The sequence below is a fragment of the Pelmatolapia mariae genome, linkage group LG7, assembly GCF_036321145.2.
Source record: "Pelmatolapia mariae isolate MD_Pm_ZW linkage group LG7, Pm_UMD_F_2, whole genome shotgun sequence".
In the NCBI taxonomy this organism is placed as follows: Eukaryota; Metazoa; Chordata; class Actinopteri; order Cichliformes; family Cichlidae; genus Pelmatolapia; species Pelmatolapia mariae.
Genome location: NC_086233.1, coordinates 27,002,837 through 27,214,559, shown reverse-complemented (window position 1 = coordinate 27,214,559; position 211,723 = coordinate 27,002,837). Strand labels below are relative to the sequence as shown.

General features: G+C 39.8%; 5 protein-coding genes across 20 annotated transcripts; 3 read left to right on the top strand and 2 right to left on the bottom strand.

The window, feature by feature from the left end:
• Positions 1-2,665: 2,665 nt before the first annotated feature.
• bcr (BCR activator of RhoGEF and GTPase) lies at positions 2,666-90,427 on the bottom strand. Its single transcript, XM_063478715.1, has 23 exons — positions 87,974-90,427; positions 39,774-39,958; positions 34,009-34,113; positions 31,958-32,143; positions 25,437-25,544; positions 23,116-23,173; positions 22,946-22,998; positions 22,301-22,435; positions 17,156-17,277; positions 16,640-16,805; positions 16,292-16,411; positions 15,440-15,515; positions 15,141-15,245; positions 14,716-14,790; positions 14,344-14,441; positions 13,358-13,489; positions 9,157-9,216; positions 8,850-8,959; positions 8,292-8,431; positions 7,793-7,927; positions 7,584-7,689; positions 6,430-6,592; positions 2,666-6,300 (listed from the first exon to the last, which is right to left on the bottom strand). Exons 1-23 carry the CDS (start codon positions 89,589-89,591, stop codon positions 6,211-6,213), a joined length of 4,146 nt encoding a protein of 1,381 aa, XP_063334785.1. The 5' UTR covers positions 89,592-90,427; the 3' UTR covers positions 2,666-6,210.
• Positions 90,428-91,369: 942 nt separating this feature from the next.
• Positions 91,370-113,453, bottom strand: atp2a2b (ATPase sarcoplasmic/endoplasmic reticulum Ca2+ transporting 2b). 2 transcript variants are annotated; one of them, XM_063478714.1, is made up of 24 exons: positions 112,785-113,453; positions 112,451-112,468; positions 112,251-112,333; positions 109,900-110,004; positions 108,454-108,592; positions 102,441-102,521; positions 101,488-101,573; positions 100,994-101,149; positions 100,726-100,867; positions 100,411-100,577; positions 98,347-98,435; positions 98,092-98,194; positions 97,841-97,972; positions 97,606-97,725; positions 97,260-97,478; positions 97,030-97,153; positions 96,660-96,871; positions 96,200-96,420; positions 95,880-96,082; positions 95,603-95,688; positions 95,366-95,499; positions 95,080-95,197; positions 94,812-94,932; positions 91,370-92,393 (listed from the first exon to the last, which is right to left on the bottom strand). In XM_063478714.1, exons 1-24 carry the CDS (start codon positions 112,900-112,902, stop codon positions 92,380-92,382), a joined length of 2,991 nt encoding a protein of 996 aa, XP_063334784.1. In that variant the 5' UTR covers positions 112,903-113,453; the 3' UTR covers positions 91,370-92,379. The 2 variants fall into 2 exon arrangements, with proteins under 2 accessions (XP_063334784.1, XP_063334783.1); XM_063478713.1 differs by lacking the exon at positions 91,370-92,393 and having other exon boundaries at positions 93,256-94,932; positions 112,785-113,452.
• Positions 113,454-119,036: 5,583 nt separating this feature from the next.
• Positions 119,037-122,191, top strand: pus1 (pseudouridine synthase 1). The gene is made up of 6 exons (XM_063480706.1): positions 119,037-119,366; positions 119,730-119,956; positions 120,683-120,820; positions 121,043-121,145; positions 121,262-121,962; positions 122,060-122,191. Exons 1-6 carry the CDS (start codon positions 119,303-119,305, stop codon positions 122,090-122,092), a joined length of 1,266 nt encoding a protein of 421 aa, XP_063336776.1. The 5' UTR covers positions 119,037-119,302; the 3' UTR covers positions 122,093-122,191.
• A 1,182-nt stretch (positions 122,192-123,373) lies between these two features.
• Positions 123,374-129,777, top strand: noc4l (nucleolar complex associated 4 homolog). The gene is made up of 15 exons (XM_063480704.1): positions 123,374-123,539; positions 123,667-123,787; positions 123,885-123,991; positions 124,340-124,447; positions 124,623-124,772; positions 124,878-124,980; positions 125,129-125,163; positions 125,252-125,302; positions 125,384-125,495; positions 127,050-127,110; positions 127,221-127,331; positions 128,767-128,930; positions 129,031-129,113; positions 129,300-129,413; positions 129,508-129,777. Exons 1-15 carry the CDS (start codon positions 123,387-123,389, stop codon positions 129,625-129,627), a joined length of 1,593 nt encoding a protein of 530 aa, XP_063336774.1. The 5' UTR covers positions 123,374-123,386; the 3' UTR covers positions 129,628-129,777.
• A 3,248-nt stretch (positions 129,778-133,025) lies between these two features.
• LOC134630913 (RIMS-binding protein 2-like) lies at positions 133,026-206,153 on the top strand. 15 transcript variants are annotated; one of them, XM_063478701.1, is made up of 27 exons: positions 133,026-133,214; positions 133,837-133,980; positions 144,177-144,323; positions 171,153-171,242; positions 173,721-173,843; positions 177,852-177,956; positions 178,835-178,885; positions 181,151-181,174; positions 181,573-181,771; positions 182,748-182,905; positions 183,115-183,194; positions 183,302-183,411; positions 185,069-185,887; positions 186,107-186,130; positions 187,285-187,436; positions 188,191-188,964; positions 189,445-189,600; positions 189,886-190,032; positions 191,049-191,151; positions 191,571-191,699; positions 195,340-195,509; positions 195,686-195,854; positions 195,983-196,083; positions 196,361-196,432; positions 197,555-197,719; positions 200,608-200,680; positions 201,351-201,501. In XM_063478701.1, exons 2-27 carry the CDS (start codon positions 133,843-133,845, stop codon positions 201,383-201,385), a joined length of 4,314 nt encoding a protein of 1,437 aa, XP_063334771.1. In that variant the 5' UTR covers positions 133,026-133,214; positions 133,837-133,842; the 3' UTR covers positions 201,386-201,501. The 15 variants fall into 15 exon arrangements, with proteins under 15 accessions (XP_063334771.1, XP_063334779.1, XP_063334777.1 ...); XM_063478709.1 differs by lacking the exon at positions 200,608-200,680 and adding an exon at positions 198,637-198,685 and having other exon boundaries at positions 201,351-201,456; XM_063478707.1 differs by lacking the exon at positions 200,608-200,680 and adding an exon at positions 198,634-198,685 and having other exon boundaries at positions 201,351-201,456.
• Positions 206,154-211,723: the final 5,570 nt, after the last annotated feature.

Sequence of the window (211,723 nt, the reverse complement as noted above, 5' to 3'; positions counted from 1 at the left end):
GAGCTCACCAATTTATTTATTTAGTCTGAATTAGTGTGTTTGTACATTACACGGTCAAATAGTACTATAAACTGTGACTATCCTGAATGATTATGCGCGGTGGAGTTCCTCTATACTGTACTGAGTGATTATCTGTCATAGACCAGACTGTGGTATGTAAAGTACCAAAGAATGCTGTATGTAAAATGTCAGTTTTTATGGCATCCTTTGAGTCATGTGACGAGTTTATTATATCAGTGGCTTGGGAGTCAGATATTAGTTCTGGTTCCTGCTTCTAATAAATTATGCATTGCACTATTTCTAAGAAATAGTCCCCAAACTTTACATTTGAAGTAAAAAAAGCTGCTCTTACAGGCTCCCAAATCAATGCAGATAGTGTTATGGAAAACCAATATTACACTCTACTTAAAGATTTCACACTGTAAGTAGTGTGTGTGTGTGTGTGGGGGGGGGGGGGGGGGGGGGTTAAGAATGGGGAACAAGTATTTCTAAATATCAAAATGCAATTCAGGACTTTATCAAATATGGTGCACATTAAAAAAACACATGGGAAAAGCTCAAATCCGTACTGAATGGTGTTAATTGGATGTTCGGGCATCACTACTAAAAAAGGAAGAAAGATGGAAATCACTGTATGGGTTCAGAAAAACTTTAAATAAAACAACAACAAACAAAGTTTGTTGGTGCATCCAAGTTAAACTATGCAGGAATCTCAAAGATGCCAAAAAGTGTAGTCCCTCTAATGATCACTTGAGGCTGGCTTCAAAAGCGAGTCATTTCCCACAGAGTCATGTTAAAAATACAAAAGTTAACAAACTATACAATCTTATAGAGCTGCACTGGCTCCCCGTTGAATTCAGAGTCCATTTTAAGATACTGGTTCTGACATTTAAAGCTCTTCAAGGACAAGCACCAGCCTACATCATTGAACTTTTACAGCCCTATGTCCCTAGTAGGTCCCTGAGGTCTTGTGATCAGGGCCTACTTGTTATTCAGCATACTAGGCTGAAAACCAAGGGTGATAAAGCTTTTGCCACTGTGGCCGCCAGACTGTGGAACTCTCTTCCTCAGAACTTAAGATCTGCAGACTCATTGATTACTTTTAAAAAACAGCTAAAAACACATCTTTTAAGAATTGCATTTTGTTAACTTTGGACTGTTTTTGTTTTATACCTTGTGAAGCACTTTGTGATCTTTTATCTAGAAATGTGCTATATAAATAAAATTTTACTTACTTACTTACTTACTTATAGGTATAGTTTTCCCTTAATAACGTAACCTTTCAGATACTGATAAGGGTTAAACTTAGGGAAGTGACTGCTTTGATTGACAGATGTGGTAACAAAGGGAACTGTAACCAATACCTGTCCGTTAGTGCTCATGTCCTCTAATTCGACTCACTGACCGAAACCTTTACACTACAATGCTTTTAGGAGCACATAATGGCTTGATCTGATTTAATATTACAGCTTGCTGTGTCTTAAGAAGCTTGAGCTTTTTTAGTTTCTGTATAGTGAAATTCAAGTATTTAGTAACTGGCTCCATGTGGTGTACACATTCACTTAGCTAGCCAAAGATTCCTCATTTCTGTCCCAGGTGGAAACAAACATTTGGAGGTTGTATAAGGAAGGGTATCCGGTGTAAAAGTCTGCAATATCGAATATGTGCTGATACCTGCTGTGGCGGTCCCTTGTAAATATGGGAGCAGCAAAAAAATAGCTTACTTAGTATTAACTAGAAAATAGTTTTGTGTATAAACAAAGCTTCCTAAACTTTATTTATGGTTCCTAAAAAAAACAAATGGCGTCACTAAAACTGCTAATGTTTAACAACAGTGGATGATGTTATGGTGGCCATGTCCATTTTTTATCTACAGTCTATGGTTAACACATCACCATGTAAGGAAGAAATATTTATAAACAAGATTCAGCTACCAGCTTCTGTAGGCCGAGCTCATTTAAGATGAACTGAGGAGAACAGGAAAACTGTCAGAGCCATCATTACACGATCCCAGGAGGAGAGCGACCAACTGGCTTGTTATCAGCACGCTCTTAAAAAGTGACTCTGAAGAGAAAGAGTCTAGGTGCTAATCTGTCAGCCATTGAAAAGATTTGATGCATTCTGAGAAAAAAAATACAAAAACAGCTGAAACTTTTATGTTACGCAAGAATGGAATGACGTTTTGATTGATTTCCTCAGTTGCCCAAAAATGTGCAGAGTTGCCAAAACATGACATGAATCAACACTGTGGTAACGCTGTGTCCCAACACTTTGGGGTTTCTAGAATCAAAATAAAATCTGAGAGAATTTTTCCAAAAAAACAATCAATTTCAGATTTATTAGATACAAAAGTCTTGTTTAAATTAAATAAGTGTTTTAAATGATTTAGAAAAATGTTCATTGTGTTATTTTTGTGGAATTTCTAAATGTTTCATTAGCTTTTTTGTACATTGAGTTTTATAAATGTTGAACATCCAAAGATTAATTTTTTTCTTCTTTTTTTTTACAAACTATCTCAAATGATAAACATGATGCCCAGCAACATTACAGTGCATATGTACTTAATGTTTTAAACACTGTTTAGCCTCTCTAGGTTTTCTGGATAATACTATACTACCACAGACTTCACAAAAAAAGGGGGGAGGGGGGATTTTGTTTAGATACAGGAGATTTTATTTAGCATTTTGTGTACAAACATAGGCCGCAAATGCCTTCCAAACATGTTTGCCCTCAGAATACAGTATTCTTTTTTTTTTTTATTATTATTCCTTTTTACAGTTCTACAAGCAGAACATTGAATATTTAACAGGAACAAGAGTTAAAAGTTGAGGAATAAAAAAAGTGTTGTTGGTCACCAAGTCTCATCCTCACCTTTACATCGTTATATGCTCAGTAACGCAAAAGAATACTTTTTGAAGGTTGGAAAAGCCTAATTTAATGGCAGCATGTTGTTGAAGAAGTGGCAATAGCAGTGTCGTGTACAGTAAATGCAAGAGATTTGGAACTTTCATATAGAAGAATATATGGTCAGAGTACTCCACAGAAAAACTAAACTTTTTTTTTTTTTTTCTCGGTTGGGACTGAAGTTGTGAAGGGAACTGTATTATGGAGGGTACATGCAGTTACGGTGACAATCAACAGACCAAAACAATGCAGATTTAGAGCAATATAAGACTCTTTTCTCCTCTACCACATACTGTACTGATAGTTTGGATTTTGAAAGAGACTAGAGATGTACCGCCTCAATCCTCAACGATCAGCGGACGCCACAATAAATAAAAGAGAAACCAGATTACACATTATACAACTCTATGGAAAAAGTAGGAGGAGTCTGAGTTCCAGGAGCTCACAGAATCTACCTTTTAAATTAAGAAGAACCTGCACTTCCTATTAGCTAGACAATCACAGTGGCCAGTCTGTTGTTCAACACAAATAACTAAATATGAACTGACAATGCAGGAACTGAGAGTTGAAAAATCAATGCAGTTCTACATAGTCGGGGCCAAATAGAGACAAACAGTTGTAACTCTAAGACGTAAGATTTTCCCAAAGAAAGCACACCAGATAAAGACAGTTTTCGAACATTAATTTAGCTTTAGATGGCAATATCTTAAATAAATAGATCCAGGCTGTGCAAAAGCATAAATAAATAAAAATAGAGGATATAAAACTTAAGAAAATAACAAAGATGGACTTGGGGAAAATGTTTTGATCCATTGCCCTAAAAAGACAGACGTTAACACAGTTTCTCTTTTAACATTTTGTGCATCACAGTCAAATGAAGGTGGCAGGTAGGATAGGCATGGAGCTGAGAGTATGAGCTAAGATCACACTTAAGTTTAAGGTCCTGTCTTAGTCGTCAGTGAGATGAACGATGTGTGGCTGTCCTCAGCAAAGGCAACGGGAGAACGAATGTTTTCGCAGTCAGCACTATCACTGACATTCAGAGGCCCACGGGCGCTAAACAAAAGCGTAAGTGTCGAGGCACGATAGGGTAGAGTAGAGCAGGCAATTAGGACTTGCTATAAAGGTAACAAGTGTAATAATGAATAAATGACTGGTGGTGGTGCAGTCGGCCTCTCACAACCTACACGAGTACAGGCAAGAAAAATATCTTTGAGATGCTGCAAGGGCAAAGCGAGAGCAAATGCGACGTTTAGAGGGTTCACCTGTATTCGAATGCAAGAACTGTGTTTTCCATCATAATTTACTCATGTGTGCTTTTCCACTCCATCTTCATCGTGGCCACAAGCACACGTGAACCCTTATCAGATCCATTTAACTCATTCATTGGTTTTACAGCCAGTCATGATAACAAGCCTTGAATTGGCTATAAAAAGTAAGCGGTATAAGCAGTAGTGATATAAAAATCTTTAGAAAAAAAAAGAACAAAGAAAGGATAAAGATCCCCATGAACTACATCCCACATCATGGATACAACACAGCAATAGCAGGAGCGCACAGAAATAAAATGAACAAAACATGCCTGCATGTTAAATCAATCATACTGCAAAAAAAACCAAAAACATTTTAAGAGCTTGTCTCTAACTTGGCCAGTGAGTTGTGGACAAATAATTAGGAGGACATTTTGCCATGTGTGTGCAAGCAAATCAATATTCCTTCATTTAAGACAAAAGATACGCTGTTCGCTGGACATAAATGCAGAGTGCTCAGGTCACTTCAATGGTAATACAGTAGTTCTAACATTGCATTAGTGCACTTCTGCAGCCACAGATTAAATGGTTACAAAAGGAGACAACGCCATGTGTGTATGAGATGTATCATGACATTGCATAATGTCTACACTAGACAGGCGATCTCTGGATGGGAGATGTCCTGATAAGGACCAGCTAGCAGTCAAAGAGCTTCAGTCTTTTCCACAGCAACATACAGTATGAACTACAAAGTGTGTGTTACCTTCATAATATTAATAATAATAACAATATCAAAATGAAGAACTGATAGAAGAGCTGAGCAGTTTCTATTAGAACAAGGCTAAATCTTGCTTAATTACCGCAAGACATTAAGTCAAGGCTAAAACCTACTACTTTCTTAAACAGAAACCTAAGTTCACATAGAAAAAAAACAAACAAACCAATTTCTCCCCGACGACCCCAAAATAAATTACAGTAACAGCAACAATGATTATACTGTTAACCAAAAAGAAAAATACAACTTTAAGATTATGTACATGTACTTTATCTGTAAATACAACTGCTTCCTTTTTCCTAACAAAAAACCCCAAAACAAACATATTGATTTGGCAAGACGTCCTATGTTACAATGCGAAGGACATTTCGTCAGCAAAGATATGAACACAGACAACTCCTATGTTAGAAAATATATTGCTTCCTGTGCATTTAAGCTGAAGACTACTTTGAGACACAACACAAATAGAGGAAACTTGCTTTTGTGGTCGGAAAAACGGCAGGCAGTCAGACTGCAGTGTATTACAAATCACTGGGTTCACTTCACCAAGCCGTAGCGTTTCACTCCAACCGGGTTTGTTTACGTTGTAAACACTTTAACATACAGGTGTTGGCTTCCTGTGATACAGAAAAAAAGAAAAAGCCAGCACGACGGCGACAGCCACACGCTGACTTTCAGTTCCATCAAATGTCTGCACTTGTTTGAAAGAATGCGCTGAGATTATGTAAGACATACTTAGGATTTTCCTCAACTGGACATGAAGCAACATTTGAGATGGAGAAACACATTTTGCAACAGTTTTTCCTGCGATTGGTTAAAATAAAGACGTACAGAGAACAATGCCCAAAAATTCGTGGAGATTCTGATTTGTTGGCGAACCAATTCCAGAAAAAACAACAATCCTGACTCGTTCTGTGCGATTTTGTTCATTCGAACTTCTCGAATTATGAACCACAACTGTGTAAAAGCTGCAAAGGTTCACCACTGAGACCAACAAAAACCAGGTGGTGGATGCATTACACTGGAGGTACATGGAATCATACTAATTATCAGGTAATGACAGATAGGAATGGCAAAGACCTCACATACTCTGTACTTAAGAGGCCCAGTGGCGCCCTCTTGTGTTCAAGCACAACAGGCATCACCGGAGACAAATCCTTCCCAGCTGCAAAAGCTGAGCGGAGTGCAGTCAGTCAAATAAAAAACACACGACAGGAGGCTCGCTCTGAGCCAATGTCCGTCTCTTTGTTCACACAGCGGTGGTCAGAGTTAGCGTTAGCTCTATACTTCAGTGGAGAACAGGATGCTCTGTCGTTTACTGTCTGGGGTGGGAATCGTCTCCAGCTGGAGGAAATACAGCAACACCTGGACCTGTATTGAGAAAGTTTAAAAAATGAGCAAATTAAAAATATAAGTATCGTAATGAGCCAAGCACCTTTACAGAAAATACAAATACAAAATAGCAGAGGGCAGAGATTGAAGATAAACCGTGTGGCTTACCTGTGCCATCACTTCCAGGGACCAGCTGTCCCCCATGCTGATGGGCTGTGTTGGGTTAGCGGGGATCTTGCTGTCCTTCTCAGCGGGCCTTAGTAAGGTCGGCCCGAACACCGTTGCCAAATTATGGAGAGACATCTTGTTGATACTCTCCTTCTCTGCCACCCTGAGGAGAGGAAGAGTTGAGTAGATTAGTAATAAAGATGCAGAACAAGAGCGATGTTAATGTGCAGGGATGGAGATGGACTGCTCTGAGCGCAAATATGAGCAAGTTGGAGATGCTACAGTAAGTGCGGCAGAAGAGTTTATAGGATAAAACGGGATAACTGTCCACGGACACTCCATCCAAATAATAATCACAAGCTCCTCCACCTCTGACACTCCTTGTCATTTTTTACATATTTTATTTCCTTAACCTTTATTTATACAGGTAGTCCCATTGAGACTTAATGTCTCATTTACAAGAGAGACCCGATAATTAATACCGATAAAAAGATTATGAGTCTGCCCAACAATCCTGATATTCTGTTTATCATTTAAGTTGGCTGTGGAGCGGTGTCTGCTAAATATGGCCTCTGCAGTGTGAGGATTTCTCTGTTTTACCTCAATTACAATAACATGTTGTGGTTCTAAATATGCAAACAGGCATGAAACTATCCGAATACGTTCTCTTGGATATAGTAGTAACGGCCAGTTTTTGGGGCTAAATGATTTATGATAACAAAACAATAACATTGTCAACCAATACTGAAAAAGCTTTGACTCTATAAAGACATTGAAAGTAAAAGTAATAAATCTCCAGTTCTATTCAGTACACAGTCAGGCTGTTTGCAGTTGCAAGTGATTTATACCTAACAGTATAAAAGCTACATCAATACAGAAAATCACTGAGGTGAACACTGCATACTACCATAATGATGTTCACATAACACAATAAACTGTCTCATGTTTAAAACAATATTAACATTTAGATAATGTTTTGGAGACAAATGTAAAGAAAATCCATCTGAAAACACACCCGTGAGTGATCGCCACCTAATGCATCAACTATAAAAATTTACATTGTTGAATTTAGTTTGTCTTTCTTTCTGTGCACATTGGTGTGTGCAGTCATGTCTACTTTCTATGCATGTATTTTTGTGTTTAGTTGTTTATACCTCTTTAAGTGATCCAAAAGGAAAAGGAATGTGACCAGGTTGGGTTCGGGCAGTGACAGCAGCAAGTTCAGCATGCAGCTCTCTTTGGCAACACTATCAGACAGGGCTGCAGAGGAGGGAAGGGAAAGATACAGCTGCTTATACATTTCTTGTAAATAAAGCAGTTCAAACTGCGTATGTGTGGGAAAACCTCAAAGTCAGTATCTTACTGATGCCGCCTGCAAAATTGGGATAGAGCTCATCGGTAAAGAGCGGTTCCGGCAGCTCTCTGAAGTACAGCTTCAAGGTCCCAGCGATGGCATTGACATCCATCTCACTCATCATCACTGACACATCTTTGTTATCTGCAGGAGAGACGAGAGCAGCCTGAAACTGGAAGTTTGCCAATCATAACGCTAGGAAACACCTCAGAACAAACTACCGTGTCTCCTAACTGTTAGCGTCTAATTAAAAGTGCAAAGTAGGATACCCAATTATTTGCTAATACATAAATTGATTCCCCTGTCAATCTGGTTAATGATTTCAAATCATTAACCTCTTGATGTCTTCTTCATGATGTCTTTATATAGGGCCAAGTTGGTTTGGATGGCTTTTGTCCCTTAATAAATGATCATTTAAAAATAAAACATGTAAGATTGACAAATATGCAAAAATAAAAACCCCAAAACAAAAGAAGTCATCAGGTATACGGATGGCAGTGATACTTACTGGTGTCAAAGGCAGTCTTCAATGCCTGAATGTCGGTGGCCACTCCTGACACTCTGTAGATGCCCACCTCCTCCATGCCCCTCCTTTCGATCTCCTCTAGGCACTGCCGGACAATGTAGGGCACCTTGGAGCGCTCTCGTCTGGATGAAAACAAAAAAGGAATCAAAAAGGAGGGTCTGAAATAACATTTGTTACAACTGTATATACGGTATGCTACGTCATCTGTCCAACTGACTTCAGCCATTCACTGGCCTATTCTCTAAAACATGACAGTCTGCCACAGTTTGGGATAAGACTGAGTAACCTGTCACAGGGAATAATACAGATGTGATTATTCTGATTACAGAATAATTACTGTGAGCAACTGTCCATTCAGCTGGTGAGCTGAATGGACAGTCGAACATTGTGGGATATGCATCAAGAAAACTAAAAAGATTAGCACACATTAAAATAATCCAGAAACAAGCCCTAAAATGTCAGAGGAGAATACAAATAATAATGACCTGGACATTTCACAGTGCTGGTGGGCAAATAGTCACTCTTCATTTATTTACTCACTTGGTCACTGTGGAGATCTTAACTCCAAACACACCCATGGGTTTCTCCGAGGGCATCCTCTTCAGGCTAAACTCTCTGCTGGTGAACTTCATGGACAGTTTAATCTCAATCTGATAAGAAACAGAACTCAAAGTTAAAAAAAAAAAATCAAACCATTACACAATCGGAATCGACCTGCTTCCCATTTCTCATTAATGCATACTACTATGATCTAAATGTAAAGCTACATAAGAGCTGCTAGTGAGTGTAATACAGGAGGAAAATCTTGTTTATGTTTTGATATCTTTATTTTGTGTGATCCACTCACCCCATTCATGGGAATAACTGTTCTCTGCCAGTCTTTGCCTTGGAGAGTCTGAGGATCAAGCTGAGTTGAGGAAACATGATAAAGAAAAAAACATAAATGCTCACACTGAAGGATACTCATACTGAACATTGAGAAAGTTTCAAATAATCAAGCAGCATAAATGCAAGTAATCACCGCAAGTCAAAAATTAAAAGCTCAGGCTTCAGTCTTCTGGATCTGTATGATCTCAGTGAGAGTGGACAGAAGCCCCACCCACCAGCTTTACAAATCTTCTGTTTGTGAATGGCAGCCAACCACTCAAAGGTTGTCTTAAAGGGTTAGAACAGGGTGGGAAACTCCAGGCCTCAAGGGCCGGTGTCCTGCAGGTTTTAGATATCACCCTGGGTCAACACACCTGAATCAAATGATTAGTTCATTACCAGGCCTCTGGAGAACTTCAAGACATGTTGAGGAGGAAATTTAGCCATTTAAATCAAGTGTTTTGGATCAAGGACACATCTAAATCCTGCAGGACACCGGCCCTGAGGCCTGGAGTTTCCCCACCCTTGGGTTAGAAGCTAAAATGGCTCGATTTCAGACAGTGGATGAGCTGCACCGAGGCCCAGATAAAAATATTATTTGGAAATTTGAGTCATGTGAAGATTCAGATAGTACATTCAAACTAAAGACATGTTTCAGGATCCATTGTGCATGTTTGCAGGGGAAGAAGGTGACATAACCCCCCCCCCAAAAAAAACAAACAAACAATGAAAGTGCTTATGATATTTTGAATAGTCTTCTATTAGAAGGGGTAGAAAGTAAAATTATCTAAGTTCTACACCCAAGTACAATTTTGAGAAATTTTGCTGTACTTCAGTTACGTTCTTCTTCTACTCCACCACCTTTTAAATGGAAACACTGTTCTTTAAAGACCTTTATTTGACACGAATACTCAATGGTAGATTTTTTTATATTTAGAAATTTTCCTCAGATTTTTTCTTATACAATGAAACTATGCAACATTTATTTTGTGATCCTCTGACTGGGCATGCGACAAAGCTAGTAAAGCAGATTGCTCATGTAAAATGCTGCTTATGGATTGATGGAACATTAACAAACTAATAATATGTCAGGTATAAGGACAGCTTACTGTGAAACTACTACTTTAATAAGCTGATAATATTCATGTACATACCTAATATTAATTTTGCAGTGCATTTACATGAAACAATCTATATTATTAAAACTTTTAGATCTAACCGGATCAAAAAATTATCACTTTTTTACAATTGAAAGAATAACTTCAGTATTTTGTTTGGAGCCACTGCAGCTTTATAAATTATTGATGTTTATTTGCTTTATTATGATGATCTTAAAAAGTCAAGGCTATATTTAAATACTGTTGTCCTACTTACTGTGCTGCTGTGTAATGTCAGAAAAGCAGAGCATAAAGTTATAATTGCATCAACTGTCTTACTCTGCTGTAGCAGAATGTTTTGAAATGTGATTTGCAGACACACTACACCCTTTGCTATATATTTAGAAGCACGATAAACAAATGTAATTTATTCAGAGGTACTATCTCTACATACAACTACACTCAGATCAAAGAGCCATGCCATCCTGGGCAATAAAGGCTAAGTGCGAACAAACACAACTCACAAAACGCAACAAACACGCTCATACACAGTATACGCATGCTGGGTGTGTTTACCTAGTATAAGCCCCATCTGGTTGGCTGCAAAGCTGGATCATGTTTCTCACAACCGAATCAAACTGAAGAGATTGGAGTGCTCTTTGGTTTGAGCCATTTATCTATAAAGAATTACATTCCACTAAAAAACAGCAAAGCCATAAGAGCTGGCATCCTCGTCGGCCTAAAAGCTTTCAGACACAAACATGATGCTATCGTCTCTGACTTTTAGTGGCTTTTTTTCCAATAAGTCGACAATTTGGTCAAGTGAACGATGATAAAAGCTGGAATTTAGCCAGCACTGCAACACGAGGCTAAACAATAGTTGTCACAGCTCATTCAGATGGAGACAGGACATTATACAATCCATGAATGCAAGGTATGGATGTGTGTGTTTAAAAATCGAAAGTATGAAACAAGAGGGATGTTTATGGTGTAGAATCAAAGGGAAAAGACTAATGATGCAGTAAAAACGGGGGAATTCTGGCAGATGATGTGACAAACTGACACCAAACTTTAGAACTTTAGTGGGCTGAGTGATTTTTACATTCTGGTTTTTTCTACTCTCCTTGAGCACTAAAAACACTTTATACAGCTTGATTCATTCACCCATTCATACAAGCATGTTTTGTACAAGTTCTTATTTAACATTCATACACAATGACACTCCAATGGACACATCGTAGAGCAACTTGGGGTTCAGTACCTTGCCCAAGGATACTTGGGCAGCCAGGCAATCGCATCATCAACATTGCGGTTAATAGATGATCTGCTCTACCTCCTGAGCTACAGTGACCCTTAAGTTTAGGAAAGATTATGGAAAAACAAGCAAACAAAAATGGACTGGTACTTATGTAGTGCTTTTCTACTCTAATTGAGCACACCCAGTCACACACACAATCATACTCATGCTTTTTATAAGCCTCAGCACTTGGTCTAACATTCACACAACATTCACACTAACGCTCAGGCAGATGCATCGGGGTTTAGTATCTTGCCCAAGGATACGTCTACTTGCAGACTGGAGAAGCCATGGATTGAGTCACTGATCTTATAGCATATGTGAAATTATCATAGAAAAAGAAGACTTCATTTTTTTTACTTTGATTCTAAGATCAAAGAACAAACATGCAGGAAAAACTGCACTAGCTAGAATACACACCAAGGACCTGCTCAAGTATACATCCATGTTATATGTACTCTTATTACCCATCTATCAGGTCAATCCTTAAGAACCCATGTTTTGCCTCTTATTTTGCCTCTTATGCTAGATACCAGCCAGTCTGAAAACTAAACAGTCATTTCTTTTAATCTCAGCATGCACCTGACTGATCAAACACTCAAAAAAGCTGCAGAGTAAAATGTAGATTCAATAAGCCACCGTGACTTTTGCTGAACACAGCAGCAACATTGCCTTGGATTTGTGAAAATCCTGCTGAGTAACTTTCCAACAGCTCTGTGAGTTTTTTCCTTTTAAAATGACATCATCTTTCAAAATAGGATCGTGTCTGAGGCTTACCAGAGGAGCCACTAGGTGGAGTATGTGACTGTAAGTCACAGTTTGGAAACTTATCCTAGTGTAGATAGCTTTTTCTATTTTACCAACCAGTATGGATGCAGAATTCTCAGAATAAATACAGCTGTCCTCTGTAATGCGTGTGTGTGCATACGGCATGAAACAACATGTACGCAATGTTGCACCAGTGTATTTATAACAATCATTTAAAAGGTTACAGCTATTATTTTGTGGGTTTTTTTTTACTCACTTCAGAGCAAATGAGCTGCTATATACATGAAGGTTAGTGTGTGTGAGTGTTTGTGGTAAACAGAGCAAAACAAGCTTACAGCAATGTCCAATCATGCTCGTGCACACACAGACGCACACTGAAGCTGATGGAGGAGTAGAAAAAGGGGTTGTTTTTGGTAGCAATGGATGAAAGAAGCAACTCCTGTTTGTCACATTTTTTTTTATCTTTGCCTTTGTCTCTGTTAATCTTCCAGTGACACTTTGCAGAAACCGGTGGGGTGGGGTTGCCTTCGTGATTAAATTCCTGACTACCTAAATCTGCCATCAAACTATGGTCAGTCAGATGGGTTCAGGATAATGGCAATTTTATGAGTCTGGCATTATTATGGAGAGCATACTTTATGGTACTGACTTCATATTTACTTCCTCTGTGGAGGATGACTTTGCTGCTACTCAGTACCCATTCCCCAGGGTGGTGATAAATATTTGAAAGAGCTAAGCCTGGCAGCAAAGGAAGCAGTGAGCATGTACAGCTTTATACAGCTTTTATTAAACCGCTACAAAGTCGCTCCACTTTTTTTTTTTTTTAATTACAGTCACCTGCAAGTGCTGACAACTTCACTGAAACCCATCTTCATTTAGCCAGCCTCTACCTATCCATCACATATTCCTCTAACAAGCTTCACTGATCATATGGTATGCGGCACCTATTGTGGCATAAATGCTTATCAGCAATGAGTTATGGTGGTCACGACTGAGAAGAGGGTGACGTCATGTCATACCGGGATCTGTCCTTTCCCCATGATGCGGTCTGTACCGTCTCCATCCTCTTTGTTCTGCTTGGTCTTGTTGTAGCTCTTTTCATAGCAGAGCAGCCTCAGGGTCTGAGAGCCCTCCAGCTCGATTTCAAACTCCTTCAGCGAACAAAGAGAGACAGAAAAAAAAAACTATTGAGGAAAGAATAAATAAAAGCAAAGGGCGGGAAATATTTGAATGCAGTGATGCCTGCAGATGAAGATAATGCAAAAGAGCCATGATAACTTCAGAGACATCAGCATGGCATGGCATTTCAATACGACCAACGACAAAACGCAGCCGACCATCACTTCCTGTAATTATGTAAGAGAACATACTGCATATGTTTTGCACATATTTTTTGAGGCCCACACTACGTTGGTTCACTTAGCTTTTGACCAGATGTGAGTCATCACCAGCAGCTCTTCATTAGTTAATATTATTTCCACTTTGCTGGGCAAAATCCTCAAAGAGTCATTGGGTCCACTGTGGAACACACCCTGTCACACATGAACTGATCCTGTGATTATGTCTCAGAGCTTTTCTTGCTTCACCCAGCTATGCCATTAATGCATTCTTGTTTGTGCACGTGTGCTTGCTTCCATGCATATATGTAGTATGTATATGTGTGTTTTGTATATTCTTGCTGGGGCTCTGGATGCTTTGGATTTGTTTAGACATCTTTTAACTGCTCGGAGATGGATGCCTAAATGATTAAAAGACCAGATGTCAGCTACATGAACTATGCTAAGACGGAAATGTGTGCAGGTATGTGTTCCTGAGTTAAATAAATGCACTGATATGACAGAGAAGATGGAGAGATTTGTGCAACTGAGGATTCAATGCAGGCACCAGCTGGTATATGCGGGTGAGCAATCTCTTTATAATGTCACAGAAACAACTACATGTCTACTTCATCAAATCCAACTTTGAAGGTATGTGTATGTTGAGTTGCACACTCTTGATCTCTTACCTCATTCCATTTGGGTTCACTGGTATATCGATACACTCTCGTCTTGGCTTTATTTGAAAAGAACCCAAAGGAGTCCACCTCCAATGTGCAGTAGAGATCTGGCAGGGAGGAAACAATTTAATACAATTTACATTTATATGGCAAATCACGTCGTCTTTGTGAATGTATTACATTAGTAAAAGAATGGGATGAATGTTTGATGCTACCCTAGGAAAATAAATCAAATCAAATTTCTACGAATTTCAGCCCGTGGATCCAATTACACACTCACGATTGAAAGTTTAACCAAAAATAACACTGTTTCCGCTGCTTATGAACAAATTAAAATTGAATTGAACTGAAAGGTTGCGTGGGTGAAGGTCAGTGACTCACTTAAGCTCTGTTTGAGGCCGGAGGCAGAGTGGATGATTACATTCAGGAACCCGTAGAGACCGGAGGATTCATCCTCTGGAAAAACGGTCAGTGAGCAGACAGTAATAAAAAGTTAGGAGGCACTAGAAAAGCATGCCGATCTCTGCATGTTTTGGAACAGAGTGAGAAAAGGAAGGAAGAGATTAAACAGACGTGCTCTGTATTAAACATCTGGGTTTAAACCAATCCTCAATTTACCCACAATTATTAATGATTACTTCATTCCTGAGGACATTATGGGAAAGCTCAAGGTTTCCAACAAAAGCACAGACAAACCAAGGCTGTAAATAAAACTGCCTCATAAGCACTCATGAATATCTTTAACTTAAAAGAAGTCTGTAAAAAACACAAAATTATGTTGGACAAAATAAAAACAGTCACTCTACCTTCTTTGTTAATACTAAGTGGAATGTGGTGGACAGTTTGTAGTTTTATACAAGAGCTGGTCAACATCTGCAGCTCCATGGACGTCAGGGAAACTGTTTTAAAACCTTGAGGGGAGAGACAGTATATTTCGATTTTAAATCACACTGTACTTTAAAAAAAACACCACGTGCCGTACAGATATGCAAAAAAATATTGGTTTCTTAGCCTCAATCGATTGGTAGTATTTACATAAACATGCCCAAATTTTAGTATCTTGCACTTCAGATGACTGAGCCGGTCCAGCCTGACTGACACTTACACTTCTTTTGCTGCTCCTTGATTATCTCCTTCCACTCTGCACGTTCATAGTCGGATGAAATCAGGAAACTGTAGCTCTGAAAATAAACACATGAGAGGCGTTTGAGAAAAACAGATGGTCACAAAATAACAGGAAGACCAACACGATAACTCAATGCACATTCATGTTCATCCTTTAAGTTTCTCGAACTGTTCAGGAGAAAGGGAAAAATATTTTTAGTGAATGATATCCCCTCAGTTCACATTTTTGAGGGGATATCGGTAGAGAGTGCTGTTTAAGATTTAAGCCCAGATTTTGCCCAGCGACAAAGGCTCTACCATGTGATTCAAATCATTTTCATATTAAAAACCACTCAGTGACCCCGTATGGTCACTTCCTGAATATCTGGTCACTTCCTGAATATCTGATCACTTGCATGCGTTTCCACATGAGATAAATGTGACCACTTATCTGCATTTTGTAGTGACCTTATAATATAAATCTGAACCACCAAACTGCTACACCATAGCATAACAAAGCCAGCCCCCCTCCTGTCACAGCAGTACCAAGTCTCACGGTTACTGTTTAATGCATTCACTGTTTATATGTGCAAATATTCACATTCTCTTTATGCCTGTTGTCATGTACCGACGTTGAGCCAGCATAATTGTACAAGGTGTCATGCAGAAATTGATACACACTCATAAAAAGAAAGTATGCAGTTACAACAGAAGTTAGCAACCCAAAAATTAATAAAAATAATTTTAAAAACAACCATTAAAATGAGGAGAAGGAGCAGTGAGGGGAAGCTGATGGGAAAGAGCTGTTGATAAAATAAAAGCAGAGGTAGTTTAGGATAGAAAGCATCATTACCTTTCCATTCTTGTTGTAGAATCTGAGGGGTATGCTTGGGGATGTTAACAGGAGCAAAGACTCCTGTTCAGACAGCTTCTTCCGGAGGCGATCAATGACTTTTGAACCCTTGTTTGCTCTCTGGTGGTGAAAATATTTGACTTTATTTGGAAGAGCGTGCAAAACCTATTCAACTGTGAGAAAGAGAGTAACTGCTACATTTGGACTGCTTGAAATACAAAAAAGAAATAATCTTGTTTAAGTTTCCAAACAGATATCAGTAAAACTACTGCACATATCCAACTCGAAGAAGCATCTACTTCTGAATATCTGCATGCAGAAATCTGGATTAGAGCACATCTACGATACCTTCTCTCTCTGAATCTCGCTGCGGAGGTGTGAGATCTTGACCTTCATGGCGTCCAGCTCTTCATCGGGGACTTGAGGGATGGTAAGTGGCTCAGCCTCCTCGGGGCCCTGGAAAGTCATTTCGCTCAGGGGGATGTACCACTTACAGTCGTACTGCTGGTTTTTACTGCAGCAGGAGAAGGACAGGAAATTAAAAGGAGAGTGTTGGTTAAAGGAAAGTAAAAAAAGGGGAACATGAAAGACGATGAGCGAGGGATAAATGAAGAAAAGTACTTATTATCTGTAAAAAAAAAAATATCAAGAGGGTCTTTTGGGAAAATATTTCAAATAATAGAGATTATTAAATCTGTGTCGATAACTCTGGTTGTTGTTGTGAAGCTTAGGTCCTGTTCTAACATAGATGTTAACTGTCATTACTAATTTTAGACTTGTTTGTCAGCATTGCTGCTAATCTGCTGGATGCTTGTCAGTGTATCTCATCCCTGAGAATGAGAAAAATAAGCAGATTCTTCTTACCCTCCAATCTGTTTCTTCAGCTTGGCGCAGAGCAGCAGATCGGTGAAGAGGAAGACGTGCCGAAGCTTCCTGGCTCCCTCCACCAGCTCCACCATGAAACTGTCCTTCAGCAGCTGGCGGTTCTATGGCAACAAAAGACAACACTCAGGGGGTCAGTAAAAAAGACAACACTTTTATGTTGATAACTAAACAGCTCACAAAAAAACAAACAAAAAGAAAAAACAGAGTCACTTGGAGAAATGTGCATCCAAACTGAATTGCTGGCAGTCTGGATAATGGGGAATGGAGGCGGGGGCATTTTAGGGAGCTCAGACCATTTTAAGAGTCACAGTAATAAATGTGTGAAATTCTCTGGAAAGGTCACAATCAGTTTGCAGAACCTTTTATTAGGTGCCGCATCTAAAAGCATTATCGCTCCTTCCATTCTCCCAAATTCCTACTTCTCTTCCACAAGTGTGTGAAAGAGGACACCAGAAGGAAAGGAAGGTGAAGGAGGGAAGGGAGAGAGGAGTTTAGCTTTACAGCATCAAAAATGACAAAAACCTCATTAGCTCATTGTGTGCAATCACTACTTTCCCCACCGCCCAAAAGACATTAAAAAAATTATTTTCAAATGCTTGATCTGGCATCATCATCACGAACCATGGGATCACACAGGAAAGGATGAGTAAGGGAGGAAACAAGAGGAGGAAGAGTGATGTTTGTGACATCAGTGACCAGAGCTCTGATCACTGATGTCAGACTATATAATGAGATGTGTAATATCATCATTTGCCAAAAGAGGGCAGTGATGCCCTTTGCTAAGAAGGAGACACGAGACTGGGCATTAAAACAAAAACAGAGCAAAGGAAGCTCAAACAACAGCTCAATAGGAAACAATCTGCTTTTAAATGGTCATAACCTTTGTTTTACTTGTGGTTAGAGATTAGATCCAAGTGGTTCACTGTAAAAAGGAGATAATACAATTTGACAACAAAGACAACAAAATCCCTTTCACTCATTTGTGACACCACTTTTATTCTTCTGATTGACTGTACACGTAATCATTTCTACTGAATTGCTTTAAATAGTTGTTTTTAATCTGTTCAAATTTAACTAGTAAAGTTTCAATTTTTCACACGCTTTATTGGATTGTATGGGTTTCCTTTGGGTAATTACCAGAAAAACTGTCCAACCAAAGAATGAGGCTTTAATGCTCATTTTACATCTTCCACTGCAACCAAACCATATTTTTCTTCATGTAATGACCGCAGACCCCAATTTCACACCAGCACTTGACTTCCCAAATCCTGTCAGTCTAACAGGAAAACCCTGAAACATGACATCACACTTTCCAGAACCAACGACATGCCTTGTCTTCATCTTTGTGCAGTTTTTCTGCTTTCCCCTCTCCATCACAAATACACAGTTACTGTCACCGCCTGAAAACACTGAAGTGGACATGGCGCTAATGAAAGAGAAGTTTATGTGCTTACAAATTTTCACTGGGCATCTGCTAACAAGGAGGAGAATCATGCTGTGTCACTCGGTGTTTAAGCCCGAGAGAATCAAAGGAGGATGACCAAGACAGAGAGGGAAAGAGATAATGGGGCATGATTTTAAAAGAAAAGTGTCAGTGATGGGGTGGGGGGTGGGCGGGGGTGAGGGGTGAGCCTCTCTGACCCAATAAAAAGGAAAGGTCTGAGAGAGCGAGAGAGGAAGGAAAGGAGAGAAGAAGCCAGAGAGAGACGTAGTAGCTCTCGACAGAACAGATGTCATGCAGCAGTTTCTAGCTGTAGATAGACGGCGAACCATGTGACATATCACCACAGCAGCTCCACTGCAGTGATTTGTTGTCGAGGCACGCACTCGCTGCCTATCCCACAGCACATTACGATCACATTCTGATCCCTGAAATAACAATCTAATAGAAAACTAATTCCCACTGAAGGATATAATTATTCATCACGAGCTACACAATAAAGGTTGTGATCACAACCAAGTCCTGTGATAGATAGCTTCCGGATGAACTGCTTACTGTCTGTCTGACAGCTATCTCTACTGGCAACTGTCATCTACATCTGTCAGTTCAACCACAACAAGAGGATAACAAGAGGATCCCTAAAAAAACAAAGAAAAACTCATTATGCCTTCTTCTCTTCTGTCCAGGTCTATTTGCCTAATCAGGATTATACTGTCCCAGCCACTGTTGAGCAGTGTACACACACATCTCTCAGTCTCCATGTTTGCATGGGGATTCAGATGTTCTGTGAAGTTGCTCCACATGTAACATTACCCCTGGAGGATACTTCCTATCTAGAAAACAAACAACCAATCAAAAAGCTCTGTCTATGTCATACATGTGCCAGCTTACATGCTGTCAAGTCAGTTTATTTTTAGCGTGTTGCGCAGCAGTTTGAAGATTTGACACATCAGAGGGAACCGGCGCTAAAAAATGTGAATCTGTACTGTAAGCATGCATATTAACAGCACGAGCACAGCGTAGCATTATCTTTACAGGTCTTTACATGATCGTTAAAGTTGACGCTTCAAACACCATGTAGCCCACGGTTATGGGACAAAAGATATGCAGATGTGGCCTCTTTCTGCTACTAAAAAAACAACAAAATATCTAAAAAGTCATGAAAAAAAAGGCTTCATTTAGATTCTTGCATTGAATATTTGTAGAGCTGTTCGTGACTGCTTCGATGTAATGTGTAGCTACATTTCTAGGAGGTGCACATTAGTTTATGATGTATGTTAAAGCGCAGGGTTTCAGACCGGTTTGTGGTAGCCGTGTATCTATTACATAGATTTAATGCAGATGCATAAATGCACTATTTCACAGCCACCATGCGGATGCAGGCAGAAATGAGAATATGGGAAGACAAGCTCATTCGTAAATGAGGTGCTACCTCGTAAACACTTACCCTGACCCAACACAACAAACTTCTTCTACCAGCTACACGAAAACCAGATTAAACTTGAAAGTGAAATGTTTCCATTTAGTATTTTATGCAGGAATATTTTATGTTGTGCCTGTGATCATTTCTTTTGAAAAATGTTTAATTTTTATTTTACATTTTTTAAAATTTAATTTCAAATGAAAGATTTGTCCAGGCATGCTATATAAAAGGAGAGAAAAAAATCATATATGAACATGTACGGTTCCTTTTTTTTTTATTTTGAAATGTACAATTTCCATTGGTCAATATATAAACTATTAATTCACTGAATTTGCAGAAAATGTACTACTAACATAAAAGCATGGCAGCTATTGAAAAGCTAAGAATACATAATAATAAATAATGCTGCTCTCATTAATTATTACCTTAAATTTATTATTATGAATTTTATTCACATAATACTGGATGAAGGGTTCGATACGCTGAATGTCTGTACATATATTTTTCTTGCCTGACTGAGGCATGCTGATAAATGCCAACTGAGAGTCTGATGGTTCTTTAGTTTTTTATCGAGCTTCTTTGCTCTGCAACTAGGAAAGAAAAAAAAAGACATCTTTAACAAACCAGCTGCCTGCGCACATCAGATGACATTTTCACAGCATGAATCTTCGGAGAAACGCGTCTCTCTTTTTTCCTTGTAAAAACTGAGCAGAACATCAGCAGCGTAAGTGCGGAAAGAGAGCGACATCGGGCGGAGCACGCCGACGCAGAGGACGCCAATTAAATATTGACCATCTCCTGGAGGTGCCTCGCTGACAGCGTGCAAGCACTGGCGTGAGTTTACAAAAGATCTATGTTTATATTTAGAGTAAATGCTTAGAGGGCCACACTGCGTCTGTGTGTGCATGTGTGAGTGTGGTTTTTTATCTTGTACAAAAAATTCGGGACACGTTTGTTTATTAACAGGGAGAAGCTGAAGGGTCTAGATGACTGTGTACATTTAGCTCCACTCACATCAGGAGCATTTCTTTCCCAAAGGCAAACAGAGCCGAGTGAGCGACATCGTTTGCATTTTAATTAAGCAGTTTGTGTTTGTGTCGCCCCCCACTCATGTGGCCAGGCCAGGACCTCTGGGGGGCACCTGTTTTGCTATGCTCCTGCATGCCTCCAGTGACTAAAAACACAGACTGCTCACAAGCAGATTTCAGGTCAGATCATAACTGAGCACTCTGACCTGTTTCCTTTTGTTCTCGCGTCCTCTCATTATGGCATAACAGCAGAAGAAAGGCAAAACGTTACGACTGCTGAACTGAAATGAACTTAAATGTAAACCACTCACATCAACACTGTGACATGTATGTACAGTCTGGAGTCTGTAAATTCAACAAGGAACTGAAAAAAATAAAATCAAGTCTATTGCATGCTCCACCCATAGCGAGGCACAATATAATGAGCCTCATTGATTTCCATGTGCTGCTTTCATGTATCCATGATAAAAATTTCATGATTGTGGTATGGCGGTGTGGAGATGGAAATGGGCGCCTGGAGGGACAGATGGGCAGGTGTGTATATATGTTCAAAAGCAACAAGACCAGGAGAATGAGAAAGCATGTGAAGCTGTGTGTGTGTGCGTGTGTGTGAGGAAAGGGTGCGGTAATGACCTCCCGGTGAGTGAGGGAGGAGCCTTTTTGCTCGCTCCCTCCCACACTCAATTTATGAATAATTAACTTGGAATCTGCCAGTCAGAGCGGACGGGTTGCTCATTACAAGGCATTATGTACGGCACTGTCACGCAAGCTATCAATCAAGAGGCATCCACTCATGTGCATCAAGCCATCTCCAGGGATGAGAGAGACAGCGGGGCGGGGGTGGGGGGCGGCTGTGATCAAGTGTGTTAGCGTTAGGGGAATTGCTCTCAACTAGACAACCCTGGTGTGACCATATAAGGACATGGGCTCTGCTTTAGGCTGCAGATTGGTGCATCTGGTAGACCCCTATGGTAGTAACTTCAAGGTCATTTAGAGGGTGTACCGAACAAGCACTATGTGAGTTTTGATTTAATTTAATGTAATTTCATTTCATTTAAACAGAATCAAGTCAAAGATGGGTCCTTAATGTTACAGTTTATTAAAGTCATAGTTACAATTTCGAGACAACAGAATATACCACACCTCCTATGAGCTGCTCAAGGCAATAATTGGACCAAAGAATGACATCAGCTCAGACCTCAGCGTGACTTTTAAACCTCTGTAACACTCACCTCTCCTTTCTTGAAAGTCTGGCGACGGGACGTCGTCTCCTCATTGATGCTAGACAGAAAGTTCTGGGAGATCCGCAAGGCATCCTGCAGAAGGGGGTGGTCCGGGTGGCTGATGGGTGTGTGTTTGAGCAAGTCCTAGCAGTACAAGGAGAAACATTGAGATGCAGAAGCATATATTCAGGTGCATGCAGTCAACTTATAAAGTTACAGTATAGTAAATCTTACTTATTACGAGTTAACTATAATCCTCTTTTTCCTTTTAAGTGTTACACACACAGTCCAGCCATACTCTTTATCAAAAAACACCACAGTCCAGGAAATGTATGGATGAGTCACACAGCTTTATGGCTCAATGTTTCTACAATAAGATTTCACAGATTCAATAAACTGTAGACCCATAGACCCGTTCAGTACAATAAAACAGCTGAAAAAAAAAAAAAGACGGGCAGTCAGGTTTTTAAAAAAAAAATAAATAAATTGTAAGCAATTATGCTAACCAATGACAAATGAAACACAGGCTGTTCTTTGATCACCCAACGCATTCTTTCATGGTTTAATTTGTGAGAAAACGTCACAATTCCCAAAATACAGTAGAACACAGTTATTAATGAGCATCGCTGGGCCTGCACGTTCTCTATTACTTACATGAAGTACCAAAGTGCTGCGTGTCACTCTGTCCACTGGTTTATAAAGCAAAGCTATAAACGAAAAAAGAGCAGATAACAGACAGATTTTTTACTGAGCCCATTTGCAACATATAGACAATAAAAATGTTTACACAGAAGGGGTGTAAAGTGTGGCACGAGATAGCTGACCTTCTAGTGAGTTCTTGCCTGTCTCCTTACAATCCTTGGGGCTCCTCACCTTCAGGTTCTGTTTGGGTACAAAACAAAGGTGCAAACAGTGACTTAAAAATGTATAAAAAGACCTTTAAAAGTCTCTTCAGTGACAAAACACGATGAAGTTACTATCTTTTCATTCTTTAGCTTTAAGGTCATCCACTTCCAAATTAATTATGCAAAACTCAGCAGATTTTCCCCCCACCATCTTGCTCAGATGGCTTCGAGTCATGCATCATTACTAAGACCATTAACAACCCTCGATGATGAACTCCCCATATGCATGTAGATACCAGCCTCCACTCTTGACTACTGGTCCTCAGAAAACACAGACATGCGCTGATGGTGTGGCAGAAACTAACGCATGCTTGACAAAACAGAGAAAGAAATGGCATGAGAACTAGTTTAACTCACAACTACAGTTTTCTTCCACATAATAAAAGATCATTATTTAGGATCAATATATTTTTTTCTGTTTAATTCATACATAGCAGTTTAAAAAACACTTCTCCTCAAATCCCCCTCAAAAAACTGCATCTAAACCAAATTCTTGGCTGCCGTTCAAACAGAAATATCCCAAAATGTATGACGAGAGCTGCGATGTTGCTGGAGCTTTCACATTTCCTATTTATGTTGGACGGCCTCAGTACAACACTCTACTGGGAGACGAGAAGTTTAAACCGGATTTTATATCAGCTTTCAAAGCTAGATTTGAGGCCTGAGTATAATATCTTCTCAGCACATGAAGCGTTTGGAAACTCAAGTTTAGATAAAAAATACTCCAATTTATGAGACTGTTTCTGTGCAGGAGAGCTCCTATTTTACAGGTGCTCTAATTGCAGATGAAGCCAAATAGAGGTCTCCACCATAGAAAACTGCAGAAAACACCATCCGCTATTCTCAAACAATAATATACGCATGGGCACACATCACATCTTGCCTCTGGCTGCATTTGCACAGAAATATTCAGCAGAGCATTAAAATTTAAATGCAAGGGAATTATAAAAGCTGTTTGGGTGAACGATGGCAGTGTGTTTTGCAAGTGCATTTAATCGGGGACAAAAATGTTAAGCAGTGACTAAACTGACTCTTTCAGAGTCTACAATACCTCTTAGGCAATGTTCATTGACTGAACACACTAATTGAACACAGCTGAAGGTTAGTCATCATTTTCATTCTGCGTTGTCTCCAGCTGCACAAGCAGCTAGGTGCATTTTTGCTCTTCTTGTATAAATAGGTACAGAGCTAAGGAAGGTTTATGTTAACATCATGTAGAAATAATAGTAATTACCCCAACCCCAGCAGAGATTTACCATCACAAACTCATCTGTGGCTTGAGTCATGACAAAGAAAATGCGATGCAGTATCAATTCATACTGTGTTCTGTTAATTTTATCACTTTGCTCCGTGACTGGATTAGTGAGGTAATGTTTTTCATCATCAGATGCTGTTACATCACCACATTGGTTGCATAGAATAAAAAAGTTAACCTAACAAAAAGAAATCATGTGATGTTGCTGAATGTCCAACTGACCCTTTATTTAGTTTGAGTTCATTTTAATAGTATATATCAGGGGTGTTAAAGATAAGGGTTGGGGGCCAGAATCGGCCTGGCAAAGAATCTAATCAGGCCCACTGGACATTTTTAGAAAATGTGAAGGAAAGCATACATTTTGGACCAGAACAGTCTGGGTAATTAGCTGAGTTGTGCTGAGAGATTCCTTTCATTAACTACAGCAGCATGTAGAAAAACTGATGAAACTCTTAAAATTGCAAATTGATCCAATTTGTCAAAAGGAGAATCACACTGAAAGGTTTCTGTTTGACACACGGGAGGAGATCCACCACACACAGCAGATGCTCAAGTGTTCTGGTCAGAAATGAATTTCCACAGAGTAATCTTAAAATATCAGGAACACTCAAAGCTTTTCTCTATGAAAGCTTGTTGCAGTCATTGAAAAAGTATATGTTTCATGTTATTATCCCAAAATTTTGCCTTAACCCAAATTTCTTCAATATTTTCTCAATTTCAAGTTATTTTCACAGAAGGTCGAGTAAGTTCAAATTTGGAGATACATTTTGACTGCCCTTTCAGTGCTTCCAAGCTTTCATACTATTCTGAAGTGCAAAAGGAGAAGACTTCTTAAAAGGAGAACAGACACATTTTTATAGAGCTTTATGATCCTTGTAAAGCATTGTGTAGCACATCAAAGGGAAAAAAGCACAAGCTGTGACCCTCAGTTTGCTGGTAAATAGGAATCAAGTGACTTAACTGTTCATTTTACTCGCTTTCTTACCTCAGAAATTTCAGCAAACTGCGTGTTAGCCTGGCAGCACTTCTCCGCCGTCTCCACAGCAAGCTCATAGTTGTCCACAAATGCCCGGTAAACCCCTAACTGGCTGGCCTGAGAGAGAGAGAGCAGGGAAAAAATGTTAATTCGCAGATCAGACATACTTAAACCGATATACAGTGCAGTTTCGCAATGCAGTGACAGTGAGCTTGAACAACTTTAAAAAAGCTTCTATGTTGGAGGATTAAATAAGGGTAAAATATCTTTCCTGAGCTTTCAGACTTTAAGTTAGAAATTCAGACACACAAAGATACCCGAAAGTCTTCTGTAGTGCCTTCCAGACAGTGCAGTTACACTTGTCTGCACTGCTATTGTAATGCCCACAGGTTAAGTAATGAGTAAGTGGAAAAATTGTTTCTAAAATTCCAGCACATATGTCCAAAACACTGGAAAAATTTGTACAAAGTGCATTTGAACTGTAACACAGTCTGTTCAGCTGTGTGTCCCAGGGACTGTACATGAGCGGCAGACAACTGAACAAAACAACCGGCGAGAGACAGATCACAGCTACAGCGTGTAACCGTGGTGGTCTCTGCGGCACATTGCCATAGCAACCAGCGAGCCCCGCACTGAGCTTGGGTGAGTAATTAATGATTGGTGTAACTGAGGCTATGAAAGCACGTTTAGTGAGCTGTGTGACTGAATAAAACTCCATCGAACGTTGCCTGCCAGCGCTGCAATCCATCTCTGCCGCGAACAAAAGGACAATCAATTCTCCAGAACAAAAGCCGATGGATGCGGACGGAGTACAGTGGAGATTTGTGCCTCGAGAGTGACGCAGACTCTCACACACCTCTAAAATGATTAGCATGTACGTAAGCATGTCTTACCTGATTGCACTGAGCAGAAATGAATGCATTTAAAGCATGAAACACCTAGCACTTTGCTGCACTTGAGACCTTTTTAGCCTGTGTGAAGCTTCAGACGTTTGGTTAGACTATTCTACACATCATTTGCATCACTTGCAATCATAATATAGTACTTTTTGGGATTACACTTGAAGAAATACGCCATTTGATTTTTAGAAAGATTGTAAAAAAAAAAAAAAAGACAATAGTGTTTTAAGAACTTTATCTGAAGGTAAAGAAGGTGAAGAACAGACTTAATGCACAGACACAAGGCATATTTACATGATCACAGCTGAGGCACATCACATCAACAATCTATGGACTGTCTGTGATTACATCTTTTAGTTTTGGCTGACCAGATGATGTCTCTAGTGTCAGGTGTATAATGATGTGGCTACTAGTAGTTTTTGTTCTCTTTAATTTTACAAAAAAATTGTTATGTTCTTAATGTACAGTACTGTGCAAAACTGTCAAGATACCCTTAATTTCTTTATATTTTGCCTCCATAGAACCCGATTTTTCTATTTTGAAAGTTCCTCAGGCTTTCCTAAAGTCTTTTCTTTGGACATTGGTTGCTTTTTCACTCATTTTCACTTCAATCCTTGTAACTGACCATTTTCAGAGTAAGTTTTTTTTTTGTTGGGGTGACCACTAATCAAGCATAAAAAGACACCACCAACTCAACTATCCACACATATCTAGCAGCCTGTCGCCAAAACACATAATTTCTACAAAATCTAAAAGAAATGGTGAAGATAACACATGATGGCAGGCATGAAATGGTATTTTAGCACTAACAAGCACCTAAAACGTCAGCATTTGCATGGTGTGCAGAGTGACATTTAAAATCTGAGGAAACTGAACAAGCAGAGGACAGAAGAAGTGGCAGGCCTGACAGAGTCCTGTCACAGGACCTGAGAGATGTAGCATATAGCCCTTCAGTTCACCCATCTAATATTTGCCAAAGCCTCATCAGCATCAGTGCAAGAGTGACTTTCAAGAAACCATTCTTAACGAAGAAAACAGAGAGAAAAGGCTGAGCTACCTCAAATTACACAAGAAGTGGAGTAAAAATCAGTGGTGACGGGAGTGATGAATCCAAATTTTACAAGGTAAAACAATGAGTGTTTATAGCCATCTGTAAAACACAGCGGAGGGTCTGTTGTGGTTTGGGACTGCTTTTCAGCAGAATTTTGTTAAAATCGATGGAATTATGAATGCAAAAAAGGTATCGTCAAATCTTGATGGTACTGGAAAGTGTCTGATTGGCAACAGCTTCATTTTTCAGCATGAAAACAATCCTAAAAACAATGACAATGTCTATGTATACATAAAACATACATTTATTTTCATATGTGTTTGGACCTTTCAGAAACTGGTGCACCTATTTTCCAGTCTCCAAGCAAAATACAAAGAAATATGGGGCAGTTCAAAGATTTTGCACAATCCCAATGTTTTTCATGGCAAACAAGTGAGACTCCATTTAAATTAAAGAGAATACAGGCTTTACAAGCCTCGGCATGAGGCCTGACTCTGAGCAAGGCCAGGTGATTTGTGACTGCTTTTACTTTTAAATATAAATATATATGAGGTTTCATGTAATTTGTTGACCTAGATGTTCTTCCACTTTTCCACAATCCTTACTTAATTCAATTATTAACCTAAAACATCTCAAACTGAGCCCATTTTTCCTTTTAAATCTTTTTTTTAATTCATGGGGTATGAGAGCTTATTACGTCAGGAATGCAGTCACAAGTTTTCTAAACATTGTTTACACTTGTTCAAGAGTGACAGATCTCGCTTTGTGTGTCCAAACCTATTTACAGCTCTGAGGCAACATGCTACGTGCCACTAGACTGGAATTTGCACCCTATTAACTGTGTTTTTAAATCAGGTTCTCACAGATGCATTTTCAGGCAACAAAACTGTCTCAAAATGTGTTTCACATTCACGCACAGAAAGAAACAGCAAAGAGGAAGGTGAGGAGTAAAGTAGCTTTCATAGTCCTGCAATCCCGAGTCCTGCCCTGGGCCACACAATCTGCAACACAGCGGAAGCCATTCAGAGCGTGACAGTTTGACTGTGTCTGCCAGCCACTTCCACACACAACAGCACTGAGGCTTACCAAATGCAGCTACAGTATCATAGCAGAAAATGCCTTTGGGTGATGAAAAGAACTGCTTAGGTGTCTGGATTTTTCACTTCCGGATTTGTCCCTTTGTGACAGTATGTGTGTAATCCACAGTGGAAAACAACATTAAGAAAACAGCTTCATGACAGACTATGGTCATTATATGAGGAAGCTGAATTTGCCCTCAGTTAGTTAGGCCTTCTGACACATATGAGAAAGACAAAATTTAAAAAAAATCAGTATAGTCTATGTCGACATAATAATACAAGAACAGACAGAATGAAAAAACTTTAATTTTGTTTTAAGTTTAATGAAAGAATCTAGTCCTATGGTGCTACCTCAGTGCTTTGAGTGCCAACACCAGTACGCTGGCATGCTCACAATGAAACCACCAATATGCCACAATATTTCAGTTTATCAAGTTAGCAGGCAACACTTGCTTATCAGGTCTAAACACAAAGCGAACTGAGGCTTGCAGTGAACCAAAGTGAACCAGAGATTTTGATTTGATGGTGGCACAGAAGTTATTATACTTTTTGACATACACAGTGCATGCATTTGTGTTCTGTTTTTTCTTCATTATTCTTTCTAGGCTTCAGTTAATGTCTTTGAAGTCGCTGCTTTTCAGCAATTGCTAATTGATTAAAGTCAAAATAAGTCTTGAGGTAGAAATTATGCTCCTCACTAAAGATTAATAACAATTATGACTTTTTATCAACGGGGCTGATATACTGGTCGGTAATAGCCATTTGCTGATATATCATTATCAGCATTAATAATGACCAACAAATAAAAATTAACAAAATTTAAAAAATTGCCAGGAGAAACACCCTTCAATCATGTTATGAGCGTTGTTGCAGTTCTTTGTCCACCAGAGGGCACTATACAACTTCCCTATTGACTGCACAGGTTTGGAACACTACAAATACAGCCAGCTGATGGCTGGAAGGTGGAGCTTAAACAAGTAATTTCCTGTGACAATAAAATTATATTTCTAAATTGCACTGTCATACTGTCTTAGTGAGGACTCGTAAATAACTACACATAACAAATGTTAGGGAAATCTGTTTCAAACCTATGGCCAATTTAGGATTGCCAATTACTCCAAAGCATCCATGTCTTTGGATTGTGGGAGGAATCAAATCCAACGGCCTGCGGACCTTCTTGCTGTGAGGCACCCGTGTCTCACAGCAAGAAGTGTTTACTTTAAAAAAATACTCTTGAATTTCTTTTTTCCTTAAAATTCATGCTGAGCTTCTCCTAAAAGGCTGAACAAAATTTCACATCAATCCATCCAAAATTAAAAAAAAAAAAAAAAAAAATCAGTCTGGATCATGATGGTGGCTCTAGCATCAAACATTATCAGAGTCACAACAGTACCATGGCCGAAAGCAAAAATGTGTCATCAGGTTTTTTTTGTTTCTTCTTGAAATGCTCAAAGACAGTTTATCAGTTTGCCTGGCTGTCTTCATGGTGCAAAGCCTTAACTTTGTTGCTGTGTGTGAGGGAGCAGCAGAAACATGAGCATGATTCTGCCCTATTTTCAGTCTTCAAACACTATTCTCTGACAGTCATGCTCATAGCCTGTCACTGATGCTTTGGCACTTCCTCTTTTCTCTCCGATTCTCGCCTTCTTCCTTCTGATGTTTTACGATTCGTAAGCCTGTCTCTCCTCAAAGATTTCAGAGTCATGGCAAGACAGCTCTATCACAGTTGCAGCAGCCTAAATCTTCTTGCCTAGTCAACTCCTACCTCCTCTCAACCCTCCCTACCCCCCGGTCCTTGTCTGTATCACCTCCTCTCCTCTCAACTAATCCCCCTCCCTCCTTCTCTTTTCTAATGCAGACTGTCATCCAACATTTTCTCCCTTTCCCCCCCCTTTCAAGGCTCAGCATGGTCACCTTTTGACTTTTATTAACTATAGTCTGGAGAAGGGAAGTGTATGAGGTAGTAAATGTATAAGCATAAGAGCATCAATATAAAGATGTCTATTTACAGTTTCAGTGTTAGTAACAATAGTTACTGTAGCTACACCAGACTGTCAAGGTGGGGAAAGAAAGAAAAAAACAAAATGAAAACGAGTGACGTAATTGCTGAGCCAGACAAAGAAGCTCTCTAAATATATGGGCAAACTAGCACCAGTCTATGGAAATACTAGCTACACCTTTCAATTTAAGCTCAAATGAAATCTAATATAGTCAAAAATGAAGTTCTTAATTGACATAATCCTCTGGGGGGCCCCAGAGGTCAAATTTGCCCTTCACTCAACCTTGCTCTGCAACCAGTGAAGAAGTCATTATTCTACTGGTGCTTCTTTGTGTCTTGTAGGATGCCAGTCTGCCAGATTTAACATGCAGCGTTCCTTTCAAACACATCTCACAGCTAACAATCACTCTGCTCAATAATTAACATCAGAACCATGTCATCTTTTTAATGTTAGAGGTGACCGTGAAGCAGTTTTGTTAGATAGAAGTTCAGTGTGAACAAGAAGAATGGATTTGATGGACTGGATTTTCATGTTTGCTTATTTGACATGAAGACAAAACCAATTAAATCCTTATTTCTTAGCCAAGCCACAAGGGGCGCCTCCCAAGATAAGTTAATGAGAATAAGATGGAGGGAGGGAGAGAGAGAGAGAGAGGGAGAGAGAGAGAGAGAGTGTATGTGTTTCTGAGAAAGAGAGAGAGGCTCCTATTTATAGCAGCTTCTTCTAGACATGAAACACACAGTGCTGTGATGGTCTCAGCTGCCTGAGGCAGAAAGGCGGCATTGTGAAAGACGCTTGCACCTCCCTCAGTGTGTGTGTGTGTGTGTGTGTGTGTGTGTGTGTGTGCGCGTGTGTGCGTGTGTGTGTGTGTCCAAGCACAAGTGAGTCAGAGGGGGAGAGGGATAGAGAGAGACAGAGCAATGGAGGGAGACACGAGTGGGAAAGGAGCAGTATTTCTAAGAGAATTAACAAATGATTCATTGTGGGTTAATTGACCCATTGTGAAAATGATTGAACAGACCCAGTGTAGATTTGGCCCTGACATCCTGGGAAGGACAAAAACGGCTGTTTAGGTGGAAATGTGGGGGGAAAAAGATGATTCAGAATCAGTTTGTTTGGAATTTAATATGATAATAAGAGCTTTACTCCAAAAATCAAATTACTTTTACTATTGGTTTATGAAATTCAGCTTTTCATGGAAGCCTTCCGATGGAAGAAATAACATTACTCTGAGTAATGGAGCCCTAGTGAACCCTGTTGGTTTGTTTGGGGTCAGAAATGCAGCTGTAGCTGTTCTTATCATTGCTGTCAAGTTTTTTTGGGTGGCCCATATTGTCAAGTTTTATTAGGGGTAATGTCAAGCAGTTACACAGAGGGACATTTCTGCTGTCAAGGGTACACACTCTAACAAACACCCTACAACCCCCCACCTTTTGACTCATTTCTCTCTTTGGCTATGAGCTCTAAAGGTGCACTAAAGGTAACTACGCTCCAGCCTTACTAGTTTCTGGAAGAGGTCCCCGACTCTCTGATGGTGGCTCCACTGCTGGACACGAGGCAAAAGTCCATCGTAGAACTCTTTGTGGATCTCGTAGAGCTCAGGCACTTTGAAGAAGATGGTTTCTATCTGGGCCACGGTAAGCACTGGTTGGGACGTTGTAGCAGCAGCCTTCAGAGGCTTCATGGGCTGAGGAGGACCAAGAGAGCAGATATAAATTTATTTTATTGTGTTTATTGTGTTAGAAGCATTCTAAATTATTTTATAGAAAAAATAAAAAATATGCCTAGATTAAGTGACTGTTATATTGCACTACTATAATGTATGAACTAATTCAGATTTAAAGTAAACAGTAAAAGACTTTTACAGGTTACACTTTGGTATCACATATTCTACACCAAGGTGTCTTTTTTTTTTAAGTATGGTACATTTTTCTTTGTCATACTCATCAGTATTAAAACAGCAACAAGAAGGCTTTACAGGTTTTACTGCTACCTTACCTGCCTTACCTGATCTGGGATAACCAGTAACATGTACGGTATTGTTAGGATACAATTACCAACCACTGTATTAGGCACACCTTCAAATCCTTTTATGCCTGAAACAAACATTTAGGCATGTAGACACACTCAGGATGACCTGCTGAAGTTCAAACAGAGCACCAGAATAGCAAAGAAAGATGATTTTGTGACGCTGAACAGTTGTCGGTCCCAGACGAGCTGGTGTGAGAGTTTCAGACGCTGCTGATCTGTTGATCTGATCTTAGATTTTGTCACACAACCGTCTCTAGTGTTCATTGACAATGGCCCAAAAGAAGAGAAAACGTCCCATGAGCTGCAGTTCTCTGTGTGACAATGTCTCGTTGATGTCAGAGGTCAGAGGAAAATGACTGCTTTGAGCTGATAGGAATAGCAACAGTAACTCAAATGACTACTTGTTACAATCAAGGTAACAGAATAGCCGCACTGAAACTTTGAAGCAGATGGGCTACAGAAGCAGAAGACCTCACCGGGCGCCACTTCTGTGAGCTAAGAACAGGAAGCTGAGGGTACAACTTACACAGGCTCACCAAAATTGGACTACAGATGCCTGCTGTGATGAATCTCGATGCCACAAATGCCAGCAAATTCCTGTAAGGAAATTGACGATACTATCGGAACGGATATGAGGGAATGTACAAAGAAGTGGAAAAACTAGAGGGACAAATATTTCTGCCCCTGAAAAAAAACCTTACCACAACAAAGAGCAGAGACCCAGGAAAGAAAAAAAAAAAAATCAAAGAACGTTGTTTGTATTTGCTGGCACTGCATATAAAACACCGGGACACAACCACACGCTTAATTAACACATATCCACCACGCATAAGGATAAATGCCGGCAAAGACATAAACCACTGGAATAGGTTACATCACAGACTTCACAAAGATTCCCTGCAGAAGTCTAAACCAGAGCTTAGTACCTACTCAGCAGTATTTAAATGCCTCAGTGTGTTTATCTTCTTACTGGTATTTCTAGCAGCATTACTGCACCATGTCACAAAGCTCAAATCATCACTTGTTACCTGAATATGACAGCTCACTGTACTCAAATGGCCTCGACAGTCACCAGATCGCAATCCAATAGAGCACCTCTGGGATGTGGAGGACAGAAGATTGATGAGCAGCTGACAAATGCTGTCATGTCAATATGGACCAAAAGAATGTTTCTTTGTTGAGTCTTCACCACAAAGAATTAAGTCAGGTTGGAGGGCAATCTACTACTACTAACACTAACTTGGTGTACCTAATAAAGTGGCCAGTGAGAGTACTGTGTAAGCATCTATAAGTTAGGGGGACGTTAATGTTAGCTGCCCCTTCAGTAGACCAGCAAAGGGACAAATTGTATTTCTAAACAATCTACTAAACATTTGAAAAGCTACTGTATATCTAAAGCTTTCACTCTTATACTCAAAAACCAATCATTTCCATTGTAAACACTCATATTTCCTGAGCAGTTGGTAGATTGATTATAATACTGGACATTATGAGGACATTAAAAGTGATGTGTGTTCTCACCAGAAGCAGTGCCTCCAGATGACTGAGATATGTTTCCTCGGTGGCCAAGATCCCAGACAGGACCCACTTCCTCATCTCCAAACCTTTTTCTAGGTCACACTCGGTCTGTAACAAATACACAGAGAATAAAGTTTCAAGAACACCCAGTAATGCAATGTGATGTACAACAGTTTGCTTAGCCTAACTTATTCTTTTGCTTATTTAAAATATTTTAGGAACTATTTTCACACTGCAAGCCCTTTGCTTCTTTTGTGACTATGTCATAACATCAAAACATAACATCCTATTATTTATATGTATATATTTGGTAAAGGACCTTTCATGCTGCTTCTGTGCGCCTGAGTCTAGGAAAATTAAACACCTTCCGGAAATCATCCCTGGTTGCCTCTCCATTCCCTTCAGCTGAGTCAAAGCTCGCTGAAGGGCATAGATATGAAAAAATAAAAGATAAACTCCCCGGGTTGCCTTGATTAACCACCAAATCTGAAATAACTCAAACGGGCAGGGTCACCAAGGACAAGAAAAAAACGGCTGCGGTATAAATATGTGTATGTATGAGTGTGTTTGTGTGTTATGGGAGAGGCAAAAGCATGTGAGAAGATGCAGAAAAATAATTTACAAAGCCAGATGCAGACATAGATGTGTGTGTACATTAGGTTTTTTTTGTTTGTTTTTTTAACTACACATCTTTACACTGAGACACACAAACCTTTTTCCTGGTAGTTGTGACTGCATGAGCTTGGGATTAAACCAGTGAAACAGCCCTGAATCATCATTAAACGCATTTGGATACAGTATGAATGATGACCATAATTAGTGGAAATTAGTGGATGAATATCAGCTGACCAGGTGAAATTGCATTAAGTAATAACATCTTCCTTTTATTACTCTTCTTTAATCTTTTTTTTTTTTTTGCTGTTTTTACCTGTAACTACCTTAACAGTAAAAACAGCATAAAAAAAACAACAAAGTCTGGCATAAACCCTGAAGCACAGTATTAAATACGATATTCATAAAAGCTGTTTTTGTTTTATATTGATTTGTTACTAAATACAGTTATTTTGAAAATTATATAAATGCTTGTTTATGTCTGCCTGTGCACCATGCATGATGCTCGCGTGAACTGCTTTTACATGCATACATGACTACTTGGATGTGTGTGGGCGTACATGCATTTATTTAAATGAAGGGGTAAATGGGTCTGAAACCTGTTTCCATGGCCACTGCATAAGCAGATGCTTACACAGATCTCAGGGGACTGTTACAAGCCAGAAGATTATGAAATGCTCCAGGATTTTTATGGACTCCATTACACAGGAGTCCATTACCACCATAGTTTCTGCCGGGCTCAATATGCTTTTATATGTCGTCAGTTTGATTCAGTAGCCTGCTACAAACACATTCTCAACTCTTCACGTTTATTTTACATCAGCAAATTGACTGAATGAACAAAAAAATGATTAAACAGAACTATTAACAACCGGTCGTTTGGACAGGTATGAAGATATATGTGTAGTCTTTGCTCTTCCTTGTGTAATATATTTAATATTTTGTAGATCTATTTACTGAGAGCAAAAAGAAAATTGTGCTGGGTAGACCAGGGCGTGTAATGCAATGTAATTGGATGTTTAAAAAAAATGCATGGCTGTCCAGGTTTTGAATACAATATTTTACTCTCTGCTGTAATTTCTTAGCATCTTAGTTAATGATGTACAAGTTATTATTGGAATGAGGCAAAAACTAGATCCTAAGATGCAACTCAAGGATTTCTATAATTTAATATTCTGCTATTATCCCGATTTCTCATTTGCTCCATAAAATATTGGATCTTCATCCAACTGTCTTGTACTCACAGTTTCTACTGCACAGTATACTACACTGTTTCTCACCTTATCATTTCTGTGGTAGAGATGTAACATGCATCACTCAGAGCCTTCTAGGTATCTGGACTGAATGTAATAACATTAGGTTCCCAAGAAAGCCGATAATGAAGTATATTATGTGCAGATACTAACACAGTCAAAAGAGGTAAATGTTTGTCTTTACAAACAAACGTGCATCGTAAGATGAGATGTGTATTTATGATATATACTTATCATTTTTCAGTCAAAATTTCCAGGTTATTATAAAAACTTTCTACATAACAACTCTAAATTTCCAGGTTCGAGTTATATTCTCAGAATTTAGAGTTAGTAGGTCAAAATTTTGAGACACCTAACTGGAAATTTGGAAAACCTATGGTGGTGACTGAGACACCAGAATATTTGTGCACTTGTGAAAAGTGAAAAGTCCTGCTAGTTAAGTAGCATCACTCTCAAATACATCTCCTGGTAAATAGACTGAAACATGTGAAACATCAAAAAATTAATTACATCTCTAAAAGAAAAAAAGAAAAAAAAGCAATTGCAAGAAGAGAACTTGAACACCCAGCAGCTCAGCCTTTCACTGAACTACCGGCGGGAAGATGGAGGAGACAGTGTTTATTTATCATCTCAAACCCCAGACTCCTGGAGGAACACATCTGCAAATGAATCATCTTTTATTCATGGTGTCAACTAATGAGCTAATCTCTAGGTTCAGACTAAAGAAGTGTCTGTGTGCATGTTTGGTTATGAAATAAGTAAAAGAATAAAACATATTCTCCCTGCTCCGGGTATATTTAGGTGCAGTGTACATAAGAGGCAATACAAATAATATTTGACACTTAAGTCTACACTTAAACCTCTTCAGCCCCAGCATCACTTAGCTGGAGTTCAGCCTGGCATGTTTTTAAGAATTCTGATGGTCACTGGGTTTGTTTAGCAACATGTTTCTTTTTATTTCTTCAACAGTGACTGCAATAACAACAACCCCACATTTTATTAACCCTTTTCAATTTTCATTTTCTAATCTGTGTAGCATCCTGTTCTGCCATCCCTGGCTTTTTGAAAAGCCTAACAAGATTGGCTCCTATCGCCACATCTGCTATGTGGTGGAGGTGTAGGTCTTCAGTCAGATAAGACACACACTGATGGTGCACATGCTGCTCATTTAGAGTATTTCTGCTGATCGAGCAGAAAATAAAGCTTACTGCACACCTTAAGTGTGGGCCATAAGAGAGAGGAGTTAGTTGTTTTAATATACAGGGGTTCATGAACTAGGATGATCCACGGAGGGGGTGTCAAAGCACAAGCCATTACCTGCAACATCTTCAATTTAAATCTGGCAGCAGGCCCCAGCATGATACTGCGGAGGTGCTACACATTGCTCACCAGACCCACGCGTATGTGCTGACGCTGTGTCGCGCCACTTGAATAGAAATATGTGGTTAACGGAGCTACTCTTGTTCATGTTTGCACTGGTCTCAGTCACTTAGCCTTGCCCCTGTTGTAAAGAAGACCCAAGTCATTATCGTGCACGACCGACGGCTTCCCTGGATAACTGTAGCCTGAGGGCTCTGAAAACAAACACAGGACTATGAATCCAGCTGGAAGTCTATGTGGCTCTGTCGCACTACAGTAAAAATATGGAAACTTCCTTACAACTAGGAAAAATCAGGGTTTGCCTGGGGACTGCACTGATTTTTTTTTCCCTGTCAGCAACTAACTGTAAGACTAATTGGCCATCCAGAGGTTGAGTGTCTATCACCCACAACCTCTGGGTAACTCATTTTCAATGAAAAGATGACTGCATAGATCAGCTGGTGGGAAGCACCCTGTCTACAAATAATCAGACTTAGACTGGCATTTATTCCCCAACCTATTGCAGTCGATCTGAGTCAGTCTGTTCCAGTGAGCACGACTCATTTTCAGCGATCAGGTGACTCGCCAGCCAAATATTTTATAGAAAAGCAAGGTTGGAAAGTTCCTGTGTCATTTTGCAGTCAAATCTATGAGGTCGTGGCTGGAATCTGAATGTAAGTAGTTAATGTGCGTTTCTTTGTATGCAGACAGGAACTGATTTATGATTTGTGGATATTTATCACAGTTAATTGACAGTTAGTTGCCAGTTTGACCCCATTCAATCACAGACTGGTCATTTTATCACCGTCATGAAGCAGTAAAGCTACTTTAAAGATGGCAGCTGACTGCAAAAGGTTGCAGTCTTGGTCTCGAGCAACAAGATTGCAAGTTCATTGTACGTGGTCACAGTAATTTTGGTCATGCTGCAATCTCCAACCAGTTTTATCTAGTGTGACCGCAGCATAAGTCTCTTGAAATTTCTCCTATTAAATACAGAAATAATAACGCATCATTACCACAAACTTGATGGGAAATTAAGCAGAGTGAACTCTGTAGGTTCACTCTGTAGATGTCATAAAGTACGCTATGATCATGCAGAAACACAGATAGCACACGTGGTCAGTGTTTTTGGTAAAACAGTTTAAGGATATTATTGAACTTTCAACAAACTTCTGATCAGTGACCCTCTTTTCCCTTTCAAGTGCTGGGCAGAGCCAGATTGTGAGAGAACAAGAGCCCAGAGCACTCTTAAATTAAATCAGCAGAATTACTGAAAGTGATGACTCATGACAGTGACATCACTAAACCATCAGTTCCCCCTGAGCCAATCAGAGCTTGCCTGGACTCTGACTCATCAATTAGAAAAGCAGAGTGGGGTGACGTTTGAAGACAGATTGTTCAAGGGCAAATCAAGGATGATGGTAACTCCATTTTGAGGACATTGATTGTAAGCCTGTGGGGAATTTGTTGATGGATATTTGCCACAGTGCATAACGTATTTATCCAGTCATCAGACGATGCATCTACAGGCTCTAAGCATGTAGTGTTGAATTTCTTTTTTCCATACAAACAGAAGGATTGTGTGTGTCCAAATGCAAGCTAAGTATGTGTGCGCAAATTAAAACCACCGGGCGTTAAACCTCACAGGTCAAAGGTCGGAGCAGTCAAGGGGCACATCGTTTATTGACATTTTCAAGTCATCAATCAGTCTGACAGTCGCTTGCTCACCAGTACAGACAGTGAGCAAAGATTGAAGGGGCAGAGTAACCGATACAGCTTCATGACCACTGATGCAATTACTTCCTCCAAGGGCACAGGGGGTAGAGGCAGCATTAGCTTATTATATTCTCCCAAGATACCCCTCTATTGTAATTGAACCTATGGCTACAACATGTTTATCTGGTATATACTAGCCCTTTGGTACACAAAGTCCTTTGCTTCCACTGAGAACTGCATCATAGAACATATATAAATAACACATAGAATAAATACAGATGACAAGAAAAACAGGTTGTGAGTCTGTGTCTGTGTGCGCACACATGTATCCTCTCCCTTATAACCTTTGAAGAGCAGACGTCACAGATCACCGGTTTTCTCTGCAGACGAGGAAGGAGGTCGGGTAAGAGGATGAAGGCAGCGATGTGGTGATTGAGGTGATAGGTAATTCTGCCTAATACCCTAGACGAAAAAAGCCCTGACTCTTAAGGCGGATGGGTTTCTTTACTGGATGACTGCTTCGGGAGCTATGAGGCAGGAGATATGTCCCTTATCAATCTCCTTTAAACAGCAGATATGGTTTCTCAATTGAAGACTTTTAGACAGAATGGGATTGTTCTAAGAATAGATTAGCCCAATTCCTGCTCTGCAATGGGATAAAATTATGCAAGAATGGGCACAGTTTACCAGCGAGATTTGTTTTTACTCTGTCTGCAGCTAAGTTGCTGAATCACTTGAGGAGATGTGAGAAAGCTTGGCATTTGGATTAGATGTGAGCATCAAAGTCTGCTTTGTCAACAACAGGACACGCCGAGATGTCATACTGACCGATTTGGAGGACTCCAGCGATCCAGAGGACAGAGTGTCCCGGCTGCTACGGCTCTTGGAGCTGAGGTGAGGAGATGACGACGGCGAGTCATCGATGTACGGCAGGATGTCGTGGTGCCTTCGCTGCTCCTCTGCTCGGTCTGCGTCGTAACCGTATGTGGGAGGGGTCCCGGTGAAGTGACCATCTGTGATGGGAGAAATTCAAACTTTAAGTTAGTGTTGTTGAATTTTCTTGAGATTTTTGTGATTTGAGATATTTTTAATTTCTGTGCTGCAGTTCCTTGTAATGTACTTTAAGCTGGCTGATTACTGGATTACTAATAGACCGCAGATTAAATGATGTCTGACTGCTGTACTTAAGCATGTCACTGACAGTTGTGACTGCTGAAACAACAGTTAAATAAAATGTAGAGTGTACAGTTAACAGCCTCTTCCCTTTAAACTCAATTGAAGCCATCTTTTTAAGACATCTTTTTTGCTCTTCTAATCACTAAATTCATACCACTACGAATAAGTGTTCTGCTTGGTACTTAAGTATCACGACAAAGGTCGCCAGATGTGCCTGGCAGGGTCACTAATTAATGCAATTCTGGAAAGTGGGGCAGACAAAATGAATTCCCCCCTCCTGCGTCTTTCTTCACATATATTCGCACAAAAACCTAAAGCTTGGAGAGAAAACACTTGAAAAGGCCAACTATAAACTGGGTCAAGGTGCAAATAATTTGAACACCGAGCGCAGCATCTCGAGGGAAATTTTAATAACCTCCCCTTGACCTGCTTCTACAGCGGGTGCTATCACTCTGCAGGAATAAATGCCTCTGCCACAAAGTGCTTTTGCCTGTGATCATGAGTGTTGGCCTTTACAAAGAGGAGTGGGAGAGGCAGAATTAACAAGAAACAAAGGTCAGAACGCTGGATGCAAACAAACTGACCCATTTTATAAAGTCTCTAAGTGAGAAAATACATGCGCAGTTCAGGTTGTAGATTCCATTTATCAGAGTTCTTCCAGGATGAAGAGGTACAGTCAGCGGTTCGGGGAATGTGGTGTGCAACAGCTGAAGGGAAGACATCATGCATCTCCTGAGTGTCACAGAAGAGCTTTTTACTCATCTCCTCCCACTCCTACTGTACATTCAACAGTGCTGCACTTCTCACAGAGCTAGCTGTGCCTCCTCACACAGTGCTGACTCACACCAAAAACATGCTGCTCCACTGTGCAGTGTCGCAAACATGCACACATATCCTTCAGTCATATCAGTTATATCGCTTTAAAACACGTTCAGCTAACATCTGATCGAGTATTTACTGTCTGATGTCTCCGATGCACCTACTCTCTCTTTTCATAGCATTCTGTGAATCTTATACCAGCACACAGGGCAGTGAACAATGGCAGTGTGTCCATAGCCCGTATGACCTTCAGCCCACCCACCGTTTGCTCCAAGTACTCGCTGCTGCTTGTGGGTTAGCACTGCCCACTGGGCCTGCTTTGTCCAGTGGCACTGAGCCAGGCAAAGACCAACATAAAGGTTTTGTGTTTGTGTCTGGTGAAAATAGTTTCTTCGCCCCCAAATGCCAAATCCTTCAGAAAACCAAACCTAGTAGAGTAATAAGCATTTTTCATTCACATACAGCTTTTAAATACACTGTGGCTGTTATTTTTGCAGCACTTGCATGTATCTTGTTGGAAATACTGTATTTCTTAACTTCCACTGACTCCAGCTAAAAATGCTGCGCTGTTCACAATTACGACAACTCGTTAGAGTCCTTTATCTTTTCGGACAGCTTTGCACAGTAAAAACCTTCATAAAAGCATGTTTTTAGAACTGATTCATTGTTTGTCTAAAAATACAGGGTGCGGATATGAAAACACCGAGTGGGAAATGAGTGAGTACCATCCTGCCGTGCCTTCTTCTGTGTTTTTTCTAGCCCCACCTCTGTTGATTCATGTTAGGAGGCCTAACATCACAAGCTGACATTTACACAAAATCATCCCTCCAGCTGGTTCTTACAGAACACTTGCAGAACTGTGAGAGTTTTCTGTTTTTGATACCTCATTTTGGGTTAATGCGTTTACTAGAAGCATGCAGAGTGTGTCTATTCATGTGAATGCCTTTAGCACCCACACACAGCCCTGAGGGCAGCTGAGCATCCAAACAAAACTTTCAGGCTACAAACCACTTCCTGGTTAGAAAAGGAGCACAGACACAGACCACGATCATAAACAATAAAATGTACAATTTAGATCAAATGAAGCTATATGGAAGCGTATGACTCACTGTAACTCTGACTCTGACTAGACAGAAGGCCAGCATACATCTTTAATTATTAAAAAAAAAATAATCAAGAATTGGTGCACAGGTTTAAATTTGTTTTTTTTTAATCCACAAAAAGGTCAAAAGTATACATACAGATAATTACAAATTAAGAAAAACATGTGATAGAGTAGTTGCTGATGAACAGACACAACCTTTTAAAATGAGAAGTGAAATCAGAGCATGCCGCTTCATGTTTTTTTGTAGCTCGTTCCATTTACAGGCACCGATGTATTTAATTTGAGATTTTCCAAGTTCAGTGTGAGCATGAATCTTAAAATATCCTGCGACCATTGTGAGTACAGCACTGTGCTTAAAGTCAGTCAAAGACAGGAGGTATAGAGGTGATATTTGCTGCAGAGCCTCTTAGATAAATAATTTAATTTGCTAGGAGGGCACGATCACTCTTTTTTATATAAGATACAATAATGAGTAAGAAACTACTCAAGTTATTTAACATCTATACATTTAAAAATATATATAGATGAAACATGTCATAAATCTCAATTCTTTTAATTTTCCTATGTATATATATTATGTTAATTTGTATCCTTGTAAATGTGATGTTACTTTCTCACTGTGTATTTCATTCATGTCTCACCTTCAGCATGTGTCACCCACACGGAATTTAAACTTTGCATCCGCAGTTAAATTTTGTTCGACTTACCGCTAAATACAACATGAAGAGTTTTTTAAAAAGTGCTGACAAAAACTAAATAGCTCTATTTTTCTAAACTGATTTTTTTTTTTTACAAATATACCAAGACAATCCAGAAAATGTGCAATTGTCTTTTAAAAAAAGGTGTAAGATTAATAATATAGTGAAAAAAAATTACTAACACGTTTGATTTATTAGACAATTACTAGCCTACTCTCAGGCTCGCCTACTCTAGTGTTCCTGGACCTTTGAACAATCTTAACACTTTATCATATTTAACGGCAATCTGCACATGTGTGTTTATGTGCATGAGCTGCAGTTTCCACTGGGGGAGGGACTGTGTTTTTACAAGTCTGTTAATGGGACACTATAGCCTGTGGTATTCAAACACTACTTCTCTTTGCCCACGTCTGACCTGATCTTAGCCAAGACGCTGCTTCTAACATTGCCTTGAGTCACTTTCTGTTTGGCTGCATCTCTCACACTGTGGGGTTTTTTTTGTCTTGTGTTTTTGTGAACTGATAGCTAGTGGGGGCTTTTGTTGTTGTTGTTGTGCAGCCCCCACAGCTACCCTCTTCATCCTAATGCTGCTCACAGATTAGCACCCTCGTCTTCTTGCTCTGAGCTCCTACACTTTCCCCTCCTCTCTTGTAATCATCCCCAACGGGACAGAAGTAATACTGAAAATACGACAGAGAGCACCGATGCTTAAAGAGCACAAACACACACACACACACACACACACACACACACACACACACACACACACACACACACACACACACACACACAAACTGCCTTCTATATATTTTTTGCCAAAAAACAATCCATTGATTTCTACCTGGAGCTTTAGGCACAACAGAACAACCAAACTTCAGCTTTGAACCACAGAAATGGAACACACACACATGCTCACATGAACACACATTCCTGCAAAATGTTTACATGGAAACAGTGTTTGGGAGGGGAACAGGTCTTTTTCCTGCTGCAGGTGGAAAACTACAATCGTACTGGGAATAGCTGGTGCTAGGCTGCCATGGGAACATAGCGGCCTTTCCAAAACAACATCACAGGCAGGGGTATGAGGGTGTCATGTGATATATCTGTTGATGCGACGTGCTGTATAACAGAATACTGTATATCAGAGCTGTTCGCAGCTATTAAATCGATATAGCTCCTGTGTGGTGTATATGATGGATTCTTTTTTGTTTTGTTTTTGGATCATGCATCCAGCTTTAATTCTGATGAAAATCCTAAATGGCATCAGGAAGAAAAGGTCATTATTATTTGTCACTAATTTTAAAAGATTCAATAATCCTTTGATTAAAAAATGCACCTGCAGTTTAACTTACTCAATACTTATCTAGACTAAAACTAGCTTTTCCTACTGCAGGAAGTAGTAGGTGTTAAGACAAAACCTGCCTTTCGCTGATATTTTTAGGCTGGAAAATGAAAAATACCTCCGAACAGCCTTGAAAAACTCTGGTCACTCATATCAGTTAAATTTGGACCAAACTGCATTTTTTTTAAATAATTAATCAGAAGCAAGAAAAAGAATAGCAGTCTTTTCTTTCTCTGCAAAATTCACTATATACAGTAGGTGATCCTCAGCAGTCCTGTATATTCTGGACTCCTGAATATTTAACAAAATATAATGTGCTGATTAGAAGTCTTCAGAGATGACCAACGGGTTCATGATAGCCATTTCTTCCTGCTTACAGCCTTTATGCTAAGCTGATTTAATATACAGCTTTGTAGCAGAAGTTTTTGTAGTTTGCTGGTCTGATGTATGTTAACATAACGGAAGACAGACATCAGCAATGATTTTAAAGAAGCAATCGTTGCTGTCCATCAATATAAGAAGGGTGATAAGACCATTTCTAAACAAGTAAGAGAAATTATTAACAATGGAAAATTACCAAGACAGCTAAATCTTTGCAGTAGCAACTGTCCTATCCAATTCTCCCCAGATTGTGCAATCTGCAGAAAAACCGCAAAAACCCAAGAGCTACATCTCAGACTGTACAGGCCTTGGTTACCATGTTAAATTTTAAACTTCATGACAGCAACATTAGAAAAAGACTGAACAAATATGGCTGGTTTGAAATGGTTGCCGAGGCAAAGGCGTCTTCTCTCTGAAAAAAACAAAACAAAAACATGACAGCACTGCTTAGGTTTGCAAACATGCATATGAACAAACCACATGACTTTTGGAACAACTTCCTTTTGACAGACAACACCGAAGTGGAGATGTTTGGTCATAATGCAGCGCCCCACGTATGGTACACCACACACAACATATCAGCACAAACATCTCCCTCCAACTGCCATGCACAGTGCTGGAGGGGTGTTGATTTGGGCTTTCCCTGCAGCCACAGAACCTGGGCACTTGCACTCATTGAGTCAAACTCCTCTGTATACCAAAGTATATTAGAGCCAAATGTGAGCCCATTTTCCAAAAAGCTAAAGCAAGTCCAAAAGGTATTGCTGCTCAAAGTGGTAAATACTAAGCCACTGAATCATGGGGTGTACTTAGTTACATAGACAGCTAAAACCTTACACTTGACAGAGGGTGTGCTTAGTTTATTCTACACATCTCAGTGTTTCTTCTTTCTGCACTATCATTAACTGAGTCTCAGCTATATTGTACTGTATACAACATTTAGTCATACTGTCGGAGCATAAACACAAGCTAGCCATTTATTTGCCCCAGTCAGTCTCACACATACAAGGAATTAAAAGGCTTGGCTGAGTAATAAAGAGAGCTGTGGCTGACAGACAAAGGAAACATTTGTTGCCTAAAGCCCTGCAAAGGAGGGGCGAGAGTAAAGAAAACAAAGGAAAAAAAAAAACAAGACCACAGTTAAGGCAAAAATAGGTCTAAAAATTACACAAAAAGAAAGGAGATTTTAAAAAAAAGATGAAGACAGGGGGTAGAGACAATACAGCACTCTGAGAGCCATGAAATTAAAGAGAGAAAGGGAGGGACTCTCAAAGGAGGCATAAGATATCCTCGATAGTGAGCTGCCTTTCCATCCCCCATCCCGCTTTTCACTCAGGAAGGCAGTTATAAATCTGCACAGGCTGCTGTCGCCTTTATTGGACCTGGGGACGAAGTCTGTCATCCTATCACTACCATTATACCTCCACTTCTGGTTCAACACACACACACAGACACCTTTAAGCTCCACCCGGCCCCACAGGATGCTAATGTTACGCTACAACACTCAGAGCCTTTTTTCTTTACCCAGCTATTTGATCAAAGTGGAGAATGCAATCAAAGGTCGAAGGGTGTGTCTCATGCCCCCACCCAAAGCTCCCCAATCCAAATGTGATTCATATACAGAGCGCTAGTAGGGCAGGGTGCATTTGGGAGGACTAAGCTTATTGAATATGCCAAGTCTGGATACTGGAGATAAATAAGATGCATCCCTGTCTCTTGGATAATGCTGCAATTCTCATTACAGTCAAATATGTATACAGTGTATATGTAATATTGTAAAGAAGAATATTAAAAGGGAGGAAAAGAAACATGGAGGGCAACCCTTCCCCTGAGTTCTTCCATCCCCTTAATATCCAATTTAGAGACAATTTAGCAGGGGGGGCTGGTAGACGAGTAAAAGTGGCAAGCTGTGGAAATTAAAGTGAAGAGTCGGTTACAGCAGAGCCGGAGGGGACAGACATGCCGTCAAATGAACTTGAACACAGCGTTTCTACCGTAATCCTCCCACAACTGCACAGCCGCTTGACGGGAGTTAATTTGATAAATGTCAGTATCTCGTCATTAGAGGAGAGACTTTAGTGTCATAAATTGCACACAGCTGGATTCTACTCCTGAATATGTCCAATTCAGACAAATAACCAGGATGTTCGGTTCCTTTTAGCTACTCGGGAGACGCGGGAGAGTGAGCACTTTGCTCACATCTAAAAGAACTGCTGAAAAAAGAGACGACTGTCTCGGCTGCCATGTAAAAACCAAAGTAGACACAATATTTGGCTACAGAATTCATTCCCGTGGAGACAATGTGTCCCAGGAAACTCTTTTTATGATTCATTTATTTTTGTATTTCAGATTGCCAAGTATAAAGACATGACTTTCCCCTTTTATTCATTTTTTTTCAATTCCTTATAAAGATGATTTCCCCAAATGAACCAGCAATCACGGCCGTCTGATGCATATCCGCTGGTGAATTTCTTGTTTCCTGCTTCCTGGCAGTATTAACATATTCTAGTCAAGAAATCATAACAAACCAGTTTGCTTGCTGGAGGTAATCTTTTTGACTCACCATTGATAATCTCTGTGGAAACCACCCAGCAGCAGCAGCAGCCGGTTCCAGTTATAAAACTGGTGCTATTGCCAAGCCAGAGACACAGCTCCTTTAAAAAAAAACTAACAGCACCGCCTGCAGTGATGTAATCATCCCTTTGTTTCAGAACAGAGGGATAAAAGACAAAATTGTGATGCAAAAAAATGTTTACAGAGGAAAAGTGGGGCCTGACATCACACCACTGGATGAAGGGATACCAGAAGATGAGTAGAGGAACAAAGATATCTGTATATACAGTATGTCTGCATGAAGTGGGGCCTTGTGTGCTGAGCGGCTTCACAATGCTACAGTTTGTGCTATGTGGTTTGTGTATTTTCCTAAACTACGCATGGAAACAGATGCAAATGTTTTTCCAAATCCCTGCCACAGAGACGAAACGCCAGATTGCTATCATTCACCAGTTAGTCCGCTGCCTCCACGGAGGTACGGTTTCCCTGCTGTTTGCCTGTTTGTTTGTCTGTGGGATTACGCACCATGAGCAAGCGGAATTTTATGAAACTTGGTCAAGAGATGAAGCGTGATTTAGGAAAGAGGCACCAAAATTTGGGAATGGATTCTGTCACTTTTTACAAAATTTAAAAAAAACAAAAAAAACCTGCAGCAATCCTTCAAGCTGCATCACAGACAGCCTATGCAATACAGCAACCTGAGTAATAAAACAGAAAGCATGAGGATTTCCCTTTTTTACTGAACGACTGCTGGCAAACTCCATGGAAAACGAGGCTATTTTGAGAAGCACCTTACCTTCCACAATGAAAATGAACTTATTCAGTTACTGTTACGTACTCGTTAGTGTTCCTCAGGGACCACAGTCTGTCTGATACTGTAAAATTTTGATGATTCTTCAATGCAAAAACTATTCAGTTGCAAGATACTGACTTTTTGAAGTCCAAGCTGTCGTCCTTTGTCTCTTACCCAAAGTTTATTTTTTGGCTTTTTATGGTTAGAATCTCAGTTGATGTTTTGAGTACTCGGTTTAGAAGCTTCTGGATCTTCTTGTTTCTTAGTATGCCTTTGAGCCCAATTTTAGTTCTTTTGTATTCCGGGTTTTGAGGCGACTGCTTATTTTGCTTCTTGGAGTTTCAGTTTATCCCTGCATTCTCTGTTGGTGTAATATGGCCCAAGTTATTTAATTCCTGTTTTATTTTGATAGTGTCTTATCTCATGTGCCTTCTATTGAGTTTAACTTCCCTTGTCTCCTTACCCCTGATTTGTTCCTGCTGTGTTTCCCACCAGTTTTCCCCTAGCTTCATTACTTAGTACATTTGTTATCTGAGCCTCACCTTGCCCTTTGTCATTCTGTCACTTTGCTGTTCTCCCTTGCTGCGTTTATCATAAAACCACATTTCCTAGTATTTTGTTTTCCTGGCCCTGTTTTCTTGTGCGTATTTCTGAACCTTGTTTGTTAACACTGTTTTGCCTGCCACACGGTACATCGTGACTTCAACAGGTGGGCCTTTTTTTTTTTTACTAACCATTCAAAACAATCATAAGGCATTTTAAAATCTGTTGCTTTTTTCTTGAATCAATACCTGAAAGTTGAGCCATCCCTGAGGCAGCAAAGCAGCTCAAAACGTTTCGTGCTTCACAGTCGGTAGTTCCTGCTTCTGAAAAGCTGTCTGCTGTTACTGCAGCAAAGCAGCTCTGTCTCTGTCTCCCCAGAAGACATTACTCCTGAGGTCCAAGACTATTTGTTTCTTGGGCAAACTGGGCCCCTGCTGGAGTAGCTAGTTCAGGACTAACCGGGAGTCCTTGAAAGCTACCTCCCTTACAGATTATGATTTATAATTAAAAAAAAATATTTTTAAATTCATTCCCAGACTCATGGGCATGCACAATTTTTTTTTCTTGACGGCCTTAGAGAGTTTTTTGGCCCTTGGAATGATGACACCATACACTACAACAAGAATGAGAAAACCAGACCCAAGCAGTAAAAAGCCTAAGACATGTTACTTCTGAAGGGGACTCTAATCATCCACAACACCACAGTTTTAAGGTAGAATAAATGTAAGCCAGCACTTACATTATCTTTGTTACTGACTTGTGTTTACATGTAGATCATTTTGTAACACATGACTTTCCCAGTGCTCACTTTGAGACAGTTTTCTTCTTCTGATATCCTTAATCTGATCATCTCATGCACACAGTTCAGGCTGTGAGCACAGCAGCTCCACCCACCTGCTGTTCAAACCTTCTGTTTGCAGAATCTGACAGCAGTGTGCACATTTATCTGCTGACAGGAGTAAGGTTTGTGATTTTGTGGCATCGCAGATACATTGGAGTTATGGCGCAGCATGAACCAGGCACAGACGCGATGTAAACAGTGGAATCTCCAACAAAACAATGTCAGAAAGGTTGTGTTTTTTTTTACTCTATTATGTCTTAAATTGTGTCTAAAGTGGCTCTAGAAAGTAAAAAAAGAAATATTCTACTGAATATTCTCCAACCATCCATTTTTTGCCACTTAGCCAATTCAGGTTGGCAGGGTGGTTGAGAGCGGTAACCACGGCACCACCGTACTGCCCAGTTTACCATGAACAGAACACTAACACACACCACAACACACAGTATAGTTTTAAAACAGACATCATACTGATGAAAATATTTTATTATAGCTTTATTAAGCCAGTGTTTTTATTTTCTATGATTAATTTCTTTTAAATTGTATCACATTTGCCACATCCGGCACATTTTTTCAATTTATTGCCTAAAAAAGAACTGTGTAATTTATTTATTTGTTTATTTGTTTGTTTTTAAAGCACCCATCAGTATATTGACTAACTTCAGGATGCTTTGAATGAATGCTTTGTTTCACAAGCCTCGTGCTTGGATGGATGCTGCATCACTGCCACAAACAGGGAGACAAGCAATACAATAGAAAATTATCTGATAAGAAGACAGGAAGATGAAAAGAGACAGACAAGTTGACAAGTAGGCGGGTTGAAGATATATAGTGTACGGAAAGAAATGACCTAAACACAAAAATAAACAGAATCACAACAAAAGAGATCACATACACAAATAAAACCGCACCACCAATCATGGAGGCCAGTCGCAGAGTCTGTCATGTCTCGTTAGTTTTGTCATCTTCCCCTCGGTGCTGTGGGTTTTTACATCTCCTCTCTACCCGCCAGCTTTCTAATTCTCTTTCTCCTTCCTGCCTCCGCTTCCTTTCATCACACAATACTTCAGAGCAGAGCGCGCTCCTGTCTCGGTGGACACGCGCTCAGAACACACCGCTCTTACCCTTAATTCTGCCAGACAAACCTTTGATTCCATAAGCGCCTGTCGTGTCTTTCCCGTCAACCGCTAAAGTCATTAGGAAAGAGACTCATTACTCCGACCCCCGAAGCGTTATGGGGGAAATAAGTGTTCAAATTGCTGCAAAAATCACACAGAGACTCTGATGAATAATACAGCATGTTAAATTACTTTCTCCACTCTGGAATATGGACGGCGCTCATTAGAAAGTGGTTTCTACTGGCAAAGACGGTCTGGCTTTAGGTTGTTAAGGGAAAGGGAACACTAAGGAAATTTTAAGGTAGAGCTAATATATTTGTATTTCCATGTGTTACTATAACAAGTCCATATTCTTAATCTTTAGTTGAGGTTTTACGCTACATACCATCTTTCCTCACAATCTCTTGATTTGTGCGTTTGTCTGCTTTCTTTCATTTCCTTTCCAAGTTGGCCTTTGCAGGAGCCAGCCTGCGATCTCGCCACAGCGTTAAATCTTGAGGGCAGACCTTAGCTCTCTGACAATCTCTTTAATGCATCATGAGCACCGTGGTGATTGCGTGTGTTTCTATGTGGGCGGAGAGCAGCCTCATTAATTTGTCTACAGCAAAGCTGGCACTCTCCACAGATATCCGAAAATCACTCTGCGGCCCGCCATAAGTAATGTGCTTGTTTAAAATGCTCTAAAGTCTCTTAGGGGTGTTAAGCTTGGGGTGCTTGCATCATTAAACCAAGATGTGAAGATTTCATCAAATAAGTAATAGTTTCACGAAAATATTCAATATAAAATCTCAATAAAAGCTGCTTTCACACACAGCAGCTGCAGAGGAAGCGAAAACGATGCCATACAGAGGTTGAAAATGAACCAGAAAGTGCCTTGCATAAGAAAAACTGATCTCAGCCTGACTGTTACTGAAAGTGCACCAATACAGTTACATCTGAGGTAACTTACAGGTCTGGCGGATGAGCAAATACAGCCTGTCAGCTGATTTCTTTCACTTTAGCTTGAACTAATAGATTGCAAAAAACCATGAGTAAACACACTAGCAGCTCACTGAGGGTACACTTATGCACATGCTGCATGTGTGTTCAGCTAAATGCTAATTTTAGAACATTACACACATCCATGTAACATTTCACAAGGATAACAAGCTGTTAGCAGTGTGTTAACATTGTGCTTTTTATGTAAGCCACTGCAGATCAGTGTCAGAGCATGCTGTTTGCTAATTAGCGCTGAGTATAAAGTGCTGAGGGTAACAGTGACATCATTAATTTTGTTGATCAACTCATCCAAAGAGCCACGTAACCAGTGTAGCAATTACAAGTACAACATATCTATATGTATACTGCGAACACAGGTGTTTCTGTGTATCTGTTGCTGGAAGCTGAAGGCAAAGGTTAAAGGTTACCGCAGTAGGAGAATGGGGACAAAGGTCGCCTGTTTTCTTTTCTTTTTCTTTCTTTTTTTTACTGTGTGTTTCTGTGCGTATGCCTCGAGGGAAAAAAGCTGAAAACCAATTACAAAAAAATATTACTTTTCCAATCAATAAAACCACCAGCTAGAAAGCTCACAACGGACTTTATCAGCTATTGGACCGCACTCATTTTATGAAATAATGAAAGCACTGAATGTGGTGTTGCAGACTGTCTTTAAATAGAAATATGCTCCTATAATGCTGAGCAGATCTGTTGTCCAGGTGTGACATTTTTGCAACAGGAGCATATAAAAAAGCTAAAAAAAAAGGTCAGCTACTCCTCTGTAATTGACATTTTTTAAGTTGCTGTCCATACACAACATTTTCTAAAGCTCATCACTCTATTGATTTCACCCTGAAGCCTCAAGCTTTATGTCAGTGTAAGAAATCCCCCCCGTTAACGTTGCTTTGTTTAAGCCCAGACTGAAGGGAATCTGAGGAAAGATTTGTTTTACTTCGTCCACTGTAAACGAATTTTAATGCCTAAAATACGTACCACATGATTTCTCCACTCTGACTTTCACTAGATTTTTGAAATAACACACTATGCTGACAGTTAGCAGAAAATGAATGAACAATAATCTATCAATGACAGGGCACAAATGAAGATAGATAACACGTCTGACAAGCAGATGCTCAGCAGACATATCATTATTTTTCAGTGTAACAGCATAACAGTGTAATGGCTGATCAGACTAACAGACTAATACTAAAACACTAAAAATGGTATGTTAGTATCCTACAAGCAGTCTGAATTGATTGTGATTTTCATAATGGGATTATGGTGTGCACTGTTTTATGAGAATCTCAGTGTAGAAGCAGAGCAGATACCACAAAAGCTTCAGCCAGCTGTAGCATATGACACTTGCTGATTTTCTGTATGTAAAGAGATGTAAACACATAAATTATTTGTTGGTTCAATTATGCGGGGAAAGCTATATATATATAGTAAGTTTCAGTTTATATTAACAGCATTTAAGCTGTTATCCTCTTACGTGATCCTGAAATCCATGTACCTGTTTTGGTGGTGCCGTTGAGAAATCAGCTTTGTCCCATAGCCTAAAATGTTTCTAATAGCTAACATTAAATTCTTATATTAACATAATGTAACAGCAGGCTACTCAGCAACCATCCTAACACCTCATTCTGTGTCTTAACGTTTTAAATAAATGGCCTGCAGTCATGTTGGTGTTTTAAAATGACTTTTCAATAAAGAAGTTTATGTTTAAGTACATGGGACGATTATTTTGTTTTGGTGTTGAAGTGGATATTGAGAATAGCGTAATTCCACCAGTATTGTGACATCCCAACCTCAGAGATATTCCATGATCAGGGTAAGTGTTATTATTGCAAAGGGAAAGTGTTTAGGAACCAAAGTAACTCAGCCATGAGTGCTCTAACCAAATGCTGAGGCACATACTGTATAAAGGTCACCAGTGCTCTGGACTGAGCTCCACACCTCCTTTCCATTAACATCAGCACCAAAAACCTGTGCCAGAAGCTTCATGGCATGAGTTTCCATGGCTGAGCAGCTTCTATAGGTGTAATGTATAGGTTCATCAGTACTTTTTTCCATGTGAAATATCTATGAATGCCACTTTTACAAAGTAGGAGGGTGGCTAAAATGTTTCTCCAGCCATTCTACTTCACTTTGCACACATTTCACAGAGTAAGTCCACATTCAGCGAATGCTGTATGTTTACATCTCTTTGTCATATCATTCACATCATTACAATTCCCAGAGTCCTGTAACAGAGGTGGTGTTATCCTCCTGCTGCTGCTGTTGCTGCTGAGATTGTTTCTAAGAAACCAAATCAGCTCCTCACAACTGCACTTCTGCCACTCAGCAGTTAGCGCCATATAGCCAATGCAACGCCCTTAGAGCCAGTCATTTTAATAATTAAACATGACATCTGACCATTATACATATTGTGAACAACAAAATCTCTAGCCCAATATACCCCCCCCCCCCCCCCCCCCCCCCCCCCGCAACAACTGTATCACACTGTAGCATGGGGAAAATCATTAATTGATAATATATGTTTATTATCTCCAAACTAAGACCAAACCACAAAGGCTAACACTCAGTTTACCTCAACCCTGGTCCCTGTCCCTCAGCTTCTGACTCAAACAATAGGGCCTGCAGCGGAGCTTATCATCCGCAAACAGCAGAACGAACACAAAAGGCTCCAGTCTTCCTAATCTCTGGTCAAACACAAGCTGCAGCAACATCACCGCTTGGGGCAATAAATGCTGCTTTATGCCAGAGCTGTTCTGGGGGACATGCGTTAGGACTTTCTAAACAGACCACAGAGATTTGCCAAAGCCTGTCTCCAGGGGAACTGTTGCCTGGGTTACCACAGCTAACAGGAAGAGAATTTCATTTGTGATTATGTAATCTGTCAGGATGCACAAGAGGCTTTTATTCATACTACTTACAAAATATTATAGCTAAATTTTTTTTTTCTAATCCTATTATAACAGACAGTGGCTCAGGGACATTTGTTTCTTACTCACACATGGATCTAACACACCCCAATCTATCAAATAAGTCTTATTTCCACAAAGAGGAGGAAAAAGACTGCATCGCGCCATATGGTTAGCTGTCATTTTACATCCATTAACAGCGTTTCTCACCTAACCTAGTTGCAACTAAATTTCCGTGGCCTGTATCAGTTCTGCTCTAATCTTCTCCTCCGCCCCCTTCACTATCCTTCCCCCCTCTTTACATTGGCACTGCGCCCGTCTGACTGTCTGCCAGATTCAAGCGTCCCAGCATTAATTACCTGAATCCAGCACTCACACATTCCCATGATCACTCTAAAACCTACACACACACACATAATGCCCTTTCAAACACACACCCATTTGATAGTGAAGCATAAACACACTTTCTAAAACCCACAGTAGACTCAGTCGAAGACTTTCTTTTTTTCGTGTGAACATACCAGTGCTCATTTTCACAAAATGAGGACAGTGAATAATAAGGGAGATAAAAGAAAGTCTATACAGAAAGTCATTTCAATTATCTGTGTTGCTCCGGCTGTCTGGCGGCTGCTATCTCTTGAAAGTTAGGGGCTTAGCTCACCGCTGTGTCCTAAGGGACTCAGTGATGAGTAACCAGTTTGCTATTTGATTCCCCTCCATACATCTCGGGGCTAGAGCTCATCAATAACCTAAAGGACTACAGAATCTCCCCTATCAGGACAAAGCAACGATTGTCTTCTAAAGCTTAAAAACACTTCAATGATAGCTAACAGCATTAAACATTTCTCTTCAGATCTAATAAAGGATGTTTTGTTAAATTTCCCCAGATACATTTGATGCTAACACCAACAACAGCAAGCCTGCCCTGCCAACTGTATTGCATTTTATTGTATATTCATGGCTGCACTGTGATATGATGAAGAGGCAGGCTGAACCAAAGCAAACCTCCTGACTTTAACGCATAAATTCTACCATACATTTACCCCAAATGTTGGCAACAAGACCAAGAGTGGCACAGGAAAATCTGGACAGGCCTGTGTAAGTGTTCGTGTGCTTCTATTCCTGTTTTCCAGAGGTGAAATTAGGGACAGTGCCTTCCATGATTCTCCCACAGGAACATAACTTTAATATACTGACAGTATTCATAAACTCATCCATAAGCATGAGCAAATATAGGAAATATCCTCAAAATAGGGAAACCAAAGCCACAGCAGGGCACATGTATGCATTAAATATTGCTTGTTGCAATATTTAATAGTTTAAAACATAAAGGCCAAGCACGTGCATTCAGCATGGATGTCTTGATGCATGCTCAATCATCCAGGTAAGTAAATCCCAAAGGGTTGATTCTGTTCATCTGGATGTACCGAGTGGGAGAAACGTTTCATCACTCATCCAAGTGACTTCTAAAGTCCTGAAGACCAATGAATTATTTTGCTGTTATTATGTTCTGCTTACCAAAAGTGGTTACCGTTACATAGCGAACAAGTCCAACACAAACTGTCTCCACAGAAATGATCACAAGCATTGGGCTTGTCACAAACTGGGAACACAACTCCACCGAAAAATTAAAAGGAGGAAAAAACAGCGAGAAGAGATGAGAAGAGCCACTCAAAAGCATCATCTACTTTGTGAGACAGCGAGCGAGGCAGTAAGAATTAGAGTCTTTATTCTCTGGCGCCTCGAGGGAGGAATGATATATTAAATTTGGGTTAAAAGAATGCGATAAGAAAGGAAAAACTCAGATGGGCATGGAGTGCATGCAAGACACGGATCTGAGGCGTTGAAGGCTTTTCTGTGTTTCACTGCTAGATGGAAATTAGAAGCTTTTACAAAGCCAGATCAAGGCTACAAGCCGTCAGTGAAACATGACTACAAGAGCAGCTGAGTGTCACTCAAAACTGTTTAAGTCTGTATCTTCACCTGACCTACTGATTCTTCACCAGCTTCACTCTCTTCGCTCACTCATCTACCTTTTCAGCCACATCCCTTCATTTCTCAGCCCTCTTCCCCTCATGTCTAAAACTTTCTACTAATCATTTCATTGCTCTCCTCCCCTTTCATCTCGCCCTTCTCTCTCTGGGGTAATGACTGATATTGAGGTGCCAGTTACACGGCCTGCTGGGGTAACATTAGCCTGCTTATGTAACACAACACTACAAGCAGGGGAGAGCAAGGCACTGCAGATTGTAGTGCCTCATATGTATGCATGGGTGTACACCCACGGGTGTCATTTAACTTCAGTACATTATGAGAGAGCAAAGAAGCATATAAGCACTTTTGAAGCATCAGGTCCAACAGGCAGCTGAGCAAATGTTGGTTTTGCTTGACTTTTGACTCAAATAAGCAGGGACCTTGTTAAAAATCTGCATTAACACATGCCAGGGAAGCATAGACTATATATGAAGCATGTTTTCTGAAGCATCAACATGAGCATTTCACATTTCATGTTGATTTTACAGAGTCAGAAATGACGATATTTGAATGTTTGAATAAGAAGGTGGATTGCTAAGTCATCAGCTAGGCAGTAAGTGTAATTAGCTTGCTATCTAGCTTGCTAAATGAATACATTACACAGAAAAAGTGTGAAGTTTGGTGTAAACACATATAAAACACTACAGTTTCAGTCTGAGAGCTGGAGTACAGACTTCTTGGACTTACAGTTAGTACAGTTAATGGCACAGCAGGCAGTATTATTAATAATAACACTCCCTAAAAAGGAAACTACAGTACATGTCACATATTCGCTGAGGTGAATAACGCATAGGTTCCAATTCCTTCTTTTGTACCACGCTGCTTATTGGTGACTGTTTCTTTTCCACCCCAGAGGCTAGGGTTTGGTGAAAGGTCGTTCACACCACGGCAATGGACACATCTTATTGAAACTGCAGTTTCGTAAATGGTAATTTGACGTATGTCAAATGACTATTTCCAGTGACAGAGCTGCAGAGTATGTTAAGTCAGTTTGGCTGCCTAAGATATCACGAGTTACCTTTTCTTGCTAAAAGTGCTGCTTCTTTGTGCTTAGGGTTAATAGAGGCAAGCCAATAAGTCTGCATTTACACCATGAGACAGACCACAATCCACAGAAAAACTGCAGCAGGTTTCCTAAATGTTTGGATCCTAACTGTCAGGTGTACCCAGTAGAAATGCTCTATTTATGGGGGGCCTTTTTCAGCTTTATTTGACAGACACAGTTAAGACAGAACAGGAAAGCGGGGGCAGAGAGAGAAGGGGGAAGACATGAAGCAAAGGGCCATGGGCCAGTCTCAGCCGTATGGCATGTAGTTGCCCGCTCAACGCACTGAGCTAAACCGGCACCCAGAAATGCTCCAGTTTTGAAGATCAGTGGTAGTCACACTAAACAGATTTGATACAGACTTTGTGTTTACTTTGTGCTTTACTTTTGAAACAATTCTAACTTTACCTTTAGGGCCTAAAGCATGGAGACATAAGATGATGACATAATAAAAGCACAGCAGGTTCTTGTACTCATTCAGACAAAGAAAATTTCCCCATGGAGTGTTGGTGTCCTCAAATTCTGTGGAAACGACCTCTTCTTGTGTGTGTGTGTGTGTGTGTGTGTGTGTGCGTGCGTGCGTGCGTCCGTGCGTGTGACTGGGAGGGCAAAGCAGGTGGGGGGTGGGGCTGCTGTGGGTTGAAATGGTGCACAGCAGCACTGCAATGTTTCTCAACCACCAGACAGATGTGCAAAGAGCTGCTGTCGACATGCCTATTACACACCAAGGGCATGGCAAGGGAGCCACACACACACACACGCCTGGGCAAACATGACCTCATATAGAGCAGAATACACCGCAAGGACACATGAATGCCATCTATCAACACTGAAGCATATTTTCACGCAACTGTAGTGTGCACACATCAGTCCAGATGTGCGTGTTTTCTACCACAACATTAAACTCTATATGACCAAAAAAGGAAAGCAGTCAGCGATGGAAAAAGAGACAGCGAGTGTGTCGCTACAGTAGATGAACAAAGGAGTCATTTTTGTCATCATCGCTTGGAGGTGTAACGATGAATCAAGCCTGTCTCGCCATTTTGGGAGCGTATGTGAGATAAGCGCAGCTACAGGCCCTCGAAATGTGCAGCACAGCAAACTGTAAACAGCTTCCTAAAAAGAAGCCCCAAAATGTCCTGTTGCCCTTGAATTTAAACATTTCCTGTCTGAAAACCCTTGATTTAGCTTTAGCACCATTTAGCTTTCAAAAAGTTGTGCGACAGAAGAAAAACAGTTAAGTACACATAGCAAAGGGTATATTTAGTGCTGATGTGTAAAGCAGAAATACACTTGAGTAAATTTACCAGTCATACACACCCAGTAACATGCACGTGCACACACTTACAAACACAGAGAGGTTTATTTATGGGTGAATGAGGCTGAGATCTCGTTCAAACCAGCTCTGAAGGTGGTCTGGCAGATCTGGTCGCACTCCAACGCTCCAACAGCTCTACATGAAATTATAGCTTGCTATCCTGGGTCTCCTATTTTCACGATACAGATTTCATTTGAATGACTTTTGTCTTTTAAACAACTTTTCATCATTACCATGAGATATTTTTTCTTTCAATCTCACTTTTTCCCTATAAATCTTTACTTTTTTGGCCTTTTTAATAACAGCAAGTAATTAATTCCAGACTGAAACTCCTGTAAAAATATCAATGTGACACTACGTTTGATCAAATCCTCTAGTGGTGCTTCTAGGTTGCAGTAATTCAGTCAGAAGCTATTTTTAACAAGTAATAAACAAGGAAAACAAAAGCAGAATGCACTACTGACTAGCAGGCATCAAACAGAGAAAGATTAAGGTAATGTACTTAAAGGAGAAACATGCAAAGCCAAAGATAATTGCAGCTATCAAAAAGTTCTGGTTGTAACTCCTTTAGAAAATAAGGGAAAAGGGAGGTAAAGCTAGCATGTCACAAATCTACCACAAAGACATGAGGTCTTGTCAGATCAGTGTGTGGTGGGGCAATCTTCAAAGAAAAGGTGAATAGTTCCCAGTGAAAATCGGAAAGTATTTATACTTGAAATGTTCACGCCTAGGCCCAGTCACAGTGACCTCATGAGCTTTGGTTGATAATGCACTGACAATCAGTGATGTTTACATGTCTACCACTTTCCCATGCTGTCAATCTCAATACTGACATCATTTCTCTAGTCCAATTATCTTCACGACCACTTTCGTTAAGCCAATCGGCCTCCACTCCGCATGGTTTAAATCTGTGCTCTCTGTCATTCTCCCTTTCAGACTCTCGTGCCACCCACCTCCTCCCCATCTCCACCTCAGACACCTCAGCCAGAGCTCTACTCAAGGATCAGTCTTCATCTTCACCACCTCCGGTGTCTAGACTCCGGGGGGGGGGGGGGGGGGGGGGGGGGGGGGGGGGGGGGTTCCTTTCCTAATCCTATCACCGCTGGGATTCCATTCTGCCATGATGGGTCATCAGAGTCTAATCGCCAAATACATTAATTTCTCAATAATCATGTTCATTTCTCCATGTGATCTCTCATTACTGAAATGTAATTCATTTTGATCGCTGTCCAACTATCTGTTGTTTAGATAATCTATGATGCTGTGCAGCCTTGCATATGATTCTGGTTCAAAATTTATTAACAGATGGGAAATACTCCCTGAACTCTTCTTGTAAATTCTGAATCACTGAATACTTTGGTTAAAAAAGAGATTCCTTAAAGCTCCAGTCACATATGCCTGCAAAGCAATAGGCGCCCCCCTCGCAACCCCTGCTTGCCAGGGAAAAATGTGGTGAGAGGCTGTTTAAGGCTGCTGCATAGGTACGGTCACGCAGGGTCGCCTGTAGCTTGCATGGAAGATGGTGACTTTGGCAACTGCTAGTTGAGTGTCAATGAAACTGTGAAAAGTGCAACACACGCTAGCATCATATTTAATTTACTGGTCAGTGTTTTATAAGACAATGTCTTCTAAGCAAACCACAGGCGACTGTGGCAATCTGCTATCAAAGCAATCACAAGGAGGTTTTTGTAGTGCAACACCCTGTTTCCAACTAATTTCACCTGGCAACAGCCAGAAACTTTTAGCAATTACTCACTATCCTTTCTAGGAAGACCCATCCTTAGTGACCATACGACTCTGTTTTCTGTTTCCTATAAATCAGTTATTTTAATGCAGATGACCTTTTATTCAGGTTACTGCAACTCAAAGTGCTTGATGAGCTGATGACAATACTCCTTATGATCCAAACACACAGACTCACATTTAAACTTCATGACACGTAGGCACGATAACCACACATGGATACAGGCTGATGCAAAAGGTTAACAAACAAAATCCACAAACACTCTGGGGAACAGTGCAGAGTGGGGGAGAGAAGAGGACACAACACCATTGGAGTATTTTTGGCCTCTTTTCTCATGAGGCTTGAGCTATAAAAACAAATCTCTTGTCTGATTCGTAACAGTTGCAGTTTGTTTAATGCAGAATTAAAATAATATAATCAGATATCACTTTACAGCAACAGAGGAAGAGTAGATTTATTGTTATTACACGACACTCTGTCTTTGGTTGCACTCTCACTCAACTTTGACACTTTGGCCTTCGGGATCAAAACTGCTCTCATGGTTCACCTGCAGATGGTAAAAACAAGTAAAACAAGTCTCATGTTTGTCACATTTTTAATTTGACAAATGATCAATTGGATCTGCACAAACTTGTATAAAGATACTAAGCACTCCACCTGCAAACCAGCTATTTTATTCTGCAGTGCATGGAAGAAATATAAAAAATTATGTCTGTTTGCTCAGCTCAGCAAGTCCAAGCCAAAAATTGTATGCATCCCCCCCCCCCTAAAAAAAGTTGGAAATTGGCTCAAAATAGAGCTGTGACCTCAAGAACAAAAATCAAATTAAAACTCGAGTCTCCCAGAGGTTCTCCTCTGCAGAGCTACAAATGCAACAATTCCCATGCGGGCATCTGCGCGCTCCACTAATCTGCCCAGCAAAGCGTCAGAATGGTGGAAAGACAGAGGAGAAGAAGTTAGATGACAGAAGCGGGTGCAATCTTGTCTTCAAATATATGTGAAGCCATCTGTGAGTGTCACATTTAACATGTGCATGCTTTTTTGTTTGTTTATAGGATTTATCCTCTGACTTACTAACCGCAGTTAGCTTTGTTCATTTTAATGAGTGTTCATGCTGCTTAAACAAACATTGTCAGCACACACACACACACACAGAGATGAGGCTCACTGCAGCCAGGCAGTCAGGCAGCAGAGAGTCCCCAGACAATATAGTGCTGACTGCAAGTCCTTTTGCTTTGTTTGTCAAGGAGAATTCAAACACATGTTTAGTTTTCATGAAAACCTGTTTAAATTAGTACACTACTGTATATTTTCATATTGTTTTTTTTATATTGTAGGAGTTTAATATGCAGTAAATGCCACACTTACTTATAAAAAGCTCAGGAGGCCCTAAATATTCAGTTTCAGACAGTTTATTTTCCTGATGTTGGCTCTGTATGATATCAGAGAGATGAAATATCCTTAATATGGTGGTCAACCTGGGGTTTAAACCCTCCGTTTGTGAGGGTCAGTTAGAAGTCTAATTAGTTCAAGTTCAAGTCTAATTAGAAAAAACTCTACTCAAGTCCAAGAATACAAATACAGAGCTGTGCATGCACATAATAAGTCCCCTTTAACAATCAAACAATCAGCCAAAGGACCAGAGAAGGTGCCACACCATAGTCCCACACTGTAGATTTAATATCATCTGTTAATATTAATTTTATCCACATCATAGAGCTCCATAACTGTGTATACAATGTTTTTACAGCCAGAAAGATAAATCCTCACCAGACAGATACAATGAGTCATAAGATTTGCAGTGTCTGAGTTAATAGTACTCCTACACACAGAAAATCCAACAAACAAGAACCACAACTGCAGCCACAAAAACAGATTTAATCTCTTAACTTTCTGGGTGTTGAAATGTTTAAGAGAGAGTAATTGTTTTCATGTTTCGTGAAGCTCTTGACAACTTTCTGTCTTTGTTGCTACAAGATCAAGTCATGTCTATGAGTCCTTCTAGTTCAGGATGATGTGTTTGATGTGCACATCAACCAAGAAAAGCTCCAAAAACCAACAATTTATTTCATAAAAATGAAGCTAACACAAAAGCATTCCTAGCAGCACAACAGGAGCTGAAGATATGCTAAAAAAAAATGACAACGTTTAGATCCTTAGACTGCATTTCTCTTTACAGCAGAACTCAAATATCTCAAATTCTACGCTAGTAAGGCACTACACTCCTATACATTAAAATGACTTGAACTGAAACACAAAGTATCATCTGTTACAATTAGTGTCTTTAAAGACTAGAACGATAAAAAGGAAACTATTACCGTTGTTACCTCCCTGCAAATGAATGCAAAGTCAAACAACACAAAGTGACCACTTTTGCTCTGTTGTGTGAATGTGAATGATTTGCAAACCTGTTTCTAATTATGCATAATAGACCAGTCAAACACCAGGCGACTGAAATCCTTGTCTAAATGATCCAATGAAGAACAACAAAAGCTTAAACATAGACTGAGCACAGACAGGAGGATTAGACAAAGAGAGACACACAAAGACTGCTGACAGCACCGTCACAAACTCTCTATATCAAACCGACTGAGGTGGCAAATAGGGCCACACATAAATACAGACAGACATAAAACACAAATTACCTCTGTGAAAACCCCCCAAAAAGAACTTAGTGATGATGTTTGTGTTAAGTTTTGTTTAAATGAAAGCAATGATTACATGTAAAACTAAACCATATACACTGCCTATTGTGTTCCAGTATGGGCCAAAATTCTAACCTTCTTATAGCACTAAAGGAGGCTTATCCGCTGACACTAAGCAGAGATGTCACTAAGCTACTGTTAGGATATCAGTGGGCTACAGAGGCCAGGACCCCTTACACTCACACCTCCTGTCCCACCCTCCTACTCAGACATTGTGCAGGATTTGGGTCAGGCACAAATTCTCACACAAAGGCGTGTGTGTGTGTGTGTGTGTGTGTGTGTGTGTGTGTGTGTGTGTGTGTGTGTGTGTGTGTGATTACACTTGTCAGAGAGGCTCTGCAAAGGCTCTGCACATGTAGGGAAGCAAGAGGGAGCATGGAAACAATTAACCCAAATTAGTTACAGAACTGCAAGGACAAGTAGTATTTATACTTGTGGTTTTTCTGAGTAATACTTCAATCTCAAAGAGGTAGTTTCCACTACAGCAGTACACAGCGGGACAGAAAAATAAATAAATTAAAAGCATAACGAATCATCATGAAGGATTTCTTCAGATCAACCATGTAGACAGCCATCAATTTTATTTTGTTTCTATTAACTGAAAAGTTACAAAACAGTGTATGAGAGCAGTAAAGTAACATTTATCTGTTTAACCCACCATATTTGTATTTTGTTTATCCCTCCAAGCTGGTTAAACCAGTTGCTGTATTATGTTTTACAATAAATTTGCATTCTCATGAATGTGGTCTCTGCTAGGAATAATGACAAAATATGCAAATGCATTCAAATGTAAAAACAAAACAAAACAAAACAAAAAAACCCACCCCTTTTTGTCCATTCACCTTTAAAGTAAAAGTTTCCTCTTTTCAAAATGGCTGCACCGCTGAGGCACAACTTTTATTTTGAAGGCAAAAGTTGTTTCCATTTCACGTCACACTTTTTCCTATTTTAGTACCACCCTGTGAGTTGCAGTCAATGTGAGGTAGAGGCCTTTTTTTTTAAATACAAAATTTCTTCCAGCAACTAGCAACGTCCAGGAACCAGCCAGGACTTACACATTTTTGTGTATTCTGCTGTGAAGCAGAACTCAAAGCTTCAAAACTGCTATCCACAAAATGAGGAGCCCATCTTTTATATACAGTCTATGGCTTAGGCACACAATTATGAGGCAGGTACCTAGTTTCTTATATTTTTACATCTAGGTTATAATTAAATGTATTTATTAACAGTATTGGCTGGCTTCGTCCAAAATGTAATATTACATTTTGTAAATCTCTTTTAAAACGTTATTAATGTTATAGAAAAAAAACTGATGTGACACTAGCTAAACTACTTTGCATACCATTATATGCTGTTTAAATGGATAGGTGTGAGATAAGTGTCCTAAAGTAAGCACATAAATTAACATGAAACAGAGTCTCAGAACTATATTTAAGCACAATCTTCAAGCAAATTAAGTAAATGGAGGTTTTTGTGTCGATTAGGAAAACATTTACTCTTCAAAATCATGGCAGCAAATCTGAAATATAAACACACAAGTAAATAGACAGTCTCATGCGAGTTAACACACTGTTGTAAGAGCACTCAGCTTAACATTTGGCAACCCCGAGTCAACTTGTGGTTGAAGAAAGGATTGAAGAGAGAGACAGAGAAAAACAGAGAGAGAGAGAGACCATTATTCACTGATGAGTGGGACAAAGGGCAGCGGAGCCTCACCACACTCCAGTGACAACAAGTAATAGTAAACCAAAAGATGGGAAAAGACCTTCGAGTGACCCAGTTTAACCATTAGCACTGTTTAAGAAGTGGAGTTGGGATATCACAGGTCCAGTAATATTCCAAGTGCACACTAAAACAATCAGCAAGTTTGTGAGGCTCTGTGTGCGCACGAGTGAGAGCGTGAGAAAGAGAAAGTGGAGAGAAAGATGTGTTTGTGTGTCAGGAGAGATCACAGCGAGGGGTGTGGGAAAGCAGCATGTGCTACAGTTTATCTTGATATGTGTCCTTCTTTGACACTTTGCTGTCTCCGTTTCCCATTTCTTTGTTTCTGTTATACCTTGGCTATAGTTTGAAAATGAACTACAACTACAGATATTGTCTGTGTTGTGTTTTAATTGATTTTGTCTACAAAAATGAAATAAAAAAAAAAATAGAAAACAGAGAGTTAAGCTCAAATCACAATGAACCAAGCTGAGAGAAATCCTGACTGCTTTTTTTTTCTGTGAACTAAATTAAAAGCCACATTGTAGCATAATAACCTTACTGCTTTATGTTTTTGGCCTCTAGGGCCAAAAAACATCAGTCCTTTTGGCCAAATTCAGTCTGGTTGGTTTTCTGCCTGCTCAGCAACATATTTATCTGAGCACCCGGAGAGCTACCTGAGAGCTTTGTAACCCATGAGAAAAAGCTGCTGGGAGAAATAATAAGCAGGTATGGCAAGGTGAGAGCGCCTTCTTGGGGAGATTCAGTCTCTAATTGAAGCCATCAATAACTCAGACACACAGGTCCCACTGTGATAATAGGGAGGTGACAACCTGTCTCGGTCCACAAATTCTATTTTACCACACATGTGAATACACCCACGCGTACAGACACACACTATTGTGGAGCTCTGCAAAATTTACAGCTTTCTCCATTTTTGTTGCTGTAACACATCCACTGTCATTGGCAGAGGCTCAGTTTAAATCCGCTACAATGCTAACATAATTTAGCACTGTTGTTAGAAAGTAAACCAACTACAGTGATTTATCATTGTAAAAGGCGTTACACACCGAGCGCGTTACCAAAAAGGCACACAAAATTAAACATTTTCCTGATCCAAATGTTATTGTATATTAACACAGAGCACGTCACAAAAATTGAAATCAAATGATTCTTTTTGATACACCCTGTATTTTACAATTCATCAGCTAGCAAGGAGTGCAGAAAGATGAAGACATCCATCTGATCTGACCTGATTTATCTTGTTAAATAGTGGAGAATAGTGGAGGAAGATGTTTTTATAATCTGGTAGGGTAGCATTCACAACAGACATTTAATACAGTATCTTTATTAGATTTTTTTTCTAGGAATTTTATTGGCTTTCTTCCTAATAAATCTGACAAATGTAGTCAGTAGACAGACACAGTGGATCTCTCAACCCTGAAAATGTATAGTTTTAACAGAAAATCCAATACAACAGAGTTTTTTAAACAGATGAGTCAGGCTTTCGCTATTAACAAATAGAAAAAGTCCCACCAATACACTACAGCAGATGTTACTGAGATCTAAATTAGTACCTGCATTACCCAGATTGTTTCTTTAGCAGCCATATGGGACCGAGGTTTGTTTTGTTTGACTCAACAAAAGGTACATGTCTTAAATATGCTTTAACAAGCTTTACCTCCTGAGCAAAATTAATTGTGCTTATACTGTGTACTAGTCTGAAACGGCTTCACAGCACTTGCTCATGTCATAATCACTCTGCTGGTTGTAGTTCTTTTCCTCACAGACCTTTTCTTCCTTACTTGTCTGATGAATTTATTTAAAAACCCTTTTTCGCCTTCTTTTTCCTCTTTGCAGAGTTGATGTTCCCCACCTTGGCTTGACATTACAGCACCAGATTAAAAATAGAATAATTCTCATTCAAGCAAACAACGAGGACATGACTAAACACACTCACACTTTAATATGCGATGTCCCACCCATGCTGTCCCTTAAAATGTTCCGCCTGAGGTCCATGAATCAGTCTCACATAGGCAAGACGAGTGACATCAGTGTCAAAAAATAGCAGCGCTGCCTGCTGCTGCTTCCATCCAGACCCAAGTACAAATACACCCACATAGCATAAATCCATAATAATGTAACAGTGAATATTACCCAGACAGTAGTTGTTAGATTTCTCCACAACACAGAAGGTATTTCCAGAATCATTAAATGGGTAGTATACGGTGGGTAGTATACCAGACGTACCCAGTACAGGAAGAGGGATGGTTTGGTCATAATTTCCTGTATGGTATAAAATTTAAATATCAGCATGTCCTTGAACAGACAAATGCACGCTGCGGCTAGTCTAAGTGGTTCTTCTCACTCATGGCTCTAATCATTATTTTTTTTAAAAATCGTATTACAATACAGGAAATCTACTTCTGTCTGTCCATCTGTGAGTTTCTTTGTCCACAAATAACACCTACACCATCAGGGCCTAAGCAACCAAACTTGGCCCCTGAAGGATCTGATCTTTATCAGATACATTGACATCATCATGTTGCCTGGCAACCACCTAACAACATGCTAAAAATGGCACATTTTTATACACCTTTAAACACATCGTCTCTTTTTATTTTGCAACAATAATATTGAATTTGTATCCACGAAAGCTGAGAATCAACTAGTGAAAATGACATTCTCCACTCACAGTTAAAATCTTGGCAGAGATGCCAAGATTTTAACTGTGAGTGGAGAATGTCATTTTCACTAGTTCACTAGTTACTCAATCTTGTGTAAACCTTCCCTTTCACTCTTGCTGCTACCCTCCTTCTATCGCAAATTGCCCCCGAAACTCGTCTCCACCCACTCCACCCTACCCACATTCTCTTCATCACCTCTCTTGTGCACCGTTTGTCGCTTTTGATGGTTGACCCAGGTATTTAAACTCATCCACGCTCACCATCTCTGCTCCTTGCATCTTCATTCTGATTTGTATATTAGTTTAATTTGCCGACACCCCAAACAGGACAAACAACACTGTGCATGGGCATTTAAAACTAATGGACCATATATACCATCCTGGCTGTGGTTATACTGCCTCTTTGTTAGACTTTCACTGCTAGCAGGGCTCAAGCAGCTCATCCACACATAGTAAGAACCAAGAGGCAAAGATAACGTTCTACTTAAGGCTAACAGACGTTTAGACATAGCATCATTTTTATATGCATTAAGTAAAATTGTCTGTTTTCAATGAAAGTAAACAGAAAATGTACTCTGTATCAAATGACAGACACATACTGTAAGCAACTAGCTGGTGAAAACTGAGCATTAAACAGTTAGTGTCAGATATTTCTGAAAAGAGCTGGTAGAGACTAAAACCAAAGCTATAAATGCCATGAACGATAGGCTGCTTACAAACAAGGTGACCAATCAAATAAGTTATCTGCCAACACATTGATAGGTTCCTTCAGAATCACATCAAAAATGTAAGATAATTAGTCCCCTTGTTCAGAGCTGAGACCCCTTTTTCCTGCATACATGCTTCGGAGTTCTTAGTAGCTACATGTTTCACATAGCATTGAAAAAAGAGATCTAGATAATTAACATTCCAAATGACAATCTATACTTAACATTTCTACCTAAATCTCACCTCGGTTTCCCTTTAAAGTGAACTCAAAAATCAATCTGAGCAGTGAAACATCCATTTATGTTTTGCAGAGGGACACAGGGGATATTTGCCTCACTGGCAGATAGCTTCTTTTTCTCAAGAGAATAGGCCTTGTGACTAAAATGGCAACAGAAAGCCTACAGTAAATACCAGTTTATCCACCAGAACAGAATAACCTCCTAAAACCTGGATATACACACTTTCAAATTTAGCCTCAGATGTTCTATAATACATATCGATACTTGAATGCATCTTTTCATCTCTTTTAAGAAACTAAGCACACCGAGATGTAACATGTGACTGAATTACAGTAACTGCGAACAGTAAGTTGACACTGCTGTACAGACCTCATTAACTTTCCTAGAGGGGAACCAAAACATAAAAAAATACAAGTCTAACACAATCAAAAAATATAAATATATTAGATAAATTATCATCTGTGAACTCTGCATTCTCAAACAATGATCTCAAAATGACGGCTGAGGGTTATCACTAAATGATTAAAGTATGTGGGCGCCATACCCATATGAGTTAACAGCTCATATCAAGGCTGCTAAGAGATTCATAATGAGAGCACCAGAGACAAACACAAAAAAAATGTGGTAATAAAGCTTTGCAAATTCATTACAAACTTCATGTTTAAACCCTTTCCCTTGGCTGGAAAGCAAAAGCAAGCTATTTTCTGATCTCTAACACAGCAAATCAAAAATTAATCGCTTCACTGCTAGCTAATTCACTTACATAAGAGCATGAGCTGAGAAAGGAATTTCAGAAACACAGCAACAGACGAAATACAGAGTAGAAAACAGTTTGCTATAAACCTGTGGATTTCAGCTAAAAAGGTCCAGCACACTGACAGAGCATAAAACATAGCTATAATTATTTTTAAAATGTACTTTGTGTCAGGAGTGGCTTTTTTAAAATACAGGTCTTTCTCAAAAAATTAGCATATTGTGATAAAGTTCATTATTTCCTGTAATGTACTGATAAACATTAGACTTTCATATATTTTAGATTCATTACACACAACTGAAGTAGTTCAAGCCTTTCATTGTTTTAATATTGATGATTTTGGCATACATAACTCATGAAAACCCAAAATTCCTATCTCAAAAAATTAGCATATCATGAAAAGGTTCTCTAAACGAGCTATTAACCTAACCATCTGAATCAACGAATTAACTCTAAGAGATAAGATAAGATAAGATCAGACTTTATTGATCCCACGACGGGGAAATTTTTGCGTCACCTCAGCTCAGGTACAGATATCAGAAGGAAATACAAAAATACAAATAAGTACAATCAATGAAAAAAAGTAAGATAATACACTATATACAATGGTAGCATACACAGTATGTGATTATGGATATGGTTGGAAATATGGAAGACATAAACTATATCGCTTGATATAGCTATTGTACCACTACTATTCCTATTATAGACATGTACACACTAAATATACATATGTGTACATATGCATACATATATACCTCCACATGTCCATACACATGGAAGGTCCATTATGCATGAAGTGGTGACCATGGATGTTCACAGTGTCCAGTGACTTATGACATCGTGATTGAGGAGTTATAGAGTCTAACTGCTGTTGGGATGAATGATCTGCGAAAGCGCTCCTTCCTGCAGCGAGGGTGTTTCAGTCTCTGACTAAAGGAGCTGCTCAGCCCACTCACATACTCATGCAGTGGGTGATGTGGGTTGTTCATGATGGATGTCAGCTTTACTAACATCCTCCTCTCGCCAACCACCTCCACAGACTCCAGGGGACATCCCAGCACAGAGTTAGACCTCCGCACCAGTTTGTCAATCCTGCTCCTGTCCCTGTCCGGGATTGACAAACTAAACAAACTCTAAACACCTGCAAAAGATTCCTGAGGCTTTTAAAACCTCCCAGCCTGGATCATTACTCAAAACCGCATTCATGGGTAAGACTGCCGACCTGACTGCTGTCCAGAAGGCCATCATTGACACCCTCAAGTAAGAGGGTAAGACACAGAAAGAAATTTCTGAACGAATAGGCTGTTCCCAGAGTGCTGTATCAAGGCACCTCAGTGGGAAGTCTGTGAGAAGGAAAAAGTGTGGCAGAAAACGCTGCACAATGAGAAGAGGTGACCGGACCCTGAGGAAGATTGTGGAGAAGAACCGATTCCAGACCTTGGGGGACCTGCGGAAGAAGTGGACTGAGTCTGGAGTAGAAACATCCAGAGCCACCGTGTACAAGCGTGTGCAGGAAATGGGCTACAGGTGCTGCATTCCCCAGGTCAAGCCACTTTTGAACCAGAAACAGCGGCAGAAGTGCCTGACCTGGGCTACAGAGAAGCAGCACTGGACTGTTGCTCAGTGGTCCAAAGTACTTTTTTCGGATGAAAGCAACTTTTGTATTTCATTCGGAAATCAAGGTGCCAGAGTCTGGAGGAAGACTGGGGAGAGGGAATGCCAAAATGCCTGAAGTCCAGTGTCAAGTACCCACAGTCAGTGATGGTCTGGGGTGCCATGTCAGCTGCCGGTGTTGGTCCACTGTGTTTTATCAAGGGCAGGGTCAATGCAGCTAGCTATCAGGAGATTTTGGAGCACTTCATGCTTCCATCTGCTGAAAAGCTTTATGGAGATGAAGATTTCATTTTTCAGCACGACCTGGCACCTGCTCACAGTGCCAAAACCACTGGTAAATGGTTTACTGACCATGGTATTACTGTGCTCAATTGGCCTGCCAACTCTCCTGACCTGAACCCCATAGAGCAGGGGTGCCCAATCCCAGTCCTCGAGAGCTACCGTCCTGCAGCTTTTAGATGGATCCTTGTTCCGACACACCTGAATCAAATGAATGGCTTGTTATCAGGCATTTGCCAAACTTGATGGCATGCTGAAGAGGCAATCAAACCATTTGATTCAGCTGTGTTGGAGTAGGGATGCATCTAAAAGCTGCAGGACAGTAGCTCTCGAGGACTGGGATTGGGCACCCCTGCCATAGAGAATCTGTGGGATACTGTGAAGAGAAAGTTGAGAGACGCAAGACCCAACACTCTGGATGAGCTTAAGGCCGCTATCGAAGCATCCTGGGCCTCCATAACACCTCAGCAGTGCCACAGGCTGATTGCCTCCATGCCACGCCACATTGAAGCAGTCATTTCTGCAAAAGGATTCCCGACCAAGTATTGAGTGCATAACTGAACATAATTATTTGAAGGTTGACTTTTTTTGTATTAAAAACACTTTTCTTTTATTGGTCGGATGAAATATGCTAATTTTTTGAGATAGGAATTTTGGATTTTCATGAGTTATGTATGCCAAAATCATCAATATTAAAACAATGAAAGGCTTGAACTACTTCAGTTGTGTGTAATGAATCTAAAAAATATGAAAGTCTAATGTTTATCAGTACATTACAGGAAATAATGAACTTTATCACAATATGCTAATTTTTTGAGAAGGACCTGTATGTATCACTGTAAATTTCTCAGACGCCTTGTGAAAATCTTTCCTACAAATCATCTTGAAGTCATAGTCTTTAGCACACAAAAGCAGTTTTGTGGAGATTTAGCAACCATGGTCAACACTCCAACCAACACAGATGGGATGTAATTCTCTTTCAGTGTTTTTTGGAAACTCGCCACTTAAGTTTTATTCTTGACTCGTGACAGACTGTTTTGCACTTCCTCTTTATATGAACAGTTTTTTCCCTTCCCTGTGTGGATCTTAATCCAGTCTTCACAAATAACTGGCAGTCAATGTGATACAGATTCTGTCCTATGACCAGGGCAACTGCCATCGACTGGAGAATGTAGATGCAAGCCTCTGAAGTGTTCCTTCGGTCTCTTCTAAAACATGCTCGCAGTGCATGTTCTACACTTGTTTGTTTGAGACCAACAGCAATTTAAGGGGGCAGTTTGAGACCACAGTGTGTCTGTAATTTACAACATGTAACCAAGGAAACAATGGAGCTGTGAGAGGCATCTGTAAGTGGCAATTACACAATTATCAATCACAAGGCTCCTGTGTTCACCGAGTGAGCGAGACAGGGAGAGATATTTATGGATTCAGCTGTGTATCCAACATAGAGGGTAATGCAGCTCTTGGATGGTCACACTGTGGGTAAAAACACACTTAAACAGACAAAGATACACACACACACACACATAGAGGTTTGGATCCAAAAACGTGCTTGAGCACTCACCCAAACACACACACACTTTCATAACATTAACACATCTGTTTCCCTCACTGGAGCAACGGAGGCCTTGAAGCCAGATGCCACAATGTGTCTGCCAGAGGTGACTCTCTTTCTGTCTGTTCTGTTTTTCACTATAATCATTGCTACCTCGGCAGGCTAAATCAATTCATTAAAGCTCGTTTTTACTGTGTAAAACACTGGAAGTTTCCACAGTGGAGAGAGAACTCGTACAATGACAAAAGTGCTGGTGTCAACACATGCCACTTTGGATGTTGTCTAACTGCGTGATTACATTATGTGCTCTGCAGTTATGCTTCATTATATTAAAATGTAAATGCAGCTACTCTATATGCAAAATACTGCATGTAAGAAGAGGAGCTGACAGGAGTTACAGAGTAACAACGGCAACTTCAAGAAACACAAGAATTTCATAAATCCAAAGCTGTGTGTACGTTTGTTTCAGTAAAGTGGCTGCACCTGTATCTTCAGTACATTCCAGCCTGCTAACTCACTAAAAATGTGAGTTGGTGTAGCTACTGAATGCGTCTGTGATGAGCTTGCCCGTGTATCAAAGTGCATTTCTTTATTTTACACCAAATTAGTTCAAATTATTAGATTATGAGTGGTAAGCATCAATATCAAAGAACAGTAAGAGTGCTCTGTTACCAATCAGATAATTGGCTCTAATGGTAATGGTACTTTTCTGCATTTATGATTCTAATATTTTGACAAGATCCCCAACACCACTGGCTGAAATGTAAATCCAAAACATAACAGAGCCTCCGACCGTGTTCTCCCTGGTCCATGCATAACAATGACAGTTTGAACAAAAAAAAAAAATTACTCCATTAGATCTGTTGCCACTGATATTCAGTCCAGCTCTTGTGTAATGTGGCATACCTCAGCCTCTTTTACCCATTTCCCTTCCTGAAGGAAGGCTTCTTTACCACCACACTTCTATTTAGACCATTTCTGATGAGGCTTTGGCAAACAGTAAATGGATCAACCAGTCAGAGGCATCTCTTAAGGCCTGTGTCAAGTCTTTGCTGAATATTTTCCTTTTTCATAAAGCACGACTTTCAAATACTGTTCATCTGCTGTACATAGCTTTTAGGCCTTTGACTTCATTTTTTTATGCCACACTTGTTGAAATTCTTTCGATTTTATTAAGGACACACTGCACACCGTGTAATGTGACAATGAATTAAAAAAAAACAGCCAATGTCCAAATAAAAGGTTGAAGGACCTTCACAAAGCAAGAAAGTTATTGCTCCTTGGAATAAAACTATCTAAGGAATTAGGGGTAGCTCAAGACTGTATAAAGTACTGCAGATGTAATATCTTTAAGAGACAACTTCAGGAAAGAGAAGCATTGTCAAAATTAAGGATAATTTCAGCCAACGCCAGGAAATACACCTAACTACCACCATATCACCTTTCTCAGATGAGGCCATTCACCCGTCTTTCAGCCAACTGCTAAAAGATGCACAAAGGTATTCTGATGGGACACTGACTCACTTAAGTAATCAATAGAGTTAAAAATATCTCATGGCACGATACACTAGTAATAGAATTATTCTACCTTCCTCTGGTCTGAAGAGCAGACTTTGGGCACCACAGACAGATCATTTTCTGTTTTTAATGCAAAGTCACTCTCAAGGCAAAAGCACCAACATTTACACAGTAAATACAGAAACATATTTGTGCTCGCGCATTAACATCAGGGAGTGGCATCGCTCTCTGGATAAATGCACAATACACATGAAAAAGAAGTCTTCAGAGAACCAGAAGCATTGGTTCCCCTGAGTGACAGATGTGATATTTACATAAAGTGTGCTTGCATCAGGACAGGCGCCTGGTAAACGCAGTCTTCCTTAAGACACACTCTCATGACAAAGCCTAAAGAAAGTGGCAGTGTGTGCCTTTAGTAAATAGTGATATAGGTGTGAGGGTTTCTGCTGGGTGTTTATCTTTGCATGTGGTTTTTTTTTTTTTTTTGTGTTCCTTGGTTCAACTGTGTTCTTTCGCCTTTTCCATCCACTACTACTACCAGTAATACTACTCAAATACTGGATCCAGTGCACATGTGGCATTCTTCTCTCAAACTTAATTCAAAATCTCAAAAATTATGACCACAATAATAATGGTCACTTAGTTAAAAAAACAAAACAAAAACAAAACAACAACATTCCAATTCAAAAAGAAATCACGTGAAAGCACATGCACATAGCACTGCTCTTAACTGCATGTTAATTTGTTACTCAGTGCAGTTATACCTATATATATTTATAGAACTTTACAATCAGCTGTAGTGCTAAATGTCCAGTTGTGTAACTACAACAGAATTAGCAAGATTTTATCATTTTGTTTGTTTTATGTTTGTTTTATTTCTGTGAATTAGAATAGGCGGACATACTAGGCTGACTACTGGGTGGGTGGGTGGGGATGAGTAATATGACACCCTGTGTTACAATAGTCAGTTTCTAGTTTTTCAGCAAAGGGGCCCCAACCATCAATAATGGATGAAAAGAGAGTGGTGCATGCATGCATGCAAGCAAACACACCCTTTTGTCAAAAGTCAAGAGTGGAATTATTGGATATGCAGCTATAAAAGTGAACAACACAGATCTGTATAGTGCACAGAGATGATTAGAAAGGTTTACTTTTAAGATGCGTCTACAACCAACTCACATAAACACTGTACAAATTTAGCAAGCCACAATATGTCAATGCTACAGATGCTGCTGAGAAAAGACTTCTTGAGTAGTCACTACAAGCCAGTCACAACCACTTTACCCTGAGTATTCATGGGTCTATAAAGTGGGCCAGATGAGAAAGAGCTGCAATGAAAATGACACAGTGTGGTATGTAAAACTGGAGCACTCGGAGAGAGAAAAGGAAACAAAGAGAAAGAAAGAAAGACCCAAGACTTGATAAAGAATGGCAGGGGGAAAAAAGCTAAACACACAACAGGGTTTAGCTTTGACCATGTGGACTCCATGTGGACATAACAGAGGAAGCTCAGAATCCCACAACAAAGCAGCGCATGCAGAATAGCTTCATAATCCATTCCTCCTGCATCCAAATTCAGTTTCTGTAAACCCTCAGTAAGATCAATGTCAGATAAGCTATTTGGCAAGTTTGCTCTGCTTAACCTGACATTTTAGAGAGGTCTTTTTAATTTCCTGGTTTTGTTTTTAGATGTACTTATGTTTGGTTCAAATTGGTTCTTTGACTTTTATAGTAAGTGGGACAAGGTATCAGCCCAGTGCAAACATCACACGCCTTCACTGTGACTTTGTTTTCTTGCCATCAGGATTATTTGCACAAGGTTTCTGTTGAAGACTTAAAGATACCACGCATTACGACTAAAGTGCTGTGAGGGAAATTACCCAGACTTGTCGTTGAGCTATGTACAGGTAAAACAGGAAAAGCTGGACAGTTGGACTTCTTATATCCATATATACGAAGTCTTGGATTGGATTGTGCTGCCTGTCAGAAAAAAATAAGACTAACATTGGATTGGAGCAGAAATGTAGAAAAGAAAAAATGCTGATGCAGATAAAAGGTTTTTAAAATTTGAACAATTAATAAGAAATTTTTGAAGACGCACTTCACATTTCTAACCTGCTCAGGATAACACTCAGATTTCTCTTACTTGCTGTTATGGGACACTTTTGAAATCATTATGTTTGCACTTCGAGGTAACAAATTAAAATTGTAAAAACAGCATTTGCTACTATCCGTAGTTATGTGTTCTGTATTCTTGCAGACAAGTGCCGTCTCTCCACAGCTGAAAATCAGCTGTCATGGCCAAATTGGGCTTAAAAATCAGCATTTGTACTGTCTAGTGCACTCCAGGCTGAACAGCACTGAATGAGAGAGGCAGCCGGAGAGAGCAAAATGGTCAGGGGGATGGATAAAGGGATATTGAGTGACATAAAAGAGATTTCACAGAAGGAAAGATGTTACCGAAGGGCATTCAGGGAAGAGATGGAGGAAGGGGAGGGGGATCGCAACATGAAATCTGATCTTCCCCAGGAGCCTACAGTTATCCAGTCCCTCTGCAACTAGCAGCTCAACGAATAACAGACAATAAAGGGAGCTACAGTGAGAGACAGCATAATGGGATTTCAAACATCTCTTCACATCTGCCGAAAGGTTGTTTTTTGACATTTAACACATGTCTGTTAAACTGGACAGATCCTCATTCTCTCAAAACTGACAAAGTCACATTGCAGTCAGTTTCACATATATTTTGCTCTTTGTGCCTAATAAAGTGTCTCTGAAGATGTGGACATTATCCTAAGTTTAAATTTTTCTTTGTCCTAAAATGACACCGAAATGCATAAAAACTGGGGAAATACAGTAATGTACAAGAGCATCAGGTATGAACAGCTTTATTCCTAACACAGCCTGAACTCTATTAGGCAAACCTAATTTCTTTAACGAGTCTTCAGGAATAATTCTCAGTGCATCCTGAAGGACATTCAAAGCTCTGCATTAGAAGTGCATTTGGGGTCATTACACTACTGAAAAATGAAGCCACTGTCAATCAGATGCTTTCCAGATGGTATTCCATGACGGATGAAAATGGGACAGTACACTTCTGCATTTATAATTCTATATTCTTGACAAGATCCCCAACACCGCTGGCTGAAATGAAACTCAAATCATGACAGAGCCTCCACAGGGTTTTACAGATGGTTGTAGAAACTCACTGACTTCCTCTATAGATGCGGATTAACCCAAATTTGACCCAAAAATTTCAAATTTGGATTCATCACTCCATAAGACCTGGTGCCACTGATTTTCAGTCCAGTTTTTATTTAATCTGGGACACCTCAGCCTTTCCTCCCCGTTTCCTGTTACTTGGATCAATGGCTTCTTGATAGCCACTGAGACCATTTCTGATGAGGCTTTAGTGAACAGTAGACAAATCAACTGAAAGACCAGAGGCATCTCTCGGGTCTATCCATTTTTGTCCATTTTCTGAGGACATGCTACACATTTGCCAAGATATACCAAGTTTTCAGCTGATTCTCTTTAGGAAATCACCTTGTTGGGGAAAATGCTATTTTATGTCTGTGAAACTGTGTGGCTTTGGTATTTTTTTTTTTTTATTACAGTCCTCTATGGAAATAAGAACAAATTTAGCTTTTTATAACAAAATGCATAAAGATACAAAATAAAATTGGTTCTTTGATTGTCTGCTATGTTTTAAACACGATGCTGGTTCATGCCTTGAGTTAATTGTCTTTTTTATGCTGGAATGACTCACAGGTCCTTGTTAAGTGGCTTAGTAAACAAAAAACTGGCCAGATTCATGGACTAGACTGAAAATGAGAGAAAAAGCAACCAATGTCCAAAAGAAACCTTTGAAAGAACTGCAGTCAAATCCTTTGCCACTGCCTTTACCCAGATACCTTTTTTAAATAGATTTCTAAAACACAACTTGTCTTCATAAATACTTTCATTCTGACAGCTAAAAAAAAGGGATGGACTGAAAAATGTGGTTAAGTCATTTCTGCTCGTTCACTCTGGTCTGTAAACATCTGGGTCAGGAGTCCAACTCGAATCAGTTTGATAAGGTGGTATTTTTAGTTTTAATCTCTCCACCTCCTACTTTCACAGAACGTTGGCACCACAAAATAGAGCCTCGCTGATATAATCATCTGATATGCTGCTTAATATACACCAGCATGACATCCTTGTTACAGGACATGACGCTGATAAAAATGCGTTTGCTTTATTTACAAAGGTTTGTCATAGTTTCCAACACGGTATTCAGTTTTTTTTTTAGTTTTTTCTTAGTAACTACATTTTGTTATAATCCTGCTGTGTGCTAGAATTTGCTGACATTCAATGAAGCATTTATATAAGTAATACTAGCCAGTATATCCACATAGGAATATTTTAATCATTAAATCTAAAAAATAAAAAATAAAATGCATACACACACCTACACCTTGCCTGGCCAGTACTTTACAACAGCTATTGACTGAACAAACTCGTCTTGCTACTTAGGTTAAACACAGTCTTATAGAGCCTAAGGGAAGGGGGAAAAAACAAAACAGACACACAAGTACATGCATACACACAAAGAAACAGAGCGAGCCAGCTGACAGGTTCAAAGTATGCAGAAAGCCCGCAGTGTAACAGGACAAGCAGAGGGAATGGCTGGCTGTAATGAGCTCTTTGTTTTGTTTTATGTGTCATTCCAACCGAGGGCTGGGGGTTGGGTTTGGATCAATTGTTCCAATTTGGAATCATTTCAGACTGACAAAAACACCTGGACTGACTTGTATGTTCAAGCATTTCTATCAGAGGACAATGTGGAACTCTTGAGAAAGTAGGATACTGGATTTTATTCAGCACAGTTTACCAGTAGACTGCCTATAGCCTACTGGTATAGTCCATAGTCCCTGCTCATAGTCTACTTCTTTATGTCATTGAAGATAACCAATATTGCTCAAACACTGTACACGAACTGCTATTGTGAAAGAAGAAACAGCGCTCTATGAGTGAGCTTTGCACAGAGCACAGAGCAGTCAGCCTTATCTACTAAAAGCCATCCTGGTGAGCTCATTCTGTCAATTTTAGCAGTATGCATCTGCCTCAGCTGTAAGATGGTATATAGATGGAAATTGGCTTCAAGTAGATACAAATTAGAAGCAGCACTTTATATGGTGCTCAGATGAAGTGAATGAGGCAGGCAAGGAGAAGGCAAATGGGAAAAGGCTGGGGGTGATGAGATAAAGAGGATGAATAAAGTGCAAGAGAAGACCTTTAGGGAAACAGGCGCATGATGTCATCTGTTGCTCATTTTCTTTTTTCAGGTTATTCTTACATGTTGTGAATGTCAATGAGGCTCAAAGCCTGTTTTGTCAGATTTCATACTGAATTGAGATTAAATGCAGCTGAAAACAAACCGAGCAACACGTCTGCTGTGAGATAATGATGTCTTCCTCCATGCGTGTTTGATAGAAGCACAGTCTGAGGGAAAACGTGGGAATGTGGAGGGGAAGACGGCTCTTAATCATCTGCAGCCACAGAAAGCTTGGAATGCCTGAAGAGTTTCCTCTCTCCGTTTCACCCTTTAAGATTCACAATTTCCAAATTTTCATGAATTTTTAGACTTTTCTGCACCTTCTCTCCCATATGGAAAAGATATATATTAATCTTATAAAGTTTGTATTTGTCTTGTGTGGAACTTGTATAAAAAGCATACAAGAGTGAAACAGATATAAGATCCTTTGAAAAATTATATAAATGAAACTTGTATGTTTTGGATACTTCCTAAAACAATATATGAAAGTAATGAGAAAGTGGCCACTTTCATGAGTAAATCATATAAGCCTTATATGATTCACTATATGAAGCAAGCCAAATCTGATGCAAGTCTTTTATAAGTTTTTTCTATTTCTTTTCCATATGGGCTGTTTCTTTTGCTGAATCCGAGGTAACATCAAGAACCAACCACATGTAATAGTTCACTCTGAAAACAACATGTCCTTCACTTTTTTCTTTTTGCAATATTACACAAAAGACAGCATGATATTGAGGCCATTCAGGGAGCCGAGGACAGGGGATATTACATCCTATTTAGAGCTTAACCCTCTTTAGTTCTGATGGAGGACTGTGGTTAACACTATGAATGTAACTAAAGCCATTTTCTGAAGAATTATAAGCCTTTAAGGGTATAGCTGCAGGAGGTGGTAGGAGTGCATCTTACACTGGTAGACTGAAAAAAACCCACATACACACAGTGCATGTATGGAAACATAGCTGGAGGAAAAGTCAGATGCAGGTGCACGGGAAGAGTTTTTTTCTGCTTTGTAACAAGAACGCCTGCTGCTAACAGCTGGCACTGATTGTGTTGTTTTACAGAGATTTCGTCAGGTAAACCCCTATTCAACAATTACACACAGAGGCCTCACTGTGAGGGGGGTCCTGACTTTGATGTCTCTCTGCTTTTCCCCTTGCTTGGTGGAAAACCAGGAAGAATAAAGACAGAGAAGTGAAGTGCCACTAAAGGGTTCCAAGCAAAGGAAACCAGAAGCAGATGTTTTAATGAAGCATTGCTGGAAAGAACAAAACAAAGACAGTATAAGAAATGGCAAAGAAGGGAAAATGGTCATATAAATGTATTAAATCTGTAACCACTGTAGTTCAGGGGTAACTGATCTAAAAATCTTGGGCTAAAGCCCACCAATAACACACGATTCACTGTGGAACTTTTCTGTATGACTTTTAAACGTGAATACATGTCAATCCTAAGTGTAGCATATAGGACATGATGCATTAGTGCTGTAATGCTTTAATATGAGCTGTGTTAAGTGAGGAAAAGTAAAAATGTTAGGCAGTTTTTAATACCCTGACTGAAGAGTGGCGATTAAGGCTTACAGATTTCAATCACTAGAGAGGTTTCTGTTGCTCTTTAAGCAACACTGTTTAGCTTCCAGTTATTACATGTGCGTGAAAATGCATCACAGCACTATAGGCTTATAAAGCAGCTCTCACTGAGATCAAAATGTGGCTTTATATTGGTCACGGTGTCAAACTATCTCCTGGAAGTAGACACGGCGTATGAGGCCTCACTCACACAGGTCTAAAATCCTGTCAGCGATCATCTGGCAGCCACCGGTTAAAAGAGAAAAATGTGTATTCTCTGACCGGTTATGAGTGGTTGTTGGAGGAAGTCAGCAGGCAATCGTGTGAAATTGGTTACAAAGAGGTTTACAGCGCCACGCCGAATTATTTTCACCTGACAAGAGACAGCAAGCTAGACCCCTCTGCTTAGTTTACATAAGCTTTCTCTCAGGAAATCATATGTATTAAGATACTATGTCACTGTAAATTTGTGTTTGCGTTTCCTTGTCTTACAAACATGATGGTCACTGTTTCACTTCACATGTTTTTAGTTATTTAGTAATTTTGTTATTCTCTAAACTGAGATATTTAAGTATATAGTGAGCTCTGTGACTAGTAACACAACCGTGACATAAATAAGTGGCATGCTCCTTTATGTCTAGACAAAAGTAAATGAGTGTAAACAAATCAGTACGGAGTCTTGTGGTCTCAACCACCTTAACCTGGCCCCTTAGAAACCTGGCTGTGATTAATAACCCATGCAGCTAACCGAAGATATGCAAAACACCAGAAAACACACAACAGCATGCACTTATACTGCAAGTACAAAGCTCTGTGGTAAGTGGTGAGCTGTGCATGCTAACTAGTACAGTTTCCATGCAGTGTGGCCAATCCAAATTATAATCTGAGTGACTGGGACAGCACGGGCCATGTTAGGGGAAGCCAAGATGGCCACTGTTCAAAAGTAAGGGGAGTTTAAAAAAAAATAAAAGGCGGGGGGGGGGGGGGGGGGGGGGGTGTCAAGTCACCAAAGTTTATGACAGGAATTTTCCAAGTGCTGTGAACGGCCGAGAAAAGATTGCGGCTAGATGCTTGACATAGGAAATACACAAGCAAATACAAAAAGAAGAAGAATTAAGTGAAGCAGGGAAAAGTAATTACCCTGTGGAGGGATATGAGTGTGTGCTGTTTATGTGTGTTTGCCTTTGCATGTCTGTCTGCAGTTTTCAGTTATGATCATCCAATCTGCTTCCCTTCACCCTAAGGTTGGTTTGAATGTCCAAAACTGTCCCCAAGCCTACAAAACATGGACAGCGGACACACACACGAGTGCACACGGACACACAACCTCAAACAACAACACACACACACGAGGCTCCAGGCTCACAAACCCAGCCAGGCCGTTTGACTTTCTTTGGGGAGATGCTGGACTTGCTCCACCCTGCTGCCCAGTGCCAACCAAGCAATTCTAGGCCAGCCTCTGTGCCAGACTGAACTCTTACATCAGAAACACAGCAATGCAATATCATCACTGAACACTACAAGGAAACTCTACCTCTATCCGCATTATATATTTGAATGCATCTGAATCAATTAGCGGTGATCTGTGGCATGCATGCGGTGGTTTGGGAACATATTTTGGTAAGAATTTGTGGTGTAAAGTTATTTTGTATACAGAGTATTGTTTGGATCTGGTGTTTTTTTATGTAATCACTTAAAAGCTGTAATTTATATTGGTTAAGATGTTACTGGAAGCTTTTATTTTTGTAAGCACCTCATAACAAAAAAGGGATACATTTTTATGTCCACTGTGGCACAAATAAAATATAAAAATACATAATTTGTGATATGAAAGTTGTTTCAACAATCTACATACCTACATATCTTTGGGTAGTTATGCGCATCAGTAAATACTTATTATTTGGCTTTTGGGGATTTTTTCTAGCAAAGAAGATTTCTTCTTCCAAAACTGATCTCGCCAAGGGAACAAAGGGTCAGTTTTATCCCTGCATAATTGGTCTGAGCAGGCTGCACCAGGCCAATGAAAGGCTGAGTTGAGCACCCAGCTGGCAAGAAAGGCAGATTGGCTTCCCCTCCCTCAGCTTCCAACCTCTTCTCCTTATCCTCTCATACTTCTCTCCACTACTCCTTCAACCACTCAAGGCCTGACTGTAAGCCTGCAGCCTGCTTTCACTCCCCAGTTCACTCAACTACACATGCTAAATACATCTTTTTTATAGTCACTGCCAACCCCGTGTGAAAAAGGTCATTGTGCTACACAAGGATACTATAAAACATTCCTTTCCATTTTCTCTCCCTCTTCTGTACATATGTGAAATACATACTGAATCATATGATGCAAAACATACAGCCCCTGTCAGATCCTCTCTGGCTTCCCTCTCACAATGCTCACTCCACTGATCACTAGTTTGTTACAGTATTTAAAGATGCTGAGCAATATTCGCGACAGCCAAACAGGCAACACACTTAACTCTGATTTCACAGGGAGGATCTTGTGTGTATGCATTTCACATTATGGTGTTTCAGGTGATAAATATATTAGAAATATATCCAGAAATGCACGCAGACAGACACTGATGACATAATCAGATTTTTTGCCCTCAGGAATGGTTTTTCTATATGACTGTTTTTTGTCTTCTTCTACACATGTTTTAATACGTATTTGCAATGACAAAAGTTTTGCTATTACAGAGGTGCTCAAACTTGCTAATACTCAGTTAATCAAGTGCATTTGATTAGCAGCATCTTGTTGTTATTTACTCTCTTAATTCCTTCGGATTCCAAAGGGTGCGCTTAGTTTTTCACAGGACTGCACAGAGTCATAGGAAAGCTTTTTTCACATGACTGTATATCTTCCACAGGTTTCTTAATACTACTGGTTGCCTGTGTAAAATTCAGCACCATGTGTATCATAATGTAGATTTTAAAAAATGTATTAACCTATTCATTTCTATAATAGAGAGTTTAAGAAATGCAATTACTTTAAAATGGTTAGTTTGTGATAATCCCTGCACATAAAGCATGCAGTACTTATAAATAGGACAGATACAGTGGGTGAAGCTTTCTCAGGTTTGTCCTTTACTATCCCTGTCATCAGAGACACAAACCCTCAGGTTCTGTTTTAAACCTCACTTGGTATCACACTATGAGGGAAGCACCTTCTGGCATGACCAATCAGAGAAGCTCCACTATCTGTCTAAGACAGACCAATCCTTCAAGAATACAGGGGTTCCCCGAACACACGGATCTCTTGACCGAACATCAGGCATTCTCACTTTCTTCCCAGTGACGATTACTAGAGTTCATCAGCGGTTCTGAACCAGGATTCAGAACCGCCACTAAGGTAGTCCCTGAATGTGGGTTGTTGTGGGTTCAGGAAAGATTACTGGAAAGATTTTTCTGGTAACAGGTTGTTGTGTTGTTGCATTCCCGCACCCTATCAAGTTAGCATGTCAACTGAGCTTGCGTTTATATAGCCATTTGCTGGCTGTCAAAGTTGAGCATGAGTAGTTATGGCAACCACTGGATCTGTCTAGGGAACACTGGTGGCAGCAAGGTAAGGGACATCATAACCTGGACTTGCCAAAATGTTTGTGGGTTGATGAACTTGGTGAAAAACCCCCATCCCCTTTGCATTGCATGTATGGGCGTCAAACATGCACAAGCGTTGCTGGCAAACACCAACTTCTGCAAACAATGCTATACAATGCCAGGCAGAATCCCTGAGCAGCGTTTGCAAGTGTTGGTGATCTCAAAGACTGATCCCCACTATTTTGACACCAAGGCAAAACCCAGCAATAAACCCAGCTAGCACTTGCATGGGCAAATGTAAGAAAATCCTGCCTGGTATAGAGCAAGGGGCAATTTTAAAGTGGTGATGGGGGGCTCCATGTTCTTGAAATGATTTATCTCAGACAGACATGGTGGTAGCGGCGCTTCCGTGACTGGTCATGCCAGAAGGCGCTTCCCCCATAGTGATATATCTCACTCAGTTTTCAGAGAACCTAGGTTACGCTAGAAACAAAACATTTCGTCAGACTTTCCTTCAGATTAATTCATGGAAACAATGTATGAAGACACTAACCATTTTTTGGGTAGCACAAGAATCATTACACTTTCTTTAATGAACTGACCTCTAAAAACTTTGAGTGGGTGAGATGTGTGGGTGGGGCTGGGCTGGGGAGCAAAACCTGAGTAGGGGCACTTTCCTCATTTCCTCAATCCCCATCAGTAGGTTTACCATACATAAACCAAACGACCTCCAAGAGTCCCCATATTTTTGTTTAGCTTTTTTTCATTTTTACTGTATTAAATTCGATTTTCTGTCATCGCTGTAAAAACAAATTGGAAAACTCAAAGTCAAAATGTAAAAGAAATGTGTCAGTCTAACTCAGGATGAATGATTAAATGTTTGAGGATATACTGCTGAGCTCATATTTGTTCAATCAAGTTCGAAAATGAAAAGTTGGCAGCCGAAGGTTTTACCTGCAAAAATGGTGTGCTGTTTTTTCGTTTTTGTTGTTGTTGGGGTGGGGGGGAGGGGTAACCTGCCAAGCTTCTCTGCTTTTGCCATTATCTTTCACTCAGTCATATCCTCAAAAGATCTGGTTGTTATATTTGTGAGAAGAGAAGAGAAGAGAAGAGAAGAGAAGAGAAGAGAAGAGAAGAGAAGAGCTGGCCAGTCGGCATTATCTCACAATACAACAATGGATCAAATAGTGGACGTTTACACCTACTGCTAAAAGCACTCCAACTTTAAGGTATAAGAGTGGGCATCAAGCATGTCTGTCTTTGTGTGCGAGCCTGGGTGTGTGTTTCTGTTACACAACGGGAGAGTTCTTCCCATCTGTGCCTCTTTCCAGCCCCCGCATCCCTGACCAATGAAGCGAGAAACGACAGCTCTGCCTTGCACTCTGCCTCCCTCAGTCTTCCTCACAACACCATCCCGCTCTTCATTATAATCAGCCGCCCACTAAAAACACATTCACTTCTTTTACTATCCCTTTACCTGCCTGTCAAAAAAAACAAAAACAAAACATACACACTAAGGGCCCAAACATGATGCAACATTCACTGTTATCATCATCATTGTTGTCAACATCATATGTATCTGCCCTCAGCTTAAACCCCAACTAGAAAACAAGACATCCCTGCAGGGTGTCTAACCATAATTTTTTATCTTTTGCTCAAATTCCAGATTATCCCACTAAATGTATCACCCCCATCCTGCATTTCCATCCCTGCTTTTCCGGCTCGCCTAATTTCCCACAGGGCTCATTGTTGTGGAAAAGATGCTAAAACAAAGAGGGCAGACAGTGGAGTGATAATCCTAAACATAGCAGCTGGAGATAAGATAGCCATTTGCTGTAGACTAGCTATCTGGGTTTTGCTGCTAAATGAAAACAATCTTAATTGTTAGAGTCAATTGCTTAGCATTGCTCTAAACTGTTACTTGCTATTAAAAAAAAAAGCATTTTCCTTTCACTACAAGTATTTCTGGAGTGGTTGTCCAAACAGGATGCAATCACACACCTTGACGATCGCATCCAGCCTGGAGAAGCATTTTAGCTGATCCCACCAGGACCACTGTGTCAGTGGTTCAATTCAAATAAATGAATTATAGATGCAAAGAGGCCTGTTCAACATTCAGGATATTAAGACAAATAGCAGTACTGGTATACACACAATAATGCTTTCGAGAATGAAGGTAGACAGAAATGTTACTTAGATTAGCTACATTTTTGCGTACTTGTACAGCTGTCAACACTGTTCCTAAACTTTCCTTGCTTTCACACTTTCTCTTTAACTTTCAATTCTTCTGATCCTCCTGTATAATACTGCCTGTGTTTCTTTCCCTTTTTACCATCTATCAGACTACCTCCTCCCGTCTTTCCAGTTCATCCTGGCACTGGAGCACGTGCGTGATGCCAGCATCCTGCTGCCTGTCTGGTCAAGCAGGATGCCAGTCCTAAATCTGTTACAAGTGAGTGCTAAAACACTCCTCACTTCCATTGCAGAAAACCAGTGAGACAACACTCCAAAATGTGCGGAAGTGCAGCTAACCACACCTTGGAAAACAACAATCTATATCTGAAAAATATACATATATATCAAATATTTGAAATACCCAAGCAGTGTTTGGCTTTTCCTTCTTGTGACCTGGCCCAGCCTCTGAAATGGAAACTTTACTGCGCAATTACAGTAAACTGTGCCCTCCTAATGTGCTTTTCCTCAAAGCAACACACTTCACTCCTGCTGGGCTTCAGCATGACAGCTCAGTAAGCCAGTACCCATGATTTCAGCTCCAGGCTGCACATCTCTCTGCTAGCTGTTTCTATTACAGGTGCCATAGCTGGAAGGCTGCAGTTTAGCTGTTAGGTATACGGCAGATAATTGTAGATAATTGTTTGGAAAGATAAGACTGGATTTCTTTTGTTCTGCCGGTGAAGAGTTTCAGGCTGTGGTTCAGGGACAGTTTTCGAAATTCTGAAAGAAAGAAAGACAGGCAGGAAGACAGACAATTGCTCGAATTCCATACTAACAGCCGCAAGAGTCATCTGAGAAAGGCTAGACCTGCCGTTTCAACGCAGACTGACCACATTTACTGTTCACCCACCCGACACACATTCCAGGAATAAGCAGAGGTGGATCTTTCATCTTTCTCCCACGCAAGGCTGTCCAGAGGACACACAGTCCAGAGTGTTTCCGTGCACGCACAAAATTGTGCTAACAGTATCAGTAACGTTTGGCTGCTTTGTGGCTTGAAGAGGAAATACAAATTACATGAAGAAGGGTCTAAAAACGCAAAAGGAAAACATACCAACATAATTCCAGCATGACTAAATAATACTCATTCACTCAAGCTTTCATTCTTTCCCCCCCTCCCTCCTCACAGAAAAATGTCCTAAAATGTCCTTCGCCCTCCAGCCCACCTGACCTCTAACAAAACATATATTACAGACAGCAGCCACCACTCACCTATGTGATCTCCATGGAAACTGTTGTCATGGGATGTTCTACAGTGAGGCATGAGGTCATGATGGGCAGCAGGTGGCCAGATTTGACCAGTCTTGCGAACACTCACAATAGTAGCCTCAGACATGACCACATGGCCTCCCTGCTGCCGGTGGTGACGCTTCTGGGACTGCGGCGTCGGAGGGCTGCTGCTGTCGAAGGAGTGCTGAGAGTTCTGGGAGTTCTGGGAGGGTGAACGGCTCTTCTCTCTAAAGGGACGGCGGAAAGCAGTGGTAGGGCTGGGGGAGACGTGGCTGGACTGACCTGAGGAGAAGTCCTCCTCACTGGATGTCAGGTTCTCATTGGAGCTGCAGTCTGGTGTATAACCGCCACCTCCACCTACATCCTCAAAGCTACCTGGGGAATAGGAGCGACGAGGCCAGGTCAGAAGGTGATCATCACATCCACCATGTTCTCTCATTGTGACTCCACTGCTGCTACTTCCACCACCCCCTCGTCCATCTCCACTGCCACCTTCACCCATCATCACCCCACCAACATAGACGCTGGAGTAGGCTTGGAACTCAGAGGGCTGCCAAGGAGGGGGAGGTGGTTTTCCCCCATTGGCCCTTCCTGAATGCCGTTGATTGGGTTCCCCATCTTCATACTCTGCATCATAACCACAGGTGCTTTCAGTGGACCTTCCTCGATAGACCGGCCTGGCACGGAGCTCCCCTGCCACCGTAGCCAGATTACCTGGTAGGGAGTGAAGAGATCTCTTTCGCTCCATCTGCATGGCCTGGCTGCCTAGTGAGCTGATCTTGTCAGAGACGTCACGGTCATTGACCCTGACTAAACCCCTGTCATGGTGGAACTCCATGTTGGTATATAGCGGTGGTGGTGGCAGCGGCTGCTTCTCCTGGCCCTTAGCTACATCACCTGCTGAGTGCGAGTTCGCCCGTTTGATCCTCTCAAAGTTGGATCTAAGAGCTGCCACACCAAGTCCCATTCCAAGCTTGTCCTTAGGGTCAGTGGGAAGGTCCTTATCTGGGGGTGGAAGGGTGGGCCTGCGGGGTGACACAGTAACACCACCTCTCTGCTTTGATGGCGACAGGCCATCGAGGTTGTCGCAGGAAGTTGACTCTGCTTGCTGAGGTACATCAAAGGCTGACTCCAGGCCATCACCGTGGGAGGCTGACTTCCTGGCAGGTGGAGGTCTGGGTTTGGACCTGCCAGATCCATCTCCTAGAGGCTGAAAACGGCTCCTATCCCCACTACCACCACCACCATATCCTCCACCACCTCCTCCTATGCCAACTACACCAGTCTCCTGCATGTGTGGCTGCTGGGATTGGATTTCAGCACCCTGTGTGGCTGCAGGGTCCATCCCCTCATTCAAAGGTGTCTTTCTGAAGCCCCACCGCTGTTTGTCATAGCTCTTTCTCTCTTTGGCCAGGAGGGTCTGGAGGTAGATCATGCGGAAGCGCTCCTTGTTCACCTCCTGCTCCAGGCGTCTAATGGATGCTTTGCACTTTTCCAGCTCCTGCTCGATGCCCCCGACAGACCGCAGCTCCATCTTGGGGGGCTCTGACTCTGGGAACTGCGCCTTCCACGCCTCAATGAATCCCACCGGTTCCACCATATTATGTGGGGATTTTTAGGGGAGGGGGGGGTTTGTGACCGGCTCTGGTTCACAAACAGAGGGCGGGGGGGTGATGTCAAGTGTGCACTGTTTTACCCTCCTTTGTTTTTATTCCGATCACCACAGATTCCTTATCGACAACAATGGCCACTTCCAGTAGCAGTGACAATGGTTAAAGGTAACCCGTTCAAAGCACACAGTCTAATTGCACACACTTGTCTTAGGTTGCGCAGTCGCAACAATACATCCCATTCTGAACAAGAGAAACCGGCTGTTCAGTTACAGAAAAACTAGGGAATGTGCGAGATATAGAGATGAATAAAAATCTATAATAGAGTTCATAATTCTTGTGCATTATTCCAGAAAAGGCCACTTTTGAATCGTTTTTTCTCCCCTAAATCAGCGTCGAAACAATGACAGTATGTCTTCGCAGGGTGACACTGGTGGTCTGTTTCCCACGGAGAAAAGAAAGAAAGAAAGTGTTTTAATCCTGCTTGGTTTACTCACTCGCTGTCTGTGTTTACCATCCCAGGTTTGTGCGCGGTTCATTCACTCTTGCCCATTCATATGGCTGTAATCCCAGGTGCTGCTGCTGGTCCTGACCAAGCGCCTTTGTACCATCAGCGCTGAAGGAGAATGGATAAAAAGCGCAAAATGCAAGCCACGACAACATCTGTTTAATAGGGGAAGGGATCAAGCGGTGGATCCGGTATTAATTATATTGCTCGTTTCGTTATCCCATTTTTCCACAGCACCTATGTGGTATTTTTTTATCAGTTCCCTTCCAGATTTATCCCGTTTCTTCGGCCGTGAAAGTGCCGCTGTGCGCGCTCCCATCTCAGGCCAGCAGCACTGGAGGGCTGCGAGAATGGGAGGGACCAGAGCCACAGTGAGTCTGCTGGTTAAAGAGACAGAGCTGGGGTACACATATTTGGTTTTCATTGAGGTTTAATTTTCTTTTAAATAAAATGTATCCGTCCAAGCAAGTTCAAATACACTACTGTAGTTTGTCATAAATTAATGGCTCTTAGTAAAATCTGAACTCATATCCCATCTAATACATCAGGAAACAGGGTACCACTACTGCCAGTTTTCTCGCTGCTGTATACATTTTTATTAAGAGCAGTTAATATAGATTAAGAATTATTACAGCTTCTGGGTTCATTTGAATTTTACCTGTGTAGCAGGTGTTACTGATCGTGTAGGTGTACTGCTATCTATAACCTAACACTGCCACCCAGTGGAGTAACGTTATACATACGGCGAACGTGTAATGTAATTCCGTAGCTGACTTTTTGTTAACCACAAAGTTCAGGTCAGCTCAATTTAATTTATATATCCACAAATCACAACAGTGGTGGCTTCAGACCCTACAGTAATACAGAGACCCCCTATGAGCAAGCACTTACTCGGAAGTGGGAAGGAAAAACTCCCTTTTAACAGGAAGAAACTCCCGTAGTGCATACACACAGAGTGAAAAATATGAGCTCAGGAAGTAGAGCAGATCATCATCTAATTTGAAGGTTGGTGGTTGGATACCTGGTTCCTCCAGTCTGAATGCCAAATATGGTTGGGCAACATGCTAACCCAATGTTGCTTTCAAGTGCATCAATCAGAGTGTGAATGTTAGAACTCAAGCACAGAAAAAAGTGAACGGGTCCATGAAGCCTACTGTAGAAAGAGCTTTGAGCGCTCAGGTAGAGTAGAGAAAGAACCCGTCCATTTACCATAACTTCAGTACAATAATAAAAGGAAGAAGCAGACAATTCAAATGCTATGTATTTTTATTTACCTGAAATCACAACCTCAGTAATGCATGGTAACCATTACAAGTCTTCAATAATGATCGTCTTTTGTTTTGTTTTTTTGTTTTTTTTAAAATATGGTTACTATTGTTCTTCAACCAGGTTTCGCTGAAGAGTTTCTACCGCCCCTTCCCCCGAATTAGATCACAGTTTTACAGCAGTTCATAAAGATACATTATCAGAATTATACAGAGGCAATAAGAAAACAGAACACTGTTGTATTGCAGGATTACTAATGAATCAGTGTCAGTCTGTTGTACTCATCGCAAAAGACTTTTTCAAAGTAAATGGGTCAGTGATCAGCCTACAGTAGAGGAGTAAAATTCAAATGACTAAAGTTAAGTACAGTCAAGTTTAGCATCACTCATTTATCCACATTAATATTGTGCAAATTACCCAAACCATTACAATAAAAACAGTGATTTTTGCAATATATCTTAATGTTATCTGACTATAATACATTAGAATCTATAAATACAAACTGCAAAGCCTACATACAGCTGAAACGCATGCATGAATGTTTTTATTTTTTACACTGATGTAGACCTAAGACCATTCAACCCAGTGTTTTAAAGATTCTCTAAGTGACAAGCTACCATGGAAGTTGGAAATATGTTCATCATGCAAGAGGGATCGTTGAGGCCGTTAAGAAGTTCCCTGCACACAAAACATAACAGTGTCGATGATTTAGCATCTGCACGCGGAGGTACAAGTGTCTCGAGAAGTATGTGGTCACGTGTCGTGATGCATTGGGCAAAATGAGCTAGTATAAGCTCCCAAACCCTTTTGAAGTATACCTTTACATATTTGGTCTCATTACTGTAAAACGTGTCCTAATTATTTACTTTTTTCCTGTCTGCACAAGGGTACATACTGCTGGTCATCATGGTGTCTGAGGTGTGTGTGTGTGAAGCCAGAGTGAGTGGACACCCTGGGTTGTAGGATGGCTGCAACTTTAGAGGCCACTCTTATATACGAAGCATTTATGAGAGCCAACCTAAAAAAGGAAGAGGAAAAACAGTTAGCACAAAACACTCTTAAAAATTAAAAATGGTGACAAGTATTCCCATCATTTGTTAAACTGTACATTTTCTACCACAAGAGAAGATTTCGTGAACATAAGCAAGTGTGAGAGGGGTGAAAAGAACAGCACTCGGTGGCATTCACAGTAGTGGCATGTGGCCAAAGTCAAGTTTTGTTCTGTTTGTCTACATACTGGTAGTCCTTAAAGACTCCCTTGCATCCCTTCAGTGACTCGTATGCTTCCCAATTTAATAACAAAACAAGACATCCATTTACGGGAGTGATTCGTTTTGTTTTATAAGAGTCTTCTCTTGTTAATTTAGCATATCTGGAGTGTGTAAGACAAATGGATACTCACTCTAGTGACAGGGTGGCCAGTGGTAGGCATTGAGGGGGAGAAAGAAAAAAAGAAAAAAAAAAGAAAGAAGAGCACACAGCTGTTAAGTGGAACACACAAACTGGCACAAGCACGAACAAACCCAGGCTTCAAAACACATGCTAATGATGGGCTTTTCTCACGTCAGAATTTCCAAACACAGTGATGCTTAAGATGAGTGTAGACTGAATAGGCTCTGATCCAACAAGTACAGACTACTGTAAAGCATGGTATACCAAACATAAACTAAGTCCCCTAAATGATAGTCTAAGAGTCAAACACACAGGTTCTTATGCCATGAATAGCTCATGCCTGCAATGTTGTGCCAAGAAAACCAAAGCATTCATATGTGTGAAATGATCTGTATTCAAGTATTATATGCACATACAAAAAAATGGATATGAATAATATTGAATATCATGGGTCTATATTGCATTAAATAAAGACAGAAAACACTTGATTCAAAGGGTTCATGAGTGTATTTTTTCTTAAAGTAAAAAAAACAAAACAAAACAAAAAAAAAAACAAAAAAAAAAACATTTGGTTTTTTTATTTTATTTATTTGCAATCCAAAGTTCATTCATTGGAGCAGCTGCTGTATTAGTATTCTTCCTTAAAATTTTAATATTATGATCCTTTGAATCAAACGCCATGGAGATGGTAGTCACCTTACAACATCCCCACCCAGTTCTGTCTCAGAACACACACACACACACACACAAATAAAGTTAATGTCACAAATCAATACAAAATATATTCTTTAAAATGTTAGAGGGAAGAGAGATTTTGTTCGTTGTTTTCTGCACAAGCAAATAGGGGCACACCTCAGATGTTACGCTTTAGCAAGACTGTTGAGGAAAAGTATGTCAAGATGAGCGAAAGAAAAAGAAAATCTTATATTGAGGTAGCTGTGCTCTGCCCAGTGCAGAAAAACTTACTTATTTTCGATCATTATAGTTAAAAAACCAAAAAAAACATCTATGAAGTTAATTTTCGCTCTAACATGGGGGACCATACACAATTAAATTAGAATGAGAAACACATACAGTTCATGCTTGGTCACAGGACATGCGGCTTTTGTTTATCAAGGGTTTTTCTTTTGTCTTTTTTTGTTGTAAGCTAAGCATTCAAATGTTTCACTCTGAGTCCCAAACCTTCCCCCCGTCCTTGTCTGCCACATGGAGCTCGTCCTCTCTGAAAGAGTTCTGAGTTTATACTGAAGACACAATGGTAAACATTAGAAAATAAATCAAGGCGGTATGTCTAAGCCACGCTGGTCAAACAATTTACAAAGCCATAAAAAAAGTTGCATAAAATAGTGTTCAGTCTCTGTACAGATCAAATTATTTTTGATATCCTAATTTTCCTTTTCATCAAGATGGAAGCAAAAAAACAAAACAAAAAAGACCGAAATTTGCTGTTTTTACTGTAGTGACATAGGACATGTTATTCCCACCATCATTAAAATATGAACCATAAAGGCAATATTGACATGAACAAAAATAATAACTGGCAACAGTACATTTTCTTTCACACCAGCAACAAAAAAAGTCCACAGCTATGGGAGTGATGGTCTTCTAACACTCACATTTAAAGCCTCACCCATTCATTATTCCTATACCACCTCAAAACAGACGTCTTCTCAGTGTTAACATTTTATATTATTTGTTATGTGTCAAAGTTGGTCCTTTCTCTTACGCACGTGGTGGCACGCAGAGGCACACACACTAACTCTACAAATGCACACACATACACACGCACTAGCTACGCACATTACGGAAGGCAGAGAGAGAAGAGGAGAGGGAAAGAGGGAAGTGATGGCAGTGGGTGGGGAATGGAAAAGTCGAGGTTGTGCTCAAGTCAGTCAGGACCAAAACATGTCGGCCATGTTAGTGTCGCAGCTGTAGATCCAGAGGACCAAGGGGAGGGAAATGGCCACAAAGGGCCAGGAGATTCCCTCCATACATGCAGACAGGGAGCAGCCTTTGGAGTTGGCAGGCTTCTCCAGGTCTTTACCGGGCTCCAGGTAGTTCCTGGCAGCAAACTTGAGCAGTTCGTCCAGTAGAATGACAGGGAGCGAGATCTTGAGCACCATAAGCCACTGGGTCAGATTCAGGGGTGTGATCTGGAAAATGATCTGGAACAGAAGAAACAACAGAAACAGCAATGAGCAAAGTAACAGAATTAGGAAATTTGCCAACACAGCAATGTTTCTTTTCTTGTGCTCTGCATCCAGCTGACAGTAAAATAAACTCTTTGTGTCAAAATGAAAAATAATGCTCACTGGGAGAGGTTCCACATAGAGGATGAGGAAGTGAAGGGACATGGAGAGGCAGATGGCTCCCAGCAGCCACACGTTCTCCCATGGAGGCATCCGCAGCAGGGACTGGTTCTCTGACACGCTGTGAGGAACACAGACAAATGTTGATGTTTGTTAAAAAGTCACTCACTCACTTGAGAAGAAAAACTCCTGAATCTTTATTTCCCAACATAACACACACACACAAACACAGTTGGAGAGTGAACGTAAAAGAGGAGATGAAGATCAACAGCTGGGAAAGATGCCTAACCTGTTAAGGGCATTGCACATCTCAATCGTGACCAGTACAGACAGAGCCATGGTCATCGGGTAAGGAGACTCAAACACTTTGCAGTCTATGCCCTGGTAGTCTGGATTTTCTGGACCACACTGCAGAAAATGGCTCTAAGAGGCAGAAAGAAAAAAAAAGATCAGCAACATTCTCCAACAGAAGAATTTGGCATATTAAAGTGCAGCAAATTAGCATGATAGCGTTATTAAGCTCTACCAGCTGGTAAAAGGTGATCCTTGGTCCATCCTCAGCTGCAACAAACCACCAGGCAGCAGCACCAACAGTGGCAGCACCAACATAACCTGACACACACAAAAAAAAAATCATTCACACACAGACAATGGCACAGATGCTCATGAAACAGCAATTAAAACTTAAACATACAAACATATAGGAGTAGCAGCAGCCGTCTTGCAAATTACTTGCTGTATACAGTATAAAGCAGAGTATCACATACCGCATATGTACACACTCTTTGATTTTCACTACTTACATCCAATGGCTAGGTATCTGAAGAAAAGCCATCCAGAGATGAGCGGCTCACGAGCATTACGTGGAGGCTTATTCATGATGTCCAAGTCTGGTGGGTTGAAACCTAGAGCGGTGGCAGGCAAACCATCAGTCACCAGGTTGACCCAGAGCAGTTGGACGGGAATGAGAGCTTCAGGGAACCCCAGAGCTGCAGTCAGAAAGATGCTGCACAAAAAAAAAAGAAAAAAAAAGAAGAATGACAAATGATCAAGTGCCCGAAAACCATAATGTGTGTTTATTTCAGAAGAATGAAGTGTGTTTGTAAAAGCAAGTCATTCTCACCAGACAACTTCGCCCACATTTGAGGAGATGAGGTATCTGATAAACTGCTTCATGTTGTTATAAATGGCTCTTCCTTCCTCAACTGCAGCAACAATGGTGGCAAAGTTGTCATCAGCCAGCACCATCTCAGAGGCGGTCTTGGCCACAGCTGTGCCTGAGCCCATGGCAATGCCAATCTCAGCCTTCTTCAGAGCGGGGGCGTCATTTACACCATCACCAGTCTGAGGAGAGAATGAAAAGCAGGACAGGAAAATATTCAGAGTTTTATAGTCTGAAATAAATTACTCGTCTGAAATTTTATCCAAGCGCTCCTTTAATCTAAGCAAAAAAGGGAAAAACAGCAGAAAACTGTGACAAAGCCAAATGGTATATAAGACATTAAAAATCTAGAAAAGAAATGGCACGGTTGGTTTTAGATGCTTTCGTGCATGCATGACTGAAGAACACCATTTTTTCTTACCATAGCTGTGATCTCATCATAGGACTGCAGATACTCAACAATCTTGGATTTATGTGAAGGCTCAACCCGTGCAAAGCAGCGAGCCTTGACCACAGCCTCTCTCTGCTGCGCAGGTGACAGATCATCAAACTCTCGGCCAGTGAAAGCCATGCTGGAAACGTCATCATCTTCTCCAAAAATACCAATGCGCCTGCAAATAGCCACAGCCGTCCCTGGAATATACATGAGAACGCAGTAATTATTACTTCAGGCTTCTGGGAAAGAAACAAGCTGGTTAAGCTGTATTTGCCATGTTTTTTTATTATCTGTAGAGTAGCAGAGTGTTCTGATTTGTTTCGCTTTTAATTTTTCAGATACAACTGTCACATACCCTTGTTGTCTCCGGTAATCATAATTACTCGGATGCCAGCAAGACGACAGAGCCTAACAGAGGCTGCCACCTCTGCCCTGGGAGGATCCAGCATGCCCACGCAACCCACAAATGTCAGATCAGTCTGCAAGATAAGAAAATCACAGATTAAGGAACTTAAAAAAAAACAAAAAAAACAAAAACTGCTTTCAGATAATCAAGTGATCCGATCCATCTGCTTCAGCTCTCACCTCATACTCAATAAATCGAGAGGAGTCATCTAACATCAGCTCATGTTTTTTCAGTGGATTATCTCGTGTGGCCAGAGCCAGACAGCGCAGGGTGTCCCTGCCCGTTCCATACTCTCTGATCACAGACATTAGCTTTTCCTTGATTCCAGGGGTCATGGGTACCTTGTTACTGCCTACACGAACGTGCGTGCACCTGTCAATCACTCCCTCAGGAGCACCCTTTGAAAAGGAACAAATCAATTAATGAGAAAGGCAAAGACCAACCTCTAAGGAAGAAAATCATTTAACATGCAGCTGTGTCAAGGCTTCAAATCCTGTAATAATGCATAGTAGTCGCATTTCTTACCTTCACAAACATCTTGCCAACTGAGGAGCGTGCTTTGTTAGGAGTACAGTATACAGACATAGACTTCCTGTCTCTGGAAAATTCCAAGGTAAACTCTTTCTTCATCAGCTGCTTGATCACCTAAATATGCAACAAAACCCAACCACCAATAAGAATTTCTCCAATAAAGTGAAAAGCTGCACATTTTTGCATACTGACAGAAGGAAAAGCACACTTAAAGCATTCAATTACATACAGAATTGCAGGCGTTGGCTCGCTCAACCCTGGAGAGGCCTTTCACGTCTGTATCAAACACGTTCATCTTCTCGACCAGGCATGTGAGAGCTGTCTCTGTGGCCTCACCCACCTTCTCGTACACACCTTTGGCCTGGGAAGAAGAAAAAACAAAAAACAATGTTAATGTTTTATGTGGAAATTGCCACACAAAACATGTAAATGTGATTTCACTTTAGTATTCAAGGATCAAGAACCATTAATACTGCAAACCTCATTGAAGTCCAGCGAGGAATCATTACAGAGAGCACAGATAGAGGCCAGCTCCACCAACGCATCATACTGGGAACATTTGACTGTTTTTCCATCATGGAATCTAAAAAAAAAAAAAAAAATCAGAGGAACAGTTAGGAAACTCACATTTGTAGAAACTGAAGAATTATCAAAAATAGAAATTCAGCATTTATGTCTATCTTGCTATAAGATGCCCCAAATAAAAGTTAGGGGCATAAAAGACTGAATACTCACACTTGTCCATCTGGGGCATATGTGGAGCCGCTAACGGTGAATTCCTTTAATGAACAGTGATCACCCTCTGCCCGATCAATGATAAACATCTAGAGGAACAAAAGAAACATTTTTGAATTTATTATAATATTTGAAACTCACATAACATATTTATTCTCTGTATAAATAACTTTTGGCTGCTCCCTTTAGGGGGTCGCTTCCATCTCTCTGCTAGGGATAGAGATACAGTGAGATGGATAGATCATCAAGTAACTTTCAGGGTTTCTGCAGTTCTGAATGTAAGAGGTACAATAAAAAAAGAAAAATGGCAACAGACATGTCCTTTTTCACACTACATCCACAAACCACCTCTGACGTCTTCACCCTTTCCTCAACATCCTTTGTCCAGTACATCCACCAACCCATCTCAACCTTACTTCTGTAACTCTTTTCTCCAAAATGCTCAACCTAAGCTGTCTTTCTGATGTACTCATTTCATCGCTCCCAATGAAAAACTCAACATCTTCCACTATCACGTCCAGCTCAGCCTCCTGTCCAATGTGTGCAATGCTGTATTCATTACATTATAACTACAGCATCCAAGTCCAAAGATGGTAAAGGGGGAAAGCTGAGAGACTGATGCACACTGCATCCAGCAGATGGCATCAGACTACAATCGACATCAAAGAAACCTTCAGTTCACTCTAACACTGAACAGCGTGCAATGATGAAATGGTGAGCCAAAGCAGACACCACAAAGCGCTTTGATGGGAGGGTTCAATAAATGTCACCTTACAACAAAAGTTAGGACTCCACACAGGGATTCTTTTCCTAACACATAATTACAGCCTATAAATATTGCTTAAACATAAAATTAATATGGCAAAAATGTCAGAAAACAAGAGCAAGGATAACATGAGAGGAAACAAAGAGGTTTTCAGGCAGATAGTACTAGCTCTGTTACGAATGTCATTCAGAAGTGTGCATTAATTCAAACATACATGGATTATTCATTCCACATTTGCCCCAAACTGAGAGGAGCAGAACAAAGCTGCTCAGGGGATGAAAATAGAAATATCTGAATAAAATGATGAGCTGGCATTATGGCTGCACTATCCTCAGGCACTAGCAAGACTTCAAAAGGCAGTGACGTCAATGGCTGTCCTACACAAAACACAAGAACAAGAAAAAGGCACTGCACTGAAGAGAAGCCTTCGGTCACTCATGGCAGCAAATTTCAGTATTGCCCTAGTTGGACAGCAGCATCTTAGCTGCTGCAGAGGTAGCTTGCAGAAAATTAAAGGATGAGCAAGGGATAGAGACACAGGGGCAGCCGAAAGAGACACAAGGTCAGTTACGCAACTCTACTGGTTTTGCTGCAAGTGACTAACTACTGCATACTGATCAGCATGCTGCCTGAATGGGGGTGGGGGCTGAGAGCACTGAAAAAGATGGAAGGAAAAGGGGGGAAGAATACATATTCTGCTGTCCTACAACAGACTGTAAAAAGATACAGTATAAAATTATTCATGCACTAATAAGGGATGATAAAAAAAAAAGAAAAAAAGAAACCTGTAATTCTGAATCTCATTTCATCCCCAAATATGTACAACTCAATTCTTTCATTGTGTTATTGTTAGCCATTCAGCCTGAGTAGGCTTTATTGCTCAGTATATCACCATGTTTAAAGATGAATTGGGGAAATTTTACAGTTAAACAGTAACACAGTTTTTAGTTAATATTACCACGATTCAGTACTGGTTGCTGGGTTCATTCAGAGTCCAGAAAATATTAGGAAACTCCGCATTAAGTTATGTTCACTCAACATAATCACATAATGTTTAATTACAGTGGTATGCCATTATACAGATCCACAGTGAGGCACTTTTGGCACATAAACACCAATCTACAGATTCCAACCAGTTTTCCTCAGTGTGGACTTAGGAGTAATCCCAAAACCAAACTCAGATTCGCTGATGTGCCTAGGTGTTGGTGTGACAAAAATACATTAAAGCCACTAAAGATACACTACGATCCATCTTCCTTCTGTCATGCACTCAAAACGACTGCCCACTGTTTTCTTACCCTGCACACAGACATCTGATTGGTCGTCAGTGTGCCAGTCTTGTCGGAACAGATGACAGATGTACAGCCAAGGGTCTCTACAGAGGGCAAACTGCGGACAATAGCATTCTTCTTGGCCATACGCCGTGTTCCTAAAGCCAAGCAGGTAGTGATGACAGCCGGTAGCCCTGCAAAACAGTAACAGCGGAGCCACAGCAGAAAAGAGGATTATTAAGTGATGAAAATTCTTTAGTCGTCTGTTTCTCCATCGTGAAGTAGTGAAAAATGAAGCAAGCATATCAAGAACAGAACTACATTTGCAAATGTCCAGCTTACCCTCAGGAATTGCAGCTACTGCAAGAGCCACAGCAATCTTGAAGTAATAGACAGCACCTCGGATCCAGGAACCTCCATGAACCGGGTCGTTGAAATGTCCAATATTGATGATCCACACAGCAATACAGATCAGTGAAATAACCTTGAATTAAAAATTATTTTTTTATTTAAAGATCTTTTAATATCAAATGGAATAAACATTAGATTTTTATTTATTTTTAAAATAGGCCATCCCTAATAATGTGCAAAACAATGCAATTTAAATAACCTTGGAGAGTTGCTGCCCAAACTCATCAAGCTTCTGCTGCAGAGGTGTACGCTCCTGCTCCGTTGTAGCCATCTCATCTCGGATTTTGCCAATCTCCGTGTTGCCAGCTGTGGCAACCACCACACCGACAGCCTTACCAGCTGCAATGTTGGTACCCTGGTGGAGTAATGGGGGAAAAATAAAGAGGCAGTAGAAAACTAAAAATCTTAAGACAGTTTTTCCCCTTTGTCAATAACTACTTCTCTGAGACCAGTTAGAGACGCACAGAGGTGGTTTTATTACTTGGACAAATCAAATAACTTTTATAAACAAATTTCAAAAACAGATACTCAAAATGCAAATAGCAGCACACTGTTGCTTTTATAGGTGTACTCTGGGTGATAGAAAAGATGGAAAGGGGGAATCATGCTCCCCCTCAAAAAAAAAGAAAAAGAAAAAGTGTAAAAGTGTAAAATGACACCGAACCACCTAAGATGGTCTAGTGAGTGACTCACTGAAAACAGCATGTTCTTCTTGTCCTGGTTGACAGCACGCGGGTCAGGCACTGGGTCTGTGTGTTTGATCACAGACACAGACTCTCCTGCAGGTAGAGGAAAACAAAAGATAAGAGAATGGGAAGCAGACGCAGAGTTTCTACACAGCAGAGCATGTAGTGGTACTTGTGATGGTTTGTTGACATTTTGGGCAGATATGTGCAGAAAAGGCTTTGCAGCTGACTGAGCAGGCCCGACAATTATCAAATACTGCAATTCCACTGCCTTTCAAACCCCTCATCTGATGTGTGTATGTCTCTGTGTGTAATCAACTGTGCAAGACTGCACATTTTCTGATAGAGTAAGGCAGGGAGCATTTGACAGGCGGCATGGCCATGAATGGGGAAGGAAAGAGGGGAGAAAAATAGCTCAAACACTAAAATATCCCATGGAATTTGCTACCAATTAAGGCAGCAGAGCAAGACAAGCGATTTAAGGACTTGATTCACATAAACTCTTCTCCCCTACATTTTCCATCCTTCAATATTCTCCCCTTCTATTTTTCTTTCCAGCTACCTCATTGTCCAATTATCCACCCACAGAATCATCCATGTACCTTTTATTCACATCACTCATTTCTTTTTTGTCATTTTTGTCACAGCTGAGCAGCCATGACAACTGAGTGCAATGACAATGTGCAGAAAAAGGAGACAAAGTGCTTATTCCTGCTGTTACATGTCTGGGTTGATCAAAAGGTCAGAGGTAGCCGGGGGAAAAAATAAATAAATATTTAAAAAAAAAAAAAAAAAACAAAGCAGCAATGCGTGAACAAGAAAGAAACCATAAAATATAAAGCTATGGAAATGCATTAAAAGATGGTGGTATATGTACAATTACTCTTTGTGGGTATGACACAGAGCTCACAAATACAAAATAAATATTTAAAAAAGCAAATGGCTGAACTTTGAAATTACCTGTAAGAATCGACTGGTCTACCCTCAGTGTGGTTGACTTGATAGAAGTGAGCCTGATGTCTGCAGGCACTTTATCGCCGACTGTGGAGAGAAACAAGACAGGAGATAACTAAGTACCTCTTAACAACTTAAATGCATCTTTGAATGGGACTGACAACTAATGAATAGATACTTTGAACAATGCAACTTACAAAAGCAGATTTGTAATTATCCGATGCAACATTATGCTGAGGCATGCACATACCCCACATGTAAAAATACTCTACTAAACTTAGAGTATTTTATCATGAAAAGGAAAACCTGGGTTAAAAGCTATAAATAAATATTAATCACCACACACAAATGCTAAACACATGAACGGCCATGTTATCCCATCTCATGCTCCCTGGGAGTAATAAAATAATCAAACTCAAGCCTGAGAGTTAGAAGAGCGCCATGAATTCAAAAATTATTAATGTTCCACTCATCTCCTGCACAGGATGCAAGTAGATCACTGCTCATTCTTTCCACTAACACAGGGCTTTAGTGAGCCCCAGTAACACAATCACAAAATGTAAATACACACCAAATTTCAAACTAGTGTTTTCTCTATATAAAGACAGTAAGTACAATTAAAGCAACGGACTTTTATTAGCAACCACTACTTTGTATGATTTCCTCGTGCAGGTGGGTCTGATCTGCAGAGACTTACTGAACGTTTCAGGGATGAGGCTGGAAATACAAACATTTAAAAAGTCTCACTAGACTTATGCTTCATGTATCAAACTTTACCTTAAAAATAAAACAATGTTTTTTAAATTAAATGGTTTTTTGTTTTTTTAAAGCCACTTTGGATTCAAATGAACACTAACACTACTTTCGTCATGCACTAAAACATCACATGGCCTAAAAGTGTAAAGGTAAAAGCAATGACCCAGAAGCTCTTAAGAGACCCCTGGATAATGGAGAGTGATGACAGACTTGTAAACCAACCCTTAGGCCTGCGGTACCCTTCAGAGAAGAGGAAGAGAAAGAGGATGTAGGAGAGGAATGGGAAGAGGGATTAGATGAGTCCTGCAAACCACACATCCAAAAATGGGAAAACTATTTTGATCAGTTGAAAACATGCAGCTGGATTTGAAGAGGGGGGATAGTAAAAAAGTTCTTTTTTTAAGCAAGGAAAACCCGTTTTACGTCAGATAAGCTTCAGACATGTCTCGTGAATTTGTGACAGCTTTTGCCACCAACAGAATTAAGTGAGGAAATTCTACTTAAAACTAAACCAATATGAGCTGATCACCACACCATTTCACATCATGTGTACAGTGCACAACTCATATAAAAATGTTATTACTGTAGCATGTGTTAATGCTGGGTTCATGTTAAGTGTAATGCTCGTGGACTGCACCAGCTGTACTACCAAATTTGGTTCTGTAGTTGTCCAAACACTGTCAAAATCTTTATCATCGTCACCTGCCTCCAAACGAAATACCATTAACAGATATGAGACAGTGAAGAAGATGAACAAGTGCAGTATGGGGGAGGAAAAAAGGAATTAAGGAACTGTAGTCACTGGAAATATTAGAAGGCCCTGTGGGACTTTTAAAACTCACTAATTAGAAAACCTCCTACCTTAGAGTAATAATGAAGCATGTCGCTATTTTCAATCCACTGGTGTATACTAGGAATAAGGTCACAGCAAGCAGACTAACCCACTTTCACAGACAATACACAGAATACTCTGCCTACAACCACAGACTATAAATTCTATTCAACAGTAAGACCCTTACCTGAATACATTACCCCATGACAAACGATGTACAATATGTTCATCGTCATGACAGTCTTGCTTATCTGGAACTGTGATCGTATTACAATTCCAAAAGGAAAAGCATGCATTAGTTAGTATTAGATCGATAAGCATAAACTGCAGTTAACAGTGCCTCTGTGCAGTGGCCGTTTCCTTTTGTTAAGAGTAATTACTATAAATATTTTTCAATTATCTACAAAAAAAAAAAATTGCTGCAGTCACCCAGGACTGCAGCTGTATCAACTTAGAGGCATTTTATTTTTTCCAGAGTGGACAGCCCCTGGGATTGGGACCCCCTTCCTTTCCCTTGTGAACAAAAGGATTTTATCTGTATTATCTGCTCCCTTGAGTGCAGGACAAATGTCAGGCAGCAACTTAACCGATAAGGCCACATCAGTTTCTAAAGACAGAAGCTGTTTTCAGACACTATTCAGGGTCTGTGTTCCCACTTTCCAACCTTATCGTGGTGCAAAACCATGATTCAATGTGACTTTAAAATATAAGCTAATACATAATAACTTTAAAATATAGCCTGAATTTCAGGATGTATGAATCTGTCTGTAATCAAGACAACAAGCACCCACTCACAGGGGGTCCAGTGAAACTTTCGCAGCCTTAGGGGGCTGTATATTTTCTCTCCCAGTGACTCAGACTCTCTGATGTGCTAGCACGTAGGCTTCCAGTCTCCTGGGACCTTTCATGAGTTCATCCACCTCCCCAATGACTTCTCTACTTCTTTTAAGAATTTGGGGGGAAAAAATTTTTCAAGACAACCCCTGAGGACACACAAACACAGGACATTGTCCATTCATGTAATGTTTAGTAAGTTACAACAATGGATCAATACTTTTGTCAACTTTTCTGTTCTCCTTAATTTATTCCTCTTCCTCTCTCGTGGCCAAAAATCAACAAAGAAATACCTAGGGGTGATGACAATAAACAGGCCATCCTGCACTCCTGAAAATGAGAGGAAATTTGGCCATCTGGAGCAGAAATTATTCATCAAATTGAATCTGTATCTTTTCTACATGTTACATCCCGTCTTGTCTCTTCCTCTGGGCTAAAACACATTAATGGTGACCACTGCCCAAAGGCTGTGGTTAAAACTGTAAGTCAATGAGAACAGAGCTGATGGGTTTTATATGTCAAGAAAGGAAAAACAAAAAAAAAAACAACCAAAGAATTGACTGTTACGTCAGTCGAGTGCAGAAAGCAAATAAAACCAGTACATTAACGCAGGAAACTAAGTACACAGTTAAGAGAACAAAGCCTATAAAATAAGTCAGCTGCTGCTACACTGACACCAATGTGTTTTCATTTCAAAAAGATTTTAACAGGAAAGTTGATCTCTAACAAGATGAGCATTTTAGCAGTTAATCTCCATCTACACCAACAGCCATCCCGTTTTTTGGCATGCCCTGCTTCAGATGTTAAAAAATAGTTCAAGCCCTGCATTCCACATTTTTAATCAATCATTAACCAAAAAAATGAAAAAGAAAGATGCAAGTTGAATTTTGTGTAAATAACAGGTCAGTAATTGCATCAGCAAACTCTTGTTTACATTCCTCAGTGAGGTCTGCCCCACAGTTTGAGTACACTGGTACAAACTAACACACCTGAAAATATTTATGATAGATAACGGTGAAACGCGCAGGCTAACTGTTTGTTCAATATGTGTTTATCACATCAATTTTAATAGGACAATTTCCAGAGCGATTTTAAGGAGTTTTACATCAGCCTTTATGGCCTGATACATTTTTTTATTTTATTTTATTTTTTTAAGTAGGAGAAAGACTCTACTCACACTGGAAAACGCAACAATGACTGCTGGGTAAACCAATTTTTTTCCTTCCCCATTTGCTGAACTTCTGCTCAGAGTTGATTTCAAACTACAACCATGTTTAGTCAGTCACTGTTGTGGCTGCATTTTTAATATAATGGATGGCCAGTGTGTTTAACCTGAACTTTGCATATCAGAGCTCCACAAAACATCAACTCATCCTACCAATTTGTGTTTACTGCTTTCAGTTTTGCATGTGAACATATCGGAGACATTTTAATGTTTGCTTTAACAGTAGTTTTAGAAAAGCAAGAGCATCCAGTAACAGCTTGCTCTCCTCAGTAGCAGCAGCTATACCCAGACAATGCCAGATCCTGACCCTCCTCTTGCTCACAAAAATTACTCAGACTGAATTTTTGTTTAATATCAGCTGTAAGACTATTTAATTTAATAATGAATAACTAACTAGTGTTTCTGTTGAGACAATTTTGAGATATAATCCATAAGAGCAGTTTCTAATGAGTGAAAAGAGAGCAAGAGTGAGAAAAAAAATGTCTATACAAATGAAGGACTGCAAGGCACATAACCAGAGCAAGTCACACACTCAGCACACACTTCAGCTAAGCACTTCACAACTGCTCTGACAAAGCATCTGAGATTGTGAAAGAAAGATAAACCACATGCACCCCAGTCCAGCAGGGTACTTTGCAACTGACATTATACCCATCACTATCCTGCTTTATAACACATACAACTTACTGGTTTGACAAGCTGGTTTCACCAACACTGATAACAAAAACATATATGCACACAATTCGTTAATCATGTTATTGTCAGTACTCAAGGAACCATTTATCTAATTAATGGCCACGCAAACATCCTGTTATCACAGACCCCAAATCCCATTGATCTAACTGCATTGATAAAGCTTGCAAAGTCGGCTGTTTGAATTAGTGACTGTCCCACTAAAATGTCAGATTTGCTGAATGACCTGTGGCACACTGAACATGGCATAATTGTTGAATATATGGTGATATATGTTAAAGTACTTCATACTTATCTTTAGTGGATCTATTCATGTCATGTCAGACAGGCAGAAGCAATTACATTTTGGTTTATCTTCACTCTAAGGCATTTTGTCATGATATGATGGATGCATTTGTAACTTAGGTAGACTGAAGCACAACAGGGGCCAAGCACTCTGTGTAATCAACAAGCAGTAACTGGAAAGTGGCCATACAATTCCATCTCTTGTTTTTAAATTACCTCCAATCCGTGATTCATTATCATTTGTTGGAAGCCATTAGGTTTCAGTTTTGTGATTTATTTCGGAAAACTAATAATCTCTTAACTGTGGAGCTTGGTTTTGTCACTGCTGCCATCTTGTGTATTCAAAATTGATAGGCATTTACAAGAAACAGCTGTCCAACAATAACAAATGAATGCACCTCCACAACGTCCACAGTTAAAGAAATATTGTTGACCAAATGGCAAATTAAAAAAAAAAAGAAAAAAAAAAGTGAATATAACCCATCAGGTTATACTGGGATTGTTTTTCAAGTACAAATCTGTCAGAGCACAGCACAGCATTTACTTTAAAGGCAGTGGATCCTCATTCATTCTACAACCGTTCTGTAAGCTTGTGATAAACATTACAGACACACTCCACTAAGCTTTCCTCTGGAATAAAGGGAAAAAAATATACAACCCAAGACAGAGTACAAGAACAAAGATAAAAGATAAAAAGAGACCAAATGAAGTCTTGGTAAGAAAACACACAACACAGAGTAATGAGGAGCAGTGACGCAAAACGCATAAACATATGTGGCTCTATCCAAGCTGAGGTCAGCCAACTAACGCTCAGTAACAGATTGAACCTCTGCTCTTGTATTGCATAATTTACTTGGTACTACAATTATTCTGAAATAGTCTAGGGAGATAAACAGGATGAGAGATCAGCTGTGTGTCTACATGTTGAAAACTGTAAAAAGTACATCATAACTGGTTATGTTTACAGAGCTGTACATATCTTATGTTTAACAATAGCACATGACTGCTGGACTACAGCCATGCTTTTAAACACCTTTAAGTTTTCAGATAAGAATTACCAATACTGCATGCAATCAGTTTAAAAAAAGGAAACTAAAACCAGATACTGATGTAGACCAATCAATAGGAAATTACATTCTATCCTGTTAGAAAAGCATGGTGAAAAAAACATGAATAAATCTAACAATCGTTATGTTGCTTTGCACTTCCTGTTGCGATTTCAATGACCTGAACCAAAGTGACAAAAAGATGAAACATTTCTCACAATATATCCTGAACAGTGTGTTTAATTTTGTTGTTTGGCTACCTTGCTTCTTTCATGACAACCTGGCAGCATCTAACAACATCTGGAATATTATTTTATATTAGTGTACACCTGATATTTTTAGTCTTACCTGCCACCTCCACAATGTCCCCAGGCACAATGTCCCTTGCCTTGATTCTCTGGACACTCTTCCTATCCTGGCGGTACACCTTCCCCATCTCTGGCTCATACTCCTTAAGGGCTTCGATGGCATTTTCTGCATTTCGTTCCTTAAAAGTAGAAAAAGGAATTAGACTTAAAAACAAGCCAGCACCACACATGCAGCTGGATGTAAAGGGAGGTGAAACTAAAACGACTCTCGGATAGTCAGTGTACAGCTATTCACAATGTACATAATGGAGAGTGGAGAGTTATCTTTATGTAAGCAAACCGACAAAGTGAACTAGGAGAGGAAGTGAAGCAGAGTAAACACTGTGGTGTTGCAAAAGGCTGAAATAGTAGGAATGCTACATTTTCAGAAGTGAAACACTTTAGTTACCCTCAAAGGACCCCCAATTTATGTAAAACTGTCCTTATATTAAATACTACAGCTGCATTTTTACATCAGTTTTCCCAAATATTCCTTTCAGTCTCGCTATTTTCCTTCCTTACCATTCTTCACTTTACTTTTCTTTGTCTGGCTGATTGCTTACAGACTGCATAGTTTGAGTGGCAACTCTTAACATAGCTGTAAGTAGGCTGCACATGAATAGACATAACAAGACCAGGCACACAAGTTATGGCCTTTGTAAGGGAGCACAGAAAAATACAAAGCTCTTAAAATGGCTGCCAGTAAAGGTGAGGCCAGTTAAGGGAAGCTAAGCAACATACACAAAACTACAGGCGCCAAACTTCAGAACAGGTAGGACCGAGATCACCACCAACATGATAAGCAGCAAACAGATCATCCTTCCATTCTACATCATTCATAGTGGCTTTGTAGGAATAAGCAAAGGCAAACAGGCACTTAACAGCTCACCATTTACACAAGCCTCAGCAGGACTGTTCAACGAACATTTACTTTTCCAGGCAATCCAGCGGAGATACACCCCCCTACCAGGTGTCTTTGACGAAATATAGTGTGGTGTGGTTTATAATCACATAAATAAATCAAAATAGTAAATTGGAATTTTATCCCCAGGTGGCTTTAACAAGCAAATGTGCAGTTTGGATTACATCAGCACCGAGTGAGAGAAGAAAACCTATTTAACAAAACGCCTGATCTTTCAATCCTGACCCCAGGGAAGAAGTTAATTTGTCTACAGATATTAAGCACAGTTGATCATGAAGGGCTACCCCTAGTTGTTCCTCAGACATTGATAAACCTTTGATAACATTATCTATTAAATAAACAAGAAGCCAATAAAACATGTCTGGCAAGTTATGTTTTCTTCATTTCTGAAATGTTGTTTGGATCTTACAAAAACAAAACAAAAAACACAGGCAATATCAGGAAAAAAAATCCAAACTAGTCTTGATGTAGTCTAACAACTGATACTAGGAATACAAGGGTTGATGGAGAGGGAATTTCGTTTACCTGCCAAACTCCTACAATGGCATTTGCGATGAGAATAAGAAGGATAACAAAAGGTTCCACAAAGGCTGTAACGGTTTCTTCTCCCTCTTCAAACCAGGCCAGGACCTGCAGACAAAACAGAAATTAAGGGAATCAAACACAATTCAAGCAATTTATATTTAAGTGTGAGCTATAAGTAACACTAAAGTCCCTGGCCTGGGATGATATGGCATCTTTTTACCCAAGAACACCCAGTAATGAATATTCTAGCATATGTCAGAAAAAGTATTTACACAGAATTATATTTTAGATTATTCACTGAAGTTGTATCATTTGAGTTTACTTTGTTTCACAGAGTTGCAAGAATGTTGACTTGAGTAGAACAAGCTTGCAGGCTTGATGGTGAAGATGCAGTGTCTAAATTCACAAAACCTGCCCCTTTAGCAACCAAATCAAAATACAAAGGACTTTTGAAATCACAACATAAAACAGAAAATATCAGAGCTGAACACCACATTGCGTCATTCACATGAATGGAGAAAAGGGAGGTGAAAAGGTCACAGCTATTTTCAGCTGATTGTCTATTTAATGGCCCAAGACAAATAGCTCCACAAGCGCAGTGACTCCAGCTTTGTTTCACATGAAATGCTACAACTCTTTTATAGAACAAATATTATAAAAGAACTCAATAAATCAATTAAATGTGAGAAACCAGCAAACATCACCTCACAGCCAAACAAAATTAAACAAGTCAAACTGTGGCTTAAACTGAATATTTATTTATGATCAGTTACTAACAATTTGGAATTGAGACCTTTCAATCAACTTTCTGGACAATAGTAATTGTCAGGTTCATGTTGTTATTTCCTTACACTGTTTGCCATGAACTTTGCCTGTTGGTGGAGTTGTGCTAGAATCTCACTTTGCCTTAAGAGTGGTTGGAAAAATTATTTTAATCATCAATAATCATTTAAAATTTTATGATTATGCCAAGCCAGCTTCTGACAGCATTGCGAATGGGGCCCAAGTGTGTGAGAGGGTATTAATCACTTTCCCTTCTTTTAAAAACTGTGCCAGGAGAGAAGTGTGTCAACTGCCTCGCTCCTACCTCAACCTATTTCAACACTGCCAATCAAACATCAAATTTAGACTTTATACTAAAGAAATTTACACTCCACCCATCAGTTCCTGAATGTTTTAATGTAACATCTAACAAATGTCTGCATATAACTTCATATACACACTGAAGTAAATGTGTCTGCGTGTGGTGTGATTGAGAGCAGGCCGAGTACTACAGCTGATGATTTATAAGCTCTGAAAAGCATAGCTGGCTGTTGTCACCATGCCTTGGTGTCTCAGGATAGTCTGAGCCAACGGGAGAGTGGCCAATCCTAGAGTAGAAGCAGAGCCACAGGATACTGAACCTACCACTGTGTCAAGCATACTCTACGCTGGGGATCGCCACTTATCGGTGGCAAGAATATAAAGCATTCAGAAGTTATGTTTGTTCATACCGGACAAGTAATGACTCCAAATATTAGTCCTCACTATACCGTAGCAGTATGTTAACACCAGTGAAATCAATCACCACTGAAGTATACCGACTTCTCATGTGTCTGTCGCCTTCTCTCTTTATAACAGCCAAGTGTTTGCTGCTCTTGTCAACAACACGCCACGCATTCAGACTTGTTACAGTGGCAGATTCACCCATTCTCAAACTGCCTCAACGTCAGTGCTCCTTTTGAATCACAGACTTCTGGAGCATTGATGTGTTAACAAAATCTCTATAAAAACAACATGCTTGAAGAAGCCACGATAATTTATGATTAGCTTCAAGAGCAATGCCGTGTTTGCACAGAATCGGAAAAAAAAAAAAAAAATCAATCTGGGTTTTGTCACCAGACAAATTCTGGGTGAAATTCTTTCCTATTTTGAACAGTTTTCTTCCTAAGCTATAATCTGCACAGAATCAATTGCAAAATGATAACTATATACGATGTGTAGGCTGACAAAGCTGAACTGTGGAGAGAAAAGGGGAAAAAAAAGCTTTCTAAACTCATCACTGAGAGGTTGAAAGAAGGATGGTGGTAGAAATGAACATAAATGATGTTCAACTGGCTGAAAGCCAAGTTTTAGTATTACATTTTGTACTCAACGCTAAGTAATCAGTCTTGAGGCGAGCGAGCGCTTCTATTCAAGTATTCCATATGAATGACTCTCTCACTATTCTATCATTAAAATACTGCCAGTAAATGACTTGTACAAGTGTCACATCCTCTTCACTGACTATTACCAGTATGAATAGCCAATATTGTCTGAAAGACCACTGCACACATCACCCGCACTGCTAACATAACATGTGTAATACTTACAAACGATATGCAGGCAGCAAGTAAAAGGATCCTCACAAGCAAATCTTCGAACTGTTCAATCACTAGTGCCCAAAGTGATTTACCTGGGGGGGTTAACATCAAAGAAAACTTAAGTGTGATACATTTTAAACATATGCATGTCATTTTGCCCCCCCCCCCCTCTCCCCCCCTCTCCCCAGCATACAGAATGGTTCACTCACCCTCCTCCGCTGGTAGTTCTGTAGATCATCCCATTCATACCGAAGGCAAAAAAGGTGGACAAGCAATTAAAGTTAAGCAGTTGATACACAATAGCATATTTCAGCACAAGTACATCAACAGCCACTGATACTGTAGTAGGATGATAAAGACAAGTTGCTCATAAAATTGGTCACAGAAGAGATGGTTTCCAGTATTTCAACATGCACATGGTGACGTAAGCAAGCTTCCTTTTTGCTCTTTCGCCTGTTACATATCTAGAGCCACGGGCCATTACGCGGCGCCGGGAGAATAGCTTCTTGTTTTTGAACAAACCTATGTAAACCAGCTCCTTACCGTTTGGCCCATATCGTTCCCGTTGTTTCTTCACTTCTTCTAAACTCAGACCTGTGCTTTCGTTCACATTAAAAAAGCTGTAAACTTCTTCCACCGTCTTTGTGTGTGCGTTGTCCATGGTGAATGGCCACTTGAGGACACCGCTTAGTTGGCTGGTTCCAACCTCAACCTATCAAGGTGGGTTTTCTAACTCCCCCTCCTTCGGTGTCACCGTAATTGAAATTTAAAAATAGATATATATTTAAGCGGAAACCCACAGCGATGAGTGTTACGAGCTAAGTAGTTCCAACACAGGATAGCGCGGCGCACAGGTGTACGGCGAGAGTGGACAAATTAGCGGCTCCCGGGCTAGCGAGCGGCTAACTGGCTAAAGCTAGCTAACTATTGCCTCTGGTCCTTCGGCTCTGCTTGAATTCGCCGGCTTTGCTTCGCTAGCTGCCTCGTGAGACCTTGGAGAAAAAAAACATATCAACGCTGCTGTCTCAGCTGGATGTTGTTAATGTTGTCCCTTTCATTTAAAACAGCGAATCCCGGAAAAATTGCGTCCGAATGGATGATTTAAACATGTGGGTAAGTTGCAGTTTGGCTCCCGTCGCCCGCTTTGCCTGTGTGTTGCGGAATCAGCAGCGTCCTCATCAGCACCAATCGCGTTTCTTCTCGAATGCGGTGTTCAGTGTCCGCATGTGGAATCACCTCATTGGTTGGAGATACCGGAAGTCCTTCTCGCTCTCTTACGCACACACTCATTGCTTTTCGTAATTGCATGGTGGGAACAGTACACTGGAGCATGTGTTTAGTCAGTTTGTACATGTGACAGTGAGTCGGAATGATTTTCAATCGTATCTTAAAAAATATTTATGTAATTAATTTTTACTGTAAGGGCATGATTTGTTATTAATGTTCAACTATCGTAATTTGCATGTTTTTTTGAGGCAAATTGAACTTTCATAATAGAACATTCCAGAAAAAGTAACAGTCCGATAACAGATCTTCACCATTATTTGTAAATAATTAGCTAATGCAAATCAATTTTTTAGTATTTCCGCTCTCCTCTTTTCAAAATAATAACACATAAAGTTTTAAAAATTGCCTAAAATTTTGTGCTATAGGATATTGGTTATAATACATATACACAGTGCTGTGGGAAGTGAGCCCCCCCCCCCACACACACACACACCTTTTTGAGTTTCATTAATCACACCCAGATCTGATTACTGCCAGACCCTTATGAATTAATAAAATTATTAGCCAAAGACAAATAGAGTAAATACAAAAATTATTTTTTTTAAATGGTTATTTCATTTATTGAGTCATTCTGTCATTCAAAGTCAGTCTGAAAAGGGTTACAAAGTTAATTTGAAGGTTGTGGGACTCCAGGAAACCACCATTACACCCATTATCCACAGATGGAGAGACCTTGGAGCAGTGGTGAGTCTTCCCAGGAGTGGCCGGCTTACCTATTCCAAGAGTGCATCAATGAATCATCCAGGAGGTCACACAAGAACCCAAAACAACATCTAAAGAACTGCAGGCCTCACTTCCCTCAGTTAAATGGTAAATGGTAAATGGCCTGTATTTATATAGCGCTTTACTAGTCCCTAAGGACCCCAAAGCGCTTTACATATCCAGTCATCCACCCATTCACACACACATTCACACACTGATAAGATTCGAGTTCATGATTCAACAATAAGAAAAAGATGGAAAAATGGCATTCATAGGAGAGTTAAAAATGGCATTCATAGGAGAGTTTCAAGGAGAAAAACACTGCTAACCACAAAGAAGACACAATGACTTGATTCATATCTGCCAAAAAAAACATTTTGATGACCCCTTAGACTTTGGGGAAAATGAAACCATGAATTCTGCTCTCTGCCAAAAAATTTTGAAAGAGAATGTCCAGCCATCAGTTGTTACCCTTAAGCTCAAGCGCACTTGCACAATACAGCGGGACAATGAACTGAAACACATCAGTAAGTCCACCTCTGAATGACTATAAAATAAAAAGAAAAACAACAGGCATTGGAGTGCACTATTCAAAATCTGGACTTAAATCCGATTGAGATCGTTGGTATGACCTTAAACAGGCTGTTCATGCTCAAAAACCCTCCAATGTGGCTGATTTAAGAAGAGTGGGGCAAAAATTCTGCACTGTGGAAGACTCACTGATAGTTACTGCAAATACTTGATTGCAGTTCTTGTTTCCAAGGGTGGCAAAACCAGTTATTAAGTTGAGGGTGCAATTACTTTTTCACATGGGCTAGGTAGCTTTGGATAGACATTTTCTTCCCCTTATCAAATAATGTCATCCTTTAAAAACTGCCTTTTGTATTTCCTCCAGTTATATTTGTCTAATAGTAAAATTTCTAAAACAAGTTTGGCAAATATGCAAAAGAAAGAAAGAAAATAATTCTGGAAGGAGGCAGATACTTTTTCACTGCACTGTAGAATGATAGCAGTCTGGAGTCACAAATGTATTCTCCAAATAAAATAATGGGATTAATACAAGATTTGTTGATGTAGAGCACAAGTTTCAAAGTGACACTTGATGATGCCATGAAAATGCTTACTTGCTTATTGTAACAAATTAGGTGTGTAATTTGACAGTGTTGACTCCAAGACCTTAACTAGCCAATTGTAAGAGGTGCTACACTACACTGTGGAGAGATAGACTGCTTCTGAATCTGTAACCAGACCAAAGCAGTGGGGATGTGTGTAGATGCTATGTTCAGTAACGGATGAAGGAATTAGCTTAAATGATTTCTGTTAGGTTTGCTAACTGTACTGACAAAACTCAACAATTCTATACTAAAGCATTCATATCTACAACCCTGTAAAACATTACTGTATATGTTAATAAATTCTATGCTCATTCAATAAATGCAATACTTAACACATCAGAGTTATTATCTTATATTTGTCAATGTGAGTTGTGTGAAAAGAATCCCAGTAGTCTCTGGCAGACTTACAAACCAGCCTTACCAGTGATATAACACAGTCAGCGTTATCTTTTGCTCCCTGGCCTTCTAACGTTGTGTCAGAGAGAATTTATCAGTGGAAGTGGTCCAAGAAACCATCTTTAAACTGATACCGTACAGTCAGCTTGGTCAGTGCCATGTCTAACTTTTCTTTCACAGAAACATGACTGCTTTAGGGAAAAGGCTGCCTATAGCAAGAAAAGAAAAATCCAGTTTCATGCTTTAAGCTGTTAAAATCAAACACACCAAAGATGTTGAGATAGTGTTGCTTGCGTAAAACGGCTTTGCAGACTGCGCTATCTGCTGTCTATCTGAAAGACAAGTTATTTTCAGCCACGGAGATTTATGTGTGCTGCCACACTGAGACTTTCTCTGCACGATAGAAAAGATAGCCTGAAAGCAAAATACAAAAATAAAAAATAAAACGTGTCAGTCAGCTACTCACACGACAGCTTCAGATAAAAAATGAGGAATGAACAGTAGTAACTGTGCTTTAACTGAATGTTTGCTTAACACTGCTTTATCTATAGTTTTAACTATATATACATCTCCAGTGTGGAAAATCTGGTGGCCCTGGGGAATTGTGCTTGCATTGGGTCCACTTGACCTCCTATCATGAATTGTTAATGCATATCAGCATAAAGTTGCTCTGAGTGTTCACCTTTATCCTGTGATGAAACAGCTTTTATAGGATCGCCCTATCCAAAAGAGAGAAGATGTCACTGAATGGTTATAAGAGGTTAAGAAAGTGGATGGATGTATTATTTTCTTGGTAAGACTTGATTATTATTAGCTGTTATGCTTCAGCAAGACTGTGTTAAATGTGAAAACACAGATCCTGTTGTTAAAAAAAAAAAGGATCCTGGCAGCACAATCATGAGCATTATTATGACTTTTCCCCCTCAAATTTTAAATCAATAAAACACTTCTCACCTTGTGTCGCATGAGGTAAAAAAAGAAAATAACAGCTAAATGACACGGTGTACTTACGTTGAAGTAGGTACTGTGGATTAATGGATGGCCTTCAACCGAAGTGGAGCCATGATTGGTCACTTTAGTTGTTTACTGCAGTGTGATGAATGTTCAAAAATAAAGTATGATCACAAAGTGGTTGCAGTTTGAAAGCAAAGTGGTATGTCACTGCCCTTATCTCAAATAAGGACAGGCAATTATCACTTGACAGTTGAAGCACCTCACATTTCTTCCTTGATGCAGTGTAAACAAATCAAGATGTGGGACTAAGTAGAATGAATTTAAGGACAGTGAAACTCATATAGAGCCTGTTTCAGTATTTGCACATAAAACAAATCCATTTTCTTCTCATGTTCAGTAATGTCGGGTGCAATCAGAGGCTTACATAACTTAGCCAGCAGGGTAATAGATGGTGTGGATTTTGTTGCTGACAATGAGGATAGTTTTTTTTAATCATTTTTATGTGTGGGAGGGAGTGAGTTTTAGTCCAGTCTCATAAAAGTTCTACTGTAGTTGTTTTCTTATGAGGATAGATCAGTGCGCACTCTGTGGAGGAGTACAGGTGAGTGCAAGCTTTGCAAAAAAAAGGAAAAAAACGGCTTAGGTCTGTTTTGTTAGTATGCTGAGTGGCATGCTGGGAGCCGGTTGACTCCTCTCAGAGATCCAAGAACTCTTTTTTTTTTTTTTTTAGATTGATATCTTGCAAGTCTTAGGATGAGACCTCTCAGCACATTGAGAATAAAAGGAAGACCTAGACCAGTGGTTGAACCTTACTCCTTGTTCATCAATGATGTGATTAGTTTGTTGTGCAATGTTTTAATTGCAAAAAACAAAAAAACAAAACAAAAAACCCCCCCAGATGTATCTTTATGGTTAAACATTTAGCCATACCCTTGTTGAATACTGTGGTAAAGATGGCTGTATAAAGGCTGTATGAAGTCATAAATTAACAGAAAAGTACACCTCTGAGCTCCTTTATTCACCTACATTTATCAGCTGTTCTACAAATCTTCAAGAATCACTATATTACAGTAATGGTCCCAGTCAAGCATCCAGTTAGTTCTAAGTTTACTGGAAAAATAGGCTCATACACTGTGTGATATCGAATTGTTGAAACCAAGGCCCTTTTACCATACCTTGCCTATGTTTGGCTTTGGGTTTTCAGCATAAAACTAGCTGATCACCTTATAAGGCTCTCTAAAAAAAGTGTAATTGTATAAGGGCATTCAAGGATGACAAAGTTAATTTGTTACTTGGAAACCAGCACATTCCTTGTTGTTCTTGGGAAAGACATAAACACACTGCTCTAGGGGTGCTTAACCTGTTTGTCTCCATAATTTGACTTTAGTGTTTATACACGTGTGTGGCACTTATATGAGTCACAGCATGTTATAAGTGGCAAAGGTGAGGTCTTTGTAACCCTCAAGAAACAAGCAGCTACCTTTCACAACAAGGCGGTGAGGGTTAGCCTTTGCCTTTAGCACATTAGGCTTCCCTGAGATGTCAATGATAAATATCTAATGTTAGATTAATAATATAATTTATTGTGTGTCCTTTACTCCCTTTACTGTTCAAGATCCTGAAGCGAACAGCAAAAAGCAAAAGGATCATTGCAGTAATGTCTGCACTGACACCATTGTTGTTTTGAAGAAAGCAAGATGACACCGCAAGCACTTAAACTTGTTCTCTTCATGTAAAAAAGAATTTAAAAAAAGAAAAAGAAAACATGATTATTAATGTGTTTACTGGTTTTTGCTGCTCTCAAGTGGTCGAAAATATTACTACATATGAACAGAACTACATATGAATTTCCTCTGAGTTCCATGTAACTTTAGTTTGTATGCATGTGTTCATTATCTTCTTAATTTCTATTCTCCCTATTAAATGTAAACACACTGAGCCATTATTGTTACATTGCTACCTCAAGACAGCAATTTTTTTGAGTCGCCTGCCCAGACTGTGATTCTGATAATTTCCTGTTACACTGAAAATTATCCTATGTTGTAGTTATAAAAAAATACTTTTGATTTACACGAATATTATTATTAAATTAATAAAAAGTATAAATAGTCATATCTACCTTTTTATACCTTTTTGGCGTTAAATAGTTAATAAAGTTTAAATTGAATCTAAGAAGGACAAAGAGGTATATATCGGTTACAATTCTCCCCACAAAGAGTTAAATTCTAATCTCCTTTTCTGTGTTTGTTTTAAATACCTTTTTTTTTCGCGATGACAAGAGCAGAAAGGAGAATGACGACAGTCTCGCGAGATTTTTGTTAGAGGTCAAAGTTGGCTTTTCCATGTGTGCATGTGCCTGTATGTGCAGGGTTTACTACAGAGCGTTTCTGTGGGACTTAGCTACAGTTTCCCCCGGTGTTCTTATATGTTTATGAGCGTGGTTATTTAACCTTGTTTAAATCTTTAGGAGACCTTTTTAAAGTTGGTTTTAGTTTGTTAAATTCTTTGCTATTACGCGCTAGCCTCGGCTTTTCAGCTGGTAGAGCAGATTGAATCTTTTGCAGTCTCTTTTAGCTGCTATATCCTCTAAAGATGGTTTAGCGTGACATGTTTCGGGTCAGACCGCTGCTGAGTGCCTTAGTTAACCACCGACAGACGTTAAAGACAAACGGTAAGCCAACCTGACAAAAGCTATGTGACAGTATGTGCATTTGCAGTCTCCAGACTGTGGTTGGTTAGCTTCTGGTATCTTAATTCACTCATCGAACCATCGGGAAACAAATGCATCAGTGGTAAACATATATATATTTATGTGTAGTATATTTGTTTGTGAAGGTGTTTTATCACCACACAGTATAGATGTAGAAGGCATCACGAGTGTCTGTCCGATTTTTGCTATTTATTACTATTTTGTTTAGATTTATTACCTTTATATTGTCTTTATCGCACTTTGAATCTCAAAAGGCCTCTCAATCCGTGTATCACAGAACAGGGTAGTAGCTGTCACTGTTTAATTTTTGTGTTTCCTTCATAGGGGGTCTTTATAAGCCCTTTTGCACGATGAGTGAAGGAGGCATGGATAAGCAGACAGCTACACTGTTAAAAAGGACCAATGAGGAAAATGAAGACTCTGCTGAGAAGGTCCAGGCAGCTAAAAGGGTGAAGACAGATGGGGAACACGCTGAAGATGAAAAGAAATATCCAAAGAAGAAAGTGGTCCTGCTCATGGCGTACTCGGGGAAAGGATATTACGGGATGCAGGTATATTCTGCAGTTGTCTTGTTTTAAAGTTTTTCTGCCCTTTACCACACTTTTTTGATAAAAGCTTATTTCGGCTGCTCACATATTCATGAGTCGCTACAGCAGGTAGCTCCATGTGTTTCATTTAGCAGTTTTTATGCCGGATGCCCTTCTGGGGTGGACAATAGAGAATAAATGTAGTTATATACGTTTATAAAAACAGATCTTAGGTGAGCCACACAGTAAAAAGGTCCTGGGTTTGACTCCTCCATCTGGCTATGGATTTTGCATGTTCTCCCCGTGTCTGCGTGGGTTGTCCCTGGCTTCCTCCCACAGTCCAAAGACATGCTGTCAGTGGGTTTAGGTTAATTGGTGTTTCCAAACTGCCCGTAGGTGTGAATGTGAGTGTGAATGATTGCCTGCCTCTCTGTGTTAGTCCTGTGACAGACTGGCGACCTGTCCAGGGTGTTGCCACCTCTTACCCTATGACAGTTGGGATGGGCTCCAGCCCCCCATATCCCTGAATTGAATAAGCTGAAGAAAGTCAATGGTTGGCTGGATGAAACAGATCTTAGATATGAGACTGGTGGAAACAGATGAAGATCAGCCGCTGCCATCAGTGAATGTCATCATAATTAGTGGCAGTCAATGGCACATAGAAAACACTGGCCAATAAAGTGCAACATCCTTATTATTTTCATTATTTATTTATTTATTTTTAAAATCGTAATTTTTTTCACGCTCCAGAGAAATCCTGGAAACTCTCAGTTCAGGACGATTGAAGATGATCTGGTTGCTGCTCTTATTAAATCTGGCTGCATTCCTGAAAACCACGGTGATGAGATGAAGAAGATGTCTTTCCAAAGATGTGCCAGAACAGATAAGGTATGTGCTCAGTGCACAATAAGAATTTACTGGTCAAAGCTTGGCCAACAAGGCAGATTAGAGGATATGTATCTTTACGTGCTATCTGTCTGTTAATTTTGTGCTTGTTTTATTTCTTGTCATCATGTAATTGTTAATAAAATTAATTAAATTGTGTATTTCATTTTTAGTATTTATTTATGTGTTTAGTTATGTCGTTGACTTTTATATGAATGTATTTAGGGTGTGTCTGCTGCTGGCCAAGTGGTGTCTCTAAAAGTGAGGTTGATTGATGATATCATTGAAAAAATCAACGAGCATCTGCCACCGCAGATCCAAGTGCTTGGTGAGACACTACTTTATATTGTGAATTACATGTCTAGGTTTTTGGTATGATGAGTACTGTTGTCATGGGTGTGTATGATTTTTTTTTTTTTTTTTTCTCAACTTTTGAACCCACAGGACTAAAACGGGTGACGCAGGGTTTCAATTCTAAAAATAACTGTGATGCTCGTACGTACTCGTACATGCTTCCAACAGTGGCCTTTTCCCCAAAAGACTATGATACCGGGAATATAGCAGCATTTCGCCTGGAACCAGAGACACTACAGAAGGTGAATCGCCTTTTTGCTCTCTACAAAGGCACACATAACTTCCACAACTTCACCTCTCAGAAGGCTCCAAGCGACCCCAGTGCCCGCCGCTACATCACAGAGATGTCCTGTGGTGAGCCTTTTATCCGCAGAAATTATGAGTTTGCAGTGATTACTGTGCGAGGCCAGAGCTTTATGCTGCATCAAATCCGCAAGATGATTGGCTTGGTGATTGCAGTGGTCAAGGGCTATGCAAAGGAGGAGGTGATGGAGCGGAGCTGGGGATATGAGAAGGTAGATGTCCCCAAAGCTCCGGGACTTGGCCTCATCCTGGAAAGGGTTCACTTTGACCGGTACAACAAACGCTTTGGGGGGGACGGGCTGCATGAGAAGCTGGAATGGGATCGCGAGGAGGAGGAAATCAGGGCCTTTAAAGAGGCACACATCTACCCCACCATTATTGAGACTGAGTGTGAAGAGGGCTCCATGGTCAGCTGGATGGCCACTCTCCCTATCCATGACTTTGAGGCCACATCTATTGAAGTGCAAGACGATAAAGTTAAAAAACAGGTATCCAAGAAGATGCATTTATTTTAAAACGGTTTTTTAACATTGAAAATCTGTTTTTGTTTTATTTTTAAATATAATTGTTGTTCTCTTCCTGCAGGATGATGCAGATGAAGGAAATGACTCTGATTAGGCCACTCTGCCAGCAGAAAGAAGATGCATCATCATGTGGTTTTTTTTTAATTAATTTTTTTTTTAACTGATGATACAGACATTTTCACTGGGATTAAATCTTGTTTCTTTTATACAAATGTTATTAACAAGCAAGTAATAAAAGCTTCTGTTCTTTAATGCAACCTGTTTGGTTTCCTAATATTAGTTTACCACTAAAACGACTTTGGATAGCTGGTTTGTTTGATGTTTCTGCAGTAATAACTGGCTGCCTACTCTTGAAAATAGACTCTTAATGCTACAGCGACATTTAAATTGTCAGAAGAATTGTGTACTACTGCATACTCAAATAACAACATCAACTTATGACATTTCATCTCTTAATAGTAAGTTTAAATCCCACATTTATGACTTTCTCTGATAATAGCAGTAAGCTATATTTACAGGACTTTGCAAAAGTCTTGACCCACTCCTCATTTCTTTATATTTTATTTTCAAGAAGAAATTTTTTAAAGTGATCTTCAGCAATAATCCTCCGGGCTTTCTGAAGGACTCTAAAAGTTTTTCTTTGGACACTGGTTGCTTTTTCTCTCATTGATAGTTCTTTGAAGGAATCTTTTTCAGTTTGTTAAACTATTTAATGATGACCTATGGCTATGTGATGACTTAATGTGGGGAGGTTCAGTAAGAGAGCGTGGCAAAGCAAGGACGTGCCAGAAGAAAGATCAACACATCCGTAAAGCAAGCAGTACACAGGGGTGCCAAAACGACCCCAGTGCCCGCCACTACATCACAGAGATGTCCTGTGGTGAGCCTTGAAACAGTAACTTGTTATTCAAAACAGATAATTATGAATTTCAAAATCTTATTTGGTTTTCATATGTACCCATTTTCAGTGATATAACTTTTTCAACCGTCTCTTGATTTTGCCACATTTTTCAAGTAACCTATATTTGACAACAGCATAATAAAACATGAAATTCTTTTTTTGGTGTGCTACACCAATATCTTTAGTGTGCCCCATATGGCCACCCCATGAAAACATTCTGGAGGTGCCCCTGGCAGTATATTTAACATAGTACATCTGTCTTATGTGTCCTTATGTTCCACTGTCAGAAGTATAAGGAAAAAAAGTCGAATCTAATTAATATTATAAAGCAAAAGGTTTTATAAGGATGCCATATTTCTGGAAGATAGACGAACATCACTGAGAGGATATGACGCTTCACACTCCATACCAGCTGATGGCGGTAACGCACCAGTTCCTGCTTTATTACCGACAGTAAACCTCAAAGAAGAAGCACCAGCCAGTAAACATGGCACCGACCAAAAAGCGCAACGTGAGTTCGGTAAAAACAGCAGAAAAGAGTGCAAAAAAAGCCAAAGTAGATCTCAGCAAAACCGTCGAGCGTATCCTCGAGAGCAGAAAGCATGCCAACGATGTTTTCGACATTCTCGAGAGCCTTCAGGTATAAATTTCCACACCTAAACATCCACGCTGTACTGAATCCATGCCATTTAGCTAACCTTAGCATGATCACCGCTGGGCAGGTTTCAGTAAGTGTACGTGTTTGTTTCCTTCGTGTCTGTGTGCAGGCAGAACAAGAGAAGGAGGTTATCAGTGCAGTCGCTGCGTGCAGCGAGCTGTTCTGCGCGCTGCTGGAGAGGAAAGAGCTGTTCTTGGGAAAGCTCCCTGGAGAGGAGGACGCATTGAGCGGTTAGTATACGATTATAACCCGATTACCAACAGCAGTTCTGAGGTGGATGTATGCGTGTTGCTCCTGTCGCCATTTACCGGGGTTTGTCTGGTCCAGGGGGCTACAGTGCCGAGGACAAGTACCGGATATTTATGCGACACCGGTACACCAGTTGTGTTGAGATCCTGTTAGAGCACCTCAGCCATGAGCAGTATGACATCAAGGTGAGCTGTCTCCCTGTGACTTCTCCTTCCGTCACACGTTAATTAAACTTATGTATTAATTTGTTTCTCTTGTCTTCACTTTTTTTTTATCCACCTGACTGTTAGAACGAAAGGCTCACATTAGACATGTTTGCTGGGGGTTCAGTATCTCTATTTTGCACAGACGTGTTGATACTTTTTGATTTGATTGATTTTTTTGGTAATTTTCTGTGTTGTACGGGGAGTTATCTTTTCCAGTTTTGCATTGTGCAATTGATTACGTTGCTTGCAGTTCTTGGGGACTTGAGAGAGGCAATGATATTCATTTAAATAAGAAAAATACATGATTAGATAACTTTTTGGATACAGGAGAGTGCCATGTGCTGCCTGATGAAATTTGCTGCCGGAGAAGGACGGCATCCTCTTGAGGACTTGGACTGGAGTGAACATTACACCTTCCCAAGGGAACTGATCCAGGTAGCATTTTGGCTATGATTTCTATGATTAATAAGTATTAATAATTTATGTGTTCTTTTGGGTGACTTAAGTACTTCTTTCAGCTTATTACCCAAGGCAAAAATAGCTTTTCCCGATAGATACAGTTTGTCATTTGTGGCTCCTCCTGATATTTCTTTTTTTTTTGTACTGCCAGGCAGTGGTGGACAACCTTCTGTCTAAAGCTACAGACAATTCCCTGCTGATCTCCAGGTTCCAGGAGTTTCTTGAGATGGAGGATGTGCGCTATTATGTAATGAGCTCCATCCGGGACAACGTCGGCAAAGTCATGGACAAAAACAAAGGGGTAGGAAATCATCACCTGTCTGCTGTAGACGTTTACGTGGATGCTTTCTTTCTGTGTTAAGGACATTATGGGATTTGCTAAATACTGCTTGTTTGTTCCTTCCAGGCTGTGGTGCCTGTATATCAGAACAATGTGTTCACACTCATGTCCAGCATCAGCGTGCCAAACCAGGAGTCAGAGCTGATCAATTTTATGGTCAAACAGGAAGGTAATACTTTTTAAGATGTGATAATCACAGTGGGAGTCCCTCTGTTTTTTGTCATGATGATAAAACGTCACTGCAGAGGAAGAAAATCCAGTTTGGGGACTTTTTGTTTTTTTTATAAGTCAATAATGGAATGGCATTTTTTTCCCAGCCAAGCATGAGGACTGGAAAGCTGCCAAGCTGCATGTAAGTAAAATACTTTAAATCAAATCTTCACATTTCTGTTTGCCAACAAAAAGGTTTTCTGAATGCTATTAGATCTTCTGCCACACAGGAACATAAGCGTGTCTTTGAGAGGATGTGGCTTGGCTTTCTGAAGTATAAGGTAAGTAGATTAGACCAACAGTTCCTTCTCTGTTTTGTGCTCTGTGATGTGTCTCATTAATGTTTGATGTCTGTATTGTAGTTGCCAAACAGCATGTATAAAAAGGTCCTGGTGATACTACATGACTCCATTCTGCCGTATATGAGCAAACCCACGCTCATGATCGACTTCTTGACTGCTGCCTATGAAATTGGTAAGTTGTGGCTCTATAGTGACGGTACTTCACCATGAGGTCGACTGACATCTATAACTTTTAAGGTATTTTCACATCTGGTCTGTGATAGTTTTAGAAGTCTGAACTGTAGTGATAGTGACTGTAGTGACTGTGTTTGAACTATAAAAGAATCCTAAAATTAAAATAATTTTGAATTAAATAATTAATTTGGTATAAACACAACAAAAATGCTACAGTACATTATCTACAGCATAAATGTAAATACTCCATAAAAAACACAAGAAGATTTCATTATTAGAGTTACAGTGAAGCGATTCTTTAGCTTTGTTAGTTTTAGATTGATTCATGAGAATCTAACAGTGTTCTGCTTTTGGTTTTTGTTTTGTTTTGTTGTTTTACTTAATTCAACTGGGATTATATCTGCTTGTGCATGGACATCAGCGAACACTAGGGGGAAGTAGTTGTTAGAATATTATTTTTCTAGTTCACTATAGTGACCTCTATAGTGAAATGCCCTCTGACCAAATTTATTGCACTCGGACCCAAGCCTAACCTCATGCAGTGTATAACGCGTCTCCGTCACCTGACTCATGTATCTGTTTGTCTAGCTATCCTATAAACATGAAAAATATTTGAGAGCTTTGTGGATTCAAGTTGTTTTTATGTGACATGCTTTTTGGCGGGGCTGTGCAGTATGTACACTTTATATACTGTAATTTTTAAGTGAACTTGAACAGCAGTTCTCCAAGCACTCTGATGGTCTTTCAAAGTTTTTCTTTAGTCACTGACTGCTTTTTAACCTTTTTCAGTCCAGTCCATGTGCCTAACCATTTACAGAGGAATAACAAACAACTTGGCAAAGAACCCGTTTTAAATTGTCTTTCTGCACTTTGTTGTTAGCACCGTGGTCACAAAAATAAATCATTTGTTGTTGTTTTTTTTCCATTTTTGTAGCTGAATCTTAGAAAAATTCCATCAAAATGCTTTTAGCTGAAAACATGGCATATCTCAGCATGGCACGCAGTGTGTTCTTAAAAAATATTCAAGGAAACTGGACAAATGGAGGACAAAACAAGACATGGCAGGCTTAAACACTTATCCATGGCAAATGAACAGCATCTGAAAGTCATGTCCTTAAGAAATAGGAAAAAAGAAAGGATGCAACACAGAACCCAAGAGTCTCAGTGACATACGAGGACTTTCAGGAAGCCGTTTTTAAGGAAGCAAAACAAGGAGAAAAGGCTGAAGTATGCTAAATTACACAAGAACTGGACTGAATGTCAATGTCAACAAATTTTATGAAGTAAAGAATACAAGTTTTATTTCAAATAATTGTCAATGTGTATGAATGAGGTGAGTGTCTACATCTGTAAAGCACGGTGGAGGCTCTGGCATGGTTTGGTGTTGAGAATCTTGTTAGAATTGATAGAATTATGAGCACAAAAGTACCATCAGATGTTCAAAAATACTATTTCAGAATTTGAAAGGTGGAAAAACAACACTTTCATATGTTCATCTACAGCTTTGCTATAAAGTGATGGTAATCAGCAGGTTCTTGTCTTCATCGAACAGGTGGGGCAATCAGCCTGCTAGCGCTCAATGGCCTTTTTGTCCTCATACATCAACACAACCTGTGAGTGAAAAGCACATTTTTTTGTCTCTTTTACTAGATCAGATTATTTACAGTAAAATGGAAGACATTTGATCACATAAATCAAAACCACGTGTTGTGTGTGTTTGCAGAGATTATCCTGATTTCTACAAGAAGTTGTATAATCTACTTGAGCCTTCTGTTTTTCATGTGAAGTACAGAGCACGCTTTTTCCATTTAGCCAATGTCTTCCTTAGCTCCAGGTAAGAATTCAGTCACATATTTCAAAATCCTTTTTTATTCATTTACAAATCAGATTCTGTAAAATGTTGGAACATTTAAAAAAAAAAGAAAAAGTAAATAAAAAAAAAAAAAAAGAATTCACTGACTTTTGAGTCTCATAAATCGATATTTTATTCACAATATAACATAGAAAATCTTAAAACTGTTTGCTATGAAAAATATTTAGAATTTTGAATTTAATGGCAGCGCATCTCAAAAAAGTTGGGACTGAGGGGAAAAAAGGGTGGAAAAGTAAGTGGTATTAAAAAGAAATTGCTGAAGGGATATTTTGTAACTAATTAGGATAACTGGCAACAGATCAGTAACATGATGCGATATATAAAGAGGATCTTAGAGAGGCAGAGTTTCTCAGAAATGAACATGAGCAAATATGCAAAAACAGAGTCTTTAAATTTTACAGCAATTTCAGAATCATGTTACTTGACATACAATTGTAGGCTACAATACATAAAATAAAAAGATTCGGAGAATCTGGAGAAATCTCATGCTGAAGTCAATACTGGATACCCATGATCCTCGAGCCCCTGCAAAACAGGCATAATTCTGTCATGGAAATCCCTGCATGAGCTTAGGTGCAAATCCAGAAATCATTGTCTGTGAACATCGTTCACTGTGTCGCTCACAATTGCAGGTTAAAGCTCTGTCATACAAAGAAGAAGCCGTATGTGAACATGATCCAACAAAGCTGCCATCTTCTCTTGGCTAAAGCTCATTTAAAATGGACTGAGGCAAATTGGAAAACTGTTTTGTTGGACATGGACACCACATCCTCCGGATTATGGAGGAGAGGGACCATTCAGGTTTATTAGCACTTTGTTTAGTCCCTGATGGTATGAAGGTGCATTGGTGCTGCTCATCACTGCTGAGAGCAGCGTGTGCTCTCATCCAGATTAAGTCTTTTCCAATTAAAGGCCTTGCATTTTTTTACCAAGACGACACTAAACTCCATATTGGATATATTACAGAAGCATGGTTTCACTGTTGAAAAGTCACGGTGCTGCACCAGCTGTTAGCTGTTAGAATCCTGTATCAGAAACTTATACCAGCCGCTGCTCTCCTCAGTTCCCAGATCTTTAAAAGAAAGACGATTCTACACAGTGGTAAACTACGCCCTGTCCAGACTTTTTTGAAATGTGTTCCTTTTACTCAGTTCAAACATTTTTTATGTTTTCTATGTTCTATTGTGAGTTTATCAAATATGCAAATTATTGCATTCAGTTTTTTACTCTTTACACAGCATGAATGTTGCTTTGTGGGTGACCTGCTGTTATTTTTATGAGCTTTGGCTGAACTATTTAAGCTGCTAAACAGACCAAATATAAGCATCCTACTACTTAAATAATGAGCATGAAAGTACATTGCTAAAAAACATGTTCTGTTTTTGGTTTCCTTCAGTCACTTGCCAGTTTACTTAGTGGCTGCATTTGCCAAACGTCTGGCTCGTCTGGCTCTCACGGCACCGCCTACAGCCCTTCTCATAGTGCTGCCCTTCATCTACAACCTGATCCGTCGCCACCCGTCCTGCAGAGTCCTCATTCACAAGCCCAGCGCAGAAGATGGTGAGTTTCAGACTTTTGTAGTTGGGATCGGTGTGTTAACAGTCTGTATGAATTGTCTGTAGGATATGTGATAAATGTTTGCTTTTGTGTGTGATGACAGAACCTTTTGAGGATCCTTATCTGATGGATGAAGAGGATCCTACTCAGTGCCGTGCCTTAGAAAGCAGCTTGTGGGAAATTAAGGTGTGCAGGCAATAACTTTAGATTCCCAAATGAATTACCTCTGTCGCTGATGACAACTGACTTTTGAGTTTTGATATTTCTCATCTTTGGGGAAAACATGTTGAAGAGATGTCACAAACGATTGAAAGTCCAATTTAAGTGGAGGAGTCACTAAAATAGCACATTTTCCTGTCGTCTTTTCTATAGTCGCTGCAAAAGCATTACCATCCAGATGTGGCTAAAGCTGCACTGCTGATCAACACACCTTTGTCAGAACAGGAGGATGACATCAGTGAGACACTAGAGGTCACAACGTATGAGGTGACGTGACACTTCAAGAATTAGTTTTCCTCTTATTTCTGGTCAAATTAAATTAGGTTTAGATGAATAAGTTATTTCATTTTCTTTTTCACAGCTGATGGAAAAAGACCTGAAGCAACCTGAGATCAAGAGCGTCCCACTGGAATTTGAAACTGCCACACGGTTACTAAAAGGAGGGGGAGACGTGTTAGGACAGCACTTCTGTCTGGCATAAAATGAGTCAAAACAACGGACCACATTTGCCTTGTTAGAACCTTTTTACACTCGTTCATCTTTTATCTGAAGTGTTGCCCAAATTTTCTCCATGAAAATTAGATGCTTTTTTGGGGGACTGAAAACATCAATAAAAGACACATAACTTCAACTTGCATTTTCTTTTTTTTTTTTTTTTTCTTTTTTTTTTTTTAGTTTGCTTTTTTAAATTCTGTATTACTGTCCTCGATGTGTGACTGTATGCCAATAAAATTTTTTTCTAGAACTGATGGTCTTTGAAGGCATTGTTACTTGAAATCAATTACACACAATTTCAAGAATTCAAAGAAAGAATGTAAACAGGAAATTGCTGGTAAATGTTAAGCTATGCTAAAGCTCTTAAGTTTTCTGCTTCCAGTTAAGCAACAAAGTCATTCAGTGCATTGCGTATTTTCACTTAATGTGGCTGCATTTTGGTCCTGCAAAATCAGGCAGGAGATGTTCAATTTGTTATAATGTACTGAGCAAAAATCTCAACACCCCTCATTATCTTTGGACAGTGGTTGTTTTTTTCGCTCCGGTCCTTGTTCCGGTCCATTTTCAGAGGAACAGTTTTTTTTTCTTAAGCCACTTATCACTGCCCTTGTTTTATGAATCATAACACATACATTTTTTTAGTTTAATATTTGAAAAAAACAAAGGAAATGTTATGATGATTTGCATCAGCAAGGTGTTCTCAAAGAGCTATTAGCCAAAAACTTGGTATATCTCAGCATGGTGTGCAGTGTCAGGCCTAAAAAACGTATTTACAGCAGATGAACGGTCATTACTGTCGAAAATGGCAAAGCATCCAGCAAAGACATGATACAAGACCTGAGAGATGCATGTGGCCCTTCAGTTGATCTGTCTAATGTTCATTGAGGTCTCATCAGAAATGGTCTTAGTGGAAGGGTGGCTGTGAAGAGGCCATTCATAATGCAGGGGAATGGGGAGAAAAAGCTGAAGTATGCCAAATTTCACCTGATCTGGACTAAAAATCAATGGCAAGAAGCATTAAGAATCTATATTTAATGTTTTTACTTCAAATCCCCATTGTGTCATGACAGAGGTACAATAGTGGGGGTCTATAGGCATAATTAAAACATGACAGAGGTGCTGTCATGGTTTAGGGCTGCTGACAGTGGTGTTGGAGATCATGTCAAAATTGATAAAATAAAGGGGTAGAAAAGTACATTCAGACCTGGATCCTACATGCAAAACCAGCTGGGGAAAGCTGGGGAAAAAAGCACACAATGGAATACTATCAGTCATGAATTGGTCTCCACAGAACATGAACCTCACATTATTGAAGCAGTGTGGGATCATCTTGACAGAGAATAGAGCAAAAGCCATCCAACATCCAAAGTAGAGATGTGAATTTCCTCAAGAAACCTGGAGAACTATTCCCGAAAACTACTTAAAGAAAAGAAGAAGAAAGCTGCCTTAGAGAGTTTAGGCTGTGTTGAAGAATAAATGTTGTCCATATGTTTGAGTTATATACTTTGGTTTTATTTCCATTGTACATGTTTCCTAATTTCTTAGCAAAATATAAAGAAATTAAGGAGTACTCGAAATGTTTGCACAGTTCTGTATGTCATATAGTCTTAAACCTACATTAAAACATCACAGTTAACTACACTGCAAGGATACAGCCACGCCTTATCGAGGGTGTTCTCCCCTCATACAGGTGAGGTTAAGGTTTGCCTTAGATGATCTTTTTCCGTCTGCTGTTCATATTTCATGCTCTTGTTAAGTGTGCCATATGGGCACACAGCAGGCCGCCTTGGGTACAAGAGCGCTGTGAGAGAAAGATTCTGAATCATAACTGACTTCTGTTTCAAAAGAACAAGTCATATGAGGGAGAAGCGCTCCAAAAATGTACTGAGACACACGCCACAAGCACCAAACCATGGAGGCTATGGAGTCTGCAGTAAATCCCTACAGTTTCGAAGATTAGAAAATCTATTTATAATTTTTGTAGGCTTTGCTTATGGTGGACTACAAGATGGGCATGATACTATCCAGCCAAACACGATCTTTGTGAAGAGGATGAGAGAAGCTGAAGACCATTTGTTAAATGGGTAAGAACTATGAAATACAGTTTTTTGCAGAAGTTTTAAAGCATCATAGATGAAGGCGTTTGCAGTTTTTATGATGCGGCATTATATCTATTAGTCCATAATATTTGTACTTTTTTGGATTTGCAAACAGATTTTTTTTAGCTCCTGAACAGTTGTGTACAGCACTAACACTTAACAGCCATTCACAACTAACTTAATAAAATATAATTTCAAACAATACAATGAATCCACTTCTAAATTCAGTTTCTAGTTCGTTTGTCTTCTTTAAATGAGCTCTTATTACTTGTGTGTAAACAGTGAAGAGCTATTTGCTCAGAATCAATATGAGCTAAGTACATTGCCTCACCACAGTAATAAACTTAAATCTTTAGAGAAAGGGGATGGTTTTGAATTAAAAAAAAATACTGTAACGGAATTAATTAAAATAATGGATTTATAGATTATTTAATTATAAATAAAAAATGTGAAATCCCAATCAGGCCTGGATAATGTCAGTCTCTCTGCCTTTGATAAATCTGCGACAGAGATGCTTTGGCTCTCAGAGGTGGTTCATAGAGGTCTTTGAAGGGTGGGATACTTCTGCATAAATCTGTAAGACTCCTGAGCTTTGTGTGCTGCTGTTGTTGTTGTTGTCTGTCCTCCTCCTCCTCCACAATCCCCTGCAAGGAAGTAGAAGCTGTCCAAGGTGAGTCAGCACAGAGAATCTGTTCAAGCATTTGGCCGAGGTTTTAAGAGAAACAATGGAAGAAGAAGAAGAAGAGGCCAGTTATTATTCTTTTTTGTCTTTGGTCATTAGTTTTTAACACAATGGCATTCATTTATTTTAAAAAAGCCACCTTTTGTATGAATGAATCAAAAATGAAAAGCAAAAAGGAAAAAAAAAGGAATCTGATCTTGTTAGTATAAAAAAAAACACAAATTAAAAAACAGACAGTCAGACATTGGAGCATTTGTTAGTGTAGATTAGGTAGAGTCCAATAAGTCAAATCCCCTGAGGTGCAAGCATCATTAACCGTCTCTACCCTGCACGTATCTGTGCTCTGTATAGTTAGTGTGAATGCAACACTCCTGTGTGGAAGTCAGTGTCTGTTTGACCAAACGCACAAAGCATGTCAACATAGATGGAGATTTAGTATCAATTAATATGAGCTGTTGTATTTTCCATGCCCCCCTCCACCATACCCTCCACACACTCACACACCCCTTCACTGTGTGTCTGTGCACTAATCCTCTCTTATGTAACTGAATGAAGCTCTCTCTCAGTGATAACACACATGCACACGCACATGGACACACACATGAACATACTAGTCAGTGCCTACATGTATATGTGGACGAACTTGTGCGGGTGGCAACGGAGTTCAATTGGAATAATGATTCATCTTTTAAAAATGTGACTTTTACTCTCAAGGACTGGCTTTTGTTTCTCAAAATGAACAAACAAGTTGCGTGTTGATTTTTTAATGAAAGAAGATGAAGGATTTGTACAGTAAGTGTCAAAAGCTCTTTATTAGTGCATTAGTGGTTTTTCTCAGCAGCAGACCTTTCATTTTTAGCTTATGCACTGCAACAATTTGAATTTTGCATATTTTCTGTCAATTCAGTCAAAGGGTTTTGTCTGCCAGATTATTTTTTTGTTTCAAGTCAGCTAAGCATTGAGAAAACAATAATCATGAATTATAATGAAATATTTGAGATGCTTTTTGTTCATTATTTACAGTTATTTGTCATTTTAATATCTATCAAACACACTATATGTTATTGTTTGTTTGGAAACATGGTGATTAGCTGGATAGGTTTTTGAACTACTAAAGAATGCACATAAATATGCTCTATTTTCAGGTGAAGTTTAGTGAAACTAAAATATAAATCTGAACCAGACACAAACTACAAAGGTAGCTCAAAATCCTTAAGTATTCAACTTTAATAAATGATACCTATTGATGCTGGTCAAAAAGCAATAGTTCTTGATCATTCAATGATGCGTACATGCTTCTCTTTGTATATATACTGATGGCACTGTTCCAGCATTGCACCGTCAGTGTGTGTGTGTGCAGAATATGAGGTTTGCATCATAGATTCACTATCTAACCTGCAGATTGGTGTTGCAGGTGATAATGCGGGATCACAAGTCCAGTGCTAATGTGGAGAACCTGCTGAGGGAGTCTCAGATGGAGTTACAGTGGATCCAGAGACAGCTCGCCATGATTGCTGCCAGAAACTTGCACCATCACCACCTGCACAGCAAGGGCAAGGTAACATCATACTGTAGGCCTTAGACACACTGCTGCTTTTATAGCTAAGATGAACTTTAGTGTAGAAACATTAGTGTTGACCTTGGTGTAGGATAAATGGCATTTACAAGTAGCTGATAAAATTTTAACTTGTGATTTGAAGTCAGTTTTAAGTAATATTTGGTAGTGATCTTATAAAATAGCATTAAACTGTATAAATTAATATACTCTTACTGGGCATTTCATCAGGTACATCTTGCCAGTATTTGGTCAGATCCTCTTTTGCTTTCAGCACTGGCTTAAATCTCCACCACATCCTAAAGGTGCTCCCCTGGACTGAGATCTGGTGACTGTAGATACAGTGAACTTACTGCCATGTTCCAGACACCCTTGCAGTGCAAACTTTTAACTGTGCAGACTTTATTCAGACAGTAAGCCATGCATTCAATGTTAAAATGTTAAATGCCTACATGGGAGTCTTCATTTATTGCCAGCACTGAGATCTGAGTGCAAAGAGTTACAGCTCTTGATTATCTTGTCACTGCTTACGTCTCTTTCTTTTTGTGCTTTATTTGATCCCAACAAATGTACACCTGTCAGCAACATTAAAACAGTTTTAAAGGTTTTAACAGCAGCAGACATACTACTGTGTGATTCGGGCACTTTGAATTGAATCCCCTTGTCCAAAAGAAAAATTATTGATCTATCAGCTAAACCACTTGTCCTCTAGAGGATCACGGGCGATTCTAAGTCACTGACAATTATGTCTGGGAGAAGACAGCATGCTTCTGAAAACACATTTTCAGGGTTTTCAAAATTTATCCAGTGGAGCGATAGGCCACTATAGATGCTTAAGGTTTTTAAAGGTGCCCAAAGGGGTTTAGAATAAACCTGCCATTCTCATTTCCAGCTCCATATTTTTATATGTCTACACACACACACACACACACACACACACACACACACATATGTGTGATGTGTGTGTGTGTGTGTGTGTTTCCATATATATATGGAAACCCATATATATATATATATATATATATATATATATATATATATATATATATATATATATATATATATATATATATATATATGTGACAGGAGATAATGATAATGAAAAGCATAATCACCCTGTTTTGAAGTACTTCAATTACAATTTGCCTTCAGTTATTTGCATATTTAAAGGAGACAGTCTGTCCAATCCAGTTTCCATCTGTTCCTCATTCCCAGCCTCACAGGGCGTCATGTCATGGCTGGAAACCAGTTCACTGCAAGAGTAAATGTGCCTACAGTAAAGATGAGAACAGACAGCAAGCACGTGTTGCTAGGCAACAGAGTGGAACAGCGCGTACATCCCGCTTTCACTTCTCCTTCCTGTCTTTCTGTCCTGTCCTCTGTCCCATGTGTCTCTTTCATTCTGTCCTCCACTCCGTACTCTTTGCTCTGTCCCAGCTAAACCGAGAACTAGTACTACATAATACATTGAGTGCCTGGTGCTGATGTAACCTCACTAAAACCTGATTTAATTTGAGCCCTCTCTCAGGGATTTAGAGGAGGTGAAAAGAGCAAATAGGATGCAAGGTAGGACTGGGACCAGGAACATGACAGTGTAGATTTTAATCTTAGAGAAAAGTTCCAAACCTTAAAATGCTATAGGTAGACATGGATGAAACAGAGTGGAGTCGAGGGTATAGTCTGAGTTTTTAACAAGGTGTTGATTCTGAGGCATAAAGGTCTACTTCTGTATTGTTTGTTTGTAGAAGTGGCTACTTCCAAATAAAGTCTGACTACTTGGAAGTCAGACTTTCTTGTAATTTTTAAGTTGTCTTGAGCAAAAGTTCTCAAGGTTTTATGAAGGTCTTTCAAAGTTTCTCTTTGGACATAGGAGGCTTTTTCTCTCATTTACAGCCCACTCCTTGTACTTGACCAGCGTTAGGGGTTTTGTCTTTGTTTGTTAAGCCACTTAACACTGACTTGTGAATCATTCAAGCATAAAAAGGGACCTATCTCAAGGGCTGAACCAGTGATATGGCTACAGATAACAAACATTTTAGCAAAAAAATGATTTCTTTTGTTACAAGCACCCCTTGTTTCTTCCCATTTCTTTATCTAAATCTGTGAGAAATGCCAAAGATAACAGTTTGGCTGTAAAGAAGCCTTTCTGAACAAAGGGAAGCAGGGAGAAAAGGCTGAGGCATGCAAAATTACATAAGAACACACAGAGTCATGAATCCAGATTTTAAATCTAAGGTTTGAATCATCATTGATATGTGCAGAGGACGTCAGGAGAGAACTACAACAGTGAGTGTCTATCTGTAACATATGGCGGAGGCTCTGCCATGGTTTGGGACTGCTTTTCAGCTTGGAGATCTTGTTAAAATTGATGGAATTATTGATATAGGAAAGTACCATCAAATTTTGATCCATCATGTAATACCTGTCTTGAAAGCATCTGATTGTTAATGGCTTCATCTTTCAGCGTCACAGTAATCCCAAACACATACCTAATGCAGTAAAAGCATACCTGGATATAAAAACATACAATGGAACACTATGAGTGATGGATGGGCCTCCTGAGAGCTCAGACCTCAGCATTATTGAAGCATCTCGACAGATAAAGGAGCAAAAACAAACTAAAACAACCAACTTAACACAAAAACAAACAAAAAACACCCAAAGAACAACTTTAAATGAAGTTCAAGAAGCAGGAGGAACTATATAATCTTATGACTGCTTGAAGATATCACAGGAAAGCTCTCCTAAGAGAGTTCAGACTGTCTTGAAGAAGAATCAGAATCAGAATCAGAATACTTTATTAATCCCGAAGGAAATTATAGGTTACAGCATGCAGCACGCTAATGGCGCATGCGCACTTACAAAGGAACCTAAATACTGAATATTGACTTTCAAGCTCAGAATGGTACAAACTCTGTTTTTGCCTTATATACTGTATTTCCATGTGAGTTTCCACACACCTTTCTATAAATTGCTGCACATATTTCCCATTTTCCTACAACATTATAAAGAAATGTGGGGTGGCTCAGTACTTTTAAACAGTATTGTATGTTTCAGCAAAAACTCTTCATTTCTGGAAACATGTACGTATCAAGTGAGAAAGGCAGGCATCATTATCTAACATCAAGATTATCTAAGATTATTTAGCAAATTAGACAACTTCTGAACTTAAAATATGAGCCTCACTTCACCTGCGAGGAGGTCAGGTGAAGCGGACGATGTATGATGTAATGCCGTGCATGCCCCTCCAACACATCCCTCCATTTTTCGCGTGCGTGACGTTGATGTTTGGTCAATTGAACACATCCTTTGGATGACAGACGTAGCAAGAGAGAAAGGTACTGACACCAGTAGATAGGTGGAGGTGGGTGGGGGGGTGTTTGGCAGCGATGGTGAGAGGGTGCAGGAACTGTTTGGGTGCCAGGAAGGTGGCACTGTTTTTGGTCTCGCCGTTAAGGTGATAATCCAGGTCAGCCACGGGTGTGTGTGGACTAGGCAAGCTGTTGAAGCTGCAGCACGCACACAGATGCACTAAGACCCCGACACACACACACACACACACACACACACACACACACACACACACACACGCACACACACACACACACACACACACACGCGCGTGTGGGTTACGCACAGTGACGTGTCGCCTGCGCCTCCGCTGCCGGTCTGTGATGTGACGGGAAGAAAAGAGAGACAATTCGGGACAAAAAGGATACTGCGTGTGCGGTAGGGACAGTGTTATTACCGTGGGTCTCTTTGCAAAACACTGCACGCTAGCATTACTGTGCAAACCTCTCTAAAATAAATAAATAAATAAATAACTGTATTAAAAATATAAACGGTTCTTCCTCAAAGGAGCAGTGGGCGAATTGTTTCTCTGAAAATCTTGGCTGGATTTCTTCCTTTGCTTCGTCCTATCTTTCTTTGTTTTTGATCATATGTATCCACCTCAAGCATCAGGCAGCACGGATGCAAGTGTTTCACTTCCTCGCCAGATGGCGACATGACAATAAATTTAAATTCCCCCTAGTCAAAAAAAGATTACCTTCGGGGTATCCCGGCAGCTCGGTTGGCTGAGCACACGCCACTTAACCACAGTGCCCTTGGTTCAAGTCCAGCCACCACATGCTGCCTCCCTAATCTATTCTACTGTGTCCCTTTAGCGGGAGTCATCAAACAAAGCAGCAATCCACAGACGTCCCAGAAAATGTGATTCTAGCAGACTCTTGAATGCACACAACATTTGTCTGCGTGCTGATAAAGTTGGTAGCTATTAATTGCTGGAAAATGGGAGTGAAGCTTAACTGTGAGGGGTATAAAGAAGTAAAAAGCCCCTATTACATAATGATATGCTGTAACATCTTAATAGCTACCCACATTATCTGCTTTGGTTAATAAACAGTTCCCCCAGCCTCCAGTTGTTCATTAGTTTTAAATGGATAATGCACTCACTGTGCGTCCATCACCGCTGTTGTCACCGGTATTGTGCAGAAATTAAGCTCCCTGTAAGTTTATTTTATTATTTTTAGGTTTCTGCTGCTTGCCTTCATAGCCTTAAATGAATGTTATTTTGCTATTTTTATTTCCCAGAAATGTGTTCTTGTGCTGTACCATATTGAACATTTTGGCATAGATTAAATACCAAGTAAATGCTGGGCCAATATTGTTGATACCGATACTTTTATCTGATAAAGGAAGCTTATGTAGAGTAGAGAGCAGTGCCTCAGTGTTTATGAGATTAATCATCATCAATTGAGAAATTCTTAACACATTTTAATAACCACTAAATCAGTGAGATTTTTAGTTTCCAAAATACTTAGTTAACACAATACACACCTTTCAGCTTTTCATTATTTAACACAAATCAGTGGCCATCATACTAAACTTGGAGGACAGAAAGAAAGTATCTATCCTGTTACACTAATATCGACCCAATACCAATACCATTAGCTTCCTGTTAAATCCAGAATTGAATTCAAAATCCTGCTCCTCACTTACAAGGTCTTAAATAATCAGGCCCCATCTTATCTTAATGACCTTGTAGTACCATATCACCCTATTAGAGCACTTCGCTCTCGCTCTGCAGGCCTACTTGTTGTCCCTAGGGTATTTAAAAGTGGAATGGGAGGGAGAGCCTTCAGTTTTCAGGCCCCTCTTCTGTGGAACCAGCTTCCAGTTTGGATTCGGGAGACAGACACTATCTCTACTTTCAAGATTAGGCTTAAAACTTTCCTTTTTGCTAAAGCATATAGTTAGGGCTGGACCAGGTGACCCTGAATCCTCCCTTAGTTATGCTGCAATAGACGTAGGCTGCCGGGGATTCCCATGATGCATCGAGTTTTTCCTTTCCAGTCACCTTCTCACTCACTATGTGTGAATAGACCTCTCTGCATCGAATCATATCTGTTATTAATCTCTGTCTCTCTTCCACAGCATGTCTTTATCCTGTTTTCCTTCTTTCACCCCAACCGGTCGCAGCAGATGGCCGCCCCTCCCTGAGCCTGGTTCTGCTGGAGGTTTCTTCCTGTTAAAAGGGAGTTTTTCCTTCCCACTGTCGCCAAAGTGCTTGCTCATAGGGGGTCATATGATATGATTGTTGGGTTTTTCTCTGTATTTAATATTGTGCTATCTACTGTACAATATAAAGTGCCTTGAGGCGACTTTTGTTGTGATTTGGCGCTATATAAATAAAATTGAATTGAATTGAATTGAATACCAGTGTTGGTATCAATGCAGTAAATATTTGCATCGTTCACCTGCCTACCTTTTTTTAGTGCGCTGCTCCTTGGCACTTCATCAGAAAATTATGAACACGGCTCTGTGAAATATGTCATGGAAGTTAAGTATAGCAGTCAGTAAGCTCTACAAATCCCTTTGTAGCAGTTACCTGCTTTACAGACTTGCCTTTGAGCAGTACACACACTACAGCACTCCACAGCTGTGACCTTTACCGATTGCAAACACACAAAAAGGAGTATATCCCTTAGATGGAAGTAAAAAACAAACAAAACAAAATTAAAAAGACTCTCAACGGAACATATAAAATCTGAAGTGAAAGTATCTTACATTGTGGGTCACTGAAATCAACAAAGACACACACAACAGCAATATAAACCAACCACACTGCACACAGGTAAGAACCTTGGCCAGTGCATTAACTCAGACTGGAGGCATACACTTCCTCTGAGAGTGGAGTATTGCTGTATTCTCAAAGGTTGTCACGCAGGCGGAGACTGCATGAGTGGAAGTAAAACAGACTGGTTTTATGGGGAAAAGGCAGATTTTACTACTTCAGAGCAACTTATGAGATGCTGTGGCAGATTTATGCAAACACTTGTAAATTATTATTACTATTTATGTAAAATCATTGAGATATTAAATACAAAAGAAAATTCTCAGATGGTAAAAATCTTATGTATACTGCTGCAAGGTCTTCTCGCTGATTGTTTCTGAGACTGTATAGCGTCTGAATTTTCTCAACTAATTAATTCATCTTATTCCTCTGCCCTCAGTCTGCCGATTTATATGGTATTAATATTGGTAATATTTTCTGTTGTCTTATGGTTATCCATAACTTGTGCAGAATATTGGATGTACAGCACTGTGCAAAAATCTTGAGCCACCCCTCAGGAGCTGGATTTTCTTGTAATTTTTATTTGTGCTCTTGACCAACAGTTCTCCAGGCTTTTTAAAGATCTGTTAAAGTTTTACTTTGGACATTGGTGGCTTTGGTGGCCTAAATCAAGAGATCAAGGTGAATTTTAGCTATACCTATACCTTTTACCTAGTCACACATCTGAGTCACTCCTAGTCACCCAGGAGTGACTCAGATGTGTTTTATGGAAAAACATTTTGCCTTTTGCTCATTCTCTCTGAATTAAAGGCAGAGAATGGATAAAATACCAGCTTAGCATCTGGACCTTTTATAATCTTCCTAATCTGCTCCTTTTCTGGCTCACACTTAGATGCAAATGCTGTTGGTATTTCCTGTGACCCCAGTGTGCATGAGTGTGCCATTATTCTAAACTCTGACGTAACTGCTGTCAGAGCAGCTTTGCCAGCTTCCTCAGTACAAGGATGATGACTCCTGTGTGGACGGCACAATTGGGCCCTGCCAGACAAGGGACTGGTTGCAGTGCTTGCATGCACCAAACTCTGTTAAATTAGGAGTCTGATTGTATGGTATCATGCCTCCCTTGGATGTCTTAACTGCCTGTGATTAGAGTTTATGTCTTTGCTCCAGAGTCCAGTCACCCAGATGCTAAAATGTCCAAAATATTTTTAAATGAAGCTGAGAAAATATTGTCATTTTGTTGTCAAGTCACTAAAGAGGTTACCTACCTTTAGCCATATATATTTTTTAGCATGTTAAATCTGGAAACCAGTGGTTCTGTGGTAAATGACTCACAAAATCAGCTCTCATAGGGACGTCAATATGGCCTAATATCTTGCTCTGAACAGGCTGACAGAATGTGTTAGTCTGTCTGTCTGTTTGGAAAACCAACAGCACTGGTTGGCAGGTCCATCTCTCTGTCTGTTCTTGGAAAGATCACCATATTACACTGGTGGATCTATGTGTAGGCTCGACTGCTTGGCGGGTCTGGTGTATTAGCAGGTGGATCTGGCTGTCTTTCTGTCTACTTGGCACTTCCATCGTACTGGCTTCAGTAGCTTACGCTCTGTGGGTAAACTGTCATCTTGTCTGCAACTTTGTTTTTTCGTATGTGCTTTGTGGAGTGTGATAGTTTGGCTTTCGATCAAAGGGATCTGGTTATTGTTTGTATGTTAGCGAGTGTGTGAATTGTTTTGTGTGCCAAAATACCAACTGTTCTGGTAACAAGCAAATTGATATATTAGAATAATATAAACTGAAGTTAGAGCCATCTGTTGGTTGGTCTGTCAGGGATTGGTAAAAAGAAATAATGCTTGATGAGAACAGTGGGCTGACAATTTGACCACAGCCTTAAAGTTCCTTGAGATGGGTTTAGTAACTTAAAAAAAAATTAGATGAAAAGCTAGTATAGGGAGGGAAAAGACAAAAGAGAACAGACTTCAAAGTAATGCAGGCAAAAGCTTTCCTTTGTTTGAGGTGCTAATGTGGTAATACTTACGTGTCTGGGCAGACTTTTTCAGGAGGCAAATATGAAAGACCAATGCTTTTTCAGGCATTTCAGATTATACTTCTCTAACATTTTCCTGTAATACTTAAAGTAAGCAGAGTGTAGCACAGCACCAAATCTTTCTTTAGCCTTACGTACAGGGGTATGTTCTGTATTCTGATATATATATATATATATATATATATATATATATATATATATATATATATATATATATATATATATATATATATATATATATATATATATATATATATATATATCAGAGCAAAATGCATCCCTATATCTTCGGGGTTGTGTTTAATTCCAGGAGGCACAAATACATTTTTACTGTATCTTAAATCAGATTTTCTCTCACTTCAGCAAAAAAGCTGCCTAATACCTCTGCTATCTACAGTCCCTCTGGTAGCTCCAGCGTGATTGGAAATTTTGAAAAAAGATTGACAGCATAGCAGTTCTATTCCAAAACACGACAGCTATGAATGGAAAAGTGCCACCAAACTGCTCCGATGGATGTCTTTCATGAAAGAAGACTAACTCAGCAGCACAAGGGATGCTTCCAGCCTGCCTGTTGCAGATATGCACTACATTTCCACTGAGAATTTAAGCAAGTGAAATTTTGGATTTTAAAGGCTTTTTTATGTCATCAAGAAAATGTTAAAAAAATACACTGATGTGCAGACTGAGCTGCAGCAGCTTCATTATCAGACCCGCTAGTCCCTTTCCTGTCACTGACCATATGGGACTGAAGTGGTAGACTGTTGTAAGAAACACTATCAATATGGCTTCTCTTTACTGTATATTAATCATGTGAATTGGTTGGTTAAATAACTTAAATAAAGTGCCAGATGATTTTATGCAGATAATGGTTGCCTTACGTTTCCAGTTAGGTCACCATGAGGTTGCAAGGTTTTGTAGTGAAATATCTCATGACTTAATTGGTGTAAATCTAGTAAACTTGGCACTGATATCCACATTAATAATATAATGTGGTTGTGTGTTTAAATATTATTACAAGGGTGATGACTCCTGTGTGGACAACAGATTGTTTTATAGACACTGGAGGATTTCATGACACAACTTGTCCGCTGCACATCTTCCATGAGATCCACCTGAGTTTCGCTTTTAAGGTTTTGGGTAATTGCCATTAGACAATAATAGACAGACACTTTCATGTTTCCCTATGGATAATATATTTGCTAATATGCACAGGGTCACATTTGATTTAGTTTTTTGGTTTAGGACAGAGGTATCAAACATAAAGCCAGGGGGCCAGAATTAGCCTGGCAAAGACTCCAATCGGGACCACTGGATGGCTCTGGAAAATGTGAAATGTGAAGGAGTGCATAGATTTCTAAGCTTTTTACAGCTTTTCCCATCGATAAATACTGCAGCAAAGTAATTATGTAATAGATAAACAATTAAATGACAGAAAGTTCCTGTTTTTCACTATCTAATTTATATATGTATATATATATATATATATATATATATATATATATATATATATATATATATATATATATATATATATATATATATATATATATATATATATAAATTTTATCTGGGAGTTCACAGAAAAAAAGGTCATTTTCTTTGAAATAACAAAAATTTACATGACCATCTGGGCACTGGACTACCAGAATTTTTCTGTAATTTTACACATTTATCATGTAGTTTCGTTGCATGGAAAATGAGTTTGATATGCCCAGTGTAAAACAAAATACTTGCGAAAGTTTTAAGTTGTACTTAAATGAGCACAGTTCAGATGTTCATTTAGGTGGTTGGTGTCATGGAATACACATTTATCCTAACAACCAGTGGTGCCTGGGGCTGACCAACTGGTCCCAGTCTGCCTGAGGCTTTAAACCTCTAAACCTCCATGGCATCATATGAACATGATCACTTGTAACATCTTAGCAGCAGGATAATGTTGGTCTTGAAGGACTGCTTCACAGAAGTGTTAGCCTGGCTCTACCAGCACTATTACAGCTACTACTAAAATGATATTGTATTTAATAATACAGGAATGTTCAACACTGGTTATTCTTATCTTTATTATTTGTCTTGCAGTCAAGATATGATGTTTCATCTCAGCAAGCTACAGGCCACTCCACTGTCTACCACGCAAGCCGCTTTCGACTGCTGGAGGAGAGAAACCGAGCTCTAAAGCTTGAAGTAACCACACTTCGCCAGGAGAAACAGCAGTATAAGAAAGTGGTATGCTTGCTACTTTATGAAGCCCAGTTATGTCATTTTCCACAGACATAATTTTTGACACATAATTTCTACATTTGTCTGTCTCTTCTGACAGCGAACGCAGTCATATTTCAAATGATATATATTCTTTTGGCTTGGATATACCAGATGAAATATTACTAAAAGAGCACAGTAGGCTAGCATAATTCAGTGCAAAACAGATAGGCGGGTGGTTTGGTGTGTGTTGTAGATGCGAGTGCCAGTTTGCACTCTGCCTTCATGCATGTATTTGTGTAGTGAAGTCAAGTTAGTGAAGTTGTCTTTTGGAGGCCTCCACCAGGTGGTCCCAGATGGCAAGGTGTTTGAGCCATTGTCTTGGCAACATGCCCATTAGCAGGAGTGCTGACACACTGACAGAGGGGAACTGACAGAGCGTAGTGGCTGCTGCTGCTGCTGCTATGAGCGGCAATCGTTTGAAATCAGTTCGAGAGTGAAATCTGCAAGCTCCATTCCTCCTTTGCAGCCTTTTAATTCGTTTTATTTGAATGTGTTTTTCAAGTTAAAATAATAACATCAATTACATAATTTCATATTTGAAAATTCGCCAAAACCTGCTGTTATTTTTGCCACAACTTATTAAAGCTAGATACTGTACAAATGACAAAATAACCAAACTTTCTGTCTCCCATCAGTCTTTCTTCCACTGAGAAGTAACGTTATATGTAAAACTTTCTGATAAACTACTCTCTCTATGTAAACAGAAAACCGTCAAAGCAAAACTTGTCTTTTATTTTTTTCCCCTCCCTAACTTTCAAAGTAACCACAACATAAAGCAGTAATGTTGTGTAATTTTGTGTGTGCGTGCTATTTTTAAATACGGGAGATACTGTTAGGAGGCAATCCAGCTGGGTGCCTGACAATCTTTTTGGTGTTGCTGCTGATAGCTTCACTCACACAGTCAGCACTGCACCATGGTCATTCATGCAAAGACAGACTCAGCTATGGATCAAAGAGAAGCTCAGTAATGAGAGAGGGTTCATTCTTACACATTTCCTTAAGCAGATGCACTGTGGCCTTTGTCGGGGTATTAAAAGAAACCAAAAAGAGCCTATTTTTGGATAGCCCTTCCATCACTTGTCTTGTTGAGAATGCTGAAAACAATCTTATTTATTCATGTTTTTTATGAGCCACTCTTAATAACTTTGCAACTGGGCTAAAGGCAGAGAGCGATGGTCAAAAGATGCCTAATAACAAATTCCAATAAAACACACTTTGATGTAAGATGAGAAGAAATATGGTAGTGCGCCAGAACTGTTTCCTGGATTTTGAGGTCTGGCATCACACAGTTGCTGGAAATTTCTCAGCTGTGCATTCATGGCAAGAATCTACTTTTCCAACACATCCCAAAGGTGCTCTATTGTACTGAGATCTAAAGACTTTGGAGGTACAGTGAACTCACTGTAATGTTCAACCAACCAGTTTGAGATAATGTAAGCTTTGTGACATGGTGTGTTATCCCACTGGTAGTAGCCAAGATTGGTATACTGTGGTCACAATGGGATGGGCCATTGATACAAGGCAGGATGGATCCATGCTTTCATGTTATTTACCCTAGATTTTTACCCTACCATCGAAATGCTGCAGCAACAATGACCAAGGAGGGGCACCTGGTGTGGTATTCTGCTGCTGAAGCCCTTCTTCTTGTAGGTTTGGTTTAGAGATTTGTTCTGCATACCTTGGTTATAATGAGTGGTTATTTGAATTATTGTTTCCTTCCTGTCAGCTGGAAGCAGTCTGGCTTCTCTCCTAGCATCAACAAGGCATGTTCACCTGGAGAACTGCCTCACACTGGATATCTTCTCTTTTTCAGACCATTTTCTGTAAACCCAACAGATGCTTGTTTTTCAGAAATCTCAGTAGATCAGGAGTTTCTTACTTAAATTCTTTCTTCCCCATTCTGATGCTGGGTTTGAACTTGAATAGGTCATCTCGACCATGTCTGCATACCTAAATGCACTGAGTATATAATCACATTTTCCCAAGGTAACAATAGTAGCATACAATTTACTTCAGATTATAATAAACTGTGAAAATATTTACATTTTTTTTTAACATTTTAAATGATTATTATTTGAGCCAGCATGGCTTCATGGGCCTTTTTGGTGTGGAGTCAGTCTGTTACTACATGAAGACTCAGGACTAATAGGGAGAGCTTAAATGCTCATGTTGGGTCAGTATTAACTGGATGAGAAAAAGGAAACAGTTTGCTAACATGTTTGCCCCATGTCAATTTAAAAAGGTGCTAATATGTTATAGGGAGGTGTGAGACCAGGGTGCCAGGAAGTTATATAAGCTACTATTTCACAGTTTTTAATTGAATCTTTGCTGTGACGTTGAAACTTAATTTCATCGCCTGCTTATTAGTTATATTCCCATGTGTCTGTTTTTTCTTGAATTTAATTTGTTATTTTGCTTCCTAAATGGCAAGAGGAAACACAGCGAAGATGGAAGAAGGAAAAAAAAGGCTTTTGACCTGTTGCCTGGAAACAATCTGTGATGGACAGTTGGAGAAAGGTTCCCTCGGTGAGGAATGACCTTCTGTCTGTTGTGTGGCTGCTGCTAAAAGGCCACAGCTGTCTCCCTGGACACCATCCCTATGGCAACAATTGTGTACTGCTAGCAGCTGGCCCACTAAGATGAGAGACCTCACAATGATATGAGTTGTGCCGGTGCAAAGAGGAGCAACGGCTAATCAATAATCCTAAATGGCTGTGTTGCTTTACCTGACCCCACAATCTGTATCTTAAGTTCTTCCAATCAATGACACATGAATAAAACGAGGTTAACAATTGAACAGTATGCTGAAATTAACTTCACAACTCAGCAGGAATAACACTATCACCACCCACTTTCTCACACTGTTTTGACTCACAAGGTTGTTGTATCAGCTGACATTTAAAAAGATGTGTTTTACTCTTTCTCTCTAACTCAATTCATCCCAGGTGTGTTCTTTAAGATATTCCTATATGACTACATTATCCCCCCCCCGGTTCATTTCCCAGTTCATCCCCTTGCCTTTTTTTACCTAAGTAAAACTGCTGAGAGCTAAAGCAGAGCACACTGAGATTTACCCTGTAGGAGAAACAGTAGAAAGAGAACAACAAAACCAACAGGTCGCACCACATTGACCTCTAAAACCTGTGGGATGAGTTTTAATGATGAATTTAAAAAGCTGTTTAAAAAAATCTGTTATTCGACTTTAATGGCTATTTTCTGTAGCGCTGTTCACAGTGTCTTGAAAAAGATCTGATAACGGAGAGAGAACAGCTCAGTACAACGTAGACGCAAGCACAAACACACATACACACACCTCCTCAGTGTCCACACCCAGGCAGAGAGGTTGACTGACGCCACTGGCCTGGCCTGTGCAGCTTCATGTTTGTGCTAATCTAAGCAGATATGATGTAAATCAGGGCGGGCCGTGCCTGGCCACGATCGAATTGAGACATCTTCTGACAGTTCCTTCCAGACAAAATTTCAGATGAGTTGCTTTCTAGCTCATGACCTAATAATTTTTAAATGATAAAACCAGTGTCAGTTGATGTCAGTGTCATGTCATTTCCCTATGGTGCCAAGAATACAACATAAATACAACATATACAAGAACAGATTCAAATAACCAGAACCGAGCGAACACATTTGACCTTTGGTTCCAACCAAATGGCACTCTGTCTCTCATATAATATATACCTGCTATGAGCTATGGCTTTGAAAGTGTGACACTGACTAAAACACAGGAGGTGGAGCTGGAGGTGGCAGAGTTGAAGATGCAGGAGTGACCAGAAGGGACAGGATTAGAAATGCGGACATCAGAGGGACAGCTCAGGCTGTGCGATTTGGAGACAAAGTTTGAGAAGCAAGGCTGAGTTGGTTTGTGAGAGATTTCATCCATTAGTCGCACAGGAAACTAAATTCTGCTGCATTAGAAGGAAAAAAATCACCTTAACTGGATTAAATCATTTTAGGGGTTAACGTTGGCATACCCACATTCACACATGCACATCATAGAAAGTTTATGCCAGGATAACTATTACAACAATATAAGTAGTGCAGTTAAAGTCAAAATCTTTGAAACTATATCGCACTTGGAATGTTCATAAAATTGAAAAAACAAAGCAACATTAGTTTATATGATAAAACATGTGACTTCAGACTTCTACATAATGCGACTTCCTTTTGCAGCCGCCATCAGAAACTGAATTTGAATAAGTTAAATTTGAATCTGAATTGTAACTTGAATAAATGCTTTTGAAAACTGATTTTGAATTAGTCTAATTTGAAATTGAATTTATGGTTTGAAAATGATCATCACTAAATTGAAATTGAATTTTATATATTGAAAATGAATTCATTTGCTTTGAAACTACATTTTATCCTTTAAAAATTCAGCTCTCGAATAATTTCAGTTTCACTCTCACCATTCAGTTTCAGTTCTACAATTCAATTTCAGTTCCAAAATTCAGTTTTTTGGAACTTACTTCCGGTTCCGGTTCAAGCGCAGATTAATAGAACTACGTTTTACCAGCGGACTGAAAGTGTTACTGACGGGAATCTACAGCGTCTTGAGCTGAATTAAGACTTCAGAAGTCATTCGTCATGTCGAATGACCAGCGGATAAACTCTCAGGTTGGTAATAAATGTATTACATGTATAAGAACAAGCGTCATGTTAACAATTGATAGCCGTAAGGTAACTTTTATGCTTCTTGTAGCTGTTAGCTAAAAACGCTAATTTAGCCTAGTTTGCCCTGGATTCAGCTTGACAAACAAATATGATCGACTGTTTCTAGTAGAAATCCAAAGTTGTCATCTTGTACCCTCTCAGAGCCCTGTATGCTTGCAGAGACCCCTACAGTAGGGAAACATGCAAAACGGTGTCCAAACCTTTGTATTTTAGCTTTATTTATGTCTCACACAGCATCCCAACTCTTTAGCTAACTTAATAACTTTAGCTAAAGTGAATAGTTAGTCTAATTCAGGGGTGCCCAATCCCAGTCCTCGAGAGCTACTGTCCTGCAGCTTTTAGATGCATCCCTACTCCAACACAGCTGAATCAAATGGTTTGATTGCCTCTTCAGCTTGCCATCAAGTTTGGCAAATGCCTGATAACAAGCCATTCATTTGATTCAGGTGTGTCGGAACAAGGATCCATCTAAAAGCTGCAGGACGGTAGCTCTCGAGGACTGGGATTAGGCACCCCTGGTCTAATTCATTAGTGCAGCATTACTGGATCACCTCCGTTTGAAGTGATATGATATGTGACTATCACTGTGTTTAACTACCATAATAATTCTTAGGGTACTGAGTGCATGCTTAATTAGTTTTTTTTTTTTTAAACATACTGCTCCATTGCTATGTTTGACAGGCTGAAGTTGTCATGTCACCTCCTAAATCGACCATCTTTTACAGGTGTTTTGTGCCAGAAATGGAGTGTCCACTGAAGACTGAAGATACTGAATCTCTACGCATTGCCATTGATCCCTCTTGTGCCTTCATCTAGACAAGAGACATTAACTTAACCACTCTCACATGCTCTGTACCTACATCACCTTCCCTGACAGTCGTAGCTTGGCTCATCTGAGGGTGAAATTATAAGAATGTGTTATTTTGCAAAGTGCTCTCTAGGGTTCCTAAATAAAATATGGCATTGAGGTCATTTATTTTGAATTAATCCCTTCTTCTGAAATATAAGAACCTCTCCTGGTTTTAATGGCACTTTGGATTTCCTTACTTTCTGTTCCACTCCCAACCCAAACAGATGCTGACACAGTAACATGGAAGAGGGAAAGAAGTTGGAAAGGACTACTATAAATAAACCTAATGCCTAACAATGAAAAATGTAAAATAAGAACAATAATAATAAAGATAAAAGATGAAGTAACAAGTTTTTAGTTTTTTGTTTATTCCAAATGATCATCCAGATGTCTGTGACATGTGATGACAAACACCATAATGGAAGGCCTTTGTCATCACATGCTTAAACTCATCATATATTTTTGCATATCCTGACCAGGCAGTCAGACATGCTGTAACTGTGGGGTAGAAAACTGCATGAACACCATACGGCAGGGGTCTCAAACTCCAGTCCTCGAGGGCCGCTGTCCTGCAACTTTTCCATGTGTCCCTGTTGCAACACACCTAGTAGGTCATTAGCAAGAGTATAGAACTTGAATGCATGCTGAGTTGGCAATTCAGCCATTTGATTCATGTTACAGCAGCTCATGAGTGAATGAACATGGTGCAATAAAAGTATTTTAGAAGTATATGTTTCCAAATACATATATTTACTTAAATTTACTTGAGTAGGTAGGGGTTAGGGTTTGCCACCTCAGCATGCAGTCAAGTTCTGTACTCTTGCTAATGACCTACTAATTGTATTCAGGTGTGTTGCACCAGGGACACATGGAAAAGTTGCATGCATCCCTCGAGGACTGGAGTTTGAGACCCCTGTCATATGGAATATAACAGGTGTGGTTGAACTGCATGAAGACTCTGAAGCTTCTCTTCTCTTCTGGCAGGACAGGAATGTGGCCTTGTCCTGTGAGCCACCGTAAGGATGTACTTGGAGTAGAACTGGACTGTCACCGGCCTCAGGCTCTTCACCTTTTCAAAGACAAAGCAGTCATTTAGATAAAATATTAGATATTGTTTACCTGTAAATGCACAAAGAGAATTTAGAAATGTAATTATTGTCAGGAGTGAAAAAGCACTGATAGTGTAATCTACAGCTGTGGCCAAACGTTTAGAGAATGAGAAGTGTTGTTTATTTACAAAGTTTGCTGTTTCAGTGATAGTTGTATATCATATTATATCACTTCAAACAGAGGTGATCCAGTAATGCTGCACTAATGAATTAGACTAACTATTCACTTTAGCTAAAGTTATTAAGTTAGCTAAAGAGTTGGGATGCTGTGTGAGACATAAATAAAGCTAAAATACAAAGGTTTGGACACCGTTTTGCCTGTTTCCCTACTGTAGGGGTCTCTGCAAGCATACAGGGCTCTGAGAGGGTACAAGATGACAACTTTGGATTTCTACTAGAAACAGTCGATCATATTTGTTTGTCAAAGATGAATTCAGGGCAAACTAGGCTAAATTAGCGTTTTTAGCTAACAGCTACAAGAAGCATAAAAGTTACCTTACGGCTATCAATTGTTAACATGACGCTTGTTCTTATACATGTAATACATTTATTACCAACCTGAGAGTTTATCCGCTGGTCATTCGACATGACGAATGACTTCTGAAGTCTTAATTCAGCTCAAGACGCTGTAGATTCCCGTCAGTAACACTTTCGGCCCGCTGGTAAAACGTAGTTCTATTAATCTGCGCTTGAACCGGAACCGGAAGTAAGTTCCAAAAAACTGAATTTTGGAACTGAAATTGAATTGTAGAACTGAAACTGAATGGTGAGAGTGAAACTGAAATTATTCGAGAGCTGAATTTTTAAAGGATAAAATGCAGTTTCAAAGCAAATGAATTCATTTTCAATATATAAAATTCAATTTCAATTTAGTGATGATCATTTTCAAACCATAAATTCAATTTCAAATTAGACTAATTCAAATTCAGTTTTCAAAAGCATTTATTCAAGTTACAATTCAGATTCAAATTTAACTTATTCAAATTCAGTTTCTGATGGCACAGATTTCTGCCCATATTTCATTCCCTGTTGGCCTTTAGAAAGAAAGCACGTTTTAGGCACTTTCATGTTGGCTTCATTTTTCAGACCTGGAATCCAGACCCATCTTTTATATACAGTCTGTGCATCTCAGCAGGCAACGTGTCAGCCCACGAATGTGGAGTAATGATCCTATGAAACATTCACTCTCTGCAGCCTAAAAACACCGCTGTGAAATATGTTTGGTATACTTGATTATGAATAAGCCATTGGTCATTGTGACAGGGTTGATACAATTGATTTTCAGCCATGATAGCTGTATGGATTACAGTGTTTCTCACAAAATATTAGTTATTGTATTATTTCTTTCTTTTTCTGCCACATTTTTGGCTACAAGTTATTAAGAACTCGGGAAGTTGTGTAATAAGATTTTATTTATAATAATAATTATATTGAAAGTACACAGATATATCCATAGAGTGACCTGCATTGTGACATAACATGCAAAAACCAAAAAGTTTACATTTTCTATTTTTATGTTTTGCTAAAATTGTAAATTGGAAGATGTCAAACTATATCAGTTCTTTTATTTATTGTAGTTCATTAACAATGCAAATAGATAAATTCTCACTTGTTTGTAAATGATTAAACTCTTGCTAAAACCTCCACAAGGTTTATAAGAATCTGTCAGTTGATCACAACGCACACAGCATTATTGCCTCTGGCTAAAGTTGGAAAAGTTGCCAGCATCAATAAGGGGGGCAAAATGTGCTGGGTGACTGGTCAGGTCAAACCCCTAGTGTGTGTAGCTGCCCTGAGCAGGGGCTCCCTCATCACAGGCCAGATTGTTCTGGACATAGTTTAGGAGATATTTATAGACAGTGACGTTACAAGATAGGAATATTGGAAACATTGGGATGTCTGGTTGTTCTTGATTGCATCATTGTTCAGGTGCTTTTGTGTGCAGCTAGGATTCTCAGCATCTTTGGCCAGCTTTTCCCATATGTAGCCACTGTGATGCCAGTCATTGGTTAGTGCCCATCTTGAAGCTTTTCACATCTGCTTCCTTGGTGCTCTGAAGGGGCAAAGGGTGGGTGATCTGAGAAACAAAGGGACACTACACAGCATGCTCATAAAGCAGCTACTCAAAGCATAGCCTACTTTATAGCCCTCTTGGATTTTTAATGTGGATGAAACTTTGCAACCAGTACACCAGTAAGAGTTGAAACTAGAGACTAAGACCATAAACCCACCAGGAAAGCGTACACCAAGGGCAACACTGAAGTGAGAAGTGGAGTAGTTTTCTCATAGATTTTATGCAATCAGAGGTATTTTGCAACCGTAAAGTTGTCCCCCACTGGCAATTAGAAAGGAAGAAAGGAATTACACATTGGTATCACTTTTCCAGAAGATTTTTATATACATATAACCTGTGACCATAAGAGTGCAGAGCACCACTTAAAGACACAGTGAGACATAAATCCTACTAGAATACTGTAAAAACAAACAATAAAACTCCTGTAATATAATGTATAAATATTATACACAGGCTTTTGCACAGCCATAACTACAAAACCTGCCAGCTAACGCTACGCCTCATTTATTAATGCCATAAACGTTTATTAGATGTGTATCTTAGTAGAAAAGGCGAAATGAGAAAAAGCAGCATCAGTCAAGACCTTGTTAAATTAGTGCCACGACTTAAGACATGAAATTGGGAGAAGCAGAGATGAGGGCGGGTCTTTTTGGTTATTCATATTCCAATTGCCAGTGACAGCTTTCCTCTGTGGACTCCTGATGTAACTGAAGGCTGTAGCGGTGTTGATTTTTATTCAACAGAGTGGAATTGTGCAGCTCGCCGCAAACACATGCAGGTCCAGGGAGAACGGGGGGAGAGAACGCAGGAGAGAAAAGGAGAAAATGATGGAGGAAGGTTGTTAAGAAGGAGGGTCTTTGGGGGTGGGGAGAGAGAGTGAGAGGAACGGGAGGCTAGGAAAGAGAGTGTGTGCAGAGGGGGCGGAGGAAAGAGAGTAAAAGAGAGAGAGAGAGAGAGAGGCCCCAGAGCTGCTACTGATGCTGCTGCAGCCGTTTGACAATTCCCCACCCATACAGAGAGCGGAAGAAGGGAGGAGATCAGAGCAAGGATGAAGAAGGAGTAAGCGACACCTCAGTAAAGATGCTCCTGTGCTAAGCCGGCGCGAACGGTAAATACAAAGCCTTTATCACCACTCTGCTTCCTCTTCAGTGCTGCTGTTTGTCTCCGCATCACCGGCTCGAGTGTGTTTGTGTCTGATTTGGCTCTGTTGAGTCCTATATATAGTGCACAGGGTTAGCTTAGCCAAGCAGCTGGGGAAAACCTGTCTGTGCAGTGGCTGCAGGAGGAGACAGATGTGCACAGGAAGATGGAGAGGAGGGGAGGATTTGTACATTTTGTCTCTTTTGGGATGTAATGAGAAGAAAGCAACATCCAGCTTCCCGGTTTCCTGGCTGAGGCAGAGCCACCTGTTTGGAGATGTGTGGGTGTGTATGGAGGGGTGAGGGGTGGGGTTACAGTGTATGGTCTAATTGTGTGCTTAGTGCAATGATAAGGATATTGTGTGCATGTGTGTTTGCATGGATTTCTGAAGGAGTGCTGCTGCCTTGTGACTGCTGTCAAATGTTAAATAATGAATAAATCCTCCTCTCATTGTGTGCTTATGTAAGAAATGTGTGTAAAACAAGATGTATAGACACTTGGAAATGCGGGAAGCCAGATAAATAGGAATAGGTGGTGCTACAAATTTGATTTTCGGTGTGTGTGTGTGTGTGCTTTGGCGTTGTCAGTTCCGGTAACCTGAGCTTTTCCTGGTTGCTGCCTGCTGAGAGGTTGCCAGGTGTTGGTGATGAATATTAACCCACTCATGACTGACTCACGCTTGCTCTCTGCTGGTTGTTTATTCACATGAGGAAAGTCTCTTACTAAAGGTCTTGGTGTGTCTGTGAGTGCTTGGCAAAGTGATCTACTATATACACTATAGTGACTAAATGGTCTGCAGTCTAATAAAATAATCTTGCAATAAATTCCGCCTTCGTAGAGGCTATAAATGTTTGAGAGAGGTGTTATTTCGTCTGGCTTTCTGGAAGGTTGTAGATTAAGGGGTTATTGAACTACACCACTACTGAGTGGCGTTTCTTTTATTTTGGCCACTGGTTTATGACAGTGAGGGTAGACTTTAAGTGAGGGTAGTATTTAAATTTATTCACCTCATAATACGTGAAGCACTTCTCTTTTATGCATGAAATCTTCAAAAATAAGTGGCATGTTTAGTGAGCACTGGTGTGACTGCTCTGCCATGTAGGTTGTAAGCAATTAAATCATCCGCCTAATGAATGGGAACGGTTATGCAAAAGTTATGGTAAAAGTTAAATATGATGACAATATGACTGGAAATAAAAACTTAATGGAAAGCGCAATGCTTCTTTTAATCGCCTTGGAATTGTTTCACGATATGAAAACTTGACAGTTGTGTTAAATTCACAGAGCAGAGATTTGAGCCATGAGACAGCTCTCAGACATGAGAGCTATCACTACACTACCAGCTACTTAGCAAATATTGTAATACCTCTTCAGGAAATGTGTTCGAACCTGTATGTGCATATTAAGAACAAGTGAGTGTGTTATATACCTTCGTCTTGCATATGTTTGAATATATGGTTGTGTGGGTGGGTGAGACACCAGTGGACGAATAGTGTACTGTTAGCTCTACAGTTTTACTTTACTGCATTTTGTTTTATACATTTGGCATCACTTTTGTTCTCTGTGTACAGTAATTTTGCCTTTTCTGTTCCCTGTGAGGATACGAATGCCTTGCTCTTTTTGCACTATTCCTCCCTGTTTTCTTCTCCTACTTCTTCATCTTCATGTGGCAGGCTGGTCGGCGTTGCCAACCGACATTCAGTTGGATGCCAGAGGGCAAGAAGGAGAGAGATAGAGGAAAGAAGACAGGGGAAATGAAACATGTGTTTTCAGTCTTACAACTGATTTTCTCTCCTGCTCTTCTCTCGAGATAATCAGGGAGTCTGGCAGCCAAAAGACAGCCTCCTTGACTAATCAAAATGTTCCTCCAGACATACAGGCTCTGCAATAATCCCTATAGTCACAGCCTTGGAGGGGTGTGGCAGCACATATCAATTTTTATGCATCTACTAAGAGAGTAAAACAGCGTATGCCAGCAGACGTGACATACAATCAAATTTATTCTAGACTACATGTCTTTAAATACATACTTGTGCACAATTTCACTTTATTATAAATGAAGAGCCTGGATTACTGGAAATCCGCATGATATTCTGTCTGTCTTCAGTGTGTTTTTTGTAATGCATATTTCATATCTTACAGCTGTGTTTCTTAATGTGCATCCTCAGTATGGAAGGCTTTTGTTTGCAGTGCTTGTGTGCAGACTCTCAGGGCATAAGATATGTTGCATGTGATAGTTCATTGCTACTTTTTTCATCTTGACACACCATACCTGAAAGAGAGCAGTTTCTATAGCAACCGCATAAACCGTCACCACACTCCTATCCATGTTGTGTGTGTTCACGCAACATGTGTACCTCCACATGCCCCGAATGCGAGTGAGCACTGTATTGATTGGTAGCGTATGTGTTGTCACCCAGCCAGCGGGTGGTGGTGGTGGTGGTGGTGGGAGGATGACGGAGATAAAAACAATAAAGGAGCGTTTGTGGGCAGCATTTCAAGATACATAGAAGTTATGATAAAGGAAAGACACAGAGTACTGCAGAGGCAGGAGGGTGGGGCAGTGGAGGAAAGTGAGGGGAGAAAGAGCTAATATCACAGTGGAAAATGGATGTCTATGAAGTCTAAATACAGACAGTCAAATAAACAAAATAATGAGTAGTGCTTGATTTATGTTGTCATGCATGGTGCGTATTTGCTTCTTTTTTTAAAAGTTATATCCCATCTCATGGAATAAGTAGGTGCAGATTTGTACTTGAGCAGCGATTCGCTTTAGCTGCTTTCTAACTAACTCACTGAGTGTCAGTGTGTGCACTCTGTTTACACCAGTAAAACAAATGTGTTTTTAGTTGTTTTTCCAGGTAGTCATGATTTACTGCTGGACCTGTTGAAATCTATATCACTGTAACTGAGAATCACTTAAGGACACGTGTAGATGTCCGCTGGATAATATTCCTAAAAGCTTCTGGGACTCTGAGCCAAGTTATACAATGCTGTTCATATTTTTGGCATATTTGTAGGAAAGGGTAGCAGCTTGAGGTTCTCTTTAAAAAAAAACTTAATTTTGTAGGCCTATTTGGTTCTGTATTGGTACACAATCCCAGCGTGACACTGTCAGGCTAGGTGAGCCCTTTGGCAAAGGAACATGCTGATAAAAGCCTGTTAATTCCACATCACTAACAGTCCCCCCACTGTCCCCTCTAAGTTTTTTTCCCCACCTTTCTCGCTGTGTTCAGGCTGCTTTCTCTTTTGATTATACGCCTCTCTCCCAGTCTGTCGTCTCTCTTCCTCTTAATACCGACTTGATTATGCTTAAGCTGTACCAACTGCTCCTATTGAATTCCAAAGCCTTTCAATCAATCAATCAGTCAATCAATTAGTTGTGTAACATGATGAGTAGTATTAGGCAGACTGCCCAATTTCCTTAACTTCCTTAGTGAGTTACAGCTGTTAAATGTCGTTACTATTGGGTGCCAGTATATGTCAGTAGGTGAGCAGGCGATCACATCCCGCATGACCGGAGAGCAGTGGCCCGGGTTTGAGTCTGACCCACGGCCCTCTGTGGCGTATCTCTCTCCATGCTTTCCTGTCCCGCTTGGCTTTCACTGTCCAATAAAGGCTAAGTGCCAAAAAAAAAGTAGTTCTATTACTTAAACAATACCTATTTAGGTAAGGTTAGCTTTGATTAACAAAAAAGTCAGATACTGATTGCAGTTTTTAACTAAATTTCACCTTCCTTCTAATATAAGTATGTAATATTTTAACACCCTCAAAAGTTCTTTTTTACACTCCAAATATCTCCTGTCTTGCTCCTCTATCACTGCTGCATTTTTTGTCTCTCAGCCATTCTTCTTCTCCCTTTCATTTAGTCCCTAGTGTCGTGTGTCTGGGAAGGCTTGAATGATTAAACATAGGACAGAAACCTTCAGTGAACTGAACATCAAGGGCACCTGGAAGGAGGAAGGAGGGATAGAGAAGTACACAATGTCAGACAGGCGCTCCTGTTTGGACATAGATGACATGACAGGACCTGTGCTTCTGTAAGTGTCACCTATTGCTCTGTGACACTGAGTCCTGCTCAGTAGAGACTTAAGACGCGGTCACATCTACCACACTGTGTTACAGTAGCAGTTGTAAAACTATACTTTTGTCATTGAATCCTAAATCTATTTCTGGAGAAATCAGCGGATGCAAATCAGTCTGTTGTTATGCAGTAAAATCAAAGCCCCAAGAACATTTTTATAACTCAGTACTGGGAACCAGATGTGCGGTTTTTGCTCAGATGTGAGTGTTGTTAGATATTTTTTTTTCATCGCACACTCTGAAACAGCTGTGACAAGGCAGAAGTCCAGGGGAGTTTTAAGTGCTGCTTTGCATGTTTTGTTTAAAGGCTAAATGTAGCGGCAGCAGCGCTAATTCTTTGTCCCATGCTGCACTGCAGCTCTTTTGTTGCTCTGCTCACAAAATCAACCATCTGGTGGCTCACACACTGCTAATATAAGAGACAGACTAAGTCTATACCTGCACTATGAAAAGATTTAGATATAATTCGTTACTTTAATTGCAATTTACAAATAAAGAACTATAACCTAAATAATAACAAACACAAAGGCTACAAAAATTAACTGCTGACAAACGTTAATCAGTCACAGAAACGCTGCTAAGTATCTTTCCAAAGTTAAGCAGTCAAGTCAGCTTAACGCTTGATCTCTCATTATTTTAAAAACCAACTTTTGAGGCTGGCTCTGCAGCATACTCTGTTTTGAATTGTACTCAAGAGCTTCAGTGCACAGTGGCAGATAAAAACGAAAGTATTATAATCAATTTGAAGCTGTAGTGACAATGGAAAGAAGCATGCACTAATATAACTCATAAAAGTGCTTTGGATGATTTCAAAGTGTCTCCTGATGAGTATAAAAATGCTTTGCACTATTTACCACTGGATATGTACCTTATATATACTCACAGTGCATGCAGTTACAAATATATTGCATGTGTAAGGGGTCTATGGTTGAAACATTGGTGAAGAAACCTGTGCTGAGGCTCTGCTAATGTATTTTAAGCGTACTGTACATTTTAGCAACTGCACAATGGGGTCAGATCTAAATTATTTAGCATTTATGTGGTATGTTCTGCTGCAGATTGGGGTCATGTGAGTGTGTGTCTGTGGGTATTGGGTATGTGCATCCTTCGCCTCGTTGCTTAGTGTGTGTGTATATGTGAGCAAGTTTTTTAAATTTGGTTGACGAGTTATGTGCTGGCTTGTCTGTGTGTGTGTTTGTGTGTGTGTGCATGCACTTTTCTATTCTGAACATGAAGGTCCACCCAAGCATTATGTGAGCATTAAGTTCCAGCCAAGCACATGTAATCCCTAACCAGCTCCTGGGCTCCTCATTAGCATTACACTGATGTTCCTCCGAACTTATTTTCCAACCCTCTGATATTCTCTGCGTGGCCGGAGGGAACAATAGGTCGTGCTCACATCAAATGTGTTATGTCATAAGTGTGACTTGAAGCCTTACTGCCCATGTCAGTCGGGCCTGATTTCACTCTTACTGCCTGCTTCCACATTTTTACACATACCACACAGACACACACTTCAGTGTTTACACTCCCATGCCTTAATGTTTCCTGTGGGGCATTTGTACTCTTAAGGGAAGCCAGAGTTTTCCCTGAAGGGCTGTGCGTGTTCTGTCCAGCTGGATCACTCCTACACAGCATATATAGTTAAGTTTGCACATCTGGGCTCACTCTTTTTTCCTCGCCCTGTTAAGATCATTTTCAGACTGAATGCTTTTTATATCATATACCAGTTTGTGCTTCTGATGCCTATTTTTGGTGAACACTTGGTGGAAGCCATGGCTGCTACTCTTGCTTACATTACAGGACCCTTTGCATATTCTTACTTTCTGGTTCTCCACCTGATGATTTAAGAGCGTTTGTGACCAGAGTGGGGTCATAATTAGTATAATATTAAAGCTTAAAACATATTTACATCAAATGTTACCAAACACATTTTTCTGACACTCTGTCTCTTTATGTTCAGCATGTTTATAGCTAAAACAAGTGCAAGCTGTCTGTGCCCAAAGTTTCTTTATCATTTTGTAGTAATACACAGTTGTAACATCTGTCACAGTTTTGGTTACTGAAATGCTTGGTTTTGGTTGGTGAAATGTGTTAAAAGTAAAGAAAAAGTAAAACTACTGAAAATGATTTCATTTAGGAGAATGTAGCTTGTTCAGTTCAATTCAATCTAGTTATTTGTATATAGCGCCGATTCACAACAACAGTTGCCTCAAGGCAGTTTCTATTGTAGGGTAAAGACCCTACAATAGAAACAACCCCAACAATCAGACGGCCCTCTGTCAGCAAGCACTTGGCGACAGTAGGAAGGAAAAACTCCCTTTTAACAGAAAGAAACCTCTGGGGTGTGATGGGGAGAGGAGAAGAGAACAGAGAGAAACAGGTGTAAACACACAAAAAGTGGAAAGAGGTGAGTGAAGAAGAAATGCGCAGTGCATCATGGGACGTTCCCACAGCAGCCTGAGCCTATTGGAGCGTAACAAAGGGATGGTTCAGGTTATGTGCTATATCAAAAAGGGAGGTTTTAAGCCTAGTCTTAAAAGTAGAGCGAGTGTCTGTTTCTTAAATCTGATCTGGGAGCTGGTTTGACAGAAGAGGGGCCTGATAGGTGCTGCAAATTTGGGGAAGTGTGCCCCTGCTGGGGAACAGCTGTAGCTACTTGTTACCTTGCCTCAGGCTTGAAACTTTGAGATGTCTGACGTGAAAAAGTCAACTCCGGTTTGCTGCTGAGTCAAAAGCAAGCACCGTAACACAAATAAACAAGTGCAAATACTACAGTTTACAGTATTATCTTAGCTGAGCTCAAGGAGTAAGGAGAGAAGTGGCAAAGTAGCTTGAAGGGTGACGTGAGTGAGGATGTTTTGCTACGTGGAGGAGAAGTTAATCTCTTCTGACTGTAGCGCCGGCCTCTCCCTGCCTCTCCTCTGGTTTTTTCACTGAATAAAACCACGGATGGTCTCCTGCTCTTGGTCCTGCTGATGGAGGTGAGGGTGGTAGCTGTTTGATTTCTGCTTAGAAGGTGAGCAAAACCTTAAACTACATATTCAAGAAGAATCTGTATATGTGTGATTTTACTAAATGCAAAAGACTGTACTGTGATTTCTTCCCTCCAAGAGGATTGTAAATGTGCATAAAATTTTGGTTGCCACATTGAACTGAAGTGGAGCTTTTTGTGTTAAATTTAAAAGTCTGGAACTACATATAGGCTACAGATGTGCAGGAGTGAGTCACATAATTCATATGCAGACATTTTTTTCAAGCCTTTATTTACATGTGTGTGAAAATTCCCCAGATTGTTACTGTATCGTATGTTAGGACAACTTGCTGTATTAAAGTGACGGAGCGTGTTCATCATATGAGGTATTCTAACTACATGAGCTATTTCGAGGGGTTTTAAATGCGTGGGATTCAGTTGAAAGGTCTGCTCTGTGACACAGTGGGCGCAGAAGGGCTTAAGGCTAATATATGCCTGGAGATGCTAGTTATGCAACTCATTCATGCTTGCATGCACACACACACACACACGCACACACTTCAGCTCACGCTTCACTGTATTGGTATTACCCCATGCCATCTGTGTCCACAGTTTGCAAATAAAAGAGATGACCTCATAGGTCTTGTGTGACGTTCTATTATGACTGCTCACATGTACACACGGGTTTACACAAACACACACTACTCTCAAAACTAGATTGGCCACTCAATTATGTTTTATGAATGAGGCACTTGTAGCGGCATAATCAGCAGTACAGGTTAGAGAAATCAGCTGAAAATGCTTTGAAACTGACATGTAAAAACTGATATCTTTACAGCCTCTTTTAAAAATGACATTATGGTATAGTTGCTAAAACAACATTCCATGCTAAGGGAAACAATATTAAGTCAATCTGCGATGCAGAAGGTTACAGTTGTCATCGGAAGGGCAGATTTTACAAATAAAATAGCACACATAAACACTACTACGTATTAAATGTTAACGCAAATCATTTGTTGTGAATGGACTGCGCAGTTATAACCCAGTATTTGCTCTTGTGTCATGCCTACCAATCCAAAAGTAATGCATGGTATTAACTGCATTATAAACGACTGATCTCAAAATGCTCTTGAGACTTACTACATTATGAAATAACATTGATCTTATGATCAATGTTATTTCAAATTTATAGACATTAAAACCCTTCACATTTTAACCTTAAAGATGTACATAAAAGCAAAACCAGCTGTTCTGTTTTTAAAATTATGATCAATAAAAAAAGTGAAAGGTAACATTTACAGTCTCCAGGTCAGTTTTCAGGGTGTTTGCGCTGGTCTGCATTACTAAAGCTAAGGAGCTGTCCATGGTCCTGACTGCATCAACTATTCAATAGTGGTGAGCTTGATTTTCTTGCAGAAGATGTCAGTGAGGATATAACATTACCAATTTGTCCACTCACTAACCACAAGTACAGAACAATCTCTCTCACACACTCAGTTATTAAGGACAGCTGCATGCATAGATACATTGACTGTAGATGTCCTATTATACCACTCACTCACAACGGCAGTCCAGAGTTTAATGAAGAGATCTGGAGGAAATAATCTGTTTATAATATCTCAAGATTTAAAGAGGACTGAGATAATCTAATGTAGCAAGATATGAATGTTATATATCTTAAACACAGAGGAGAAAATGCCTTTTGGACTGGAAAATGCTGTACATGCCAAGGAAGCTAACGTTTGGCTGAAGATCAAGTGGGATGGAAGTCACACATTCTCTCACAAAAGGGCAAACACCTATTAAGCTCTTCAGAGGACAAAGCCTGTGTTATACATCATCTTTTATGCTGAAGTGTAAAGCTTGCTAATGCTATACAATAAATCCTCCAAAATGTCCCAGCTTTTCAAAACCAATTCCTTAAGTGGGGACATACAGTGTCAATGTACAACTGTCTTAAAGTTAACCTTGAGAGTGTGTCCTCTTTTAGACTCTATTGTGTTATGTTGTAACTCAGTGCTTCGCAATCGGCACTGAAGTGATTTAGTTGGTTTCTTTTGGTTCAGATGTGCTTTAGGTGCACTGTGGACAGCACTTTTATCTCTCCATAGGTGCTGTCTAACATTTGCTACTCAAGGTTCACTATGTTGTCCAAGGATACTTCAAGGTTACGGCATGCAGACCGGAGTAGGTAGGCAGGGATCGCTCCCCTGACCTTCCAGTTGGTAGACAGCATGCTCTGCCATGGTAGTCACAGTGGCTGTGTTAAAAAGTAAAGTAATACAAGAGTATAAATTTATTACTAAAATTATTACACCAAAACAGATTTATATGCATCCTTGACTCCGAACACTAAACTGAGTTCTTCTATTGGAAATGTTACATATAATATAACATTTCCAAAGATACCTTTTTATATAGTTTAAATTAGGGCTGTTCATATAACATATATATCGGATGACGATATAAAAACGTCTATCGTTTAATTTTACGCTATCGTTTGTTTCGTGGTGTCGCAAAATAAACTGTTTACGGCAATATTTTTTCATCGTTTTGATGGTCACTGTAGTGGCTATATTAATTTCTTAAAGTTCTCTCTTTCTCTTATATTTTATATAACCACACTACGGACGGACAAGCCCCTGTTTTTATGCGTTGTGGTTAGCAACACCGACGGTAACAGCATCGCGTGTCCGCTTGTTTATGTTCCACATAAACCTTTCACAATAAAGCTCAAGATCCTGTTGAGACTTTTCAAAATAAACTGAATCACGTGAAAGAGCAGATTATTTACGGATGAGAAGTAAGAAAGAGCCGCCAGGTGTTAAAAAATAAACCTTAGACTAAAACGTTAGAACAGGCTTTTCCCCGCAGCACGCCGTGTAATAAATACTCACAAAGAAAACGGTGGCCGTTACAACTTATGTCTAAAAATTTATAGTTTCATGCATCGGTTAAAACACTCGACTCCAGCTATATGACGCGCAGCTGGAAACACTTCCCGCAAGACGAGCTGCCCGAGATTCACAGAATTTACAGAAAATGTTACATTTTTGTGATTTATATCGTTGTCGGGACGATAGAATTCTTATATCGGGATATGAGATTTTGGTCATATCGCACAGCCCTAGTTTAAATCCTACTCTGCTACACCTTAGTTTACACTCTTCTTCGCTGCCTTTGTGAGCACACTGATATCATAATAATGAATGAGAACTCCATGAGAGCTAACAATTACATATATACTGTACTAAATACTACAAGGAAGTAAGAAAAAAAAAACTGATGTGTTTCAGCATAAGGCTTTCCTCAGGGTTTCTGATACAAGTGGGTGCTGCCAACCATAAAACACAACCAGGACCTAATCAGTAACAGGCACAGGTGGCAACAACTAACAGTTTGTCAACATGCAAAACCAACAGTGCACTCCAACCACCAAATCAACAAAATGTGCACAAAACACTGAAACATACTCACAGACAAAAACAAACCAAACACTTGAATAAAATTCCTTATGTAATCCACCAGGATACACAGTTTGCAAATGATACGTCCAATGTGCTTCCCTTTGAAGAAGTTTATGTTTCTTATTGCTACCTCTTTTCAGTGACATAATGACTCCAATTCCCATGAACTGTAGACCAAAAATGCCACATCCAGTCAGCTGAAAATGTCTCGCTATAAAGCACCTCTTTCTTCTCTCTTTCTTTCTTTTTTTCTCTCTCGATCTTTTTTCCTATATTGCTTTCGTGTTTAGAAATTCGAATCCTCAACTCCCTCTTAGTCTTACTCACATAGCATAACCCACAAGGACGTGTAAGTAAATATACTCCATGTATAGTCCTACAAGTCATCACATTACTCACTTGTTTTTTTTTACTCTTGTTGATTTCATTTTGTGCGCAGGTGTAATAAATGATCGCATATATTACACTGATATGCTACTCTGTCATCTGGTTCCATATCACAGTTGTTTTACAGTGAGATATTAAAGGACTGGTGGCTTGCTTTTGTCTAATGTGGCCCACTGACATACTGTACTTTGAGTGTGATGTAAAATAATTGCAGGCTTTTAGAGGTTTTTAAAGGATGAGTTCAAACTGAAATCTTTCTTCAATTAAGTTCATAAATGTTATTTCAAATTTATAGACATTAAAACCCTTCACATTTTAACCTTAAAGATGTACATAAAAGCAAAACCAGCTGTTCTGTTTTTAAAATTATGATCAATAAAAAAAGTGAAAGGTAACATTTACAGTCTCCAGGTCAGTTTTCAGGGTGTTTGCGCTGGTCTGCATTACTAAAGCTAAGGAGCTGTCCATGGTCCTGACTGCATCAACTATTCAATAGTGGTGAGCTTGATTTTCTTGCAGAAGATGTCAGTGAGGATATAACATTACCAATTTGTCCACTCACTAACCACAAGTACAGAACAATCTCTCTCACACACTCAGTTATTAAGGACAGCTGCATGCATAGATACATTGACTGTAGATGTCCTATTATACCACTCACTCACAACGGCAGTCCAGAGTTTAATGAAGAGATCTGGAGGAAATAATCTGTTTATAATATCTCAAGATTTAAAGAGGACTGAGATAATCTAATGTAGCAAGATATGAATGTTATATATCTTAAACACAGAGGAGAAAATGCCTTTTGGACTGGAAAATGCTGTACAATTTACATTCAAATACGAATGTTTGTCAACAGTGAGGAGAATATAATTTCAGAAACTTAAGCCATGAACTTCTTTTTGCATTTTACTTGTATAAAAAGGTCATGTCTGTAGTAATTACCTATTACGGGCACATCTCTGTTTGTGACTTGCTGCTCACAGTGACGACGGCAGATGTTGTCAGTGTGTCTTTCCGCCCACAGTTAAGTGGAACAAAGTGTTTCCGCCATGACATCTAATTAATGACAATCCTCCTGGGGAAAACAGCACCAATCCTCTACCCACAAGAATCCTATTTAGAGTCAGGAGTAGCCATCCCACAAATCTCTGCAATCATGATTTCATCCCCCATCAATTCTCCATTAGAAATGCATCATCTCCTGGCTTATTTTCTCATGTATTATTTTGCAACATTTAATATTGCTATTAGGATCCAAAATGTGTTTTTCTAAATTCAGCAAATCCAAGATCACATCCATAAAATCCTATATTAGCTTGCAAAGGATATTTGAATGCTGCATTTAATGTCACTTAATTGGTTTTTTAATTAAAAAAACGGAAGAATTTAATCTCTTAAATGTTTTTTTTTAATTATTTGTTATTTCATCAAACACAGCTGAGTGTCCTCTGTGATTGACATAAGGACTTATTTGCCATTTTTCTTTTTCCTATGTAGCCCAGTTTAGATTCAAGTGTGTATGAATCTGAGTAAGTAGATCAAATATAATATAGAGTCAATGACTATTTTATTAGCTGGACCTTGCTGGTTATGGTATACGCTGGTCAAAGAGATGGACGTGCAACAATACTCTGGAGGGCTGTGAACTTTAAACAATGGTCAGTTGGTACTAAGGGGGCCAGAATGTGCCAAGAAACTATCCTTCACACCATAATGCCACCAACAACTGAACTTTTAATACAAAGTTGGATGGATCCATGCTTTCATCTTGTTTACAGTATACCTAATCTGACCCTTGAAATGCTGGAGCAAGAATCGAGACATAACTGACCAGGGAAGGTTTTTCCAATATTCTTTTGTCCAATTTTGGTGAGCCTGTGCCTTTTGTGTTGTAACAAGTGGTTATTTGGGTTACTGTTGCCTTCCATTCAGCTCAAAGCATTCTGGCAAATCTCAGATCGACAAGGTATTTTCACTGGATGTTTTCTCATTTTCGGACCATTCTCTATAAACCCAGAGAGGGTTACCAGTAACTCTGCTAATTCTAAAATGCGTATCATATATGCATATCATCCCATCACCAACGACCGTGCCACAGTCATGGTCACTTCTTCCATCTTTCTTCCCCATTCTGATACTCGATGTTTACATGCCTAAATGCATTGAGTCGCTGCCATTAAATATTTCTGTTAACAAGCAGTTAAACTGGTATAGCTAATATATTATCCTGTGAGTTTGATTACTTCTAAGCCACTCTGCTGTATCCTACATTATTGTGTCAGTAAAATGTGGCAGAACAAAAGAATAAGAAAATAAATATTTTCTTAAAAGGGCATCTTCATGCCTGGATAAAAATATATTTATAGTCTAACTCACACAATAGTGCAATCCATATAAAAAAATAATGTAGCTGCAGCTTGTTTTTTCATGACTTGATGAATCATTGCTTAAAGACACTGTATTTGTCTTATTTGTGGCAGGTGCCAGTTCATTTTTTTGAAATGCTACTATTATGAAGCTCCTAAAGAAAGTGTCAACAAGAAAGTAAGATATGAGCCAGTAATATAGATGCACAGAACATTTTGAGAGTATAGGACCTTGGTGTCTGGTAGCCGTGAGCTAAGGTGGGTTCAGTAGCTAAATTTGTGGTTTTAGGGACAGAATGATAATTATGGTGATGGAAGGGAGAGTCTGTATCAGTGTGTGTGGGTGTTGTGTGGTAGGCAATGAGAAATGACAGTATGGAAAGGAAGAAAGAAAGTTATCAGAGTGAATTAGACATTAGCTGTATTGATGCCTCTCCCTTAAGCCAATCCAGCCTCTCTGCATGCACATATGGAACACAGATTTCAAGATTCACACATGCCTGCTACACTTTCACTTGCTCTGCACAGATGTCAGTGCTGTTAAATCCCTGTTAAATTGCGTTTTTTCTTAAGAGTACACCACATTTCCATATCCTTCATATCGTCAAACCAGATTTCTTTGTTTATTTGTGGATATTGGAGGTTTAAATTGGCACGAAAATGTGTGTCTCCTTTGGCTTCACAGTTTAGCTGTGTGTATACAAGATGTTAGGGAGTGTTAAGCTGAGCTGTGAATGTGTGATTCACTGGAAGTGGGAGGAAGTGGAGAAGCAGACATCATTCCTGAGGCCCATAAAAAGAAGGCTTTAAAAGGTCATTCTCTTTCTTTCTGTGGTTCTTTATTACTCTCTGTCTTTTGTTTCAAACTTTCTTTTCCTTGACGGGAAAGAAGGTTGCGCAAAAGAAAGTTTAGGGTTTCTATTGCTGTCTTCTTTCCAGTTATCTGTACATTCAGTCCATCTCCTCCCCGCCTGTCTTATGGTGTCTGCTACAAGACCATGTCCTGGAGATTTAGTGAAGTGCGTGACTGAGACTGACATCTCCCTGTTTTTCATTTCTGCTTAATTAACAGCAGCATAGAAGGAGGATTTGTAACTGCTGCTGTAGGTGTGGCTCTGTACATTGAAAAACGCTGTAGTCTGCAGGGCTGTGATGTGGCGACATGAGTTACACAATAACAGCAGCAAGTGAACTCACTCACCAGTCTCTGTGTCTTCCTGTCCTTGTCTGTTCTCTATCTCGGTCTTGGTTTGATTGTGTCTCTCTGACATCCCTGGCTGTCACTCTGCCTGCACACAAAGAGATGAATGAATCTGGCTGGCCCCTCACTTTGTCTGTTTTTCTCTCTCCTCCTCTTGTCCAGAGTTTATTGAGTTCCTCGATTTATTGTACTGATAAATTTGATCATAAACCTCTGAGCTCCACAGTCTTTTCTCTTGCAGAAGGTGATACAAAGCTTTGGCCATTTTTTAACTCATGACAGTCAGGTTCACAAGAGCATATTGCGCTGATGTATGGTGTGTCAATATGCTATTACATAGCGCTGTTTAGCATAATACAAAAGAGAATGTAGATAGACTGAGGTTTGTTATACTAAGCTGTTAAAGGGTAACAAACAATCCAAATGAGAAGCACAACAAAGACAAAAAAAATGAGATGGAGAATAAGTCAGTGAAACATACAATAGCACAAAAAATGGTAGACACACACACAATCTGACAAAGGCTGACTCAAACTAAATAGAATACTGTGAAAATGGAGAATAAGTGCAGTAATTCACTGAAAAATGTACAAACGTGCAGTTTGTACAATTCTAACAAGGTGGAAAGTCAATATTTGGTATGAACACCTTTATTCGTCAACACAGCCTAAACTCTCTTAGACAAACTTTCTTGTCATTTCTTTTAGCAGTCTTCAGGAATAGTTTTCCAGGCTTCTTAAAGGACATCCAGAGCTCTTTTTTGGATGTTGGCTGCCTTTTGATTCGTTTTCTGTCAAAATGATCCCACACTGCTTCAGTAATGTTGAGGTCTGGGATCTGGGGAGGCCAATCCATGTCTGATCTGCAATTTTTCTAAGGACACACTCCACAGCACGCTTTGTTACAGCTAGTTTTTAGTGCAAAAATTCTATTTTATGCCTATCAAACTGTGTTATTTTTTTATAGATTCAGCTAAAGATATGCGAACAAATCATGTACGTTTTTGACAGTCTACTAATAATTGGTATCTTGCTTAGAGGTACTTATTCAGTTAGGTTGATTGATTCAAAGGTCATTCAACCTAACTTCAAAGTGGATAAACAAACAAAAAAGAAAACACAGCCAATACCAAAAGGAGAACTGATTCTCAAGACGTCTTTGAAAATGACAAGAAGTTATGGCTCTTTGGAAGCAACATATAAAGAAATTATGTTGTGAAGGGTAGCTCAAGACTTCTGTACAAGGAGGCCAGGTTAAACAGGAACAACTGAAACTAATGAGGAATGACACAATAATAGTAGTAAGTAGTAATATAGTACTTTCAATGCAGGAGAAACAAAGAATAACCCAATATCAGTAAACTTAACATAAACCATTACAAGTGTGGCTCTGCCGTTTTGAATATAAATGTATAGAGGTTGTGTTTCAGTGTATCTGAAATCCAAGTTTACTTTCAAACCTCCCCTGGACAGTAACTGTTGCATTTGGAGACAGTATTTTTTAAAAACAAGTCCTGCTCTTTTTCCCAACTAGACATAACAAGAAAATAAAACCTGTCATTAACTCCTGTTGCTTTTTGTTTGAAGACAAAGAGGAAAGGCCTTGCTGCTATTATAAATTACTTACCCACATTTTAATGCCGGAGTGTTGAGAATGGCAATGAGCAGTATCAGTGAAGTGGTATTACGTGCCAGGATATGAACAGTCGCAGTAAAAATCACCCTTGAATGCGCTGTGGCGTGATAGGAGGAGAGCATTGGCCTAGTTTGAGTCTGGCGTAATTATGTAATGCTTGAGTACCTGCAGCACCAGCGGCATGACAACTTCTGAATGTAGAGGGAGCAGACAGGAACTGCGCATCACTTTTCAATCCTTTTACGTGGTTTGCAAGTTAATCTCGTCTTTAGCTAGGAGGGTTTTACTGACATTGTGCGCACGATTGCTTATTTAGTACTCGACGAACATTCTGGGACTCCCTTGTTACATCTTTTTTCCCCCTATTTCTCCCTCAGATATTTTCTTGCTTCCTGTTGCTCTTTCTCGCAATTCCAATTTTCTTCATTTACCCCCCCACCCACCCCATTTTTCTCTCTTTCTTTCTTCCCATTCGCTCATCTTTTTCAGCTTTCACCCTCCATTCCTAAAGCCACATACCAAATGGAGGGTGACAGTATGCAGCTGTGGGTTTTGTCCTCCAGACGGCATCTTAGAAAAAGATTATCCACACAAATACACACACACACACACACGCGCGCGCGCGCGCGGATGCATACATATGGAGGGCGTGATCAACGCTAACCTAAGTTGCTTAGGTCGCTTCTTTCACTTATATAATAATTTTAAGGTGGAGTTTTGCTGTGTGGCTTGCACTCAGATATAAATTTCTTTGTAAGCAGGAGGATAATGGAACAAGACAACCAACTCTTTCTTTGTTGCTTTCTCTTCCTTCTCAGAAAGCAAAGCTCAATGCTGCCTTGCAGGAGAAAAATCGTTTGAACCTTGAGTTGATCAACCACCATCTGAAGGCATCCAAGTATGACCAGGTGAGAAATTCACACATGTACTGTGCAAGTATGCATTAGAAGTACACACACAGGAAAATGAAAGAAATCGGTGAATGAGCTTGGTATGATCTGTTTTTCTGTATCAACGATGCAGGAAAAGAAACGCACACACAGTGGCTTTGAGAAAAAGGAGCAGTCATATGATGGAACTTATCCATCTTGTCAGATCAATATATCAGATTGATTTCCAAATATTGAGCCACAACTTTTTTTTAATGTTTTGCTTTCAAGGTGCCTCATTTGTTTTTGTCATTTATATAACTGTTCTTGAGCAATAGTTTTTCAGGGTTTCTGAAGGTCTGTTGAAGTTTTTCATTGGACATTGGCTTCTTTTTCACTCATTTTCAGTCCTGTCCTCGTTCATGGCTGTTTTCATTCACTAATTTCTTTAGGTGAATCTACAAAAGAAAATAACAAATATACCAGACAGAAATGGTCTCAGTGGAAGAATGGCTATTAAGACACCATTCTTAAGCAAGGAAAACACAATGGAAGCTCTCTCATAGTTTGGGCCTACAATTCAAAATGTGTCAGATTTTGGTCCAACTTCGAAAGCATTTAATTAGCTACAGCTTAATTTTTCAGCATGACAATGATCCTGAACACACTGTCAATGCATTAAAAGGAAAAAAGTAAAACACCTGAATAGAAAAACACACAATGGAATATTATCAGTCATGGATTGGCCTCCTTGGAGCTGTTATTGAAGCATTGTGGGATCATCTTGACAAAGAACAGAACCAGATGCCATCATTCAAAGAATAGCTTGAAGAAGAAGCCTGGAGAACTATTCCTGAAGACTGCTTGAAGAAATCACTAGAAAGCTCACCTAAGACAGTTTAAGTTGTGCTAAAGAATAAAGACAGTCATACCAACTATTGAATTTAACCTCATTAGAATTGTGCAAACTCTATTTTGCCTTATCTACTGTATTTCCACGTATGTTTGGACGTGTTTAAATTAATTGCTGCACCTAACTCCGATTTTTCTAGCAAAATATACAGAAAAAAGGATTGGCTCAAAACCTGTGACGTGTTGTACATACACACACACACACGCACACTACTGCTACATTTCCCTTTCCTAATATTGTGCTTTTACTAATGCTGGCTCCCTGGTTTCCTGACTTCACATACTGATACATACGCATGCACACAGACCCATAAAGAGAGACAGTGACCGTTTGTGATGGTAGGCGATTAGCTGCTCTGGCGCTAATTGTGACTTTCACAGAGGGGACAGATCTGACATGCGTCCAGGGACTCTGCTCGGAGCTTTTGCTCCAAAGTGTCACAGAAAACGATGCCATCTGTTCACCGACAAGGTGGCCACGGAGATGAAAAGAAAGTGGGGCAAATGTGTGTGCAGTCCTGCTACATATACTGTATAACTGAGTGTGATTGGCTTGTAAGGGCAATTAAGACAAAGGCACAGTGAAAATGTATTTACGTGTGCATAAATAGGTAGTGAATTAATGAAAGGGAGAGAAGAGAACAACAGAAGCTGAGAGTAAGAAATGAAGAGACGGGAAACAAGACAGGGGATGTGATTAGAGAATCAGAGTACATAAATTGCATTTGCTTTGTAGGATCTTTGATAGATTAGAGAGAACTGATCAACTTAACTATTTTATATTTATCACAGAAGCAGTGTTATTTTGATTGCTCAGAGTCGTTAGTGGTAACTTTTCTTTTAGCGACTGAGTTTTTAAGAAATATCAGAAATATAACTCATTAAATCGAAATGTTAAGCAAAGAATGTTTAATAAAAAACAACTTCTTTGCTTGTCTGGTTTAATTAGTAACATCAGCAGTGACACAATTGATCTCTAAATAAAATGATTAGATAAAATAGAAATATTCATCCTTGTTAAGCCGCATGTATCTTTGATGTACTTCTAAATGTTATTTTTGTGAGTAAGCTTATCTATTGTGTCTCTCATCTCATGCTAATTAATGAGATGATAGGTGTGGTTCAGCTCAGTCCTTTGAGGAACCGGCTTAGCTCAAGGCCTCTGACCGATGAAGAGACGAGCGGCAGAAACGCTCAAGTCAGCAACGCTGTCTCATCAACGCTAAATGGAAATGTGCTGATTAATTTCTCTTCAAACTGTGAACTCTCAATCAACCCTCGAGCCACAAAAATGCAGCCTCTATTCATAAATGTGAAAAGTAGGTCTGCTGCAAGAACAAACCTCATAAAAATTGCATGCTTGTTTTGCTCTTTATAAAACAGACTGCATTTTGAGACTCTTCAAGTAAAACGACGACGCAATTAAAGTGTTTTCTTTCTTCGCTTTGTTGTGGTTTTCTCTTTGCCTCTTTTGCTGCTGACCTTTTTTTCTTTTCCACCCACAGTTATTCAAATTCATGTTTTAACAATCCACTTAACCTTCGCTTGTTTCTCATCTGTCCCTTCGTTGTGTCTGTGCTCAATTCATGATTCGAATTCTTGCAGGTGCAATCCGACTATGATCGGCTGAGACAGACTTTTGCTGTAGTGAGTCAGGAGAGAGACGTGGCCCAGGAGCAGAGGAGCCAACTCCAGGAAAAAGTGGATAACCTGGAACACGTTTTAAAGGTGGGACACATTTTTTTTGCCTTAATAATATCAGATTTGAGTTCCTCTGTGCTATTTGACCACACATAAACCCCTGGACTAAAGATTTCACTCATTTCTTGTATAAATTTTATTGTCTTACCTACTTTTCACACAGATTTCAGATTTAATTACCTGTAATTATTATTCAGGTTCTATGCATTTATTTGAGTCTAAATTTAGTTCAACAGACCACTAAACAATCTGTCTGTAAAGTCAACCACACACCTGTTGTACCTATGAGTAGATAAGATGTTATGACCCAAGCCTAAACCACCTTTTCTTGCTTCTTTTTCTCCATTACATCAATTCATCTCACTCCACTTCTCCAGCATTCCCATCTTCACCCTGGTAGTCCATCATGTGTTCACTTCAGTAGTCCTCACACCAGTCATGATAACTGATTTTTCAGGCCCAGTTTTACTGTGACTCTTTCGGAAATATTCCCATTTCTCATGCATTTGTGTCCTCAGAAAACCTGAGAAGGAAACTGAGGCAATACATGAGGTGGAGTGTCACCGGCTTCATGGAAAGGCTGTTTTCTTTATTGTGTTCTGGTCTGCCAATAGTAATCAGACACAGTCTCGCTGCACTGCGAGAGGGACTCTCATTACAAATCCTCGCCTCCCTGCATCTCCTATCGATTGTGTGTCTGTCAGGATATTTGAGAGCGAAATGTACCCGCATGAGAAAAACTGACCAGCTCCCCGATACAGCAGAGAAAGCTTTGTCACTTTCTCATTGTGCATTGATTATGGAGACAAAGAAATAATTTAGAGAAAATTACACAGGATAATGTGGGTGGAGAAAGCAGAGATGGTAGAAACACAATGTGAAAGAACAGAAAAAGACCTGGTTCAAAACTAATGAGATGCAGCACTGTCTGTTTTAGTCATATAATCTGATAACAAAAGTTTTCTTTTTGTTTTTTGTTTTGGTCAAAGTCTGGTATACAAGTTAGAACACAAGGTGGGAGGAAATAATTATTTGAACCCCTGCTGAATTTGTAAGTTTGCTCACTTACAAAGAAATGAAAAGTCTCCAATTTTTATGGTAGTTCAGTGTTAATGCAGGCAGACAGAATATCAACCAATTATCCAGAAAAGAATAGACATTTGATCCTCTTCAACCCAGCCAGAATTCTGGCTCTCACCGATTGGCTGTGTTTGGGTCTGGAGCTCCATGCAAGATCCTGCCTCATGGGGTGAGAATGATCGTGAGAAAGGTGGTGGATCAGACCAAAACTACATGGGAGGCGTTTGTTAATATTCTAAAGGCAGTTGAGACCGCAGTCACCGAGGACACCAATGGTAACACACTTTGGCATAATGGATTAAAGTCTTGAAGCACCTACAAGGTCCCCCTGCTCAAGGCCACATGTACAGGCCTGACTTAAGTTTGCCAGTGAACATCTAAATGATCCAGAGCGGGCTTGGGAGGCAGTGCTGTGGAGAGATGAACCCAAAATCAAGCTCTTTGGCATCAACTTGTTTGCCAAACACAGAGGTGGAAACATATTCTTTTGGGACGTTTTTCTCCAAAGGGTGCAAGACAACTTTACCACATTTAGGGGCCAGTGGATGGGGCCTTGTACCACGAAATCTTGGATGAGAACTTAGACAGCAAGAACACTAAAGATGGGTTGTGGATGGATCTTTCAGCATGGTAGTGACCCAAACCATACCACCAAGGTAACATAGGAGTGGGTAAAGAAGGAAAACTTCAAGGTCATGATCTCTTAGCCCTGCGATGTTTGGAAACCTGGTAACCAGCTACAAGAAATGCTGCTGTGCTTGCCAACAAGGGTTTCTCCACAGAGTACTAAGTCATGTTTTCCTCATTTCATTCAATGTCATGCAAATCAATTTATAATTTTCACATAATTTCTTTTTTCAGTATCTTTGGTTAATATTCTGTGTATCCATTAAAATGGAACTACTATAAAAATTAGAGACTGTTAATTTCTCTGTGAGCAAACATACAGAGGATCAAAAACTGCCGTCTTTAAAGAGAGCAACCAATTTAACTAGGAAACAGATTTTTTTAAAAAAAAGAAAAAAACCCACAATATTGTATTTAGTAGTTTTTTTTTCTTATCTGTGGCCATGGCTCATGTTACACTTACAAAACAGAGTTGAAGATGGTAAGATTTTCATTGGCAGTGATCAGAAGGGACAGGATTAGAAATGAGAACAAACATATACACTAATAATCTGCAGTGACATCAGACCTTTGTTAGACATGTCTGTGTGTCAACAGAGGTAAATCCAGAGTGTAGTCTTAAAAATTGTGAATTATAGTATTATAGTATAGTATATAGTATAGAATTATAGCGTGATTATAGTAATGTGATGGAGAGCTGACCATTATCAGCCCGTGATTTATCTTCCAGTTGGATTTTGGGGACCTCCTGGCTTTTTTTTGGTACACTGTTGACAGATGTTTCTAATTTGCCAGTGTCTTCCTCCTCATTCAGTAGAGACACAACCAGTTTATTGATGTTGACAAGTGAGACTGTCCCGAGGAACAGCCAAAGCATTAGCTCCAAATAAAGTCTGAAACTTCTCAACAGCAAATATCAGGTCAAGCCTGAAGTTTTTGACAATAATTTTAAGTCAGTTCATAAGACATCATGAGTTTTATAGGCAGTCAGTTGCATTTTTTTTCAGGTGCCTGATGTCATGTGCTTTTAATGCCCAGTTAAATAGAGTCTGTTTTGATTCCTGTCTCTAATAAGTCAGCATCTTTCTTTTGCTGTTTCAATCCAGTCTTAGTCAACTTTTCAAGGCCTCGAGTCCACATCAAGCAGTGTAGGCCTTGGATAACTCTGCAGTAGTCCAAGGGTTGGAGCTGTTTGAAATTGTAATAAGTTAACCAAAGCAGATAAAGTGAAGGATCGCAGATCTTTTTAAAATGACAAAACGAGGTGTTTAAATGCAGGCGTGACCATTGGTTCCCATGTGAAAAAGCAAGGGTTAAAAAAGCAGTTTCACTAAGGCTCCAGTGACAGCCTCTCAGCTACCCCGGTCCTCTGCAGCTTAGAGCTTCTCCATGATTATGCAAAGCAGCGACTGGCTGCTCAGGACACCTCGAAGCCACTCCGGGAGGTAAAGAAGATTTTCTTTTTTCAAGGGAGAAAGAACACAGGGAAAAAATATGAATGTCAGAGCTTTCTAAGCTGTCTTTTCTTCTTAAGCTCACAGAGACATCCTATGGCCTTAATTCTGTTTCTGCAAGATGTGGCAGCTGGTTGTGACTTCATGCATAGATACTGTATAGTCATGACTTGGCTAATTTGGCAAAGGGTAGATTTGGATCAGGAGCGACTATGCGTGACAGCTTTGTGTGAGTCAGTGCAGACTATAGAGTATGTTTGGTGCAAGAGATATATATGTTCCAGAAGCCAGTGTTACTTAATGCTCTTCTCTTCACGTACCTTGCCTCTTAAGTGACATCGTATGTGAGAGTGCAAAATCTTTAAACTTTAAACAACCAAGATATAATGTGCTAATTACTAAGCTTAACGGGCTGCTAGTAGGCAGATCTCTAAACTGTCATATAGAAGCAAGCTGTTTTCTTCTACTTCAGCCTTAGATAAACTAGGTGGTAATTGGTATTAATATTTTTATCCAACTCTTGGCAACCTTTCAAATGAATTGCTTGGTTTAATCTTTGAGGATTAGGCAATGCTTCACTTCAATTTGTGGGATTTATTACACTGAAGCTGATGCAACAACACTGTGGCTATTCCTATTTTTCAAGCAGTCCTCATTTTTCCTCAGAAATGGATGCAATGTCGCTAAATCAGGTGGACAGGGCTCAGATTCCTCAAAAGCTCTTGCCAGAGTGGTAGAGAGAATAGATTTACTCGATGACATTGAAATGTGAGAATACTGTTTTCAACGAAAGATTGCAGCTGGGTAATTTATTATTTTTGCAGTAGTGTTAGAAACAATCTCTCCTCCTTCTGCTTCCTCTGTTTCTTCCTAGCATATGCATGAGGCTGTAGAGCTAAAGCAACAGTTGCAGACAGAGCATGAGCAAGCCTTGGTGGCCCTTCACACCAAGCAGAAGGAGATCAATCAATTGCAAAAGGTATGTTTAAAAACCGCTTTAAGTCTATTCTTTTAATACTTTTGGCAGTATCCCTCCTTGGTTATCGACTTTTGTGTAGTGAATTTATGCCAAAGGTCTTTGTTTGGATAATGATGTGTCTTGAGCCACTTTATGCTGAATCACTGCTACTGTATCAGAAAATACAGATACCTCATATAGCCCGCTCCAAAATCAGCAGATGTGATTACAAATGCAGCCATGGTCCCTTTGATCGTGTGATGAAGAACACGGCTAAAAATGTTGCCTTTGTAGTTGCTGATATATTTGTACACATTACAAATATCTTGCAGCATGAAGATCTGACCTGTTGTGGTTGTTTTTTTCTTTTTTGATATTTCGTAAAACAGAATATACATGTGTGCATGTGTTCCTGCTTACTGTTTCCTTCCTATGCTGATGACTGAAATAATATCAAATACCTTCTGGATTAGACCACAAGTCTAACATGATGAAAAGTGTCTCTTTCTCAGAAGTCTATGAGGTTTGTTTGTCTCATTTTGGTCCCATTTTTGCATTGATGTTTGTTTAAAAGAGATTCATTAATGTTCAAAAAGATGCAGATCATTCAAACTGAGACAAATTGATTTGCACAGTCGCTCAAGAGTGGGTTTAATTTCACTGCCTTTAACAGCCAGTACTTGGACACTAACATGTCCTAAAATAAGCCAGTTGCTTTTTATTGGAGCTGTACCATCAGAAGTAGGCATCTCTTCAAGTACCAGCTCTGTTTGATGAACCAGTGAGCATCCGCCAGGGTATTGCGTTGACAGTATGTCAGCTGTGTGCTGTCTATTCTACCTCATGGACTGTGATCACAGTGTCAGCTGTCATTGTGTGTTTCTGTGTGTTCTCTGCAGGCTTGGGTTCAAACTGACCAAGAGCATGAGGAAGCAGTACACCTGTTAGAGGTACAGTAAGCTGAACGAACCCTTATGTTTCCTGGATTGCTGTGTTTCTTAAACATAGTGGAGCTTTCTGTTTTAACCAGGTGAATCAAAACACATCCTTAAGATGGTTCATGTAGTATTGGGTCAGTTTTCCAGATGAAATAAGGGGAAACATGGATAAGTTGGTGATGAAGCTCTCCTTTTTGGAACATATGGAAAAGACTTGAAGCTTGTCTATGTATCAAGTTAGCTGCTGTAAAACATCCTGTCTGACTCTACTAAGGCACCCAGTGCTTTGAACTAGCCTTGAACTTTTAGCTTCAGTTTTAGCTTTATGGTTATTTCCATCTTCTTTTCTGGAGCAGGAAGTGGCCATATTTAAATGAGATAGTGGAGTGTTAAATTATAAACTAATGCCAGTAATCTTGATTGTACATAACATATCTATGGGTGCAGTGTGGAGACTTCTTCGATTGTTTTATAGTATAACAACTGCACAGCAAGCTGTATTATTTGTCTGATATATTAAAAGTACTGTAAGAGGCACAAACACACTACAGAGATGGTCAAAATGTCCAACGCTGGGCTCTAAAAGTGAGAATTTTAGGCTATGTCCACACGTACACGGGTGTTCGCTAAAACTGAGATTTTTCTGAGGTCATTTTGAAAAATATCTCAGTCCAAATGTAAACGCAAAGAGCGATCTACTGTCTGTCAAGAACATGCCAAAGCAAGAGGTGGCGATATAAACCTAACTGGGAGGAAATGTTAGCTAATCAAAAGCCCACAATCTGACATCAAAAAGGAGATGAAAGCGCACACCTTTGATGTTGCAAGACACAATATAGTTTTTCTTGTCCAACATTCAATTGTGTAAATGCAGAAACTTGAGGTTTTTTTTTACTCTTCACCCCAGCAGGAGTTTTTCTTTTTTCTTTCTTTTTAATGTCTGTTTCCAGTGCAGTTCTTAAGATATTTTAGCCTGGGCTAACATCAACCAACACTGCCATCCTCAGAGCCATTCTACATTTGGGGCTAAAATAAAATAAGCGAGGTATATTTGTCAAATGAATGTATTAGTTTAACTGCGTGACTCACACCCACACCATTTTCAGTAATCACCTCACCTCTGCTGAGCCTGAAATTGAACGCACAGACGCAGGAAATTATTTAAATTAAGTAAATTGAAAAGTGACGTTTCTTGGACTAACTAGTGCATTTAAACTGGCAAGACATTAAGAGAGATGTTAAAAAAGGCACCGTCTGCACACGCCTACGTAGGCCTTCAACGACGTCTAATCAGGCTAATTGAAAACAGCTGCGTGGGTGGACAAGCAGGGTTTTAATGTGGAGCCATACGACGCAAACGAAGCATAAGTTTATTCTAAATTTGAACTTATGACACATGGGTACCGTTGGGGTTCTGGACTCTCTTCTAATGAAGTCCCATAAGTAAGTTCCCCCCCGTCTCTCTTCCAGCAAAACACTTATCTGCTTGGCTACACTATTGTGTAGTTTTTTTTTTCCAGTACTCCACACCAGATTGTGACTCATACATCAGACTAATCAGACAATAGCGTATCCTTTGTGCTTGCGGTCACATTTCTGCCTCTGTCTTCTTATTTAGGTTGCTTTTGTTATAGCGCTCCAAACGTTTCTGTAGTTGCGTTGTCACGCGTTGCATTAACGCTACACGTCGCCCCCCCCACCCCTGATGGTAATCGCTGACCCGCTGTTTCATCACAGACTTCTACTCAAAATTATTTTCTCGTCTTACTTTAAATCCTTTTGCTACGAGAATACGTCGCAGACTCCTTTGTGTGCGGTTCATATGAGGTCACGTTATTATCCATCTGGAGCGCTCTAATACGATTTTACTGAGCAAGCAGACTGAGCTTGGCTCAGAAAAAACAGTTTGGTCAGAGAAATTGAAACTCTGTCAAGGAGATCTCTTCCTAGAAATCACTGAATCAGTTGGTCTCTTTCACAGGCGCGTTTCTCTATAGTTATGGGCAAATATGGCCACAGGAGGGAAAGCATAGTTGTGCTGTCTGTAGGTGTGAAATCCCCATATGTTTTCCACTCTGTGTTTTTGTGCTTACGAGTCCATTTCAGTTTGACAAACATATTTGTCTTATTTTTTTGTCGACTCATAAATACATTTGTGTTCTCATTGTTTTTTTTTTTTTCCCCTTTCATTTGCTTTTATTAATGATTGGTTCTTTCTGCATTTTTTTCCCCCTTTCTTTACTTACTACTTCTGATTTCCACATTTTGTCTGAACAGAACAATAAGGACAGAATGTTTCAGGTATTTATTTTCATCCCTGATTAGTTAGTTACATCACCCTTCCTTTCCTCTTCGAATTTTCCTTTAATTGCAAACCTGTGAAACCAAAATTACATTCTGTATCACCAAAAGTGATTATATGTATATTCACGTTTTCCCCTCTAGGCCTTCCTCTGATAGCATGTCTATGATATAACTTCATGCAGTGCTCAGGCTTGGTTATCACGATTTAACCATATCAGTAAATGACTCTACACTTCCACGTGTTTAGATTAGATTGCTAGAGATTCAAAATTATATACTGCCAAAGCCCTGAAGAATAATCACCTTTCACCTCCCATTCTTTTTTTTTTTTTCTTCCTTTTTTTTTTTCTCTCAGTCTTCACAATCCTTTCTGCTCTTTTTCTTAACTGCCAAAGGTCAAGGTTCGTGACCTGGAGCAGGAATGCCGGTCACACAGTGAACACTTTCACCAGCTGTCCAAAGAGCTGCTGAATTTCCACCTGCAGTCGGAACCTGTGAATATCCTTAAAAGTAATACCACCTCTGCATCCCAGATCCCGCCCTCACCACAGAAGAAACTCTCGCAGGTCAGATTTGAAGCCCAACCAGAGACAGGTGAGTCTCACCTCACAGCCAGCTTTGTATGAAACACATTGAGCCATAAAGGGAGTTATGAGGCTGGGGGACGGGGATATATCAAAACAAATCAAAAGTCTTAAAGTCAGTCCCTGATTTTTATTTATTTATTTTTCTCTGATTACTACTTTCCTCAGTTTTAGCTGAGCGGTTTTATGTATTTACTTGAGTGTGAGTGTGGTTCTGTGAGTATTAATGTAACTGTGTAATATAAAGTGGTGATATTAAACTGTAGACTAGCAGGGTTAAATATTAGTGGGGTCTAACTATTCTAAAAACATATGTGCTCTCCAGATAAAAGCATCTAAAAAATTATTAGTGCTTAAAAGGGTTATGATCAGATAAAATGATAATCAGTGATCTAATCCCCAGACAGCTCACATTACAGCTGGACCCACTCACTGCAAACCAGAGGTGGATACCATTAATGGAGACGGTGCTTATTCATGATCAATATCTGTCCTTGATCACAAGCCTGATGTACGACACGAATGTAATTTAACACATTAGTATTCTAACAACACATAGTGCAACCTGCAGATACAGCAAATAGAGCCGTATCAGTGATGTAGATTTATACAGTCTGGCACAAACCAAAGGTCTTTGAAGTGCTGAAAATCCTGTTTTATCTGTCTCTTCACTTCGGGCAGAATTCACTGATGTTTTTGTGCTAATGCATAATATTACATACAAACCACAAGAACGCAGTGATGCACTTGATCTGTGTTGTTTACGTATTGTTAATTTCTTCAGGGAATTCCGTTTTGTATTTTCTGCATTTTTTTTAAGTCTGTTTTGCCAATAGGATGGGCTGATAGGGGTGGAGTGGCCTTCCAAATGAAGGGTGTTAGTCGTACCCGCAGGAGATCAATGGTTTTGCTCCAAAGAGCGCGAAATGGTTGTGGAAGGAAAAGGCAGTTACTCTTTATTTGCTATGGAAATCAATGTCTCCCAGGTGATGAGAGTGCGGCAGACACGCCGCTGCTGATATCCCAGTTCTTGCCCTGCTCACCGCAGACTGGAGACAGAGAACCACCAGAACTGCTGTCTGTCAAATCCAGCACCGTGACAACGGACCACCCCATCCACCCCCGACAGTTTCCCTCATCAGAGGTGGGTCTGTGTGATGCCACATCCATGAATAATGCATGCATAACCTATTATGTTAATTGTTTTTAAATAATTAACTTACATATTCATATCTTGAAAAGGAATGGTTCAAGAGTTGCTGCAAACTGCTAATTCTTAAATATGCTGTAGGAAAGTCGCTTATCCCTGCTAATAACACTTGTCTTTAATTTGTTCCTCTCATTTATCTATAGATGGAGGATGAGGCCAGCCCATCACCCAGGTCCAAATCTCGCTACACAGGCCAGGTCCGCCTTTGCACTGCCCGTTATAGGTGCATAAGACAAGTTTAAATACAGAAATAATTTCATTTCGGGTTTTAACGCACATTATCTTTAATTTTCCTTCACAAATGAATGAAAAATCTTTCTTTCCCTCAAGTTATAACCCTTACGATGGACCAAATGAGCATCCTGAAGCAGAACTCCCCCTTGTGGCTGGAAAGTATCTGTATGTGTATGGAAACATGGATGACGATGGCTTCTATGAAGGTGAGTCGTACACAACAAACATAGAGCATTTGAAGCGGTCTGTGAGGCGATACGTGCTTCTGGCTCAATAAATCAAATTCTGGCAAAAATCTGAAAATACTGCAACAAATTTTCTATTTGGGAGGATAGGTTTTCTTCTGTTCAGGCCTGCAGTTTTGCCTGAGTGCTTGTCTGCTGTCGCTGATGCTGCCTGACAGTGAAAACAAGTGCATGCATCATTATGTATTGTCTCAAAATGACACAAAAATGCCGAGTAGTGTGTGTCAACTGGCATTTATTCTCCACTGAAGTTGCTTTGTCTTTCACCATCGTATTTATGTCTGTGGCGTTTTTGACTGTAACATGTACTGCATTGCACCTACAGCACACTGTGCAGTAAGTGGTATATGTAAAAATGTTGCATGTGTAGAATGACACATTGTATCTGTGATGCATTTTGTGCCTCTGCAGTCTCTTTACATTATGTCGTGTTATGTAATGATACAGCACAATCTAAACGTAATGCTGATGCAGTCATTTTTGTAAACGTGCTGCAAGGACTGCTTGACAGGCTTTGTCACCCTGATATAGAATAAGTCCGTCATACATACTAGTTGGCTACTTTCATCGCGTGACTTCCACTTAGTCAGTGCGTGGTGTCATGAAGAAAAGTTTCCCGATACTTTTTCATAACTGGTGGCTGGACTGACTCTCTGTATAATCTCTTTATAATTATGAAGGCTTCTCCATCAGAGGCAATCCTAATCCCCCTTGCTAGCAATCCTGCAGCCAGCACAGACCATCATAGAAAGCCCCGTGATTCATTAGCTGTGTGCAGTCAGATTGCATGGTATTGCAGACGGTCCCTGTATTTACCACACAGGAGGGGCGACTTGGGCTGCATACCAAGCTGTTGTCAGGATGGGGACCTTGGTCTCTTAGTTTGATGACTAATCCAGCAGGGCTCAGCTTAATCACCAGCACACATAAACAACAAACACCCTCTCTCAGATACACTTGTAGAGACACACCAAGATGGTCTTAAGGCCCCCCAGGCCTCTGTGGAAAAAGGGATTGAAGGACGAGATGATAGGGAGCTTTGTTGAAGACAAACTTATTGCCTTGGGGGAAAAAACTACACTGCAAATCTAAGCACTTTCTTTTCTTTTTTTTTTTTTCCTGCATTGACCGCAGCATCTACGTACTCTGGGGTGCTCCTGGAAATGTTCAAACGCTGAGGTCCTTAGAAATGTTGAAAGGAGTGTTTTCTAAGTTGTGTGTTGGAGTATGAAAGATGGCATCAGAGAACCCGTGGGGAATCTTACATCTTAGGGAATAGAACATGCTGTATGTTTACATATCTTCCACCTCTCACTCAGTGACTCATTCCCACCTTGCAGGTTTAAAAAGAAAAAAAGAAAAAAAGAAGCTCTCACCGATTTATGTGTTTAAGTTATTGCTTTGCTTTTGTCTTTGTGTTGTGAGAGAAGCCTAATTTTAACACTTACAGGTGGCATCAAAACAGAAAGTTGTTTCCTAAAGAGACATTTATTAAATAGTAGCAGGATTTTCTGTTATCTACTTTTATTCTTTTTAACTAGAAATATCAATTTAAAAAATGAATGACATATTTCTGTTATTTTCTACCTTTGTGTCTGTACTTGTTTATGTATGACAGGGGAGCTGCTGGATGGCCAAAGAGGACTTGTTCCTTCCAACTTTGTGGAGTTTGTCCAGGACAAGGAAAAACCAGGCATTCAGGCTGGAGACGGAGGGGAAGATCTCGGCTCACTTGAGCACACATCCCTAGCCTTGATGGCTGTGGATGGAGGTGCCTCCCAGGATGGCCTTCTGAGCTCAGCAAACGCCTTGGTTCCCTGTAGCAATGGGACAGGTGGGCCCTTGGATCCTGAGGACCTGGCGGAAGACGTTGTGCCTTACCCCAGAAAGATCACCTTGATCAAGCAGCTGGCACGGAGTGTCATCGTGGCCTGGGAGCCTCCACTAGTGCCTTTGGGCTGGGGGAACATCTCTAGCTACAATGTGTTAGTAGATGGGGAGCTTCGTGCCAATATACCATACGGTGGTCGGACCAAGTGTTTGCTGGAGAAGCTGGACCTGGACGGCTGCGTCCACCGTGTGTCAGTGCAGAGCGTCACAGACCGGGGCTTGTCAGATGAGCTGCGCTGCACCTTGCTGGTGGGAGCCAATGTGGTGGTGGCGCCGTGCGGTCTGCGCGTCGATGACATTCAGCGTGACACTGCCGAGCTCTCTTGGTTGCCTAGCAACAGCAACTATGCTCACACTGTGTTCTTAGACGGGGTAGAGCATGCAGCGGTAAAACCGGGAAGATATAGACTACGGTTCCACAACCTGAAGCCCCTGACAGTTTACAAAGTGACGGTGGTGGCGCAGCCCCACCAGGTGCCGTGGCAACTGCCGCTGGAGCAGAGAGAGAGGAAGGAAGCCGGCGTGGAGTTCTGCACTCAGGCAGCAGGTCAGAAAGGTTAATTATTATCCACAGAGATACTGTATCAATAATGCGCAGCTTAATAGCTGACGATTACTTTCACATGCTTCTAAGAGTCTTAGTTTAACTCTCATATGCAAGATCATGTACTGTAATATGAATTCTAATGTTATTGTACTCTGCTCTAGAATAGTATAGCATCACATTTCTTTACCATGTCGTTGTTGTGTATTGTATTTTGTCTAGGTCCAACACCATTTTGCAGAACAGGTCAGAACGAAGCTTCAGTGCTGGGCTGGGTTTCCCATATATTCCAGCACTAAACCTAAGAGATGTCATTAGTGCTCTGACACATTTTGCAGGGAGGATGACTGTGCCATGTTGTTCAGTATATGCAGTTTATTATGAAATGTGGGCAAAATGGCATCTTATTCTGGTTCTGAGATTGAAAACTGATTGAAAACCTTTTAAAAACAAGTCTGTCATTTACATGTCCTTTGAAAATGCACAATTTGTTGTTCGAAGCCAAATTTGTATGCAATTTTGCCCAAGTTTGCTGCACAGTGCACTTCACTAATTAGAGAATACCAGAGCAGCACGAGATATGATCAATAATTACTATGATGAGTCATTTCCTCAGCCTATAGCCTAGCCTGACATAGCCAGTTCTATATAAAGCGGTGCCCCTCCACTTCTCACTGAAATGACCATTTTCTATCAGTGTGCATTTGCTTCTGCTCGAATGCAGTTGTGCATGTTTTATCCAGATTTCAAAGAGATCAGGAAAAAGAAATGCTGAGCTGTAATCAGGCTCTCTGCATGTGGAGGCAGCAGTGTATATCTTGGGGCAACCCTTAGTTTTCATCTCTTCCAAAGATTACTGAAAGGTTATAGTAGAATAGCATATATAAGGAATACAGACCTAAAAATATAGGTCTGTGTATATAAAAATAAAACTAAAATTTTCATTTTGATTTGTCTGACAATCATCTTAGGTTAGGAAATATTAGTGTTGTGCAAAAACTCACCATACATTTAAATGACATTGTCTAAACACAACACGCAGTGTTTTGTGAATGTTTCCCACCAGCAATGTCATGCTATCAAGTAGCCCGCATGAACTGTGTATCTCTGCAAAATACAAATAAGCTGTTATGTAATTTCATAAATTTAGATATGCAAGTCAAATTATAACCCCACCTCCCCACCCCACCCCAACCTCACGTCCTCATTTCCTCCTTTGTGTCTGGGCATTTCTGTGCATGGTGGTGTGTGTGTGTGTGTGTGTGTGTGTGTGTACACACGTATTTGTGCATCTGATGAATGCTTCACATCATTCCCCCTCTCGTTTGTATCCTACATGTACTAAATCAGTAAACCGTAAGAGATTATTTTTCTTACACACTGGATTGGTTACCTCCCAGGGCCTCCGCTGCCACCCCAGGATGTTCAGGTGCTCTGTGGGCAGGCTCCAGGGGTCCTGCAGGTCTGCTGGAAGCCCCCCATCCTCTCTCCCACAGGCACATCCAATGGGGCAAATGTCATTGGTTACGCAGTCTGCACTAAAGGGCAGAGGGTGAGTTAGCATGTCTAGGTCTCGCCTGCCAAGACTAGTTTACTTTTTATATATCATTCTTTTTAAAAGGATATAATGAGTGATCATACAGAGCTTGATTTAAAGGCATTGCTCATGATGTATTGTGTTCTGTTATGAGAAACTACAGTAGTTTGTGGCTAAATCCTAAGCATATGGGATGTATATTCCTAAGGTCTACATGCTGTACAGGGATACAGTATTTACAACACTGAAATGTTTAATCATGTGTAATCCAGTCAAAACATGAGAATATACACCACAGATGGGACATTAACAGCCTCTGCCTTTCAGCGTGGCATTATGTCATCATTACCATTAGTTCACTCAGCAGTGCCACCTACTTGTAATTAACGTGCGGTGCAGGTCTGTGTCTTGGAAAGGTCTCTCGCTCCCTCTGGTGACTGCTAAAGTAAATCAGCACAGTAAACCTGAAAGGGTAAATCAACGTTCAGCCACACTGGGCAGAAATCTGTTTTTGAGCTGCCCCTGCGGGTGGAAATCTTAAGAGCGTTTTTCCCACCATAATAAATCAAATTAAAAAGGTATTTTCGTTAGTTCAGTGAAATCACTTATTTGACACTATAAAGTGCAGGGGGCTAGTCAAATTTCAGTAGCTGGATTTGTCCATTTTTGTTTTGGATGTATTGACTCTGATACCGATAATGTTTTAGTTGTTGTTAAAATGAAACTGCAGCCACTGTTTATGTTAACATTTTTTTTTTTCTGCGTCTAGATAGCTGAGGTGCTGTTCCCTATGGCAGACTATGTTACGGTTGAACTGACAAGGATTCAATGCCTCGAGGCCAGGGAAGTCATCGTTAGGACACTGTCGGTCCAGGGAGAATCCCAGGACTCTCAAGTTGCTGTCATTCCAAACAACCTGCTTGTGCCTCTACCTCCGCTTCCCCTGCCACCACCAGTGCATCCTCACGCAGGCCCCCCTCCACACCCCCATGCTCAACCTCTCCTCCAATCCCCTCACCTTCCTCATCCCACACCCCAACTTCCCGCTCCACCACATGGACAACAACTGCCGCCCCATCCTCCACATGCTCAACCCCATCCCAGACTCCCCCATCAAGGTGGACCCCCGCAACCCCAGCTTCGTCCTCCCCATCCCCAGCCGCAGCCCTTGCATCTTCAGCCTTGTCCACCCCACCAAGGTCCCAGGCCACAGCACCAACTGCCTCTGCTGCCCCACCCCCAACCCCACCTTATACCTCTGAGACCAGTAAGTGCCAGAGACCTGGATGCCAAAGACCATGCGGCCCATCACGGGGGAGCTATTCTACCTGGCCAACCTGGCTGGGACCCTACACGCTCTCCTTCTGTCCAGCCTCCAGTGCCCATGCAAGGTCACACCCTTGAAGCCCCATCACCTGCCAATCCACGGTCTCCCTCACCCCAGAGGATTCTTCCTCAGCCCAGAGGCACGCTTATCCCGGACACTGTGGCCAAAGCCATTGCTCGAGAAGCAGCTCAGAGGGTGGCAGCAGAAAGCGGAAAGGTCTGGTGAAAATGGAAATGCTGGCTCACACAACACTCTAGATCAGGGGTGGGCAATCTCAGTCCACGAGGGCCGGTGTCCCTGCAGATTTTAGATGTGTCCTCGAACCAACACAGCTGATTTAAATGGCTAAATTAGCTCCTCAACATGTCCTGAAGTTCTCCAGAGGCCTGGTAACGAACTAATCATGTAATTCAGGTGTGTTGACCCAAGGTGAGATCTAAAACCTGCAGGGACACCGGCCCTCGTGGACTGAGATTGCCCACCCCTGCTCTAGATGCTTAATGAAAATGATGTTATATATTTTAGCACAAGTCACTGTCATTAAACTGTTGCTTTAATTTGAATTTAGAGTAGCTGAAGAAGGGAAGTGTCACAAGTTGCTAAACATAAAAGAATATTCAGCTTTCTGTGATTATAATAAAACCTAAAGACACCGTTAACGCTGTTCCATTCCTATTTACACACGCATGTTTTCAGGGTGACAGAAGGCAGGGCAGATATGGAGAACAGGGTCATTCATTTCACCAGCATCACTCTGATGAGGAAGAGGAAGACGAGGAAGGGTTTGCTCGCGGTCGACGGAGAGGACCCTCGGTTGACGAGTTCCTCAGAGGCTCTGAGCTGGGGAGGCCGGTAAGACCCGTGTGATAATCGACACACTTTGCTTATCACACTTCTGAGCTCAAGCACCTAACGTGTGTTTCAGTGGAAAAACCTCCTCACATGTGTGCATCTGGACGTGCGTGTGTGCATGTACGTCTGAGGTGGTTGCATGTGTACACACTCCTTAACCCGTGTCTTTATGTGTGTTCACGTGGGCGTGCTGGCCTTATCCATGTGTGTTTGGTGTGTGCATGTATGTATGTTTGTATGCGGACTTAATCGCGTCTGTTCGTTTGTGTGTGTAACTACCAAAAGCCTCACTATAGTCACAATGAAGATTATCACAGCGAAAGCAGCCGGGGCTCTGACCTGTCTGACATCATGGAAGAGGATGAGGAGGAACTGTACTCTGAGATGAAGCTGGAAGAGGGACGTCGACGCAACTCGCACAACACACCCAAGGTGCAGTTCTTTGCACTTATCCAAGCAAATTATTATTAAGTGAACTGCACAGGCACAGATACTTCAGTTGAGACTGCTGCCTTGCTTTTGATATGTGTCATTAGTGTGTGTGCTGAGTTTAATTCAAATTTTATACAGAAAGAAAAAGCCCATGGATAGAAGGGCAGATGCAGTGGGTTTGACTATTTCAGTACCATAGACAGAGATGATGAAAGCTGCCGGGTTTGAATCTTTCCGCACTATGGAGAAAGAGAGAGAGAGAGAGAGAGAGAGAGAGAGAGAGAGAGAGATAGATAGATAGAGATGTAGATGGGGTTTTAGATGCTTTCAGGCACCGCTGTTGCTGCTTTCATAAACACGTGACTTTTTTGCCACTTTTTTAAAGCATGCCATCGCAGAAACTACAGAAGCTTATTTTACTTCAGTGAACAAACATGTCAGTGTAGAAAAATGCAATCTTCAAAGTCTGGACCAAAGACTCCATTTGCTGCTGCCAAAAAGCTCCTTTAATTTATCAGAAACACAGAAAGAGATAGTTTCTTTCTGTGTTTGGGTGCTTTGCAGTGAAACGGGGATAGACTGGATCTGATTAAAATGCAGAGGACAGAACTTGGAGAGAGCTAAAGGGTGAGACTGGGTTGAAAAGATTATCATGACAAAGGGAGACATAAAGCTGAGGGGTGTAGCCTAGGCTGCACTGACAAATATCTTTGCCTTTCTTTTTTAGTAGATGGGTAGAGCGATACTAGTTATTTCTTAATTTTGGAATGGAAATATTTCCCATGGGCTTGTGTGTGTGTGTGTGTGTATGTGTGTGTCTGAATGTGAGTCTACGTGTGTGCGTCTATGTTTCAGTGCTTGCCTGTGAGTACTGCATGATTTTGTTTACATACAGTTTGTACAAGTATGTTCGACATGCACTTTTTCACACGCTGTTTACGGGTATGGTCACGGTTCTGTGAGCAACACATGAATGCTTTGTCTGCGGATGCTTTCTATGTTTGTGTGTATTTCAGACAACGACCCCTGTTGGAGGCCGCCATGATCGGGATAGTGGGAGACGAGCGCATCACGGCGGTCCCCAGCCTCAGAGACGACCCCTAATGGTCCCCTCCATTGGTCAGTATAGGCAGATGGCTATATTTTAGGTTTTCTGTCTCTTAGTGCAGTCGCATTTGCTCTTTTTTTTTTCTTTTTTTTTTTTTGAATACCAAGAAGCTCATGAAGTCTTTGTCTCCAGATCACCTTTGTGTCTGCGAACCATGCTCATCCCCTTCAGTACCTTGACTTTGATCTTCCAGAGATGGAGATGATGATGATGATGATGATGATGATTATTATTATTAAACCGCTTTGCACTGTTGGAGCACAGAGTGATAAGTTAATCTACTCTAACAGTGACGACGGCTAGAAATATAACTGAAAATTTGTTATCACCTGTTTTAGGAGGCAACGCAAATCTTCACTTAACATATTGGGAGGAGAAAGTAGAGCTTTGATTTGTAACCTCATCACCTTCTAACTGGTATTTTCTGTAGAGGTAACCTCTGAGAATAACAGTGAGGGAAACCTCTCTCCCATCACCGAGGATGTTTACTATGGCAGAGTAGCTCGACACAGGACCTGGTCATCCCGCAGGCACATGGGCGGCACCAGGTCTCCCCATGGTATGTGCCTGCAGTCCTGTTTTTACCACCACAGCATGGCAACAAAAGTGCCACCAGCACCTGTGCAAATTGCAATAAATAGCTGTGGACACTTGCAAATGTTTTGTCTTCAAAAATAATAGTTATTGTTATTATGCTTACAGTTGAACAGCATGACCGCAATGCACTGAAATGGTGGACCCATTGGCAAACCATGCTTTGGGTCCAGGATCAACATTTCCACAGTTGCAGATGATAAATGATTGACTGTTTAGGGAATGCCTCACAACACTGCACTGAACTCCAGACGCCTGCTAAAACCCTTCCCTTTGTGATACAACCACACCCACTACACCAGTCATGCATGAAACTCAAAAGATATGACAGTGGTAGGCACTAAAGAATGACCACATTGGCATTGCTTCTTGTTTCTTTAGATGTCTGAGTTTGAGATGTTAGCTTTCTTTTATATTGTAAGCTTGTATTTTCAAGCACTGGCCATATAGTGTTTGCTAGGTGGTGCATTTTCCCAGTGTTATCGTAGCGAATCAAAAAACATACACAGGTCTTCACAACAACACTGCCGCCTCAGCTTGAGACCTCTTCTTGCCTTGAGGGTTGGCACAGTGTGGTTGTTTTAGATTGTTTGTCTCTCAGATGTTTTTGGGTTTTTTTTTTTTTCCTTTTTCTTCTCTAAGGCTTTAGCATGCATGTCAGGGTCTTGTCTGTCGCAGATGTTGTCATGCACATAAATCACGATTTGTCTATGTATTGCACCATGGTTCGCCTTTGATGACCATTAATGGAAAGGGCACACAAATTATTATGAATGCATACATGATTTTATGTATGAAGAAGCACTAATTGACTGATGTAAAGCATTATGAACTATCAGCATATCAGTAACGTCATGAAGATGTTTTGCTTAATTAACCACTATTACAATATTTGGACAGATTCACTGCTGTTATGCTTAGTTTCTTACGTCTGCAGCTCATAGAAGGGACTAAACTGTGAAGTTTATGAACATGATTAATGATTCATAATGACTGCAATAACTGAGTTGTTGCATTATTAATGCATTGTGCTTATAGTTTGTGCATTTTCCTGACAGTTCATGAGGTTTTACATCAAAAAGTGATTCTTTTTCATGCATGACACCATGTACAAATTCAAACATAAAAAAAAACATGCTATAAAAAATATATATAAAATAATTAAAACACACGTAGCATGTGTGTATTTGTGGATGCATGTGTGCGTGCTGCAGAAAATAGTTCACTGGGTCACAGATTTCTTCCTGCATGGTTAGAGGCACAATCATAGCCTGATACGGAAAGTGAAATCTGTCATGCAAATACTGAATGGTCAAATCAATAAGACTTATCAGGATCCTCTCATTGATTTCTTGTGACCGGAAGCACGGCATCACAGACTTGCTTATCACAGAAGTGGCGTTCACTGTATGCAGCAATAAGTTTTGTGAATAATTTTTAATGTGGAAGTGATTTAAAATCACCGGCTGTTAAAGCTTTACTTCACATGTTTACATCACAGTAATAGAAAAGCCACACTTAACTTTATGGCATTTTATAACACAAAGTAAATGTACAGTCATCTACTGTATTTTCCGCACTATAAGGCACTTAAAATCCTTTCATTTTCTCAAAAATCGACAGTGCGACTTATGTATGAAATCTGGTTGTGCTTACTGACCTCGAAGTGATTTTATGTGGTAAACAGCGCTGAAAAATCTGTCAAATGTTTTAGTATGACTTTGGTAAGCTATGAAGCTGGATTGTCGGAGCATTACGGCTACTGTAGTCAGGAGCCTTGCGGAGTAATCGGGGTCCAAAACTCAGTTCTCTTCAGGTCCCAAAGTCAAACTAACACTGCGGCATCACTGAGAGTTAAACTTTAATAAAATGATCAGCGTTGCTGCTTTACCAGGTGTAACAATTAAGTTTAACTCCAGGCATCCATGAAAACAGAATTTATTAAATTTAACTGAGTTGGACATTAGCTTGCTAGTTTCCACCTAAAGATGATATACCATGTTCTGATTGAGAGACTTCTGAAAAAATTAAAATGTACAGCTCTGCTATCACTTCCAACATAAATGAAGACAGAAAACTAAACAGCAGTGAAGTTGGACTAGCTGGTATATAATGATGTGCTACGTGATCGCTAGCAACACAGCTATGTTAGCATAACATAAACACAGTGAAGCTGGAGGATGAATGCTAACCTTTTTCCGCTCTATAAAAGTTAACGCAAGATTCCAGATTGTTAGGGACAAATGCAATCACATGACAGGATGCTGGAAACGGACCAAACTTCAGTCAGGAGAACAACTAAGAAAATCCATCCACAATACGAGGTTAGTCATGAATATACTGCGACAACATGGGAATAGAGTAGCTGCGAGAGAATTTAACATTAACTAGAATAATAAAGGATAAAGAATAAAGAGAAACAGGATCACAATCACTGGTACGGAAGTGGTGGAAGCAAGAAGAATGAGTTGAGTAAAGTTTGACTTATCCAGTGTAGCCAACTCCTCAGTAAGGAAATTTGCTATTGGCTATCCTAAAAGTCGCTAAATGACGTCATAGCCTAATTTGCATAATTTATCCTGCCTATTTAATTGTAACAGACTCTGTAGGAGAGAGAAATAACATCGTGGAAGAGACAAAGTGAGTAAAAAAACAAACAAACAAAAAAAACCAACAACCCTAAAAGCATTTAGAATATTTAGAACTACAATTAAATTTCTCTTCTATTATTATTGTTTTCAATAATTCCAACCCTCCTCCTTTACCCGGACTTGGGACCGGCAAAAGTGACCCGAAATAGGCACTCTGGCAGAGTTACTTTCTTTGTGGTGTGTGTGTCTGTCTGTCTGTCTTTTTAAGTAGTTTTAAACCTTGTCATCCACAAAAGTAAGAGTAAAAGAAGAACATTTTTAACCACTAACAATCAAAATGGACATAGCAAGCCTCACCAGACAGCTTCGGTCTTAATCGGATGTACAAGATGGAGTTATGGACATCCGATTTCTAAGTTGGCAATGATTGGAATGATGTATTTTAGTGCATTGATTTAAGAATCAATGAACTAAGAAAAATGTACAGTTACCGCTGCTCCCGCCAGCGGCTTGCTCATGCGCGATTCGTTTGCAGTTAGTACTCTAGGGCTGAATATCTCCTGCTCTGACATCAGCTGGGGGCGACTGCTGCATGAGGACTACCTGCCGCCTGTGAGCGTTTTCACACGGGCGAGGTGCCCATGGCAGCACCCGCTGCTTGTTCAGAGTAAGAGCGATTTGTGCGTTCACGTGAAAAAGTCGTCACAAGTCTCCGGTAACACCAGGAAAAAGTCGCCAGATTTGTCGCTAGTCACTTTTTAGAAAAAAAGGGGGTCTGAAAACTCGCTAAATATAGCGACAAAGTCGCTAAGTTGGCAACACTGGACTTATCTGACTGCTTTGTTTCGCTTAATGCCCCTTATGTATGAAAACAGACTCCTTCATCGACAGTGCGCCTTAAAATCCGGTGCGCCTTATGGTCTGAAAAATACAGTACTTGGTCCACATTTCTGTAAGTCTATTGGTTGGTGAGGTTGGATAATGGGATTTTACTTTTTGTTTTATGTGCTGAAGATGGCTACAGGGATCGGGATCGCCGCTCTCCCACGTACTATGATGAGTCGGAGCCAGAGGAGCCCTTTAGGATCTTTGTGGCTCTCTTTGACTACGATCCTCTGTCCATGTCCCCAAACCCGGATGCTGCTGATGAAGAGCTGCCCTTCAAAGAGGGGCAGATCATTAGGGTGGGAGTTTCAAGTGCTTTCATGTAATGCATTCTTTCTTTCTCTCTCTTTTTTTTTTTTTTTTTTAAGGTGAATTCATACTGTTAGGTAAACTATTAAACCAAGCATAAATGTCAAATGGATAAAGAAAGTAGTAGTAGCATGAGCTTTAAACATTGCTCTTTCTTATCTACCAGGTGTATGGGGATAAAGATACTGATGGGTTTTACAGAGGTGAAGTGAAGGGCAGGATGGGTCTGATCCCCTGTAACATGGTGTCAGAGATACGAGCAGACGATGAGGACACCATGGACCAGCTCATCAAACAGGGCTTTCTGCCGCTCAGCACACCTGTGGATAGAATAGGTACCACAAGAGCATGCACACCCTCGCAAATAACAACCATGTACAGCTTTAAAAAATGGTTAGATATTGTGAGAGAAAGCATGTAACGGGACGCTTCCTGTTAAAATGCCATTTACAATTACCTTCAGAGCAGAACAGAAGAGGCCTGCGTCGAGATCAGGCCTCCAGGAGGATGGTGGCTCTGTACGACTACGACCCCAGGGAGAGCTCTCCTAATGTTGATGTTGAGGTATTGTTTGCTGTAAAGGACAAACTGCTCAACGCTTAAGTGTTTATAGTGTAATGCACAAATATCTAACCAGCTACTACAACACACCTAAACACTTTTATATGTGCAAAATTTGGTTCACAAATACATAGAAATGTGATTGTTACACAAAACCACAAAGATTGTCCAAAAATAGCACTTTTGTACTCCTTAATTTAGTCTGTTTGAATAAACTGGAACAAAAACTGGATTTTACTTTGTATTATTTGTGTATCCCTTTCTCTCTCTGTCTTAATAGGCTGAACTCACATTTTGCGCTGGTGACATCATTGCTGTGTTTGGTGACATTGACGAAGATGGTTTCTATTATGTGAGTGCTTGTCCATGTTTTTGGGGTTTCTCAGTAATCCTCGAGAACTCCTCAAAATTCGTATTAGGCACCATTTTTGATTAAGCTACTCGGAGTGCTTCACCATGTCTCATTCACACAGTCATAGATCTAAGTGCTTTCTATCTAACATTTACTCTAATGAACACATTGGGGAGCCACTTGGGGTTCAGCATCGTATGCACGGATATTTTGGCTTGCTAACTGGAGAAGAAGGGATCGAACCAATAACCTTGCGATTAATAGATTACTCTTAATAGATGCCTCTTCTGCTTGAAGCTTAGTAGTTCTGGGGCTGTCACCTGGTGTGGTCTTCTGCCGCTGTAGCCCATCTGCTAATTTTAAGATGTTGCGCTCTACTGCAGGAACATCAGACTCATTTAAAATCAAGGGAGGAAGCAGTAAGAAAAGCTGTAAAACATGAAAATACATTTAAATTTAAAGCTGACCACCTTATGTTTGACACCTCTGCTGTACTGTATACCTTGATTCTAATGAATGGCTATGTGAGTTACTATTGTATGTCTATCTGCTTGAAGCAGTCTGGCAATTTTTCCTCTGATCTCTGGCATCAAAAAGGCTTTTTTTCTTCTTTTTTTCACAGAGAACTGGCTCTCGCTGGACATTTTCTCTCTGTTGGAACATTCTCTGTAAACTCTAGAGATGGTTGTTGTAAATCAGCAGTTTATGAAATACTCAGACCAGCCCATCTGGCTTCAGCAACCATCCCACATTCAAAGTCACTAAAATCTCCTTTCTGATGCTCTGAACCTTAGCAGATCATCTTGGTCACGTCTACATTCCTAAATGAACTCAGTTGCTGCCAGTTAGATATTTGCATTGACAAGCAGTTAAACATGAGTAGCTAACAAAGTGGCCGGTGAGTGTACTTGAAACAGATGGGTAGGAAGATGTGAGAGACGTGATTCAGATAGATTGGAGGCCTGACATATGTAATGTAAATGTATTAGATGTGTTTGGTCCGCAGAATGAATTATATTATGTTCAGTTAACTGTGGCAGCTGTGCAGACATAGCATAATCTTATGAGTTGGTATTCTGCCAGTGAAGTTTATGCCTTCTCACCTCTCATTTCTTTCCACAGGGTGAGATCAATGGCCACCGTGGTTTGGTTCCCTCTAACTTCCTGGAAGAAGTGCCTGATGACGTGGAGGTTTATCTGACTGATACTCCATCCCACTACCCCCAGGAAGAGCCCGCCAACCGGCCTCCTGCCAACTCCATCCCCGCCGTCTCAGAGAGCAAACGGGTACATCATCATCGCCGCTCTCAGCGCTAGGCCCTGTGTCCATACATCCTCCGTCCTCTCTTGATTTTCGTCTCTCGCTTCCTCCACTTGCCGTCTGTGTGCTGTTCATTGTGTGTGTTTGTCCATGTGGTGACAGTGGTGACTCTATACAGACTAACAACTCCCTCTCCACCCTTCACCCTTTGGAGGGGGGAAAGGGGACAAAATCCAGTGTTAACACCTTTCTGAGTCTCAGAGAAAGGAAGAAGCAAAGCCTGACATGGACAGAGAGGATAGACTGTGGGAGCTCTGCAGGTGGTATATGCATGTAGCACTGGTTAAGGGAGGACTTGAAAAAGGCTCATTCTTTACACAAGATAATTTGGGGCCTCTTTGCACTGAAACACAAAATCAAATTGTGGTTACGTATTGTATTATTAAAGATAAATATATTAAGTGCTTTATTAACACATAACAATTGCTACCCAATGACACTGAAAGAAATTATATTGAGAACAAAAAGACAAAAGCATGCCTTTTTCAAACTTGATACATTTTCTAGCAACTTTCTTGGCTCGACTGCTGTATTTCCTTGAAGAGGCTTTGTTTCTTTATGTATACTGCACACACATCAGATCTATTTTTCAGCCCTGGTGACAGTGGATATGCCATGTTTGCTCTGAGCTCGAGAGACAAAAAAAACCAAACAACTAACTGCAGCACTGAGACGTCCATACTGTACTGTTGTTACAATGGAACAATAAAAAGAAAGCAATTGGATATTAAAAACATTCATGCTCTGTGTTCATGTGTGTTGTTGGTGTTGTTGTTTTCAGTTGTCATAGTGGTGTGGGTTTTACCGACAGTGACAGTGCTGCCACATCTGATTTCTTTTTTGTTTTTCCTCACCCGCTTGGCAAAACAAAACAAACAAGCAGAGGAAGATTGTTCATTTCACACCATAAATGGCTCTGTCTGCCTTGTACAGTAAGTTGGCAACTTGAGATACCAGACTCGCTGCGCTAATGCACACAGCTTGTTGTTGCAGCAGAAGCTGTTTAAATGCCATGCAATATTACGGAGGCGCTTTTCAAGTCATTGACTTGTTTCATGATTTGAATCAGGCAGATTTGTCTCTTCTCTTTGTTTGATTTTTAGCACTCTGTTAAGTGACTCACTAAAATATTTGACTCACATTAGTGGGTAGCTTCCCTTCTATCATCCGTAGGTGTTATAGTTACAATTTGGAATAGATTTCAGTTTTCATTATAGGAAAATATCTTAATCCGAAATAGCAGCTGCTGCATTAGATGGGAAGCCTGGTATCTACAGTTGTGTCCCTGGGTGTTGTACCGTATCTGACTGTACTGTATACTCCCTCATGGCCTACTGATGATGGACTTCTTCAGCTCTGTGGTGTGCTGATGTTGTGCTCAACATTTGATGGCTTCTTCCTCAGTTTGATTTCTATGTGTGCTCTGTGTATGTGTGTGTGTGAGAGAGAGTGTGGTCGAGGCATTACACAATGTTTTGCAGACCCTAAACTGTTTGTGGACTCAGTTAATGAGGACATGCATTTTGTATAGGGACACAGAGCAAGCCCAAATAACACAAATCATTACGTTTTTTTTTTAGGTTGGGATTATGTTAAGTGGCAGTTAGGATTAAGGTGAAAATAATTCTGAAGGAAAAGAATTTTATCTGAAGTCATGTATTCGTGTGTAAAAACATCTTTACTATCAGTTTAATCCAGATTAACAGGCAGAGTACCTAGGTTTGGACGGCTTTACTCTGAAGTATCAGTTTATTTCTCTGGAGTAAAATGTAAAATAGTGTAGAAAATATTAAACTTTTATATTAAGAGTTAATATTATCAGTTGCTGAAAATAAACACTGAATATTTCATATAGAACTAGAAACCTTTTTTATTTTTTTAGTTACCTTTTGATCTGTGAAAGACAATCCTTGAGTCTGAAGCATGCCACATTAAGTTATTTACATGCTGTCAATCAAACATAATCGAACCCAAAACACTTAGGAATTTTTTCTTCATTCCTCATAAATTTGTTTTCTGGGGCTTTAAGATATAACCTTACCAAAAATGTAAACTACAGTACTGTGCAAAAGTCTTTATATTTTGCTAGGAAAATGGGATATAGAGTGATTTACTGAAATATCTGCAAACAAAGGAAATGAACTATGTAAAGGAGAAACCAGTTTGCATAATTCTAATGAGGTTTAAAGTTAAACATTTGGTCTGACTACCGTTATTCTTCAACACAGCCTGAAATCTCTTACCCAAGCTTTCTTGTAATTTCAAAGTTCTCGAAGGCTTCTTGAAGCACATTTAAAGCTCTTCTTTGGATGTTTGCTTCCTTTTGTTACATTCTCTGTTAATGTGAACCCACACAGCTTCAGTAATGTTGAGGTGCAGCCTCTCTGCTTTACAGATGGTCATCGACACCAACTCTTTCCTGATCTCCCCTGTACACATTGATGACAACATCTTAAAACATAAATTTCAAATTTGGATCACACCACAACACCCTTTTCCTCTGATTTCCAGTACAGTTTTTCTTGTGTAATATGGGATACCTCAGTCTTTACTCCCCGTTTCCCTTTCTTAAGAATGGCTTTTTGACAGCTGCCCTTCCATTGAGACGATATCTGATGAGGCTTCAGTGAACAGTAGATGGATCTCTCAGGTCTCTGGTGGATTTTTTCTTAAAGACATGCATTTAAGAAACTGTTCCTCTGCTGTAGAAAGTTTTTTTTTTTTATGCCTGACACTTCTTTTGTCCCCCAGTTGTCCACTTACTTCAGATTTTTTTAAGGACACTCCATGAGATATGCCTTTTTTTTTTGGCTAGTAGCTCTTTGGGAATCACCTTCCATCTCTTTTCTTCCAGTCACCCAATTCAGGGCTGCGGAGAGTGGAAGTCTATTCCAGCAGTTATAAAGCAAAAGGGAATCGCCACCTCGGTAAAAAAAAAGAGATTGTTTTATGCCTGTCAACTGTGTTATTTTTGCTTTTTTTGACCTGGATTCAACAAAAGAAATAACAAATTATGTATTTTTTGCGACAAGCTACCAGTAAAAAAAAAGTGTCGAAGTGCTAAGTTCACGACTGGTTCATCCCTTGAGTTCGGTGTCTTATTTATGCTTGAAAGATTAACGAGTCAGTGTTAAGTGGCTTAAGAAAATAACACCTAATATGGTCAGGTACAAGGGCTGGACTGTAAATGAGTGAAAAAAGCAGCCAATGTCTAAACAACTTTAAAAGGGCTTTAGAAAGCCTGAAGAACTAACAATTGAGACCACTTTAAAAATGTATAAGAAAATCTGGCTCTGAACATATAAAAAAAGTCAAAAGGAAAATAGCGGAAAATTCTGAATAAAGTGAGAGACATTTTTGTAAATCTATTAAAAAACAAAATTGTTTTTCTAAAACAGGCTAGAAAGAGAGCTAATTTTCATTCTTTGTGTTACTCAAGGAATCTGATCGAACTTAAAGCAGATGAAGTGTTTTTTTAAACAGCGTTTAGCTGAGGAAACGCAGAGGGAAAGGCTTAGAGTTTCAGTATGAAAGAGTTGGTTCATTTGTAATATGCTGCCCCATACCTCCATACCTCCCCACCACTTCTCTTCGCAGGCTACCACAGAAACTACCGAAGCCGTCAACAATGACACCACACCCGTCCGGGCGCCGTCCCCGATTGTTCGCCCCCTCCTCCCTGGAACCATGAGGCCCCTCAGCCCTACAAGGGGTCCCCACGTCCCAGTGGACCCCCGGGACTCTCAAGATCTGGCAAACAAGAAGAAGAAAGGACTGCTTTCCAAGGGAAAGAAACTCCTGAAGAAACTCTCCCCTGTGAAATAAAAGAACACAGAAACAAAATTAATGTACAGTAAGTGCTCATGCTGGGCTCTGTGTATTGCATTCATACAATCAACTCTGATCTAACAACACATGACAGAGAGGATGTGAGCTGTGTCTCCTTGACTGCTTGAGCCTATTTCACTACAGTGATATATATTAAAAAAAAAAAAAAAGGTGACAGATGGCCACAAATCGATTATGTACAGTGCAGTGCCAAAATCAAGAGCGAGGTCACTTGCAGACACAAAATCGTGTAACTATGATGTATTTTAAATCAAGGGGGTGATTAAAAAAACAAAAACAAACTAGGATTTTCATGACATGTATTTCTTCTGTTTTTGTTATCATTAGGCAAAAGTAATTCTTACATTTGTTTTAAGCAGGGTATCAAAGCATCTGGTTATAAAACTTTCCAAAAGTCTTTTCTCAGCAAAAAAAATTAAGAAAAATAATAAAATGTAAAAAAAAAAAAAATGGAGTATTGATGTCACTACAAGGGAACAGACACCATGCTCCTCCAAGAAAATCTCAAAAAGACTACACTGTTATTGAGGCATTGTGTGAAGTAATGCTGGCTGCTAAAAAAAATATTACAAAATCCTTTATTCAGTGCAATATCATAGAGAGATGGTAGCATATGTGGGAATAAGATTTCCACTTGTACCTGTGATTCAGCAGAGAGGATTTTTTTTTCTGAGATGAAAGGAATTTGAAAGAGAAGAACAGATTGGCAACAGGGCATTAACGTCAGAAACACCAGGCAAGTTTAGCTGTCTCAGTGGCCTTTATGAAAACAATATGAGCACGACATTCCTCGTTTGATTGCAAGGTTGACTTAACTCCAGGTTTTCTTTTTCATGACGGGCCGCTTGTGCTTTGTCATTTTTGAGAATTAAACAAAGAGCGGTAATGTTTGTTGTCATCGCTGTCAAACTGTCATGAAACGCCTAGTTCAAGACGAAATTTTGTGTTTATCTTCCTATTGCACAAAGGTGGGTGTTTTGTCGGACGACTGGTAAACGATATATTTTGTGTGCCTGTGTGTGTGTGTATACTACATGTATGTATGTGATGCATTCATATTTTGCACCTTTCATGTTTGCTGTTCACTTGCTTTATCTTTTTTTTTCCTGAAGGAGAGGCCATGTAATTGTTGGTCCTGTGATCTAGTGGTGTGCTGCTACCTCCATTGGCTGTGCATTGTTTAGCTTACGTCGATGTTCACTGGTGTTCAAAGACAGTGGATCGCCACAAAATGTCACATTTGTAACCCAGATGTGAATGATGTTATTATTAACTTGCTAACACAATCATTGATAGTAAAAGCAAAGCTAGTTATTATTAGACGAGTGCAGTTAAACTTTTCAAAATGTACATTTGCAACCTTATAGACAGGTGAGGACAGAACTATTAGTCTCCTATGAAAGATGCCACTTTTTTAAAAAAAAAAGTGCTGTTAAACATGGCAAGAAATTTTTAACACAGCTTTTCCAAACATCCAGGTTTTATTTTGTATGCTTACATTATTTTACTTTGCACACAGAAACAAAATTATGTCACAAAAACTAACAGGGTCAAAATTATTAGCCCCTCTGATGCTAATAGTCAGGTGTATTTCTTTTTTGCAGTTTTAGTTGTAGTTTTCAACAAGTCTCACAAATGTCTCCTGTGCAACACAAGCCTTTTTTTCTTTGGCAAATCTCTCCAGTTCCTCCAGATCTCACGATAGATTTTCAGGGGGGTTCAAGTCAAGGCTTTGACAGGCCAGTCAATAACTTTCACTTTGGTCTCCAGGAGGGGGTTCTTCACCAGGAGTGATGTATGTTTTGGGTTATTGTCCTGTTGGAAGACCAAGGAACGACTCAGACCCAGTGTTGCTGTTGAATGCTTGAGGTTTTTGTTCAAAATCTTAACAAAACCTGTCTCGATGATGAGATTCCCATCTCCAGACACATTGAAGCATCCCCACAGCATAGTACTCCCACCACTGTGTTTCACCATGGGAACAGTCTTCTTTGAGTTGTTCACCTTGTCCTATGCATAGTTCAGTCTTGTTTGAAGATGTCTTTTGCAATAAAGTGGAGTTTTTTCTTGGTTTGCAACCTCGCAGTTCATCCCTGTGCAGGGTTCTAGTGACTGGCTTCTTTGACTTCATTCACTTTGGTCTTTAGATGCACCTCTCACTGTTTTTCTTTCCAGGGTTTTTGAAATCTTTCACTTCCTTCAGTATCTCTGCTGTGTTTCTTTGTTTTGTCAGTCTTTGAATTTCTCGGTCCAATTTTTGACACTTGGAAACGCTGTGATAACTTTGTATATCCACCTCCTGCTTCGTGAGCATCAACGATTCTTTTTCTTGAGTCTAAACTGATTTTTTGGTTTTAGCGTGATGCTTTTTCAAGTGACAGCTCAAACTTTTGCTGAAGTTTTCATACAATGAGTAAATTGGAAGACAACCCTTCCAATAAGTTGATAAGAAGAAGATACGTTATTTTAAGCTTGCAAATAATATCGACCCTGGTCATTTCTGTTTTCTGAAATAATTCTGTTATTGTGGGCAAATAGAAATAATGTATGCTTTCTTAAGAAAACTAGTATGTTTAGAAACAGTATGTTGAAAATCTCTTGCTCTGTTAAAAAACAACTTGGGAACATTTTGACAAAAACTTTACATTTTATAAGGGAGGCAATAGTTTTGCCCTCATCTGTAGCAGCCTATCTCTGTAAATGATTAACTTGTGTTCAAACACAAATTATGACTTACTCAAGTTTACAGATGTTATTTTTTTTAGGCAACTGTAGATGCCACAAAATGCCAACATTTCTGTTTAAGGTTTGGGTGATGCACTTTCTTTTGTACCAGTGAGGGACATGCTCATAAAGCCTCATAAAAATTGGAAATCAAAATGTTAAGATGTGCATTGTTCACTGGTTTTGTTACATCTACCTGCTGTCTGTGGAGAGAAATATGAACTTAAGTTCACATTTTGTATCATGACCTGTACTTTCATTATATAAAGAACTATACTGTGCTGAATCAATATGTTAGCTAATATGCAGCTATTATATAAGAGGATATGGTACATAATAGATTTTTACTTTATTCCCATGATATTGAATTATATAAAAAAACAAGTATGAAGTGATTCCACTTAATACAGTCAATATTTTATTGTTTTTTTCGTTTGTTTGTTGACTCTCTGAATGTTTAATATGTTTAATCAAGTCCTCAAAAGCAAATTTAGTTGCACAATGCCATTGAAAGATTGCCACCATTAAAGTATGATCAGATCAGCAGAAGCTTAATATCCTGCAGATTGTTGAGCCGACTGTCTAATTAGTCAGTTTCTTATTCAATGAATTCTTAGTGTTAATGCTACACAAACAACAGACCAGGCTTCACAGAGGGAGAAAAATATAATAGAATCAGAAGCTGAGTTTTGTGTGTGATTGGTGAAACTGAATGCCATGAAGTTAATTTTTTTCTCTTCTCTTTTTAGTAGTTTGAAAGTGGCTTCCTGGGTTTAAATTATATCCTTTGGTGGTGTGGATATCCTCTTTGATGGGGAAAATGTAGCTTAGCAAGCTGAACAAATTCAAAATGAATCTGTTGCAATGAACGAAAAAAAGGAAGAAAACACATCTTGTTTTTTTTAAACATTTAAGCGTTTCCATATATTTCTTATGCTCAAACTGGCTGGTGTAATGAGATCCATCCCCCAGAAATGGACTAGCTTTAAATGGCAACCCACTGTTTTACTTTTCAAGGTGACAGGCGTGTGTTAATTTGACAACATTATTGAAATAAAGTCTTAAAAATTAACTTGAATTATTGAAAGAAAGACCCCACTTCATCTATAAGCATTCTGTGTGCTTTGGAGAGGATTACTGGAGCTCACAAACATAATTACTACCTGGCATAGCTTTAAAAAAAGACAAAGTTTCTATTATTATATTTAGTTATAAACATTTATTATGTCCTAATCATCTTCCGTGTTCCTTATGTGAAGTTGCATTTAACAGATGAGCCGGATGTGGGTTTGTTTTGTGGCACAGGGTTCCTTCATTCGTGAATATTGCTGAGGGCATGCAAAGACATGAGAGGTTAGCCAAAGTTGAATTTAGGCTGGCAATCAGTTTACATTTCATTATTTTCCAAAGCTGTTTATGTATAGTTTCACTTTCAGTCTTTCACAATGTTGAAATTATATGGTGTTCCAATACCAAATCATTCACTTGTGAATGGGCGTAGTGTTTCGAAACGCTGTAGCTCTTTTGTACTTCGATTCATTTGTAGATAATTTATAGATGTTTCTACTTGATTTTACGACAGCCTTTTTTTTCCAGTGCACTGAGATTTCCTCTCATTGTAAAAAAACAAAACAAAAAAACTGCAAGCATTCTCCATAGTGTCCTTTGAAATCACATGTATAAGCCCACCGTATGTGCTTGCTTTGTGAATCAAGATAAAACAAAAACAACAAATCAACAAAAAAAGAAGAAGAAAAAGAAATCACTGGACAGTATTTATGGTGATTAACTATGTGTGGGTGTGCATGTGAAAAATACAACTTTTATAACCAAATTAAATTTGATATTTTTTAAAAACTCGTGTCATGTGTTTTTCTTTACATGGCAGGTTAGATTTGCAGTAGTTCCTTGTTAATGTAGCAAACAATAATAATTCTTAGGCGACTCTATAGTAATGACTACAGTAAGTACATCACGATACACATGAATGTTATTTCTATTTTCTGAATGAACATTTCTAATTATATTTTCTTATATTCTGTACTAATGAATCTGATTTGCTTCTCTAAAATTCTGTCCCACAAATTAGTATGACTGAAAAAAAAATACAAATACACTGAAATTAATTTAGATATGTTGGCATCTGGAGATTTATCATGAAAGAAAACCTCCACATGCAGGTTCAGCTTCATCACACATCATCACCAAGTCTACAAATGTAAACCATTATAATCCACAATTACTCTTATGGCTGATTATGAACCCACAGAGCAAAGCCGCTCATCGACTACTCCACAAAAATCCTGAAGTGTGCCTTTAAAGCAAATATAATGCTTCATCACTCTCTTTAAGATTGCTTTGCTCTGCCCAAACAAACAAAATGATCAAACTTTGGAGAGGTTTCCACCAAAGTGTGCACCATGTGTTGGTAACTAGGTTCCTTAAAAGAGCATGAACTGCTGGTTAGATTTAACAGTGACCCAGGGAGTAATCAGCAGCAACAGGTTGTTGTTTTGATAGAAAATCCCCAAAATCAGCTTTGGAAAATTCTCTTTGATGCTTCATCCTTATTAACGGATGACAAAAACAGGATGACAGTGACAGAATATTAGCTCATGCATACATGCTTGCATAGTTTTTGCAGAATATACTATGATTAAATAACAAAACAAAACAAAATAATTTTAGTTTACATAAGTGACCAAAAGCTGAAGGGACATGACAATATAAAGTCACATAGACCTAGTTGGCAGTTCCAAGAAATTATTTGCTCTGAATGACCATACAAATTATGGTCATTCATTTGAGTCTCACACATACAGGGAAAGATCAGGGTTTTGGTTGAAATAGAGGATCTTTGTTGCCACATTTCCAATTATAAATAGATGGTCAGAATTACAATTTGCCACTAGATGGTGTAATAAATCACAAGTGTAGGTAACAATGATTTTTTTTAAATTTTTTTATGAAGGACAGTCACAGTGGATCACTTATAATTGTAGAACTGACTGTTAACATTAAACGCTTTACTTAAAAAACACTAATGCAGACATAAACTGCAATATAGAGTCTGCAGGAAATAACTGAAGTACTATTAAGGACATAATCAGAAGTGAAGTGGCTACAACAGATCGCCTGGGTTATTACTGACTCTGCATTAATTTTCACTTTAATGGAATGGAAGTAAAAAAGGTTAATCTCTGTGAGCTTCGGCAAATGAGTCAAAGTCTTTGACAACACTGCAATTCAAATTCAAAGTTTCTGATTCAGTAAAGATAAGTGAGGAAAGTCTTCAACAAGGAACAATACTTTAGAGAAATGGCTAACTAAAGTTAACATTTAGGAAATGGAAACTAATTATTATGCCTGTATTATTATTTATAGCTATAGAGAAATTGTTTGCTTAAACATGACCCACGTCCTTTTGTCTCATCAGTTACAAAGCGACACCCCTGCTCTCCCCTTTCTCAGAAACACATGCAAATGTATCAATATCACCGTGCTCCCCAAAATTATAGGAGTCAGAGGGAAAAGAATTTGAAGGTGACAAGAATAGTGTCTTAGGTACATTTTAATCGAAAATGCATAAAGAACAGACTAATATTGACCTTTTATTTCCTCCATTCTGCTCTTATTAGGGGTTTGTACAGCTGCTGTCATGCTGTTACACAACAATCCTCAGGGGGGCAGCAGTGATTTTTAGTTGGATGCTGATGGTATATGTAGAGTGTAGTTAAGTAATGAGTTATATCATACATGCACTAACAAACCAGTAGATCTCAGGAATGCTTTTAATTGGGTGTCACAGAGAAGCTTTATACCACAAAAATCGCAAATGGCTGAACTTGAGGAAAAGTCCTTCAGCCCTTTTCCTCCTTGCCTCTAGTAACATTTTACACATGCATAGATATTTCATCATTCGCTTAAACTGAATATTGACTCAAACAAGGGAAAATCCCCCCCAAAACTTTAAAGACTGAGCAGCACGGTTGGAAAATACTGCAGTCTTTCACAAGAGTTTGGCTGAAATGCTCATTCTGTTCTCAGGGAGGCAAGAAAGAGAGGAGATTGAATTTGTATATCAATGAATCCTTGTTTTCTTGCTTCTAATATATTTGCCTTTTCCTGTTCTTCCCCTTACCTACCTCTCTCACATGGCCCCCTTCCTTTACTTCCCCTCCCCTCCATCCACCACCTCCTCTTCTCCTCTCTTTCTCCTCAGCTTGCTCTTGCTCTTATTTTTCCCTCACTATCCAACTGATCTATATTGAGCTGTATGTCTCCGGAGTCCCCTGGGCCAATGGATGTTTAAAATTCTTGCCAGTTGTAACCTCTCTATCACTCGCTTTCGTCCTGCCTGGCTCCCCACCACAGGGGGGCATAAGGAGACATTCATCTTCTGCTGGCCTTTCTGAATATTTTACAAAACCTCTGACTGCCAGTTAAACACTCCACGTCCATTTGACCCTTCTGCCCCCAAATCACAGCACGGATCTTCCAGGTGAAATATTTTAATGTGACTTTGATGTACTGACAGAACTTTTGTCATGCAAAGAGTCAGGGATTTCTTTTGAAGTCTCTTGGCTTGAATATATTTAAAGGTGTGCTGTAAAAAGAACGTTTTATTATATATGTCACATGTATTTTTGTGGACACATACGGGGATGATTTACCAACTTAGAGAGCCCAGAAGACAATAAAACAAAACTGCCCAACAACACAAGAGCAATAAGGTATGTACTGCTCTCCTCTCCCATTTCTTGTGCAAGTAGACTTCCTGTTCTCAGGTTAAAAAAGCATATGTAAATGTACTCAGCTGAAAACCAATTCCACATGCATTTGATGCAAGTTTAACTTCATGCTTGAATTTTCAGATACTACAACTAAGAAAATAACACAAAACAGGAATTGTCACACAGGCACATTTTGCAAAATTTCACCTGTTCTTTTTTCACAGCAGTGTTTTTTTTCTTTTTGACAAACTAAAGAACAGAATAATTCAAGTTTAGGTACAAATGTTTAAACTGCCTCAAGGCCCCATTAATGAAGCATAAGTAATTACCAAACAAATTCATATTAATCAAATGATCAGAAACTAATTGCTACACTGTAAACCTGCAGCTCTTAGTCCCTAGAGGCGTCTGCTCACTTTGCCTGCAGTAACCCAGCCTTGCAAGGGAAAAAAGGAATAATTTCTTTTCTGGCTTAACATGCCACAGACGTACACTACCCGCACAAGTATTAATGGAATTTATGCGCTAGAAAATGCAAAATATAGTCCGATGGTATGTTATCTTTTGGAGCTGTATGCAGTCTCTTTTCACCTTAGGTGAGAAACTTTCAACAAAAAAGCTTGATCCCACTGAACAAATAGTTCAACTGTGCACCCATCCATCCCCTCCAACATTAATGGGGTTCCCAGCAGGTGGTTGGAGGTAAGCTTCTAACCTGTCCAACACAGCACTCTGTGGGAAGGTTGCTGGTTGGAGGATATATCACCTGGCCAGTAACTCACTGGAGGCATCCCACAGGGGTTGAAAACTGATGTTCATGGCAGCCACACTCCAAAAAGAGCATTCATTTGTCATAAGAGGATGGCTGTTGGCTGACGTCAGTGAAGGGAAGAGGCCAGGATACAGACCTTGCCTTGGTGATTTATCTTTGGCTAAGACTGCTTGAAATGGGAGACATCCACAGTGCATGACTAGGCTGAAGAGCTCTGGGAGCTCCAGTGCAATGACTGTTGAAGAACCTGGCTTTTCTTTAGCCAGCTATAGGACTACTGTAAGTGTTATTACGCAGGTGTGACGACAGCTTTATGTTCAGAGGCTACACTTGAGTACTCCCCAGAGATTTTAGCAGAGAATACAGAAGCAGTTTGCAATGATTTCCACTCAGAGGGATTGCGTATGGCTGCAATTGACTTGGTTGTTTCTGGACCGCTTTTTCCATTCATTCGTTTTGTTCATGTGATCCCTGCCATATGGGTGAATCCCCAACAGGTTAAAAATGAGATGCGTTGATTTGAGCCCTGCTTTATACATCGATGAAAGCAAACTTTATTACTTTTTGGCTCAAGATGAATAAGAAGCAGTATCAAGGAACTCATGAGATGGAAAATTTAACTTTTCATTGACCTGGTGATCATGTAATAATTAACATATTATCTTGTCATAAGATAACCTCAATGAACACTAAGACTAGGGACAAGCATGGTATCTGTAACAGTTCAAAAAGGCTGTATGCAACCCCTATTTGTCGTTTTTCTATATTTTATGTTTTGGAAACAGACCTCCTAGTCAGCCAGTGTCTTTCTGTGTGGAGTTTTCATGTTCTCCATATTCATGCTCCAGCTTCTGTCCATGTACTCTGGTTTCCTCCCACAGTCGAAAGACGCACATGCCAGTTTAGATGTGTGTATATGAGAGTGTGTGGCTGGTTGCCATTTGAGGTAATGTCCTTGTGCAGTTTTCCTCATAGTTAACAGCCAGAGTCCGTTCTGGAAAGATCAGGGATTTTTCTTCATGCAATTGTAGTGGACCTAAAGGTTTCCTTTAAAACCCAATTTCAATATTGCACTCCCTTTGGATCGATTTTCCACAAAGATAATATCTGCTTATGTTTCTATTTGTATGCTGATGACACACGACTAATGCTATTTAATCTGCATGACTCCACTTCTATTACTCTAATCTTAAGGACAATTAAAAAACTTTTTCTCTCTTTAATGCAGACTGGAGATTAGGGTTATTTCATGTTAAAATTTGGCAACTATATCAACAGGATGCTTGAATTGCTTTTTTTAAGCTGAGGAACTACACCAAAGTAAAATCCATTCTCTCCCTCTTTCAATGTCATGAACACCACCATGCTAATCTCCTCATAACTGGATTACTGCATTTCACTATGCCTGGATATTGTACTGTCTCATCTGCAGCTGGTGCACAATGCAGTTGCAAGTCTTCTAACTAGTACCAGAAAAAGAAAAAAGCATTACACGGGTAGTCTGCTCTTATCAACTGCTTTTAACTGTTCCAGGTTAGTGAGTAATGAGGATCATGGTTTTTGTATTGGCAAATACAACATCAATATGACTCAACATCAACATGATCTGTAGTGCAGCAGATAACTTAACATTGCAGGGAAATCATTCACGGGTGGATACAAGTGCGATGAGTGGTGCATACAGTTTTTGACATTTTTTGATTAAGGTCATTATCAATTTGAAAACTAAAATCGGTGGCCATTTTAAAAGATGACTATGAACAAAAGCAAGAAAATATGATTTTTTTCCCTCAGTAAAGTAAAGTAAACTAGACTTGCCTTGTCTTTGTGTGTCTGTGTAGGTTCTCAGTCATCCAGGTCATGGTAGTCTAGGGAGCTTGGAAAGAAAAGCG

Excerpts from the sequence above, each read along its gene's own strand:
- atp2a2b (XM_063478713.1), bottom strand. The coding sequence starts at position 112,902 with ATGGACAACGCACACACAAAGACGGTGGAAGAAGTTTACAGCTTTTTT. Across the intron at positions 110,005-112,250 it reads TTGCTGCCTGCATATCGTTT|GTCCTGGCCTGGTTTGAAGA; the intron begins GTAAGTATTACA and ends TTTTGTCTGCAG. Across the intron at positions 97,479-97,605 it reads TTGGCAAGATGTTTGTGAAG|GGTGCTCCTGAGGGAGTGAT; the intron begins GTAAGAAATGCG and ends TCCTTTTCAAAG.
- bcr (XM_063478715.1), bottom strand. The coding sequence starts at position 89,591 with ATGGTGGAACCGGTGGGATTCATTGAGGCGTGGAAGGCGCAGTTCCCA. Across the intron at positions 14,791-15,140 it reads ACTTAGTATTAACAAAGAAG|AGGATGAATCCTCCGGTCTC; the intron begins GTAGAGTGACTG and ends CCGTTTTTCCAG. Across the intron at positions 14,442-14,715 it reads CGGCCTCAAACAGAGCTTAA|ATCTCTACTGCACATTGGAG; the intron begins GTGAGTCACTGA and ends CCTCCCTGCCAG.
- noc4l (XM_063480704.1), top strand. The coding sequence starts at position 123,387 with ATGGCACCGACCAAAAAGCGCAACGTGAGTTCGGTAAAAACAGCAGAA. Across the intron at positions 125,164-125,251 it reads GGAAAGCTGCCAAGCTGCAT|GAACATAAGCGTGTCTTTGA; the intron begins GTAAGTAAAATA and ends TCTGCCACACAG. Across the intron at positions 129,414-129,507 it reads TAGAGGTCACAACGTATGAG|CTGATGGAAAAAGACCTGAA; the intron begins GTGACGTGACAC and ends TCTTTTTCACAG.
- LOC134630913 (XM_063478697.1), top strand. The coding sequence starts at position 133,843 with ATGCGGGATCACAAGTCCAGTGCTAATGTGGAGAACCTGCTGAGGGAG. Across the intron at positions 173,844-177,851 it reads ACCTGGAACACGTTTTAAAG|CATATGCATGAGGCTGTAGA; the intron begins GTGGGACACATT and ends GTTTCTTCCTAG. Across the intron at positions 190,033-191,048 it reads ACTCGCACAACACACCCAAG|ACAACGACCCCTGTTGGAGG; the intron begins GTGCAGTTCTTT and ends TGTGTATTTCAG.
- pus1 (XM_063480706.1), top strand. The coding sequence starts at position 119,303 with ATGTTTCGGGTCAGACCGCTGCTGAGTGCCTTAGTTAACCACCGACAG. Across the intron at positions 119,367-119,729 it reads ACAGACGTTAAAGACAAACG|GGGGTCTTTATAAGCCCTTT; the intron begins GTAAGCCAACCT and ends TTTCCTTCATAG. Across the intron at positions 120,821-121,042 it reads GATGTGCCAGAACAGATAAG|GGTGTGTCTGCTGCTGGCCA; the intron begins GTATGTGCTCAG and ends GAATGTATTTAG.